We start from the raw sequence: 204,293 nt of genomic DNA, 5'->3' as shown, positions 1-204,293 counted from the left end.
TTGTCAATATTTTCGCTTTATTTGCTTTTCACCATATATTAAAAAAAGTTGTCATAGAAATATATTTTGACGTAACGCTCTGAATGTTTTAAAAAACACTAATAAATAATATAAAATTATATTATTGTTAAGAGACGCTGTTATTGCTTTTTTAGTACCTACTTTATTAACTTATTTTTAATAATAAAATATTTACTGCTATTTTTTATCTATACCTATACATATAGGCCACCCCTTTGCTAAACTGTTGTCACTAACCTAATAGTATAATAGATATCTATTTAATTAATTAATACTAATTACTGCATTTGCTTTTAAACAGGTCAAACAAGTTAGACGCTAGATCCAACGTCAAGAAGCAGAAGGGCATGTAGAAACATCCTGGAAAGAAACCTGTATTGACCGAAAATATGAGAGAAGCTATTGTTACCTAAGTAAGAAATAACCCTTTCACAAATAGCCGGGTGGTCAAAGAAACCATGAACTTGGATGTTAGTATGCAAACAATTAGGAATACTCTTCGTTCAGCTGGAATAAATTGTAGACGACCAGCCAAATTAACGGTCGACAACGCAGAGCGAAGGCTTAGGTTTGCTCAAGAAAATATTGACCGAGACTGGTCAAATGTGGTATTTACCGAAAAAACGTTTTCTTCGGATATAAGGTCCCATCAATTAGTCTGGAGACCTACAAGTACCAGATATGATTCCCATTATGTCCAAGAAACTGAAAAAAGCGAGAGAATAACATTGTCATTATCGGGTTGGATGACCCAAAATGGACCCGGAATGCTGATAACCACGCCACCCCAAATGAATTCCGGACTACGTGGACATTTTGGAAAATTCTTTTCTGCCTTCGTACAGAATATTATATCCGGCTGGACCAATATCCTTTATGCACGATAATTGTCCAATTCATACCTCCCGTATCGCGAGAACATGGTTTGAGGAACATCCGGAATTTAATTTAATTCCATGGCCATCCAGAAGCCCCGACTTAAACCCCATCGGAAATTTGTGGGCTGAAATGGTGAATTCTTGGGATACTTTTAATCAAGGCCAAATTAGATCGAAGGAAACGTTACTAGCCCACGCTCAAAGAGTTTGGGAATCTTTCAGAGGGAGACCCGATTTTAGTAATTACGCGGGATTAATGCGGAAAAGGCTGCAACAATGCATTGACGCAAATGGTTTTTATATCAAATATTAATTAAGAAGCCATACCAATACTAAATGCACCCTGTGATATTAAATAATTATTATTTAAAAAAAAGGTATAAGTTTCGAAAAAAACACAATACGTAGGCTATTTAAAAGTTTAAATAAAAAAGTATTTTTATTGTAGATTTAAATTGTAATTATACTTACTAAAGCTTGTTAGGAGTAGTGTTGAATGTTATTATTTGTTATTAAGATGTTATACTTAAAGAACTGTAATTTGTCATTAAATAGGAAATAAAATTTTCGCTTTGAAACTGACCTTTGAGCCATTACTTATACGTTTTATAAGGTTTAAAAAAAAAAGTAAATAAAAAAAGATACGGGACTACTATAATTTTTATAGATAGAAAAAAATTAAAGTTTAGTAATTAAAGTTAACTTCGCTTCAATAAAAAAAAAATATAAAAAATAGTTTTTTATTCAAGAAGAAATCACGAGAGTGCCTTATTTACAAACGGTAATATTACTTTATTCATCACTTCAGTAAAAAAGTGTGCTTTACTCATGAGAACCACATATATATTTTTTTCTACCTCTTACCAAAATATAGACATAAGCAATTTAAAATATGGATTTGCCGAACAACATTTTGGGTTAATCGAACAAGTGGGGACAATTTTGAACAGTTTTTGTAAAAACAATGTCCACTTAACTTGATGAGTAAAAAAAATTTCAATAACGCAAACTAACTTTCTTAATATGCAACTTTTACTATACGAGTATAGGCAATTTTTGGTATATCAACCAACTTCTTTTGACGAGTTCTACACCCTGTATTTTGATATACTTATAAATAAGGTATACTTATAAATAAAATGTGAGGAAAAAGAAACAAAAATCTTAATTTTTTTCCCATATTATGGTAGTACTTAGAACAAGTACTTAGTTTTACAGCGCTGGACAGGGTATTCCAAAATAAGTAGTTTTGGTAGTATCTCAGCTCGTATTACGTTATTAATGCTAGGAGGCGGTGCTAACCATAGCGCGCTATTTTTTATGAAACCTTTAATGCTTTAAACATGTTTGAGTTCGCGTTTTTCATTTCCTAGACACAGGATGAAAGAGAAAAATCTCAACATATACCTATCGTTTCTGCTGTAGCACTTAAAGTTTCTATTATTATAATGTTTCCTTTTTTTATGATTACCTATACAATTTTTACATTAATATCAATATTATACAATAACGCACACTTTAAAAGTAAAAAACAATTTAAAATTTGGATTGGTATTTTTATTTAAGTTGCATTTTATTTTTCAAATGTTGGGTGAGTAATATAAAGTAATACTTTGATAAAAAAAAATTCAAAGAAAACATCGATTAGGATTTTTATGTAATGCATAAAAAAGTAAAAACTATTTTTTTTTCTATTTATTTTGACAACAAGCAGCATTTGACAACAAAAATATAGGTTGTGAAAGATCAAGCAAAAAAATAATAATTTGGAGTTAAGAAATATAGTGTCCCAATAAAAAAATAACTGAAGGTAATTTCTCAAAAGTGATTGATGACCAAACAGAATTTTGAAGAGCGCATTTAGCCAACGTATAAAACACTATAGCGCATTGTCCTAAAAACTTTACATAAGGAAGAAAAAGAAACTGATTGATTTTTTTAATATCAGCTTGCACAGTCACAAAAATATTCGAAACGTCCCATTGCAAAAACCCCATCTACTGAAAAATGAGTTCCGTCACCCCTGCCTATTTATACATGACTAAACTCGATCGATACTCTACACCCTAGCGCCCGCCGTACGCTACCCCTTTCAGTCAAAAGCCATGTTGCCAAATTGTAAGGCAACGAAGTCCGAGAGCAGATGCGAGGGACATTTTCAAATTTGCCGACTGTACCTCAGTTGTTTTATATCTTTTAATTTGATCTTCGTGATAGATTTTTGCTGTTAATAACTTCTTCTAGAGGGTGCATGGATCTATTTTAAATTCGTCGGATATACTGATTTCTTCGTTGGCCCTAAAATACCTAAAACTTGCTATCATCTTGAAATTCTATCCTCTCCCATTGTACTATTTTGCCCTGTTCTATCTCTTCTCACCTAACATCTCAAACGAATCTGATATCTCCACCCACTTTTACTTTACTTTTGGAGCCGTTAACACATACACGCGACTCATAAATATTGAGTGTGAGACTCATAAGTATTGAGTTGAGTGCAAGTCTATGAAATCAACTTCCAAAGCATGCCTTTATCAAACATTATATCTTGCAGAAATTAATGCTTTGTTACTGCATCCTCCCTTTATATGGGATTGGGATGCTCAGCCTTCCTTTCCACTCTTCTATTATTTCTTCTGACTCTATGTAAGGGTATGCATGCTTCTCCTCCATACTTGAGCAGCTCTTCTTGTGTGCGGTCTTTTTCTTGATCTTTGTTACTTTTAAGTATTTCTTCGCATGTAGATTGCTCTACCTGTGGTTCTGCAATTTGGTACTTGGTTGTAGTATGTTTATTTTGTTGATTTATGTTTAAAAACTTGTTAAAGTACTATTTTAATTAATTCATTATTTTATTTTTCCATCTCGCAGAAACCTTTTTTAATGTTTGCAATTTCTTTATCGAACTTTTTTGAAATTTGTTCTTGCAGCACCTATTAATTTAATACTGTGTGTATTTTTTCTATAAAATCATTTGATTTCAAAAATTGGCTTCAATATTAATGACTGTCATTTTAATAATTGAAATAGACCATTTTAGAACAGTTTAAAATAATCAATATGATGATGTAAGGTTTTCAATAATTCCCAGAATGTATATAATAATAATAATAATAATAAACGTCTTTTAATTAACAAACAGATAGAAAAAATAGACAGAAACCATAAATTATTTTAAATTATTTAAAAACATATATTTACTTCTTAAAAAATCACCCAGTATTCATGTAAAGGCCAATTTTTCATATTATTCACTAAGATAAAATTTCATCCTATTACTCTGTTAACTGAAGCATGATCTTCTGCAATCAACATGATTCTTACCGCTGCTCCTTTTTATTAACTTATTCCAGTGGCGGCTTCAGTATTGAACCAAATAATGTCTAAATTAATTTTTATGTAAATATTAGAAAATATTTAATGCGTCATAAATGAATAGAGGACTACTTGAATCTAAAAATAGTTGGAAAATACAACTTTTATCAACAAATAATATACATAACAAACGCTTACTTTAAAATGTGTTGTGTCATAGGCGCCTATGTCATTGTGTGTCATAGGCACGTATTCCAACATTGAAACGCGTAAAAAATATCAATTCTAAGAACATCCTCAATAAACAAATCAATAATATTTTATTACAATAATTGCTTAAAAAAGGCATTTTTTTAATACGAATTATATTTGTAGGTCTAAGTAATTGACCTAAAAAAATTACGACCTACGCCCATGTCCTATAAAATCCCTTCCACTTTCCACCGTTCTTGCATGGATCAATGATTGAAACGGGACAAATATTTAGCAGAAAGTTACACGAAACTCTTATAAAGACCAGTTAAGGCCTTTTAATCATTTTATTTATATTCAGGAAATAGTGGTGTGCTAAACAATAAAATGCCTTCTCCTTGTGACTCTTGTAAAGGTATGCATATATAAATTGTATTCATTGTGCAGTTTTAGCCTTTTTATTTAATATTTCGTGACTAATCTTAGTCTGGAGCCTACGATACAAATTGTTTGTTGTATTACTTTTTATCTTTTAGATACCTGCAAGGATGGCAAATCCTGTGGATCTAACTGCAACTGCGGTCCAGATTGTAAATGCTCCGAAAAATCAGGTAATTAAAAAAATTCTTCGTAAAATGTCCTTTTAATTTTTATTAAACTAGAAAACCCCATTATTCTTGCCAATAGTAAAATTGTTAATAGCGATGAAGCATTCTATTTGCTCACATGTCACCCTAACCTCAAATAAATTCCTAATTAAAATTAGTTTTTTAATATATTCTAGGGCAAATTTTAAAATTGTTTTGTCGATTTCAGGTTCTGGAAACTGTGGTTGTTCAGCGGGCAGCGATCATAAGTCGTGTGAGAAGAAGTAGTTACTAATATCGACCATATAAAAGGGCATTTTATGTCAGCTTTTGCAAAATATGTTAAATCTGAAACAATTTATATTAGTTTAAGATATTTATACAGCTTAAAGCATTATTTGTTTTTTATTTTTTATATCAACTGTATTCTTTAAAATAAAATAAATATACAGTAATATTTAACCTGTACACCAGAATGATTGTTATTAGTTCCTTTATTATTGAAGAACGCTTCTGAATTATTAGGTAAAAATAATAATTATTACTATAACAATATAAAATATGTTCAATATTTACTATCATTTTTTAATAAAATGAATGCTGAAAAGACAAACTTTTTCTAATTTTCGAATATCTAATCCACTTTGGGCATAATTTCCACGTAAGAGACCTAAGGATCCTTTTGAAATGATGTAACCTCTCTATATTATGTAAAATGACTAATAAAAAATATATTTTCACTGAAATAAAATGCTAGATACTTACATGTATGTTACACGTCGACGAAAGTTCGATTCAAAAAAAAAGACTCAAAAATCGAAGAATGTATTTTTCCAAATATCCTTTTGTTACTTTATCAATTATAACTGTGTAAAAAATATAAAATTTTAACAAAGCTAGCAGTTTTACATCAAAAGTGAAATACAAAAAATTAGATATAACTCATTTCTTAATAAATTTAAATTAAATATTTACAACTAATAAATAAAATTTGTTATTGGTTAAAATGGTTGAAGAAAGATCTAAAAATAATTTCCAATTAACTTATTCCTAAGATTCGACCTCTAGTCGACTGAAATTGGTACAAGTCCTTTCAATTCATATGGAATAGTATTGTTTAGGACTAGTTTGACGTGAATGACAAGGTATCCCACGAATTCCTCTTGGATCAAGTCAGTAAACTGATTTAAGGCTGTAATAAGAACCATGTAATTAAACTTATGTTCATTTATTCTCAAAAATATGTCACACATATTTTTGTAAAATACGAGTCCTCGTTCAATTTCCAAAAGATTGGTAGTGAAGATGTTAAAACGTCGCACTTCTACTTGATTTTTCTAAATTTTTCCATTCTCCACCTTTAAATAGACTTAAACATTTAACTGGATGATTTCATAAATAAATATCTGCCTTAAAAGTTTCAAATAGATTATCATAGATTTACATAGTTTTCCCTTGACAATGGTTTAACAATCGAAACGCATCGGGATTTTTGAAATAAAGATTGCGAAGTTAACAGAACCCTTCGTCTATTATTTTACTTTGTTTCAAATAGAGATTCGTGCTCCTCAATAAGAGATGCACTTACTGCAACTACTAATAAACTGGCCAAAATGAAGCCCTTCATTATTCTTGCTTGTTATCTGCCTACGCCTGCATACTGCAGAAACTGCCTGCACCATCATATATACAAGGTGTCTACTATAAAAACCGCCAAACTTTAAGAGGTGATTAAACAAGTCATTTGCAATAAAAAAGTCGTATAACATTTTTTCGAAAAGTTGTTAGTTCTGCTGGTATATTTTTGATTTTATCAAATTTCTTTGTTTTTTTTCATATAAGCAAGAATATCTCCGTTATTCTTACCACCACATTAAACTTAGATATACCATCTGAAAGATAATTAAATTTGCTATAAGGTGGGTTTATTTAAGTTTTTGAGTAATTTTTTATACCGGGTGTTATCAGAAGTTAAATGTAACATTTGGGAAATGTGCAAAATTAGTGATATCTTCTTCGTTGTCGTTTTTCTAAACTTTGGTAAATAGCGACATGTTTTTTTTTAGTAAAAACTACTGCATCTAATATGCTTTCCAACGATATAATTACTTTTGTGATATCTATTTGTTTTCACAGCAATATCATGGGCAAAAGAAAGAAAACCACAAAAATTAAAAATTTTCAAATTTTATATTTCTTCATTGACCAAAATTAAAAAATCAAAATTTCATTAAACAAACCTAAAATTATAACAATTGTTCAAAATGTCTTCCCTTTTGTTCAATACATTTGATGCATCTTCTTCTACAACAGCTCGTTTAAGTTCAACGCGTTTTTGTCGCATTTTATTGCAACACACACTAATTCGATTAATTAGTTCGTCTCGAGTATTAATGTTAATACTATAAACATTAGATTTTAATGTGCCCCAGACATAAAAATCGAGGGGTGTAAGGTCAGGGCTTCTGGGCGGCCATCTTACCGGACCGTATCTTCCTATCCATTTTTCCCCAAAGCATTGATTCAAGGAATTCTGCCATTATGGGCTGGGCATCCGACCATTTGAAATCAAAGTTCCTGTCTAGCGGCTAAGGGGATTTCTTCCAGAAAGTCAACAAGGTCATTATTTAATAAATTTGAAAACTCATTGGAATTGAGCTGATCAGGAAGTATTGCAGGCCCGAAAGGGCGACCTCTCATTAATCCTATCCATACGTTGACCCTTTTTGTTTCACATGAGGGTTTTCTGTATGCCATATATCGTTATTTTTTAAATTCATTATTCCGGCTCTTGTAAATGTTGCTTCATCTGTCCAAAATATTTGATTTGTTCCCCAATCTTGCAACTTATTCAAGTACTACCTACAGAATTAAAGCCTTACCTCACCATCCACTGGTAATAAATCCTGGACTTTTTTTTAATAAAACGGATGAAAAGTTTTTTTTTTTAAAACTCTATGTACAGTGGAATGGTGAATCCTTAATGCAGTACCAATGCGGCGAGTACATCTAGATCTATCTTCAGTAACAGCCCTCATAATCGCAGGTTCTTGTCTCCAGCGTTGACCAGTTTGACCACCTCCTCTAATCTGCAAACCTCGAAAGGAATCAGTTTCCCCACAGCGTCTGAACACTTCTGCAAATGTACTTCAAATTGTAAATATCTATGCTTTTGTTTTAAAATCAAGTAATACATAGTTCGTGAATTTCCTTCTTTTGCGGATTCATTGCCATTTACAAAAGAAGGAAAACCTGCCTTAAAGAATGAATATCGCGATATGTTATTTTTTTACGGCTTCTCTAAAGAAAATTTGTGGAGTTGATGTGTTAGGGAAGATCTACAAGTACTCACCGCATTGGTGCTCAAAAGATCAAGAAATATAAAATTTAAAAATTTTCAATTTTTATGGTTTTTCTTTCTTTTGCCCATGATATTGCTGTGAAAACAAATAGCTATCCCAAAAGTAAGTTTATCATTGGAAAGCATATTAAATGCAATAGTTTACGCTGAAAAAAAAACATGTCCCTATTTACCAAATTTTAGAAAAACGACAACGAAGAATATACCACTAATTTTGCACATTTCCCAAATTATACATTTAACTTCTGATAACACCCGGTATAAAAAATTACTCGAAAACTTTAATATACTCATCTTATAGCAAATTTAATTCTCTTTCACATGGTATATCTAAATTTTATGTGGTGGTAAGAATAACGGAGACATTCTTGTTTATATGAAAAAAAACAAAGAAATTATATATAATAAAATAAATATGACAAAATTAAAAAATACCAGAAGAACTTCTCGAAAAAATGTTACACGACTTTTAGTTGCAAATGACTTGTTTAATCACCTCTTAAAGTTTGGCGGTTTTTATAATAGATACCCTGTATATATAAGGTAACTTTTCAAAGTGGGTTATTGAAAAATTTAAGAACAATTGATACTTGATGTGAGACAAGATATGCGAAATGCAGCAAAGCAGACTCGGCTATTTTTAATTTTGTCGTTAAATAAACTGGACAAAGATTTGTGTACTAATAGATAAGATTGTCGGTTTTGACATTAGTATATTGATAAGACCTATATCAAATTTACAAGTCATTCTTTTTAAAAGTTCACTTATTTTGAAGTTAAAATTTGAAACAATGACTCTTAACATTTCGTATTAGATTCTTATAAAAATTAATCAAACATATTTGAATATTACCAAAATGAAATATTTACGAATAATTCATTTTCCTAGAGCTCCGAAACGATTGATTCTTCGAACAGGGATATAATCAATATTTCTTTAAATCTTGGCTTCTTCCAGTTTCTTCCTCTTTACCACTCCCAAATTACTCATTTCACCTGCACTAATCGACCTTAGAAAACTAATACTTAAATTCTAAAAAGCCGATGATAGAAAGTGTTTGGGAATTATAGATCATACCTCAAGCAAGATTTTTGGTCAATTTTTGTCTGATTTTTTATAAAATTCAGTTTGACTGACATTTCAGTAAAAATTTCACAATCAGGAGCTCGTGGTAAACGCATCAAAAGCCTTGCCGAGTTGAAAAAGGCATTTCTTAACATTCAATTCTATCACTTTTTCCAGTTTATGTTGCTGTTCATGTACATAATCAATGACAAGTGTCAACGGTTTTAAAAATTGCAATACTACCTTTTCTGTCTATGTCTATTTTCTCGCAATTAGTTTTTTAAATAGAATTGTTTTTCTTTTTATAGGCAAATAAAGTATTTTGAATTTGGATTTGAATATGCAGTTTAAATGTACAATTAAGAACATAAATGTAAGGGTGTATACCACTTTATAGTTGCAAGGTTAATAAATCTATGATCTTTCTCTTCTTCACTTTCTGGTACTAAAGCTTTACACATTTCTTTTATAATGTTGATTTTATTTCTTTAAAGAGTCGCTGCAAAAGTCGTTCCATTAGCTCCATATATGGCTGATAAAATCATAAGGCTAAGAACTTTATAAGCGTTTGCTCATTCCCTGTTTTCCTTTATACCTTATTGCTTTAAATGGCCTCAGAAAAATAAATCTAGAGATATAAGATCCGAAGCTGATGCTGGCTATTCTATCGTATAAGGCTAGCTTCGCCTCCACCAATAAGGACTCTATAGAAATAATTATATTTATTTTTTTTTTTATGGAAAACACAAGCACAAGAGGAAAGTCCTATGTCACTCTTGGAGTGGTGCTTGCGCGAAGATATTTGTAGGCATTTATCTTGAATCGCTGTTGGTTGTATGCGTCGGGAAATATGTGAGGTGGAAGCCCGTTCCACAAAGAAGATGTTCTCCAGATGAATGAGTCCCGATACAGCGACGTCCTTGGGGTAGGCAGGTGGACTCGATGTTGATGAGCCGCAACTGCTAGACGCGTCCTTCTTGCCGGAACAGCCCTGGGTGGAATCAGGCCTGCCAGCTCAGAGGAGCACTTACCGTGATAATAACGGTAGAATAAACAGAGATCAGCCACTTTTCTCCTGTGCTCCACACTATCCAGACTCTTTGTCAGTTCTGATTTGTCGATAAGACGAATAGCTCTCTTCTGTATAGAATCCAGCAGGTTTAAACTATGTTTGGTTGCAGAGCTCCAGACATGCGAGCAATACTCGAGGGAAGGGCGTATTTGAGCCTTATAAAGAGTCAGCAGCTGTTCTGGCGTATACAGTTTTTTCGTTTTGAAAAGCACTCCGAGTTTTTTGGAAGCCGCCCTGGCGACCTCGGCAACGTGGTCATGCCAGGACACACTGTTGGTGACCTCGACTCCTAGAAGATGTAAAGATGATTTCATTGGCAATGTTTTCCCTGGCATAACCAGCTCCGGGCCACCAAGGTTAGTCTTTATCGTAAATACTGCAGCCTGCGTTTTTTTAGCGTTAAAATTGACCAAATTGTTATCGCCCCACTCCAAGATTGCTCTAATATCGTTGTTGGTTGAAGCTACTTGTTGCTGCCTAAGATTCTGAGAACTTGCGGCTGTCGTTAGTTTGGCGGACTTAAATGTGGAAATAAGTGTGCTATCGTCCGCAAAGCTGTGGATTGGATTGACAGTGGTTCCTAGCAAATCGTCGATATATACCAAGAAAAAGGTGGGGGATAGAATGCATCCTTGAGGGACTCCAGCGTTAATGTTAAATTTGTCGGAGAGGTATCCATCGACGTCTACTTGGATTATTCGTTGTTCAAGAATACTTTTGATCCAATTCAATAATGAGTTTTGTATGCCGATTAAAGAGAGCTTGGTTAGTAGTCCCTCATGCCACACTCTGTCAAATGCCTTGGAAATGTCAAGAGCGACTGAGCGGGACTCGCCGTGCTTCTCCATGGCCTCCGTCCACAAGTGTGTGACGTAGGCCAGAAGATCGCCGGTGGATCTAAGCTTTCGGAAGCCGTATTGATGATCGCTGATTAGTCCAGATGATTCCAGATAACAGTTGTTGGTTGACTGCTTTCTCCATTATCTTCGATATTACTGGGACTAGTGCAATCGGGCGGTAATTGGAGAGCATCGTCTTCTTACCCTTTTTGGGTACAGCTTCCACTCGAACAGTTTTCCAGCTGTTATTGGTTCTAAAGCAGACTTCTTTCCAAGGGAATGAGCGATAAAATTCCCGAAGATGGTTCCACTCTGCTGATTTATAGTGCCATACCTTCAGCGGCATCGGAGGATGCTGCGTTTTAACCTCCAACTGGCAAGAGACTGTTATCAATTTGTGATCCGATGTTCCTAGGGGGGCGGCATGTACTGATACTGTGTACGAGTCAGGGTCTGAAGCCAAGACCAGATCTAGGAGACTCGCGAACTCGCCGTCTCTATCGGGGATTCTGGTAGGTTCCTCCACAAGCTGCGTAAGCCCGCATATGGTGGCAAATAGCTCAGCTTCTCGTCCTTCATCGTCGTTCTTGTTGCAGAAGCGCAGCCAGTTGATATTGTGAACGTTAAAATCACCCATGACGATGATTTCTGCGCTTGGGTCGTCAATTTGCAGATGGTTAATGCAATCAACCAGGTTCAAAAAGAGCCGTCTATATTGGGTGTCGCTTGGTGGTCTGTAGATATAGCAGATAAATTTCGTAACACCACTGGCTATTATTTTGAACCACATGACGTCGAAGTCCGCAGGTTCAAGCGTTTCCTCCCGCTGGCAACTCAAATCGTTCTTGACAAATCCTGCCAATCCAAAGTTTAGTCGAAATCGGGTGTGTAGATCGTATCCAGGATAAATGAGGTGAACATTTGTTGTTGAAGGTTTCGCCTTTGTTTCTGCCAATGCCAGAATGTGAGGCTTATTTGATTGGAGGTGTTGGTGTACTGCATTAATATTGTTTGTTGCACCCGTGTTCAGGCCTCTAATGTTGCAGAAATTGATTTTTAGGCTTTTTGATCCGCCTGATGGACCCCTCCGACCAGCCTCCGCCCGGAGATCCGAATGGAAGGCGAGTTTACCTCCGGAAAGTTTTGGTGGTGAGGGCGCCATCATGCATTTACTTTTCTTGTCCATTTCCCCTTTGGAAAAATAATCCCTCTGCCCGGGGAAAAATAATACTAAATACTTTTTTTAAGTCAAAGAAAAAATAAGCTGAGCCTTAATAGATTTATAATGCATGACAAAACTAGACCATGGTGGAAGAATTTAAGAAGTAAAAAGACATTATTATGCCCTGGCCTAGGGAGAGTTTCTTAATAATTCTAAAAGAGGAGTTAAAATCATTCTTAATAATGAGGGTTGAAAGATCAGGGTTGAATGGTACTGAAACAAATGAGTATATGTTTCAGTGCCATTCGTTGATGATGTGGACAAACGATTATTAGAAAAAAGAATTAAAAATCGAAGAATGTATTGCTCTTTAAAACCTGTATTTATCCGAATTTTTTTTTGCAAATATATCATCTATAATTGCGTATGAATAGAACATTTCACCACGTACTAGATTTAAAGAAGTGAAGCATGATGTAAGAATCTAAAGAGTAAAGAGGCGTACATGCTCTAGTCTGGGGAGAGTTCTTAACGTTCCTAGAAGAGGAGTTGAAACCTTCTCTCCTTATTAATAAGGGTTGTAAGATTAAGAATAAATGGGACTAAAACCAAAACCTGAATTTTTCCTAATATCTTTTTGTAACTTTATCAACTATAGTTGCAGGAGAATATAACATTTTAACAAAAAATTTTAGGAAAGAGCAGGGAGACTCTAGACACTTTTCTCATTTGTTTTAAGTATTAAAAATATAAATAATAAAATAAAATACTGTATGATTAGTACTTTATATTGGTTTACAACTTGCAGGCCTAATATATAAATCTAGAAAATAGTTTTTATAAAAACTCTGTTTTAATATCGAGTTGCAGTTATTCAGGTTATCTCCCCATTCATGAGGCTACTTTGGACAAAGGTAAAAAGTAATTACAAAAATAATTTGAATTACTACCAAAAAATACAAATTTTTACATAAAATAATCCTTTTAGACCTTTAAGTGAAGAACAAATATTTTTGTTATTAATAATTTAGGCTGTAATTAATAAGGTCCATGTTAACATATCGCATGTCTTTGAATCGCTCCTGAATGTCGCTAATTGTTGAATCAGCTTGCATAAAATATCTGATCATGGTACATCTGACCATGATCATTTTCTAATCTTATTGTAAGTATATTGGAAGAAACATGTCGTTTTAAAAAGGTAACTTCATATGCGTCCACAGGATGTTTTAATTGAAATTTTTATATAAAAATGTTTGCAGCATAATTTCTGACTGTGTATTTTCCATAGACTTTTGTTATTATATAGCTTCCTTCTGGGATATCTCCTACACTCATTTCTTTATTATCCCTGTCAAGAATTAACTCATCATCTAAAGAATTATTGTTATACATAATTTTATTAGGCTCCTTACCATCATTGTCATCTTTTTTACTTTAAGTTAAAGAACTTTATGCAATTTGGTTCAAATGAGTAACGGCCAATGAGTTCGGCCAGTTTACCCTGAAATATCTTTAGGTTGGTACGATTGAAGTTGCTCATTGGTGCCAAACTTATCGCCTCAGGTTTTCTAATGGATAGTCTTGGATGAAAAACCCCCAAACCAATCTCTTCCCGCTATTTGTTCTGCTTTCCAAATTTCAGGGATTCGGGCTGAGTTGCTTACGGCATATTCGTAGGCAAGTCGTCGTGTTGCAATGTTTAATCCGTTAAACATTGCAGAATACTTTAATAAATAGCGTTTCAAGGCATCTTCCATATCTGATGAATAACCTTGAGATTTGCGGAAATATGGGGTAAATTCAACAGGCGAGGAAAGGCTTCGTAACGCCATATTCTTTAGAAATATCTCTATTAAACATATTGTTATTAATTACGACAGTTACTGCTTGTTTCACAGATTCTGAGTTAAATTCTCAGTTTGTACATTTCTTGTATGTTCTCGGCATTTTGCCTCTAAAAAAAGTAAGAGAATCAAAATTAAATGGGGAGGCTTTGGACAAAATTGGGATATTTTGGACTGTGTCGAATGTCTTCTCCTTAATACGTTATAAAGAAAATTAAAAATCAACTTCTCAAGTCCAATTAATTCATCCCTGAAATAACGATCTCAATAAACAATGCTTAATTTAACTACAAAAATGAAAACTAGATATACCAGACCGTAAAAACTAAATACCAGACAATCGTAAGATTTACCAATTTTTCGTAAAATATTAGATGTCAAATGACAAAAATCGACGTTTACTTGTTGCCGGTTTCACGTATACTGACGAAGGTTAAGGTTAATATCCGTAACCTAACCTTAGTGAATCGTCAAGTAAGTATTGTGTTTAGTAATAAAAGTGTTTTTTCAAAATTGAGGGTTTGTGAATTAATATAACGGGTGATTCAAATTGAGCTTCCACATTAAAAATATTGAAAAAAAAAGAAGAAATTGAAAATTATAGAAAAATATTTATTTTCCCCTTGAAGGTAGTTAATTACAATTATGTATGAAAGATGACATCATGTAAATGACCGCCGCGGCTCATGTGGCATGACGTAATCCGTTTGGAGAAATTTTCGACTACTCTGTGGCACAAATCAGGACCTATGTTGGTAATTTCGCGTCTAATCTCTTGTTTCAGCTCCGCAATGGTGTTCGGGTTATTCTTGTAGACTTTGCTCTTAAGATACCCCCATAGAAAATAATCTAAGGGTGTTAAATCACAGGATCGCGGCGGCCAATTGATATCACCGGTACGTGAAATAACGCGACCTGGAAACTTGCCGCGCAGTACTTGGATCGTTTCTCCTGATGTGTGACAGGTGGCACCGTCCTGTTGAAACCAGAGATCTTCGATGTCCATATCTTCCAACTGTTCCCAGAAAAATGCTGTTATGATGTTCCGATAGCGAACGCCATTAACCGTAATAGCGTTCTCCGCATGATCCTCGAAGAAAAATGGACCAATTACGCCTCCGGACCAAAAGGCACACCAAACAGTCACCTTTTGAGGATGAATTTTCACTTCAACAATCTGTCTTGGATTTTCTAATCCCCAAATACGGCAATTGTGAGTATTTACGAAGCCCCCAAGGTGAAAATGTGCCTCATCGCTAAAGATTATTTTCATTGGAAAATTTGCCCCTTGTTCTCTTATCCATTCGGCAAATACACGGCGCTGTTGATGGTCCCTAGGCTTCAATTCCTGCGTTATTTGGACTCTGTATGGGTGTAACTGCAAATCTTTTGTTAAAATCCACTGTGTAGTGGAATATGTAAGGTCCAGTTGCTGCGATCGATGACGAATCGATGTTCTTGGATTTTCATTCACACTTTCGGCAACAATAGCAATATTGTGTTCCGACCGACCTCTACGAGCATGCCTAGGAGTTTTGATGTTAGCGACGGATCCAGTTTGCTCGAATTTTTGTACCAAATTCCAAATTGTCTTCTCACAAGGCCGATTTTGTGCGCCAAAAAATTCACGTAAAGCACGAAATGTATTTTTCCTTGATCGGCCGTTTTCATAATAGGCTTGGATAATTCTAATACGTTGTTCGGTCGTATATTGCTCCATGACTGTTTTGTTTATATTTTGACATTAAAAATGTCACGTTGCCGTTGACAAATTCAGTAGCGTTTCAAAAAAAAAAAAATTGTAATGTGGAAACTCAATTTGAATCACCCTTTATAAATACATAGGTTTATTAAATCAACATCCTGGATGTATCCTTGAATTGCAGTCGGGTTTATTGAATGATACAATTAAATGATCAAATTTTATAAACAGGAAAAAAACACGAAAAAATTAAACCCAAACTTCACAGGGTTCCCGGATGTCGTAGATTAAACTCAGAATATAACTACATTTAATCCACGACATCCTTTTTTTTCACATTTGCTTGATTTTTCAGGAACCGCGTCATAACTGAACCAAATTTCAGAAATTGTATAGTTCCGGAACGGTAACCGGCACAACCGGAGGAACCGTTAAGTTTATTACCCTAAATGAAATCGGCTACTATCGTTAAGTGGAACATTTGAACATTTTGAAAGTCTTCCTGTGTCCAGAGTCTCCCCGCTCTCCCCTAGTAGTTGAAGTTAAAGCGGAATTTAAAAGAATTAGAATAAATTAATAAATAAAAGTTGTAATTAATTAATATGGTTAAAAGAATGATCTTAAGTCAATCTTCATTTAACCCATTTCTGATATTCTGAAAGAATCTCTACTAATAATGTAAAAAAACTCTGGTATATTATTTTTGTTTAATAATTTAATTTTTAATCAATAAAAAAATAATCTAAGAAATATTTAAAAAAAACTATATCATCTAAAAAATAACTGTATTTATTAAACCAGACTTATATATTTAATATTAAACGATGTTTAATACAACACAATTTTTATTTAGTTAATATTTGGATAAACTGGATCCTGAGCACATCCGCACTCGTTGCTTCCACGCAGCAACCTAAAGTAACCCTGTTCACCCCAGCTAGAGCCCCAGGAGTTTTTGACGATCCAATAGTTCTGTCCATTCTGGCTACCATATCCTACAATCAAGACGGCATGGTTTAAGTTTGTTGTCGTGCATTTACTGTCGGCATAGATCCCGCTGGAGTAAGAAGAAAGATAACTGGCATCCATAGCAATAGATACTGGACCGGTACCTCCCACAACTTCAAGGACTTTGGATTCAGATCCATAAAGTGAGACGTAGTTGCTTACTTTTGTGACAACTTTTGAAGAGTCGTATTTGCATGAGCCATCAACGCCTACAAAATTATGATTGTGTAAAAAATCGTTATAGAGTTAAAGGTGAAAGCTTAATACTAATGTATAATTTTGGTGCTTACCAGTGTATGGATAACTGGATTCACTTTGTAGACCATATTGTTCAATGTATGGGAAAGTGTCATCTATGAATCCACCATTGCATCCATAGTTGATGTTGGTGGAGCAGTCCACCAACTGTTGCTCAGATAGGGACACAAGTTGTTTATGCTTACGGTAGTAAGCTCCTTCAGTAGAACCAGTCTAAAGAATATTAAACAATTTTAGTATTTGGGTTCCAAAAGTAAAATATAACTAGTACTTACGACAGAAAAGGACCAGCATGATCCGCAGCTTCCTTGGTTCTTGACACCGGTTACTTGTCCAGCAGACCTCCAGTCGACTGAAGTTGGTACTTTAAGTCCTTTTAATTCATATGGAATAGTGTTGTTTAGAACTGGCTTAACATGAAGGCCAAGGTATGCCTCGAATTCTCCTTGGGTCAAGTCAGTGAATTGATTTACGGCTGTAAGAAAAACAAGTAAGTAAAATCAAATTTAGTTCTTTTAAAAATATGTCTACCTTTTTTATAAGATACGAGTCCTTGTTCATAAAGGGCATTGTGTTGTTCAATTTCTAAAACATTTGCACTAAAGATGTTAAAACGTTGCACTTCTTCCACTTGATTTCTGTAGCTTTTTCCATTATTCACCTTAAATAGATTAAACTATTGGGTTACACAACCTAAGTTCGTTAGAAATTTCGAAAAAAAAATCAGTTACCTTAAAGGTTTCGAATAAAGACTGGTGCTCCTCAACTAGAGATGCACTTACTGCAACTACTAATAAACTGGCCAAAATAAAGCCCTTCATCGTCCTTGCTAGTTGTCGGTCTACGTCCGCACTTTGGAGAAACTGCCTCCAACATCATATTTATAGGGCAACTTTTTAAAGTGGGTTCTTGAAAACTCTAATAACAATTGCCACTTGTCTGAGACAAGGTTTGCGAAATGCAGTAAAGGGGATATTTTTAGTTTTTCTGTTAACTAAACCGGATGCAGATTTGTATACTAACAGATTAGATTGCGGATTTTGACTTTAATTGTGTTGATAAATTTTTACAATTTTTTTTTTGTAAGTTTATTTAAAATTTACAAGTCATTTCTCTGAAAAAAAGTTCACTTAGTTTTTGGTCAAAATTTGAAAAAATAGTTTTTGACATTTCGCATTAGGTTCTTATGAAAATTACTCATACAGTTGAATATTTCGTAAATAAAATGATGAATGGTTTTTTTTGCTATAACTCCGAAACGATTTATTTTTCGAACAGGGATATGATAAATAATTATTCACATCTTGGCTTCTTGAATTTTCTTTTTTTATACCACTTTCAAATTATTCATTTCATTTCCACTAATCCTCATTGTAAACTTCTTACTTAAATTCTAAAAAGCTGTTTATAGAAAGCTATTGCGAATTCTAGCTCATAATTTAAATAATTACAGCCTTTTAATAGATAAAAGGAAATACGCTTATATTAATCAATACTTACATCTTGTAGCCCATAGATGGCGAGGTCTAGCAAATAAATGCTATTCTACTCAATCAATAGTATATACAGTTGTGGCCAAAAAAATAAGAGTGCATAAATAATTTCAAATGAAACTTAATTAGCTTCCCTATATGTTGGAATTTACAAATAAAATACTACACATTTTCTTCCAGCATTTAATTTGCTTACTTGGTAAAATTTATAAATATACCAAGAATGTCTTATCTTTTAAAAGGAATTTTTTTTATTATTGTTTAAAAATCTTGTGGATAAAAAAATAAGAGTATTCCTTTATTGTAACTATTTGGTCTCTGTTTATTCAGATAAAAGATTTGTTTGTGATATTTTCCATAAATGCAAATCAGTTTCAACAAGATCGTTGCATCGTGTTGGTTAATATGGGTCGCCCAAAGCATTGTAGCCCCGAAGAAAGGCGTCTAATTTTGCAGTTGAAGAGTCAAAATAAATCCTATCCATTTATTGCAAATGTGCTCCAAAAGATCACCTTGTGAACTTTCCAGAGTTTTTAAAATTTCTTCGTAAAAATTGTAGGATTGATAGAATTGAAACATACATTTTGTTAAAAATTCCGCGACAAGGTTGTCACACATAAAATATTACTATTTTTGAAGAGTTTTCTATAAATAATTAATTAACCTTTAACAAGGACTAAGAGTAGACTTAATATATTAAAAGCAATAGCTCTCTCAATCACTTTGACACATTTTCTGATTTCATTGTAGCAAAATACGCCAGTCAGTATTGGACTAATTACCACTTGACGAGTTTGTTTATAATATTGTCACATTTGCTTTCATATGCTCATAGGATTTCTTGCTATAAATAAGACAAAATTTACTACAACTTGTAACAAAAAAAGGCGACGCAACAATGTAGTAAAAAATACAAAACCATTTTTTACAGTACACGATCTGTTTTATGCTTTTATTTAGATTGCTAACTTACATATTCTCGGTTCTCTTAATATTATCAGAAACTTCGTTTTCTGGACAAAAATCACCATGTTCAATTTCTTTTGGACTGCTTCGAATCTATGAAGGAATCTTTGCAAATTGTCCTCCTCTTATGATATAATCACCCCGTCGTCAGTAAAGCAAATTATTTTAAAATTCTTTCGTACCCATTTTATATCCTTTTCTGGCAACTTTTACTTCTTTGACGATCTGTTAGAGCTAAGACTGTCCTTTTGCCTGATTTCTATTGAGACGTGTATCTTATTGGAAAGATTGCTGTTTGCTTTTATAAAAGCGCTATTTTCTATGTTAATTTTTCTGATAATTTCATTTTTTTATGATTAATTTTTTTATCACATAAGGTGATAAAAAGGCAGGTCATACTGAACTGATTTTTCTGCTATTTTTCTTAAGATGAATATTGCATCTGGCTAGATTTTTTGTGAATAGCTTTGAAGGTGCGCTTAACAGACAAATGCCTCTAGAATTTTGTGGATCCTTTTTTTCTCTTTTTTTAAAAAAAGGAATCGTGATACTCTGTTTCTACTCTTCTGGCACCTTGGATATATTATAAATTTTGTTAAACAAAATATGTATTTCGTTCAATAATGCGTCGCCTCCATATTTGATCAATTCATTATTGATAATATCCCATCCTGGCGCTTTTTTAATTCTTCGAAAAAACCCAAAATATTTAAGTGTAGATACTTAAAGCCTGGCTTTTCATATCAAATGCTTTAGAATAGCCGAGCAGCGCAAGCATTGTGACATAGCCACTATTCCCGTCTATACTAATTATTTCTAAATCCACACTAATTATTTGGTAAAGATACGAAAATTTAGACATGAAATAGTCGTAAACTTGCTTGTACAGAATCTTTTCAAATATTTTAAAAGGTAAATAGGATACTTATGATAAGCAGATCAGAAAACTTATTTGGATTTGCAAGTTTTGCTAGTAAAAGGCCAGAAGAAAAATTATTGTTTACACTAAAAACATTTAAATTGTAAAAAAATATTTTGTTATCAGAATTACTATTATTAGAATTACTGACAATTTGAAAAATTAAGCAAAATAAGTGTTAATTGCATTAGGATCGAACATATAAAGTGATAAATCTTTTTTGTGCTGTAAAAAGAATTATACATCGAAATTTTGAAATGTGGACTAAGTTTTATGCCTACTGTTTTATGAAGCATCGAAATTTAAATAATTTTGTTTTTCTCGGCTAATCATTAATTAATTTCTAAGCTGTGTATAATAATTGCAGTCACGTATATTTTTTGTGAATTTTAATGTTTGTAAAGCTTTCGTTTTATCACAGATGAGCATTCTTACGCTAGGTGTTAACCACTCAGTTTTTTGTTTAGTAATTTTTCGTGGCGTTATTAATGCATGCGTATTAAATAATATAATAACGAGCTAATCAAAATATTTAAGGGTCAACAGTTTTTTTGATATCTAGGACATTTTTTCTTGTAACAGAATGTTTGTCTAAAGAATGAAAGTCAGTAAAAAAATCTTGATAATTAAACGCATTAAAATAACAATATATTACAATCTTTGAAAAATTGAAGTATTTTATGATCAGAAATGAGATCTGCATTTATTTTAACCTTTATCATTCTCTAAGAACGAGTAATTTGGAGATATATACAGGATCCACCAAAGTATTTGAAGTAAAATCTATACGAATCGGCTTACTAAGTATTTGTATTAAATTGTATCTGTGTTTGCTGTGTTTGCAAGAATTGGATTAAGAATATTTCATAAATTTATATTAAAATCACATAGAACTTATACATTATGAAAATTTCTGCGTTTGTGTAACATAGTATTATGAGTATTAGACAAAAACTATGTAATATTGGACTAAGGAGGTCATAATATCCTCCAATGGCATACTTTTGATTGCGTATTTTCAACGTCCAAAACAGGTGCCTAAGAAAATAACTTACCTGAAAATCAACGACAATTTTACTACAAGGATTGGATTTCTTAATATTTATATTTAAATGCTAATGCTTCTTCTCCTCTACCATACCTTATCCTCACGAATAATATTAAAACCCGCTATTTTAAAAACTTCCGAATTTGTGCTTAGCGTTCACCAGGCTTTTAGTTAACAGAACTATATTGCAATTATTTTGTTTGAGTAATAAGGAGAAATTATTAAATCCAGTAAATATAGACCTGAAGTGTGTAATTCTCATTACTAGTGATAAGCTATGATAAGCACACCTGTGATAGAGTTGTAAAGATGGATTTTATTTATGCTACCCTTCAATCTAGCAAATAGATTAAAATAAGTGTTTCCTATGCTCAAAGATTAATGGAATATTTTAGAAAAAAATTTAGTGTTTTATAACAGCACATATGGAGGCAGAAATATTTAAAAATACGGTAAAAATTTATAAAACGTTAGTAAACTGTAGGATGTTTCAGGAAATAATTTATAACAAACAAATCTAATTCTCGTTTAATTTGCGAATGCGATATCCCTATTAGTAATAATAAAATAGTAAAAAATTTACATACATTGACTAGGAAACTATAGAAGGTGACCTTTAAGGGAGATAGTTGCCTAAATTTTATTTAATTTTTCTAAAACGACATTTTGATATTTCAATAAAAAGTCGTAAAAAATTAATGAAACATTTAATGCGTTGGTCTAAGGAATGTTCCTTGATCTTCCTAAATAATAAACTCCTCTTTAAGCCGTATATTCTTGGAATTTTAGGATGGGGAGGGGCTAGAGGCGTATTTTTAAAATGCCTAGAAATCCTTCAGAAAAGTAATTAAAAAATATTATTAACATTAAAATAATTTATAAAAAACCTAGACTATATTCCTCAGATCTAATGTACAGTGTAACAAAAATCTTCGATATTCATCAAATATTTTTTTATAATATTTTAACATATTTAGGCAAATATAAGTTAAACATTTCATTAATTGCCCATCAGTATAATATGAGAAATCGTCAACACAATTCCTCACAAACCACTACAGCTAGGAAGACAATAGGGCAACATTGTATTACTTATCTTCTTACCAGATGTTAATATTTTATAGTTAGTTATAATTTTTTACCTGTAGAAATAAGAGGTGTTATTCTAGGTAGCAACTCATTGGGATTGGTTAAAAGTAGCATCAAAAAATTTGTTATCCTTCAAAATAGACAGCTTATTGATGGTTTGGTAAATCTTAGAATTTAACATGTCCACTTATATAGTTCTTTAATTTTAATCTTGATCTGTGTCTTGCTTTGGTCCCAGTATAAAGAACAAGATTCTAGAAGAACAATCTTGAAGAACAAGATTCTAGTTTATGTTCGGTGCTTTGGTGCAGTACGGTAAAAACAGTTTTTCAAAGGTCTACAAAATACAGTAGGTCTTTAGTTTGGTAATCCTGTTATAAAAATGTTTTGTTGAATTGTTTGAGTTTTTTTTGGTTTTATGAATCTATTACAATTGCAATAGATTCATAGTTTAGATTGTTTGTTTTGTTTTGCAATTTAGGTTTATAAAGGCGTAAAAGGCGAAAAAAAATACCAGCAAGTCCTCGCACCGCGTACTAGCTCCTGAGGGCTTGGGGCATTATGTATTTATTGCCGAACCAATGTTTATTAAATTTGCTTGTATTATAATTATTATTATTAATGGAAGTTTGCAGGATTAACGATCAATGGTACTAAGACAAATGCATATTTTTCTTTATAAACCGTTGATGATGTAGAGAAACACCTAGAAAAAAGACTTTAAAGACAAAAAATATATTGCTCTTCTAAACCTGTATTTCTCCGAATATCTCAGTCACCTATAATTGCATAGGAATATAACATTTTAACCAAGAAAGTTCGTAGTTAAAGATTAGAGGTGAAACGCAAAAATATTTAAAACTCACTTTCTTGATAAATTTAATTAGGATATTTACAAGTAATAATTAAAGTTGTAATTATTTAAAATTGAGATCTAAAAGAACAATATATACTTAGCTTAAAAAATCGCAATAAATATTAATGTTTATATCAAAAAAATCACTGATATATAATTATTTGTTTGGTGCTTCAATCAATTATGCTATGCAGTCAATCGGAAAATAATCTTAAAAATAATAAACAAAAAATTTTATCTAAAAATCAAACAAACAATGTATATTTGCAATAAAAAGCTATACAATACAACACAAATTATATTTAGTTAATATTTGGATAAACTGGATCCTGAGCACATCCGCACTCGTTGCTTCCACGGAGCAATCTAAAATAACCCTGTTCACCCCAGCCAGAGCCCCAGGAGTTTTTGACGATCCAGTAGTTCTGTCCATTCTGGCTACCATATCCTACAACCAAGACGGCGTGGTTCAAGTTTGTTGTTGTGCATTTATTGTCGGCATAGATCCCGCTTGAATAAGAAGAAAGATAACTGGCATCCATGGTAATAGCAACTGGACCAATACTACCAACGGCTTCCAGAACTTTGGATTCGGATCCATGGAGCGAGACGTAGTTGCTTATTTTGGTGACAACTTTCGAAGAGTCGTATTTGCATGAGCCATCAACACCTATAAAAGGATGCTTAATTAAGAAAATATTTATACAGTTAAAGGTTAAAGTATATATAGAAGGCTTAACGGCTAAAAAGTAAGTTATGATTCTAAGAACTGAACTGTCTGAAGAACTGGAATTAAGACCTAATAAAAATATTTATTATGGTACTTACCAGTGTATGGATAACTGGATTCAGTTTGAAGACCATATTGTTCAATGTATGGGAAAGTGGCATCTAAGAATCCACCGTTGCATCCATAATTAATGCTAGTGGAGCAGTCTACCAACTGTTGCTCAGATAAGGATACAAGTTGTTTGTGCTTACGGTAATAAGCTCCTTCAGTGGAACCAGTCTTAAGATCATTACGCAAAATTAGCAATGAGCTTTCAAATGTATAATGCTTAACTAGTACTTACAAGAGCAAAGGACCAGCACGATCCACAGCTTCCTTGATTTTTCACACCAGTTACTTGTCCAGCAGATCTCCAGTCAACTGAAGTTGGCACTTCGAGTCCTTTTAACTCGTATTGAATAGTATTGTTTAAGACTGGTTTGACATGAAGTCCAAGGTAAGCCTTGAATTCTTCTTGGGTCAAGTCAGTAAACTGATTTATGGCTGTTATAGGAAATATGTTGCAGTTAAACTAATATTCAATTATTCTAAGAACATTTCTGACCTTTTTTGTAAGATACGAGTCCTTGTTCATAAAGGGCGTTGTGTTGTTCAATTTCCAAAACATTGGCACTAAAGATGTTAAAACGTTGTACTTCTTCCACTTGATTTCTATAACTTTTTCCATTTTCTACCTTCATATAGGTTCAAATGTTTATTTACAAGACCTAACATGCTAAATAATTTAAAAAACTTACCTTAAAGGTTTCGAATAAAGCCTGGTGCTTCTCGATAAGAGATGCATTTACTGCCACGATTAATAAACCGACCAAAACAAATCCCTTCATTATTGCTACTTGTTGTCTCTCTACGTCTACACTCTGCAGAAACTGGCTTTAAAATCATATTTATAGGGCATATTTCTAAAGTGGGTTCTTGAAATATGTAAGAACAATTGCTACTTAATCTGAAACGAGGTTTGCGAAATTCAGTATAGGGGCTATTTTTAGGTTTCTTTTTAATTAAACCGGACTCAGAGTTGTGTATTAACGGATAAGATTATCAATTTTGTCAGTAAGTGTGTTGATAATTTTTGCATTTTTTTTTTTTTTGGTTTAGCAAGTTTACAAAATTTACAAGTCATTCTCTTGGAAGAAACTCACTAAATTTATAGCTTAATTTTAGAAAAGGAGCTTTTAACAATACTTATTGAATATCTATAAATTTACTATAATAATTAATGAATATATTAAACCAGATTTAGATATTTATAATCAAAAACTGTATAATATAACGCATATTTCAGTTAGTTTCCACTTATTGCTTAAATGAAGCAGCCTGAAGTAACCCTATTTACCATGGTTAGAGTCCCAGGAGTTCTTTATGATGCAATCCAATAGATCTTCAGTATACTGAAGTTGGTACTTCGATCCCTTTAAGATCATTTAAAATAATGTTGTTTAAGACTAATCGACTTGACTAAATCGACTTAAAAAAGATGATAAAAAGATGTATTACTTGATTTCTCAATTTTTTTTTATTTTCTACGTTAATATTGATCAAAATATTTAATTGCCAGATTAAAATTGCTGGTTTAAAATACTGGTGCTCCTCAATAGGAGATGCACTTACTGCAACTACCAATAAACTGGCCAAAATAAAACACTTTTATTTTTCCTTATTATCTATCTACTCTGCAAAGACTGCCGCCCATACCATATTTATAAGAAATTCTTTTTTAAGTTGGTTTTTGGAAATTTTAAGAACAATTGCTACTTGACCTGAAATAAGGATTGAAAAGTGCAGAAGGGGTGTTATTTTTAGATTTCCTGTTAATTTGATAATTTGATAAAAATTCGTGTATTTTGCAAGTAATTATATTGAAATCTCTCAATTTCAATAACTAGATCAATATCAAATAACTAGAAAACCATTTTCAGATATAGAACTTTATATGTAGGATGCCATTTCATCACCGATCTAAGTACCTGTTTCGAACTGCAGTATATAGTACTTAATTAATTTTTTCTTTTATTTATAAATATAAGTAAGGCATTGAGAATTGCTATAGAAACTTTTTTATTACACATAAAGTAAAGATTAATAATCAATATATCAAGAATCAAACTCTCCACTATTTTCACATATAATATTGTTAGATAAAACCATTATCATCTTATTGCAACTCTATTACCTAATATCGTAACTTTTTAAGCTTGTTTCATTCCATAAAATCCAAGAACCATATTAACCTTGTGATCAGGAGTTCTTTGATTCTTGAAAACAAACTAAATTGAAAAAAAAACAAAATAAGCTAAATTTTAGGTGCAAACCTTTTTTGTACTTAACTGGCCTAATCTACCATTTAAATACAATGATTATATAATACATGTTTATATAATATGGTTTAATTTCTTAATATTTGTAATGCAATAAATTTGCTCTAAAGTAGTCAGGTTAATTATTTGTTTATTTACTTAAACTGCTTAAAAGAAAAACTCCGAATACAAAGCAGGAGAGCCAATCTTAAATATTAAAATAGATACTAATCAATTAACAATAATTTACTTATTTACTAGAACAAAAACTAACAATATTAATGTACATACAGGATAAATCAATTGTATTGCATGAAAATTTACTCGTTAGGTCAAAATATTGAAAAAACTTTCTAAAAACCTATATCCGAAAATGATTTCCTGCGAAGATACATGGCATTAAAACTTTAATTTATATTTCAATTTTTCAAAATAATTTGAAAGTAACCACATGAAATAGTTTTGATGTCCCTAATAAAGGGCGCCACGTATTACATTTTTAGTTTTTAAACGCAATAATGAAAACAAGCATTTTAGTTAATCAATTTAATTCATATAAAGGCATAGGTTTTTGCAAAAGGGAAAAGTAATTAACATGATGTAACACAGATCCTAGGAATAGAAATTGTAAAAGTTGTTGAAAGTGTTGCCGTCAAGTTCAATGCAAGCACCTGCCTTACAAACCATTGATTGCCGCACTCGTTTAAAAATGCCTACTGTGCTTCGAGTTATTGCGCAACTTGGCTCTATCCTATTTTTTAACTCTTCAACATTTTCAACTATTTTCCTCTGTGAAGATCGTAGAGGGCCACAGTCGTAGACCTCCAGAGCCTATTCAGCGATTGGGATATTCTCTATCTAAATATTCTCGAGCAATTAAGCTAAAGTGCGCTGAAGCATTATGAGGCAGAAAATAATTTGATATCTTAGCTCAAGGGGAACTTCTTCTAATAACGCAGGCAGTTCCTCTTTGAGAAAACGAGGATCATCGTATGTGATTATTGTGAAAAATCATAATTGCGTTTTTTGAGAAATTTGCTTCATCTGTAAATAGTATTCTGATCACGAACTGGGGATTTTCTCCTATTTTTTTGTTGTAGTCATTGACAAAATGCGAGTATTGGAAGAAAATCTAAATGGTACGAATATACCCTCTTCACTATTCTGGAGACTGTCGATTGACTATAGTCGGATTACCGAACAGATGGAGTAAATGATGTGCGCGAAATATAGGCCCGTCCATCGATGCAACCTTGGCATATTTAGATGAGGAGAATTATGCCTACTTATTTTAAACTATTTTACCGTACAGCTTTGCTTTGTAAGCAGCTTTTTTTTTATATAATACGGTCGCCTGTCAAATGGATCCAAACCGATTTAGAGGTTGTGCCAGGTAATGATATAATAATCCCTTTTAAGTATTTTGTTATGCAAAGTTATGTTAATATATTGGGGTTTACCGAAAAGGGATAGGTAATCCTTTTAAGTAATCGTGCCAGGTCAAACATTTAGGGTGTAATTGGCCAGGTTCATAAACATTTCCTTTTCACCAATGGTCAAATGTTTTCGTACTCTTTTCTTGGGGGGTAACAATGGGGTTATACGTGGCGCGTCAGCCATTATTTGTTAAGAAACAAATTAACAAATTAACAAAAAAATAAACAGAATCTCAACTTTTCAATCTTGCGAAGATTCAGATATTCGAATAGCAGAAAATTCAACCAAAACGATCTAATGACGCTGGACTAATAAAATTAAATAAAACTCGAAGTCATGAACCCTATCGAGGCTCTAGGCCACACCTCCGGCGCAGAACGATCACGTGACCACTCCATCTGCTCGGTAACCCAAGTATAAATTTCGTGGTGTGGCAATCTTTCTTGTACTTGTTGTAGGGTTTTCCTCAATTTGGTCTAACACTGACTCTTTCGCTTCTACAGTTGCAACTGTACGAGGCAGTTCATTGTTAGTCAATTTATTGAAACTGCTATTTTCACTGAGTTCCGGATAGAGGTGAATAAACATTCGTGGAATAGCACGATTCGAGAATCTTTCTTCGTAAATATGCTTTGCTTTATAGACATTGCCGTTTGCAATACCGTATACAAAATACATATCACATACTGTAACTGTTACTGTAATTCATTTCAAGTGAAAATTTTAAAGGCTGTCAAGTGTAGAAAAGTCAAAACTTCAATACAGGGATAAGTCATCTACTAGCATTTAAGAAATGAATATTTTATAAACTGAAAACGATTACAAAATGCAGCAATATCAATGACAAAAAATTGTCATAACAAAAATACAATAAACAAATCAAAGTTCCCATATTTTTTTGAAGCTTAATTTTTATTTTGATTTGTTATTTTATTATTTTATAAGCATTTTCGGAAATCAATTTATAGGTAAGTTTTGTCAATATTTTGACCCATGAAATGCGCGTTTCAAATTTCGTGTAATATTAATGACTCACCTTGTATAATATGTTGGGATAGTCAACAGTAAGCTAATGTTAGAATATCATAGGATCATGAGGAGTAAAGATTTAAAATAATTACTTCTTATGTGTAGTGCACATGATTTAAATAGGAGAAAATCGCAATTTATTTGTTCTACATGAAAAAGATAATAAATTTTGACGTGATGATTGCGAATTACTAAAAAATTAAATTTGTATAATATCTCGGAACAATCAAGTACATTTTTCAGTAACTGAATTTTATTCTGATTAAAAAGGATTGTATATTAGACAGTTTAATTAAGTCTTCTTCTGAGTATCCTATAGGAGAACGAACATTATTAATTTAAATATAAGGCAATTTTAGAAAACTCTAAACCCTCAATTGGTCCTTAATGTGTTGATTAAATTCAGGCTTCCCAGGCATACTCCAGCCTAATCTAATAAAGGAAAAGATAAAACAATAATTTAAGAGCTGCTACGTTATTAAATTTACGGCTCAGTTTTGAGATAAAGCCAAATGTCTTGGTTGACTCGGATATTGTGAATTCATAGTGCTTGCTGAAGGACAGTTTATTGTCAAATATCTCCAAGATCACAAAAGGGGTCTGTTCTAGATAACTTTATATTACTTATCGAGCAAGTATAAAGTATGAGATTTGCTTTTATTGAGAATAACATAACTTGATACTTGTTAATATTAAAAGTTAATTTGTTATTGTTGCCCCTGTTAATTAGAGTATAAAAACCTTTTTGGATTTTTGAACAGTTTTTTATTAAGTTTATTTAAAAGAGTAGCTGAAGATCAACAATATAAAGAAGTATTTGTGAGTCTAAGACACACATTTTTAATACAAATATAAAATAAAAGTAGGCCACAGTATTGTATTCCTGATGTGGATAAGTATATGAAACAGAATTTTTGGTACTAATTTATATCTTGATATCTTGACAGACCTGTATAGATAATACTAAGTTATGATGAGTGTTCAGCTATAGTCTATGTGGTAATTACTAGGTTAGTTGTTGTGAAGCTACTTATGAGAAATTCTATTGTGTGCTAGTATCTGAGGGCATTATAATTGTTATAAGTCCGTTATTACTAAAAATTGCCTTATGGTCTTTTTCGTGAATAGGGCTAACTTTTGAGATCTTCTAAATACTCAGAATTGACAGTGTAATAGCAGAGATATTTAACAAATCTGTATATATAGTTTTTAATGAAGAGACATGAAATTAAATATAATCCTTTTGTTGATTTATTTGGAAGCAACTTACGTGAATCAAGTAGCTCTGTTTCCACGAGAACGAATTATTGTCAATAACTCAGAATAAAGTGGCTGGGTTAGTGTAAGAAGCATTTATGTTTCTAGAATTTGGATTAAAAAATACTTGGAAATACTCTGAGATCACAATAACATAGATGGTCACCTGGATAATATTGATATTGGCAATGCTCAAAAAAGCAATTTTGTATATTAACTATTACTAAAATAACTAGAATATCAATTATATTTAACTTTAGATTTAAGTCTTTCGAGGTAGTTTTAAAAAGAAGGACAATTTTTGGTCTAAAGAAGAATGATCAGGCAAAATCCAAAAATACCCCAACTATGTTTGTCAGGGGGACAACTTTTGACGTAAAAACCATTTCAAAAAACTGAACCCCCTAAGCGGGGGTGACACTCCCTAATTTTTTTGCGAGGTACAATTTTTTGTTTTTTAAATGAACTTGTCGTTTTTGCGGCAAACTCTTTAGGCACATTTAGTGAATAAAAATATCCGGTTTCTTTCTTCACTTTTAAATTAGATCAAGTAGTTTTACTAGAAACCTTTTTTGTGGTTAAAGTGATTAAAAATTGTTGAATCTTTAAATTTATTGTCAATAATGGTGTACTCAATTACAGAAAGAGTTGATCGGGAATTGGTTTCAAAGTTTCGCGAAACAGGTTCAGTTCACAACAAAAAGAGGAATATTGAAAATGCAGGGTTTCATGAAACTATGGAGATTGCAGTATTGGAGGAAGTTGCAATCGATAGTACGCTAAGTATAAGATAATTGGCCATTGCAACGGGTGTGTCTCGAATAAGTGTCCAAAGGGTATTGAAGAAATACAAGTTCCATCCCTATAAAATTCACTTAGTGCAAGAATTGAGTGAAGAAGGATGACTTTTAACGTCACTTGCAGTTTTGCGGCTATGAGTGAGCGAGCGTTAAACAATGATAATTTCATACTTAATGTGTATTTTTTAATCGAGTGTTCTTTCTTCCTAAATGGTTTAGTAAATGGCCAAAATTGCCGTTATTGGGCTGACAGCAATCCAAGGATTTTCTACCAAACACACATACACACAACACTCCTAGAAGTTAAATGTATGGGCTGTTTCCAGGACGCTGGATAGGACGAACGGGCGCAATTGAGTGGCCACCTCGTTCACCCGACTTAAATCCTCTAGATTTTTTCTTGTGGAAACACATAAAATGCGTAGGTTTTAAAACTCCACCTGCTACATTAGAAGAGTTGCGAAGAAGAATTATTAACGTGTGTCACGAAGTGACACCGGAAATGATTCTAAACGTTCGGCAACGGTTTGAAGATAATTTGTATCACTGTATGAATATTGGCGGACAGCACTTCGAGCATTTACTTGATTAACATGGTAGCATTAAATCGCTTTTTGCATTTTTCGTCACACATTATTGTTTAATATTTAATAGCCCATATTTCTTAAACGAGTGACTCGATTTTTAAAAATTAAGCAGCGCTATATAGGGAATAACAGGACCTTTTTAAGGAGGTATTACTTGACCCTCCGTCTTAATTGAAAAAAATTAGGGGATGTCACCCCCGCTTAGGGGATTGAGTTTTTTTAAATGGTTTTTATGTCAAAAGTTGTCCCCCTGATAAACATACTTGACGTATTTTTTGGATTTTGCCGAAAAGTTTTTTCCCACCCTGTAATGCCTTGCGGTATTTTTTCGATGTGCCACCCTGTATAATAGAATATAGATACAATATATCTTATGGAAATAAAATATTAAAACGTCTTCCAGAAAAATTATCAGTATGTTAGTTGATGAGAGAGTAAGCAGTGTTAGATATGGTTAGGAGATGAACAGCAATAAAATCTTGGTATAACTTAAGGTAAACAGCAATTTGTCTATCAATCTTGCATTCATAAAAGATCAACTGTCTGTAAGTGTATATAAAGGTCACAATCCAAAAATTGAGGCTGATGATAATCTGCAGCTCTTTTGGGTCTTCATGGCAATACTTATTTTACATAGGAGAGGAGTACTCCTTTGAAATACAAAATTATTGATATTATTTTTCTAAATAAAGCAAATAAATGTTGCATCTAAAGGTCAGAGGTTATAGACTATAGATTATATTACTTGAATATTACTCATCGAAAAAAAAAGAATACGATTATATCAAAAAATCAATAGCAATTATGCAGAGAGAAATTTCCAGATTTTATTTAGAAATTAGGCTTATCCTTTATAAATGTCAAGCAAGAAGTGTGAAACAGAAGAACAAAAATGTGAAGCAGTGACGCATTATTACATTGTGCAATATGGTAATTGCCACGTCATCTGGCTTTCAGTAAACACAGTATTTGCTTTCTTTGTTTAAAGACTACTTAAGATTATATCTATTATTTAGCAAAAAAAAAAATGTTACGCGAGAGTATTTATTGCGTTAGAATGTTAGAAGAGTCCTCGTGAGTCTAGATAAAGTTGCTTTTTGTAATTACTTATTGAAAATGCTTATTATGAATGCAAATTAGATGGAGTAATGCATAAATAAAACAAGTTATTACAAGACACAATTTAAATTTAATAACTTATGTTTTACAAGCTAATTCAATTAATTTAGGTAACGTCTTAGTTGATGATAGGGTATACAGTATCTTGAGAAACACCGCACATGTCCTTTCCACGGAGCAGTTTGAAGAAACCACTCTCGCCCCAGCTGGTTCCCCAAGAGTTCTTGACGATCCAGTAGTCAACTCCGTTCTCACTACCATATCCTACAACGAGGACACCGTGGTTCAAGTAAGAAGAAGAACAGTATTCATCATCGTAGATGCCAGAGTCATAGAAAGACAAGTATGATGCGTCCATGGCAATGGAAACTGGACCGACGGTACCGACGGCGTTGAGCAGTTGATTTTCATTTCCAGAGGCCAATACTTTGTAGCTGCTTACTTTGGTAACAACCTTGGAGGATTTGTACTGGCATGTGCCATCTCGACCTAGGGTTAGAAGTTATATTTCAAAATTTCCATTTGCGATCTAAAATGTGAATACGTACCGGTGTATGGATAGTCAGATTCGGATTCAAGACCATTCTGTTGAATGTATGGGAAGGTCTGTTCCAAGTAACCACCGTCACATCCGGCGTTCATTGTGGCGCAGTCTACCAATTGTTGTTCAGACAAGGAAACGAGGTTACCACTCTTACGGTAGTAAGCAGCTTCAGTAGAGCCGGTCTATAAGAACCATTATTAAAATAAACATGCCTTATTTAAAAAATATATAGTTAATAAATCATCTAGTTTAACTTACGATGGAGAAAGCCCAGCATGATCCGCAGCTTCCTTGGTCCTTGACTCCGGTGACTTGTCCTTCAGTTCTCCAGTCAACAGAGTCGGGAAGAGCTACTCTGGATTCAACGTATTTAGTACCGTTGATTGATGGTTTGGCATGGGTGGCGAGCATGTCTAAGAATTCTTCTTGGGTCATGTCGGCGAATTTAGTGACACCTGGAATAGAAATTAAATTAAAATCTATTTATGCCAATGGTAAAAATATTATCCAGGGTCAAATAAACCAGATGCTCATCACCTGGTCCAATTACTAGCTTTTTTTAATAATATGATACGTTGATTATAAGTTAATTTTATGGGTACGGAAACGGTAAAGAACAAATATACTTACGTTGCTTCCAGCTCTTAAGTCCTTGTTCGTAAAGGGCATTGTGTTGTTCAATTGAGCGGAGATTGTTTCTAAAGATAGCAAATCGTTTGGTTTCTTCTGCCTGGTTCATGTAGGTCTTGCCATGCGCCAGCTATAAAAGGAAATATATGACTTTAAATAATTTAAAAAATAATAAACAAATAATATCGTACCTTAAAAGACTGGAACTTAGCTCCATGTTCTTCAAGTAGTGACGCACTAACGGCAACTACCAACACGCAGGCGAAGACAAACGATTTCATGGTGGTTGTTTTTTGTTCAACTTATTGTAGAACTGTGATGTCTGCTTCATTTTACTTTGTATTTATAATAGTTTTAGCAGCTACGTCATATGAATTCAAGTGGGCCAACTTATTGTCTTCTCAGACAGCACTTCAGCTTGATTAAATCTCATATCTAGCTGATTATGTTCTGAACTCAACTGATTATTTAGTTATAATTATTAGGTAAGACCTCGTGATTTTCGATTAGGGTACTTGTAAATATATTTTTTTTACATTAATTTATGTTTCTTTGTTTTATTAATTTGTCATTATGCGATAGCGAATATGTTTTTTCTAGGAGATTTATCGTACAATGGCTGTGTCACGAATTTAAAAGTAATTCATAAATTCAGTCATTCTAGTACGTTATGTATTAATAAAGAATTTTTGAAAATAGTTTAATGAACGAAAGATTTTTTTCAAATGGAGATTTTTTTAACCAAGCATTTGTTTTTTATATGAATTTTTTGACTGCCACACTTTTGATTTTATAAATAAATCGAAATTTTATCCCTTATTATAGCCACGAAGTGGCTATAATAAAATATCCTAAGATAGTGCAATATAAAGTAAAATATAAACCGAAAGTAATCGAAACCGAAATATTTTCTAGAGGATGTAGATAAAGTCCAGTGCAACGATATATTAGAATGGTCACCCGTCAAAACACCAGCATTTTGCTTGTCAAACAATGTAAATAGAAGGTGGATGACATTGTTTGGCAGGTGAAATGCTAGTGTTTTGACGGGTGACCATTCTAATATATCGTTGCACTGGACTTTACAAGATATAAGTTAAAATCACCTTCTCCGATTCATGAATCATAAGTGCTCGTAATGAAATGACTTCCAGTAACAGCGGAATTCAACTTTTACCCCATATTTCGTAAAGAAACCCTTCTTAGACCCTTAAATCACCCTTCATCCATATTTCATAACGATCCTGATAAAATAGTAACGTAAGAAAATGACATGTAGAAAACATTTATAATACTTAGATAATTGGCGCAGTCGGTAGGATGGAATAGTTTGTGCTCTTTATTGTTTGAGAGTAAATTTAACTCTTGAAATGTATAAAGCATCACATCCAATAGATATAGTCGAATGCATTGCATGCCCAAGTAGTATAAGGACTTGGTAGAAATGGCTTTAACTAGCAATTCTTGTAATTATATATTTTTTTAAAAATAATTCATGATACTTTGTAATTAAATTTATCATCAAGCGATAGTAAATAAATTTTACTATCGCTAAAGGAGGTTTATCGTTTAATGTCTATTCAGGAATTTAAAAGTAGTTCATGAGTTCGGCTATTTTTGTACGTTATTTATTACTAAAAAACTTTTAGAAATAGTTTAATAAATACCGTTTTTTTTTTTAAATGGCATTGTATTAAACGAGGAATATTGGTGCTTTTAATTGAATTATTGAACTGCCACGCCTTGATTTTTAAAAATATGTATATTATTTAAAATTGACTCCCTACGAAGTGCCTATAATACAATATCCTAAAATAATACTACAAAAAGCAAACCACGATTTAAAGGATGTAGGTACAAAACATGAATATAAAATCACCTTTTCAGACTCCTAAATTATGAGTGCTGGTGGTAATGAAATGACTTCTGGCAAAATTTTAAAAAGACTCAGAACGTAACAAAAGTGTTAAATGTGATAGAATACGCCGTTTATCCCACCTTTAGTAAAGAAACCCTTCATAGATACTTAAGTTACCCTTAACCCATATTTTATGACAATCCTCATTATAATAGTTTCTGGTGTTGATTGTTCGAAATTAAATGCTTGCCGACCTTTGGAATGTATAAAGCGTGATATTCAGTAGATAGACTCCCACGCATCACATGCGTTACATCACATAATTATATTTACTTTTTAAAGAACTTTGTATTTTAATTTATCATTAAGTTATAGTAAATATACTTTTTCTAGGATATTTTTCATCTCATACTTATTTTATATTCATAAATCTAAATCATAAATTTGACTATTTTAGTATTTCATTTATTGTTAGAATATTTTTAGAAATAGTTCAATAAAAAGCGGATTTTTCAAATTGTATTTATTTTAACTAGTAATTTCAGTGCTTTTAATTAAATTTTTTAACTGCCATGACTTTGTTCTGAAAAAAATACATACTCTTTAAAATTGTCTGGCTTCAAAGTACCTATAATACCTTATTCTAATTTAATAATTCATAAAGTAAAATATAACAAACACGAAATAAAGGATGTAAATATAAAATATAAATAAAAATCATATTCTCACTCATGAATCATATACCATTGTAATGAAATAACTTTTTTCATCTTTAAAAAGTGCCTTGCTATTTTAGATAGGTGAGATTTTTAATTTTAGTTCCTTTTGTGTAAGGAAGCTTTTCTCAGACCATTGAGTTATGAACGATTATAATAAAACGTCTCTTCATGTTCGTTTCTCTAGTAATTTTAACCACTTAACAAAAGTAACACGTCAAACAGTTTCATAGTAAGTAGATAATTAGCGCAGCTGGTAGGATAAGGTAATTTATGCTATTGTTCACAAATTAATCCCTCCTGATCACTGGAATCTGTAGAGAATACGTCAAATCGAATCAAAAAGAATCGAACACACTGCATGCCTAAGTACCACATAATCTTTTCAAATAATAATACATACAGGACGTCTGCTAAACGATGAGAAATCTCTAAACTGAAGATACTACTGACCAAAATATGTAAAGTGATTCAAACATATCTTAATACAAAAGTTGATAGTTTGCGAGATACAGGTTGTTAGTGTTACATCCTCTATACAACAACTGAGCGAAAAATGTTATTTTCTTGAATTTACGCAACAAAAAAGTTTCACTTGCTAGACGGGTCTAAAGGTAATAGTTTTCGAAATATTTGTTTTTAAAATTTGCAAATCATATTATGTGTAGAATCATAATAAAACATTTTTATAATATAATAATGAACTTGCTTTGAATAATATCTGCGTAGTATTTCTATACCTGCCTAATTCAGACTCTCCAACGTATTAGTCAGCGGTTATAAAAAACTGATAAGAAATGGTTATAGCCCCATTCAGTAGAAATGATTTAGATTTTAGATTTATTTAGGTTTTACTCTAAATATGGGCCGATATTTAATTTTCTAGATTTACAGTAAATACCATTTTCGAGAACAACTGATCCATCCATACAACCTGCAAAAAGTACATGGCTTAAGCAGGTTTTTGGAAGGATGAACGAAAATCCTCATGCAATAAAACAAAACTCACCACCAAGTACAATGTCAAAATAATATATGGACAGGAATAATTAGACAATATTTAACAGGACTCTTGTTTATGCATTCATATCATGGCGCTTTATCTCATTTTAGCTTATTAGTTAGACAGCATCTAAATTAAGTTTATCTAGATCAGTGGATAGGCCGATAAGGCCTCTATTGTGGCTAGCGAGATCAGATTTAAATTTCAAATCAATTTATTTTTGAAATAATTTAAATACAGAAGAAACCTTTTAAAAAAATTAATAAATTATAGAAGTCTTATCAGACTAGCAACATATGAACATACTTTAAGTAATATTACGTTTTAATATACCTAACCTAACTTAATAAGTCAATTTAAATTATAGTCGCGATTTCAAAACTTAAAAAAAGACGCTGCCTAAGTTGAGACTTAGGCTCTTTTGAGGCTTGTCGCTTCATCCCCATCCAATATTAAAAAGTCTATATGCGAAAACCGTGAAATACGTTTATTTATATACCATACAAAAATAATTGTTAATTAATATAAATTTATATTTTTTCTTAAATTTCCCGTCTTTCTAGATTTTAAAAAGCATAAAAAAATCAATGTGTCAAAAGCACACAAAAATCAATCGGTGGGTAATTATGTGTAGAAAATAAGTAAAGTTTTTCAGTAGAAAACATTTGATTTCTTTTGAATTTTTTTTGATTATTGTTTACTTGTTTGAGCTCATCTGGAAGTTTAATAAGGACAAATAAGAGCCCAATATAAAAGCTAAATCGTGTTTTGTTGAGGAGCAAATCTAGTTAAATGGTTATGATTCTCTGATAAAAGTGAATGATTTTTTTAAGTATAATTTAATTTTTTATGTATAATTTAACAAGCAGTTGATATATACATTTCTTATATTTAAAATATTATTTTCAGAAATCAAAAGGCTGGTAGAGTATCTAAGGTTCTTATTCAGTAGAACTTTTAAAACAGCATTTTAATAAGTAGATAGTTTTCTCAGATTAGAATTATATAAACTGCCTTAGACAATAATATAATATTTGCATTTAAGCATTGATTCCACCAAGGATCCGTATAATATTAGGAACATCCTTAGATTAATTATTTTACGAAATTGAAAAAAATTATAAATAAAATTTCTCATTGTCTTATTTAGATAAGTAACGTGTTTGCATCATTTAAGATGTTTATCCAACATAATGCCAAGGTAATTAATAATATTAGTACGAAAGATTTTTTGCAGTGACATACAATTACACTATGCTGCAATTCTTCAAATAAGTTTACAAATGACCCTTCAAGGATTGATCGAACGTTGTAAGGAAAAAGAAACTAATCTTTGCTTTTAGTATTTTTCGAAAATTTAAAAAAAATATTTATTACTAATATAGGTCTATAATTGTTCATATCTTTTTATTTTTTAACTGTTTATTATCAGTTTTAGAATAAGGAATTATAATAGATATTTTCCACTCCCATAATATTTGAAAAGCTGTAGAAATTAAATTTATTAGATGCAGAGGTTTTATAATTTAAATATGCATGTTTTTTTACAAAAATAGTTGAGATTTTATCATAGTCAGATCATCAAACATTTTTACACTTGTTAACCTGAGAGCGCAGGTCATTTTGTCTGAAAATCATAATAATAACACGTTTAAAGGTAATACATTATAAATTTTATTCATTATAAATAAGTGTTAAAATTTATTAATTATATGGTAACAAACTGGCCGTTTATTCAGACTTCTAGGACCATATAACAAAATAGCGCCTGAATTCTGTTGAAGCCTATGTATTGCATAGCAAATACTCTAAATTCCATACACTTAATAATAAGTCACATCACATAATCAACATTAGGTGGTAAAGAAGAGCTTTAAGCAAAAAAAAATATCAATACCTCTCCTACTCTTAGGTATACCCTATAACGAGACTCAGAGAATTCATTCAGGTCGGTGTTGAAGATTACTCAACAACAAAAAAAAACATATACCTAATCCGACATTAGAGTTGTACTTGACTTCGAAAGTACCGTCTCATTCTAAGCTTATAAGTTAGTTCGGAAAAATCAAACTGGTTAATTTTAAATATATTTATATAACGGGCAATCAAATATGACAAAAACCTCTTAAATAATTCTTTCTTTTAATAGCTTTTTATCAACCCTTAACACATAACTATTTAAGTAAATTATTTTTACCTCATTTATATATTCTAAATTCTCTAAGCTTAGCTATTATAATAAAGCATATATATATAATTAAGCTTTAATTAAGCTTATTTACAAGTTTTAGTTCACGTGTTTGTATATTTTAAAACATTTTTAGTTATAAGGTTTTTAATAAGTAATTTTTTTGCAAATGTCATTTCATCCTATCCCGTATATTAATTGACATTAGCTTGAATTTAAGGCATTCTTTTGCTTTCTCCACATTAAAGCATGATATAACATTTTTCAATTCTTCATTCTCTAATTGACTGATTTTAGTAGAGTAGTTGAATTTAAGTAGTTTATATATTTATCAATAGTAGTAAACATATTTATCAACATGTTTTTTTCCGTTGTTTTATTGTTTTGATTATTTTGATTTTGGTATTTACAAATAGATAAACCTTTCAAGTCATGATCACTTAATAAGTATCTCAGAATAAATAGTTTTCCCTTTCAAAATAGATATTACGTTTTATAAATATATGATCCATGCAAATAGAAGAATTTGCAAAATCGCTAATTGATAAATTCACACAAGCTATAAATTTGTTTTGTGCTCGAATATAAAAATATTAATTGACGTTGTGACTGATTTTATTAAATATATCAATATTTAAGTACCCTAAAAATAGTTCAGTATTTTGAAACTGCAAATCTTTAAAAAATGTTATATCTAGATCCTTTAGAAAAATATCTATATGTTCGTCGATGGGCCTCGGTAACACCCATAACCCCATAACTTAAAACGTTTAATAATTATAATAATTATTTTTCTGCCATATATAAAAATTTTAAATAAAATTTTAATAAATATAATACGATAATTTTTGGAATGAATATCACCAGTCTTGTAGAGGCATGTTTAAACAGAAAAACATGTTGATCATCAAATTAGTTTCAAAAAAGCGTCACGATTTTTAAGAAAACGAAAGGGGTCATTTGTTAAATACACGTGGCTGGAGACCTTTAAATACCCTATAGATAGAACAACAGAACGTGTAAAAATACTATATTTAGGTGCCTTAGGTTTTTTAACAATCTCCCAGATAATCTCCGATTGCTTAAAAGTGATCAAAGGTCAAGTATAATAAAAGATTTTTATGTGGTTTAAACTCATATAGTTTAAAGAATTTTCGAACTTAATTTAAAGAGCGACCGCAACTTTATGCCTGTTTGGAAGTTTTGTTTTTGTCTTTTTTTTGTGTTAAAAAAATTTAGTGTTTTTAAATTTGTAATTACTTTGCAAGGGAATATTTTCTATTTTTAGATTGTATTACTGTTTGGACCTATTTTTCAAATTTTTTTTTATAGCTATATTAATCTTAAGAAACAAGTGCTATTTTGATTTTAATAATTGATTGATTGATTTTAATTTTTCTAAAATCCTATAAAAGTTTTAAGTAAAATAAAAGAGAAAAGTATTTCTACCTGAAGCAATTGATTCAAATCAAAGGCACTTTGTTCCATCGATACATAGTAAAGAAAAAAATGTAAATTATTTATGTGAGTACTTCTATGGGGTGTAAAATTAGTTTTGTATAAATGGCAAATAATCTACTTTCCACTATTAACCGAATTCATTTTTTTCTTAGAGTCATTCATCTTGACATAAAAATGTCCATCAAATAACAAAATCCTCAGAAACAAATCAATTTTTAACATCAACATCAATTTTTGACCTTTTTAGGTTTCTTCTAATATTTAAGTTTCTTTTAAGTCGGTGTTTTTATATGATGACATTTAACCTTGACTCAATAAATGAATAAATACATGCTTATTAGCCAATATAAAGATATCTAGAAATTACATCAACATAAAAGGGCAATTAAACAGGAACTCACATAAGCTGCACTAATTTGCCACTTGTTTGTGAAATTCTTGACAAGTTACATTTCGGTGGTAAAAGTCACATTCGGTAAAACAGTCACATTAGGGAATATGACACTTTTTAATATTGTAGTCTTATTTGACAGCCTTTTTGTCAAGTCCTTGACATCCTTTTGATTTTTTACCAGTAACACTAATACAATGAATAAGCCTAAAATTTTATTTAAAGCTTTATAACTTTAATAACTCCGATGGAGATAATACATAAAATACATTTTAAGAGTTATTCACTAAATTATGGAATATTGATCTGTTTGTTTTTTGTATCCAGTTTTTAAGATCATTTTTAAAACACTTATGTTTTATATTATTTTGTAGAATTTAAGGTAGTATATTAAAGAGTTTTGGTGCGATATATTTAAAATGTCTTTGACCAAGAGCTTTTTTGCTTTTTGGAATTTTGGATGTGGTAAAGGACTTATTTGAATTTTATTCTTTTTTACGTTTATTAAAAGAGTAAATGAATAACTTAATTGAGGCTGAACTAAAGAATAGTACAACGTTTTGAGTACAACGCTAATTCGTAGGTACTGTTTAAGATACTTCAATTTCGTAACTAATTCACTGATCTTTTTTGTAAGTTCCTTTATTTGTGTATTCCATTTTAGATGCTGATCAATATGAATACTTAAATATTTTCTGGTGCTTGTCTCTTGATCAATTTACTTGTAGAAGACCTAATTTTGATAGGTTTTTTTCGTATGAAGTGAAATCTATATATTAAGTGATAATTTGTTTGCCTCAAACCATTTCGCTATTTTCAAAAAGTTAATTTCTGCTTCAGTTATTAGACTGTTCTAAGTTTTTTCTACATAGGGTATTACGGTATCGTCTGCGTAACTTATAATTTTTCCTGTGATCAATAAATGTCAAAGACTATTCATATATAGTATAAACAGGAGTGTTCCTTGCCAGATGTCGCTTTTCTGAAGTCGCTCTAAGTGTCATTTATTTTTACTGTTTGCAATCTATTTGAAAGATAATTTTCAATTAGTTTCTTAGCAATACCGCGAATGCTATACTTTTGCAGGTACTTTAAAAAAATTGTGATCTGCAGTATCAAATGTTTTTGACAAGTCTACAAAAATACAAAGCGTTGGTTGGTTTTTGTCAAGGGAATTATTCAGATTTGAAGTTAGTTTTAATATGGCATCTTCTGTAGACTTTTTTTCACGAAATCCATATTGGCTCTTAGACAACACATGATATTTTGTTAAAAACTTTACAATCCTTGTTTAATTATTTTTTCAATAACTTTTGAGATATTTGATATGAGTGACACTGATCTGTAATTATTAACGTCATCTTTAGATCCATTTTTATGCAGCGGTCTAATTACTCCTGTTTTAAGTGCTTCTGGAAATATGCCACTACTAAAACGAAGGCACAGATTTACAGAATAATTATATTCTCTAAATCTGTGCCACTACAAAAACAAAGGTTGATAATTAAACAACGGGGATTTGAAATATGCGTTTTAATTTTTTGTAGTACTTCGGTTTTTAGTCCATCATATCCAGGAGCCTTTTTAGTTTTTAACTGAAGAGTTATATTTTCTACTTCCTGTGGAGTTGTGTCATAAAAAATATTAAGTGCCCATTGCTTCCATTTTCTAAAGTTACATTTATTGAATTTATTTTGGAGGCAAGCTTTTCTCCTATTTCGCTGATAAAGTTGTTAAAGTAGTTTGAAATTTTTACTTTGTCTGTCATTATTTCACCTGAATTTGGTTTTAGTTGTTTTATTTGTTTCTTTTATATTCTTGTTTATAACATAAGTAGTTTTTGGTGTTCCACAAACTTTTGCTTGTATTTTGGCCTTTTGCTATTTGTCTTGAAATGTAGTCTTTCTTTGCTTTCTTTATTTGTTTTGTTAGTTAGTTTTTACTCTTTTGATTTTTAAATAGATTATTCTTTTGAGTAATTGCTTTGTTTATAGTCTAATTGATCCGGTTTTGTTTTCCTGTATTTTTCTGTTTTGCTTTTAGGTATGTTTGTTTCTGTCGATATAAAAGTTTAATTTTTGAAGAAAGTTATTTGTTGCTATATTTAAGTTTTTCTCATTATATACACAGTTTTCGTTCATTAAATTCTTTTAGTTCACTTAATCAAACGTACTTAAAAAGAGCGTTTTTAAGCACGATACCATTGTTTATCTTTTGCTCTGCTTCCATATTCATATAATTTATTGTCGCCGACAAGAGGTCACCATCAAATCACTTGCAATTAAATCTGTCATCGATTTCCTCCCATCCATGGCCTACAGGTGTTGAAAGTGGTTGGATGAATAAGGCCAAATGGAAATGTATGCTGTCCGAAGTAAGCGTTAGAATTTATCTTGGAATCCAAATTTGATGTGGTGATTTGGAAAATATCATCCATATCAGTGAACCTGTAATATTTAGACAACATTTCTAATCTGTAGAAGTAGATATATTTGCATTTTTTTAAGCTATATATGTTGTGAATAAACTCTTCTATTGTCGAAAATATTGTTTGTGGGCATGATGTAAATTTGGCTTTATCTGTTAGTGACATCATGAATCTTGTCGATGCCTTTAATATATTAAAAGGGCAAATTTTTTCCTTTTTTATTTAATGCCGGATTAAAATCGTCACCTGCCAAGGCATGAAAATTACTGTTTCCCTAGGTTTTCGAATAACGAACTTATATTAATATACTGATGGTTATTGCCAGTGCCAACACGCATCCATATTTTAACACTAGATTTTACATTGGGTTCTATATTTCCTAACATAGTGACTCTACTATTTTTGTTTCTGCTTCCTCATATTCTTTACCAGACAGTTCGCTTTCGATTATTCAAACAACTACATCATTGCTATGCATAGCAATGAAGGACGCTGCTGTTTTGGTACACTAATATGGTATACCTGCTCTCATTATCTTTAAATGAAGGAGTAAAAAGGCACCCGAATGCTACGATGATCGTGCGAATATTGCTGAAAACCGAAGAAATTTCTTTTATGGTTTTATGGTTTGTAGAATAAAAAATCCATTGAAAATCATGATATTTAGTCTCCGTTGCTCAGTAATTATTTGCTTTTCCAGAAGTTTTCTAAGAGCAGATTTTTGTATCTTATAAACGGTATATATTTAATTTTTTCTTATAGGATTTTCATAGTTTTTTGGTCTTGAGAACATCAAATAATAAATTGCTGACGTTGCTCGTCACCACCTCTTAATCTAGTGATCTCTATGATTTTACTGAATCGCAGTCGAATATATGAAGGTCAGTCATCAAAGGGTCCCAATACTTTCAAAATTAAAAGTCACCCTGGGGAAGGGTTGCACACCCCTCCGGGTGCAAAATTAAATTTTTCTCATTGTAGAATAGAAACTTGAAAAGTATAGTCAAATGCTTGAAAATCCACAAAAGTATAGACATAGATTAAGGCACACATTCCTGGATCATCTGAAAATCTCATTAGACAATTACTGCGTCTAAAGAGGCCGAAGTGATGAATTATTTTATTGGGTGGGACTGAAAAAGAAGAAACTGCTCTCTACGTCATTGGGTACTTATAACTCACGCGCGCTAATTTCTAATATCTGGACAGTTTAAAGTCTAAAGGTTGCTTAATTAAATTTGCGTGCTATATATTTTTTTTAAACTGATTAACCAATGAATTGAAACTATAGATAACAATAATATGAGAGACATATAGTGTTAAATAAACTGTATGGAAACATTTTTGTAGCAGTAAAGTATACTAGAGCCCATGCTCCTTCATCATATCAATACTATTAATATTTTAAATTTTCTTGGTGGATTAAACATAATAATTAAAGTTGTTTTAATATCACAATTTATTTTTTATTTAGTATTAACTAAGCCTCTTCAACCCTAAATTTTAAGTGGGAATTATATTTAAACGGAAATACTAAAGATAACCGATATAAAGATTGATTTTATTAATGAAAACTTAAAATAAAAACATCCTGTTCAGAATAAAGCAGTAAATTTTTAATTATCATTAATAGTAACATGTGAAAAAATTGACTATCATCAGAAATAACAAACAAAAGGTATAAAATATCGATATTTTAAACCCACTTGACACATTTTTTTTAAACGTATTTGATAAAAGTAGGACCAATACGTTTATCTTGCAATTTATCTGATTTTGAAATGAACTTAAATATTGATTTTAAAATTTTATATTAACTGATAACAATAAATCCGTATTATTATTTTCGTTTTAAAGATATTTTATCTAGTTACTTAAACAAATAAAATATTTAGCAAATAATTATCATCTTGTCGATCACGCTTGTTATTATAATGCATATTTTACTCACGTAGGGTTTAAAGTAATGATCATTTCTTATTTTTTGCTATGGAACACATACGTAATCCAGAAGACAGTTGGAGGTAGTTTATTAAATCCATTTTTTGAAGGTTCCAGATTTAAAATATTTTATGACTAAAATATATATATTTAAAACAATTTCTTTACTATAAAAGCATTGTAGTTAAGGCTTTTACAGTATATTTATAAAATCTACAGAATAATTAAAAATCAATTCTTGATTTGAGTTTAGCTGATTAAGTTATAAAATGATGTAACTTTCTTATTGAAACATAATGAATGAAGTAACTAATGAATAAATGATAATTGATAACATAGAGGACGCTTACAAAACCAAGGACTTCTTGCGATATATTTCATTATAATTTTAAAAGTACTCCAAGCTTATGGGAACTGATGTCAGAATTAAACGTTTTTACTATTTTTTTTCTCATATTTTGAATAATAACAATTTTTGTAACTGATGATCCTGTTTTGTTATATATTATAATGTTTAAATGCTAGATTCAAGTAAAAAATATAGCGATCTTAGACAATCATTTAAGTACATTTTACCGACGGTTTGACTTCAATTTTTTTAACTTTCAATATTTAATAGATACGGCGCCATCTTTTGTATCACTCCGGTAAATAAACAAAAGTAAATTGTAAAGTTTATTAAAAGATAACGCTAAATTTGTTTTAACCACTTAAAGGTTCGTTCATATAAAAAATTATAGAGGTCACATATCGTAAATTAAAAAAAATATATATAGTAAAATTTAATACGAGTTTTTCACAACAATATAGAAAATTATTATTATTTAAGAAGTATTTTTTATAATTAATGATCCAAATAAGATTATATCGGTTGGATTATTGTTGGGTTTAGGGATCAATAAAATAAAAATCCAAGCCTATTGAAATTTGCCGACGTTTCGCAAAATATATTTGCATCTGCAGGACGAATTCAATATGTTGACATTTATACATTTATACAGAAAGCTTTTTTAGGTACGTGACATTAGACATTACAAGGACATATACGAAACTATCAATACTTAAAATATAATTTATCACACTAAAATGATTTTACTGTGATAAATTATATTTTAAGTATTGAGAGTATTGTATATATGCTTGTATTTTCTAATGTCACGTACCTAAAAAAAGCTTTCCGTATAAATGTTTACTTTTATTTATTTTTTTTTTGACTTAAGTCCAACATATTGAATTCACCCTATGGATGCAAATATATCTTGCGAAACGTCGTCAAATTTAAATGGGCTTAGACTTTAATGATTCCTAAAACCAACATAATCCACACGATATATTATTATTATTAATTATATTATTATTGTTTCCCTATTCAAATAATTTTTAACGATGGTATTTTTAGTTGAAACCACCGAGTGCTCACGGTTCATTTAGGCCAATTCTATGTTTTGTATGTTTAGAGTAGTTTCCGCATTAGCTGTGCAGTACTACATGCAACGGTTTTTGTAGTGCCTGGAGGTTGTATTTGCCAGAGTAATTTTTGATGCTCTTGAAAGTATTTTTAGAAATTAATCCTATTGTACCAATCATAATTAAAATATTATATAATCTTTATAGGCTACAATCTTTTAATCTTAATTTGCAAATCCTTATACTTAAGTAGATTTTCTGCTTCTTTTTGAACTATATTATAATCAGATAGGATCGATACATCTACTACTAAACACGTTCTTATCTTTTTATTTTTTATAATTATGTTTTGGTTATATTTGTTTTATTAGATTGCTTGATCAATTTGGATTAAGTATCCTTTTTAATGGTAACTTCTGGGATGTCTATAATCGCAGCCTGGATATGTTCTCATCATTTCTCTTCAATTTGTATTCCATATTCCTTGCAGACGTTCCAGTGCAGATGTGATGCGATATTATCGTTACGACCCGTACTTAGAACATTGAAAGGCCTTTCAATGTTCTAAGGACCCGTATATACTTTTTTGCAAGAATAAGGCATCTTGATACTACGTAATTGATGTTTTATTTTATTCACAGCAAAGTCTACATCGAGGGTTAATACCGGTTTGGATAATTCTAGCCCTTATATGGCTTGCTCTTGAAAAGCTATTATTAATGCTTTTATCTCAACCGTTAACCGTTTTTAGCCTCTTTAATTATTTCTCCATAAACTTCGTTTTCTTTCCGCCTGAGGTGGGACTCTGTAATGCAAACAGCGATGGATAAACTCTTTATTCTCTATCTCTACGGTATTTCGTACTCTGTAACGCCGTTCGGGCTTTTTCGTTACAGAACGAATATAGACGACCTCGCTTTCTTAAGCGACCACGAAAAGTACCTTTCTATTGTAAATATATTATTTTCTTCCTTTTTTAGCGTGTATTGTGGGAAAGAATAAACTATTGGCTTAATTATTTGGATTTGGCACCGACTCCCCGTCCGTACGCCGTGAACGGGGAAATTTTATTAGGAGGGAGAAAAAATTTAACGTGCGATGGACGGGAGTCACTACCTGATTTTTTTAAGTGTTATGTCATGATTTATTTTCAGTTTTTTATTTTTTTATTTATATTTGTATTCTGTGATTTAGGGTAAAAGGTAAGTACATGCTTCGTGTAATCTTGTGAGACCTATTGAAGCGTTCTTCAGGGGTCTCTGGGTCAGGATTTTCATGTGGTGTCATCAACCATGGTGCTAGAGGATACCCAGAATCTCCTAAGGGCCAGTTGGATCTTTCACCTGGAAAAAATATTTAAGTGTTTATTTTTTCTCCGGAAAAAAATTTAGATATTAAAATAAATTGCATTAAAAAAAGATTTAATTTCATATCGAAATAAATTTTAATAAAGTAAATAATATAATTGTATCTAAATAAAAAACTAAATAAAGGAAATTTAGTGTAATTATACTGTAATAAACTAGAAATTAATAATAAAGTACAACTGTGCTAAAAAATAAATCTCATATTATCTCGGTAAACCTTAGCTTCCTTACCTCTATCATATTCAGATTTCAATAAGCGTCTCACCTGAGACCCTCTCCATATGAAAGCATCATTAGTTGATCCTGGATATCTTGGGTTAATGTTCGTTATTTGCAAATCTGAATTGCAAATAATTTGAACATTTTTAAAATGGAAACCTTTGCGGTTACATAATTATGTTCTTCCTCTGAAGGAGCCAAAATTGCTATGTAGGTACAGTCAATGCAGCCAATTATACCCGGAAAACCAGCTTTTTCCATAAAACTGGCTTTTACCTGATTTCTTGTTTCATTGCCAGCAGGAAATTTTACCCATAGTGGTCCCAAATGATGAGAAATGCATTGTGCAACCTCTTCTATGCATCTACTTACCACTTGCTGACTTGAAGATAGAATAAATTCTTCTCCCATGCCCCGTTGGTAATTGCCTATAGCAAAGAACCTTAAAGCAATGAAAATTCTTGTTTCTCGTGGAACACGAGTCTGCCTCTGCTCCTGCTCCAAGTGCGGAACTAAATTGTTAAAAAGATATATCATTAGGTCTTTATTTAACCGGAAGAGTTCCGAAAATCTGCAATCCGGTAATGCAAAAGGGTCACTCATGTCTCTCATCACTCGTTTTTCAAGACGATTTTCTTGCATTCGTTGCCGATTTTCTAACTCGTTAATTAAAAATCTTTGCACAGGAAGCATTTTAAAGTTTTAAGTGCTTGAACTAAGCGTTTTAGGCGCTAGAACCAATAAAAATTAATGTAAAACAGTAAAACAAAGCCAAAAACTAAGTTCTAAGTTTCACATCACAACAAACTTTTGACATAAGCAAAATAAAAAAAAGTCAAAATGTCAATGTCATTTTCTTCTTCTTCTTGTATTTACAGCTGGACTATGCTCAATTGTCTGATGTTTTTAGAATAGATAATTATCGAATTCTCTATGCCCGAGCAACAACGAAGTTTATAAGGAAATGTTTATAGAGTGTCAAGGCATTAAGCGATCTTTGTCTCTTAGCTTCCTTATTCGCTTCCTTCTCTAACTAGAGAAAATTTACAGAGTTCCACGCCTGGTCACTTATTCTTATTTGTTTTTATTCTTTAGCAATTTTTTAAACGATTTAAGCAATTTTATTTCAAATTCAGAAGGATTGGTAAAACTCTGAACACTTTGACTTGGTTCTTTAACCCTTTCATTTGATGCATTCTAATATACTTATCTTGGTTAAATTTTTAGTTTCATTTCGATCCGCCAGTTGTACGGAGAAGCTTTGCTCTAATAATAAACACCAGGAAAAGAAGATAAGAAGATAAGTTCCTGAAACGCTATAAGAAATAAGGATATTAAGAGCGCTAGACCTATCTCACAGTCATTAAATAGCTTTATTTGTATTAGTAAATAAAAAAACCAAATCTGCCCAATTTTGTGTAAAATAAGAATTGATAGTAACCTAGGCGCTTCACAATAGCTTTCAACAAAGGAACTTAGAGTGCACATTGACAAATATAAATGCAACCAAAATACGGCAAAAGATTATTGAAGTTCTTTAATAGAAATAGCAATCAGATCCCTATGCTTACTAGCCCTCTTCCACTACCCTTTTTTAGTAGATATAATCGATTGTGTGGTCAGATTGTGTCCATTTAATATTATAAGAATTGTATTAGATGACATTTAATTTTTTTGATTAGCTGGGTTTTTAGGATGGCTCTAATTCTTGTGTAGTGGTCTTAAGCTTATTCTTCATCTTGTTATGTTAAATTCGGCATAATTTTATCAGTATCAAGACATTTGTATACATGTTATTCTAAAGATATAATGATAATTTCTTGACTAATCTGACTGTTTTTCCTCAAGTTGTAATTAGGCTTTTCAAGAACAAATTGCATGTCTATGTCATCGCAAAGTTGTGTTACTAATTACTTATTCAGTTCGTCGACATCTTTTTCTAATAATTATTATGTTATTTAAAATTATTGTTATGAGTCTTAATATTTGTTTAAACCCCAGCAGTGTTGGAGTATTTAACTATAATAAGTACGAAGCGGAATATTTTGTTAACGTATTACTAATTATATGTAAACGCACATCTAATCGACCTGCACGTACCCAGAATAACCGCAATTTAGGATAGTTTGATGACTAGTTAATTGATCTTTTAGATTTTCGAATTTAAATTTTTTAGTTCTTCTACAAAATGACCTTATAAACCTTTTTTAACTGTGTCTTTAAGTTAAGTAATACAAATACATCCCTTAGTAATGAATTTTGAGTGCATTATCACGTCGTTGTTGGTAATCCCTCAGATAAGAACAATTCTCATTCAGGTGCTATTTGCCGTTGCAGTGTCTTTATTTGTCTCTTGGTATATGTTTTAATAGATACTTACAATAGGTTTAGTTGCCATTACATCGTCCTGTATAGATTCATTAAACAAACCACTTAGTCTGTATTCTAAGGAGGCTTTCAGTTAGTAAGGTAAAAGGATGGGAGATGGACCAGGAGGGTAGACGGTCCACTCAAAATATCCGGCAAGGTTTGGCAACACGGTAAGACTAAACTGTCCCGTTCTGTTTCTTACGTCAGTTGCCTTTAAGACGGCGACTGGAACGCATTATAACGCACCTTCGCAAATGTTATTTACTATAGTTGAAATCGCCACGTGCAAAAATTTTATATCAGTTTTGAGAATCCTATTTTTTTTAATCAGATTTAACCGATTTTTGTTGGATTAGTGTTTAGATACCATATACAAGGTGTGCTAGAGAGCACCAATCGTAGCTCTAATCGGCATATTTTAGAAGCTATAAACTGGTCCATCTATCCTCCTATTTGAGGATAGATGGCATACTTAAGTGGAGGAGTTGGACCAGCCTATTTTGTTTTAGGATTATGCCCAATAAATATATCCGAAAACAAAATGCACCTAAAAGAGGTTCTTGGACGGCTAGAGCATTAGGGTGATGCAGTTGATGCTGTGAAGAATGGCGGTATGGGCATTAACGAAGCAGCGAAAGTATTTGGAATTCCAAAAACAACTTTTAAGCGCAGATTAAAAGCAAATAACATCGATAGCTGTAATCGTCTGGGGCCAGATTGTTCTTTAGGCTCGAACGTCGAAACAAAAATAGTCAGTCACATAAAAAAACTGCAAAAGGCAGGCTTTGCACCCACCGGAACAGAAGTAAGAATCATGGCGTCTAATTTAGCTGAACGATTGGGGATTCCAGATAAATTTAATAAAAAAGAAGGTATATTAAAAAAATATAAAAACCACATTGCTAATTTATTATCGTCTTTTTTAGGTAAAGCTGGCCAAAAATTATTAGAACTGTTATTTAAAGCGAAGACCTCAAATTTCAATCAGAAAATCCGAGAACACCTCAATTGCGCGAGCTTTGGGAATGTCAAGAGAAACCGTTAATAATTACTTTTCGGATCTACGGAGAATTATGACTGAACACAAGTTTTGTGATAAACCCGGGCATATATTCAATACAGACGAAAAAGGATTACAGCTGAACACTAGGGTTGGTCAGGTACTAGCCGAAAAAGGATCAAAATGTGTTCCAAGCGTAACCCTGGGGAAAAGGGTGAGACAATAAGTGTCATAGCATGTTGTAGCGCAGAAGGCACTTTTATCCCCCCATATTGTATTTTTAAAGAAAAAAGAAGACTGGCATGAAGGTATGCCAGTGTAAATACATTTTCTACCAAGAAAGCCCTCGGGTAAAACTTTCCTAATAGTAGATGGCCACACGTCCAATACGACCAACCTGGACCTACTAGAATTTGCTGAGCAAAATGATATAATTTTGTTTTGTTTACCATCGCATACCACTCACTACCTGCAGCCTCTTGATCGCGCCTTTATTAAATCTCTTAAAAGCAACTTCTACGCTGAATGCCGTTTTATGGTTCAAAATAACCCAAACAGGGTCCTTAATCATCTTCAATTTGGTAAGCTGTTAGGTCGAGCATGGGGAAACTCAGCAACTGTTCAAAATGCGGCCTCTGCACTTAAATCCACTGGGCTGTATCCATTTAATCCATTAATTATCCAGAAATATACTTTTTTAACACAGACACCCCTTGAAAGTCCTGAAACAGAAACATTATAGACGGTCTAGACGGATAACTTATCAGTTAGAGCTGAGTCTCATCAACCAGGTTCCTCCGGAATTCAAAATCTAAAAGCCTTACCCATCAACCCTAACAAGTCATTAGTACCTGATGAAAATATAACTCCCGGAAAGGCTCTTGATGAAGTAACGCCTGTACCTATTTCATCTGCAGCAGTGAAAAGAGTACGTAAAAAAATATCCGGAGAGATAAAAGCTAAGAAATTTATAAAAAATAAGAAAGATGCACAACTCAAAAATAACGTAAAACCTGTAAGAAACTGTAAGAATTAAAAAGTAAGAGAAAGGTGAGTGAATCTTCAGTGTTTAAAGATGACGTTACTTTTGATGACAGTTCCAGTGGTGAAGAAAACTTTAGTGATTTAGAAAATGAATGTGTCGGTTGCAAGGAGGACTATAACCAAACGTCTAAAAAAGACGAATGGCTGCACTGTATCATTTGTAAACGTTGGTTACATGAAACTTGTTCTGGCTTCGGTAACCTTTGCAATAAGTGTGGAAAGACTGTAGCCACCAAAAAAAAAAGAAATTATAGGATAGTCCGTCTATCCTACCCTTAATGGTCCATCTCATTTCCACAGAGCAGGATAGATGGACCAAGGGCATACCTGTCATTATGTATATTTTTAGTGCCTAGAATTAATAATTTTAATTCCTAATTATACCAAAAGAAATACCAATGTTTTGTTATGTTATATATATTTTTTCCAATTTTGTTTTTTTTTTATTAAAGAAGCACGTTTAATTTTTTAAAATGTGGTCCATCTCTCCTCCTTTTACCCTATAGTGCATGTTACTAATCTTTATTTTCTTTTTAGAAAGCTTCATTCTCTGCGAGAATTAAAGAAGTCAGTTAGTGATCTATGGAGACGAGTGCTCTGTGCAGTGAATGTTGTACTGATCTAAGGTAAGTATTCAGATTGCGTGACTATTTTTGAGATTCCTAATACCTATACCCCGTTTTTTTCTTTGCAGGTACAGTCTGCTTGGTTGATGATGTTTTTATAAGGCGATCAACTTTCTCCAGGTCTGTTAAGTTTCATTTTATAACCACATCACTGTACGTTATAACAGATAGTACTCTGAAAATAGCTTCAACGTTAAAGCGTGAGTTTAATTTTTTTCCCTATGAAGGTAACATTTTTAAAAATTTAGAAAGAGGAGATGATCATCACTCCTCCTGGTATCTCATGTGTTAAAAACTTTTTTAAAAATTGCACCCTTGGTGCAAATGCAATGAAGAAAAATAGTGATTTTTCTATTCTTAGAACATTAAAAGGCTAGAACTAGTAAACAACAACTTTGTTTCAGTTAAACCTGTGCACAGGGGCAAAGGGGGTATTTTTCTTACAAACATATTCAACGATTTTCTGTTGTCAAGTTTACTAGCATTTTCAAAAGAGGAAATTTTTAGCTATATATCAATTCATATTATAATGTTAGTTTTAACTTATTGATGTTTAATTTTGAATTAAAAATAAAAAGTAGAAATAGATATATGTTATTCTAAACGCAAAAATAACATCTTTAAAGCAAAAAAAAAAATTAACATTCTTATTCCTAAAACCGCCTCAAAAAATTTGAATTGGCAATACCGCAGGTAAAAGCTGCTGTCATCTTAGAAAATGTCGTCTTGACAAACGCCTTTGTGTTTACATTCGGTATTTGTGAAATTCTGTGTTTTATCTTTCGTTTTTGGTTAAAAAAGGAAAAAGGTTGAGTCATTTCAGTGTTTTTGTTACGATAGCAAAAACTTGTGTCGTTTGTGTGGCACCATGGAAAAAAGGCGATTTAAGCTGATTTTTTCAGAAACTAATACCGATATTGTCATAACATCATATCAAGGGACAACCGTCGTAGAATAAACGTAGAATAATAAAAACTTATTAAGAAATTTATAATAATTATAAAATATTTAATTTCTTTAAAAATGCTTTTTATTAGATAAATACCTTTACTCTAATGAAGTACATTAAAACAACACATAAAGAGTTTATAAACGGTAATTGTTTATATTAGTAATTGGTTATTGTTTATAATTTAAAGCATATTCTATTAATAATAATCATTTATCATGTAAATATTTTTTGACGATGCCACTGGTAAAGATTACTTGTGTCGGTGAAATCAACAAGGCGATCGAGTAGCGTTGCGATATTGTTGCCTTTTTCTCTAATATAAGTTATCTACATTCATTTAACTTTGAATGTTGACTTCTTTATAGAGTATCTTATAATATTTTATGAAAAAAAATGGCTCATCTTTTATTAAAGAGGAATAATATTGTTTTTCCCCTGTCAAAAAAAGTGTCCAATTTTTATGATATTATAAAGTGTGTTTTTTGCCATTTCTACATAAGCAACTGGCATCATTGCATCAGAGATGGTGCAAGCAAACAAACTGCCCATAGTTTCACAGCAATGCTAATTCTAGCCTTTCAATCTTCTAAGTTTCTATTACTGTCTTTGAATAACATTTTACAACACTCTGAATTTTCCCTATAAATAATTAAATATCGACTCGCTTTTATATTCGTCTGCTCGTTTTTATATTTATTAAATTTTTCTGAACAACATCAGTACACTATTATAAAAAACCTTTTATTTATAACATGCCCAGAAGTACTTTACAACTACTATTCATATTCACTTTAAAGAAAACTGCTTAAAGTAAAAAATACATTACACAATACTTTAGTTATAAAATGGTACAACAAATACGTGGGCCTCTTGGTGGTGGTGGTGGTGGTGGTCCTCCATGGTGGTGTGGAGGGCCATGATGATGTGGGCCGCCAAAAGGTGGTGGGCCGCCATGGTGTGGTGGACCGCCATGAGGTGGTGGAGGCATTTTAATTGAATATATTAAAACAAAACCTGTTCTCTTTGATTAATTTCTACTATTGCTTAAATTGCTGTATAAGTGACTGAAAATGTATAAATAATTGTTTTTTTTGTGCGATGAAAGTTCCAGGTTGGGTGCAAGATTAACTTTATCTAATTTTTTTTCAAGTTTTCGCAAACTCGGAAATCTAGTAACAGATCAGCTGACAAATAATGTAATAAAATATATGGCATAATAAATACCTAGCGCAGAATAAACTTACCTGCAATATTAACGTGTATTTAAAATATATCTTATCCCTTTACTTTTTGTTTTCAGAAATATTTTTTTTTTGTAGCAATTATCAATAACCTATTTTCTACACATAATAACGCAGAGGGCCCGTAATTGCAAAAACTCCCAAAAAAATGACTCACATCCGCACAAACATTGATAAACAGCTTATCGCGTTCACTGAATAGCACACAATCATCGTTCATCGAATTTAATTACAAAAAAGTCCGGGTTACTACGAAACGTTTATTAATATAAAACGTACTAAACAATCCCAGTTTAGATTTAAAACACACAACGTAAATCGTAAATTATCAAAATGACACATGGTCACATGCCACCACCATCTGGAGGTCACCATTTCGGCCCACCAGGAGGTGGACACCACCATTTTGGCCCACCAGGAGGTGGTCACCACCATTTTGGCCCACCGGGAGGTGGCCATCATCACTTTGGACCCCCACACCATGGACCTTTTCCACCTGGACCACATCATCACCATCATCCACCAATGGGAGGACCACCACCGCTATTTCCTCCACCTCCACCCAGGCGAGGTCCCTATTATGATGACCCTTGTTGCTGTGTTTGTAATATATTGTAGGTTACGGGAATGTAATATTTATAATTTGTGATATGTTTGTGATATTGGTTCAGCTGCCTCAAAATATGTATGTATATTGTGATGTGGTAAATTCTGAATAAATGTATGATTTATAAAGTATAAATATAATATATAAGAATAATAAAGGGACTTGTATCAATGAATTATATTAAGATTTTATTAAATTAAATAAAAATGTTGATAAGAATCTAACTGATAAAGTTTTAAAAATTGGTAAGAATTTTGAGAAGAGCTATTGGGCAATATGGATTTCTAAAAAAAAGTATAATAGTAGCACAAATATATCGCTTTTCTCTACACATTTCTCCAAATTCCTTAATTCACAGGAGAATTGATATACGGAGTTCTTGGTGTCCAGTAGGCATTTCGACTTGTAATTTCTGTCGCTTTCCTAATTGTTGCTAGTTGTCTTTATTAGTTAACTTGCATATCTATCTACACCTATCAAGTTACTCCTACATGAAAAGTGGAGAAAACAATTTACAGGGCTGTTAAGAAGTCTTCTGCTCTTTCTCTAAAACACACTAAGAAGAATGCCTTTGATGCCTATCACCATCTCCAGGGATTCGCTAATATCGGAACTTGCCAAATTTATGTTGAGCATTATTTAACCACTACAAGGAATAGAACTTCTTTGGTACAAAACTAAGCTTATTAAGCCTTGATGTTAAGAGTATTTATACAAATGTGCTTATCACCATGGTCGCATAGTATATCGCAAACCAATACTCAAAGGACATTACTGAAACTAAAGCTCCAATTATCCCCCTTCTACAAAGGTAAGAATTTATAAAACCTTCTATATGAGGCAGCCATGACCCTGAACAGAAGCGGTTTACAGATCGGAAATACTGGGATACACTGGGTTCAATAGTTACAACATAAAAAAGCAAAGATTTTGTGGAAAAAGCAACATTGGACAGAAAGAAGCAACATATCAGCCCAGTTTTAATATTTTCAACATCTGAAGATCCCTACTGTCCCTATTGCGAGATCACACACCTCTAGTTTTAATGTCTGTAGAATAGTTGTTTTATTCGTTTACACTTGATATTGGTTGGAGATACTTCTTAACCAAAATGTCGCGCTTAAGTTAAAATAAAGAAAATGGATAACTAAAAGTTGGACCTTACTTTACAAGCATCGACCACTTTCAAAAAATTTGACAGAAAAAGATTTTGATATAATATGTATTCGTTTTAATAGTTGTAATTTGTTTGTAGTAGCTGTTGTTAGTTTTTATGATTCAAAACTATTTTTTAAGCAATAAATGAAACAAGATTTTTAAGTGGATGGAAACTTTTAAAATGGTAATATTGCAAGAGGCAATAGAAATCAATCATCTGCAACATGATCTAAATAAAAAAAATATATTTTTTTTCTTAAATAATTATAATATTTAACAAAGTGTGACTCAAACTGTGTTAATAAAAATCCATAAAATAAAAACATTAGGTACAAAAAATATTTGGTATTATTTTAAATAAAATAAGAACAGACTATCAATTCTTATACTAAGGTATCCAACATCTCTTTGGTACGATATATCTGATTGTAACCCATCCTGGTTCGTTGCTGCATATTACTATATAATAACGCCTGCAGCATTTCGTATTCTTGATCTTCATTGGTCAGTGCTTGATGGAGATGCTCCAGTTGTTTTCTTCTTCTCTCCAGTACTTCCAGGGTTTCCTCTAAAACGATCTCGTTGTGTTGCATTTCACATGAGCTTTTCGCCATTTCGGTGCGAAGCTTTGTAAGTTCCTTGTTTACTTCTTCGTTGCCCTGCACTTTCTGAAGTTCAACGAGTTTATTTCTGTCATATTTCTTTAAATTGTTGTCAAGTTTTGTAAGGTTTTCTTCCTCCCTCAGCAGGTTCTTATTCAGCTTGATGATTTTTTCCAGTAAATCAGATTGCTCCTTTAGAGCAGACTCACTTACTGTTGAACTGGTATCATCATCTTTAATTTCTCGGTTAAACTCGTCGGATGATGGTGAAAAACGATCACTAGTGACCTAAAAAGAAAACAAGTTAGGTATCCAGAGCTTAAACGAAATTATTTTAAAAATACCTCAACATTATTATTACTTTTGCACTCTTTTCCATTAGTGTTATGAGACTGCTCACTATCCCCTTCCGTAATCACACCGCTATCACTATGTTTATCTACTGTTGTAATGTGATCTAGTTCTGGATTAACTGCCTCTGAGAGGCCTTTGAGATAAGTTTCCAGTAAGTAATTGCTTCCATGCTTTCGAACTCTTGCCCTATGCGCTTTATCTTCTAGGTAACCTATTTGATGTTCACTATGTCTAAAATAAATACAATTTTATTAACAAATATTACTTTTAAATAGATTTACCTTAATTTTTTAAGCTGTCTCCTAATCACTTCTCCTTGTGCTAGCACCAGCTTCAACAGCTCATCGGTGGTCGAGGTTCCTTTTTCAGTGTTTAATGCCTGAAACCTCTTTGGATGAACGGTTTTAAATATACTTCGGTCCGAGTGAGTGCTGGCATCCGATCTACATTTCGTTCTTCTGTTTGACGATCGATCACTTCTTAGACGTCTTAGAGAAATCTTTACCTAAGAGCGAACATTTGTTTAATCAATGCTTTATAAGAATACTTATGAATACTATTACTGAACCATATTCAACTGATGAAATTTGGATGCGCAGGGCTCCGGTCGTAGGGGCCTATTAGTTTACATTGTAGTGTTATAACGGAGTAGTATAATCGAGATCAGTTAAGTGATAGTGACAGGTGTTTTTTTGTGCATTTTCATATAGAGAAGACAATATTCTCTTCAAATTTCTCTTTAACAGATGAGTTTTTAAAGTACACATAAGTTATTATTTTGTAATAAATGTTTCCTTTAAGTTAAATACTAATCTACAGATAATCTACGTTACAGCGTAAGTTGCATTTGATGTAACAAAAAAATCGTTTATGCTGCAGATGTTCTGCAAAAGTGAAGACATTTAGTATTTTACACGATTTATTTGTAAAAAGCTTTTGCACTATATATAAAAGGTTTCTTTGACATTTTGTAAGTCTTGCATTTGAGACTACTGCCATGTTTACCTGCCGTTTGAATGTCCTTGATTTATACAGTTTAGATGTATTTTTGTTTTTGAGATAAACCCAACTAAAGACTTAATGTATCTGGTATACTGTTAACACTTCTGCATCTTTAACACGTTGACTGCCAAGCACGAGATAACTCGTGGTTGGCAATTTATAGCCAGTCGCCAGCCACGAGTTATAGTTAACTGTTTTACGGCGCCTAGTACGAGTAAACTCGTGGCGTTTGCGTTGAGATTTGTGGTGCTGGGCGCTCGCAATATACCAGTAAAACACATTATGGCGTCATTTTTAAATTATATTTTCATCTTGTTTAGTACAGAAGAAGCAAAATGCAGTGACACAAAAAAAAATTAAAAATGTTTTTAGTTCTAACAAAAAGCGAAAAAACATAAAGTGTGCCTTAAAAATAGGGAAACTTAATTGCTAGTATTTACAGATAGTTAAGATAATAATATAAAGTTTACAAAAAAAAATAATAAAAAAAAATTGTCTTAAAAATCTTGTTTAGTCATTTTTACTTTTAGGTGGTAGTCCTTGAAGCAATTTTCCACACAGAAGGCTGGTTTTTCTTCAGAGACAGGACAGAAATAACGTGTTTCTCGTCGAAGTTTATTCGAAGTACATACACGGCAAGCTCTTGTAGGTCGTTGTATACCTTCCAAATAGTGAAAATCCCGCTGCTGTACGCTGCGGGACTTAGGCTTTTTATCACCGAGAAGAGAAGACACAAACATCTCTCTAAATTTTAAGGATTTTATTCTGCTTCCGGTCGATTTACGAAACAACAAGTAAGCGTTATGTAGATATATATATTTCGAGAATATGCAATGCAATCTTTTTCGGCCATCTAATGGTTTTTCTTAGTGCACTAAAGTAACTTAGCATTTGATCGGACTGGTCGATACCTGATATTCCTGCATTGTAGTCCTTTATTATATTAGGTTTCACAGAAACTTTTCCGTTCCTGTTGCGCACTTCAATCATTTGTACTTTGTGCATATTTGAAATCGTCAATACCTCTCGCTTGTCCTTCCACTTGCAAACAACTACTGATTTGCGTCTTTGCCATATACATTCGCCTTTTTTTAGCTTTTTTCAAACGACATATTTTGGACTTTCCTTTCGATTACCGCGTAAGGTGTCACAAATATATGTTTTTTTCGCTGTCATGTTGTTAGTTAAGCCTACTGAATTATAAAAATTTTCAGTATAGAGTACATAACCCTTGTCTAAATAATTTTCCATTAAGTGAGGGATCACACTTGCAGCATGCCCCAAATCATTCTCGATAGCTTCTGATTTCCCGCAATATACTTTTATTTTTAGAACCATGCCAGCAGATTCTCATAGTTCATATAATTTTACCCCGTACTTATGCTTTTTATTTTTTATATATTGTCTAAAAATAAGCCTGCCACGCCATAAGACCATTGATCCATCAATGCATAAGCATCGTCTATAGATTACAACAAGTCAGACCACGCGAGCGGCCCTGAAATCGATTGCCCCACCCCCCGTTCCTCACCTCGCCATGCATCGGCTGGGTAGAACCCAGGTTTAGTTTTCGCAAGTACGTTAATTTGTGTGCATCCGTTTCGCGAGAGAGTTTTTGCTTGTAGCGTTTTAGACAATAATTTGGTTACATACTACTTGTATAAATATAATTACCCAATAATAAAGTAGTATGTATTTCATCCCTATATGTTAAATATTTTGTTCTGTATTTTGTGTTTTACATAAAAGCATTACAATCTTAAAAATAGTTTATTATTTATTTTCTCCCCCTAATGTTACTGGAATAGTTTTAGCCGATTTTACAACCTATTATCTCAAACCAACACACCCCACTTCTTTTTGTTGGCCACCAATGTCGGCGTTTAAGACCCGGTAAATTTTGATATTTTAACATATTTTATATATATTTACTATATCCACAAATGAATACAAAGTATATAATTTACAAAACTACTTATTTAGCGCTTATTATGAAAATTGTTTGTTATTCGTATGCGCTTTTGTATTTTTTAAATGACTTAATTCAAACATTTAAATAACCCATACCGTATTAAAATTATTTTATATTTTTTAGTGCGTTTAAATGTGTTTTTTAATTATTTATTTATTTTAACTTGAGATTTATTTTTTGAATATTCATCTCTAAAATTTCAACAAATATTAAGTAAAAACGTATTTTTTGATAAGACTCCTAAAAATGTAGCAAATTTAAACAATTCAACAAGTAAGGTTTTTTTCAAATTCACTTTTTATATATTATATTTGACTTAAAAGGCAGCCATTTTGAATCCGCCATATTAAACGCTTCCAATTTATTTAAAAGTTCAAATTCATTGAACTGATGAAAACTTCTAGATACACCAATTTTAGAAAAGGGAAACTCAAAAACATTTTAAAAACTGTCCTTGTTATCGAAAGCCAAGCACCTACAAAATTTGAAAACAATCTGACAAGTAGAAGTTATAGTTTAAATAGAATTCTTAGATTTGTTATATACATACATACAAACATTGCTACATAAAGGCAAAGAAGTGAAGCTAATATAAAAAATTTGTAAAAACGTTAATAATTAAGAAACACTGTCATATAAACACATTCTATTCCAGTCCTATAAAAAAAGTTCTTATTTTATGACTTAAAATACTTCTTATGAATACTCCTCGTATAAAAATAATCAGCGCGCCTCAGAATTTGCTTTCATCGATATTTACGATAAACCCTGGTAAACGCTTGTACGCAGCAAACGTACAAATGATTCAAGGTCAATTTTGCTTTAACACGGGCGGTATAGGAAGTGATCTGACTTGTTGTAATCTATAGATGGTGGCATAAGTTTTTGTCTGGAACATAGTGATCCTGCATTATTTTGTGGAAAAGCGAAACGCAAAAAATGCAACAGCAACTGGAACCGATTTCTACTCATAACCTGGCGCCAAAAGGGCATCTTGTACATATGTTGAGACCAATAATGCTCCATAGAAGGAAAACTATATAGACCCATATGTAAAAGAAGACCGAAAAATATTTGCAGTTCATTTGAGGTTTCGACCCATCTGATCAATCTGAAGGACCTTGTCAAGAGATGTTTGGCATTCTCCTGGGTCGCATACAAATTTGTTTGTTGTACCAAATAGCCTAAAAACTCATTAGAAAAGAATAAATTTACAAGATATTTTATCGTTACTTGTTCTTAAGACATAAATCCAACCTCGTTTACCAAAAAATGAAAATGTGGTGGCTCCTCCTCAATGTCAACCCACTCTGCATCTAAGTCTGGCACTTCTGGTAGCTCGTCTTCAATGTGCTCGTCCGCAATGTCAACCCACTCAGGATCTAAATGTGATTCTTCGGGTGGCTGGATTTGATCCTGATCACTTTCACTTGAAGTGTGTTCACTAGACATTTCATATATCCGGGTCCTCATCCGAATTATCCTTTAGGAAACTGTCCCACTCATTCTCATCCATTGCGGCAAAATTTTCAAGCTCATGGTCATTCAAAGAACGTTTTCGCGACATTTTTATGCACAAGTAGCTCAAACAACAATAAATATATGTCGAAAGCAACTAAAAACCGTTAACAAAAACCAATAGTCCACACGTTTACAAGCCTGGCCGCATGCTTATACTAACTAAACTGCCTGCTTCTGCGAGCGAAAAAGGTTGTGCCGCCACGTGTTTACCATCTCTCCGCCTAACGAGTTATCTCGTGGTTGGGCGCTGCAAGGAACTTCTGCTCGGAGACGCCCGACCACAAGATAACTCGAAAGTTGTTTTTTTACAAAAAAAAAATAAATATAACATATAATATTAAAAAATTTGATTGTAGGCCATTTTGACTAATTATTTCTATTTTGACATAGTGGCGTCTGAGAATGGTTTTTATATAAATCTCATGGCAGTCAACGTGTTAAATAATTGGATTCAAAAGTACTTATTTAATAATCTTATTTTTATTATGAATGATCTTTAGTAAATGTTTTTGAGTAATAAATAATGGCTCTAACACATATTGGCAAGAAGCCCCCCATGCCAAGATGCAATAGTTTAGTATAGACTCAACAGTAGCAGAATACACCATTTTCCATCAAACTAGGCTTTTATATGTTTAAGTGCACTTTCGGCTTTTATTTTTGCTTTAAGCCAAGTCTTGCCTATAACATTCAGTGCTTTGTCGTTAGCAAAACACATTAACTGTCCCTGCTCCTCTTTAATTATCCCAAATAACTTTATTGCATAAATTGTAAATAGTACAGGGCCAAGCACCGTCCCCTGTGGTACATCATATTCGACCGACTTGTATGTGCTCATTGAATTGTTCATTTTAATGCGTTGAGTTCTATTTTCAAGGTAAGACTGAAAATGTTTCAGTACCATTTCACGTACACTACTTTGTCAAGTAGAATATGGTGTGTCACAATGTCAAACGCCTCGATTAAGAAAAGCTCCAATACATTTACTTCCCTGAACAAAACTTTGGTTTATATAATTTCTTTAACAGGCAACCGCATCCTTAGTGGTAAAATTCTGTTAAAACTTAAACTGTTGCTCTGATATTATTTTATCTACATTTAAATATTCATTTAGCCTCAAGTTTAATGCACTCTTCTGTCACTTTTGAGAGGTTGCTAGTTAGTACTATAGGTCGATAGTTATTTAAGGCCTCTTTGGTTCCCGACTTATGTATAGTAATTTGTGGAAAGTAACCACATTTAAATATTAAATTTATTAAAAGAATTCATTACCCACAGCTGCCCTATTTTTTAGCGATTTTGTCATATTTTTACTTACATTACTAAAATAATAATTAAACAGATTTACCACCTCTCTATTATTATCTATATTTCCGCCCTCATTATCAATCACCTTGTAGCTGTTGATGGAGGATTAGGATGTTGTTGAAGGTTTTTTCCTTTTCATTTGTTGTTTTTTTATGATTTTTCATGTTTGTCTAATGTTTTGCTTTGATAATTCAATTTTTCCAGAATAATAATTCTTTTTTGTTAGTTTTATTAGGTTACTAAGCCAATCTCTGTACATTTTGAAGTTTTTAAATTTTCTTTGTTGTATTTTGAATTATGTTTATTTTCTTTAGTTTATCGCGTTGCCTAATAGAAGTCAAAAGTCACTGTGTTATTCATAGTTTTAATTTTTTTCTTTACCCTTAATATATTTTTCTTCTGTTGCAAAGTCAATGTTCTTTTTAATTTTATTCACAAAAAGATTAGCACAATGATCCACATCTATACATTGCAAAATATCCAACCAATTTTCCTCTTTAATAAACAAGCTTTTTAACGTTTAACCTTTTGATAACATGATTTTTAGGTAAGTCTTTCTTCAATAATAATTTAATAGGACAGGAAAATGATCAGAAATTCCAATGTACATAAATCTCGACTGTACGGCAGTGTCCCCTATAGGTCTTACAATATAGTGGTCAATGCCTGAAGGTTGTTGGCCATTTTGTGCTCTAATGGGTTTATTTATGCCACAGATATATTCAAATCCATTTAATACCTTTAAATATTGTACCACTTCAATTTTATTTGTTTGCATTATATTAATGTTTATGTCTCCTATAAAATTTTGTATATCAAAAAACTTATATACATTTGTAATAGGTCACCTAACTGAGAAATAAAGCTATTTTTATCTCATGCCGGAAGCTGATAGTGACTGACCCTATTAACTCTATAGTTTGCTACATACTTTTAAAAACATTTTTTTGTAATTAGCTAACTTGTAAAATTTATATTAATACTCATCATGTTATTATAATATCTTATAATCATGAGTAATTAACTACTTACATATGTAGCATAAGCAGAATTCTGTATTGGTATTTGGTTTTAACTTAATATTATTATCAACAGTATATAACTATCGGCGAAAAGCTTATTGGTTAGGTCTATTTAGTTAAAAAATCTATGGAATTTCCAGAAATTGACCCGTTATTTAGGTAATATACCCTTTTCGACAAAGTACATGTAGGGTTATTAGGTCAAAATCAAAAAAAATACCTACTTAGGGCCGCTAAAAGTTGAAATAGGAGCCAGGACTATTTTACCGTCGGGCCCTGTAATATAATATGCAAAATTTGAATTTACTCGTAAAAAAAACTAATACCTACATTTCTTAGTAAAACAGATAGGTAAAGCCTAAACTTTAAAATAATTATGAATATAGGTTAAAAAAACTACTAATATACTGAAATAAAAACTTATAAATATTATTCAGGTTTGTGCAAATACAACTAAGTAATATTCTCTATTGCCATTATGCTTCTCGCAATTACAAAATTTGCTATAAATTTGATACTGTAATATGGTACAAACTTTTTATTTTTAGCCTATCTTGTATCTATTGGGTTATTATAAAAATAGATAAATAATATGACTCTAAAAAAATCGTTTCCCGAATTAAGATTTTCAAAAAGGCAAAAAATTAAAAAAAACCTATATTTTATTTCCACATAAAATACTAAAATGCAATAATAAATTGAATACTAGCTCTGTTTGTTATGAATCTTTTATATTAAAAATGCAATTTCAAGCAATTCAAAAACAATCGGCTACAATAATTGGGATTTTATTTATTAAAAGAGATATTATATTTATTTTAAAATATTTCAGGGCTGAAATATGACGAGTGTAAACTTAGTCAAAACAAGCGAATTTATTATTTTGTATTAAGTTTATCTTTTTCTGTTCCTGTTGCACACCGACTCTTCCACTCTTTCATCTGCGCACTTCATCGGCCACTTGAATATGGTTCAGTAGTAATAAGATTCTAATGTGAAGAAGTGGAATCACATAATAAAGTAAGATACATAATTAAAATGTCAAATTGAATTTACAGGGTGTCCCGAAATTACATCACAATATCTTACCAGCCGCACCTTGGTCTAAAAATAAGACAAAAACTTCATATACAGGAATCTTGAAAAGTGAATCGTTTTCATATTACAGGGTGTTTTAATTCCTATTGAAGATGGCTTTTTGTTAATATTTTTCGAAACGCCTGGTCGTTATTTTTCGAACTTTTTATCGTATACTACTGTTATTGTTACTAACTGATTTTATAACATTTTATGCTAAAATATATTTAGGGTCGTTTAAAATTAGTGGTCAGCAAAGATAAAAATGTCATAACTTTTTTTCTGGTTACTTTTTAATTATTTGGATAGTAAAATTAAAAAGTTTTTCAATAATTAATAAATTTTTACATAAAAAATATACTCCTGTCTTATTTCGTTAGAAGCCTTCGGTTTCAAGAAATTTTTTGTTTATTTGGTTTGTTTGGTATTTTCAGTTTTTTTTAATAAGTTAATGGTTTTAAATTTTCTCAATAATTTACATATTATTTACAATTTTTAAATAAAATTTTTGACAAACAGTTTTTGATCTTAAAATTAAGTATTTGTTATAGTCTTATGTCATGTTTACACCTGATGATTTATAACACACCTTTAAATTTTATTAGACGTGATGAAAAATAATTTTTGAGTGTAGGTTGCAAAACATTTATGTCTGATTATCTTAAAAACGGGCGCTCCTATATGTAAAAATGTCGGTTCTTTTTAATTTTACTATTTAATTAAATACAACTAAGAAAAACAGTTATGACATTTTTATCTTTGCTGACCACTGATTTTAATCGATCACGTATACATTTTAGCATAAGATGGTATAAAATCAGTTAGTAACAGTAACAGTAGTATACGATAAAAATTTCGAAACTTCGCAAAAAAACGACCAGGCGTTTCGAAAATATTAATAAAAAACCATCTTCAATAGGAATCATAAAACATCCTGTAACATGAAAACGATTCACTTTTCAATATTCCTGGATATAAAGTTTTTGTCTTATTTTTATACAAAGATGCAGCTGGTAAAATATTGCGATGTAATTTCGGCACACCCTGTATAGAGTAGAAGTTATGATTAAGAGGCTAATTAAGAGATGATCAAAAGTGGAATATCACTCACAAGAAATATGTGAGGAAAGGACCAGTGAAAAGTCTATTCAGTGCTCAGAAATGTCGTTCTTTGCATAAGTATTGCCTGATAAGTAGTCGTCTTAAGAAGCCACAATTGACCCATTTGTCATTGGCTGAGCTTAATGTTAACGGGGGCAGATTGTCCAGGAAACTCAGAGTCATTGGCTAGATGATGAGACAATAGATAATTTATAAGTTTGGTTTGAAGACAAATAAGTAGAAGACGTGTTTAAGATGTCCGATCTTCAAGTTTAAAGAAAATGGTGTTTACTGTTATCTAGGGATAAAAAGAGCTATTGATCAAAATAGAGTCTTATTGCATGACTTTATGGAAAACCAGATAATCGATGGAGCAAATTATATTATTAGAATAAAGTTATCTTAAGTTAAAGAAACTGCACTTTGGACTTACTTCAGCTTGTGCAGATCCCCAAGTGTTCCATATATCCAATATTTTGGAATAGGGATCCAAAGACTGTTCCACCCCCCGCCACCTTTCAGTGATTTGGTAATGTTCTGGTAATCCCATATGTCGTCCCTGTAAATAAAATTGATACTACTTCTTTTTTTATCTATTAATTAACTTACCCTTTTTCCTTCATCTTGACACAGAACTTGTATAACATCCATACACGTGGTTTCTTCCGTTACTCCTGACACATAACGTTGCTCACCTCTGACCCAAATTGGTATTTCTTCGCCACTACTGCAGCTACTGTCCAGATCCGAATCGTCTGGGAGCCTAGAATGTCTACTTCGGTCACTCAGCCACATTTTTTTCTAAAATAAAAATTAATAAATAATGGAGAGCTTGTGTAAAACTTTTAAAGTTAGATTAACGGCATTAATACGCTATAAAATCTCATAAATCACTGGTATATTAGTTAAAACATAATATATTAGTTCCGGATGTAAACTGTATCTGCGCAAACTAATAACACGTATTGGTCGCGCCGGTGTTGTTCTTGTAGATTTGCGATACTCATAAATTATGTTAGGTCTGCAAAAGTGCCATTATCAATTTTATCTACATAACGTCTACTTACATCCATTCATACGGAAGTTGAAATATTGAATAGCAGTTTGTAAATCCGGCGCAATATGCATTATTAATGCTTAAGTGCATGAGAGCTACGGTTGGTCCTGAGGCATAAGATTTTTATTATCAAAAAAATTAAAATTCGTATTATATTGGATGATCTACAATAGAAGATAAATTTAAAATAATAATAAATAGGGATAATTTTATACTTGGTAGAAAAGGTCGAGAACACTATATGTTGTGATAACGCTTTTAATAGCTACAAGCACATATTATTATATGTTAAGTAGTTTACATTGGAGAGGCCACATGATGATGTACAGTAAAATTTACTAAATTTTAAATGAAAGAAAAAAGGCAAGGAAAAAAATAAAAAACATAAAAAAAAAGAGTTTAAGATCAAATAAATAATTTAGGGAAAATTTGTAAAAAGGGAATATTGGAAATCAATTTTGTGATTTTGATTAATAATTTATTTAATCCAAATAACTAAATTTAAGTATATCAAAATAAAAACTTGATAGAAAAAAAGAAGAATCTTGCCTATACCATAATGATTACATTTATAGCCATAAATGCAAGATTGTTAAATATTGTCGATAGGCTCACCATCTGGTTGCTTATAATGGCGAAATAAATTAGCAACACATATTAAGCAAAAGGTTTATAACTAAACAGTTATGGGATAATATAACAACATTCTTCACTTATAAAACCATATATTTATAGAGAAGGAACAAAGTCAAGGACAAAATCAGGTGAAAAAACTTTAATACAGAATTGTCACCTTCTTACAAAAAACTTTTTAGGATAAATATAGAAAAAATAATTATAAAAGAATTAATTCAAAAGATATGATGAATTCTGTCTCTAGTAAGTCTGGTAATTTGACCAACATTTCAATCATCAGATCTTATAAGAATTATATCAATATCAAACATGACAGAAGAAGAAGAGTACCTTGAAAATAATATTATATGGCTCCTAAGCATACATACCTAATTCCTAAAAATAAAAAAGTGCTCCTGAATAAGCCCAGAGATCAAAAAGAAAAGAGTTAATCTTGTAATTCAAAATCACTAGGCATCAATTCACTCAATAAATCTTTTCTTTAATCTTTAATGGATATTAAAAGATTTCTAAGCAAAATATAATAACAATGTAAGAAGATCGTAATGTTATCTAAGGAGACTTAGTGGAAAAAAGGAGAACCTTGAAAATATTAATGTAAAGTTCTTAAACTTACAGGGTGGCGTATAATAAGCCTTATGGTTTAAATGCTTTATAGCTTTTTTATTTAAAATTTCATTTTTATTTTTGTTCCAGAATTCTCTAAAGAAGGCTTAAAGATTTAAAAATGAGACAGTACACATTAAAACAACGAACAACAAACATTTTTTTTTTGAAACTCGGTTACTCTGACGTAGTGTGCATATAGGCGATATTTTAATATGTGGACTGGACCCTCAGTGCTAACAATAAATTGCCTGGTCGCAAATTTTCGACAACAAGGTACCTTTAAAAATATTAAACGTGCAAGGATGAGTGTAGAAGGAGTTCCAGAAACATCAACCAAGAGACCTCATGCATAAGAATTTTGTAAACATTGCATATATTTTCCTACAAAATCTAGCTAGTTTTATAGAAATAAGGCTGGCAAACTACCAGCAACGGCTTGATTATGCTATGCGTTGCAGCAATAAGAAATTTATGAATGAGAAAATTCGGATTTTACTAATACTTTGGTAATAAGTAATGAAACTCATTTTCATTTCAATGATTTGTAAACAAAAAAAAACTAACAGCATGTGGGCTGAAGAAAATCCAAGAGCACTTTATCAGCAAGGGCTGCACCCACTCAAATGCAGCATGTGTGCTACCATTACCATCAATGCTGTTTACTACTGTAGGATCTTGAATAATTTTTTGAGACCAGCTGTGATAAACCACCTCAAACGCTGTTTTAACAATATAATATCACTCCCCATACTGCACGAGACACAATGATTCTATTACGCGAGATTTTTGGCGAGTATTTTATTTCGCGTAAGAGCTTTTAATTGGCCGCCGTGTTCGCCGGATTTGACTGCTTCAGACCTTTTTTTAATTTAATAAACTTACATTTTATTATAAGTCCTGAAATGTTGTAAAAAAAAATATGTAAAATTGAAATGAACACAAAGACTTTGTGAAGAAGAAAATGGGGGACACCTGCGTAGCGTAATTTTTCACGTTTAGGTTATCAATATTCTTAAAGTCAATGCTCTATTTTAACAAGATTATTTTAAAATTTTATTTAAAAATAGAACAAATATAAAGCATTTAGTCCATAGTGGCCCAAAAAAGGCCTTAATTTAATTATATCCTATTTAACAGAGAGAACTAACAAGGTTAAGGTTGGAAATTGTTCTTCAAATCAGCATAATTTGGAAAGGAAACTAGGACGTTAAGGAAACTAGCGCTTCCTTAACGTCGCAAACTTGGTCTCTGACTGTTCCTATTATTTCTTAATGCCTTGCTTGATTATATGTTTTTATATGCTGATGATGTTAAACTATATAGAACCAAATCTTCCAGGCAGGATACTATCAATTTAAAAAGTGACCTATTCTTAATTGTTGATTGGTTTAAAAGCAATAAGATATCCCTTAATTGAAAAAGATGTGCAGTCGTCACTTATTTATACACAATTCACTTATTTAAAAAAATAAATCACTTATTTATACACAAACTATTTTATTGAGATTACTATATTAATAATTTTAAAATTAAAAGAAAAAATGCTATCAAAGGTTTGAGAGTAACATTTCAGAGCAATACAAAATTTAACTGTGACTACACTAAAATAGTTAATAAGGCTTGAATTTTGTAATACGAAGCAATGTCACACTCGGACATGATTAAAAAAGTACAGAAGTGTTTTTTGAGATTTTTGTTCATGAGATGCCAGGAAAATTAGAAAGTATCCATACATGGTGCCATCCAGTTGTTGGTACCATCCAATGTTGGATTCTTTTGAGGCCTAAATACGTTGCACTAGGCGGTATTGTTCCTATATTTTATTGTAAACAGTATTAAATACAAGAATTGTCAATTAATTGAGTATATTCTCTTTAAGGTATTAAATACTAGATTAGGAATAATGAATAAAAATTTATTTTATATAAATAATTGTCGTACGTCTTTAGTAAATAATATGTTACAGATTTGTAATAATGTGTTGGGTATCTTGGAAGATGTTGACATATTTAATAATAAGGCCAAAAAAATTGGGAAATTGCTTGAGCACCAGAATATGGTTTAGAGTGCAGTATAAAAAAAGACAGTTTTATTTTATATAGTGAATATTGTAGACTTAGGTTTAGTTTTATTCTATATCTGATTTTTATTGTTCTTTTTTTTTTTCTTTTAATTTTTGTTTACTTTACATGTAAATACTAGTACGTGTTTGTAGTATTTGTAAAGTTTTCCTAATAACTAAATAAATAAATAAATAAGGCTCATTATACGCCTTCGTGTACATACTTAATGACAAATGGATATTCTTGAGAAACGAATAGTGCTTTTAATCGAATCCAGAAATAAAATCCAAAAAATGAAAACGTTATTCTCGAATAAAATCAATCTAGGAGGATTTAACTTATTTGTCAAAAAGTCGTCAATTACAACATTAAAAATGAAAATTAAACTATCTTTGATCATCAAAAAATTTGATTTATTTAATCTGGGCAAAATGAAATGGTAAGAGTGGTGGCTTTCTAAATTTTATGTTATCTCTTACCATTGATACCATGACGAGAAGAGCTGAGGCAAATCTAAATGTTTATTTTGTCAATTTAAATGTAGGGTCTTAATATAACTAAAAACTCCTAGCCTAGTTTAAGGGCCGACTAAGATAACAATCTATATAAATATAGCTTTGGTAATGCATTGTTTAAGAAAATACGAAAATACCGCGTGTGTTAAAAATCGTTTTAAAAATAAGCAATTTAACTTATTTAAACAAAAAAGCCAAACATATAAGAAACTATATTACAACGATACATTACGGCCGTAGCTCCACCCTGCTGCCGCAATTCAATACCGCAGTACGTGTTTCCGGTGACTCTGTCTGAAATCTTAACATTCCCATCATCAACCACCGGACAAAGTTTAAAAAAATACCATAAAAACTCAACGGATACAGTTCATTACTGACTAATTGTAAGTCGGTGTAATAATTTTTATAAAAGTTAACAAGAAGAAACACGCATGTTCCTGCAAGTTAATTTTTTTCCGTCAATGTGCTAATTATAATCGTAGTAAACCAAAAATCATCCTATACGTTCTGTCACGTACAAGTGTCCAACTTACGTGCTTCTTAACGGCTCCACGTTCAAGTGTCAGTTATAAAATCACCAGTAATGTGGTTTAATACGCGCCAATTGAACAAATTACTCTCGCGCCGCAATAGTTTATGGTACTCGTTAAATTACGTGCATATAATGTCACATAGGATCGCAATTTTCATGTTTTCTTAGTCTGTAACTGTTGACACTTTCTCCTTGAACGGATATTGACAGTTCACGCTTGAGTTCCTATTAATTCATGTTAATATTGAATGTATTTTTTTATAGCGTAAATAGAAAAAAATACAGACTTCCTAAATACTGAATATTTATACAGTGTGAGTCTGTAACTTGGAATAAATTCAGTAATTCATATACTTTTTTTCCCAAAAAAATCCTCGGACTCGTCGATTAGAAAAATAAAAATATACTGAAAATGTTTTCCTCTTATAAGTTTTCCAAATGTAGCCCATTTATTATTTGGCAATACGCTACACGTACATTACATAAATTTTGAACGTTTCTTATATTTACTGAAGAACATACACTCATGTCTTATTCTCGTTTACAACTCCTCAATGTTTGCGAGCTTGGACACACACATTTTGGATTTCAAATATCTCCATAGGAAAAAATCTAAAGGAGCTAGATCAGGAGATCTTGATGGCCATTCAGAAGGTCCTCTTATACCAATCCATAGCATCACGACGAACAGGACGTTCAAAATGGGGAGGCGCACCATGTTCAGCAGATGTTTTTATTTGGCATATTAGCTTCTGTTTGATCAGAAATTTGAAATTAGTTCTTTTTTTAAAAACTCTAAAAATATCTTACTCTATTTATATTTTCTTTAAAGAAAATTGGGCCTATAACTTACAGGCCTATAATTCCTGCCCAAACATTTACTTTCTGGGTACTGAGTGCAGTCTAGTCTCATTCATTTTCTTGTGCCCAATATTCTTCTTTTAAGTAATGAAATTTCTGTGCCTTTACAACGCTCAATACTGAAAACTGATTCACTCCTCATTCGCGCGCTATTTCGCTAATAAAAATTTTAGGATTTTTTTGAGGGAACATTACGATACATTAATTTTGGGATTTTCATTGAGCGCAGATTTACGAGAAATGGTTGCTTTAGCATGGTAATTTTCCCAAAACTAATTTTCAATTTTGCTTACAGTACCTTGCATATCGGTGGTAAATCAGAATACATGTTTCTAAATAAGGCCATAGATTCCTTTTGGTTCCTGTTCTATCTCGGTATCCGATCATCATTATGATTTTAATCTTGTGCTATTTACTTAAATAAGGCATTACCTTTAAATTTAAAACAAAGTACTTAAATCTGATTATTTGACTTATAATGATAAAGTAAACAACTTTTTAAACGAATATGGCAAACACATTTATTCCAAATCTATAATATACCTTACCAGAAAAATGTTTACAAAAAAGACATACTCTAAAAATTATGTAATTGTAAATCCTATTTACCATAACGTATTTTACAGTATTATTTTGTAAAACCAAGTGGTTTAAATAATAAATAATAAATTACATATCTTGGAAGCAACAGGTCAGAAAAAATTGAAATTTTGCAGTTTTGTATAATTTGATAGGCTCTTTAAAAATATGCAATACAAAAATTAGGATTATATATTGTATAACTTTGTTTTCAACAAGAAAAGTCCAACTAAAACACTAATCGATTCTTTTAAGAAAAAAATGTATCAATTACTGAATTTATTCCAAGTTACATACACTCACACTGTATCTAAAAGGAATAATATTTTCTAGAGATGTAGTATCTTAGTAAAGTGACTTATTATGTATTTTTAATACTATAAATTTAGTGATTTTTACATGACTTCTAATTTTTTTTTCATTCCTCTTAGCTGTTCTATGTTTGTGATGTGAGCTGTTCATGGTATTTTGAGCATTCTCTATTTATTCATTAAAAACATGCCAACACATTAATATGGAGTTCGATATGGAACAGACTTAAATATCCACAATTTATATTAAATAGAATAAAGAATGATAAAACGATACGGAACTCTTGCGTACATACATTGATAGAAGAAAAATTAATTTAGAGATAGTTAATAATACTATTACTTATTTACTGACTAGCGCTAATTAAGTTAAAAACTTGCAAGCTATCAAAATTAGTTTCTTTACTGACGCCAATAAAGTTTAGGCCACTTAATAGCTATATTTATTTTAAAAGCATCGAATTCCAATCTCAATTCCTTCTGATCGGTATGAAGAACTTGTTTAGAAGATCTCGGATCAAAGGTATGACCTGACTCTAGAATCTTACAAATTTCGTAATAAAGTTATCAAATATCAAAAATCCACTCATATTGGGAAACAATAGTAACGAATATAAAAAATACATTTTGCTGTCTTTTTCTATCTGATCTTTATCTGAAGTGAATTATTTTTTGAGAGATATTATTTCGAAACCCAAAAATATTTTTAGTTTTCAGAAACATTTCATAAGAACATTTACTTAAATTGCCTTTTTTTTTCAAAATTTGGCGAATTTTTTCAAAAGTGGTATATTTTAGCATTATGATTTGAAGATACAAACAAGCAATCATCTTAGATCACTGTCACCTGTAGTATAGCTCACTAGAAAAAGTAACTGAATTTGGACTGAAGTAACTAGAATCTGCAATTTTTGACTGTTTTTTCTCTTTTAGAAATTTGTTGGGAAAAAACCCGATTTTATTTCATTATATTTTAGGAGAAAGTTTATTTAGTTTGACAGAGTTTTTTTGCTTCATTATAGTATCAAAAAATTAAAAAAGTACCAAATTTTTCAAAATTTTTCAATCCAGAATAATGTCTTAGAACCTGGTGCCACAGAGGTAATCATGTTCATAAAAATTGTAAAATTTATAAACAATAAAAGATGAAAACAAATTATTAAATTTTTGCCGATATTTAAGAATTTTAAAAAAAAAATCTTTAAAGTAATTTTTTACATATTTTTATTATTTTTATTAAAAAATTGCAAGATGTTTTCATGTCTTAAATATCCAATTTCTTATTATATTCTAGCCACTTAAGGTAAAACTGTAACGTTTTTACAGTTTTGAAATAAAAAAAACTTAAAAACCTGTTTTTTTAAAATAAATTTCTAATGTTACTGTAATATTACGTAATATAAACAGAACATTTACATTACGATGCTTAACACTTTTAATCCCCAATTTATTCTAAAAATATAAATAAGTATTATTTTTTGTTTATTTTCTTTATTTGCGTAATTTAGTTTTTTTTACTCCTGAACTATTTGGAAATTATTAGAGTGTGGATACATGGAAAAAAATGAAAAAAAAAATGTTTAACTTAATTTTGACTTTTGCCATTTTAGGCCTAACATAAACTATAATATATAAAAATAATAATTTATCACATTTTTGATTTCTTCCTCTTAATAGTACGGATTCAATTTAAAAAAAAAAACGGACTAGGCAGGGTAATAATAAAAAAACGAAAATTATTCAATTACAATTTTTAAAGCGATAAATTGGAAAACAAAATATTTTTTTATAAAAATGTTAATTAAAAAAATATTTTTGCCCTTGGCACTCTCGCCGTCACAAAATCCTTTATTATCTATATATATACATATATACATTCTAACTTTTTATTAGTATAAATTATATATCAAAATTTATATAGGTACAGCAAAAAATATTAAAATTCAAGATGATTATTTATGGTAGCATTTTAAATACCTTGACGCCAAGTCGTTACATTAGTATTGCACTTGTTAACTCATGCATGATTAAAAAAAGGAGTAAATTTGAAATAAAGTTAGCATAAGGTTAAGAATGATTTGCAGTGAAATTTCTAGTTTATAGATTAACAATTAAGCCCCAATATATAGAGAGCATTGCCAAATTTTCAACTTCAATAAATAAACTATAAAAAAAACATGTTATCTGGATTTTACAAATCTATCAAACAAACATTCAAAAGTTCACTGAACCGAATTGAAAGAAACAATTTCCTATTGTATGTGTGTCTCGCGTGCAAATTGATGTTAGAATTTGAAATAGTACGCGCGCATTCCGCTTTATGATCGGTAATTATAAAATTCTTAGGTCGGCAAGCAGACTACAATAACAGTTTATGGGCAAAAAAAGAGGTTAATAATATACCATTGGACGTAATATTGCTATTGTTAATTTTAATGATTGCTCACCTAAAAACTGGACGGACATATGCACAATTGATAAAGTGACATGCTAAATTACAAAAAAAAAAACTTGCCATAAATATCATCGTTCTTATGGTAATTTTTCCTAATTAGATTGTGCATCGCATGGCATCGTGTCATTAAACTTATGGCAAAGCGCACTAATTAAAGTTAAAACTAGTCGTCCTTCTGTCGCTTTTCACAATAACTTCCATAAATCCGTGAGCCTTTGTCACTACTTTTCAAACTGATTCATGGAAAGAAATCTCGTTTATGGTATAAGGAAGTAGCAAGGTATCTAAATTGATGTTGGGTTAATTACTTTTTTAATTACTGTTCATTCTTTGGATTTTATGTAGCTTTGTTACAAAAAAATTACTTATGCTATTGTTCGTAAATATGTAAGTTATATTATTTCGTGTTACCCTATAATGTCTCAAAAATCTACTATTATTATATAATCCTAGGACATTTTGAGAATATCTTATAAAGAATAATTTACACGTTAATGATATATTTCAACAATTTTGTGATAAAATGCAGGATTCTAGTAAAATTTAAAAATGCTTAAAAAGTCTAGATAAATATCTTTTTTAGTATATCCTAAAAACGTTCCTCAAATTCCCTGAAGGTTTACAAGTATATTTATATTATAATTTATAGTATGCGTCATTAGGGTATAGACATTTCCATATAACGTTGAAATTATTTATCATTTCAGCAATAACTAATTATTCAGTCCTAATTGCTGCTGACAAATATTATGCAACGTTAACAATTTATTAATTATTTTATTAATATGGAAAATCCATTTACAAGTCATTAATTAAGATTTTACGTAGATAATGTAGTCTTATGACAAGATTAACTGTCTTAATACATTTATTGCAATATATAGACTTGAATCGCTAATTATAAAACTTATTAGTCTAGTATGCGCTTTTGACCTAATATTTTGAAAATGCAGGTTAGTAGATAAATGTGTGCATTCGATTTAATATTACTAGTTTTTTTTCTTTATGGCTCCTAACTAAAGTTCTTCTTTATCTGGAAAGATTATTAGTGCAAATTAAATATTTTTTAGAATATCAAGATGCCTAATCAATTACCAAAATCTAACTTATGAAAAAGTATGTTTTGTATAAGTTTACTCCACCAAAGAATAAAATATTTGTTACTTTGTGTTTTTCTATCAGGAAAAAGTTTATTAGTAACGCCAACTATTATAATAAAGACAAATTTATCCAATAGCTGCTTAGCTGCATAGAAAAATTAGCAGTGATAATGTTAAAGGTATTTAAATTCAACACAATTGGAAGATAGTCTGAAACATAAAAATCCTGAAATACCTTTCAATCAATTTTGATTTTTGAATCAGATTTAATGAAATAATAGTAACAATATTAGCAGAATTAGATTTATTAGGGCTACCAATTCTGATTTGTTGCCTTCCATTTCTATAAACTAAATTCTGAAAATTGCGTAAGGATTAATTAGTGTAGATCCAAAATTATTGGAGCTATCAGAATCTGATGTTGTATGGTGAGCAACAAAGTCTCTACATATATTAAAATGCAATTTAAAGAGAATAAAAGTGCTTTTTAAATGTAAATTTTTGACTATAGTCTATTGTTGTATTGCAAACTACTTGAAGAATGATCTTCAGTATAGAATTCAACATATAGGATTCTAACAGGCCTAGATTTGTATATTTTAAAACTGTTTTTTTTTATACTTTGGCTAAAAAGGTTTATCTTTTTAAAAATTTGATCAATATACTCCCGTTTATAATTGTTAGTATTTTAAACAGTAATTTATTTTTACATATTAAATATGATAATAATCTTTTCAATAAATTAATATTGATATGTGACGCCTGAAAAAAAAATTCTATTAATTTTATCGCATTTTTTATTCTTCTTATTTATGTTACTATTTTTTGAAAAAAAAATCGCTTTTAAATATTTTATTTTTAAAGTTTTAATAATTAAATTAGTAATAGTTTAATTAAAGTAAAATAAACATTTTAATATTAAAACAAAAAAGAGATTTAAATAGTTTAAGATATAATAATGTTTTTTTTTATTTAATAAAACCGTCAAACATTTTATCATTTTTTAATTACATTAAATCTATTTATCCAACATTTGGTAATTATTTTTATTTTGTATTAGTTATTTGTATAATTTATAATGGACCCTAGCTTAATATAATATCATAAAATTGCTAAAATAAAATATTTTTTCTTGACTTAATTATTCTATTAATATTTCTGTTTACTCTTTTTATAACTTATGTTTTCGTCTACTGCCCGAAAAAAAATTCTATAGCAACATAAAGATCATTTTTTTAATGATTAATTTTAAAAAATGATGCATAACTTAATTGGATCCGACTATGATTCGATTATCAATAATTTACGATTTTTAGGAAAGTAAAATTAAAAAATTATAATTTTTCCTATTTTCTCCAATATTTTCACGTCACTTAGTGAAACGGATCCTGTTGTAAGAAAAATTAAGATATAAATAAACAAATGAAATAAAATAATAAAAGAGTGACTAATATTTATATTTTTCTTAAAATTATTTTTTTTTTTAATTCTTAAAATGCTTGCAAAGGCTCTAGTAATCCTATGCCTAGCAATCCTAGTCAAATAAGTAGGAAATAATAAAAAATATTCTTAAAAGTGAAATTCATAAAAATATTTGTTATTTTAATCTAAATTTATTAAGTCCTGCCAGAAAAAAAATTACAAAAATATCATAAAGGGTCAAAATAAAGTAATTACTTAAGAAAGAAAGAAAGAAAGAAAAAGCTTTACCGCTGTCCCTCGGCTAATATTAACTCTAGAAATATGTGATTTAAAGAGTTATTCTTAAATCACAAAACAGTTTTACCACTAATCAAAATTCTATATTTTATTTTTAGAACGTGTTTTTCTAACGATGTTAGCTTTTTTAGGAGAAGATTAAAACACATGTCGGGCATAAAAAAATTATAAGTTTTGGTTAACTGGTTTGTGATTTAAGTACCACACCAAAGGTTCCAACCAAAGAACTATGATAATTCTTTGTTTTATTTACTTGGACTCAACTTAAGCCATAAGGATAATTTTAACTTCATCTTAAATTTTTAAGATCTCTTTAGCATTATTAAATATCATTTTAACATGCCTGAATTTTTAATTAATAAATACTGTTATATTTTGATCATTTAAAAAAAAACTCGTAGATTGGTTATCCCTAGGTATATCCTATAAAGTTCAAATAGATTTCTGTTTATCACAGAAAAAATCTTTAACGTGGGCCAATAAAAGTGATCAAAACCGAGATTTTCAAAATCTTGAAGAGAGAGAGAAAGGCTGAGACTTCCAAAACACTGGATTGCAAAATAACTAAAAAACTACTTTTACAGTCTACAGCGGACTGTAGGACATAAAAAAACAGGTTTATGTCAGAACAGTTTATTAAACTTTTTTTATTAAAAAGATTTCTTAAAAGCTGTAAATAGGATTAATGACTATCTGCTTATTAAGAAATGTTTAATCTTATCTCACTGTAATCAAATATCATCTTTCTGAGAGTCAAAATTACCGCAATAAAATACAATTGTTGCATAAGTGGCATTTTATAAATCTTCATCAATACATATGGTAAGATAACTTTTTTAAATTAAGATGGTGATCATGAAAGATGAAAGAAAACTAAATAAGTATAAAGTAGGATGAATTAAACAGAATAAAAAGAGAACGATTCACTATTCGAAAAGAAACAAGAAGAAATAATTACAAACCTAAAATTTGGAACAATAACAAAGAATGATACAATAACTAGAGATAAATGCACCTTAATAATGCTATAAAAAGTATTACGTATTTCAACTGAAGTTTTAGAAATTATATAAATAGCAATTAAACATGTATTATAAGATCTATAAATTGAAATGTGGTTGAGCATTAAGCAAGATTCGCCTTTCTTGCGGTTTACGATACTTAAGCGTTCATAGACTTTACATTTTATGCACAACGGTCAGATTTCCTTATAATGCGATGAAACTTAATACAATTTTGCTTCTTTATCCTGTCTTAGAGGTCAAGGTTAAGAATTTTTTTAGCAAATATACTTGATGAACATATTGCAGCCGAAGCAAAAAGAATATTTATCCCAAGCCAGCCGGCTGGCAAATAACACACTAACAAACTTTTTAGTTAATTTAAAGTCTATAAAATCTAGCGGATCTTAACCTATTTGGTTTATTAATAGCTACTAATAATTATTATCTATTATCGTACATTTAACTCCGTAAACAAATTAATATTCACTTAATTTATAAATAAAGTTATTGTGCTAAATAAAACAAAAAATCTACAAACTTATAAATTCCAAATCGGATTGCAGCGCCGCAGTTTCCTTATACCTTAAACGCGAACTTTTTAATGAAAATCCCCATAAAACGAGGCGAAAAAAGCATCTTAAGGTTAACAAGATGATTTTAATTAGGTTTTTTAATTTTGCCTATAAATATTTATAATGATAAGATTATTTTTAAGCGAGTCACGCATTTTCTTTGAAGAGGCTTTATAAGTGCTGATTACTACCGTCGATGCTTATTATTTTTTTGCTAAAACATATTTTACGCCTCATAAGGATGTTAATAGTAAATTGCATAATTTTTAAGAAATATAAGGGGTAATATTTTATTAATAAGATCATAAAAAATGTATCATATTTCTTATATATATGTACATGTAAAAAGTAAATTACATATGGGAAATTAATTTGTAGGTTATGCATTAAAATACTTAGGTTTATTATTTACAAAGAAAACAAAGAGCAATTAATAATTATATTACAAGGAAACCAAATAAAATAACAATACTGCAACTGTATCCTTAAGCTCATTATATCAAATTAATATTTTAGAGCTGTATTTTGTTTCTACAATAATTACGAATGCAATGAAAGCTTTATTATATAAAGATAAATACTGTATGTTGATTTTATAAAAAAATATATCAATCGTATGCCATTAAGTTATGCCTTTAAAAACTCTACTCACGGATATTATTTGGAATACGAAAATAGGATCGGTCATACTTTTAAAGAATAAAACTGCTTAAGGTCTATCCTTAACTGGACAGGCCTAGTGAGTTGTATATGGTATGCTTCGGCATGCTTCATATTTAGGATTTTTTCTAATAAACCCAAAAATTTTACTAGTCTTTAAATTTATAATAAGCTTTAATACGTAAAGATATCAGATTAAAAAAAGCATTTATTTCCAACAGGTTTGCTACCTAATTACAGGATAAAATTAGGTCTAAAAAAACAAAGACAATAAAATTATGCTGAAGTACTTTAGCATATGCAAAAAAAATATGCGTATAAAAAACAAAATAAAAATGCATAACATTCTATGTACTAAAACTTTGAACTTGCAATACCTTTATTTTTAAATCTAACACAACGTTTCGGTTGGTGTTTATCTCTAAATGTTATTAAGTGTAAACTAACCAGTGTAAACCAGTTGACACTTGATGCCGGTTGAAAATATTTACCAACCGAAACGTATTGTTACATTAAGAAATAAAGCAAGTTCGAAGATTTAGTTATTACGACTGTACCAATGTCTACCACCTTCAAAACTACATCCTATGTACTAAAACAGACTATATACCAGAAAGACTCTCTAAGACCTATCTAATTTATACATTTAATAAAAACAAAGTATTTTTGGTAATTTAAAAAAAAAAATTAAAATTTTTGCTTAGGGTATAATTAATATTAAATATAATTAGGTATAATTAAATATCCAACATAAAACCTCCTGCCGGAAGGACACCTGGCTCTTTAGACCTTCTTGCGCTGAATATGCTCAATATCATCGAGCAGGTTGGGTATTAAATTAGAAAGGCATACTTTAATTTTGAGCATATTATGTAAAAGAAGAAAAGTAGTGTTAGTAACATTTTTAAAATGTCCACAGTTTTATTAAATGATCAGAAACTATTTTCGCTAAATGCTTGGCAAAACTTAATTTGGCATCATAAGTAATCTTTAGATCAAGTGCTTCATCTACTTTGGTTTAACATTTAGTTAAAATAAAACTATTTAAACTAATCAAAGTTTTCTAGAAAATGAGAGAATAGAGCATATATTAACATTTACCTAATGGAATTTGCATCTTTAGTTCCTATTTTTGTAAGTAATTTGATATCATCTGCAAACATAAAACTTTAGCAAGATCGTTATTAAATAACAAAAAGAAAAGCGAGCCCAACAAATTCTGCAATATTGAATGCTATTTTTCGGTTCCTTTTTGAATATTGGGGATATTGTTGCAGTCTTCCACGTATCGGTAAAGACTGTTGAAAACCAGATAAGATTAAAATATGTACAACTGACTTTGACAAAACGCGAATGCAATCTAACGACGAGATTTGGCAGTCCGTTGATATTCGAGAGCAGCTTATTTATTATATTATTAGAAGCAGTGGCAACTTCATCATCGGAAGTATTCTAAGAGCAATTCAGAAAGCTGTTAATAGTCTGGTTCGATTGAAAATCCGCAATAAAATTAGATGGATCCTATTTAATAATATATACGCTTTGAAAAAAAACTTACAAACTATTAACAGTTTGCTCTAAATCTTTTATTATACGGTCCTGAAAGAGCATACTCAAGGAATACCTAAAATTCCTTTTCTATTCTACAGAATGTTCTAAAAATTGAAGAAATCTACATTAATCTACATGTCGCAAGATATATTATTCAAGGAAAGAAGGCAAATACCTCCTGCAAGTCAGCAGCTTCGTTCAGGCTATATACCATTGTGTAGCTGGAACACCTAAAATTGATGATAATATAAAAATGACGGGTTATAAGAGTCACATTTACCAAATCAGAAATTATTTGAATGGACTTCAAACTCAACTCGCACAATTTGGGTATCACTAAATTCAGAACTGTTTTGCTGACATTAAGGACGTTAATATATATTACCAAGTCGATTGTATTCGTAAATGCCGAGTCTGATCTCATAATAGAGTTATCCTAGTGACTAAGAAAATTGGGTATTATTAAAATCACCCATAAAAATAATTTTCTTTTTACACAAATATTGCATTGTTTAAGCCATTGTGCAGTAGATCATCAGCCCATTTGCTATTAGCAGGCATATATACACAATACATACAAAGCAAAAAAATAGTGAAAGGATATTTGCGAACTTACAATCTTGATAAAATGTTCAGTTTAAAGCAAATTAAATAAAATATAATTAAATCAAAATAAAAATAAATTCACAGTAAACATTTTATACTCGCGTTTAGTTGCTAACAACACACCTTCACCCTTCGATAATCCAGTTCTGTCCAGATTACGGTCACATCAATATACATCATAAATGACCGGGAATTGTTCGCAACATTTTCTAAAGCAGATTTTGTATATCACATGCTCTATAACAATACCTCATCATCGGACTGCTACATTTCAGCGCTCATTTACTTTTAAGGCCATAAAACTAGACAACTGCTTACCTATCGATAAATTATTTATTAACAACACTTGAATGAAAAATCCTTAAAATAGAAGTTTGAGCAATATCTAATAGATAAAACAAAATAATGTAAATTTTCGAATTATGAGGCATTTATTATTAATACTGTTATTTTATTTATTTACACTTTAAAGTCAATTCCTACTTTGTCACTATTAAAAAAAAACGAAATTTTTAAATTATCACATTCAATTAAGTTATGCATTTTAAAGCATTTTAAAGTAGCATTATTTTATTTGTACTGTTTACTTAATTTAAAACTTTATACAAAAATAGTATATACATATGTATATTTCAAATAATAATAATTTAGATAAAAATATTTTTACAGCAATGGTTATAAATTATTAAAAAATTAAATTATTCAAAATTTAGCTTAAAATTCATAGAATTTCATTTCATAGGGCAAAGATGTTTATTATCGCAATACAACCGTTTTTTTAACTATCTCTTATACGTTAGAAATTAATATAATAATTAATGACAGTATCATCTAAAAGATTAATTAAATAGTTTTTATATTTTTATTTCAATAGCATTCAATTGCTCCTGTCACTATGAAAATATACTAAAAAATACGTTTTTAGTTTATATTCCAAAAGATGCTAATAAAATGTTAATTATATTCATCGCAGTATTACCTTGAAGTAACAAAAAATCTAAAAGAGTTTATTTTCTTTAAGGCCAGAATAGAAAAAATCATAAAATAAAAGGCATAAATATGTTGGCTAAAAAAATAAAAGCTTGGTTTTTACCTATTTACTTATCTAATCAAAATCTCTGAAGTTTATAAAATAAATAATCTTTTTTGTAAAACTTTCTTGTGTTTTCCAATTTTCGAAGATTTAAAAAAGATATATTTAACTTGTACTTTAAAAAGCCTCTATCTAGGATTTAAGGTCTTTTTTTGTATAATTAAGAAAACTATTAACTGAAACTATATAAATAATAAGCTATATTAAATTATTTACCCATTTGAGTGGTGTAAGACTGCGATAACTTTGACACCCTATATAACAAATTTTCAATTTTTGAAAGTATGTTTCAATCAATTCACATATTTTAGTTTGTAATATCTTCAGTTTTAAAATTTCTTAACACCCTGTATATCAATTTAGAATTCAATTGATCTACTATTTTTTATTGTAAATCTTAATTCTCTACCAAACTAACCTACGATCAGCTAATGGCTTGAGACTATAAGAAATCTGGTTTTAATCCTTGGCCTTTTAAGCTAGCTTGGCAAATGATAATTTTAGAAAAAGTTTCACAGATCTGTACTTTGCAACAACATTAATTAAACAACAAGAATTTTAATATTTATCTTTGTTAAAACCAAGTAATTAACTAAAAAGTAGGATTTTGATTTTAAAACCTAAATATATAAATTTATAATACAAATATTATAATTACTCTAAGTAACCTGTAATTAGATTTTTTTTGGTTATCATAGCAATTGATCGATAATCATGTCCAATTAAGTTATGCATCATTTCTTTTAATTGACAACATAATAAGAGATTTATATGCTAATGTATAGGCCATAAAAAATATATTTAGAAAATCTTATTAGGCAGTTACGACCTAATAATATGGCCGATCAAACTTCAAATATAAATAATAACAGATATTGCAGAATTGTATTTATAATCTACATTATATAATTAAATAAAGACTTAGGAAGTAAGTTTTACTTTCTCTTCCATGGACTGCTATAACCTTACATACTCTCGTTTTTCTATTAGAAATAAAATAAGCAGCTAAGTTATATCCCACCATAGACTATCATAGATCTGCAATTAGATCATAAGCTATTTTTTTCTACTATTAAGAACAAAATAATCAATCATCCAATTAACAGCCCGTAATCGAATTAATAGTAATACGTCCGCTAAGCTGTCAAAATAAGACGTACGGTGTGTCGCAACTGAAAAAAAAAAACGGAAATTCGAACGAGCACTGCCGCAGCAAACAAAATTGATTATTATCGCTGTTAATTATTTCTGATAATTATCCATTTTGACATACTCTATTACCTGCTACCGCTAAATATGCAAAACTGCTTCTGTAATTATGACAGAACCAGACAAGGTTCATTAGCGTACATATCGCAAATATCTACTTAAGCAAATGGTATCGTTGGAGTAACAGAGTTGTTACTGTAAGTCTAGCTTAGAAATAATGTGAGAAAGACACTGATTTGAAACAAGTTTTTTTTAGTACTACAAGTGTCACGACCCGAATCGTTTATGTTTCTTTACATAATTCTTGTGTGAGGTGTAATGTCATTTTAATGTATTTTTTCAGCTTATAACCGTACGATGTAATGTCAATGGTCGTATTATTCTCACAGTAAATATACAAGTATGATGGTAATTTTAGGTATTATTACTTGCATAGTGATATTAATGGTAACATAATTAATAAAAAAATTCTTATTCACTATAAAATAGTAAATTATTGAAAATGAATTAAATTATATTAGGTATTTTGTAAGTACTGTTGATAAAGAATATTTAAAGAATAAAGTAAAATTATTAATTTTTAAAGCTTTCGAGGTAATTCAGGCAAAGTATTTCTACTTAAATCATTTTTTAGTTATATTTTTTTAAATTAATTTAACTCACTGTAAACGACATGCATTATTTCTTTATGATCCTTTATACTACTGTAATCATATATAAAAAAAGATCATAATAAAAAAAGACAAAAAATCCGTTGAAAGCAAAGATAAATTTTACTTTTTGAACACGACGACAAATATTGTCATTAATCATATTTTTAAAAATCAATTTAACAATTAATTTTATTTAACATTTTAACATTTTACTCAAACTAACTTTAAGTGGTTTACTTATTTGACTAGGATGGCTAAGAATAGGCTTGCTAGAGCCCTTATAACTATTTTAAGAATTTATTTTCAATCAAAAAATTAAATAAATTAATTTTATTTTTAATTTATTTAATTTTTAATCTTTCGTACAATAAAATTAAAGAAAATATTTGTTTCTTTGTTTTTAAATTTAAGCTTCTTAAAAATCGCATGTTAATTATGATAAATAATCAGATGCAATTAAGTTATGCATCATTTCTTTCAATCGATCAGTTAAGAAAAAAATAAAGTGTTTATGTCGCAATTTTATTTGGATGTAGATAAGTTATAAGTTATACAAATGACTACTAAAATATAAAAATAATAATCAATAAAATGTTTCATTTAAATAAAAGAAATCAATATTATATCTTAAACTATTAAAATCTTTTTTGTGTCTTAATATTAGGTTATTTGTCTTACTTTAAATAAACATTCATCCATTTAATAATAGGACTATAAAATAAAATATTTATTAACGTTACAAAATTTAAGAAATAAATATTTTTTTAGTCTCGGCTAAGGAGAGCGAAGGCATTTTTGCTTAATGGATATAATGCATTTTTTTCAAAAGTAGATAACTTAGTTAAGCCCTAAGTTTAAAATCCCTTATAACTGAATATGTTTCATGTTATTTGGCTAAATTTATATGACTATTTATTATAGACGTCTATGATATGAATATCTCTATATATATAATTTTTATAGTTATATATAATCTTTATGGTCTTATATGAATACAATCTTACATTCTACTCTGAAAATCAAAGAAAAAAATAATTAAGAGATTTTTTCCCAAAATAGTAACGTGAATAAGAAGAAACAAATGCTATACTATTACTAAAAATTTTTAAAATATTACATGTTATTATTAATTTAATAAAAAGATTATTAGCTGATGTAATATATAAAAATAAAATACTGTTCAGAAGACCAATAGTTTTAAAACTAGAGCATTTTTCAAATTTTTGAAATGATACTTTTACCAAAGTATAAAAAATACAGTTTTAGACTAATTTATGAATTAATAAAAAAATCAATATAAAGAGAAATATATATTTCACTATGTTCCATATTCCATACATGTTGGCTCATTTCAGATTTAATATTGTGTAGCATCCTATATTAAATATCATATCCTATATTAATTATTTAAGCAGCCTGCTATAGAGCAATAGACTATAATCAAAAATGTACAATTAAAAGTACTTAAATTTTTTTAAATTACATTGCAACATAGGTAAGGATTTTAATGGTAATCATGCAACATGGGTTGTGGTAGCTCTAATAGTTTTTACACTAATTAACTCTTCAGATAATTTTCAGAATTTAGTTATTAGAAATGAAAAGCAACTAACTAAATTCAGTGGCCTTAATAAAGCTAACTGCTATTGATTTGCTTTCTGTTATGCTAATTATTATTATTCTATTAAATTCAATTCAAATTTCAGATTAAAAGAAACATAATTCGTATAGTTCAAACCACATTCTAATTAATTAAATTTTAATAACTTTATTGTTAGCACTGCTTACGTTTCTATGCAGCATTTGGGTTGGAAACTTATGCAAGCTTACTGGAATAACCATAGATTGCTTATAAAATATCTTATACATATATCAAATAAACTTAAATATGCTAATAAACTTATCGAGCTTGTTTCTAATATACTAGCCAAAGTTTCTAATAAACTTCTCCCCAAGAGAAAAACCCAAAATAATAAATGTTTTATTCCTCGGTGGGATGAATAATGTCCAAACTTTTCAAGTTAACGTAAGCACATGTATAACTTATACCGTAAAAATAATAATTTAGAAAACTACATGGCATGTAAAAAACTTTTGGCCAATTGCAAACTTTACTTTAAAAACAAACTAAACTAAAGAGAACAGGACTAGATTTTGTAATAGTCTTAAAGCCCTCGAACAAAAATTTGGAATAGGGTAAACTGTATCAGAAAATCTTTTGATAACATTAACATCATGCCAGTAACTAATGATTTTATCAATGAATTTGTAAAAAAAGTAGCATCTATTTCGGTTCACCGAAGATATTCCAAGAAAACCGTTTTAGAATATAACTTAAATCTGAAAACACGTAAAGATCCAAATTCTGGTGCTGATAATAACGTATACAGCATGTTACTACATCTTTCTTCTGCCAAGAATTTTTAAATAAATATTGTCTTAATCATTGAGCGGAATGCACCTGGTGAATCTAGACCAATAATTCTATCCTCGTGCATTAATACAACCCTTAAGTGAACTTTAAAAAGTCGTCTGGAATGGTGGTGTCAGTCTAAGAGCATCTTTCCAGTCTATCGGTTTGGCTTTTGTAGTTAAAAACAGCTTAGCACATCTTATTTCAGACATACAACAAACATACTTATAAAATAGTTATTGGGGAGCATTGTTCCTTGATATTCAAAGTTTTTATGAAAATGTTTATCTTTCTGTCCTGTTAGAAGTGCTTATTGGCTAAGGTGGTACTTAAAGGTTTTCTCATAATCTTATTAGATTATTTACAAACAGAAATATAATCATAAAAATACATATACATGTGATTTTCATAAGCTTCAACTACTAAGATCTATATTATTGCAATTTGCAGACGATTTTTATATTTATTGTACTGTAAATGATATGCAAACTTGGAAAAATGAGGAACAAAATATTAGCGTCAGACATTTTCACGCGAAACAATCTACAAATAAACAATCAAATCATTTTAAGTAAGGCTATCCTTCCATGCGTAAGAAAAGTAAAATACTTTGATGGACATTTAGACTAAAAATTGATATAAAATACCCATATAAATTACATTACATAGAATGCTTAAATATTTCAAAATCATTTACTATTCGAAAATATGACTCAAATCTTAAAACATCTTTATTGCTTTATAGTTTCTGGATAATGACTCAATGTTTTTTGGTTCTGATAATAAAACAAGACTACTAATTGTTTATCGTATACAATATAGAGCTTTGAGATTAGTCACAAGCACTTTACGATCCCCACCGATTGAAACATTACGTGCAGATACTAATATGCTATTCTTAATGCGTATGTACCTTCGTACTGCGGCTTCGGCTACCCTCCCACACGCTGCGGCATTCGGGATATATTCCACATCGCATCTTTGTTGGCAAACGTTCGCCACAGGGCCTCAGTTATACAACAGTAGCGGAGAGGAGTAGTGGTTTTTTTAAACAAAAATATGGATAGTGACGATGAGCAAGCGGCTGCGGTTGCGGCCTATATGGTTATTTTAGGAAGCAATTTGCATTTTTTCAAATGCAAACCAGATTGGTTTAAAAATGTCACTTGTGCCAGCACCAAATTTGTTGCTTGCTTTAACTTTGCTAAGCAGGGTTCTAAATATAGACATTAAAGAATCTTTCTTCTTTTTTAGATCTGCGACACTTATTTGGCCCTTCTTTGAAAAAGATGAATGTATTTGCACCCAGGCGTCGCCAATTTTGTTCCTATTTTTGTGGTCTGGGTATTTTGGGTCCCATATTATGGGATATAATTCGTACAGATCCAAGTATTCAATCACAAAATCATTAGACCATTCCATGATAACTTAACACCAATAAATATTAAAAATAATATTAATTTTAATTTTCAAGTAAACTTAAAAAGGCAAGTCACCAAAAATATTATACAAAAACACCCTAAGCTTGTCGCGACTCTGACTGAAGACGAAATAGGCAAATAAGTGTGCGTAGCTAAGCACACCGTCTGGGAGCTAACGCGAATGAGCGCGACCTCCTTTGATGCGTGCCCTAAAACCGACAGCAGTTCAGATAGCGGCCGAATGCCGAATGATACACGCACTTGACCTCCCACACGCTCCGCGAAATACCGCGAATGCCGAACGTTCGCCACATACATACATCGTCTGGGGCCGCAACAATACAATAATGCAATATGCCACTAATAGATAAAATTCATAAACGCCTAGTTTACCCAATAAATACTGATTCAATAAAACCTTTTGGCGTTAATTATTTTGACTCCACAATAAGATTTCCTAAATTTACAAGCTGTCATAAAGCCAATCAAATTATTCTTAAGGATACTTTAAAAAAATTAACATTACTCGGAAATGTACATAGATAAATCAAAACTGTAATGGTACAGGCTGTGCCTTTATTATCCCGAAAATTAATATTAATAGAAAATAATAGTGTGAAGACTGTTACTCTTTCTATTGCAGAGGCATTGGCAATATTGGGAGTTCTGGAATTTATTAGTGACGCTAATAAAATTTGAAACTTTTTAATACTTTCGATTCAGTTTTGCAATCACTTAAAAACGGGCATAGTTTTATACACTCAAGATTCAAGAAGCTATCAGTAATAAACATAATATATAAATCTTAATAAACATAATACAAAGGTAAAATTTATTTAGTTAAAAGGACACACAAGATTGGTAGAAAACAAATTGGTAGATAAAGAGGTCAAGGATTCAATTAGGACAGTTTGCATTCTTTCCAAAGTACACTTTATTGATATAATTCAAATTTTTAAACTTAGGAGTAGGAATAAAACACTATTAGTTAAGTACGATATATCGCTGGTTTAATTCCAGCTTCCACAGGTAAAGATATGAGTTTTCGTTTCGATACGTAATAAAGATATGAGTTTTCATAACAAAATTGGCAGAAGCCCTTTAGAAGGAGAAGTTGTTATGCAAACCGATATTCTTCATTTTAGTGCCTGAGGAAGCTGAAATTAAACTGGCGAAACGTAGCACTAAACTAATAGTGTTTCATTCCTACTCCCAAGTTATGACAAATCCTAATGTTTTACAAAGTAGTTAATTTAAAGAAACGAAACTGACTTTAATAGTTGTAATTATCCAAAAGAGGTCTTTTGAAATTAGAAAAAGAAAATATTTTGTATATATTTAGCAAATAGATTAAATACATCCACTTTCCTAAAAACATCCCTTGTTACACGCCGTAGATATTTTATGCCATGAGATTATTAAAGGAAGACACCATCACGCCATCGAACCTTTTCTTTATATACAAAAATGTCATGAGTACTTAATAATATGTATGAGAAAGCACGCATCTCATACAATGTTGCGCGCAATAAAAAATCTACAGTACAAACCCATTAAGGTAAATTGATTATCTCTGTATAGCAAGACCCATATATTGCAACAATACATTAACGGGGCTTAATCAGAGAGGACAATAAAAAAAAACGATAAAAGGAAACTTTACTTTTAAAATAGTTAACTGTTAAAGTAATTTTTAATAAATTTTATATAAAATCGTAGTTTTAAAGCAAAAGCATATTTAACACCCAAACACTTTGTCTATATCAGTAATGCATGAGTTAAATTACCATAGACAACTAAATTTAGAAAACAACTTATTTCAGCTTGCTTAACATTGGCGTGCCCTATGCAAATACACAGATCATGTTACAAGACTATTTTTTACGACCACATTGTTTTCACTTTTTCTATTGTGAAATGGCCTGTTGGCCTAAAAAATTCTATCTAATACATTGAATCTTCACTTATACTACGAGTACAGAGCATCACTAATAAAATCCGCTCTAAAAATCTGTGTTACTTACACAAAACACAATAAAGCGTATTACACAATACTACAAAGGATCAAGGTAAGTGCACCTAATTAATCGGTGATTTATTGGCAGATTAATAGTGCCTTTACATCGTATCAAGATGAGGTCAAACCAACATTATTTCCAATAACGCCTATTTAGGTTTATACTAAAAAAGGTTAATGATCATAATATGATCATTCGTTACGATGTCGCAACTAATAAACACGATCATTTTTTACGCCGTTTGGAAATAGTTGCACGTTTCGCTTTTATATTATGTTCTTTTCAGTTGTTCAATTTACAAGAAAATTCGTAAAGAAAAGAAAATTATAAAGTGAAGTAATTTTAATATTAGTCGAGGTGTAATTAAGAGTTATATTACATAGGGCTATTTTCGAAATATATCAGAACAGTTATTCACCAGTGAATCAGTTATAGTACTTTTCTTTCTTAAAATTATTTAAACGTAATATATGTGTACTCTCATTTTACTTGTGTTCAAAAAGGATAATAAAAATGATGCGACATGAACTAATTGCATTCATACCAATGTATTTTTAAAAATTCGAGTAGTGATTGGTATTAAGAATGGAAGATTTATTTGAAAATGATTAGTGCTTTGTTCATTATTTTCAAAATGGGGGTGTGTTTAGCTTTAGAACTAAAAGGAATAATACTTTGGGTACTTTTAATCTTACTTCTAATATTCTTTACTCTTTTAAAAATATTAAGTATAATGCAGTTCTTTTTAGTAACTGACGTAAGGCATTCGACCGCGTGTCTTGGACTTATTGATTCCTATTTAGAAAGCCAATACCAACATGTCAAGATGAGTCTGGGCCCATTGTTAATATTTAATTTTTATTTATGCTTTTTTATTCTATAAACAAAAAGAAGGAATAAAAAACTACAATTTTGGTTAAGAATCTCAAAGTTATATTAAGAGTAAGAATAGGTAACTAAATTAATATAAATTGGAGACTTTAGACTAAACTTGAAGATTTTTGTAATAAGCAAGTCTCTTTCACAAAATGAACTACTTGTAGAAAATAGGAAACATACATCTACATGACACTACTCCTTACTATCCATCAGGCAATCAGAGGGTTTGAGGACATGCAGGCAAGGTTGAAAATGTGGAATGATGCTAATATACTTTAAGTCTTTGATTTTTAGGTAAGTGATTTCCTTGAGTACCTGTTCTAGAAAATACGCAATTAAACATAAGGCATTGGAGTATGTTATAGACCTCGTCCAATAAAACATCGTTTTTGTTTAATATTTATAATATTATATGACACATATTTGCACAAATTTTATTACTGTTATTTGCATGGGTGGCTTTATAATAATTTTTTTCAATATTCCTAACCAACTCTCACATGTTTGGAAACATACAATTTACTATAAATAATTATTGAGTCGACTCGTAACGCTGAAGTATAAGTACTTTTTTGAATCCTATATTTATTTCCAAATCACTCATTCTAAAAGAATTCGGTACAATAAATGCACATTTAATTTTTGAACATAAGTTAACATACTATGTAATATATACTTCTAAAATGAAAGTTTCCAAAAAGATTTTAACATATCATTGATTTACTACGTCAAATTATTAAGATTTTCATACTGATTTTTACTCTTTAGACTTGCATTTCATTATAAGAGAAAATATCATAGCTTTATTTAACAGCTTTATTATTTAATAAGCATACTCCAATAAAAACATTAAACACAAAATTACTAAACTACTAAAATAAATATTTACAAAAATTTAAAACCACAAAAAATATACGTAACTGGAATCACTGTAAACAGCTTAGAAACCTATGTGTTACTATAATTCGCCGAGAAAAATAAAACTATTTAAAATTTATTACTTCTTAAAATAATAAATAGTCATAAAACTTTCTAAAAAAAACGAAATTTAGATGCATATTCTTCTGATACCACAAAAAAAGTTTACCACTTCATATATCCGATTCTAATGCAATTAACACTTATTTTGCTCAGTTTTTTAAATTGTCAATATTGATTCTAACAAGAAAATAAATGTTTACAATTTAAAAGTTTTCAGTGTAAGTAATATTTTTTATTTAAATTAACTAATACTGAAGAACTTAACAAATTTGAACAAACAAATTTTGTCTAAATTTAAGAAAAAAAATTACGGAAGGCGATGACGTATTGTAGTCTTTATACTAATAGATATATTTTTAGTTCAGATAATAAACTAATGCGATTGCACTTTCACTAGCAATGTGCAAACTATGCTAGCGCTGTTTGAGTATTCTATTCATTGGCACCAAGAATGCATAGTAAAATTAAACATGAATTTTATCGTAAATGATAATAAATTGCCTTTTTTAGAATTAGCGCGCAATCTCGGTATTCTCGTTTTGCAGGCTAAATATTTCTTTACCTAATAGATACTTTTTAAACTTTAGACTCATGTCTTAATTGTTTAATTATTGCAATTTTATGTATTTTCCTTGCCTTGATATTGTTCACAAGAACATGATACAAGTAATTCAAAATACTTGCGTTCATCTAGTATCAGAGCTAATAAAACGCAATCACATTTCTCATTATTTATGATTAAAAATTAAATGAAAAATATCGGGAAATATCACTTATAGAATTCTACAAAGAAACTTCTATTTCATCGTCGTAATTTGAATATCTTAAGCTTGAATATTTTTATGACGTTCCTCACATTGTGTAAATGTAAGAAATATGACAAAGTTTCCGAATTTCTCAATTTCGAACTATTATTTTTTTACTAGATCCCTTTCTTACAATGTAATTAACTTGACCAACTCACTTACCGACACAACTATCTAGTAAATGTGTGACTTAGTGTTTTTTTAAATTTTATACAAGGAAATTATTTCATATTTATATTATGGTATATCACTACTTCGTTACCCCAATATTTATTATATTTTTTAAATTGTTTTTTATTCCTTATACAAAAGTTAATCCATGTTTTTTTGTTTTTTTTTACTCCAATAGCTCCGTATATTAATTTTCATAATTCATAATAATTGATTTTATAATTAGGTGTAAATATTGGTTATTATAAACGTATTTTGTTTTATCTCATAAAATGCCTTATTTACTTATGAATTTTTTTGAAATAAAAAAAGTCAACCAGAAGCAGTGGTTTTCTCCGTCGGTGATGCGGTGAATGTAAATAAAGAAAATAATTTTTTAAGGTTTTTAGGAATTATGTTAATCCTACTCTCATATAGCTCCAGAAAATATTTAAGCTCTAGGAAACTTTTACAATCTGTTTATAAAAAACGGTTATAAGACAGGAATTTTTAAAAATTAGTAGATACCTTATTCCTTATTTCAAGCTCTCTACTATACCTTATTGTAGGTTAAACAGGTGTCACGATGGCCCAGGCTATTTAGCTATTAAATTTGTTCTCTCACGCGATATCAAGATTTTAGAGAAAAACCAGTTCAACAAAAAAGTGAAACAACTCCTGCCAGCAAACTGTTATTATAGTTTTTATGAGGTTTTTTAAAGACACATTTTAGGAAATGTGCTGTTTATGTTATAATTATTATAACACTTGTGATTTAGTACATTACCTATATTTCTTTAGTTATTCTTAACATAATCAAGTACAATAATGTTTTAAATATTTTTTCTTTCTGCAATCTCAGTATTGTATAATGAATACTATTTTTTTAAACCGTACTTTGTCTTTGTTACCATACGTAGTTTATTTAGCTGCAACGAAAACATATAATTTTATTACGATTCGAACGAATTTAAAAAAAAACTCAACATAATAAAGCCATATAAAAATAAAAATCAAATTTTTCATTTATTTCCTATATTATGACCTTTTATTTCTTAAATGACTGTATTGATGTTATAAAAACTGTTTTTCTTGTCTAGCTTACATAATTATATCAAAAAAATTATACTTTAGACTAAGATGGCGACAAAAAAATTAATATTAATATTTTTCACGTTTTTTGTATATTATGTTTTCATTTTCAAATATCTATCTAGATCTTCTGGCAATTTTGGTCTTAAATGGATGACCAACTTTTATAGAAAAAACTTCAATTTATTGTCATTATAAATTATGTAATATTATATATAAACATTATAAAATTGTATTTCTACTTATTTCTTATGGATTTATTTATGAAATTGTGCTCCTTATTTATATAAGAAGAGTCAAATCAATTAGCAAAAATAATTTAATTTTAAGGTATAATGGTAGACGTTACCCATAATATAAAATACCACAAAATCCATTGTTACAGTTAAATCTAAAAAAAATGACATCAGGCAAATTTTCGTAATCCAATCCAATACATTATACAGATCTTATCTACATTTTATCTTACAATAAAGTCACGCTTTTAATTCGCGTTTTATTTCAGTAAAAGCTCAAGCCACCCACATCGTTGCCTCTCGCCATCAAAAGCCTACATAATTTTTCTCATTTTACCAAAGAAAAAAAAAACAAAACTAAAAAACAATAAACGTCAGGTAACTGTACCTCGCTGTCAATTTCACGCAATTTCAATAAAATAAGCTTTTTGTAAATACAGCTCGCGGGTTCCCCGAGATGCAACAAAACAACACCGCATTTATCAAAATACGTATTTCTCGAAAAATGGATCGGCTACTCGTGATAGCCAGAGGCAGGCGGTCTCTTAGCACGTGGCTGGACCAACGCGAAAAAAAAACAAAGAAGAAGAAGAAGAAATGAAAAGAACTGCTTTGGGCGGCAAGTCATAAATCTTAAAGAGGCTTTCTTTGTAATGATTTTACTTGCTGTAATAATATAGGTGTGTGACTTTGAAAAATCTCTCAAAAAAAAAGAAAGTTTTAATGCCAAAATTCTTATATAAATTGCATTTCACACTAACTCTAGTAAATCTTATATTGCATTAGGTCATAACTAAGATTCGAATTTATTGATTTAGCAAATGATACTAAAAACCTTCGAATGGTTATTACTGCTTACAACATACACGTGAGCACCTGCCAAGAAAACAATATAAACCGCCTGAGGCTGATAGATAACAGATTTAATTAAATATAAATCAAATAAAGAATCGATAAACTATAAATTCTGTACAAACAAGGCACCGTCAATCGGCCGTATCGGTACAACGGTTCTTGCTGATGTAGCTCATAAACAAGGATAAAATTAGGACAAGATTTGTCTTTTTTGAGCATGAAATAAACTTATACATCTATAGTGTTCTTATTAAATTTGTTAGAAAACACCCTGCATATAGAATAAGATTATTAGATACTGTGTTATATATAGGGCTACTATCAATTAAAAAAAATATCAAGCAGCTTATGTGGATTAAGTGATAACCGTATCCATTTAAGTTATGCACATTTTATATACTTTTGTTACTTAGTAGTGGAATTAGTAGTAAAGCTATTATGCATATAGCTGCATATTGGCACAAATATTGATCTAGGTGATTTATTATATCTATACTCGATGTTTGTTTTGGTTGTAACTGTCCCAATTTTTCACAATTTCAAGTGAAAAGTTACTTTTAAAAAAGTTGCTGCTAAAGCCAATACACAATAAGAAACTTAGTTAAATTATATTTTTTACTTTTGTCTTGAAAGAAAAATATATATTTAAAATTTATTAATTTAATGCGTTGCACAAGTTAAAAAACACCCTGTATATAAATTGACAATATTAGATACATTGTTATTAATCATAGGCACAGTGCACCCAGCAAATTTTGAAAGAAAAAAACCATATGTATAAGTTTTTGGTGCATAAGGAGGTACTCGCATCCTTTTATGTAATGCATGAACCATATTTGTTTTCAGTCGCATGTAATGAATGATAAAGGATACACATCTCGTGAGAGTGAAGTTTACGATGAAATATTAACTACTTTTATCAGTTTTGTCTTTTATTGATTTCTTATAATTTAAATAAAGAAATTACATTTCAAGTAGTGGCTGATGTAGTTAATAAGCAAGGGGAAAATTGAGCCAAATTTAATGTTTTTTTTTATGTTTAAAAATTAGACTTCTAATGAAAAATTGTATCGTCAATTTTTTTATTTATTATAATTCATTTCATTCAGTCACAAAACGCCCTGAATATAAAACTTCTTGGCATAATATTAATCGTATCAATTTAAGTTATTCATATGTTATATGACATTAGACTTTGGCATTACATTGAATAATATTACAAGTACTAAAGTTAAGAGCCAAGCCTAACAATAAAATATTAAATACACATCTCGTGAGAGTAATAGTTTTTCATCACTAAATATATTAAGGTCAAAGTGCATATCTGAACCATTTAAATTATGCATAGGTTATGTAATGTTTATAGTTGGTATTCGGTGCAACAATGTCTGTATTAATGTGTTTAAAAATTTTGTAATAAACTATTGGATATAAAGCTTTTTTGGATATTTACTTTATGCAACCATTTTTAAGTATGTTTTTTATAATTTCAATAAAATTTCAAACTTTCAAAAATTATTTAATAATCAGAAACATGTTTTTATATACAATACCTTTGCAAGAAAAATCTTTCGAAATACAATTAAATGGAAATTTAGTTTGTAAAGTACTAACTGTATTTATTTGTGAATTTAAATATTTTAAGTTTGGTGCCAGTACGCAGATGATACGCAGCTTATACATTTTTTTTATCCTAAGGAACATGATCAGATGGCAAATAACCTAAGAAATTACCTTAAACTAATAGATTTGCATTCAAAGTAAAATAATTTAATAATCAAGACCAACAAAAAAATGTTCTAGAAAAAATATAGGATTATACTATTCTCAAAATATTGTATCGTTAGATGATAATAAACTAAATAATATTCAAATTCCCTTTTCTTATAGCTTAAAGGCTTTGACCCTAACAGTAGACAGGATTCTTAGATTTAGAGAATATATGTTTAGTTCTGCAAAAATGTTATCTATGCATGCATATGCTTTTTGCAACTAAGTCTAGGTTTACCTTAAACTAGAAAAAAACTTACTGAAGCTTTTGTTTTCTCAATTATCCAGTATTGTTTGATGGTATATTTTGCATGTTAAGATTAGCAGGAAAAATATCGCTTGCAGCACATGCAGAATAACTGTTGTTGATTTATTTTTAATTTAAGGAATTGATTTGATCATGTTAATGGACCTATTTATCACTTAAAATGGTTAAAGTTACCGTATTTATATAAATTTCTGCCATCTACTTTACTACCTATATCGACTTTCTACTATTTAAAAAACTTAGTCCAAGATACTAAATGCATGTTAGGTAATGCTATAATTATAACATTGCCTAATTATAGGAATAATACTCTAACTATACTTCTTGACTCAACGCTGCTTTTTGGAAGATCTTATATATATAATGCTGTCAGTATTTTTAATACCTTTATACTTGTGTTTAGTATATAAGTTTATGGAAAATTTATAGTTTTAAAAGAAGCTTCAAAAATTTACTTTTAATGGAATAATTTAGGTGAATGAAATTGTATAGGGAATTGAAATCGTAGAGTCATGAAAATATTATATAATTTATCAATTTCATTCATTTTTCTTGTTAAGTCTTGTTATTGTTAAATGTACTTTGTCACTATTTTAGAAGTGTAAGGGCTTAAGAGTAGCTTTAGGTAATTTTCGTCTTCATAGCCAATAATGGTGCATTCTATAGTTACCTAAATGTTGAATTGAATTTAAGTTAAATTATCCATATTTTAAACAATATTTAGTTTTTGGTATCATTATTTAGATTGCTTTTGCCACTTAAATAGAAGCATATCTGTAATTTTATTACATTATGTATTTTTTAAAACCCCAATCAACTGTCTATTTAAAAAATAAGTTAAAGATTAATATCTTTACTTTCAGGTAAGAAGCGTCCCTTTATTATTAATTATTATGGATATAGTAAGAATTTTTAAAATCTAGCCCTGCCTTAGTAAAAAATACTCATAAACCTTATTGTTCGAATCGCATTCACTTAAGGTATGCATATTTTATTATATTATAGGATCAACAATAAGATAAAAATATTTTATTACTCTCATACTTACTTAACACTCCTTTTATAACAATGTTTGCACCGCACCAATCAACAAGAACCCTGAAAACAAAATAAAAATGCTACAATAAAGTATCAACCATACATCGCAAATTACAAGTAATACAACTGCAATACCTAAATTCCCTGCCTTTTTACCATTTAATAACACAATACATAAACTTCATACCTGTCGAATTCGTGACCAATGAACTACACTGACATTTCTGCCTCTTTTTTCTAATATTGCTTGCATATAATAGAAAGTAAATTTAAAACAGAGGCGGATCTGCATCATTAATTAGCCAGACCGGAGAGCAGATATTGGTGTAGGTGGAATTTATAATAATCATAGTAAAAAAGGCGTTTGAACTATGGTAATTGAGTCAACCCGGTATATAATTATGTTAAGTTAAAATGGGGCTTTTTCATGGAAAGTATGAATGCTTGTGTAATTCTGTAATATTACATTGGCTTACTTAATTATTATCATTAATTTAATAACGTGTTTATCTCGTTTTGTTGTTTCTGTAATTATACACCTGCTGACGGTTAAATTAATATTTGCAGGTTTATTATGTAAGTATGTGAAATATGAACCTTGGAGCCAAAAAGAAATAAGACAAAATATAGTAAATACAAATTTTAGCACTTCGTATTTTAATGTTATTGCAGATTGGACAATAATGTTTTTTTAGTAAAGTGGCAATCGTAGCCGTTTAAGTTATGCAAATGTATTTTTTAAAACGCAATTTTACTGAAATAGGGCTTGAGATTATATTTTACGAAAACAGGCTTATTTCTTTTGATTAATCTTACATCCATATATGGTTTTTTTTGGGTTTGACTAATATGTTTCATTATTTTAAAATTACTTAAAAGATGAGTGTTTGGCAGAACGATGATCTACTCGCCGAACCTAATTTCCCACACATATTACTTTTAAAATAAATTATATCCAAAAATTAAAAAGGTGTCATTTAAATTGGTTGCCTTCATGACCGAATAACTAAAAAAATAAATTAAAGCCAGCTTTCGGTCCGCTTTGCTGTAGGTACACATACATATATCTGCCAAAATTAGCACGCTGGTATTATTACATGAGTACCGCCCAAAGCAATCATTATGCTTATGTAAAATTTGCTGAATATAAGCTGCCGGAGCGGCTCCCGAACAGTAGCCGCCACTTCGTGTATATACCCACCTAATAATTAAAGAATACGAAAGAGGATTTTTTCCGCTGAACAATTACATACCCAGATATTAAATGTTGGTACTGTTGGTACTCGTACAATTTAAAGTAATGATATATTTTCTCAAGTTTCGCTGAATGGGAATTTATTTTATGTTCTGAAGGTGTTTTGTATATTGGCTTTCACCAATGGTAGAAATGTTTTAACCAAATTAATTTAGTAGTTATCAAGCTTAATACTAGAAGGGTCAGTAAATAAATAATAAAATCTGGAGGGCGTTCCAATTTGCAAATCTCTTTCCAGATTATATTGAGAACGAACGTTTTAGATGCCTAATTATTCGGTGTGAAGCATTTCTTAAAAATTTATAAATCTTCGTTACAAGATCCACTATAGACCTTAGAGAAAATCAAATCAAATATATTCCGTATAAAAGTTACCAGATTAGGAAAATTAACAATTGATCATAAAGCATTTGTTATTATAAATTATATAATAAGTAAACTGTAAAAGTGGAATAAGTAGAATCTATAATAACATATTTCTTCCTCACTTCCTAATAGGGTGTCTCATATAGGGCTGAATACCCTGTGCTTAAGGGTACCCCAACGTGTATTTCTATATTAGCATTGACTTGAATAACTTTACAAAATACACCTTAGACATAGTCTAAGGTAATAACTCTAATACTAATTTGAAACTTTAAAATCTAATTCTACGCTAGTTAAAGTACCTTACATATTAATTTAATGGACATGAAAAACGGAAAAAGATGCAAAATGAAAAGTACAAAGGAGTAAAAAAGTATGGAATGACCGAAAAGACCGAAAAGTAAAGGTGACTAGTTAATTTAGTAAGAAACCTATAACAGCACAGAGTGAGAAGCTTGATAATTTGTGTAAATAAATTGTTTAATACTGTTTTTAAATTTATTTTTAATTACTTTAGTTCTCTTATTTAATTGAAAGGATATTTTAGAATATTGGTGCAAAAAAGCATATATTTCCTTAAAGATTAAATTTTTTGAACTTAGAAGTTTTCATTTTAATTTGTCACGGACCTTGTTATGTGATAGTTAATATTATGTTAAGCAATGTTTGTATAATTTTTTGAAAAAAAGAAGCAGCTATAAATATATAGTTTCAGGAATTTTTGTATCTTTATAAAGCAAATCAGTCGGGTATCTCAAATCTTTTTAATCATAATATTAATTATCTTATATTGACATATTTTATATAATAATAATAATAATAATAAATATTTTTTATTTTCAAACTCAACATAACTACATAAAAAAAAAAAGAAAAAGAGAAAGAAATACACATTTATTATTTTATGCAAATAAAAGGCCGACAAATTCAGAATTCTGCTAAGGCAGATTCTGGTCTTTAACATTGTGGCCAAAACTTACTAGAAAAAAAACTAACTAGAAAAAAAAATGTAGAAACGCTTGTAACAGACTAAGTTTAATTATACACACCTACCCAAAAAATTTAGAACATTAACATTAACGTAGTACCTCTCACAAAAAAAAAGAAAAACACGCACATTATTTACCCACACTAAACACAAATTTTCAGTCTCCACCCATACCCAAACTAACAATATTGACCCTTCAATATTTTACGCAGATATCTGCTGACTCATCAGATGCACCATCATTTCCCTGCGAAAAGTCTGAACAGACACCAAACCCAACTCAAAATTTATGCCCAAAGCGTTCATCTGATATGCAAAATTATAGGAAAAGGACCCTTTAAATAATTGAGTCTTATGTTTTGGAATATGAATTGTGTTTCTTCTTAAGCCCAAATGGTGAACATCATTTCTAAAAGTAATCTTAAAGTATAGGTAAGGTGGACTGCGGTATTTAAGAATTTTATAAAAAAAAAGAAAGTGAATGAGCAACCCTACGATTTTGCATATATAACCACCCCAGCTCGGAAAGTCTATGGGAAACGCGATTATGTCTGCGTATGCCAAAAATTAGGCGAATACATGAGTTCTGAAGCTTTTGCAATCGGCACCTGTCATTATAGTCTAGGCACCAACCGTAAACAACATCGCAATAATTGCATTGTGACAGCACTAAAGAGTCACACAATATTTGTTTAATATCTTCACTTAGATAATGCCTATGCAAGTAAATTAATTTTAAAGCAAAATACCCTTTTTTTAGAACATTAGAAACGTGTTGATGAAATCGCAAATCACTATCCACTATTAAGCCCAAACTTTTGCAATTATCTACAACAGGAATATTAGCATCACCCATCTTAATATTAATAGTGTTGCTGTTTAAAATATGGTTAATTTTTTGCTTATTACCAATAAACATTACAGACGACTTAGAAGGATTTAATTTTAGAAAATGCTTTGAAGAAATATCTATGGATCGCAAAGGCATTATTGTAAGTGTCCTATATTATAATGCAATATCCTAACACCGATTCGACTAAGCATAAGTAGACTGTTTATGGTAATTTTTTGTTTAACATATTTCTCAGTTGATAAAACCTATAAAACATTTTTCGAATCTTTTTAGCAATTTCGATAACGTGTCCATCTTAAAAATTGATCTTATATTAATATTTCAATGAATAGTAGTCATAAATTTTGCTTTATCTATATTAAGGCTTAACAAATTTTTGTTGAGCCATTTTTGAATAATGAGAAGATCAGTTTGTCCCTTGCTATACACGTCTTACTATACATGTCTGCCCAAAATATGATTGCCGTATCGTCCGCGTAGGATATAGCTTTTCCATTTAATAAAAGATCGGCAGTGTCGTTAATGTAAATCAAGAAAAGCAGCGGGCCTAATACGGTACTCTGAAGCTCATTACATTGTTTAAAACCACTTTCTGAGTTTTGGTATTCAGGTATGTTTTAAATAGTTCTAAAGCTTCTTCTATTATGCCTATATTATATAACTTTTGTAAAACCATTTTATGAGAAACCGTATCAAACGCTTTAGCTAAATCCATAAATATTCAAACACTTTTCTCGTTTTGATTCATTGAATTTAATATATATATATTATCTGGTAATTCTGTATTCGTATGTTATCAAAAGCTGAAGTGATACTTATAATGAATATTGTTGGACCCGAGAAAAGACAGACACCTATTTTTTAGACATTTCTCCCATATTTTTGCTATATTCCTAATCAGCGATATAGGTCGATAGTTTAACATCTGTTCGATCACCTTTTTTTGAATACAGGTATAACAAGAGAGGATTTTTATGCCTTTGGAATTTTCTTGAGGAAAACATGAGATTAAAAATATGTTTCAGTGGTTTTAATAAATACTGATGAGAATTTTTAAATATATTTGTAGCAATGCGTCCTATCCAGGAGATGAGTCATTTTTTAAAGAGTTGAATAATTTGATAATTTCTTGATTATTGGGACTGGTTTTAGATAAAAAGCTTTTGTTAATATTTTTTTACTCTCTGTATGAGCAGAGTTGCTAAATTTTGTTAGATATTTGTTTTTAAAATAAATAACGCATTTAATTATAATGTACATAAACGAAGTAAATTACTTGTTGAAATGTGTTTACCATCTACAGATGGGTTTCCAATTAGTTTTAGTTTATTAATTTGTAAGTTAAAAGATGACAGGGGACTCTTGAAATAATGTACCTAGGGGGACTAACAAATAAAAAAAAAAGTGTATGGTGCGTTTACAACTCATAAAACCTTTGGGGTTGATTGACAGAGGTCTGATGTAATGATGTAAAGCTAGGAAATGGCTAAAGCCTAAGCTACTAATACTGGCAACGTTGGCCATTTTTTATGTCAAATTCTGAAAAAGCCCACCAAGTTAAGTATTTTAGTTTGTGTAAGAGAAAATTGTTTTTTTTTTCACAATGTAAATCCACTGAGGTAAATGAATCTGCTTTTAGTAGTTCAGGAGAAAATCAACCGATTGTGCTAGAAACTGTGCCTCCAGAAGAACAAGTTGGTGATTATGAAAAAGAGTATCCAATAGAGCCTCAAATCTTGCACAATTATTTGCAAAGTTTTGAAGACATTATGAAGAATGAGACGATAGCTACTCAACCTACTATCGATTCCGTTACAAAATTCTTTTTAGACGCGAACAATCTAAGAGAAGAATTATATACCTTAGAAAGCGAAACTTGCAATATTTCGCAGTCACATAATGTAATCGACATACCATTTAGTGATGTACCAAACAAAAAAAATTTGGAGATTATGGAGGACGAAACGGATAATATAAAATGAAAGACTAAACAGCCCCAGGTTAGGAGACATGCAGACCGAGGAAGAAGCATCAGCCATTATATCAGAAAGAAACAATGAATCAGATTTGGAGAGCGACTCCAGTTACCAAGAAGAAAATGAACAACATGAAGACAGTGGATCAAGTAGCAGTAATGAAGAAAATGTGAGAAATTCTTCGCGAGAAAGGGCAAAAATATACTGGATTTAAAAAAGATGGCGAGACCAAAAAATACAAACAAATTGCCCCTAAAGCTGAAAGAAAAATGGGCCCACCTTGTGATTCCAATCTTTGTAAAAATAATAAACTACGTTCCTGTTCAAATATGTTTGAAGAGAAAAGAAGGCAGCTTTTTGAAAAGTTTTGGAAAATGACTTGGGATCAGCGCAAAGTTTATGTGGTTAATAATGTAGCTCTGTTAGCTGTTAAAAGAAGATAAACAAAAAATGAAAATTCGTCGAGAAACTTTTTGATGTTTTATAGTTTAACAATAGATGGCCAGAAAACGAATGTCTGCAAAAAACTTTTCTTGTCTACTCTATGTCTAGGAGAATTTCGAGTAAGCTTATGAGTTAAAAAGACTGAACATGGTATGCATGAATCAAAAGTTGGCAAGAATAAGAATAGGGTGACTCACTTACGCGAAAAGAAAAAAAGTGATAAGGAATATTTAAATCAGTTTTTTGATGAATTGTCTTTCCTGCCATCCTATTATTATCGTCAAACATCATCTAAGTTGTACTTGGACCAAAATGTGCCGTCAAAAATGGTTTTATTTAGGGCGTATCTTTCAAAATAAAAAATCTATGAGTCAAAAAACCTTCGATGACCTGTTTCAAGAAAAAACTTTTGCCATCTATCAGCCAAAAAAAGATAGGTGCGATCTTTGTTGCCAGTATGAAGTGGGAAATTTAGAAGAAGGACTTTATGCGATACACATTGCTAAAAAAAATAGAGCAAGGCAAGAATAGGTGAATGATATAAAATTGGCCGATGATGAAGAGGCAGTAGTGTTGATGATGGACTTGCAAGCTGTAAAAGTACGCCCCAGTTGGTATAAATGCTAGTTCTTTGTACTATAAAACGAAATTATGCTGTCACAATTTTACAATTATGAACATAAAAACTAAGCATGTAATGTGTTACTGATTTAGTGAAGTCGAAAGTGACCTTTCTGCTTCCAAGTTTGCGTCTTTGGTCGTTGACTACATTTAGAGATTCACTAAAAACAGCAAGAAAATTATTATTTACAGTGATGGGTGCACCTACTAAAATAGGAACAATATCATGTCCAATGCTCTTTTTTTATCAGCAACCAAAAATATTATTATTCAACAGAAGTACCTTGAGCGTGAGCATACGCAAATGCAATGTGATTCTGTTCATAGTAGAATTGAGACTAGAATCAAAGAAACTAAAGAGATTTCCCTTCCTTCGACTTATTTGTCAATTACACGGGATGCTCGCAGAAATCCATTTCCTTATTGTGCGGAATGGATCAATTATGACTTATTCCGTGACTTTTCTGTAAAGGTCAATCAAATGTATGGTAGTATAAGACCAGGAAGCAAATAAGTTACGGATATCCAAGTAATAAAATACACCTCCGAAATAATTTTCTATAAACTAAATTTTGATGATTCATGACTGAGCTCCCCCTACGGTGATGCCAAAAAGAACTCTGCCTTATTTGAACGCCACTAAATTTGACTAAGAAGGAAATAAAAGCTCAAAAGTTTAAACATCTCCAGGAACTTAAATCAGTTATTCCTGTAGATTGCCACGCCTTTTATGATAATTTGAGTCACATGTAGGTTTAGTTGGTTCTGATGTTCTGATTCTTGCTAAAAATTATATTTTTTGCATTTTAATAGTGACATTTTTATTTCAAGCCCCTTAGTTGGACCCAACTTACATAATTCTGTTAACCCACATTTGGTCAACATTTAATTCGAGCAATATCTCGTAACCCACTTAAAAAGCTCAAAATCTTGAATAAATTATTATTTTTCTTTTTACGATCATACAGTTATTCTTTTTGTTGAATATCCAGGATTTATTGGTTTAAAGTACTGTCGCCACTCACGTGTAGTTAGTTTTTTCTCCTCCTTTAAAAAAATGTTCTTGGGGGTTACGAGCTATTGCATCTTAACCGACGATATTTATTTTTTGACATTGACAAAAAAATCATTAAATATTTCAAGCAATTACTTTATTTTCTTTAGTTGTTATCCCATTTGCATTTTTTAGTTTAAGTTTATTATCTTGTTTTATTTTATTATTTTAGTTGGTGGCCTCGTTAATATTTCACCATATTTTTTTGATGTTAGGTTGATTAAGATTTATTTGCTTACTATAATGATCATTTTTAGTTTTTTTTTTCATAAACTACTCAGAAAGTTACCATAATTATTATATTGTCCGTGAGGTTTTATAGGCGTCTTATGGGTTTTATTAAACTAAATGAGATACTTTGAATGTTTGTAGTCTTAGTAGCTCTTTTTATATCAGATTCAAGAGTATTATATAAGTTTAAATATGCTTCTTCATTTGATGTTATGCAGTTGTCCCATGTTTCTGATTTTAAAAGATTATTAAATACTAAACTTGTTTTATAGTTCTTAAATTATTTGAATTGTATTTCTTACGTTCAATGTCTATGAAAATACCTATTAAATAATGATCCGTGTGAACTATAAGACCGTACCGTTTAATACAATTTTGCTCATTTACAAATATTGCTTTATTAAAATAACTAAACATTCGCTTTTGGTTCATTATATTCCAATACTAATTTATATTTGGAAGTTTAAACTAATATCACCTATAGAAACATGTAGGTCGTATTCTGGTATATCTTTTAAATTTCTTTGTAAGTTTATTAAAAATAAGTGTGTATCTACTGATAAAGGTCTGTAGGATGAAGTGATTAGAATAATAACTTTATTTATTTTAAACACTGTCTGTAGTGTAAAATCAGATTTAAAATATAGTTTATTATCTATCAAAGTTGCTCTAAGCCAATGGGTGTCTACAATTGCAAACTCACTCAATAGTCATTTTTATCTAGTAGTCAGACAAAAATTCGAACATTATATAAAAATGACACAAACAATTACTGTTCTGTCAACTTTTGGAATATTAAAATATACTCACCGGGAAACCTCGGTCTTCTTAGTCTACAGTATCTCAGTTTACATCAATTAACAGAATATTTAGATATACGATAAAAGGATTTCTCTTTGTTTGACGATAAGCTAGTGTCACCTAAAATGGTAAGAGCTTCCCCAGATGCCTCACTGTCGCTAAACAGTGAGCATCTCAATAATAGACAAAGGATATATTTCTATTATAATCTCATCTTTATTTGTATCAATCGAGTCCAAGGTAAGGCCTTCAATCTTCCCAGTCAGCATTCGAAGGGGCATTCATTTCTAATCGAACAGAGGCTTTGACACTTAATTGTGCGGGCGCCAAAATTGTGCAATATAAAACATATCTATACAAACTTATTCATCTGTTAAATTTAGCACCCTCATGCCACCAATAACAGAGCTTTAGCCATATACAGTTTTTTAAATATATGAAGTTTTTCATTGATTATAGCATCTATTGATATAGAATAAATATTTAAATAGTTTGGTTTTGAAAGGCAAACACATGTATATTAAAATTGAAAATAAAAGGAAATAATATAATAAAACAGGTTTCACAGTAGTACATTTGTTTCTCTTTAGTTAATAACACACAAGTATTTGAGTTAATGTAATTTTTAATATATCATTTTTGTTTTTTGTTAAATTATTTTGAAATAGATTATAGCCCCTTATATTGAAGTCTGATAAATTTTCAATAAAAAAAAGTTTTAGATAAAACTAATACATCAATTTTTTTAAATTATATAAATTCTGAGTAAATAAGAACCTCATCAAAGATTTTCCCTAAACTCCAGATATTTAAAAGAATCCTTCCAGTCTCCTCCAGGTTAACAACTCACTTTTCCAGGGCTCTCAGTATATAAGAAATAAAACATTTCAAGTTATTTCAATTCTTTGTAATAGTTCTTGCTTGCTTTTTATTTCAGTCATCTTTCTTTACTCTATGAATCTGTTATAGAAGTTCACATGACTACATAAATTACATTTCTATTTAAAAGGCCTTAAACAAAATATCTACATAGCAGCAAAAATAAACTTAATATCCTAGTTTAATGGATCGTTGGTGCAAAAGCTAGTAGTAACTGATGGCCTATTGTCATCGGTTAATTACCGATCAGTTAAACTGCCGGTTAACCGGCCGCCTAAGACGTCGCGTGACCAATTCGCTTATCTGACGGCCTTGTTCACTTGCCCCGACAGAAGAACGATCTAATTCCATCGGAAATTGCAAACAGTCTCGTATTGTTGCCGATACGTATGCATAAGGAAAAAATTACGAAACTGGCATTAAATAATTAAAATGATTGCTAGTTATATACGATCAACTTCCACGGAATAATTTGTAGTGGGGTTTGTTTGCTTCTAGTGTTTTCAAGGCATTTACAATTGTAACAAACGTTTTATGTTCTTAGTTCTGATTTAATTAAATTTTTTTTTTCTATCCTTACAAAAAAGTCGACAACACTTCCCACTAACCTTAAAAATGAAACGTTATTTTCTTTCCTTCGTTCTCAACCCAATTTTAAAATAAGCGTTTGCTCTAGCCCAAGCTTTAAGGCCTTAAAGTCATCCTTGGGCAGTCATATAGAAAAAATTATACAATGGAAACAATGGCCTTTTTAACGTTTTGATTTAAAACAGGGTTATTATGAAATTATGATTGTCTTCAAGCTGTTTTCTGAATCGTAAAATTATAATAAGTTTTGACCATAAACCACAACAGGTGTGGATTTAAAAAATATTTTTTTTTACTGTTATAAATAATTCATTTAGATTTTTTTTTAAATTATGCCTGTTTGCTAACAATGAATTTAGATAAAATGGTATATATTTTATTTGCTTAGACATAAATGGTCTTTATCCAAGTCCATCAGGAAATTTGCAAGTTGTTAATTATGGTTTCCGCTTATTTGCTAGCAGCAGGTTAAATTAAATATCGACATTATCATGAGAAATGGTACTGTGGATTAAATACAGCTTACTTCTTAGACGAAGTAATTTATTTTATTTAGATTAGTGTTTTTGTAGAAGTAAACTATAATTTATGAAATAAATACCTAATGAAAATAGTTGTAAATAGGGTGATTCAAATTCGATGCCAAATTCCATGATTTTCCAACATGTTAATATGCTGTAAAAGAAATGTGAGAAAAACCAGCAGTTTTAAAATGTATTCAGGACCACCCGTGTAATAACTTCTGATTATTTTTATGGCAAAAAAGTACAAGTTTCTTATTTTTTTTAATATTATTTTATGAAATGGTGATGATATCCACATATGTTATGCATATATATTTTTTTAAATGTGACTTTAAATACAGAATTAATCCTTTATAGGGCTTAAGGTCGATTTTTATAATAACATGCTTATTAGCTAGTTTTAATTCCAGTAAGTTTTTCAATTCAAATCTCAAATTAGAATCTTTTATAGATCTGATAAACACTTTTTGACCTCCAAGTCAAATTATTTTAATCAAAAAAATAGTTTTCATATAGAATAAACATCATAATAAAACGCAGTATTATTTAGAAAACAAGAAAAAAATTAATAGTGATATTACATTATAAAATATTTAAATAAATAGACATTGAGCATATTTCAATATATTTTTACATTAAATAATTTATGAAATAACTAGACTTAAGATCCAATTTATTTCCACATATTTGGTCATTATATAAACATTATTACGGGAATAAAAGTTATGAAAATACATAACATAGAGGTAAATGAGAGCAAGATTTTATATTCATGTAAAGTCGCCGTGTTGCAATCTCAAATAATTTAACAACCTTTTGACTACCTTATTTTTAAAAATAGCCAATTATGTCAATCTAAATTACCATCGAGACTACTAGCAAATTTAATAATTTACTTAAAATGTGGGTCAAAGTTTTTAAGTATAATTTTTTAAAAGTAATTACAATCAAATTAATGGGATGTAGGCCACTGATTATAAACATTAGAATTCAAATTTACACGGCAATCAATACGCACCAGCAAAATCATTATTCTATGTCATTTATCGCTTGTTTTACCATAAAAGATTATAAATTTTAATAATAAACGCTTACGCCATTTTACTTCTACACGTTTATCGCACCGACCGAAACTTAATATGGATTAAAATCATGTAAATTAAATAAATCGTTAAAAAGGCGACGTAATGAATATTGTTACTGTAAATTACAGTTGTTGCCTTATAAGATTTTATTTTGTTACACCTTGATTTATAATCTGACTAAATAGATTTAATTAGGCGAGATATAAATGTGTATAATAAAATAGTAGAATTATTATTTAGGCAGGCGTTAAGAAACCAAGTAAGTCTGAAGAATTACTAATAAAAAACTTTTGAAGTTACCAGAAACCAATTGTAGACTAAGCTTACCCAAACAACTTTTGACACTAACTGAAAAAACGTTAAAAATTACTGAACTTACTTTGCACTTGTAACCTAAAGTAAAACCGTTAAAAGTTTATGCACGCTCTCACTGATGCATAAACTTTGAAGGGGAGACACTCCAACTGTTATACTTAAATTGCTTCCCCATGGCGGGATCACAATGGAATATGGTACTACAGGTGCATAAAAGCTTAAAAAATAGATACCCAGAAGTGCTGTCACCTGTTATGAACATCTGCGGTACGGTGCCGTCGTGTGAAAATAAAAATTAAGTAAAGGTTTTTTCCTTGCGAAATTGGAAGATTGTAATTGTTAGGTTTGAAAATGTCCTGGAATATTAGTGTATTACGTAGTAAATAAGCTTTATTTTTATTATAATTATCTAATTAATTTATTTAGTTAATCAAGGTTTTGGCAATATAGTTACCTATTGGAGGGAAAAAGACCGTAAACAATATTTTGGACAAATATTAAAACAATCAGAAATATTTTATAAAAATTTCTTTTTGATATCATAAAATCATTAAAAAAATATAAATTTCAAAAATGATTTGTCTATAATGAATAAATGTCAGGTTACAAATTCTATTTTCAGTAAAACATATATGTAGGATAAATTAGTTTTAGGTTCGTAGTTATTTAATTTATACGTATAATATTATTTTTCTTTCGAAATCCATTTTAATAAACAATGATCTCATTCAGGCTCCGTGAACGCTCCTTATCGATGTGTTATGATAAGGTGGCAGTTTTTACTTTAACGGTGACATCGGCGATGACGAAAGGGGACATCAGTGGACAGTCTTCATGAAGGTTCCGAAATGAGATACGGGAAAGAGACGCGTTTTCGGGAAAATCTTAAAAGAAGTAGGGCGTGTCCCTAACATTAAGACGGAAAGACGTATAGAAGACGTAAAGACGGGTTAAGGTCAGGATCGTGGGAGAATCAAGACGTGGCTGTATCCTTTTCCTTTTCTAATATAAGACGTGAGATAAGTTATAAGTGTTTTAAATCCGCTCGACATAGGGATGTGAACGCGATTTACCATATCAGTTAACAGTTAAAGTCTACTCCAAACTCTTTTGTGCAATAGTTTTCTTAATTTATTTTATTAAATACTTTGAAAATCTCACACCGGACTTTTCATTACCATCAACAAACACTAGACAACATAGAAAACCCTACATATACAATGTTTTATATAAAATATACAAGTTATGCATTTTATACTTAATTTAAATGAATAAAGATGGAAACTATTTTTAATCCATTTAATATAAAATATTGTATATTGAAGGTATGTTGTTAATCATTTTAGTATTACATATTTATATATTAACATTTCTTTATTTAATTGTGACTTTTTAAAAATGTTTATACATATAAATATTTTGCTACAATTTTTTAATAATCTTATGCACTGCAAAATAATTCGTTCTTTTGCTTTAAAAATGATTTAAAAAAAGTTCAAAACGTTGAATAATAAATAATTATGTTTGCAACATGCTGTTCTACTTACTACTAATTTCACTATTCTATTACCGTTTATTAAAAAGTTACCTAATATGTATATATAAATTATTTAATCCGATGCATTTCCTTTTAACATATATTTAACCGCATTATTTCTAAAAAATTTCAAACTTTATTGTTAATTTTTGTGAATTTGTGACTAGAATGTGAAAATTTACTACAGTTGTAAATTTCTCTAGTCAACCGGTTCGTTCCATTTTATTCTATTTTATCAGATTTTAATTGTAATCCCTCCTCGTAACGTAACTGCTCCTTAATGTTATCTACGTTTTTATCCCTGTAATATATATATACCTTTTTAATTTGACGAGAGATCTACGACTTCAAGTCCTGAAGATGCATTAAATTTAATTTGAAATGCCGGCTAGAAACAAATAGTTTTCTTTAAAAATTGACCAATAAATAATTACGATCCCCGTAATTACGATTTCTAATATTTTTATTATTTTTTTTTTAATTATATAATAAATATTCTAAAAAAAGTTAAGAGTCTAACAAATGGCTATGGCTGCATTTAGAAATATTTATTTCGGTGATCATTTAAAAAAATGTTTTTTAATTTTCCAAGAAAAGAAAAGACTTTTACCTAACTTTTTACAATAATAATAGTTGTAATTAATTAAAAGTATTTTCACAATAAATTTAAAACTCAATAATTACTTAAAATATTTTTTTTAAAACAAGGTTATTAAAAATACATTTTTAAGTAAAATATAAATCGTATCCATTAAAGTTATGCACTTTATATATAATTTGAATAGAGACGGAAGGGTGTGGCGATATTATTTATTTTTTAATTGCGTGTTTTTTTTTAAATAAAGTATTACAAAATTTTATACAATTTGTATAAATATAATTTACGCGGATTTTGTTATATATTTTAGAATTTAAAAAAAATTATTGATGTTTATTACAAAAATACTCTAATACCTAATTTCGTTATTAAAAAGTTTTAAACTTTTATTATTATATAAGGTATATATTTGTTATTTAAAAAATATTATTTAAGTGTGGAAAATATGGTGTCTTGCTTTAGGGTTTTTATTTTGAAATCTTCGAAGAAGAACTTACAGAATATTTAATAATCATAGCCATTTAAATTATCCATATATTATTTATCATCTGTAATTAATTAAATTTACTATAGAAAATATACACAAAAAATAAAGAATAAAAGGATTATTTGAGAAATACAAAGTTATCATATCCATTGTTGTAATAATAAGGAAATAGATGGATTACACTAATGTTAACATACATGAGCTTACATTTCCAACTTGCAGTTCTACTTACTACTATTTTAATTGTTCTATTACATTTTAATAAAAAGTTACTTAATACGTACATATAATTTATTTATTCTAGTGCTTTTTTTACATATACATTGTCCAGACTTTTCTTTTAAATTTTTTTTATAGTTTAATTATAATTTGAAAAAAGTTTTTTCATTCTAAGTATATGATAAATAATATCATAAGAAAAATATAAGGATCTAACAAATAGGTAAGGTTGTTTATTTCGAAATATTCTAAACTTTTCACAAAAATAATAGTAATTAGAGTCACTGTCACCATAACAAATTTAAATCCCGATAATAAATTACATTTTTTTTTCAATACAGGGTCACTAAAAATATTTTTTAAGAGAAATATAAATCGTGTCCATTAAATTTATGCATTTTATATATAATTAAAATGACATACAAATGAAGATATTTAAGTGACTTAGTTTCTGTTTTAATTTTTCGATTATTTCAATTACAATTTCTTATTACGAAATTACTTTTTTTTTTCTTAATTTTATGTATCCTGTACAATATTATTCTATTTTATCCTATCGATGAAAATATATGATATCAGATTGGTAATTAATAAATGCATTTATTTTGGATTTGGCTTTTTCTACCTACTGTTCTAACTTTACTATTAAATATTAGTAAGTTATGTATTTTGTATGTACCTAATTTTTATGTATTTAATTATAAATTTTAATTTTAAAAAAGAACTGTATAAAATAAAATAAATAAAATACTTTAATAAGTAATTTAATTATTAGAAGTTTAATTTTAATAAGACATATATTCATTTGTAAAATATAATATTAACATTTTACAATAAAGTGGCTTATAATAGACCTTTTGTTTTAAAATCTTTGAAAAGGAGCTGACAGATCATTTTATAGTCGTAACTAGTTAAATTATGCATTTATTTATTATTTATACAATTAAATTATTTCGGTAGTATAGGTATAGCTATAATTCCCATAGTTGTAATTATAAAGAAGTTCAATAACTGTATTACCTCTAACAACCTTATTCATGTGGTTTTTGACCTTACTAGTTTAACAATTTTGCACATTGTGTTACCTGAGTAAAAGGTATTTTTGACTTATTTGTTATTTATACAGGGTGTTTCAGAACTATGAAATCAAACTTCTGGAGATTGTTCAGTGCAACAGAAGAATCCATTTGAGTATAGAAACCCATGTCCGAAAATGCGTCACTACGCCATTAAAAACATTAATTACCTAAATAGGATCTGCTGCATTTGTTTTTACCTTTTGTACATGATACCATAACAACAATTGTTTAAAATCAACGCTTATCAATGTCAATTCTCAATGTCATGTTTAAAAATTTTATAGCTTACAATTTTTAAACATTTATTGCTAATGGAAAACTTTACCAATTAAGAATTGGCAGATATGCATTTGGCATAAGGAGCAACAAACTGCAATACATAAGCAGCACCGCGGTTGTATCATGAACGTTATCCCGAACGACAGCATACTGGATACAAAAAGTTTATTGTGGTTCATCGGCGGATCGCTGAGACAGGCATGTTTAAGACCAAGATGCGTGATACTGGTGTTGCTCGAACCGTAAAAACGGTTGAATTTGAAGAAGAGGTGCTTCAGCGAGTTGCCGATGAAACATTAAATAGCACACGTGATGTCGCTAAGAATATGAATACGAGTAACGCTTCTGTCTGGCGGGTACTACACGAGCAACAACTCCATCCTTACCACTTCCAGAAAGTTCAAGGTATGACTGCAGCCGATTATTATCCTAGAGTTCAATTTTGTCGATGGCTTCTGGATCACATCATTGCACAACCAAATTTTTTACGATATCTTTGGTGGGCCGATGAAGCCTCTTTCACAAGAGACGGTATTTTTAACAGTAGGAATAGCCATGTTTGGGACGAAGAAAATCCTTATGCAATTTTTCCAAGAAAACATCAGAATCGTTGGTCTGTCAACGTATGGGCAGGCATTGTTGATGAATATTTAATTGGGCCATATCTTCTACCGGAACGATTAACAGGACCTATTTATCTATGTTTCTTGGATGAAGTTCTCCCAGAACTCCTTAAAAATGTTTTACTAAACGTTAGACATCAAATGCGGTTTCAGCATGATGGAGCGCCGGCTCACTTTGCCCATGTTGGGTTTGGGCACCGTTGTATTGCGAGAGGTGGAGCAGTTTGTTGGCCTCCTAGGTCACCCGATTTAACGTCGCTCGATTTTTTCTTGTCATTCAGCTCCAGTAGAATCAGAGCTAGACTTAATTGGACGAATAACAGCAGCATTTGAAATCCTTCCAAATGAGGATCCAATTTTTAGTGTAGTTTGCCGAAATCATGTGCGGCGTTTAAATGGGTGTATTGAGGTTGGAGGAGGACATTTTAAACAATTGTTGTGATGGTATCATATATAAATGGTAAAAATAAATGCATCAAATCCTATTTAGGTAATTAATATTTTTTCTATATTTAAACGCGTCTTAGGGCCGTAGTGGCGAAGCGACACATTTCCGGACATGGGTTCTTATACTCAAATGGATTCTACTGTTGCACTGAACAACCCCTAGAAGTTTGAGCTCATAGTTCTGTAACACCCTGTATAATTTAGTATACAAAACATATTAAAAGAAACTAGTAGATTATTTAGGTAGTATATATCTATAATAATTTTTATGGTAGAAGTAGATGGATTACATGAATATTATTATGCATAAACATATAACAAAAAATTTATAATATTACAAAAAGGTTTTACGATTAACAGGTTTATACTCAATAAAAAACCTCAGTTTTCAAATCAATTAACGTAAAATGTATATATTTCTTAAAACTCTTTCTCTGGATAAGCCATTATTCTTTTATATACATATCTTCTGCCAAATAATGGTATGTTGGATTATTACCGTATTAAAATCATATGATCTTTAAAACAATTATTATTTTTTATGAAAATTTTATACATATTACGTTCCATAGAAGACAATATTTCACATGGGTCATTACTTGGCGCGCCTTAAATAGCACAAAATCTCGTAAAAACCATAGTTAGCGCGCTTAATGACCATTCGACTTGTCATAGTACTCTGATGTTACCATAAACCATCTGTACCTTTCACTACCATAACACATGACGTAATTTTTTTTAATTTAAAGCATTTGTTCGAGTGCGTGCTCCACGTCTCAGATTTGTTTAGCTGTAAATATTTTAATATTTGTTGTTAAATCCTTTCACTTATATGTTTAGTTATTTTATGGGATTTATATTACATTATAAATTAAATCGAAAAAGCTTTAAAATAACAATAATTTTATTAATGTAACTGTATTTTTATCGAAAACATATTATTAAGTTGTTCACGAATAATTTATGTAACAATATAAACCAATCCGTGTGAACTTAAAAATTTTATTGCTCAAAAGATTATTTATGGCGATGGACTTTAAGAGAAGTTAATAAAACAGAAATTTTTGATTGTCGTTCATTTGGATAAACTTTTATTGTTTTGTGGATAATTTATAAGTTAATAGGAATATCTTATTCCATTTTTCTTTATTTGCTATGCATGATTAAATCCTTTGTTATCCAACATACCGCTTCTATCCTAAAAGTATGTCTCCACAGGCATCCCATATCATAAATTGTAATCAAGGAATTTATAAAATTTCTGTTTTTATTTTAGCATAAAATACTGCTATTTTCTTCACATTATAACAATATTTGTGGTAGATATGGTGTCACAAGTTACAAGAAAAAACTCGTTTTAGGCAATTGCTTCCACGGTAATTACCAAATTAACCCATTCAGCTTTCTTAAATCAAAACATAAATTTAAATTCTAACAACTCAATTATAATATTTCGAATATCCGTAGGATTTATAGATCCCTAACATGAAACCTGGGTATTCAAGTTAAATTATTGGTTAATTTTTAAATTTTCAATCCGTTTAATATGCTTGAGATGCAAATCGCTTATTGCCTCGAGAAGTTATTACGTATTATTAAATTATTAGTAGAATATTTATTTTGTTTATTTAGTATGTTATAGTATGTCATTGCGGTACACAAGAATTTAGTTACGTTTTTTTTGTAGTGTTGCATAAACTTATGAGTTATTTATATGAGGAAAATTTATAAGATTTTATGTTGATTTAAATTAATAGGAAATCTTTTTCTTCTAGGCACATATGCTGGTTTAATAACTTAATTTATGAATAAAGAATGCTATCACTATACATGTTTTCCCTCTATAATCATAGAAAAATTATATATCATCATTACCATATATTTATTCTTATTTAAATATTTACACAAAGGCCTTTTGGACATTTTAATGAATAATTATTATATTTATTTTTTACATTTTCATGGTTCTTAAATCAAATTTAGCAACCATAAAATACTAATAAATAGGAAGAAAAATCTAAACGTCAAGTCATACTAAACAAAAATCAAAATTTTATTTATTTTGCCGGTATTCTAATCAGCACCTAGAGGTATGCCAACAATTATTATTATTGATTGGTATTCCGTGTTTACTCTTAGTTAATCTTTACGTAGAATAAGCTTGATATCCTATTGTTATGGGTGTTTCGTTTGGTGTAGGCAGGAACAGTTACCCAATACGGCTGTAGAATTTTTTTACGATATTTTGTGTTGGGAAACGAGAACATCATTTAGAGTTTATTTAAAAAAATATTTTTTTTTTTGTAAATTAAAATTTTCTTATTGAAAGGTGTTTTTAGCTAATTATTTAAATTAAAAATATTTATTTAGGGCTCTATAAATTTGCTATATAGGAAATAAAATGACAATAACAAGCGTACTCTTAAAGATACAAAAAATTCCAAAATTATTTAAATTTGATATACATATATAGTATTTTTCTTTACCTTTTCTCACTCTTTAATAATTTCTCGTTAAATTATTTTAATATTCCATAAGTGTCTCATTCCTAACCACCTTATTGATGTTGTTTTTGGTCTTAACAATTTAAGAATTTTGCATATTTTGTCACTTGAATAAAAAGTATTTATGACTTGTATGAAATTTTTAAATTTACATAAATAAAAATTAGTAATAACTCCACTTGATTAATATTAATATTTACTTTATACACCAGTTGGGCATTCCTAATCGGAGATTCGCAATTTCACTACCTACTCAATACATATAATAAACTAAATGCAAATAAAATTCTTTAATGAAATTAAAAATTAAGGAATTTCTTAAAATTAACGTTTTCTTTTTAGAATTGTTTATATTGGACGTAACTATTAAACAGAATTCCAATAAAAAAAATATTAAAATCAACTCCATAAAAAATCAAGACAATCAACATTCTTTCTTCTTTTTTAAAATTATTAAATGGTCTCAAACCTATTAATCATTTCCTCTGCTTTTTATATGAGTAGTCATTTTAAACCCAACAAAGTACTCGTGGTTAAGATTTAGATAATATTGTTTGCAAATATAAATCCGAATATACAATTATTACCTCAAAAAGTTCATCTACCATCAAAATTTAGATGAGGAGTAAATTTATGAATATTGATAATCAATAAGGTCCAACTAGAACCAATATCTTTTTATTTAAATATGAACGTTTTATTTCATAAGATTCATTTGATTTAAATATAGCTGTAGAATTTTAACAACTTTTAATAAATTTTATAAAAATATATAAATAAGTGATAGTGTTTTTTGCAAGTATTTAAAAAATTAAATCAGACATATCCAATATGCATGCATAATAAAATATATAATAATTTCAACCGCAGAAAATTTAAAATTGTTTAATAAAGATACTTAAGCTGATACAAAAATATTAAAAATTCGGTAAACATAAATGACATTCAAAACACAATAAAATAGGAATACAATTTTAACATATATTTCCAAAAGAGGTACAATGTAATTATATTAGAACATTGGTTTCTCATTATTAAAATTATTGTAAATTATGCAATGAAAATATTTACTTAATAAAAAAACGAATTTTTTTGATAGTTACATATTACTTTGGTATTCTAATAAATTTTATATATTTTAAATTAGTTGTCTGGTATAGATATATATTTGCATATAAAAGGCGACAATTTTAAAAGTAGTAATGGCTCATAATTTTCAAACCGTATAAGTTATTAAAAAAATACTTAAAACTGTTTCTACAGTAACAAAGGGATAATTAATTCTTAAGGGTGTATTATCATCCCCCTAGCCTCCAGACGCACCTCTTTAAAAATTCCAAATTGGAAAGGTAGTCGAGCGATACCTTGTTTGACAGGTCTTTTAATTCCCTATATTAGGCCTTACTACTTAATATAATAACTTCATTCGCTTTGGATCTATGCCAATTTTAATACTTTAATAAAGGCTATTACACAAGAACCAACAAACAGAACAGCAACATTGCGGTTATTCTATTCCTAAAACAATAAAAAACCTAATTAAACTTTAATTATTCTATTAAATGTTCAAAGTGGCTTTCATTATTTTGCAAGCAAAAGTACAGTCTGTTTCCGAATTTTTTACTTTGTTTCATCTCTTCAATGGTGGCAGCCTGCTTTGTGAAAACGCTCGATTTTAGGTGACCCCAGCGAATAATATCTAGAGGGCTGAGATCTGGTGATCTTGGCGGTCACTCAATAGGTTCTCTTCTACTAATCCATTAGTCTAAATAAAGACTATCTAGCCACTGTCTAATAAGCAATACATAATGGGGCTGTACTCCGTCTTGTTGAAAAGTAGTTTGGTTTTCCAATTCAACAGTTGTTTTTAACATTTTAACATACATTTTTCCTGTCAGGTTGTCATTAATAAACAACGGCCCAATGATTTTATTGCCTATAATTCTGGCCTAGACAATTATTTTTGGGGATATTCCCTAAAAATATGAGGATTCTCATTACTCCAGTCATGCCAATTTTGCTTGTTAACAGTACCGTTCAAATAAAAAGTGCACTTGTCACCGAAACAAATAGTTTTTACAATATGTGGCTCGTTGACAATTATTCGTGTCATTAATTCACAAAATTCGATTCACCTATCTGGTTCGTCATCACCAAGCTCTTAAATATTTTGTAGCTTGTAACGATGCAATTTATTTACCTTTAATATCTTTCGGACTGATTCACGAGACAAACCTGTAGCTGCTCCATAGCCAAATACTCAAGAACCTCAACATGAGTGGCTCCATCTATATTCTGATAAAATATATCAATACACGTTGCATGACCAGGAGAGACTGATCAATACCATCCGCTATGCCTATGACACTGAAATCTTATGTGTTGATCTTCAGGACCTTCAACGTTTTTTAGTTAAAGTTTCTTATAATGATATTGCACTGCAAATAAGTGGTCAGAGCATTAAAAGGGTTCCATGTTTTAAATATCTTGGTTGTTACATTGAAGATAATCTCGACCTAGATAAAGAAGCTAAGTGCCAAATCAAGTCAGCTAGCACAACTTTTCAAATTGATCGTTCTTCTGTAATAATGATCTTTAATGAATTTAAAACATTACCAGAGAATGATCAAGTGATACATACGGTCTCTACTGAACAGCTTTTTGATTATTATTATAGAATGTTAAGTTTGTATTAAGTACATATTGTATACCGTTCTCAAAATAAACATTTCATAAAGTCTTTTCTCGTCGACGAATACTTAATTGGCGCAGTCGTATGGAGTGTTGTGTGAGAGATTCCGATCCGTTCCCACGATTTATCAACTAAACCTTAACTGAAAGAATCCCTCAAAAGGCTTTTCCAGGAGGAAGTCAAACTTCGACAGAATCTATTGGTTTTCCTAAACGTTAGCAGTAGGTCTAGCTTTGTACCAACAAGTACTTTTACTCCTGGGAAGTACATAAATTAGCAACGTATAGGCCCCGTAGTTAACAACGATATAGGGATAAACTTCATTTATATATTATTATTCTGCAACAACACAAGAGCAGACAGAAGAATAAACGATCTGACAAAAAACTTTGAACTCTTTCCCTTAAAATTAGTGAGAGTATATTTCATATAATATTTCAGATTATAAAAATATTCTAATATCTAAATAATCTTTAATATAAATATTCTTATAGATTAATATTTCCTCAATTAAAATATCTCATCCTAAATGAGCAAGTGTTTGCTAGATTTAACGAACCATGTCACAAGATAACCTCAGAAGAGTACCTTTGCTAAAAATTAACATATTTACTATATAAATAACATCTTCCAGTAGCAGCCAATCAAAATCAAGTTAAAATTGAACAGTTAGAGCAAGACACGTGGATGGTAATCATACATTAACCCGTAACTACAATTTAACTTTGTAGCTCCTGCATACTATATTCCCCAAAATGGAACCTACGTTCTGGAACTAAATCCTTCGGGTGAAATTTAACTAAAAAACCTTGTCCTGAAAAGCTTCAACGATGGAAAGTAATATACCAAGAAGATATACCTGCCCTAAATTGACCTACAATCAAATAATGTTTTAACACGCATCCGCCTAAGTATCCTCAAACTTAGTTCACTGGAAATGAAGTCAAACATATGTAAAAGATCATCAAAATACAATATAAAACAGGTAAGTAGTACTCTTAATCAAAGTAGAGGTAGCACTCTCAATCAACTTATATACTTCTACAAGTATCTTGGAAGCAGCAGCAGTCTGTTGCTATTTCATTCACAAGAATTCACAGATCTAACTAATTACAGAAACTAAATTTGAAAGAATAGCTTTGAAAAGAATCCTGTAGATGCCACTATGAAGTCAATAATGATATCCTCTCAACAATCGTCTTACTTGCTCGCTATAAGCTCATCTCTTGGGCGAGAGGACTATTTCATGGACTTTCATACCTTACTGCAAAACTATTAAGATTTAATTTTACGAGCACTTAAAAAAATTAAAAATATAATTTTTTAATTTATTTATAAGCCTTCAGAAAACTTTTTTTATTTAGTACTTTTCATATTAAAATTATTTTAAAATAAATCTATTATTAAAGATTCAATTGGGCACATTTTCTCTCTTTAATTTTTTTTTGTTACTAAAGTACTAACCTATCTAATTTATTAGCTTTATTTAGAAACAAATTCCTTTAAAACAGTTTTGTATGTATTTGATATACGGGATAATTGCAATTTCTTAGATTAAATTTCAGCCTTTTTATATTGCATCAATGCCAAAAACTGTTTAGGTCTTCCTTGAGATTTTGTACAGCAACAGTATAAGTAATAAATCAGAAGACTTTTACGTAATCTACAAACATGAAAAAACGGTAATGCATGGAATCAGGAAAATAAACTCATAATGAAAGCCGTCAGGTACTTCGGAAGAAACCTTAATATATCCAGAGAGTGTTTCACATTATTTGGCCAATTCACAATTCTCCAATACCCAACTTTTCTAGTATATAGCATAGCAAAGCGTTACTGACAATGTCAAAGGTTTTTAGATTATTATTAACAATAACTTTAGATATATTATTTTGAAAGTTCAACGTTTCAGTTTTCTGAAAGCATCCTAGTATTAAATTAAACTGTTTTTTCTAATATGATATTTTTTCATTAATTCTTATTTATAAATTATGTGCATTAAAAGCCTTTTCGAAGAGCTAAAATTTAAAATTTACTGATATAATGCTAATTTCCTTCTAAATAACTCCTTCTTCAGGGTTGAGACTATGTCTAACTTTATTAAATATTTTGTAACGAAACATTGTCTACTAAAACTGTTATCTGGCAGTAAAATAGAATCATTTATTGTCCTATTTACTTAAAATATACGGTAGGACCGTTACAAGTAGTTTCTAAAGAGCCCTTTGTTCGATCAAACCAAATACACCTGTCGTAAGTGAAGAAACCCAACTGTTGCATCCGGCAAGTGTATTCCCGCTTAAATTTAAAAATCCCATATATGAGAGTTACAGTTTCTTCTAATGATGGCGATCGCTATCTGCCTGGTGATATATTTGCAATTTGATTGCATAACATTAAACAGACCATATTGCTTGTAATAACTGAACGGTTATTAGTGGTTATGATCGGTCTTAGTTTATGATCTTTTTATTAGGTTTCAGTTCCCGATTATATTGATATAAGTGAAAGGCAGATCGTAAATTTTCAAATATTCTAAATAACTTGCAACTAAATATTTATTTTAATATAGGTTATTACCATGACTGGCCTTAAAACTCTTATCTCTCATCATCTCGGCCAAAATTGTTTTGACATTTTAAATAATGAAAGTCTGCCAAAAAGATTAAGGATGGCGCGCGAGTGAAGAAAGTGATTAATTTCCTGATGGTTAAATGAATTAAAAAATTAATTGCTTCATATGACATTTTCCAAAAAAAAGGTTGCTAAATATTGTGTTTAAATTAATGGCATTTATCTTGTTTTTTTCTTGAGGGAACCATCTAAATCGCGTAATCAATATTTTTGTATGAAAGCGAAAGTGCCAGACGTTTATCGGCTTTATGAGTTAAACGTTTCAATGTTATTAAATTAAAAAGTAATTTTTTAGTCGTAACCTAAGGCATCTTGACTAAATTAATCTATGTTTTTAAATGAAAAGGTCATTATAAAGCAATCAAGCTTTGTGTAATAAGCTTTCTTTTAATATTTATGAAGTTATAAATAATTTCACTTATCACTGAAACGAACTAGATAAAAGTACTTTTTTTAGATCACGTCTTAATTTTGTGAAATCCCGGTTATTAAGAATAATAATACATAATAAGAACACTAAGGACCAAAAAGAGAGACCCAATCCAAAAAGCTGCACCTTTATAAGAAAAGATGTAGAGGCAACACCGCTGTAGGAGTTTTGCGACAGGGATATCACGGCGGACAAATTGCAAGGTAAGACAGCGAAGAAAACCTACGATACTACAATAGTATCATCATACTTCCCTTACGGTACGATGTAAGAGGTTCTCACGACAGCTCGGATGCTCGTAAACAAGCAAAGATTGGAAACCCGGATTTTCAATAGGATTTAAAGCCAAGTATACTATTTTGTGATAGCAGTAGAACAAATATGAAAAATAATGTGTGGAAACGAGCTAATATTCGTCTACGTACTCCGCAGAAAAATATTCTAATCCTAGGCAAAGAACACATCTCTGACCTCGTGACAAAATGGCATATATCTGATGAACCCAGCTTGTCAGATAACAGGTTCATAAGTTCGAACTAGAATCTGCGGATACAATTCCAAGGCTTTATAGGAATCTCAGGCAAACCCCCGGAAATCTTTATAAAGCGACATTAGGGCGCAACCTGGAAAACTGTCCAATGGATGCAAGACTTCACCAAGCAACAAATATTTGGTTCTTGCATAAATTCCAATGAAGAATATATAACAACTGAGGAGGAAATGGTCAATTTAAGACTGAATACACTTTTCTTGGGATTGGAAATTCACCAATGAACACAAGCCTAATACCCGACTCCTGTTATTCCAAACAGAAGCAAAAGGTAGAACTGGATACTGGCAAAAAAGGTTGTGACTAGAGAAAGTTAACTGGGCGATAGACGCTTTCAAATAATTTAAGTCAAACGATTAAGGGAAATAAAGGTAGTATTCCTACGAAAATTGGGACTTTACTAATACGCGAAACCCAAATCCTTGCGACCAATCTGTCTTACATCATCCCACGTAAAAACAGAAATATATCAGGGACGATGTTTTTACTGTGGGTTAGCCCTCTATATTGAGACGAATATGCCTACTAAACAGGTAAATCTTGTGACTAATCGATGCATCAGATAGTCCAGGAAGTCGAGCAATCTTTGAATAACAAAGAAATCGCCCTAGGAGCCTTCTTATATATTAAGAGGGCTTTTAATAATACGTCATATGACTGAATCAACCAGATCTTAACTGCACGAGGGATACATCCTATGGTAGGCGGTTGTATCAACTAAATGCTAAACCATAGGAAGGTAACAACTAGTCTTAATAGCACCACAGTAAAAGCTAAGGTGTGCAGAGGAACACCACGACGGGTAGTACCATCACCGCGTACTTGTACTGCTCACGTCGAGCACTAATGCATGGCAGAACAACTAAGGATAACCTTCGCAAAAACCAGTCCATAAGTGCTCTTTGTTGAATACCTGCGACTCGAAGATGAAGTTAAATTTCAATGGGTGACTCTGAATGAAAAAACTCAGCTAGTAGCTCTCAGCAGCTCTAGTAGCATGAGCTGAAACAATATCGGGAGCAAAAAACTACTGTAATGGCGCAACGATCCTAACAAAAGTTGGACACTATGCCCTATTCGACAAGATATAGGACTTTAGGCGTATGGTACTAAAACAAACAAAATCAAGTTCACACATCCAGATAAACCCTTTGTAATTAGATAGGGAAAGGAATCACTATGCGCAGAAGTTATCCGGCTTAGGCCAGGCGGCTACCCATTATGGTACACTGCGGCTATACGATCGAAGATTGGGGTAGCAGTGGGCATAGTAGAGGATGAACGACAGGCAAGTCTACTAGCACTGAACCTGGACCTAGAAGCAACCGATTTATACATAAACATAATATTTTGTTCTAATTTATTTTTTACATAACAATTATCGTAGTGTTGTAATCATGTGATTTTAATGTTTGTGTAGATCCAGTTTTAGTCCCTTTTTCATGCATCTTAATATGCCATTTTTATTCATTGTTAGTTGTTTTAACTTTTTGACCTTGCCGGAGGCACTATAGCTTTAATATGTATTGACGAAACCCCTCAATTTGTATCCCTGATGATAGAGTATTATATGTCCGAAACATGTAGGATTAATAATTTTTAAATAAATTTAGTCGAGGATGACCGAAGCATTTTTAGTTACCCATTGACATATTAACTCCACTGCAAGTATAGACTACTTCTTCAACTATAAACATAATAGGTATCTAGACCTGTGGTCAACTGATGACAGAAGAGACGCTAAGTGGCCAAACCTTTCAAATAATTACAGGAGACCGGTTTGTACAAAACTGCTGATCGGATCTCGCGGACGTAGCTAAAGAGCAAAACAGGCCAGGTATAGTCACATAATAAAGGCAATCGTGGTGCTGCATGAAGGGTTATCTAACTTACAGTGAAAAGGGTCTGTTTGCTGGACAGACTCATAGGCCCAGAGCCAATATGTTGTGTGAGAAATAAAACCTAAAAAAGGTATATCAGACACTGGTTGGAACTTGTACATAAAAACTACTGGAAACAATTTCCAAACCTGGAAATCTTCAAACAACTTTTGGGCAGTCCACCCTTCAGGAAGGGTGAGAACATATTAGGCCACTCCAGGCAACAACAAGTACGAAAGGTAGTAGGGCTGGTTTCAGGTCATGCACTTTGCAGTCAACACCGATACAGTAACTTTTGGTAACTTTATATTTTTGTGAATTAAGGATGCCACCATCACTAAGATGAGCGGATAAAACTATGTTGGTACAACTTGTTTGGCAAAACAAAATATTCAAAAATTAACTCAAAATATAGTGGACTTGCCAAAGCCCTTGGAGTCCCAGGATAACAATAAATCATTAGACTGTAGGAAAAAATCCACATAAGCCCTGAAATATGCCTAAAAGAAGAAAAATAATAGTTTTTTTTTTAATTAAGTCACTTTATTAATATTTATTTATGACAATCAACATTATTTTTAACATACTACTAAAACAAGAGAGGAAACTCCTAACGTTAAACACGAACACAAAAGCGAAGCATGGTTTTTGTTACCCTATGCATTGAGATATGATACGTATGTACATGCGTGCTTGATTTTTGATCAACTTTAAGTGTCTAATGGAAAATATTTAGAAATATAATTCTTTTGTTATAAAAAATAATAATATTATTTAGGAAATTTTTAAAAACTCTTAACCGAGGTTAGTGGGGAAACCTCGGTTAAGAGTGAACAGCCATGCTCTATGGAGTCTTTAGAAAATATCCGAAATCCTGGAAGTGCAAGTAAAATAAGGGGCTTAAACACGATCGACATTAATGAAACAAAAATATACTTGGAGTCAAATCCAAATGGTAAGCATTTCGCTTTTTTTCTGTGAATTAACTAAATGACGCGAATTTGTTTTAGATCAGCAATAAATTGAACAGCTCTTTGAAAGTTCTTCTTAAGAAAGTTCAAAGAGATCGTTATCTTGATCTCCACAAAATAATTTGTCTATGTCAGAAGACACGGACGATGATTTTGAAAAATGGCCGATCCGCAAAGAGTTTGTCTGTCATTACATGCAATTTTTTAATACCAAGTATCAGTACAAGCGAAAAAACTCTTTTTGAAAAAAAAATAACGCATTTTATTTTATGTGAAATGATACTAAATAGACTATGCATTAAACGATAATAAATTGAGTTTGTAAAGTGCTTTTTAAAACCATGTTAGCAACGAATGATCGGTTTTGAAAAAAAACTTGTCATCGGTAGGTGAAGTTCTTGGTCTTAAAGAACGAGGTAAACACACAAATCGTAGAAAAGACTCAAAAAAAGGTATACGTTGAGGGTACGATAATAGACTTATACAGAGACTGTCACAAGCTTTGGAAATAACATAGAATTCCCAAGTATATGATAAAGTATTAATTAACGAATGCAACATTTCTTTTTACCAGCCTAAGGAGGACTGGTGCTCTTTACTGTAGAGGACTGTGTCCAATATGAAAAGGAGAAAAAAAATTAGTGTCGGAACTGAAATATCACGAACATCAAAAAAGGATCTCTAATTAATTTAAATTACACGGTTCTAGTGTTTGCTCCTCAAGCTGTTTTACAATACCCAAAAGGAGACACGTCAGATTTTTATAACATTTCAAAAATAAATGCTTTTAGTTTAATTTGTGACTTATCTACCAACAGTGTTAATTGGTCATGGGATGAGTTACAAGCAAAAAGAGAGGTTAATGAGAATGCAATTTGCATTTGGATGTACAAATATTAAACAATTAGAATACGAAGCTGAAATTCAAAAAATCTTCGAAATTATTGATGTTGTATTCTGCTCCGACAACTGTTGCGGACAAAATAACAAAAAGTGTGTTTCCAATGTACAAGTATACGATTTGCAACTTTAAATTTGTTAACTCAATTACTTATAATTTTTTTGTAGGACATACATTAAATGAGGGTGATAGTGCTCAGTTGTTTAAACGAGGATCAATATTTACTTTTCAAAAATATATAACTTCAAAAATATCCGCCAAAAAGAAAGGTACATCATACACTGTAATAGACATGAGTTATAAGTAATTTTTGTATTTTAAATTTCTTTCTGACGAAATCAAAGCATAGTGCTGGATTCAAACAATGAAAATGTTTGAATTATTGACACCGCTGTTCTTCAGATTGAAAAGAATAGTTCCTAAAAAATGCTGTTTGGGTATAATCATTTTGGTGAGATTAATATGCATTTTTTTCCAAAAGCAAGAAACTGTGTGTAATAATAGTAGTGAAGATGAGTTTCCTTTGAAGTAGTTGTATGATAAGTTGTATGACAAGGTTAGACCAGAAGAAAAAAGAAGAATCTCTTAAGTTGATGGATACAGAACATAAGTCTTATGTAGCATTTGATAACCTATATAAAACTTTCCACATAAAAGTTACAAAAATTTATAAGACTGTGAGTTTAACAATAAAATGTTATTTTTCCAAATTGACATCTTGAATTGAACTCATTGGGCAATTAAACTAAATAAATGCTTAAAAGCGTTTTCTACCAAAAATCTTAAAATTTATTTTTTTCTGGAAATTTTCTGAAATTTAAAGGAACAAAATGCTACTGAGCCTTAAGTTGAAATATAGGCTCATAAGTGGTGCATTACCTCTTTTATTAAATTAGTAATAGATTAAATTATTATATTTTTGATTTTTTCTAAAAATGTTTGAAGTGAAGATATTTGATTAACAAAAAACTAATATATCTTTGAATACAAAATATTATTAAAAAGTAAAAAGCAGAATAAAAAAAAAGAACCTTGGAATTTAAAATCTAACAAATAATACAGCTATTTACCATATATATTAAATATCAACTATTATAAATATAATTAAAAAAGAAACATATTTCTTAGTTGTGGCAGATAGTAAACAGCTTATGTTATACTAAATAAATAAATAAAATAATCTTAAATTTCATATAATTTATACTGATTTCTTAAAAAATAATATCATTTTACAATGTAACGTTGTAATGGAAAGTCTGTAACATCAACCAAGAATTTAAATGGCTTTATACAGTTTGCATAGCCTTTAATATAGAGGTGTTAATGTGACTGCTAGGCGGAATGGCACTTTGGCTATTAGAATTAGAAACAACAGTTTTCAGTTTGTTTGCTGTATATTTACTTTAATAGCTATTCGTTATTGGTAACCTGTTTTGCGTTCATTTAGCGCTGACACTTTAGGCCAAAGTTCGTTGCACAGATGTTAATTTTTAGCATTTATCCACTGAGTATTACTTAATTTGAATTTTTTGCAAAATTCTTTAAACTGCAATATTTTACTGCCTGCTAATAAAATCATACATTTTATTTTTACTGGCAATAAACTCAGACATTTTGAAATTTATCCTATAATATATTACACATTATGCATTGTGTTGGTATTTAACTTAATGGCAATTATTGTCTACTTATCATTCTGTCAGCTTCTAAAGATAAAGTAGCTTTTTTTATAGTTTTCTGGCGAGAATTTCAATTTTATAGCAGTTTTGTTCTTTTACGCAAATTCTGAAGTTATGTAACTCTTTATTAATTTACAAAGAGCCATCAGAAAAGGAATCTAGGGAAGGAAAAGCTATTTTATCATAGTTTCACCTTAGTCTATGGTTTCATGATTTTTTAATTATTATTGACTAGATATAAGTAGTGGACAACTGGGTTGCAAAAAAAAAACCTAATGAAATTGTCTTAAATTATTAGAATTTAACTTCAGAGTTTTAATAGTAAGAATTTATTTAAAAGTTTTTGTCAAAATAATTCTGATAAAGAAAAGAGATTAGAAGAAAAATAAACAAATCAATAAAAATGCTAAACTTATACTAAAAATAAATACCAGAAGAGAAACATGGGCAAATAATGGAGACCCTTGAAGAATTACATAAAGAAGTAAAATAAAAAATGAGACAGAAAAATTATATAAAGAAAGAAAGAGGTATATATGAGAAAATTCAATAGAAACTTAAACAAATTACCTGAAGAGAAAAAATGAAGTTAAAAGAAAAAAGAGATAAAACAGACGTAAAACCTAATCGTGACTCAAAATAAAGCTTCCATCTTGTAAAAGCCAACTAAGGATAAAATAAAAACTAAAAGGGAAAATATTAAAATGGTATGAAAATTTCACTAAAGAGAATATACAAATCTGAGAAAGGAATAAGCAAATATCTCAGGACAATAAACACTAATATTATTCTTAAAATACAAATAAATTACGAAGAGTGAAACAGAACAAAATCACAAAGAAGACAAGTAGGTTTTTGAAAAAATAAAACTAAACATTATTTGTGTCGTAAATTTGTCGATATATGTATAAGTGTTGTAAGTTGTTATTTTGTTATAAGTTGATTTTTTCAGTAAAATTAGGAAATCTTAAAAATTTAGGAGAGAACTAAAATAAGTAAAAAAATTGGTAAAGTAAAAAGGGTATAATGAAATGTAAATAATATTATAAAAAAGGATAAATAGACCTAGTAGAGAAATAAGAAAGATTTCAAACTAAAAATTAATAAAGGAAAAAACAGAAAAATAGACACACAAAATTACAAGACTTCAAAAAACGATGTAAAAAAATAATTCAAATAAACTTATTAAATGTACCGAACACAACTCGAGAAGAGAAATTAGAAATGTCATAAAAGACAAGAAAATTTAACAAAATTTTTAATATGAAATAAGGCGATCGTAATAAAGTAGACTTTGTAAAAAATTTAAATTCAAATTGCTTAATAATTATTTTTACTATTAAAGTGCTTATTCGTGCTATTACTATTAAAGTACTAATATCGAAAACAGTTTCACAGATAATAACTTTAAAATATAGACATTACTACATTTTGACATTAACAAAAATTACAAAAAATGTGATAAAGACTTAACAAATGAATATAATGTAATTAGAATTAAAATATTTTTATTTGATTAATAAATCAGTAAGATTTAAAAGTTTTTTTTTATAAAGGGTGTTGCAATAAGAACTGAGATAAGAGCAAGATTTGAACTGCGTCTGAAAGTTTGACAGTCATAATGTCACATAATTATGACTTAACACATTGATAGTTGATAGTTGGTAGTTAATAAACATCGAGCAATACATGGTAAAACAGTGTGTTTTAATTATCAAAAATTATTATCAAAATGGTGAAATTTAATTGTCACTATTCGTAAGGTGCATCTAATGTTTGGTCGAAATATTGTTCCTAAATCACCTATAGGGAAAAGAATAATGAAAAAATTCGAAAATAGAGAACAAAAATTAGATATTTTAACAGACACTTTCAGCAAGTCTCACTAAAGATTTACAGCTGCAAGCCAACATAATTCAACTAACTCGACAACTTCGGCCAGCAAACCATAAACAGTGAAAAGAATTATTCAACAATCAAATACTTAAATAACCTGCTGGTTTTATAAATAACATAATTTTCAGTGATAAGGCCCATTTTCTCCTCAACGGCTTCATTAATAGGGAAAAAAGTCACATTTGGGGCTTAGAAAATCCAAGCAAGAAATGCATGCACAACGTCTGCATGTGCGTGGTGTTCATTATGGTCTGGACCAATAGTTGCACCATTTTCCTTCAGAAACGAAGAAGATAATGCAGAAACAGTGAATGATGAACTATATTGTTTTAAAACATAACTTCTTGTGACTGGTTTGGAAGCTATTGATCTTGACCATATGTGGTTTCAGCAAGATGCTGCAACTTGTCATATTGCCCGTGAACTATGACAATATTGCTTGAGTTTCCTCATGGTCGTGTCATTTTTCGATTTGGTGACCAGAAATTGTCCTCCACGCTCCGATTTAACGTTTTTAGACTTTGTGACTGGGGTTAGCTGAAGTCACAGGTTTACGCTAATAAGCCTGTAACCATCGAAGCATTTAAAACCGAAATTAGACGCTGTATCAATGAAATTTTATCAAACATATACAATCATGATATTGAAAATTTCTTCAAAAGCCGCAAAGCCGTGGCGTCATTTTACAAGATTTTTTGTTTGATACACAAACTCCAGATGTATATTTGCTAATTCGCTAACGCCTTGTTATAGGATACAATGTTTAATTGAACACTGAAATCTTGCGCTCTTATTAAAACACGATTTATATAGAAAATTTTTCAATATAAATAAATAGGGAGCAGTCAATACTTGCAGTTCTCGAAACTATTCAATTTTCCTTTTTCCTTTTTTGTAACAGTAGCTTCATACCCGGAGGATTTTAAAGCAAAAATAAATCATTCGATGGTTTGGAGGCAACAGAGTTAATGTAAGTATCCCATTGGAGACGAACCCACTCCTAGAAACCTAGTTTTATCGGGTAATGAGTAATGAAGTTTCAAGTACTCTGGTTGAAAAGATTTACACTCTTAGTTTTATTTTTATTCAGAAGTATATTATTCGAGTTAAACCAAGTTTCTGCACCCTATTGAGCCCTTCATGGAGGATCTCAAAGAAAAGAGTAGAGTCAGCATTAGGATCACCTGTTGGCAAGTCATTTATATATATTAAGAATAATATTAGGCCTAGAATAGAGCTCTGCGATACCACAATACTGATCCCACCTTCCCTCGATTACACACTCTCATATTACACTGTCTGAGATCTATCTTCCAAATATAATTTTATTATTCCAATTCTTTTATGAAATGTTCTATAAGCATTTAGTGTTCTTAGAAGAATCATATGTTCTACACAATCAAAAGCCTTTCTAAAGTCGCAAAACAAAACAAAGGTATACTGGTGGTACCAATATGACATTTACGACAGATTTAATGATTCTTTCAGCAAGATCAAATATGTTTTTGCTACTTTGTTTTTAAGATTATTTTTAAAGCCTCTTACCTTATTAAATGAAACCCCAGAATGAAGAAAAATTATTTGAATAATTTTTGTTTTTCATGTCCAGAGGATCATCAGTATTTGATTAAGGACTATTTGTTTGAGTACATTGTATTATTTTGTGGCTTATCCTCTTTACTGTTATTTTTATTTGCTCTATGCTTTTTTATAATATCTCAATGTATTTAGGAGAACTTAGAGATGACCGGATAAAATTATCATTAACAGTGATTTTATATATCTTTATTGTTTTTATCTTCATCTTCTCTGCACAAATCTAAAGACTTGTAAAAAGAATATGAAAAGCAAAGCAGAATTGTAGTAAAGAGAACTAAGGGAAACTTAAAGAAGTCCAAGACAAGAAAGAGGAAAATGAATGTAAAAAAAACTAAAGAAAATCTATTTATTAACAGTACTTAAAAGAATCTAGGCCTGAAAAGGATTTCAATTAAAAGCAAAATAGGAAATTTATTTAAGCTTTTATATCATTAAACCATAAAAATAAATTAACCTCTCATATATTTTAAATAAGTGTTACATTTATATAATGCAATAGTAAAATATGTGGTAACTATACTTCAAAGATAGCATAATATATTTGCCGTAACTTTCAATTTTCCGTCACAAATACTGCCGGTTAAAGAACGATTTCCGTTTTTCTAGCATCGTACTCTAATTGGCTTCGCATTACAACATTTTTTCCCTGAAACTGCGTATAAGTAATGACATCTATAAAATGGAGCATTTTTTTGCATATCAGAGCCGGTTAGTTCGACTTGCGCTTTTAAGGTAATAACAATGTTAAAAATGGGCGTGTTTCTTCACAGGTAAGTTGTTTGAGTAAATGACGTGGTAAAAAACTAAATTTTAAGCAATAATTTTATCGAGCCTGAATTGGAAATATATATAATATAGTTTAAAAAAATTGATAGAATAAGTCACAACATATAAATTCCTTAGACTTACTTAAGCCTACTTAAACCATTAAGATACCATCAAAGAAGCAATGAACTAAAAAAAGCCCAATGATTCATACTACAGCAATTCTGCAAGGCATTAGCATATAATGCAAAATTTTTGTGAGTGGGATTTTGTTATTTAGTCCTTAGATGTCTTAAGTAACGTAAAAACAAAAGGATGGGTTGTGAAAAGTTTATTTGCCTTGCTTAAGGTTATATTATTATCATAATAGTTATTACTTTTTATATTAATCAATGGTAAAACACCGTTAGTTTTAGAGAAATAAAGGGTAATCCAGTTTAAACGTTATTAATTTTTTCGCATGTTGGTTATTGTAGTGAATTATCAATTACTGATGAAGCCAATTTAAAAAAAAAATTGCCAGTGGCATAACATATGGAGAGACTTGGTATTTGTCTCAAATCTGCAACGTGAAAAAATTTTTTTTTATAAGAAGTAAACTGTTAGATTCTCCATTTAATTTGGAAAAAAAGTTTCTCTGGCAAAATTATGACTTAAGGCACTGCTTTTGAAATATCATAGTTTAATTGTACATAAACGCCAGTTAAAATGCTGCAAAAACTAAAAAAAAAGAAAAAAAATACACCGGTAGATAATATGTTAAATGTACTAAATATCTTATTGGTAAAAAAAATATTATTTAGTACCTGTATGTCTATTTTTAAATTAAAAAATAAATTGCTACCAAACTATATTTATGAAAAGATTACAGTCTTTAGTGTCTGCATAACTATGCTACTAGACAACTTACTTACTACTTCAAACAGAATGAGGAACACTATTCCTCAGAAAGGTCTTAAATATTTTAATGAATTACCCAATAATATAAAGAACTGTAAAAGCTTCATTATATTTAGAAAAACATTGAAAAGATATATGATGTAAGTGTTTTATATTTTAATTGTCTCTCTTTGTGTCTTTTATTTTTACACTTTTTAGTAAAGTTTTTAATTTTATATTGTTAATTATAAGTTTTTTAGTTTCTCGAATTTTGCCTTGTTACCATGTATGTAGCTCAATAAACATATTATTATTACTATTATTATAGATGCTATTCAAGCGAAATGATAAATTCTATTGTTTAATAATTAATCGGATTTAATAAGTTACCAAATAATATTAAGGAATGTAGTTATATAAGAGAATTTAAGCGGTTGTTAGGAGGGTATATCTAAATTTCATATTTGTACAGTTTAACGTTAAATTTTACTCTTTTATTATTTATTCGCTTACCTTTATTTTTACTTTTTATATTTAATAGTTCTAGAATTAAAAAGATATTGTAAATATATTTTAAAAAATTATAATATATATTATTGTACTTGTATGTAGCAATATGCTAAATAAAAAAAAATAAAAATAAATTTGGCTTGAATCTTAAATTAAACTTATCAAATAAAATAATGACTTAAGGTAACTTTTGTTTTTTTTTATATTCAACTTTTTTACAATTCAAAGGCTGATTTTATTTTTTTTTTTTAATTTTTCCGACATTTTAGTACGTATTTCTGAAAAATTAAAGTAAGATATATTAAAAACAGTGCGTCAAATCATAATTTTGGAGGCAAAACTATTTTTCAAATTAAATGGAGAATCTAACAGTGGACTTCCAAAAAAAATTTTTATCCCCTCGCAGATTTGAGACAAAAAAGGACCAAGTCCCTCCGTATGTTACGCCACTGACAATCTTTTTAAAAATTGACTTCTTATCAATAATTGACAATTTACTACAATAATCTGCATGCGAAATTTAATTAAAATTAAGCTGGTAGTTTAAAAGATATGATAAATAAACAAATAATTATTCCTAATTTTAACACCCTGTATCTTTATTATTAAACATTTCTGACGTTTGAACTGAATCACCCTGTATATGTAAATACGCATCTTATACATGTAAGTATAGTTCAAATATATGATAATTAAACTTAACAATAAAAAATGTTGTACTTATCGATTCTTCTATTGTTTTTTTTATTGATTACATAACGAATCTCGTCCTACTTTTCATGAATAGTCCAAAACGATGTAACAAAAGTGCAATAATATGTTTTTTAATTAAGTTCGATCCTACTACAGGTACATTTTTACAACCTTGATATTTAATTTTTAAATTGCTTTTGCTATTTTGTTAATCATCATTTAAAAATGTCAAGTACATTGGTTTGTACTTATTAGTGAAATATGAAAGTTCGTTACACATTTTTTGAACTTATAGATGTAGGTTGCTCTTTTTGAGGGCTATATTTAACATTTTATTGTCAGTGTTTAAATATTTATTTAACTTTAAAGAATTCAACTGATCTATCTCTTTTTTCTTGATTATTTCTAACATTTTCATCTTTTTTTGATTGTAAATATATTATTGTGATTTAATAAATTTTTAACACACAATAATCTATGTCACCTCGTTACTTATTTCATACCTATATTTTTTTTATAATGTTCCTTTAGAGATAAAGAAGATCACATCTAGGTTAATTCATATGACAAAAATTATTAAAAAATATATTCTTATAATTAATGTAAAAGTTATATCTACTAATTATCTATTACTTTAAAAGCTTTAGTTATTAATAATATTAAGAAAATTAGATAGGAAGCTTGTAAATAGGAAGATAGGTGGAAAGGAAACAACCCAACAATAATTTCCTATAATGAAATTATAAGTTAGCAGCAATAAAAGAGGCAATCATGATTATTCTGATGAAAAAGCAAACTTATAAGTCTTTAGAAGATAAGAAGGACAGAAATTTGAACCACGACTCAAACAATTTTACTGTTAACTTAATGACCTATTTAAGATCATCAAATGTTCTCATAGCTATAATGATAACACATCTTTTAGCCATAAAAATTTTCTATATTTGGAACTCAAATTGCTCTAAAAGGAATTTTGCATGCATTAACAACTGATTATAATTTAACTAATTTTCCTTTATAAACATTAATCGTTATACGGTCCCAATATGGTTTCGATCTAATAAGAAATGGTATACTTACACTATTTCCCAGACAGAGAAAACCATTTGTGGTTAGCATAGTACTTTCTCTACCGGAACAGCCTGCGCCGGATGCTCGCCATTAAAACTGCTTTAAACGGTTATGACTCAGCGAGTAACCGTACCGTTTTGTCGAAGAATGACTCTGAATTTTTACTCTTTTTTTTATTCTTTTTTCATAAAACAATTAATAAAGTAAATTAAGTCTTATTAAGGTATTATCGGATATGCAAGAATTTATATTGTTGAATTTTAAGGTGTCTTGAAGTACCATTTGGATATTAAATATTTTAATTCAGAAAATGTGGTCCTATAGATTTTTTTTGACTAGTGGCTAGAAACACATGATTTTCCAAAAATTATCTTTTTTTTCGTGATAAACTTGCTGTTACGTAACTGATACTTAATAAAAAAAAAACAAAACAATAATATGGTGCAAAAGGAAACCGTCATAAAATTAAAAGTTCGCCAAACAAAGGAACAGCGATTGTAATCTTTATAATCGCACAACCATTTTGTCACCATTAGTTTCGTAAGACAATAGACTCATAACTTCTGTACCAAATGGAAAGTTGCTTGGGAAATTTTTTAAATAAATATGTAAAGTAGGTGGTGTTTTAATTGCTTATGGTATAAAACACTAAATTGATGCAAAAAAAAAAGTAACGGCGTCAAAAAATAACTTCTTGTAAGCTAGTAACCTTGACGCGTAGTTGGACCAAGGAAAAACCATTTAACCGTAACTAAATCTCCATTAAGTTACGTCGGTGCTCTTTATTGATAGGCTAGTGACTGACGTAAATCAGGAGTCTGATGTTAGTAAAAGAATTGCGATAATCACCAACTTGTCAACGCATCATCAAAAGATAAAATCTCGGCGCGAACTGCTCATTGATCATCCGATATCGTCTTATTGGCATTCTAGGTCTGGTTTTGTATATAAGAAATAATTTAATTAATTAGGAGTTCAATGTAGCTTTTTTATGGTTAATTTACAATTTTTTGTGTCACTGTTATTGTGGCCCGATAAAAAAAATTATTGGATGCCACGCATGTATATAGTTTTGTTTTTTCTTGAGTAAATATTAAATCGTGAAGAAATAGTCTATACTTGCAGTGGAGTCGTAGGTTAAGGTAAAATGAAAATCCTTCAGTCTCCCTCCACTTATTTATTAAATATTTAGTTAGCTTAAAATTCCCTACATGTTTCGGACACAGTGGTGTGCATCATCAGGGGGTAAAAGGTTTAAAATTGGTAACAGGCACACGCCCCAGGGTTTAATTACATATCAAAAACCCTCTATTTATTACTATTGTTTTCAATTTTAATTTTTTATTAATGATGGGCACCACTAGGTCCGAAACATATAGGGAATTTTAAGGTAACTAAATATTTAATAAATAAGTGAAGAGAGACTGAAGGATTTTCATTTTACCTTAAATATTAAATCATTTAGTCTCTATATAATAGACTAGTGAATTATATTTTTCCGGTTTTCGGATATCTAAAAAGTTATTTATTGCAAGATACACGAACGGCAAAAATGGACAAGTATTTGATTTTGATTGATTTTAATAAATTTATTTAATTATATGTCTAAGAAAATGTCTTACAAGCAATTTTATTTTTGTGGATCTAAAGTGAATAATAGGTTTATTTAAAAACTGATTAAATAAAAGCTTTTGTCATCTCTTAGTATACTTTTACTTTAATTGTTTTAATTCCGATTAAAATAATATTCAAATCTAATTTTATTTACTTAATTAGGATTAATGCAGAAAACGAGCATAATCTCTTTACAATTTTTACAAGTCTGAATTTATTGTTGTTTTAAATAATTTATTAATTAAACTACAGCCTACACTAAATATACTGTTTATACATTATTTTTTTATTTAAGTGGCAGTACTATTGATCTTTTAACTATAATATCTTTATAAAAATTCCACAGTTTTTAGAAAATTTGAAAGTTTATTTTTTTATTAATTTTCAATAATTTAACTACTGTATTTAAAAAAAAAAACAATCAAAATATTCCCAAAAAAAGAATTAAATTTTAGCTTTTAAAACCTTTTTTTATGTAAAAGCCATAAAACTTAAAATTATTTAAGAAAAGTGAGGAATTATTTTAGGTTATAGTTTTCTTATTAGAAATTACCTCATTTATCACCTCCTTCAGTTTGAATCTTAAGTGAATTATATTAATATATAATGTAGTGTCACCCTGGGCTTTTGCACTGCGACCTTTGTGGATATATTGTGCTTCCCCTGTTCCTATCTATTCAAAACATTCACGAACTGAATCAGCGGGAGCGTCAGCAAAACCTCTTCATTTAGCGTATATAGCGTAATGTATGTGTAATTGCGTATATACGCTAAGTGAAGATCATTAAGGATTCTACACACGTATATGTTTAGAATCCTGTATCTCCTGTGGCCCAGTGTTCCACAATTTGCAATCAAATGTTCCATCGACTCCTCTTCCTCACCGCAGAATCTACAGATGTTTGTGTCGGATAAGCCAATTCTGTAGTGGTCTGTGATCGCCCCTACCAGCGTCCATAGGCTTTTCCTGTCCAGTCTTAGAGCAATTCGCCATGCCAGCATCGAACTCAAGAACTTCCTGGAGTAAAACAACCCACCAGTATCATCCCGATATTGCACTATCCTGAACGATGTCTATTTTGTGATATATTCTTAAGGAAAACCTTTGGTTAAACTTAGAAGATGGGCTAAATTTAATAAATTTCTCTTCAGTCCCTTTTTTTTGCGTAGATGTCTGCTATCTTAGTCCCCTTATGTCCTCGTACCCAGGCTAGAGTGATTTGATTCCGAGTCGCCAAGTCATTGAGCCTGCTGTGACATTCCAATAGTAATCTGGACTTGTATGTACAGCCGCTTATAGCCGTAAGAACTGATTGGCTAACCGAAATATGTTAATCCTATGTCCTTCTTTGCATAGGATTTCCAGAGTGTGTCTCCTTCCAGAGTGAACTCTTTGGAGCATGTTTGATCCATCTGTATACCACACTTTCGGAATCAACTTGAGTTTGCGCACCATTCTTCCCTTGTAGGGAAGAGGATCTTGTATTTTCTATTAAAACAGTTTACCAGGTCCATGTCGTCACCCGCCTGAGACATTATAGGTTCGTTTTTACAGCAGTAAGAAACAAATTTTTGACAAATAAACATGCGCAGTCGAGTAAAATGCGTTCGAACAGAAACTTCTGATCATCAAATTAAAGGTTTGATGTTCTTAAATAAATTTCTAATCGTCATCGTTTTCGAATTTATTTTGAGCAAAGTGTCAAAAAACTCCAGCCAGTCAACGCAGATCTTCTTAATATGAACATAACCTCTAAATAATTGTTTATGTTTTGTCGTTTTGTATAATCCGTGATATTCGTTTTGAAATTGTATTTTAAAATGTTGGAAATGTTGAAATTAATGGAAATGAGTTGCTTTGATCACCGAAAGAACCTAAATTATCAGAATGTTCTAATTCAGTCACAGACTTAGAAGATTCAAGTAGAAGAACCAATTAGGCCCAAAAATCAAAACTATTTATATTAAGGAAAAAGTCCATTCTGAAGTGGAGTCAATATAATATTGAAAAGTTAGTAGGGGAAGTCTTTTCTCCACAAATAAAATGCCAATCCTCTAATTTCAGGAGTGATGCATTTCGGCAAAGTGATGATGGCAAGTGTTCTTGCCATCATCAGATTTGAGTTACTTAACACATACACTGATGGCAAGAACACTTGCCGAAATGCATCACTCCTGAAATTAGAGGATTGGCATTTTATTTGTGGAGAAAAGACTTCCCCTACTAACTTTTCAATACAAAACTATATAGATAAAACAATGTCCCAATATAATAAAATATAATTTCTCGACCGTTTTAGAGTAAGCCCTGAAGTAACAAACAATATTTCTGAGCGATTTGAAGCTAGAGAATACTATAAACAATAGGCGAGACCCTATGGGAATTTAATCTTCCGAGTATTTTTATATTTTTTTATTATATCTAATATAAAAATGAGGTTATTTTTCTTGTTCTTCTGCTTTTAAATTGAACTCCACTCAACGCGTGTTTCATGTTAATCGGAAGTTGACATATTTTACGTATGCGCATCAAGCATGGTTAGGAAACAGTTTCAAAGTTGAAACTTGCAGTGAGAACAAACCTATGAAGTATATACCAGATTACAATTAGAATTGACAGATAAGATAGACCAGTAAGGTTGCCTGCCTTCAGATTTTTTTCTTGTAGATGAAAATTATCCTCGTGAATGCCTCCTCTTATATAGCCATATTGCGCGGTTAGGTTTAAAAGAGCCTTCATGCCCAGCATTGGGACTGATTTTAAGGCCCCGCATAAACATGCGAGTTTCGATATGGCTGTCTTCTACTCGGTTTTATTCCACCATACCACAGCCCTACACAAAAAGGATCACACCACTATATCCAAACCGTCATTTTGGGGCTCAGGCCCCAGGATCAAATAAATAGTTGTCTTGTGTTTCGACGTGCGGTTCCCAGGTGAGTTTCCTATCCAAGGCGAGACCCAGATATTTCACCCTCTCCCAAGGAACTCTCTCAATGCCACTCAACCAAAAACTGGGGACATTAGCCACATTTTTCCTTCTTAATGGTGCCATGGTCGTCTTTGTCGGGTTCATAGAGAGCATCTTTAAAGTGTACCATTCACATAGCGTGTTTCACATTTCGCATCCGAGGCATGTAGATTCAGAGAAAGGATTTTGGGGTGATTTCGGTCACATTTGGTCACTAGTTACTTTGAGGGCCCAAGCTCCAACGAAATAAAAACTAGCATAGGTGTACCCCAAGGTTGGAATCTCTCTTATTCCTAATCCATGATTATGGTTTGTCCATAATTTAATATATGTCCATTTTACGATGTTTGACAAAATAAAAACTCTGGACACTTTGAGGCTCAACATTGAGAGACATTTATACAAAGTAAGATAAAAAGGTGATGAGATGCTAATAAGTTATGCCTTAATATTTCTAAGACAAATATAAAATACATTAAATGTGCCTTTAATTATTGTATTTTTAAGAAAATATCTATTGTCGTCTCTTAATGTATACAAATTGTTTATATCTCTGGATTATATATTGATTCTGGATTAACATTTTTAAATAAGAAAAATATTTATTGCATATTTTTCTTTTGGCTAATGTCCTCTTTGCGTCACTGTGGACAATAATTTAAACATTTCAGTTACTAAAGACTATTTTTTTTAAATTAAGTCCTATCTTCGCTATGGAATTTGTTTTTGAAGTGTGTATTCCCATTACCTCTTAAATAAGGTTGTTATTTTATAAAACAGAGCCATTAGATGTTTATTTAGTGTTGGTTCTCGAAAGACTTCTCGTTTCTTATTTTTTACACACAAAATTCTTACTTTGTGCTGTATTTTTCTTTCAGAAACAGCCAGCCTTATTTAGAACATAACAATAAATTTACTAGAATGGATGCAGGTTATAATGCTTGGCATTCCTCCTATGTTGAATTGCGTATCTCTAGGCTTGAACAAATAAAAAAGTCAGTAGTAGACAATGTTGAAGCTTTTTAGTCATTAACCATTATCCATAATAAAGTAACACCAGCTTGGTATTTAGACGCTCTACCAAGGCTTTTTTATTAAATTAAGGTTAACAATGTAATCTTTTTGCTAGTATTTTATTTAAATGCATTTATGTGTTTAAATTAGGATATACTATAATTATTTTGTAGTATAATTGTCAATTTTATGCCGCTTTACTCTAATATTTGTTTTACTCTTATAGTATAGGACTGGCTATTTTGAGCTTTATACTCTTTTGTGTGGAATTTCGTAATATTTTTATTTAAGTTATTAAACTAGTACTTTATCAAGCCATATTAACATCAATATTCAAATTTGTTTGAATTTAAATAGGATTATTGGAAGAATATTTATTATATATCATATTTAGTAAAACATCTTTTATTTCTATTTTGGGTAACAACCTTCTTTTTACTAAAGTATATTAACAAATTTTATAATAGTTACCCAAAGGGAGACAACCATCTATGTCTACACCTCTTTCATTATGATTTTTCTAATTCATAATTTTAAAGCTTATCAGTAAATAGGAGAATATCTGGCATCACTTGGTAAACAACAGCTGCAAAATATTATATAACATACCTGGCTAAAGGTAAACACATTTTATGACAGCAAAATCATAAATTTTCTACAAAGATTTATTGGGTTGACAGTTATTATTCCTATAACCAGATAAAGCAGATATGTTACCAGTAAGAATTAAATAACTTATTTGTATTGAGTCATTAAAATGGATCTAGTTACATACATTTGTGAATAGGATATACAGATTAACAAGACTTATTTATTATGGAGTTTGTTGTTTGTTTTCTTTATAACTTTAACATTTTTCTATGCGAAATCATATTAATAATAATAATAATAACAAAAAGGCTCCATATTTGGTCATTTTAAAGAATTTTTGGACCAACATCACCTAGTTGTAGCATTTTTTAAATCCCAATAAATTTTCTTTCTCTAACACGTTTTTGTATAGTTTTTTGCACCAAGAAACTATCCATTAACCTGTCAAGTATAAAAAAAAAAAACAATTTGATTCAGATAGCATCAAGACAGACGGATTTGCTCACCGTTGCGTTGTCTGCTGCTTAAAAGAAAAGTTAAACTATATACCAGTTCGTATAAATTTACTTATCTTAAGAGCGTGTAGGCATGTTCTTGGTAATGTTCATGTTGGGATTAGTCATCCGACGTGGCAGAGGTCAAAATAAGCGTCTCTAACAAAATATTTAAATAGTCTGGTATCTAGTTATATCAACAGACAGGTAACAGGGTAACTTAAACAGGCTCTAAATAAGAGGGTTTATACGGTAGAAAAACATATGAAAATGGTTTTTGTTAATATAGTTGAATATATAAAGTAGAAATTGAAGTTTCTTCTACATCTCGAGTGGTGTCTTTCTCATCTACACTGAAATTGTGGGAATAAATACAAATCTTCCTTCGTCCATAAATATGATAACTGATTAGTTGCTATGTGCAACAGTTTTGAACATTATCGATGCTTATCCTTAGAAATCAAAAATGATAGAGGTTATAAAGGTTTTTGCCCAACTAGGAGCCAGAACTGACTATATGTTTATATTTTGTTAACCCTTTCAGCCCCAATGGGACAAATAAATCCCAACATACATTTTATAACATCTGCTGGGCGCTATCTGTCCCGTTTTTAATGGAAATTGTCATTAGCGGGTATTTTAAGGTTTTAACAATTTTTCGACAGACAGCGACACGCTTTTTGGAGGTCATTCTGATTGTAAGCGCCGAAAAGCGAGCACGTTGTTGGTTTTTGACACTGTTTTTTTTACAAATTTGATAGTTTTTGTGTGGTTTTTGAAACAATCTGTTTAGGTAAGTTCAGCATATATAATAGCAAAGTATTTTAAGGTTTTTTTTGTTTTGGTTTTTGCATTTTGAATGTGATATTTGGCTATGGGATATATGTGTCCTAAAGGGTTTTCTAATAGAGTGATTTATATCCCAATAGTATTTTACAGTATGTCAAGAAAGAAGTTGACTAGGGCAGCGCTTCATGATCTTGCTGATAATTTAGACGAGAACCTAACCCAACCCAACGACGGCGTTATTTCTGCTGAAAATTCAGATCAAGAGGCTGAAACTCCTGTTACAACTGGTAATATAATTTGGTCATTACCTACAAATACCTTTGTCCCAAGACTTAGCATTCCAAATGAAAGTAAATGTATCATACATCCTTCAATTACTGCAAATGCCTCCCCGCTGGACATATTCACTAAAATTTGTCCTCAAAGTTTATTTACTTTTATTGCTGAGTCTACAAACCAGCGAATCAAAATTTACAAAGAAAATAAAAAAAAGCAGGCGACTTTCACTGATGCAGGGGAGGTTATGATTACTATTGGCTGCACATTAGTTATGTGGTTCAATAAGGTGCCAAAACTTCGCCATTGCTGGTCATCGCATCCATCTTTGGGAAACAAGGCCATCAAATTAGGCATATCCAAAAACAGGTGTTTGTTTTTACTATCCAAGGTTTATTTCAATAATCCAGTCAAGCCAGAAGAGGCCAGTAAGATTTACTATGTACAAGAGCTTCTATCTTGCTTCAAATATACGTTTTAGAAATATCGATCCGACAGTACAAGTCAAAGTATTGACGAAAGCATGGTGGGCTTCAAAGGAAGATCTTCACTGAAACAATATATGCCACAAAAACCTATGAAAAGAGGCATAAAATTATGGTCTAGATGTGATGCCAAAACAGGATATACATACGATGCAAATCTACATTGCGCCAAGGACGACGTTAAAAGGAGCGAAACTTTGGGCGAAACTGATGTAAAAAAATTATGTGAAACTATACAAAATCCAAACGTAGTTCTGGCCTTTGATCGATTTTTTACATCAGTCCGTTTGATGGATTCCCTCCAATACCCAGCTGTGGAAACAACCATTATTACAAGAAAAGACATGCCAAAAAAATTCTTCGAAAAACGAAAAATGTCTAGGGGTGAATGCGACTTTTTATCAATCAATATCTATTGCGATCAAATGGCAAGATACAAAGCAGGTTATTCTTTTGAGTAACTGCCATACCCATGATGTGACCTGTGTGAAGAGAAAAGACAAGACTGGGCAGATAGTTGACGTACCATGTCCCACTGCTATTGCATACTACAATGAAATCATGGGTGGTGTGGATCTGGCTGATCATCAGATGAGTGGTGTATATGACTTTGGCAGAAAATCATGCAAATGGTAGAAAAAAGTATTTTATCGACATTTGATGCATGCTGTTGTTAACAGCTGGGTAATATATAATGACTTACGTCGTACCCAAAACAAGATACCCTTACTGGAATTTTTATTTACCTTATTAGAGGACCTAATCGAAGAAGGACAACAGCAAACTTCAGTCAAACTTCGAAGAAGCAGTTGTGGAAGGCCATCAAAGAGATCAAAAGTAATGAAAAACGTGGGTGATCACCTTCCAATAGAAACATCGAAACGGCGCACATCTTGTGCTCGTTGCGCTCTTCAGAAAAAAGAACGTAAAACCACTACTATTTGTGCAATGTGCGATGTAGGGTTGTGCAAGCATTGTTTTGCGCTTTATCATTCGTCCTAAAATACTTACCTTTGCGGGTTGTCTTTTTGTGAATAAAAAAAATAAAAATTTTGAAATACAAAAATGTGTTTTTTTGGTCCCTAGGGATATTTATAACCCACCTAAAAATCCCGCTGGGATATATTTGTCCCATAATTTTTTGCTCTCCCTGTATATATATTTTTTATTTTAACTAGTATATATTGTCAAATGATCTCTTAAAATACCATAACTAGCAAAAACATCCTTAAAATCATTAAAAATAAAATTAGGTCCCAAAGGGTTAATATGTATAAGTTTTAGTATAATAAAACATAAGTTAAATGGTTATAGCTATTATTTTCATATTTTATTACTTGTTAGAAACTTTAAATTGGAAATTAAAATTACAGATTTTCTTTGTAATTTTGTACATTGTCTTGTTGATGGAAAGCTTAAGAGAAACATTATTAGTAACTAAGTTTAACTCAATTTGGGCTCTAAATTGCGAGAGTCAAAAGAAAAATAGAATAGATACAAAATTTGTTCCTAACAGAATTTTTTTTTTGTCGCTTTGTACAATATTCCTTTAATTTTAAATGTAAGCTTAGAAAAATTTTTATGTACAACTAGAATATTAAAAATTAGTTCTAAATAAATATTTTCTTTTATACAAATATTATATAATAAATTTAATAATACAAAGAAAACAATTTACTAAAAATAGAAAAAACTCTCAGTATTTCAGTTTTGTTTTTTATATAATAATGTTGATAAGATAATGTGTAAAATTAAAAATTTTATTAATTAACAAAAAAAAATATTCACGCCAGAATTTTGAAAAATGAAAGTATTATAAAATAGTTATCATATTTTTAAGAATATTTTAATTAAAGGGCAAACCTACATTTTCTAGGAATATCAAGCTTAGAAAAATTTCATTGTCTTTTAACAAAATGACCCTAAAACTCCCATTTCAATGACTGGTTCTATTTAAAACTATCTACGGTAATATTCAGAAAAATAAATTCTATAAATATATTAAACGTTATATGGATACTCCAATAAAATTAAATGGGTAAATTTTAAGGTTAAAATTTAAAAAAAATACTTTTAATAATTATATGATAATAAGAATAATAACAAAAATATTTATGATGCTTAAATGAAGTTATCCTTATAATCTTCAAAGATTATTCATAGTAGTTATGATAAATTAGATTTTTTCCTGACTGCTTCTGAAAAACTTATTATACTTATTGAATGAGTATTTTAATGCTAGTCTAAATACCTATCTTATATCAGATATAGCATCATTAGTTAAAAAAAAATAGAAAGTGCTTTATAAAAATATAAAATAATAAAAAACTGTAAGAAAATATTTCTCGGTAGTAATATACCCTGAATAAAATAGTCTTACTAATAATTAAACTTAAAATCCAAAATATCATCTAAGAATTTTGTAGAAAATTATTTTTAAGTAGACCGTTAAACTAAAAATTGTCATTAATTAAGGTACTTTTAAGACAAATTTAAGTTAACTAAATTTTCAACGGTTTTTTATGCCATTTTTTATATAAAATATGCCGTTTGGACCTTAAGATTAACCAGTTCTAACTTATAGTTTCGACAATAATGTTTATAGCCTCTAATTTTCAGGCCCTGAGGATGATAATATTTATATTCAAAACATGTAGAGCATAGATTAATTCAAGTGGAGGAAGTGTGTTTTATTTGGCTCCTATAATGATATATTTTATATTAAGATCATGCATAACTTAAATGGTTAAGGTTGTTACATTCATAATTCATTTTAACAGATGCTCTATGTACCTTTTTAAAAGAAATGGGCTTGAATCATTGTCTTGTAGATGGAAAGCACATGATATAAATTATAGGTAACAAGGCTTAAACTAATATTGACTTTAAAGTGAGAGAAAATTAAAATTTGCAAATTGCAATATATATGAAATTAATGAATAATTCTTTAAAAAATTATAAAGAAGTTTTAAACATATTCCTACAATAATACAATAAAATATATTTCCATAATATATTATTTGATTTATATTTATTTTTTAGTTTATCTTTTTAATTTATATTTAAACTGGGTGTCGACCACTTTTCCCTATGTAGACAAGTGCTACTGCCGTTTTAAAGTTTAAGCCAAAATATTATGAAGTGATCTTTGTAAATATTTATCGCATAGCTTTTTTTGTCAGGTAAGGTGTCAAAAATTGTAGTTACTATGCCAAAAAAAGATAGATAAGATCGCAACATCAAGCAAAAACTAATGTGTGGGCTTGAATTATTAGAGAGCGACTTATTGGCCCAACATTTTTGTAAAACAATTTAACTGGTGACATAGATAGACCAAAATTAACACGACTAATTTTTTCTGAAAATGGAAATTTTGACTAAAGATTCCTTCTTCTCATTATACTGCTAATGTACGACAATTTGTTAATAATTTTTTACATGATCGATGGATTAGACGGAGAGGGACAATTAACTATAGGGTTACCTTAAAGACAAAATTTATGCTACAAGATACAGGAATATGAAAGAACTAAAACAGATGATTAGAAACAAAATTTAATTATTTACGCCAAATGTTTATAAACAGAATTTTATCTTAAGCAGCTTTTTGACAAAGCTAATCACTTTAGCTGTGTCAAAAGGTAAATGGTTTTTACTTTGAACAGTTGCTTAGGCAATAAATTTTATTTTTTACGAAAAATGTACATATTACTTTTCATCTTCCTTTAAATTAACAATACCAGAAACTTAAATTATTGAAAGACTAGAATTCGTTAATAAGAACTTTTTTGACTTCAACATCTGCTCAGGAGCAAGGAGGAGTTTTGTTCATAATATTTACCGATTCACTGTTGTCAAGTTTACACATATTTTCAACAGGGGAAATTTTCAGCTATATACATATGTAACAGGCTTAATTTAACTTTTCTATGTTTAATTTTCGGATTAGGAAAAAAAAACTGAAATAGATATATCGTATTTTAAGAGCAAACATTTTTATTCGAAAAAAAAGGCAATTCAAGCTGATCTGTTCATAAGTAAATACTGATACCGTCATAATATCATATCAAGGGAGAACCGTCATTATAAGCGTTACATATAATAGAAGAATCTTCATAAATTCAAATATTTGTTGAAAATACATATCTTTTAATAGCCTATAAAGAAAAAAAACTGGAGTTTTGTCCAGGGTTTTATTAACAGGACGGATTTTATGTTTTTTTTTATCTTGTTAAAAAAATTGCTTATAAAATTATTAAAAATTTGTGTCTTTAAACATGAATTATTAAGAAATCTATAATAATTGTAAAATATGTATTATTCACAAAAATGCTTTTTATTAGATCGGTGCTTCTACTCTAATGAAGATGAACCTTTACTCTAATAAAGAGTTCATAAACAGTAGTAATATTGTTAATTAATTTATAATATCTAAAGCATAATCTATTAAGAAATTTGTCATGTAAAAATTTTGTGACGACGTTACTGGTAAAGATTCCATGTGTCAGTAGAATCGACAATGCGATCGAACGGCATTGCTATGTTATTGCTTTTTTCCCTAATATACATTATCTACTTTCATTTAACTTTGAAGATAATATACTCTTTATAGAGTATCTCATCATATTTTATTAAAAAAGGTGCTTTATATTTTATTAAAGAAAACTAGTAGTATTGTTTTATTTAAATAAGTGATAAATTCATGGGAGTTGTAAAGTTTCACATTCATAAAAAAAAATTAATTTTATATACTTAATACATAAATACCTATTAAACTTACATTTTAAACTATCATTCTTCCAAGGTGGCACAAGAGGACGCCTTATGGGATGACTCAGGTGATTTTTAAGCGATTGGCTATTTTATCAAAATAAACAAAATCTACATTTAGCACCAGGATATTTTATTTTTAATTTTCATACCTCTTAAAAGGTCTTTTCAATTTAAAGGCAAGAGCTAATTTATTAAAAAAAAACTAGATCGTCAATTTCCTTTTTTAAAGAGCTTGCTAACAAGGTGCCACCAGTAGCAGTATACTATTTAAAAAATATAAGTAGGGTTAAGTTTTAGCCTATCAGAGGGGTTAAAAAAAGTTAAGGTTATGGCAATTACTGCAATAAGTCTTAGTAGACGAGTTCTTGCTTTTTTCTGAATATTTTTTTTCAAGAGCGCTAGCGAATTTTTTCCAGTAGAGTCCTTGCCCTAAATAGGATGCATAAAATTGTATTTATACTACTCCTAGAATATTTACGATGAATAAGTTAGTTTTGGCAAATTAATAAATACTTCTAAGAAATTTACATGTCTTTTTAATGAATGTCTTAAAAAGGCTAAATTATCATCTTGTTTAATATATTCTATTTCAAATTGAAAATATCATAATTTTTTTTTCTTAAAATACGGCAATAAGAATCTGCTAATCTGAACTTATAAAACAGGTACTAGTATATATTTCGATTTTTTTAATCAATTTTAGATAAAATTAATATATTACGAAACGGATATAATAGCTCAAAAATTTTAAACTAAGAAGATCATATAGAAAAAAAAAGTATTTTTTACATATTATAACTTGGCGACAATTGATTTTAAAATAAACTGGTAATTGAAAACCAATATAAAAAGACAAAAAAAATGCTTGGGAACTTTGGAAACTCAACTGGAAACGTGTAAAGCAATTTTTCACTACTAATTTAACCTAAAAAAAATAGTCTTACCAATAATTAAACCTAAAATTCCCAAAAGATACTATGTCCATATAAACCAGGGTTTCTATCCAATCAAGAGTTCCCAAACTAACAAAACCAAAATAAAATTTACGTGAAAAAAATGTCGTTACATATGACACAAAACGAAACGCGATATTCAAGCGCCCGCGAAAAAAAACACGTTCTCACGCCCAAAGCCGCTTAGTCTCGCTGAAGTACTAAAGTACCGACAACGCGGACGCTTTTTCATTCAAAGAAGTAGCCGTCGTGCACCCCCACTATGTTGAGCGTAACGTGTTGTGCATTAAAGCGATCGACGCACTGTGTAGTTTTTATTGCTTCTTACTGCGTTTTGTTGCTGTCCTAATATTTTGCTTTTTTTCATATTTATAGACTGATACATTTTTATTGCATTAACAGCTTAGGGACGCTTAAGAGTTTTGTACCTTTTACGACCGGCACGAGCTTAAAATGCTGCGGTACAGGTTTTTTGGAAAACATACCTCCAAATACACATTGAAATTAGCGGGTTAGAAAGAGCGATAAGACTTTTTTCCACAAACGAAAATGCCAGTCTTTCAATTAAGAGTAATGCATTTCGATGAGTTCACTTCAGACTCACACATTACGTAGCTTTAATGTTTACATGTAAATGACTGGAATTTTTATTTGTGGAGAAAAAAATTTCTCGCCCTTTCTAACCTGCTTTATTATAGCCACTCCACTTCAAGAATGGACTTCTACTTAAAAACACATTTTTTTTGACCCAATGTTATATTATCTTTCTTAATAAAAATAATTTAGCACAAATAATAATTTAGGAAATTTCTAAAAAAAAATAATTCTGTGTACCATAGTCCAAAGAACTAGTAATACTATGGTAATTTTTGCTAACAATCTGATCTTTAATTAATTATTTATTTTGTGATTAATTGATTATTACCGGATTAAAAAAATATTTTTTCACAGATCACCTTTTCCAATATTTTCAGATCAGATTCAGATTAGATGATTTCGAGGGTCATGCCGAATTTAATTTTGGTTTGTTCAATAAACTTTTGGGTCAGTGGTGTGCAAATTCATATTCAACGGCCAATAAACTATACATAGTAGACCTCGATATTTGCTATAGCGCGTTCATAGCTTTTTCTTTGAAAATTAAAGATTCTTCAGTGCAAGCTGTGAATTATTATTATATTTATAATAGGATTTATTTATTTATACAGAAAATAGTATAAAGCCTTAGAACATTGAAAAGCTAAAAGTGGCATACCACAGAACTACGGGCAGTTTATGTGTTTGCAACATTATTGTGCAATAAAGCTAAATGCTTATGTATAGAAATTGCAAAAAAACACTTCATAATATCATAAGATTACCACTTATTTTGGCGTCTATCAATACTATGTTCTTCTTTATTAAAAAATATTTTTTTGTAAATAAACTATGATAAGATAGTCTTTATTAAAGTTTATCAAAATCTTTATCAAAATTTAACGTTAAATAAATGTAGATAATGTTTTTTAAGAAAAACATGCCAACGCCGCTTGATCCCATTATTGTTGCGACTGGCACGAGAAATCACTACTAGTGACGTCGTAAAAAAATATTATCATGATAAATATTTATTGATAATAGAGGATGCTATAAATATAAGTAATATTACCGCTGATGAACTATTTAGGCATTTTTTTTATAAGTTCTGCCTACCTATTTAAAAACATTTTTTATGTAAATTAATTATTTCATAGATTTCTTAATAATTCATGTTTTAAGACACAAATTTTTAGCATTTAACATTATTATTCAAATACCAGTTTTACATCATTTATTTTATATCATATCAGAAAATATACATAGGGTGTTGATTTGTTTAAAGGGATAATATTGCTATATTGGAAACAGATCTACATAACTTCTTTCTTAAAAATGCGTAATAACTATAGATAGATACTTAGGTATTATGCTATTTTCCTGCCAAAAAAACAACTAAATGTAAAATAAATCCTGTTAGTAAAACCGTGTATAAAATAGTTAAGTATTTTCAAAAAAGAATTTAGATTTAAAAATATATTCTTATTTCACTTATACTCGTATTTTACATATTCACGGTCAAGTTCTTATTTAGGCTTATTTCTAAGATCTACTATTCTACGTTTATGAAGACGATTCCCCCATAAAGTCATATTACGTAAGAATCGGTATTTACCTGTGAAAAGTTCGACTTGAGTCGCCTTTTTCCCATGCTGTGCTACAAGTTTTTACTACAAGTTTTTTAAATGCGACCTTTTTTCTTATTCAACCAGAAATAAAAGAAAAGACATAGAACCTCACAATTACCGAATGTACATTCAGTACATGTACCTTACAAAACACAAAGCCTAAGCAAAAGTTTTTGGTTTAAAAATGTTATATTTACTCTTAGATTAAGTTATTTTTATTTCTACTTTCTACTTTTAAATCAAAATTCAATACAAATAGTTTAAATTATGTGATAATATACAGCTGAGAATTTCCTTTTTCGGAAATATATGTAATCTTGACAACAGAGAATCAGCAAATATTTTTGTAAACAAAGAGCCCTTCTTGCTTCTAAGCACTTGTTAAACTCAAACAACGTTGCTTACTGATTCTAGCCTTTCAATGTTCTAAATACAAGAAGACGAATGGGGTGGCGGTATCCAACTGGAGCTACTCGTATAATTACCCTAATACATCATTTATAAAAAGTAGGTTAATGCAATAACTTAAGTTTATTACTATGTGGGTAATATGTGTATAAAACAAGTCTAGTCATTTTGCTCCTTTACTTTTTTGGGAGCCAGTTTGGAACGTTTAGGTCCTTTCAAAGAAAACCTTAAAGGACTTCTCAAAAAAACTACAAAAAAACATCACATATAGTTAGGTGTGATTAGCTAAAAGACCAAAGTTTATAAGCGAACAAAAGAGATGATCAGTTCTTGAGGTATGATGCTTCAAAGAATTATAATGTGCTTATATAGTGGTTCTAGTAAATTATGTGGTAAACATTTTCTTAGAGATAACCTTTAAAGTAAAATATCTTTAAAATTAATTTAAAATAAAGTTTTATAAGCTGCATAAGCCTCAATCAGTTAGAGCTATTAGCAGTAAAATTAAATTAGTTACGTGACCAATCTTAAATAAACCATAAATACCAAATTTAAACCCAATCGGACCAATAGCAAGATATTTTTTTTTTTTTTTTTTTTTTTTTTGGGTCGGTGGAGAAATTCTTTATGAACACTGGTTACGCGGCGCCGCCCCCAGTAGTGTGGGACTCAGTGTCGAGTCTGTTTCGTCCTATACCCACTAAAACTCCACCGCTGGGTGGTGCCTTGTGGCTCCCTACACTGCGGTCTGCTAAGAAGCAGTCCTATTGTGTCCCATATGTTTAGTCCCACAGGTTCAAGTAGCTTCAAGGAAGACCAGGATTGTGCCCAGTGGTAGATTTCTTATACCCTCTGGTGCGGGTTTCTCTTCCCCCAGGAATGTTGCCCTGGTTTGATTAAATGCTTCACAGAAGCACAGTATGTGAAGAGTTGTTTCGTCCTCCTCATTGCATCCTCTACATAGCGAGGTAACTGATTTCCCTAGCGTATGCAGGTGTTTCCTGCTGGGTGCATGGCCTGTAAGTAGCCCTGCGACCTTTCGCAGTTGTTGTCTGGAGAGGCCCAGTATGTTCTCACCCTTCTTGAAGGGTGTGCTGCCTATAAGTTGTTTGGATTGTTCCATCTTTGGCAGCTGCTCCCAGTAGAATTTGTTCTGGTTTGTTACCCAGTTGCCGATTTCCCCCTTCCAGGTCTTATCGCTGACATAACATGTTGGTTCAGGGCCTACCAGGCTGTTGCTGGCTCCCTGGGTTGCAAGTTGGATAGCCCTTCTTGCAGCCTTATTGTTGCCCATATTCTCTGCTAGGATTATCTCTGGCCTATTTTGCGCTTCGGCGAGGTTCCTGAGATCCTCCCAGCAGCTTTGCACAGTCCTTGACTTAGTCTCGAACTGTTGTAGTGCAAGTGTCGCAGCCTGGTCTCCTGTGAAAATTGCGAAGGTTTTGCCTCTTGGCAGCCCTTCTCTTATCAGTTGGACACAGGTTTGAATTCCTATTATGCTTGCCTGTAAATTTGTTGTTTCGAGGCCCAGGTTTAGCATAAGTTGTCTGCCCTGTTGTTCGTCCTCCACCATGCCCACAGCTACCCCGATCTTGGATCGTTTGGTTGCCGTGTGCCATACTGAGTAACCTCTTTGCCTGAGCCTGTTCGCTTCTGCGTCCAGTGGTCCCCTTTTTTCTTTGATGATAAAAGGTTTGTCTAGGTATGTGACCTTGGTTCTGTCTGTTCTTAGGGCCAGGCGCCCAAGGTCCTGTATCTTGTCAAATAGGGCATTGTGCCCATCTTTCGATAGGATTGTTGCGCCATTTGACAGCAGTCTTTTCGCCCCCGTTATAGCTTCAGCCCTTACCACTAAGTGTAGCGGGCTTAGTCCTATCAGGTTCTCTAGGGCAGCAGTCGGCGTTGTTGACATCGCTCCTGTTATGCCCAGACATGCTATTCGTTGTGTTTTGTTGAGTATCTGTATTACAGTCCTCTTTTCTGCCGCATGCCACCATATAGGTGCTGCGTATGTAATGATGGGTCTAACCATTGTCGTGTACATCCAATGTACCATTTTTGGTGACAGTCCCCATGATCTACCGAACATTCTCTTGCAGTACATAAGAGTTTTCGTGGCTTTATTTGTAGCTTGGATTACATGTTTCTTGAAGCTGACTTTTTTATCCAGGGTTATACCTAGATATTTGACCTCGTCTTCAAGTCGCAGATTTTCTCCATAAAATTTTATGTTTCTAATGGGCTCTAGTTTCCTTCTTTTGGTAAAGGAGACCAGAGTAGTTTTTGTGGGGTTTACCCTTAGTTGTTCTTCCTCACACCAGTGCTCGACAGTAGTCAGGGCTCTTTGCATTTTTTCGAATACATGAGCCTGACTACCCCCTCGTGTAAGGATGACTATATCGTCAGCATATCCTATAGCAAGGATAAGCTGCCTCTCCAGTCGTATCAGCAAGCTGTCCGATACAAGGTTCCACAGCAGCGGTGACAGTACGCCCCCTTGCGGTGTTCCCCTGCACACTTTGGCCTTAACCGTTGTGCTGTTGAGATTTGCTGCTACTTTCCTATGATTTAGCATTTGGGTTATCCAGCCGCCAATCATGGGATGTATTCCTCGTGCTGCTATCGCACGGTTGATTGAGTCATATGATGTATTGTCGAATGCTCCCTCAATATCTAAGAAAGCTCCTAGGGCGATCTCTTTGTTGTTCAGAGATTGTTCGACCCTCTGGGTTATCTCGTGAATCGCTGATTCACAAGATTTACCTGTTTGGTAGGCATACTGGTGTCGATGTAGAGAGTTGACCCGTAATACATTGTCCCTGATATGCCTTTCTATGAGCTTTTCCTCTGTTTTTAGGAGGAATGATGTAAGGCAGATTGGTCGGAAGGATTTAGGTTTCGCATAGGAGTCGCGTCCCGTCTTTGGTAGAAATACCACTTTTGCTTCCCTCCAACTCTCTGGTATATGCGCCGTGGCTAGACTTGCCCGCATTATTTTACATAGTGCAGGCAGCAGCAGTTCGCTACCCCGCTGTAGCATGACTGGCATTATGCCATCCATTCCGGGAGATTTAAATGGTTTGAAGGAATTTATCGCCCATTTAACCTTCTCGTAGGTTACTACCTTTTACTAGCAAGATATCTAGTGAAGTCACGTGACCTGTAACTCAAATATTAACCTCAAACTATATAAACCCTAAATAAAAAGTAATTTAAGAAAAAATTTTTTTGGGTCGGACCTTCATGAGAAAAGTTAGTTATTGCTCGCTCTGAATAATTCTCAAGAGTTTCATTTATATGGCATTTGAAAGATAAATAATGAAACTTTTTTTTATTTGTTTTTTTTTTCGAAAATTACTGTAATTAACAAGGAACTAAAAAAAATTTTTAAAAAAAGCTGGTTGAATGTTTTTTTAGAAACTTTTATTCGCTTATAATTATTCACTCTGTATACCAATGTAGCCTAAAAAGTTCACAGCTCTTAACCCTTAGGTCCTGAAAAAAGTCGTTTAAAGGCTTTCAATTTGAGTTCTCGTGAGCGAATAGAATTTGACCTATTCTTTTACGAGTTTTTGAAGCTGGTGCCGCTTTCTTCAGGGGTCCGAAAAAAAATTGTTAACGGATCATATTAACTCAATGCATTAAGAGGTGACATGCCAAATTTCATCGTTTCACTCTTTATATAGTCAAAGATATGAATATTTCTTTGCAAAAAACTTGGATTTTGAGAGCTCTAGGTAGCACATATACAGTGTGTTACAAAATTCGGTGCAAATATTTTAAGAGCATATTGTTGGAGTCCAAATAAGACTTGGTTTTGGCTAAAATGCACCCCCTCAAAGCTACAGCCCGCGCAAATTGCTTGACGAAAATCGATTATTTGGAACCGTGACTACAGTTATCCGCCAAATGTCCTGAAAATTTGCAAATTCCCGTTTTTTGAGTGCTCTTTTCATTTTCCGTGACAAAAATGGTGTAAATCCAATTTTAAGGAAGGATTTAGGGATGCTTGTCCTTTTGATGGCCCATATCTTATGTTTGAAATAATAAATTTAAGAATCTAGCAAGATCATCTTAGTTATGAAAATGTCTTAAATTTTTGTCTTTTGCATTTTTTCGATACAATTAACCGCTCTCCAGAAAATCGTTGGTAAACGAAAGGTAAGCATTAGTAAAGCTCGCTTAAATCTGAGTTTACACCATTTTTGGGAAGAAAAATGTCAAGGGAACTTAAAAAATCTGAGACTTTTTTGAACTGGCAAATTGTCAAAAGGTTTAATGCATAGCTATAGTTTGTGTTCCAAATAATATGTTTTCTTCAAGCAATTTGCACGGGCTATTGCTCTGAAAGGATGCATTTTAGGACACATGTTTATGCAAAAAAAAGCCGTATTTCTACTTCGGCAATACGTCACTTTTATCACTACCGATTAACTGATACGGAGAGATAGTAAGAAATCCCTTATTTTTTTTTATGGAAATTACATGAAGATGAAATTCTCGTAATGCTAGAAAGCAGAGAATTGAATGCATCAGTTGCTGAATAGCTAAAAGATCTTTAAGAAAATTAATTGTTACGTCTTAGTATAGAGTACCGATCACCATGACGAGTCTCAGCCAAACCCACGGCATGGAAATCAGAAAAAGTGTTAAATTTCCGACATGTGCACTCTACGAAATGAGATTGTTTGAACTTAAATATCGAACACAAAATATAGTATCTTTTTCTTAAAGTAAGTCAGTCCAATTTTTTTAGATGCGGCAAAATATGATCAAACTTATGAACACCATAATTAATCTTGAGGCATGCATTTAGAATTTTCTGTAAAGACAAATGATCATGTTGAGTTAAACAAAGCATTTAAATAATATTACTGTATTTCAAATAAAATATTTCTAATAGTCTAGAGTCATAAACCAAGTTTAGTTGGTGTATCAAAGGCTTCATTATACATATAAACAATAATTCAAGTTTTCCAAAACTTTCTTTTGTAACTAAAGATATACGACTTAAGAATCTTAGATGAAAATCGATGTAAATACCCAAATTCTTGCAACTGTCTATAAAGTTTAACGATATGCTATTTAAAGTTAATGAAAAACGCTAATCCTTTAAAATAGTTTCTTCAAATTTAACAAACGAAATTAATTGAATTACGTTTTCATTAAGAATGAGTCAATAAGCAATGGAAATATATGAAAATCAGTGTTCATGTTCCTACATGCCAAAGAGATTTTATTAAAGAAGACTAATGTGTTGTTACCATTGCTGGCTTTTAAACTGTTTCAGAAATTAAGAAAAAATCTGCTGTGTATATACAAAACGGAAAAGATCCACACTGCCCTGTGAGACACCTTGTTTACTTAGTTATGATATTCTTATCAACTTTAGAAATTCGTAAATACAAGTGAATAAATATTATTTTGTTTTAGAATAAGAATCTGACTAAACGGTAATATTCTATTAAATTAAAGATATTGGTAGACAATTACTTACAGATGCGTATTGTGTGATTTTAGTATGATTTTTACTACGAAATAATAAAGAAAGCCCAATGACCATTTGTAGAGAGGATCACAAAAATTAATTAAAAAAATAATTTATTTACACTATATTAACTTTTTAACAATAAAAATTAACTTACTCTGGTGAAGTTTTAAAAAAACAGTGTTTTGAAGGTACTCCCAGAGCAATTCCAAAACTTAAGTAAGAAAGTTTGCAGATTAAAGCTTCCATGAGACTGGTTCATTTATAACATAATCTACACAATATAGAAAGTGCAATCTCTTAATATGACTTTGTGTTCTCTATCTTAAAAAGATGAGATCTGGTAATTCATTTTAAGGTCATCTGCACAAGTGAGAAATTAACTGTGCGCATTCCCCATATTTGATATGGATAAATTGTTAAACATATGCACATAATAAATACCTTGCAGTAGGCTGGACGAAGAAACTTTGAAGACATAAACCACAACACATTCATATTTGACTACTTGAGATAGATTCCTTAAAATGGATTTTTCATGCCTAGAAAATAATTACAGATGAGGGTTAACCTACTAAGTTATGCCTTTAGAGAAGTCTAAATACATAAAATTATAACATAAAATAAATATAAAGTTGACTTTATAAACATATAGCTTTGCCAGAGGTATTGAAAGGCGGTTCAAACATTTGTTAAAGAAAAAATAACAAGATTCTACCTGGTCCACAATTTAATGTATTCAAGAATTTTTGTACTTGATATACAATTTCAGACCAACAAATAGAATAGCTGCACACGTCATCAGTCAACGAACATTTTGGGATATGATTGATAGTATGGCTTGAACAAATACTAGAAAAAAGGTCAATATATTTATATTATTCTGGTTGAATTAGAAAATTCAATGCCTACATCCTCTGTCAATCTGAAATCTGAAAAAAAATTGTATTTTTTAATTATCTTTTTGGTGGGTAGACATAACAGCAACATGAGCAAAATTCAATTTCTTAATAATATAAATAGTAGAGAATTGAAATAATAGCTTGAAAAAAGTTAGAAATTTTAATGCCTATATTTATATCTACATTTAATACCAGTAATAAATATAGATCTTTTGCATGAAATTATATAAGCTATAAAACAAAAATACTGTTTCCTAATAAGCCAGAAATTGATACAAAAAATAAATGATACTGTTTACAAATAAAAAGTTTTTATCGTAAAGTTTGGTAATCAAAAAATATTTTTTTTTAATTAGTTGTTAATTTAATTAATTAATTACATAAATACCACAATTTTTATTATAATATCTTTTTTGTGCATACAGAATAAAATTAAACTCAAGTTAATATCAGTTTTAAGAATTAAATTTTAATTTCCAATCAGAAGTTTTGAGTGTCTTTTCAATGATAAGACGAAATCTTTAAAATAGTTTATTACATCTTTATATCATCTTCCTATCAAATAGATACGGGGAAAGTTAATAATTTTTTTATATATCAATCATTCTCAGTACCTACTTTATTTACTCATTGCAAAACAAAAAAAATGTGAAATGGTAAATACCAAATTACCTAAACATAATTTAACTCTCAAAATCTGTATTTCAAGATTTTCTGATAAGCCAAAGTGATGACTTTAATCAAAGTAAATTCCTGATGTTTTTTCTGGTTAATATAGGGTTAAAATTAAGCGTTGACAAGTTATAAATCAGCATATCCTTACTTAATTAATTTTTATTGTAAATTTGGATCCTTGAGATTGATTTTTTAAAAGCTGGAATGTATTGTGATTTTTTTTTAAATGGTGATTAAAAAAAAGCATTTTACTACTTTTAGTGGCTTTTTTAAACTTAGTTAACTACAATGTTTGCAGTACAAACTTCATATACAAAAAAAAAAGATTTTTCAAATCCACTTTGTGCCTTTACACTTCCCCTTAATGATAGCGTGCGCATCTTTTTACCATAATAAATTATTGGGATTTAGTGTCGTATCTGCCTTCAGAAAATTTAAATTTTCCAAAATTATCATTAATGTCTACCACAAATACAGTAAACGTCCTATTCGTTGCTGTAATAATCGATCTTTTTATGGTAAAATCTAGAGTTCCAAGTGGCAAAACGCCTATTAGTTTTAAATATCATAACGGTACTGGTCCTTTTCCAGTACACGTGAAAGCATCTGATAAAATAATGAGCAATTTTACACCTCCGCAAGAATATTCTCGACACGACGATTGAGTTGTGAGTAGGTGACTATTGTTGTTTATTGTAGGTTGAAATTGAGCTTTTAGATACAATTTGTTTGTGATTTGCGGTCAAATGCAAATCCTCCATCATTTATAATGAATATGTTTTGAAATGTTTCTTATAGAACGTTGTTTTTCATTGCAAAAATAAAAAATTAAATGATAATTTATTACCAACGCGTAAATGTTTAATAGGTTTTCCTACTTGACAAAAAAAATCCAAGGTGTCGATAAGCGTAAAAAGCACATATTTGCAATATTAATTTAATTATTCTGACACTAATTTATTCCTAAGACATATTATTTATCTTCTGGTAATTGAAACAAAATAATTTTTTCAAAGTTAGATATTTATATGAAATAAATTATAGCAATTATAATTGCGCGGTGACACTTACGATACTATTAAATTATTATCGATCAGGACCAGGAAGGCGATAGAATCAAACATAAATCATACAAACTTTGAATAGCCAAATGGTAAAGGCCATTTATTTTATATAATAAAACTGGTAGCTCAAATATGATAATTTAATTTATGATTTATTTTCTATAATTTTAGTTATTTGCGGTTATGAAATGATTGCTTAAGGACTATTTGGCGGCATAGGGGCATAAATTGCAAAAGCTGCTTTATTCGTATAAGGTAACAGAGAGTAAACTTTTTAGATTAGACCTTGTAAGTGTAATTTCTTCTGACATTAATCTATACTTATAAAGAAAAGACTGTCTACGATATTCCAAATCATACCGCAATGTTTTCTTGTGCAGTTTATTTTGATAGTTTTAAATCTTTTATAGATACAACCACAATTCAAGGTATCATCATTTCATATTAGATTAATTTTATTATTAGTAATTAGTACTTTGGTAATGTACTAATGAATCTGAATGTCTATGGAGTTAACTGTTACAAAAATAATTTAGTTTTTGTACAAATTTAAAATAGAAGTGAAGAAGAATAAAAACAAACATTGATATTCACATTTTTGCAAATTGCATTTACGTTTGCAAAACATTAAAAAAAAATAAGTCCTAAAAACATATAATAATAATTAAATCTTAAAAGTCAAATATTTGACTAATACATCTCGCGCCCCTCTTTTTAAGATTAGGAAAATATTTAAATTGAATATTTAATAGATGCTTAAATTATTAGTTAGATATTAAAAAAACATTACTTTTAAATATTCTGGAGCTAATTTGAATTTAATAATACAAAAAAAATATAAAGGTAAACATAATTTTGAAAGAAAAATTATTTCTGGAACTAAATCATCTGAAATTTAAAAATGTAAGTTGTTTTCTCAAGCTTCAACGATTCCCACATACGCACGTATCCTATTACCCTTTAAAAAATATGTATTTGCTTCTAAATTGTAAATACAATAAAGTGTTGATTCTAACTTAAATATTATGTCAAATAACTCGTAACAAAGTGAAATATAAAGTAGGTAAGCTAGACTTATTCTGAGTTTAATATCTTTAGTTGAATAATCTTTGTGTTTATAGAAAATCCTAATTTTAAGACTTGCATTAGCTGTTTGCCTAGAAATATGTTAAGAAAACCTTAAGTTTTTATCAAGAATTAATTCCCTTTAAGCACTAAATTTGGATAAGCAGTAAATTTAAATTGGATGCTATTCACACACAATCTAAAAGTGTTACTTTAAAATGTCACCAAAAGAAAATTTTTATCTACTAACAAAACTTCTGTTTTCGCTTCATTCAAGAATAGGAAAAGGTTTTGGAAATATTTGAAATGATTTTAAGGTCATCATTCAAATTTTTTCCATACCAGATTAGAATCTATTAGGCTGAAAGAGTAATAACTACAAAATTACAGTGTTAAAGTACCTGTATGGATAAAACTTCGATGAAATAAGCGTTGAAAATTCTTAGTATGAGTTATCTTCTTCTTTTGCCCTAGGTCATTATAGTTTCAAACCAAAAGTTCACCTCTTCTCCCCAATTCGTTTTATAATTGAAACTAAAACATAATTATAAATCTTTGTAGATGTAAGTATTGATAGGATTGCTGCACTGATTATAATTCTTTAGTAACCAAAACGCCAAATCGCCGATCCCAACTCGTATCTGTATTTTTGCTTTACTGTAAATGGCCGGCAATGGGTAAAACCTAGAATAAGCGCACTAAACCGAGGACTTACCAAAAGCAAGTCACAAAATCCAAAAACTAATTATTTTGCTTCCATTTCGGACTTTTACCCAGTAAATCTTAGGATTTACCACACCGCATTGGTAAAAGTACGAATACTACTGTTACGTTACAAAAATCGATATCCTGAAACAATAATGGTTAAAATTTCAATGCCTGCAAATAAGGTACTTTATAAATAAAACAAAAAGTCATACTAAGACACTTTTTATTTTAATATTCTTAAATTTAAAGAGAAATCATAGTAGTTCTAAACAAGATATTAAAAAAAAAACATTAATTTAAGAAATAATATTGCAAAAAGTACTTATTAATAATAAAAGAAAAAATCCTTTAAATAAATGAATTATAATATCCACTTATAAATATATTTATTTATTGGTACAGGGCAAACATCCGTGGCATCTGGAATTGGAGTATTTTGGAGTATTTTGGAGGATCTGCACAAACATCTTTTGGTGGGACATTTTCGAATGCAATTACATTTCTTAAATCCTTAGGCACCGTATAGCGACAATATTTGCACTGCACTTCTTACGCTAATTTCCTGAGATAGAACATCTCCAGAACTCAGAAAATTATCTTTGCAAATAGTGAATTGATTTCTTGCAAACTACTGAGCCAAGGTTTCTGTGCTAGTTTCAAGACAATAAACATTTTTATTCGTTCTTTTTAATACAACATCCAACAAAATCCGAGGATCCGTTTTGGATCGATCCGCGTCTGGTATTTTTACATTAACGGTTTGTCCACGTGTTGCAGGCGGAAGCCTCTTACTTGAAACTATTTTAATTTTTTTGCTTGTTTTTCCAAAGAACGATGAGCTTTCTCCATACTCCTTTTATTATTTAAGGTTTTTCTTTCATTTTTCTGAGATTCGCTTTCCTCTTCCATGTCAACGCCACCATTTCCTCCAATAAGAGTTAGCTAACCATTTTGATTCGTAACAGGATTATTATTTGTTTAATTTACAAAAGATGGCAAGTCAGTAGAATCTTCCTTAACCACTTCTGGATCTTCAGACAGTACTTTTTCAAGGTTTTCTTCAATTTTCAAGTTTGGTAGTATATGAGACGGAATATTTGAATTGCAAATACTCATATTCGTAAGGGGACTGCTTAGTGGCTTCATGGTATAAATTATTCTTCAAAGCCTGAAAAATCTTAAAGGATTCACTCCACTTTATACATTTATTTTTTATTTTACATTTATGTTTCCATCGATGTGGCAATCATATTTTGAATGTTTCTCATGCACAATTTTAACGCCTTCCCATAATTGACAAAGTTCAGATATCACAGCAATAAAAAATTCACGTCCCTTATCCGAGTGCAGTATGCCGGGAGCTTCAAAAAGTGTAAAAATATCAAGCAAATTGTAAGCAATTTCTTCAGCTCGCTTGGTACAAATAGCACGCAAAACAACAAATTTGGTGAGATGATTATTGATACACCATGATAAATTTTAAATTACTGTCGGAATTTGATCATTCAGATCGATTTGACATCGCGAATTCATTTCTGTGTGTAATATAGGCCCAACTACCAATCCTTTTTTTGGCATGCTTTATTTTTTTGGCACGATTTATATAACTGTAAATACTGCGTTATACCTTTTACTGTCACACTTTTATATTTGCGGTTGATCTCTTTCAATGTTCTTATTCTACTTCCATGTCCAGTTGCAAGATGAGATTGATGTAAGAAAAACGTCATATAAATTATCATATTCCACATATAAAAAAAATTTTATAGTAAGGTATATCTTTACAATCTGGATTCACTGGCACGATAAGTCTTTCTTCACCTCCAATATTTATCACATCGAATTGCTTTTATCTACTGTAGTGTATTGCTTTTTTAGGTTTTAATTGCTTAGCCTCTTTCGCTTCGTTAATGTAGGCACTAAACTTGTCAGTGTTGATGTAAAAAATGTTCTGAACGTTCTTGTCTGCAATTATGCTATTAATTCTTTAATAAAAACGCATTTTAAGAGCCATTATATTGAAGAAGATTCCAATTGTTAGTTTTTAAACGATATCACAGACGACAACACAAAGTAATTTTATTCTAGGTTAGGATTCAATAAAGAAAAACAGAGATGTCTTTGTATAGCAAAATCTCTAATTTGTCATAATTATTATTATAAAAAAATTCATACTTTTACCAGTGCGGTGGTAAATCTCAAGATTTACTGTTTGTATCCGGTAGAAGTCCGACATGGAAACAAAATAACTAGTTTTTGGGCTTTTACCACTTGCTTTTGGTAAATCCTAGGTATAGAGCGCTGATACTAGGTTTGACTAATTTCGGGCATTTACAGTAACATATATACAATTATTGTTATTGTGAATAAGGAGTAAGGTAATAGAAATGAGTACTGTATGTAGTAAATAAGGACAATAAAACTGTTTTTCAATTATGAAAATTAATTTATTTTTGATCCAGTGATTTATATTTAAATAAAAATATAAATTATATGCTTTTACATCAAATTATCAATACACTAAATACATACAATGCTGGGTTTCATTAAGAGGTGCACCAGAGATTAAGCTAGTATTAGCTTCTATTAAGCTTCTTTACTGTGAACTAGTTCGTTCTCACCTAGAATATAGTTAATGTATTTGGTAACCTCATTACACCAGTCACGTTCAGATGATTGAACAGATTTTGCACAAATCTTTAAAATACGTTGCCTTTAAATGAAATGTTCCACTTCATAATATATACCACGAGTTTAAATTTGAACTTAATATCCATACTTTCGAAACCCGTCGTTACCATCATGACCTGTCCATCTTCTATCACATCCTTCATTCTGGATTTGCTGTTGAAGTATACTTAATTATATTACTCTCTATTTTTCTTATAGGCAAATCCATTAGACACCTCCATTCCATATCCGATCCTACCGAATCAAGTATGGAAATAATTCCTTTGTTACCAGTGTGGGAAAACTTGCTTACCAGTACTTGGATCAGTTGGATTGTCCTACTAATAGGGCTAAACTTTTAGGGCTGTTGAAAGCCATGCATTTATTACCAAAAACAAAAATATTAATGTCAAATTGTACCCTATCTCTTTTTAAAGTTTTTAGCTAATTATGTTATGTTTTTTGGTGCAATTCATAATGTAAGTTAGGTTTTTATTCTGTTGCAAATTATTTAATATATTTTTTAAATTGAGCAATTTTCCATTGGAAGAGAAATAAATAAATTATTGGCGATTGAATTCTGCATTTTTCTAATAAAATATATATAATAAAGAGTTAACGGAATAGATCTGATATAGATGAAAAAAAAAGACAAGGAAATAATAACCTTGTTAAAACTTATTCATTTATGCTTCTGATAAGCTTTTGGTTTGCTCCTGATAAGCTATTGGTTAGCACCTTCTTCCTCTTCTTTTTGTTCTATTCGTGGATTAATATGAACTATAGAAAGAAAGAAAGAATGAAAATGTGTTATATTACGTAAGAATAATCTTGTGTACAAGCATCCTACAAGCTAAAAAAAACAAAACAAAAATACAATTTCAAAAATTGACAAAACAATGAACAAAATTAAACACAAGAAGACAAAACTTTTTGAACATACTTGAATTAAAGATAACTAAATAAAACAATGAATGCATAGAGGAACATGATTGTACATTTTTTTACTTATGTAAATTAATAAGAGTTTTTGGTAAGGAAAGACGTAGGAATCGGTAGGGGAACATCATTTACACGACGAGTCAAATGGCCAGTGTCAGAGGGTAGTTTGGGAATTTTGTGAATAAGAGCAGCTGTTTCTAAGATAAAGAGTGAAAAAACAGTTAGGATTTTTTTAGAAATGAAGAGGGGTTTGCAAGAATCTCTTAACTTAGCAGAACACAGGTATCTTACTGCTTTTTTTTGAATAACAAAGACAATGTTAAGTAGCCGCTTATTGGTTAAACCCCAAAAAGGCAAGCCATCCCGAATATGAGATTCAATAAGTGAAAAGTACACTGAACGTGTAACCACCCCTCCCAGTTCTTGTTTTGCCATTTTTACTGCAAAACATCCAGAAGATAATTTCCCAGCTTAATGTAAAATATTATCTTCAAACCGAAGGCGACCCTCAATGGTAATTCCTAGGAACTTGCAGCACTCTTTATTCTGCAAGAGGGAATTTTCGTCAAACATCAGACCCTGAACATCGCACTTAAACCCCATAATAGACGTCTTTCTTACATTAAACACGAGCCTGTTGGAAGCACACCACCCTGATAAAATCTGAAGATCTTCAAGGATACAAGTATTAATATAATCAGAATTTTTATGGCTCCATAGTATGGTGGTATCATCAGCAAACTGAACCACCTTGCCCTGCAGTTTCAATTAACTTAAGTCATCCAAATACAGTAAAAATAACAGTGGTCCCAACACTGAACCCTGGGGAAGGCCGCATTTTAGGGATCTAGAAGCAGACAAACGCCCAGATACTGTAACCTTCTGAGTACGATTTGATAGATAGGACTCAAGCCATCGCAACGCTACGCCCCTAAAACCAAATTTATCGAGCTTAGATAACAGTATTCCATGATCCACACAGTCAAATGCTTTGGATAGATAACACTGCCGCCGATGACTCTCCAGAATTCAAGGACACATAGACGCTCTCCAAAAAGCTAAAAACAGCATCATGAGTCCCTTTACAGGCTTGAAATCCAAACTGATTTGCAGACAAAATGCCATTATAATGTAAAAAGGACAAAATTCTGCTTTTTGCAATCTTTTGAACTATCTTAGAGAGGGTAGACAAAATAGAAATAGGACGGAAATTACAAGGCTGATCCAAATCTATACCCTTATGAAGAGGGATAACCACTGCCTCTTTGTCACTAATAAATTTTTAAATGATATGCTAAAAAGCCAATACAATAATAAATAGACTTCTAAAAGATTCCAGATTTCGAAACATTTTAGAGAAATAAAATTTGCCCTGTACTATATAACGTTGGTAAATAATTTTACTATTTCTTTTCTAATATCCTTTTTCGTCTAACTTTCTTGCGGAGACTTGCCATTCAATTCAAAAAATTGTATTAAGAAATAAAAACTAAAGTTGGGCGCCAAAAAGAAGCCTAAAATGCAATAAAAGTGTGCATTCAGTGGAAGACAATGGAAAACAAATTATTGACCTAAATTTTAAAAATCAACAGGTCAAATAAAACTTATATACGGATAAAAATACAGTAATTAAACGAGTCTTATATGTATATTTACTCAAATATTTAATCAATGTTATTATGGACTGTTGTGACCTAGCGCATTCGCCAAATACTAATACTGGTTATACTATTTGTTCAAATACTGTTTGTCCGACAATACTGATTTTTTGGTGAATATTCGTTCAATTATTGACATTTTCTTTGAAGTTTTGAAATTGGTTTTACCACCCTGATAAAACGCTGCTACTAGCTAAAGTTTTTTCTTTGTTAGTAGCTTAATTTCAATAACTTGACTGAATTCTTCTTTTTGACAAAATTAGATAGTTTTTTATAAACCTCGCCTATGACTAAAAATATTTAATAAAATATATAAAATATTTGTAAGTTAATCTTTCTAAAGACTTTTCAATGTTAATAATTACACCATATTGATCAATACAAAATATAAAATTATATTTAAGGCTTTAACATAGTAAACATCAAAGTCTTGTAATAATTATTATTTATAATTTTGAGAGTAACAAACCTCAAAGGCTAGTTATGTTAATAGTTATTAATTTAAGCAATCTGTTATGCTGTTAGTTATCTGTTAGCTGTAGTGATAAAAAAGCATAGAAACTAAAATTATAATATTGAGTTTGTCTGTCTATATTAAAAAAGTTATACAACTCTAGTTCTATAAAAATTACAAATTTCTCTATCAATCTCCTCATCTCCAGTTAGAGATACTGTTGCCATAAACTTCCTAAACTCATCTGAATCAGAGTCGTTAAAAATATTATACTTTTTGGTTTCTATCTGGTATTCTTCTTCAGGAGGATAAATCACCACAGCACTTTGGTAATTATCATAACATTTTTCTTGTACCATATTAATTTGACCTTAAATAAATTAAATTAAAATAAAAAAAAAAAATTGAAAACAAAAACACACTGTATTTAAACATACTTAAAGCACATTCCTGACGTCTTGGCGAATACTCCAAACAGCATTCATCAAATCTATCTTTAGACTTGTCGAGTTTATTTGGCACCAGCTGAATTTCACAACACTCGTCGCTTTGATCCGGCAAATCATTTGCTAAATGTGTTTGATTATTTGCCAAACTCGTTACGGTATCTTGTGATTCTTTGTATGCAAATGAACTGCGGCTACTACAACATTGTACGGTATTAAATAAATATTTAGCTGGATGTTTCTGCTTAATGTAATCGGATGGTATTAGGGAGGTGTCGTAGTTTTGAACTTTAAGAGGAACATTTTGTATTTGGTAGCCACATTGATCATGAACAGGATATTGAAAGTTTTGAGGATTATAGTGACTGTTATAAAATCCATGTGGATTGCAAGAAATGCATCTTTTCTCAATTTGAATAAATTGATTTTGACAGTTTCTTGCATCTGCACACATATTTGTGCAATGAGAACTTTCTTGCTCAAACGTATTGCAAACATGGAACTTAGGTGAGATATATCGATGTCCACATTTATCATATTTACATCCTTGTGATAAGGTTTTTATACAATCATAAGCTTTTTCCATAGAGCAATTTTTCGGGGACTTAATGGAGTACATTTCTTTTTCATATGTTTTTATATTAATTCTAGTCTTAGCCTCTGCTAATCCGCCCTCTAACTGCAAAGTCTCCTTTTTTATTTCCTTTAACTGTTCTAGGCTCTTGGCATAAACATTTTGCTGACGCTCCAACTCTTCATCTAAAATAATGTTGATAAATAAAATTATATTAGAACCAAATGCCAAGCTCACAAAGTATATTTCTTCTTTTTTGACTATGAAACTCATTATTGCCATCAAGTTTTTCTCTAATATAAGTTATTTGGACCTGACACTCATCTATAGTGGCTGCCAAAATTTTTGCTTTCTCATACGCACAAGAAAGTCGCTTTAGGTAATAGTCTACTTCCCTGTCTTTTTCTTCATTTAGAACACTTTCTTTTACTGAATAAGTGCTTTCATCACTAAAATCTAAAAATAATTTATTTTACGAATTCTACAAAATTTTATATTTCAATATATACCTGCTCGAATATTTTCAAGTTCATGTTCTTTTTTTATTTTAAGAGCTTCTTGCAGCTCGTGAATTTTCATCTTAAAAACGTCTAAGCAATACTCTGTACTAAACGGTTCTAATTGAAGCTGTTTAAAGCTCTTCTGATTGGCCAAAAATTCATCTAATTTAACACTTATTATACTCTTATCGGCTTTTGATAAACTTCTAGACTAATAAAGTACAAATTATCGGTAAAAAAAATTACTTAGTTTAAATTATTGTCACCTCCGACTGCTTTAGAACCATCTGCCGTCGTAACTCCTGCAATTCATTCTTTAAAATTAAAATTTCCTGATAAGGATCGATCACTTCATTGATAATAGGATCAGTTTTTAACAAAGATACTCTTTGAGCAAACTTGCAAGTGCTAATCGTCTCCTTAAGGAAAATCCACAGTTTAACTAAACTTAGAAAACAAATTAATGACCTACTTGTAAGTTCTGATTAGAGACATTCAATGTGGCTAGCATCACAGTTAAACAGTTTCCAGCCAAAGAATCTTTCAAAATAAACGTCATAAGACTGTTTCGGTAAGGAATATGGATCCTTCTGGATTCAGATAGGGCTAGTATCACTTGCTGGAGAAAATGTAGTGATAAGTTTATTTGCTTTGCCTCGTTAAGGGTACTGCCTGTTATGTGGGACTTGTAAACTCGTTCAGATCTAAAAAAATGTCACTAAAAAACGGTTTTGATATTAATGGCTTGTAGGTACCCTGCTAAGTCAACAAGGTTTAACTTTGAATAAACTAAGCTCTTAGACTCACTGGGGCGTGAAGACACGTAAATTGTAAATATGCAGTGTGATCTTGACGAATATTCATTTAATGGGGTTTCAGCTACAGCTCTGGAATAGGAAAGATTTGTGTTTAATTTATTAAAACATAGTATATACATAACCCAAATGGATAAGGGGTTCTGAAATATTAGTTGTGAAGTTGCCTCTTTAATATTTTATGTGTTTATTTATTATATATTTTATACTACTTAAAGCGTAATTACATATTTACTAGTTAAACAAAGTCAGAAAGCATTATTATCAATTTTCTGAATTAAGCCTGATTAAATGATGGTTCTAATATTAGTAAAATTCGTCCATTAAGTTAAAGTATGCATAACTTTAATGGACACAATATACGAGTTTATTATTTTTTTAAAATGTGAACAACTCTGAAACAATTTATGCCTATTTAATAAATTTTCTATAAAACATATCTACTTCTTCTCAAGTATAAAAAAATAATGAGAACATTTTGACAATTTTTCTATAATAAAGTAAATGTTACCTATTAGTATTACCGAGGAATAGAAGACGCATGGCTTCCTCTTCAGTTGAAACTGGTAAAACATTTAAATTTCTTAAATGAGCTTCTCCTTTGCCATCTTCCAGTATAATAACGCGACTAAAAATAAATTTTAGCAAGAATTATACAGAAAAAAATATTACTTACGGTAGCTCCTCCAACATTTTTGAACAATTCTTTGTAGCCAATAAATCATAGCAAATTTCATTGTAAATTTCCATGTAAGACACGTATAAAGTTGGCTTTTCTTCAGACTATAAAACAGCATTATGCTACGTATTATTAAAATTTAATATACTGTATAAAACCTTTTCAATCGAGGCGAAAATGCTTTGCAGACAGCGTGGAATAATGCCTCTATCTTCGTATTTTCTTGCAGAGCCTGTCATCGTGTAGGTTTTGCCGCTGCCAGTCTATAATGATGAATGGTTATATAAATGATTTGAATAAAGTGTGAATATTACCTGTCCATAAGCAAAAATAGTTCCATTAAATCCCTGCAAAAGACTGCATTTGTTATTAAAAAAATTGTGCAAGGGTAAATAAGAGTTATTACCTCGATACTATAGGTTTAGCCACATAGTTAAATATGTCTTCTTGACTGGCCAATTCATCAAAAATTTGATTAAATCTATAGAAATAAATGTACAATGTAAAATATCAATAAATTCTTAGGGCACACTTTACCTGAATTTAGAAAGAAGTCCTTTATCATTCTTGTAAAAGATAATATCTTCCTTTTCAGGGGTTGCTTTTACAATATCATAAACCTGCAATTTTTTATTTTACATCTTATGATTTTTCTTTATAAACCATACCTTATTAATTAATTTTTTTTCTTTTTTGAGTCGAGCATAAACTTTTATACTATTGACAACCATTTTATTAAAACTGTGTCAAAAATATGTCAAAATAAAGGAGTAATATATTTATAGCATCGATCGAAATTAAAGTATTTATATTTATTTATTTTGATATAAAAACGCTCTTTTTTGTAAAAACGTACATTTGAAATTTTACCAAATAAATCCCAAGGCCGTGTTGTGCAACAAAAAATTTTAATATTGACTCTGGATATTTTATATCTAATTTTATTTAAGCCAAATTTAATGACTACATATACGTGTAAATACCCTTTTATCCCGGTGTTCCTGTTTATTCCTGCCGCTGCATCTCGCCTGTTTTACTGCTATTCCTGCGGCGACAATCGATCGGGACGTGTGCGCGAGATCGGCAGGAAGAAGGGACTTGCGCCAGATTTCGGCAAAAAAACTTTTCACCATCGGTAGCATAGTCAAAATTTTCTTCTTTTTTTTCTAGTTTTATTTTTTTTTTCAAAGTTACTGCATTTGTCTTGATACGTTCACAAAATGACATTTTGACACAAGCTACAATTTGTGAACGTTTCAAGGCAAATGTAGTAACTAGAAAGTTATATCTGATATGTCTGTTGTGTTTGATAATAGCAAGAGCATTTGCCGAAATGCATCACTCCTGACATTGAGATTAGCCTTTTATTTGTGGAAAAAAGACTTCCCGTATTTAATTTTTCTATGTCAATTACATGCATTCGTTGGTAGCAGATGCAATTTTACCAGTTATTGATTCAAAAAAGCAAATGCCCGTATATTAAGAACCAATGATTTTGATCATAAACAGTAGTTGTGTTATTGTATATTACACAGTACTCATTTTCAATTACCTTAATCTTGTGTAAAAGGTTTGTTAGCACACCATGACCACAGATAAGTTTAATAACCGTAGAATAATTAGTCCTGCTCAAGCTGGTATTTTCAATTAATGGCTCCAAGCTAAGTTGCTTATTGGTTTTTGTATAAAAATTACAGTTATTGGCTTTATATTCACCAAATTGTTGTCTTCATTTTGTTTATTGGTATTCTTAAAGAAGAAAAATATGTCTTAGATTTATAATTAAAAAAATTGATACGTCTTTATCAAAAGCTTTTTGAGCTAGATGGTCAGCAATTTTACTTCCTTGAATTCGGAAATGTTCGTTAACCCAGAAGAATGATACTCTGATGTAATTTTTTGTTAGAATTAGAACTTTTTATAATATTTAAAAATCATTGGATTTCTATATATATTTTTGATTCTGTTGCTTAAGGTCTTTAAACATGACAGAAGTCTGTACACATAAATTACTGTTTGGATACTGGATGCTGAGATTTATAGTCCAAGGAATTTATAATAGTAAAAGCCTCGGCAAAAAAATAATGCTGCGTTGATTTTTTCTTAAAGATCTTTTGACCTTATGTACATACGTAATATGCACCACCTAATCTTTTAACGTTTTGAATGACTTTATCCAAACACTGACAGCTACTTAGTTTTGGTACAGGACCTTTCTAAGTAAATAATTATTATACTTACTTTTTATGGCTCCAATATTTATTTGTTAAATGTTCGAATGATAAACTATAGATCATATTCGTTATTTATATAAATAATTTTTTTTAAATAAACTTTTTTGCCAGATACAGTCTTCTTAAGTACAAGCGTTGTTCTCCAGTGTTTGCCAAAAGTGCCTGCGTAAGTGTCGTAAACAAAGCTCTGGTTATAATTTTCAATCTCTTATATTGCAGACGATTTATTTTTAAAACTCTTGTCTTTGTTGCTGACCCATATAGAATAGATCTAAAATTTATCAAAGCTCTCTGGCATGCTCTATAAAATCATAAAGATACTTTGGGTTCCACTCTGTAATGACGCTATGTAGTCACTTTTAAAAGATTATAACATTCCTCAGCCTTAACTATAGTACTATTAATATGCTGTTCTTATATTCATTTTTGATCCAATATTAAAGTATTTAAAAGTGTTTCTCTAAAAAATGACCCATTTCCTAGCTGTACATTTTCCGCACTTTCAACTCTAGGCTTTTTAAAAATTGAAATTGCTGACTTTGATTGTTTACAAATAAAAATCATCAATCAGCATTTAGGATAGATATAAGGACAATATTATATATGCTACAAATATCTAAAAGAAGAGCTCTCAAATAATTATTTTTAAAATAACAATTTTGAATGTCTACTATAAGATAAAAAAAAAATATCATCTATTACACCTTTTCCTCTTTTAAACCCTATTTGCTCTCTGGGCAATAAGTTGCACTTTTCAGATCATCATTCCAGTTTTGTTTTAAAAATTCTGGTCTGGGTAATTAACAGAAATACCATTTTTTTAAACATAAAGTTAGATGTAATACTTTTTTAATAACTAATGGTTTTAAGTAACTTTCTGAATATGTTGCCACGCTACTTGCATTTTTAATAAACTACTCGTTTTCGGAAGGTTACTTTTCAAAAATGCCGAAATCAGCTTTATTAAAACCGCTATACAGAGACGGAAAGTTGATGAAAAAGATGGACTGGAAACTGTTACAAGCAATTATATACCGATATCCTAGTTAAATATTATAAGTAAATTATTCGAAGGTATCCTTAAAATGCGTTTGGTTAAATTTATGTTTAAGCATAATATTTTATCATCAAAATAATTGGAATTTAAAAAGGAGACAAAATGGAATCAACAAAAAATGCTTTGACAAATTTAGTAGGGTCACTATTGCATCACTACAGCAGACAAAGATGAAAAAGTTCTCTGTATGTTTTTGGATTTAGAAAAAGCATTTGACACAATCGATCATGCCATACTTCTGTACATTTTAGAAGAAAATGGAATAAGAGTCATTCTTTTAATGCGTGGTGGTTGGTGGGGTTGTAAGTTTCAAGATACCAGCTAGTATAGGCATTCTTCAGGGTAGGATTTTAGAGCCCTAATTCAGCAATGGACAGTTCAGCGCGATTGGCGGTCGTAAATAAATATAGTGTAAATAATATTTCTAGTAGTCGTAAGTGATCGTGTTTAGTACTGTAAGTGTGCAAATAAATCAGTTGACTATTTTCCTGCATCGCTTGTTTTAATTTATGAATAACGAGCAGTAAAAATGCCACAATAGTATCTTTGACCTTCAGCCATTTAAGTAGTTTAATAATGAATGTCTATCACTAATTTTGATAAGACGTCGTTATTGCTATTTGGCTCTTATTCTGACTTGTTGAGTTTTAATAAGCTTACGATTAAGCTCTCCCATAAACTAATAAATATTTTTAGTACAAACAAAATCAAACATAAAATGGAATTATTACATTAACCATAAAGTAAGATTATGTATTAACAAATTTAAGACCTGAAAAAATATTTTGATATTGCATATTTAAAAACCCTATATTTGGTACTTATACAATTCAATCTAACATATGGGATTCTGGTATAGGGTGATATTTAAAAAAAGGACATCAGATCGCTAGATATTGTTTAAAAATGTCTATTGAGATAGACATGATAATTGAAAAAACGAGATACGCTTAAGGTCATTAGTCACACCTACTCTACTCGATCAAAGGATTTGACTGGTTCATTGCCCAAGATTAATACAACTTTGGGACAGAATTTATGTCTATTTTTAAGGCCTTAATTCATGCTGAACTACCTGTCACAATTTAAAAAAATAATTCAATTGAACTTTTTAAAATTAAAATTTAAAGTTTATTTTAGAAATGTAGGGATGGAATAAATAAAACAATAAAAAAATATTTTCGCCTTGAGAATGTGAATATGAATATTTTGATAAATATATGAATATATTTAAAAATCTATATAAAAGATTTACAACCCTGTGTTTTTTATTGCGTTGGGTTCTTTTGCGGAGAATTGAAATGATTACAAATATTTAGTTGTGTAGGTTAAGTATATTAAATTTGGATATAGTTGAAAGTGCAAATAGTGTGATTCTTAAATTATAAGGTTGGTTTACTTTTCTTATTGAATTTATTCTTGTTCTATAAAAGTAGACATGTGTATTTACCTTACCGTATTAACCCTACCTATTTACCTACATACGTATGGTTCGTCGTGTATTGAAATTATTACGTACTGTGATTATTTTGATTTACCTTTACTTTTAAATATTGAATTTATAATGTATATAAATATTGGATAATATGATTTTATTTGCTTTTATTATATTTATAATTTATTTATTAATTTCTCTATAATTTCTATTAAATAAATTATTACAAAAGTGTACCTATTTAAGGACAAAAAATTGTATTTTCCTTCTGAAAAATTTCTGGCTCACATATACTACCGCTGGCGCTAAACGCCTTCTTCAATTTACTCACAAGATCAGCAGCAAAAATATTTTCGACAGCAGGACTTGAGGGCACAATGCACATTCCAAAATTCGATAATAACGGCCCGGTAGCTTCGGCGACTAAAAGCCTTTAAAAAGGTTTAATATCGTAGTACCGTTCGGTTTAGTGCTAAAGTGATTTTGTGTCTAAGTTATTTAAGCCTTTATGTTTAAAAACCGAATATTTAGGGAATCTAAAATAGATTTTTAAAAGAAAAAAGGTGAGTTTTTGTATTGGAAGGTTTTAATTAAAATAGTTGATCTAAAATCATGAAGTAGGCCTTAATGCCTAATTAGCAACAAAAGGTGTTAAAATAAAAGTGTCATATTATATATTGTTTCAATGAAAGGTACTTAAAATATCTTTAAATTATTTAGAAATTAATTTATTAGACCCGGATTAAATAATATTTTAATAAAAAAAGCTAATAACTTGTTTACAAATAAGTAGCAATATATAAAGCGTGCTATCCCAATATGTCAGAGTTTCATAAAAAATCAGATAATAACTAATTAGTTCTAATATGGATAGCTGTATTTAATTATATCATGCATAAGCATAACTTTAATTGGTCTGATACACCTTTTTCTGTTAGTTAAATGGAAATTATAAAAGTAATGGCAGGTGGCCAGACTTTTAAAGGTATTTTGCCTGTTGTAAAGTTTAATTAAGCTATTGATTCTTTGTTACTAATTTAGTTTTTTTTTTCATGTTGGGCGCCAACTAATTACCAAATATACTGCAAATATTTAAAAAATATGAAATTTTCCAGAATAACTGAAATTTAAAAAAATCCGTTTTAGGAAAAGTAATCATTAAACATTTTATTTCTGAGATTCCACTCTTAGACATAGTGTATTTGTAATTCTTATTCAAACTCCATTGATTTAAATTAGAATAATAACCAACCTTGTTAATTTAAAAATTATTATCAGTTTGCTTGCAAGGAAGCTATAATTTTTTTTTATCTTCCATCATTAACTTTTTAAATCATCTATAAGAAATGACTTAAAGAAATTGATAAGCTGAAATTTATTTAGAAAATTCTTCTAGTAGCTAAGGTTTAAAGTCAAACTAAAACTATTTAAAATCATGAAGTCATTAAATATTGAGAATTTACTTTGCGAATTTTGGGTTAAATACGAACTGCACCACTAAAATTCCAATTAAAAAGGTTCGTGCAAATTGTACTTACTGCAAAACGAAAAACATTGCGGAGTCATAAAACACGCCCGCTTCACATTCTCTAGGGTAAACTTCACTGTGAGTTATGGGACAGCTGGTAGGCTGAATGTAACTAATTATTAAGGTATTATATTAACTGCACCAATAAATAAAGTTTTAAAAGAAAATTATTAAGAAAAATTTAAGTTTGCCTAATATTAGTATTGGTATTATTGACAAATTAAATACAAAGTTCTTAAAAAATATTACAGTTTAGTGCATTCAAATGAGAAATCTCTACTTAAATTAAATTTCCAAGTTTTAAGTAGATATTTAGAAATATTAGTTCGATTATATGTTTCAACTAAATTCAATTTCTGCGAGATATTTTTTTTATACCTTAAGCAAACGTTTCTCTTTTTTTTCTTTACTTTTCTACATCTAACATTGAAAACCAACTGGAGGTAATAAATGATTATTAGGAAACACTCTAAGTTTTGTAGTTGCTAAATGCGGTATCGAGGAATCAATCCAATTAAAGCCTTTCTGAACTATAATAAACAAATAATAGTTCTGCTAGCAGGAAGAAACAGTTTCTGGCGCACCTAATTTAACTGAAAATTTCGATACAGAAACTGCAACTTCTCTGCGAGAACGAAATTACCAATGCTCAATTTCAATTTAAAGGTACCGAGGGCCTAGGAACTTTCCAAATTAACCTTACTTATTGAGGTTCGAACCTAATCCTGTAATAAAAAAAGCATTTCGTAGATCAGATCAACTACAGATTTGAATATGAGATCAAGGGTTTCCGACTTGTATCGTAAATACTTACTTACTGATCATTAAATCGGTTGTGGAGAATGAGTAGAGTTGAATATATAAGAACCACTCATTAGTCAGATAGATTTAAATCAGCTTAGTCACCAGATGAAAACACGTTCGTTCCAGATCTCCTAACCGTTGCTGAACCCCATACGTTTTAAATAAATGTAGACAGATGGACGAAATATCTACTTTTTGCAGTACTTAGGGTGATAAAGATACACTCTTTTCAAAGCTAAAAAGCTAGCAAAATGTTACTATGTTAAGCTTACTATATTCAACTAAGGGGACTATTGTACCCTTGCCTCATGATGCGTATGTGAAGCAGTCATTGACTGGCATTCTAAGAAATGCAGGTCCATTTTAAAAAGAGTTTAAATGACAACGTAGATATTACAAGTGTTTCTTTCAGACAAAGTTTGTAGATTTAATGTAATTTCTTCTTTATCCCATATGAAGGGACTTATAATTCTCAGTTCTCAACACGTGCTAAAAAGAACACCATCTCCAGAAAAAGTAGACAAATAAACAGAATTTAAGGATCTATTCTTTGTCAGTCATTCTACTCAAAAGATCTCTAGAAGGCAGATAGACTCACCACTTTTACAACTGAAGAGCTTAAAGAAAAATGTCATGCGTAGTTATTATTTAAAATTCTTAAATAAATTTGAGTTATCGGGAGATAGGCTGGCACATCTGCTTTTGTGCTATATCCAAAATGAAAAGTCCTATAGTACTCTTATAGAGAGACAAAGAAGAGGTTTGTTGTAGTTCTCAATGTGAATGGTCACGAAATATCAGTTTTTTTTTTAGTTTTTATTTACTTAAGTGGTTTTTCTTGGTCATAGGATTTTCTGTAAACAGTTGAAGCAGGTTTTATTTACCTTATGATTGCTTTTGGAACAGGTTTTACCAGACCATTAAGGCACTTGACAGGAAGGAGATAAATAAAGAAAAAAGTCAAGATTTTCTGAAGATCAACTATAATTTTGCTTTTAATATAAAAATGAAGTGTCAAGTTAATTTTTTTGGGTTAAAAGAAATGGTCTATAGTCAATATAGTTCTCTTATTAAGATAAAAAAATGATGCTTTTTCTAAACCTTTCTCCATAAAAATGATGCAAACTAATCAAATGTCAGGATTGTTATTCCGTTTTGCAGACTATAGCAGGGCTAGTCAGTTAAGTAGATCGTCCTGGTTATAGAATTTTTCTTTTTTAACTAAAATTAACAAAACACGAACATCTTTTGAGGACCAACTGTAATTTCTTTTTTATGTAGTAGAAAAGGGTATTAAGGATATCATTAAAAGAATCAGTCATTAACTTTTTTCATTACTCTTTATTTATAGTCGCTTGTTTATTTTACTGCACTACACTAATGATTCAGATATTTCCTAAAAAAGAATCTTTTAATTAAACGCAAAAGAATACATTTCTTTCTTATACCTGCTGCTCCCTTTATAAATAGTACTAATTTATTTATTCATACTACATTAATTTTAGTTAATTAGTTACTCAGTCAGAGTAAGCTAAAATTAGTCAAAACATTGCTTATAGCTTAAGATCATAATAAATAACTAATTTTTAAGGGTGGAATAAAGAAGGTGGGGTAAGGTTTATTTTACGTCTACTTATATAGGGGTTGCTTAAAAAATCTTAAAATAAACTAAACTCTAATTTTGATTTACAGTTCCTAATCCACTAGTCTCCCAAAAAAATAATAAAAGTAATGAATAAAAATTCAACCACATATTTACTAATTGCTGCATATATATTCGTATAAACATCCAAAGGCATAACTTAAATAAATATTATACATTGTTTATTTTAAATTAAAAATAAATCTGTTTTTTAATTGATTTTCTCAATTTGTTTAAATTCTGCATATTAAAAAGAATAGTGTTATAAAAGTACCAATCCTATTTTATCTTAACCTGTAATTAAAAAGTGTAAAATTGGTGCAGCTAGTCCCTCTACCCAGACGGCACGCGTATGGTTTCAACATTTAAAAAGGGTGCAACTCCTTAAAAATGGGCCTTGGCAAGCATAAGAGAGCGGGAAAATTGTATGCCCCAATATTAATTTCACTGTTTGTCGAAGAAAGAAAGGGTCAAATCAAATAAATATTTTATGAGACTGGTGCCAATGAACGTCCCGTTAATGATTAAGACAAGCTTTTTAAATATTAGTTTAATTCAAATCAAATGGACAGATTAGTTTCGGAATGGCTAATATTAGCGAGAAGTCAACAAGTTTGCCTTTTAAATTCGAAATAATTATGTAATATTTAATTCTAAATTCGCTAAATTAATTCATGGAATCTTAATATTATTGTTTTAATTGGTTTTAGCTGGTATATGTAATAGGTATTTTAAAGTTATGGAAAAAGAAAGACAAGTATATTCAGCGTCTTACTTTACTAATATTTAGACTTTGGTGAAGCCATTAAAATTGAAGAAAAAAAACTTAAACAAAGATGACCCATTTTTGTGTTAAGAATATCCAGTTACATGTATGCATTATTTTTGTTATGGTTTAAAGTCAAGTAAAGTCAACAGGAAACATTTAAGTAAATGAAAATTGAAATTCAAAAAGCCACATTTAAAATGAATGATGAATTTTTTTAAATAGTTAGTGACGTTGAGCTAAATTGTTAAATTTTTAATGGAATATTTTGATTGTAGTTTTTCAGCTATAATTTTTTATTATTAAAATTGACTTTAAACAAAATTTATATTTATATTTTTACGAGAACAATTTTTCTCGTTATATCTGTTCCAAAACTAAAATAACTTTTCAGATTTGGTATACTTTCCTATTTTTTCTTTGCTCTAATTTTAATGAAAATTATTACTAAAATTTTATGTAAAATGTTTTTTGTTATTGTAACATATCCTACTTAAAAATTTTTTATAAAATTTTTTTTTCATATCCAGGTTTCTCTAACCAAATAAAAAATCACTTATAACAATTTAATTAATATAATTTATTTAAATTTTAATTTACAGGAAGCATATTAGTTAAAAAATAACTTATGCTAACTTCTTAATTTTATCTTTTATAGTTTTAATTTTAAAATAAAATATTGCAGTAGTTTTATGTTCAGCCTTAGGTGTTTATACAATCCTCATTTGGCTTGGAGGAAACTTGGTTCTCTGCCTTTTTTTACGTCCGATGCAAGGTTTTCGAGTAAAATAATAAAGGCCATGTGTATTATTAAAGAAAATTCTTCATTTTCTTCAGGGAAATATGCAATAAACCTAAACTTTTTACACCTAGTTTAAGACCAAAAATCAATATGACCTATTAATTAGTATTTTTAAGTTATTTGTTCTCAGATAACTCTTGGTGAGGCTCTAGAAGTCCATCAGGATCTTTACGTAAGCTTAGTTGTTTCCTGAAAGAAAATCTCTCTATTCTTGGAATGTCATTAATTCTTATAACTATTAAGATTAGAATTTTTCTCAAGAAGTTTGGTTATTCTTTGGCGAAATTATTTATTCGATTAAGAAAATAATTAGATAAGCTCACAACTTTATACCTATTATCAACAAACGTGGAATAGCCAAAGTTCTTCGGCTTTGGATAAGTCTTGGTCAGGCTCCAGAAATCCATTAAGATACTTAAGAGAACTTCTGTCTAAACTAGTATCCTAGTTGCCTTCTAGGTTCTTATCCTTGCCCATACATATCAGCTCCAATTAATAGAATCCGTTAATTAATCAGTAGTTTTTGGAGAGTAAATTTTAAGTGTCCTAGTTGTCTTTTAGGTTTTTATCCATGCCTACCAATATCAGCTCCGATTAGCATTTCTCTCGAGAAGTCTCTTAAGAATATTTTGAATTATTTGGTAAATCCTTCTTATCAGAGAATGATGAGATGAGCTCGAGCTCTTTAGCCGTAGTTCCATACATAAAACTAAAATAATATATTGCCATTCTTAAGGTATATCTTTGTATGAGGCTCGGGTGTGTGAACTTCTGGTTTATGTCAGTTCCTTAACATTAATTGACGCTTTACAGCTTATTCAAAGACATGAAAATCATATGACATGTTCAGTACTTTTTTTTCTCCGGTAGTACGCATCTTCTGCAAGAAAATATAAACTGACATAAAACCTGCAAGAATTGACTTTTATGTTTTTACTCGAAAACCTTAACTCAGTATAGAAAAAGGCAGGGATTCAAATTTGATTTAAGCTGATTGAGGATTTTAGAAACAATTTTTGTTTATCAATATTCAATTGAAAATCGTGTACGGACATCACCGATATAAATTTTGTTACTTCAAAGCAGTGGTTATAAAAAGTTTTAAAAACTTTATAAAAATATCTAAAATAATATGTTTTTGAGTTGTACTTGATCCACACCTCAAATGGAATAATAATGTTAAAGATGTTAACAATAGGGATAGCTCATGTATAGATTAATTTAAAAAAATAAAAAAGTACTTCAACTTTATATTTAAAAATACTGTCATAGCACTCATTTTACATGGTATTTTGGTATAAGATAGCGCTTTAAAAACACCTATCAGGCCAGATAACGTTGGCTGAAAACGTACTTTTTTAGAAAGAGATCAGTAACTTGGACCTAAGGCAGCTTTTTTACCAATTTGTATAAATGATTTTAAAAGGAAAGATACACTATTAATTGTATTAATATAATTACACCCTTATGCTACTCGTTCAAAACTCTTAAGATTTATTGACTAAAATTTAAATTTTCAGTTTTTTTCTGGTTAATTTAAAAAAAAAATCTAATTTTCTTGTTTTGACTATTTAAATTGTTGGTAAAAATAAACTATTTTAATTAAAAAAAAATATTTTAGAGATAATACTGTAAAGATTTTATGATAACCAAAGATAATTTTATTTCTAAAAATATCTATTAGCAATTTTACGCATGAAAAAATTTAATAAGCTAAATAGGAATACTTCTTTAAAAAATTGAATAGTCTGATTCTTAAAAACTTTTAAAACGGCTAACTTGATAGGCAGTTTGCTATGACTTCAAAAAAAATTATTCTGTTTATCAATGTTTCAATCATCTAAATCACATTTGACAAAAGCTAGAATTTATCTGACTAACATGACAAATATGACATCCAAATTACAACTACTGGATCAAAGCGGTAAATTTAAAATGATGTAATTGCAGAATTTTAAAATCAGTCAAATATTTACAAAAAATTATAGAACTCACTCAGAACTCAGAACAGAATGAGAAAAAGATGACAATAATTAACTTTTCTTCAGAAAATTTATAAATAAAGTAGAAAAAAAGAAATTGTTTTGAAAAATAAAATACGACGTTTGACGAAAATTGTAAAACATAGAACATGTTACCTTTGATGATTTCATGCCTTTGGATTATGACATGTAAACTTCGAAGCTTTACACAGATAAAAATATTTTTGAACACCATAGATCTATAGATCTTAGTCCAAAATAAAAAATGACATACCAGATGATCGTATTGAGAATAAATTACATTAACCACCTTCAACTAAGCAGGCAAAATTGTTTGAACTTATTATGTTTAAATTTAAAAACATATTAATATACAATCAATAAAGTTTTTTATTAAAAACTAAAAATAATAATTCCCACGTCAGTCATGAAACAAATATTTTTAGTGCTCAAATAATCAATAATTTGATATTTACTTTTATATGTATAAGTATATGGTATATTCTCGTGATACAAATTATACAATATGTAATGTTTCTGCATAAATTATATATTTATAAAATGCAATTATTCTTACTAATATTAATAATTCAATTTAGTTTATTAAAAAGTGGCGGTTTGACTTCACTGTATAAAAAAATCAAATAACTTCAAAAAATGTCCTAAATAAAGCTCTAAATGTAAAAGTTTTTAGGAAACAAAACAAAACCTACATATTTTTGTAAAAAATGTTCAATTTCTCTTAGCCTGAAATTCTGCTAACCAATCTGACTAATATAACCAGATTAAAAAATTAAATATTTAATTTAAAAGAAAATAACCTAAAGTCGTTTTTTTTAAATCTTTGAGTACAGAAATAACAAAACTAAGTTCAGAGAACTAAAATAAAATAAACAATAATTTTGATGGCCTGACATAAAAATGGTCGCGCATTTAAAAATAGTACTGGACGAACATAAAATAAATCTCTCCTCAGACATATAAATTCTTCTTCTGTCTGGAATTGTAAAGCTCGACTGTCAAACTAATTTGCCTTTTTAACAGAAGGCTAAATTAAAAGTTATGAGAGCTTTTGTGCATAATAAATAAATAATTAATTGTCACCCACAAAGGTCGTGTAAATATACTTTCCCAGGGTGCTTATCATATTTCGGTAAATATTTTTTTATAACATACATTAGTGGTCTAATGGGATTTCGTTAGAAATACAGTTGTTTCATTTAATATTGCTGATTTGTTGATAAGTACTTTGACAATGTTGACATTATAAGTCACTTTTTGTCTAGAACTAAAAATACATTTACTTTGTTTTTCTGATAATAGTTATCCTAGATTGTTGTTTCTATAAAGAACTCTTTTCTATCTGGTAAGTTCTTTTTTGCTGTATTTACCTTGCACAAACTAATAAGTCCCGTTAGGACCTTCCTTTTAAATCGTCACCCTGTATAATCAATCAATTGATTTCCTTTTAAGGGTCGGTTAGGGTTGATCTCTCACTGCATCCACGCATCTGGGGTTTTTACACGATAGCAACGCATGCCTGCCTGGCATTCTACCCTCTTTTATTCTCGTGCCATATCGGTTTAGTGCCTTTTTAACCTCTCGTCTTTCTAGACATGCGGACTTTGAAATAAGGGAACGTGATCTTACGAATCGGGTTTTAAATATTATAAATTGTTTATTTGGCGTGCATTTTCAGTTGAACGGAAAATGAGTGAAGTTTTGAAGTGTTTTGTTTGACTTAGCAGTAAACGAATTTTGAGTATTTTATAGGAGACTTTCTATTAAGAGTAAGCAATAAAGTAATATTTACCTATTTGTCACTTGTCTTATAGCATATAATGATACTTCTTAAATTCAGAGTTATTCTCCACATTTTATGATTATTTTTAAATAGTAACTTTTACTAACTGTATTATTAAGTTTTGTGTGTTTAAAGCCTTAATTTAAAATTTTTTGACTAAAAAAGATTAAACTTAAATGCATACCCATTTAGGTTAATTAATTATATTTTTTTTCTATAAGTTTATATATAATGCGTTTGACTTTTGAATCTAATTACAAAAAAATTTTAGACTAATTGCTTTTTTTTCTTTTTACAGGACTGTTTTTAGATAATTTCTCAGATCGTATAAAGAAAAGTTATAAAGATATTCAATTATTAAATCATATAAATTTCATCATGAGAAAACATAAATAAGATAGATAAATGTAAATTCGGATGCATAACTTAAATGGGTATGATCGCCTTAAAGTTTTAAGCCTGGTTTATAATTTTTGTTGGATATAGGTCAAAAAAACTACTCCAGACGACCGATTTATTTATTTTGTCGACGTTTCAGTCTCTTTGAGATCATCTTCAGGACTCATAAACATATACAAAAACATAAATCATATATTCTGGTACAGTAACAAAGATTAAAGTTTCGCACATAGTAAAAGTAATAATTAATATTTAATTAAAAAGGTACTTATTAATTAAAAGTAAGCTTTTTTATGTTTTGTTTAAATATTTTGCATAAAATTAATTCTTTTGAAGAATTAGGCTTGTTTATTGAGATATAAATCTTAGCTAAAATTCAAAAAATTTATTTGCATTTAGCACGGTTTCTAAATTTTTTAAATTTAAAAAGCAAAAGGTTATAAAAGATAATATGAGAAACATTCTATCAAAATGGAAAGACTGCATATACACTTACATGCATGCTTTATTTTGTATACTTTAGATCGTCTTCCTTAATAATAATAATTGTTAAAACATAAGTACAAAGATTTATAAAATCTTTCTAATCTACATTTTTTATTTAATTTTTAATTTTTAAAACATTTACCTAAAAAGATGAATTGAACAATAGCTACAAGACAATCCTCTTTCCATCAGCTAATTTTTTTATTAATTTCTGATAAAGGAAAAAAATGTAAAACATTGATCAGCAATATACTGTTAGTGTAGATATGCCTGAGGACCCTAAAAGGTATTCTTAGTTTTTTTATATTGCTAATTAAATTAAAATAAACATTATTAGATTATCAAAGTTCTTTTTTTTAATCATGTTACGTGTGTGTCTTTTATAACTTTACTATCTACGAGTAATTTCTGTTTGTTCAAAAACAAATGAATGTTAAAACTTTTCAAAGTCCTTAGTAAGTGCGGTATTTGAATTACTCAGTATTGTATGAGATTTTATACTAATTTTATGTTCAGAGGTTCTAGATTTTAAATATATTAACGTTTGACCAACACCACCGCATTCACAGCATTAGATTTTATAAATTCCATTAATTTCTAAGTCCTTTGATATCCTTGTTTTAATTTTAAAAAGAACTGTTTGATAATGTAATCATTCATAAAAGCAATGTTAATATTATCGCCATTAAGTTCTTGCAATCTTATTAGAGATTACTGACAAAGGGCATTTTAAAGATTTTTTTTTCGGAAGAACTTTGATAATGAACTATTAATAATGGTTTTATTTTGTATTTATATGTATCAAAATTTTATTTATTTTTATTGACCTAAAAATATGAACTTCTTCTTACTTGGTAAATAAGAAACTATTTACTATTTTGCTATTAGTTCGATAAAAGAAAATTTGGAAAAAATATATTTTTTTTAAAAATGCAAAAAGAATTTTTTGATTAAAGCCTATAAATTTTTTATGTTACAAAAAAACAATAGAGCGATAAAAATAATATATTTAGATGCATAACTTAAATATGTATGGCTCTGAGTATAATCATTATGCTTTGGTTGTTTTTATAAAAAATAGTGTTGGGTTTATTAGTTAAACTCTTTGCAAGCCAACCAAAATCATTTTCCTCTAGTGCATAGTTTCTTAAAAGGCATAAGATATTTTTTAGCCTATTTTTTAAATATTTAAATGTATAACCTTCATCTGTATTTTAAGGTCTTGGCTAGCTTTTCATCTTTGTTAAATGAAATATATTGAAATTACAACTTAATTTTTTAAGTGATTTATATTATGAATTTTGCTGCATTTTGAGTCTCTTTAAAATTTATTGAGTTACTGAAATTATCTCTACCTACTAGAAAATCTAAAGAAATATTAAAAAAACTTAAAGCTTTCAATAGGGCTATAAATAATACAAATACTCTCAGAAACACATAATGTGATATTGTAGAAAGGAAATAATAATATATTAATTTAAATGCATAACCTAAATGGCTATAAGTATATATTTTTGTAACATATGGTGCTTTTATATTTTTTGTATAATTTATAATTACACAAGTATAGAAGTCTTAGTATAATCGATTGTGTAGTCTTAAAAGCGTTTCAAATACGTTTAAAACTCCAATATAATTAATATCTTCAACCAGAGATTCCATGAAGCTAAAAACTTGATATTTAATTTAGTATCATTACTGACTATTGTTTATTTACAAAACTAAAAATCTAAAAGCCTTTTTTGTGGTTTTTCTACCTAATTTCCTTTCATAAAACCCAAGCCAACTTATATTCACTTAACTACACATCCTAGACACACCTTTACCATATAATCGTACTACAAACCACAAAATATGTATCACTCATATAATTCTAGGATTTTTAATACGCTTATGCATCAAATTCTATTACTTTTAAAATAAATATTTGACGTCCCCGCCTAGTTCTAGATTCCACTATACCGCCATTATACCAGATGGTCAATAAAAATCAAGGATCATTTAGACATAAATGCCATTTATAGAGACAAAAGAACGTTGCGGCAAGATGCACAATTAGGTATGACTTTTTTTTTAAAAGAAGTCTCAGTAGTATGTGGTAATGAATATAAAGTGTTTTAAATAGTGTAAAAAATGGTAACAACATGTAAGTTAATCATATAAATTATTAAGTTACATAATGTATACCAGTTACCTTATAAAACCATTAGGCACCATCAAATTATTAAGAACCCAACCTATATAAATTACCATCATTATAAAATTATAAACGGGCGTGGTTTCAAGAAAAAAAAATCATTAACCCAGGAAAAGATTTGTCTAACAATAATTGTCACCGAACCTACGGTCATTAAACAAACAGGGTGTTTGAGTATTCCGTTTATCCGATTGTTTGTAAATTTATTAATATTTCGACCTATTTAAAATTCTTGCTTGTAACAGGTTAAGGTGGGATACATTCTGTTATAATTATTTTAATGGCAGCAGTTGCATTGCGTGCTCATGGGTTTTTTTCAATATTGAAGGTAATTTTGACTTATTGTCATTTGAAAACTGATAGATTAGTATTTCAATAAAATTATTATTTTTTTTTAATTTAATTTTGCTTGGCAAGAATAGATCCTTAGTGGGTCAAGATCAAAAAATTTGGTTAATACCTTTTGATTTAGTAAAACTCTCAATATCTCAATTGGGTATTAAAATTAAATAACTATATATATATATATATCTATAATAACTGTTAAGGCTCCTATGCAATCTAAGATATGTTTGCTAAAGGAGTTAGAACCTATAAATTACTACTGTATTTTTCAATAATTATTTTACAGTTTCAGTAGCATTAAACATTTTTCCCAAAAGGATAAATTATATAATGGTGTTTTTAAAGTTGGGCTATTTATTTTAACTTATTGGAGGACTTGTCAAGAGAAGTTGATATACCAAAAATCATCTTAAAAGAGATAGTAATAAATAAAAAAATTGGAAAAAATAGTAATGGTAATATTTTTTTAAAAATTAATGTTAAATTTTTTTAAACATTTTTTGTAAATTTCATATATTTTCACTGTTATTTGTTTCGTGCTCTCAACGCTCATCAAAATTTGTATTATTATATGATCTTCCCTACGAATCTTTGGTTCAATCAGTTATCTAAGTCTTTTAATTGTGCGTATCTTATTTGTCTGATTATATTGTGCGGAAAAATGATCCATGTTTACGAAAACAATGAACTAGTGGCCATAGTACTTACCTATAGAGAGTGCCAAATGCCGATTTTATGTGGAAAAGTTTTTTTTATGAAGTAATCCGGCCTTACGTATATTTTTAAATTTATGTTTATGTTATATTAATGCTAAGTTTAGCTATTAGATTTTGTGAAACTGAGTATTAAATGAGCTACTGAATTAGCTCACTCAACAATAAGGAAGTCACGCTGGAAGAGCTGCTTAATCTGACATGTCAGAAATTGAGAAAGGCCTTTTAGAAATAATCCTAGACGACCCAATAATCTGTACTAGAGCTATAGGAGCTTACGGTAACGGTTCTCAGAGTAAATTTTTGAGCAGGATTATATATGAATCAAACAAATGAAAATAATTTTGAACAATTTTTGCAAAAACGGTAAACATTTAACTTAATAAAAACTGTTTAAGAATCATTTTTTATATGGTAAAGTAACTCTCTTAATATACTATAACTTATATGTGCTATTGGTGTATTAGCTTCTTTTTACGAGTTCCATAAGGTGATCAAATAAGTGACTCAACTTTGAAAAACATATATTTCATTACAGGCAACTTTATTTTACACTTTATTATTTTAAACTTAAATGCATAACTTAAATGGGCACGATTGTCTTGGTATTTCTTCTATTAATTTAATTTAGATTTATTAAAAATAATGTTAGCAAAATTATTTGCTCGTCTAATATTTATTCTTATGGCATTAACATAAAATATAACTATTTAAATTTCACTTAAAATAAATAAAGATTGATGTACGTAAGAGATGTAAATTAAGCTATTTAACTAAAAACTATTTACTCTATATAAATATCTGCATTTAAAGAATTTTTAATAGAATGTTTAATCTATGGTCAGAACACTTGGAAATGTAAAGTAAAATATTTATTACTGTACTATTTTCCACTAAACAAAACATCAAAAAATACAGGTTATCAATTTAATTATTACCCCATCTTCCCCTTTTTAAAATAAAGGTGCGACAAAGGCGATGACTAAAAAAATAGTGGAACAAATCAAAACGAAACGCAACCAACCAACTCAGATCATGCATTATTTGCCTTAAAAGAAACTCTACGAATTAATGTACATTATACAGATTTCTTTCTACGTTGGTATTTTTCTGAAAAGGGAAAAGCTGGGAATAATACAAATGCATCGGTCATAAATCCAATTATAAGAATTGCCATTGTTTATTTCAATAATTGAATAATTGTTATTCTTCGGAGAAATGTTGATATAAACTTTATTGAATATTGTAACAATTCTATTCTATTGCTTTCGCTTTCAATTTTTTTGTTATGATTTTATGAATATAAATGATTTATTCTGTACTATCAGATACTGCTGTATTATTCATTAATTACATTTTTTTTCTCGTAAGTTTACTTATTTTTTCCATTTATATCTAAAATATTTGTTTCTAAATTTAATGACTTAAGTTGTCTAAAATAAATAAAATAATTTTTTACAGGCATTTAACGTTACTACGTATTGGTTATGAGGCATGAAAAACTGTATAACCGGCTCTGGGTGACCTAAATAGACTCTTGTTAAAGTTACATAACAAAAAAGAACTAGCACTAATAGGATTCCTAGGAAACATAACTCATCACACCTTAATGCACTTACGCAAAGAAGAATTGCAGCCTCGAATAAGGGCATATCGAAGCCAAATGATAATCAACCTTAAGAAGAGACACAGTTATAGCAAGAGTGGCCCGAGGATGTCCCCAAAGAGGTGCTCTATCATAATTGTACTAGTCAGTTCTAGTTACCTCATGAATAATATATTGGTTGGTTTATCCTCGTTATTAATGTATGGGAGGTGTCCTTTAAGGTCACAATGTCGAATCACAGGCACATCCTATTTGAGCTGCAGGAACATCTTCGGCGTGATACGCCAACCTACACAATTTCAAGGAATACTAATTAGGACAACTTTCAAGAAGAATTAGTCGGTGGTTTTGTGAACATGAAGGCAAAATACAGTAGGTTATTATAGTGCTAGAAGTACAATCTGTATGTAAAGAAGTATATAATTCTAGCACTATAATCACCTATGAGAGGATGAAATAACTCTTTAAATCTTCAGGCATGGATGGTTTATATTCATACTCTCTATAAAATGACTTAAATTTACTAACTATACAGACTATGCACTTCTTTTTCTCAAGGCTACGTTCCAAAGCTAGTGGCGTGAGATGAAAGTTGCTTTAATCCCGAAACCAGGATCAAATCATACAGACCAATCAGCCTCATCAGTTTTCTGCTAAAGACAATGGAAAGGCAGATTGACCGAGATCTAAAAGAAGGCACATTGGTTAAAAAATGACTGCATGTGCAAATCCATGGACCTGACTTGTAGTGTAAAGTTCGTGAAAATGGCGAAAAGTGCTCTAGGCAATGGTAAGGCTTGCCTGGGTGGATCTCCAGATATTGACGAGGCGTCTCACAAGATCCTTTTCGAAGTGATCTACCGATCACTCGAGTGCCTTGACTCGAAACCCCGTTTGGTGAGTTACATTAGGGCTATGCCCTCGCAGCGCTGTGTATTTGCCCACCTCGATAGCGAGTTTGTCAAAACGTTGGCGCTTAGGGGCTGCCTACAGGGAAAGTTAAAAAAGCAGAGCTTCTATTAGTTACTAAGAGCCGTAACTTTGGCATATTATCTGCTGTTTCTCTGGATGGAATGCAGCTGCAATACTCCCAGACTGCTCGATTTCTGGATATCCTATGAGATTCCAAGCTGTTCTGGTACGACCACGCAGACACCAGAATTAAGAAGGCTATATTCGCGCTATGGGCCTGCAGAAGGGCTTTCGGCAACGTCTGGAGTCTGTTCTCTTAGATGCTTTACTGGATTTATTCATCTATTATTAGGCCTTTTCTCACATACGAGGTTATCGTTTGGTGGCTCCGTACAGGGAAAGCAGAAAATCCGGGCACGGCTCAATAGGATTTATCTTGCATATCTTAGTATAACAGGTTTTACTGGACCTGATGGTGCAATTCGAGGCATAAAGAACTGCGCATAGGCTACATGTGCTTGGTGAACAACGGGCTGGTGAGACTGGTCATGCAAAAATCTGGTCACAGGCCGCACAGGAGTGCCCTCTGATTCTGGAAGTACAAGGAGAGGGCACAAAGGTTGGGATGGGCAGTGACTATATGATACCTGAGACTGTGTATTATAAGACTTTTGTGACTCACATCGGCAAAAAAGAGTGGCAGAGCTGGTGCAGGGCTCTGTAGTGAGATTTGACATACCAGCAGAATATATCCACTGAAGAAGCATGCTACTCTTTTCCAGGTTGAAGTTTTTTCTGTGTTGAAATGTGAACAGGGGAGTAATCGAGAAAAGGTCCTGGAGGAACTGGTAAAGGTGAGGTCCAGGATTCAGCTTGTCTAAATGCCTGGGCTTTTAGGCCATACTGGAAACGAGGAAGCAGACTCCTTTGCTAAACTAGGATTTGTAAAACAGCCGGTGAAGCCTGAACCCATAATTAGTATAGCTAAATGGGTAGCAGCTGAATTAACGAAGAGTCTGCTGGACTAGTGGACCCTCCGAAGATGGACTGTAGTACATGCCATGAGGCAGGACGATTAGAATAATCAGACAGACTCTGTCGACCTCACCAGAAATCTACTGCGCTTAAAAAGATGCGAAATTCGGCTAGTGGCGGTTCTCCTAACCACAGCAGACCACATTATCGAGAAGTTCCCAGCAGTCATGTGCGCTAGGTTTAAATTGTTGGATAATATCTACAGTGAACCGAGTGATCTTTTATCCATCAAACCAGAGAGTCGTATTGGTTGTTATAAGACTATTGGGTAACCCTCGGCGGGCCACGATGGGTCCGTCAGGATACCTATATGCATAACAGCTTTGGGCTGCCCACTACACAACAGATGTATAATCTAGAAATGTATTGGTTGGATTTTAATAATAGTCAAGAGTATAAGCGCATGAACTATGTTTCAGAAAGAACATAGGGTGTATTGAACTTCATTCATAAATAATGCAAAAATGAAGGAGGGTCGGTAAACCCGTTTATGATCACAATAATTCTTTCATCATAAAAGATAGCTTTAAAAGAGCTACAGGTATAAAATACCTAGGAGTATTTTTTAACCAAAAATGATATGGAGACTATACATCAATAAGGCAAAAATTGCTCTGGCAAAAGTAAGAGCCTATATATGGCTGAAATTGAGGCTTGAGCTCAAAAATTCACTTATGGTAGTAATATTATTATACGATTTAGTCATCTAGGGTAGAACAGTAATACAAGTTACGGCAATTAAAAGAAAATAGAGAAAGATTGAAAGGTTAAGTCAATCTATGACATCAGATATAACAATTCCTTATTCTACTTCAACATATACTATTTTGCAGGAATGGGATAGTAGCCCTTCTATAAACCTTGTCTGGTACACAGATGGCTGAATGACTAATCAAAGTTCAGCCAGGGGATGTAGAAGGACAGAAATACAGTAATATGCCAAAGACTAATATCGCCATGAGTATAAAATTATAGTAATATATTTAGACTGGAAGGCTTTAGATATTCCCATAATGTGAAATCAACACTAATAAAAGACTGTTTGAGTGGTCTGCATATCATAGCCATATCCAATAAAGTAACTCTAGCATAGATATTAAGCCTATAAGTTAGCCAGGTAAAGCTAATGGTCATACTCAGTCCATTTATAGCCACTGAAAACTAAAAACAAACACGAAAACCTTAAAAACCACAGATTTGAAGACCCTTTGTAGACTTTCTTAGGCAAAAACGTCTAAGTATATGTAGTGTTACTATGAAGTAATATGCAGCCTTAGATTTGAGAATTTTGGAGACTATACTAAATCTCTACAGGTTGCGTTAGCATAGGACTTATGTCTATCAAGCAAACTCTAACTCTGTCTCTTCAAGTTCCGTCTCCTCGTCAGAGGTTGGATATCATCAGAGTAATTCTTATTTTACTGACAGCAACTCTAAATAGTTCGTTTGATGTTAGCTTAAGCCAATCTCTTAAGTTTTGGAGCTTTGTAGTAACGCATATTTAGATCATCTTATAACATGACTGAAGTATTTAAGTTTTCTTCTTTTTAGCGTGTTAAATACTTCCTCCTTATTTTGAATTCTTAGACGCAGTTCCATGTTCGTGACTTTATCTTTTCAGGATATTTTTAATATGCGACGATAGCACCACCCTTTAAAAGCATTAAGTTTATCCATTTCGGCCTTTTTAAGAGTCCAAGCCTCAGCTCCATAAAGTAGAGTCAGAAATACGTAGCACTTTAACATTCTAAGTTTTAAATTGATATTCTTGCTACATAGAAATTTTTGTAATTTGACGAATGCTACTCTTGCTATCTCTATTTGGGATCTTATTTTAATTGACTAATCCAACGTTTCTATTATCCAGCTACTCAGATATCTATATTTCCTTACTCTCTCTATAGATCTATTGTCTATGATAAGGTTACCTTGGATATTTTCTCGTTTGGTTGTGACCATAAACTTAATTTTTTTAAGATAAGATTTTTAGACCGTAGGAATTATATGCATCATTTAATTTTTGTAAAAGTGCTTGGAGATCTTGAGATTATCTGCCTTTACAATAGTATCATCAGCGAATCGCATATTTTTCAAAACTTGATATTAATAGAAAAAGCGGAAAGCATACATAATCTATAGATGTTATTTTTTTGATAGGTTAAGAGATAGGAAATTTGAATGAAAGTCACTTTATCAGTTAGCCAATGTTTCGCAATTTTAATTTTGCATCATTAGGGCCATCCAACTATGACTTTTTAGTCAAACACAAAAATAATATTTGCCAAAACAAATTTTCCACAGGACATATACATGTCAAAATATAGAAAATAACGGAAATTAAAAAAAAGATGAAAATAGTAGCACGGTGTTTGTTTTGCTGGTATATGGAACTGTATAATCTGTCTCTCTCTAAATTTTGCCTCCGGACTTGTCTGAAATATCTGTAGGAAAGGCCAGTTATTCCAAGAAGTTAAACTTTCATTTTTAAGACTGCTAAAATGAACTGCATAGGAAAAATAATTTTAGAAGTACTTTTATCAGTCAGTACTTTTTTCGAAAAGTAGCTGTACTTGTCTAGAAGAAAAGAAATAATGCTTTTTTCAGGTTTGCAGGCCGCTGCTGTGACTCAACATAGGGTTCGTTAATTTTACTATGATAGTTACTAACTATCTGGAATATTTTCCCAAATAGTGTTGTCTGTTCACAAATTCATTCACCTTTTTACTGATTTTTTGCACTATTTACTGATTTTTCTTAAAATTGTCAAGATTCTAAGACATCTAATACATTTTTTTTTGGTAACCTTATTATTTGAATTTTAAATCCAAGTTCAAACTAACTTATAAAACTGCGTAAAAAGCATTTATTTTTAAAAATAAATCATAACTTCATATCTTATTATAATCTAACTTAACTTATTAATTCAAATCACTCTAAGTTCCCCTATAGTGGGTAATAAATTATTCTAATCATCCACGGCTCTCCAACCTTCACTATGGTCTAGTTTATAATGCGGTTTTTACATTATATCTGTCTAATAAATATTTAAAGCTGCAACCTGCATATTTTATTTTATGCAAATAGTCGACGTTTATAACTTAAAAAAAATCTATAACTATTGAACGAGGATTTCCCTTTTTACTACATTCCTTACCTAATATAGGATTTCCGCTTTTAATTAATTCAAAACTAAAGTCCATAGTTTCACTTGTCGTCAACAGTTCTTTAAAAATGAGCATTATCTCTTCACTGTCCCATAACATTTATTGTGTTTTGGGTTTAATTGTCCGTAAAAACGACAACAAGATTTTATTTAAAATTAAAACATGGCGATTAAGATTAATAAATTAATTCTGGGATCGTGAAAATTGTCTACTTCCAGACAGTTTATGTTGTTATGCCATAGGGTCAATTACGGTTTGATGGGATTCTATGGGCATGTTTACTTTTAATCATAATTTATTGAGTTTTTGTTTGTAAACATTTTAATGGATTATTATGGAAGGTATTAAATTATCTTGATTCAGTAAATATTCGTGATGAGTATCTCAAGACATTAAAAGTAATACTGCGAACAATATTAAACAAAAATAAAATTATTAGCGCTTTTAACAATTCAGGAATTTAACGGATATTCAGCATTTAATTCGTATGAGAACTGCTATTATTCGAAGTAAAGAAAGCAGTCACATAACTAAAATTCCACCTTGTTCGTTACATAAAAAACCGCCATCTATTGATAAACGAGTCATTATGAAAAATAAAACACTCGACAAAAACTAGTTCTTAACTAACAAATATATGTCTCTTTTAGCACCTCTTTCATCGATTATCTCCATTTTTAGAATCTAGAGCGCGACAACTATAAATGGTCAACACCATTCGGAAATTTACTTGACGCGACCACACCAAATCTACAGAAAAAACCACTTTGCAGTGATTTGTGTCGTTTGTGGGCTCGGTCTTTTTATTAATATGAAGCACCCCTTATTGTAGCAAAACCCCCATGTCATATATAATCTATCCATCTTAAAACTACATTCAAGTGCTTTTATGCAACCCCAAAGGGATTGCGGTTTTTAAGAGTGTTTCTAACGGGGTGTAAAAGTATAGACCCTTGGCTGTATTTAAGATTTATTAATTCGAGGGAATGCTGATATGAAACTTAAGGGATGAAATCAAGCGAGCACTAAATACCTAGATAAAGGCTTTAAGACAAATTAAATAGCAAAACGTGTATAATATCCACATAAGTTTTACATAATTTAAAGTAATTATGTCTATGTTGAAGGTTTTTTTTGATGATATTTAAAACAAATTTACTCTGCTGAAGAAAGGTATAATAGTAAAAATAATCTGATTCATGATTATCAAAACTACCAAAAAAGACTGCATTAATTCATATTTTTTTATATATTCAAATTTTAAGATAAATCTTATAAAATAACCCTAAATTGTTTAAAATGCCCTAAGTCATATCAAACCTATTTATCCTAAAGCCATAATTAATTTTCTTTATATAACCCTAAAAGAACGGTTGTTTTTCAAGAGTGTTTCTAACGGGCTGTAAAAGTATAGACCCTTGTCTGTTTTCAAGATTTATTGATTCCAGGAATCCCTTGTAGGAAGGAAAGCTGATATGAAACTTAGGGATGTAATCAGGGGATTACTGAATGTTCGTCTGAATTTCAGCATTTATAGCTTTAAGGCAAACTAAGTAGCAAATCGTAAATAATATCAGTTCTAAAGCAATAGGTTTTTCAAGAGTGTTTCTAACGGGCTGTAAAAGTATAACCCCTCAGCTGTTTTCAAATGTATTGAGTTCAGAATTCCTTTATAAGAAAAAGCTAATATGCAACTTAAGGGATGTAATCAAGGGATCAGTGAAAGGTTATCTAGATTAGGACATTTTTAGCTTTAAGGAAACTAAATAGCAAAATATAAATAAAGTCCATATATGTTATGAAAATTTTAAAGTTACTAAGTATGTATTAACAGTTTTTCTTTAACAATAATAATTATTAATTTTAAATGCTTAGGAAAGGTATAATACTAAGAATAATTTAATTTTCGGTTAGCAAATCTACAAAAAGGACTTTGCGCTGATTTATCATTTAAGGACTCAGTTTTTTAATAATATTAATCTTAAAAAATAGCTCTGGTTTATTTGAATTAAACTTTATTTATTCTAAATATATAATAAGTATAGACCCTTCGATGTTTTCAAGATTTAATGATTCTTTTGTGAGGGAAATCTGATATGAACCTAAGGAATGAAATCACAAATCACTAAATGCCTTTATGGATAGCATAATATCATAAATTTATAGTCTAAGATCAGAGCTAAAAACAAAATAGAATATAGCATATAGTATCAGAGACATTTAATTTAAGCATAACTTTACACAATCACATTAATTTATCCTAAAGCTATATCATTTTCTTTAATGCAAGACCAAGGCAAAGTTCATAAAATAAAATATTATATATTATATTTTATTTTGTAAACTTTGGCCAAGGAAACTGTTAGTTTTAAGAAGTATTTTTAACAGACTATAAAAGTACGTCTCTACAGGAATCAAGATTTATGGATTTCAGGAATTTTCTTGTACAAAAAGGCCATAATGAAATTTTTAAAGCCTTTGTAGCCTAAGAGCAATGCTAAATAATAAAACGTCAATACTACCCATATAAGTTATGCATAATTTTAAATATTTTAGTGCATATTGAATGTTTTTCATTAACGCAACGTAAAATATACTTACTATGTTAATGAAAGGTGTAACAGTAAAGGTTCTTACTTGACTTCGTAATGACGTGGATCGAATTTAAATTAACTAAAGGTATTGAAAGTAAACTAATCGATATTTGAATTAGTTGATATTGTTACAGTTTCTATTTTAAAATGAATGATGAAAAAATCAGTTAGAAACAATTAGAAGGCCTACTATACATACTTTTCCGGAAAAAAAATTAGTGTTTTTGGTCCTTTTATTTAAGCCTTTAGGCTTATTTAGATTTATTTTTAATAATTAGTTTCTAAGGAATAATTTTTGATTATACTTATATAATTTTCTCTTTTTAGAAAATGATATGCTTAAGAAATATATTTTATGTGTAACAAATTTTTTTAGGAAAAATTGTATAGCATAATAATATGTCTCTAATAGTATAATAGTATGCCTCGACAGTAGATGGTAATAAAACAAAGAATCGGGGGCGGCGGATCTAATCGAATGATTTTTTTAGGTTAAGTCGAAGGTGCCGCGTTCGGTTCAATTGTCGTACAGAGAAACGCATTATGCGACTTGAATACGAATTTAATTTACAGAAAATGAGCAGGTACCATCTCGACCGTGACGAAAGGTTGACATAAAAAAAGTTGGACTTGCACTTTTAATTTCACGAAAAGGAATCATTATTTTTTTTTTAAAGTTGAAATTTTCTGAAAAAAGTAATAATAAATATTAAGTAAAAGTATGTAAATTATATAAAAAGTAAAAATAGAAATACAAAAAAAAACAGTAAATAGATTAATGTATAACATTCTAACTTTAATTGCTTTTATCTATATGTGCTTTAACATAGTATAAATTGTCAAATAATTTTT

General features: G+C 30.2%; 4 protein-coding genes and 3 long non-coding RNA genes across 12 annotated transcripts; 2 read left to right on the top strand and 5 right to left on the bottom strand.

Moving 5' to 3' along the window:
• Positions 1 to 4,662: 4,662 nt before the first annotated feature.
• Positions 4,663 to 5,461, top strand: LOC126737818 (uncharacterized). The gene is made up of 3 exons (XR_007661115.1): positions 4,663 to 4,821; positions 4,943 to 5,017; positions 5,223 to 5,461. It is a non-coding gene; the product is annotated as an uncharacterized LOC126737818 (long non-coding RNA).
• An 11,354-nt stretch (positions 5,462 to 16,815) lies between these two features.
• On the bottom strand, positions 16,816 to 25,374 carry LOC126737420 (procathepsin L-like). Of its 3 annotated transcripts, none has more exons than XM_050442322.1 (5): positions 25,207 to 25,337; positions 17,840 to 17,969; positions 17,584 to 17,783; positions 17,341 to 17,521; positions 16,816 to 17,259 (listed from the first exon to the last, which is right to left on the bottom strand). In XM_050442322.1, the coding sequence occupies exons 1-5, from the start codon at positions 25,294 to 25,296 to the stop codon at positions 16,892 to 16,894; spliced, it is 969 nt and encodes a 322-aa protein (XP_050298279.1). In that variant the 5' UTR covers positions 25,297 to 25,337; the 3' UTR covers positions 16,816 to 16,891. The 3 variants fall into 3 exon arrangements, with proteins under 3 accessions (XP_050298279.1, XP_050298278.1, XP_050298277.1); XM_050442321.1 differs by lacking the exon at positions 25,207 to 25,337 and adding an exon at positions 18,040 to 18,195; XM_050442320.1 differs by lacking the exons at positions 16,816 to 17,259; positions 17,341 to 17,521; positions 17,584 to 17,783; positions 17,840 to 17,969 and adding exons at positions 23,912 to 24,349; positions 24,508 to 24,688; positions 24,753 to 24,952; positions 25,014 to 25,143 and having other exon boundaries at positions 25,207 to 25,374.
• Positions 25,375 to 33,042: 7,668 nt separating this feature from the next.
• LOC126737421 (procathepsin L-like) lies at positions 33,043 to 34,526 on the bottom strand. Its single transcript, XM_050442323.1, has 5 exons — positions 34,361 to 34,526; positions 34,170 to 34,299; positions 33,798 to 33,994; positions 33,544 to 33,721; positions 33,043 to 33,484 (listed from the first exon to the last, which is right to left on the bottom strand). Exons 1-5 carry the CDS (start codon positions 34,448 to 34,450, stop codon positions 33,114 to 33,116), a joined length of 966 nt encoding a protein of 321 aa, XP_050298280.1. The 5' UTR covers positions 34,451 to 34,526; the 3' UTR covers positions 33,043 to 33,113.
• A 14,179-nt stretch (positions 34,527 to 48,705) lies between these two features.
• On the bottom strand, positions 48,706 to 49,977 carry LOC126737628 (uncharacterized). Its single transcript, XR_007661064.1, has 2 exons — positions 49,161 to 49,977; positions 48,706 to 48,905 (listed from the first exon to the last, which is right to left on the bottom strand). It is a non-coding gene; the product is annotated as an uncharacterized LOC126737628 (long non-coding RNA).
• Positions 49,978 to 58,374: 8,397 nt separating this feature from the next.
• On the bottom strand, positions 58,375 to 154,896 carry LOC126737710 (ras association domain-containing protein 10-like). 3 transcript variants are annotated; one of them, XM_050442708.1, is made up of 7 exons: positions 154,676 to 154,896; positions 101,831 to 101,880; positions 68,715 to 68,906; positions 68,539 to 68,664; positions 59,384 to 59,607; positions 59,093 to 59,333; positions 58,375 to 59,036 (listed from the first exon to the last, which is right to left on the bottom strand). In XM_050442708.1, the coding sequence occupies exons 3-7, from the start codon at positions 68,898 to 68,900 to the stop codon at positions 58,530 to 58,532; spliced, it is 1,284 nt and encodes a 427-aa protein (XP_050298665.1). In that variant the 5' UTR covers positions 68,901 to 68,906; positions 101,831 to 101,880; positions 154,676 to 154,896; the 3' UTR covers positions 58,375 to 58,529. The 3 variants fall into 3 exon arrangements, with proteins under 3 accessions (XP_050298665.1, XP_050298667.1, XP_050298668.1); XM_050442710.1 differs by lacking the exon at positions 101,831 to 101,880; XM_050442711.1 differs by lacking the exons at positions 68,539 to 68,664; positions 68,715 to 68,906; positions 101,831 to 101,880; positions 154,676 to 154,896 and adding an exon at positions 63,343 to 63,729.
• Positions 78,649 to 97,459, top strand: LOC126737711 (uncharacterized). The gene is made up of 3 exons (XR_007661085.1): positions 78,649 to 78,679; positions 94,789 to 94,918; positions 97,131 to 97,459. It is a non-coding gene; the product is annotated as an uncharacterized LOC126737711 (long non-coding RNA).
• An 18,145-nt stretch (positions 154,897 to 173,041) lies between the features above and the next one.
• LOC126737464 (kinesin-like protein KIF6) lies at positions 173,042 to 176,667 on the bottom strand. 2 transcript variants are annotated; one of them, XM_050442375.1, is made up of 14 exons: positions 176,605 to 176,667; positions 176,474 to 176,556; positions 176,343 to 176,417; positions 176,251 to 176,293; positions 176,095 to 176,199; positions 175,934 to 176,040; positions 175,769 to 175,885; positions 175,198 to 175,329; positions 174,915 to 175,146; positions 174,709 to 174,861; positions 174,452 to 174,653; positions 174,180 to 174,398; positions 173,360 to 174,127; positions 173,042 to 173,292 (listed from the first exon to the last, which is right to left on the bottom strand). In XM_050442375.1, exons 1-14 carry the CDS (start codon positions 176,665 to 176,667, stop codon positions 173,072 to 173,074), a joined length of 2,520 nt encoding a protein of 839 aa, XP_050298332.1. In that variant the 3' UTR covers positions 173,042 to 173,071. The 2 variants fall into 2 exon arrangements, with proteins under 2 accessions (XP_050298332.1, XP_050298333.1); XM_050442376.1 differs by lacking the exon at positions 176,605 to 176,667 and having other exon boundaries at positions 176,251 to 176,283; positions 176,474 to 176,512.
• Between the last annotated feature and the right edge of the window lie 27,626 nt (positions 176,668 to 204,293).

This window comes from Anthonomus grandis, chromosome 6 (genome assembly GCF_022605725.1).
Source record: "Anthonomus grandis grandis chromosome 6, icAntGran1.3, whole genome shotgun sequence".
Classification (NCBI taxonomy): Eukaryota; Metazoa; Arthropoda; class Insecta; order Coleoptera; family Curculionidae; genus Anthonomus; species Anthonomus grandis.
Note: the sequence above shows the minus strand (reverse complement) of the source record. Positions and strands in the feature narration are given on the sequence as shown.

Bases quoted from the DNA above. Each gene is read 5' to 3' on its own strand.
- LOC126737420 (XM_050442320.1), bottom strand. From the start codon at position 25,296: ATGAAGGGATTTGTTTTGGTCGGTTTATTAATCGTGGCAGTAAATGCA. The intron at 25,144-25,206 runs GTAAGTTTTTTA...ACCTATATGAAG, and splicing joins CTTTATTCGAAACCTTTAAG to GTAGAAAATGGAAAAAGTTA. The intron at 24,350-24,507 runs GTAAGTACCATA...ATCCTTTTATAG, and splicing joins ATCCAGTTATCCATACACTG to GTGTTGATGGCTCATGCAAA.
- LOC126737421 (XM_050442323.1), bottom strand. From the start codon at position 34,450: ATGAAATCGTTTGTCTTCGCCTGCGTGTTGGTAGTTGCCGTTAGTGCG. The intron at 34,300-34,360 runs GTACGATATTAT...TTCCTTTTATAG, and splicing joins CTAAGTTCCAGTCTTTTAAG to CTGGCGCATGGCAAGACCTA. The intron at 33,995-34,169 runs GTAAGTATATTT...TTTCTATTCCAG, and splicing joins ACTTAAGAGCTGGAAGCAAC to GTGTCACTAAATTCGCCGAC.
- LOC126737710 (XM_050442708.1), bottom strand. From the start codon at position 68,900: ATGTGGCTGAGTGACCGAAGTAGACATTCTAGGCTCCCAGACGATTCG. The intron at 68,665-68,714 runs GTAAGTTAATTA...TTTTATTTACAG, and splicing joins GTCAAGATGAAGGAAAAAGG to GGACGACATATGGGATTACC. The intron at 59,608-68,538 runs GTAAGTCCAAAG...GTTCGCTCTTAG, and splicing joins GGGGATCTGCACAAGCTGAA to GTAAAGATTTCTCTAAGACG.
- LOC126737464 (XM_050442375.1), bottom strand. From the start codon at position 176,667: ATGGTTGTCAATAGTATAAAAGTTTATGCTCGACTCAAAAAAGAAAAA. The intron at 176,418-176,473 runs GTAAAGTGTGCC...TTATTTCTATAG, and splicing joins GGACTTCTTTCTAAATTCAG to ATTTAATCAAATTTTTGATG. The intron at 174,862-174,914 runs GTAGGTCATTAA...ATTTTCCTTAAG, and splicing joins TCTCTAATCAGAACTTACAA to GAGACGATTAGCACTTGCAA.